Raw genomic sequence first — 288,358 nt, forward strand, 5'->3', positions numbered from 1 at the left:
AATAAGATTTTTCGAAATGCCTTGTCTTTCAAATAGGTTTTTAAATTGAGTGAAAAAATTTTCTTTCCAACCTTCTGACTGCTCGCACATGAGCACGTCAAACCTGGTGAGTTCCTTGGGCGCTGGTTTTTGTGTAGTCACTATTCCCTTGTCCTTGCAAATCTAGTCCCATGATACATCTAGTTTTTCGTTCTGATACCAGAAAGGTGGCGCCCTTTACCTCCCAGCCCGCTGACCTCAGATTGGTTTTTAGGGCTCCCAGTATACTGATCGGTTGTTTGTTGTAGTCCACGAATTTGGTTTGTAAATTCAGTTTATCGGACGGTATGAATCTTACTTTGTTTGATTTTTCCATAATTTCCTTTGTTGTCGCCCAGTTGAGAAATGAAACTGGACTTCCAGTGTCCACTCTTAAATGATTTATCTGGTTATCTATTCGTACCATGGCCTTTAGTGATTTTACACGATTCAATGTTGGATCGCGAATCGAATCTATTTTCTGAACTCGTACCATTTTTCCGTTTGGTTTGTTCCTCATTTCGTTGATTCGGTCTTTCACATACTTTGAAACTCTCTCGTCTGAACTTGGCAGTCAAAAGAGCAAAACCCAATTTGGCGGGCCCAAAATCAACTATAGAGGAAAACAACACCAACAAGTCGGAGAAGAACGGGAAGGAAAAGAAAAGCCGAAACAAGCAGCAACAGGGGACAAGCCAAACTGCGACGGCAGTCAACCCGGAACACGAGCAATAGACATAACTTCAAATTCGCTGCATGACCCAACACCTTCACTTATCTGATCGCATTCCTCTACCGATCCTTCCGAGTCTTCCGCAACTTCACTTACTTGTTGGGATCTGCACATTTTAGCGAAATGATTGGGTTTGCCACAGTGTTTACAGGTCTTCCCCATCGCTGGACAACTTTTCAGGTGTCCCTGTTCAAACGTCCTTCCACATCTATTACATGGTTTTGTTTTCATGTTTTGATTCTTGTTATTGTTTTGTCTTTTATTTGATTCCCTTCTATTTGGAGTTTTGGTTGTCCCCGCCAAATTCCTAACTGCCATTACAGGTTCTTGTTTTAATCTCACACCCGAGATGTAATTGCTACTTGATCCCCCTGTAGCCGCAGCATTAGTCTTTTGAAACGCCATTGTGGTTAACTTGCTATGTTCGAATTTTATAGCCCTTTTCAGAACCTCCTCCGGATCTAGAGTCTCAAATGTCAACGTGTCCTGCAAGGTCATGTTTTTCATTTTTGAAATGAACAGGTCTCGGACTATTTCATTTTCCAATGCTCCCAGTTCTGATCGGGCTGCTTGTGCAGTTAACGCTGCGTGAAATGATTCCAGAGATTCTCCAGATTCTTGCATTCTCGTAAATAACTTGTATCTTTCGTATGTTACACATTTTACCTTTTGAAACGAGACTTCTGCCAAATCTGTTATTTCCCTGAACGTCATTTTCGATATTTCAGCATGCGGGTTCTTTTGTAGAAATCTCTTCTTTCCCTCTGTACCCAAAGACAAAAATAATCTGGGCACCAATTTATTTTGTACTTCGTTGTAGAAGACATTGTGTCCGACTCGTGGTCCTCTTGTCTGTCTCTCTTCGTTCTCCAATACTACTCTATCCATTGCTAGCTTATCTCTAAGAATCCTAGCGTTCCTCGCATCTTCATTCTCCCCGTCTCTGGGTGTTTCAGGGCGTGGTGGTGGTTCCTCTAATATATCTTTTGGTTCTTCCAAAATAATCTCTGGGTTCACATTTTCTTTGACCGTAACCGCCATGAGAAATTGTTCGAACCAGATTTTGAATTGCCACTGAGGGTCTAGATTCGCTGACGCCCAAAATACCGGAATTCCCATATCCGTTCTGTTATCTTGATCTGCGAATCCTGCTGGCTGCGCCATGTGATATGCGTTGCGATATCAGTTGAAAACAAGTTGTAATTCAATATTGTATTTTGAATATTGAATTTAGGTTTTCTTATTCTTTTGTTTTGTTGTTGTACTGAGAGCTAGATCAATATTACGAACTCTGATCTCTCACTTATTCTCAATATCATCACTCACTATGACCTTGAGCATACCATAAAAGTAATGATTAAGCACCATAGGTTAACTGTACATACATAGACAAATACTGCTACTGCAGTAGCGGTATGACAACATGCTTCGACTGAGTTGTGATATCAACTTCATTGTCAGAATTATTTCTCAAAAACAGTACACGCAGTTTTGAACTGTTCATGGCAACTTTTATTTCGGTATCGCAAAAACTTGTTTGAGTTTCCATCTCGAAGTCAGTACACGCAGTTCTGAACTGTTAGTCGCAACTTTTATTTCGGTATCGCAATATTTTATTTGAGTTTCCACCTCGAATTTGTTCATCTCAGCTAGCAAAGCTGTTTACGCTTAAATTCTTAAAAAAACTAAAAAAGAACTATCACTACAAAACTAGAACAAAATGCGTAATGACACAGATTTTTACCACGTAATTTTTAAATAAAAACTACAACAGGCTTCTAAGTTTAATTTACAACATTTCAGTGTTTTCCCGTGCGAACTAATTTTCGTGTTTGAGATAATCGAAACAATTTTTTCCCGCTAAATTCTGCAATGCTCATTTTTCTAAACACTATCTGGTCTCATATCAAACACGGACTCCAAATTGAAACTTTTGTCGAAAATTGATGTTAAATAAAAGAGAATTGGTGGATCAAATTTGGTCCAATAAATACTAATTCATTTTTTTTTAGTTGGGCAGTCTTGTGCTTGTGTCTATCAAGAATAGTCTACCCAGCAACTGATATCTTTTATTGTCTTAGTCGTAGCCTACAAATGATTTCATATACATTATTCTCTTCATTATTTAAGATATTTCTAGGAAATAAGTTGAACGTCCAAAAATTCACCAAAGACAATCATAACCTTTCAAGTTAAGATGGCGTAAATACCAGGAAACCTGTTTTTCAAATCGTTTCATAAAAAGCTTTAAGTTCATTATCAAATTATTCATAAAAAACACAATTTGATAAAAACAGATTGTCATCGTTACAGCCCCCATATAGGCATTTCTTCGGTTTTCTTAAACGAAATTTTTCATGACTACTGTCAAATTAATAAGAATTTACCTACTTCCCTAGGTTTTCTGTATATTGCTCTCGTATCTGGTATTATGGCCAAATGCTATGCAAAAAACACATTGGATAAATTTTTTATTACTCATTAAAACCAAAGGTTAAAGCAAAAAGTTAACATATGCGTCGAATGGGAGAAAAAATAAAGCTACCATCTCTTTGGAGTTTGAATTGTTATATAATTTGAAATCTACTTGTACCTTGACACAAATTAGAAGCTTTCATTGCTATCCAAAAAAAGAGTGTTTTCCTACCGACCATCTTTTTTTGGCTAAAACTATGACTTCCTCGCTTTTCGTTTTCTCTCACCTTTGTCTCTGATTGTTGATCTAGTCGAGGAGAAGTGTGAGGGGTTACATTGTGTATTAATTGTGCCGGAATGTCTATTCTATTTGACTGCTTGAGTCTTTTAGTCTTCGTACCAATCACCTTTTTAGTGCCGTACCATGGCAACTTGAAGCATTGTCGAAAAACATAATTCCTGTTTGATTTATTAAACAGGTATTAAGAAAACGTTTTTTTTTTCCAGATGAGATCTGGTTTTTTTTCCAGATGAGATCTGAAAACTACCCGTCCAGATTTGGGATTAAGGGTTTAATCGATAGACCAGGTTGTAGGAAACTCCCATGCACAAGCGGCTGGTCCCTAATTTGCTTAGGGGAAGAGCTATAGACTTAGGAAAAGTCACTTTTTTGATTTTTTTGCCTATTTTTTCGGAAATTATCGATTTCCTCAAAAATTACCCGTCCAGATTTAGGATTAAGGGTTTAATCGATAGACCAGGTTGTAGGAACTCCCCATGCACAAGCGGCTGGTCCCTAATTTGCTTAGGGGAAGAGCTATAGACTTAGGAAAAGTCACTTTTTTGATTTTTTTGCCTATTTTTTCGGAAATTATCGATTTCCTCAAAAACTACCCATCCAGATTTGGAATTAAGGGTTTAATCGATAGACCAGGTTGTAGGAAACTCCCCCGCACAAGCGGCTGGTCCTTAACTTGCCTAGGGGAAGAGCTATAGACTTAGGAAAAGTCACTTTTTTGACTTTTTTTGGCCTTTTTTCAAATCTTTCCAATTTCCTCAAAAACTACCCGTCCAGATTTGGGATTAAGGGTTTAATCGATAGACCAGGTTGTAGGAACTCCCCCTACACAAACGGCTCGTCCCTAATTTGTCTAGGGGAAGAGCTATACACTTAGGAATAGTCAATTTTTCGGTTTTTAGGCCATTTTTTCAAACTTTTTCGATTTCTTCAAAAACTACCCATCCAGATTTGGGATTAAGGGTTTAATCGATAGACCAGGTTGTAGGAAACTCCCCTGCTCAAGCGTCTGGTCCTTAATTTGTCTGGGGGAAGAGCTGTACACTTAGGAAAAGTTTTTTGGCATTGGAACAAAGATTCAATATTCTTAATGTGTGTATTTTTTAGACAATGGAATCCGCTATGCTTACGTTTTCTCGCTTTTGCTTGGTGCTATTGGCTTTGTGTTGAGTTTTTTTGTATGGTTCGAGTTTTTTTGTGTAGGAAGGGCGCTATCGACTTGAGAAACCTGAAATTTTAAAACAATTTTAAAATAATCAATATTAAAATAATCAAACAGGTCTCTCCAGCTTTCAGCTGGGCCCCTAGTTACACTATATGAAACTTTACAAAAAACTACAGCTCAATTACCGGAACCCAATTAAACCCCTCGTCCTTAGAACAATCAACTTCATTTATTGGAATGAACCAAGATAATTATGAACAAATTATCCTTTAAAAAGGAATCCACGCTTTTCGCTGAATTAGGTGGAAAATTAGTTTTCAATTTTGTTTGTTGGTCGACCAAAAAAAACTTTCCACCCCTTAATAAAGTATTTTAGGATTAGTCAGCAAAAATAAACAAAAGAACAAAAATCAAGTCCTGAAAAGAGTCCTTTGACACTGCCAAAAGGGATTCCGTTGATCGCCTAGAATTCTTCATCTTAGCAGTTTTTTTTTAGAAAAATAATTGATCATCGTCCTAATCTTAATTGTAACCATGTTGAAGAAAAATAATGCAAAGTTAAAAAACAAGGAATAATTTGACATCAGAACAATAATTAGGAATTAAAGTTACTTGGAAAAATGGGTTAAAACTACAGTGCTGATTTAAATTAACCGGACAAAACGCGTTAAACTTGAAATTTAAAACGGATTTTTCTCAAAATGGGTTGAGTTTAGGTGAAAACTTATGAAGACAAAACTTGATTAAAATTTCAGCAAAATTAATATGGTGTAATTTGTTTTGCGAAATTCGGGCCCGAAATTTTACCCCGAAAATGGGTCATTTTGGCTTTTCTTAGTTAATCAAAAATTACGCCAAAAATACCCAGTCGATCACAGACTCAATTATGACAAAGTGAGCCCCTTACGTAGCCCAACAAACTTTATGAAGGGTATAATCTCCAAAAAATTGCAAGTTGTTTAAAAATTATTTTTAAATAAAAAGTTGGTATTTTATATAGTAAAAATGACCTTTTTTGTCTATCAAACAAAAATAAATCAACTTATACAATATTTTGGAGATTATACCCTTCATAAAGTTTGTTGGGCTACGTAAGGGGCTCACTTTGATATAGTTAAGTCTGTGATCGACTTGGTCTTTTGGGCGTAATTTTTGATTAACTAAGAAAAGCCAAAATGACCCATTTTTGGGGTAAAATTTCGGGCCCGAATTTCGCAAAACAAATTACTTTATAGTAATTCTGCTAAAATTTTAAGCTAGTTTTGTCTTCATAAGTTTTCTCCTAAACTCAACCCAATTTGAGAAGTACGCGTTTTAAATTTCAAGTTGAACGCGTTTTGTCCGGTTAATTTAAATCAGCACTGTATTTTTGCAATTGACTAAGTCACGCCATTTCTGAGAAAGAGCTTTTGAATTTAATCCTCTCTTCTCCTACAGCTGTCTGTTGCTGTCTCTCGTCTTAAATATATCACAGAGACATTTTATGTCTTCCTAAAAGAGATGAAGACCATATTCTAGCTGAACAACTCACAGCAAACGAATCGACAATAAAAACGATGGGCTTTATTGTCACTCAAATTAAGACAAAATACTCTCAAGTTGAATCAACGAAGCAAATACAGAAAACTACAGATTGTTCTCAACACTTTGTTGTTCTCAACCTATGACCACCTTTTAGCAATTGTAATTTTAGCACTAGCTTGAGTCTTTATTGAAAAACGTTTGCTTAGATCATTCGAAAAATTGAAGGAAAATTGGAAGGGACTTCTTGAAAAGTAAGGATACATCGAAACCGGGCCCCAGCCGAACAGTCACTTCTCTAACACAAAATAATCTGTTGATCTACAGGTTTTGCGAAAAGATCTAGATAGCAACATATATTTAGACGAAGATATAACTTATGATAATTAAAATATGGAAACAGAACATCTGTAAATGCAATCAGCTTGAGTAATTACAAGATTATCAATACAGGACAACAAGCACTTCAAAACTAAGCAGAGTAGTATAACCGAGTATAATGAACCAAAACCTAATTAAAATACATCTTAACGCGAATTATGGCTGACTCGTTTGGTCCCCTTATTTTTAATTGCTTCCATTTAAGGGTTGTTAGTTTCTCCCGGGATCCGAGAATCAGTTTTTCATTCTTCCAAACCCAAAACTCTCTCATTGTATTCAGGAGTACTTTCAATGTAAAAGTTTTACTATCAGGCCCGAAAAACCAGAAAAAAACTTGCAGCTTCTCAAGTTTTTTTTCTATTTCCAAGTCAATTATCCCATTTTTAATGATAATAGGACGACAAAATTTCATGGGCATTGTCTGATGAGGGTCGAATGGAAATTCAATCACAACAGGATTCATATCTATTTTGAATATGTTTAAGTAATGGCTATTGAACATTAAGGAACCGCTCTCCGAATCAATCATATTCTCCCCAGAAGCTGAACAACTCCTGAAAGTCTCTACACAGCTTGATTCTGAATGTTTCTTCGCGATTATCGATTCGCTAGCGGAAACATATGTCTGAGTTTGTACATCGACTTTGGAAAAGTTGATCTGAGTTTCTTGTTCAACTTTGAAAACGTGCGTCTGCGTTCCAACATCGCTGTAGGGAAAGTTCGTTTGAGTTTCTCCATTGGCGGTGGCATGTTCATCCAATGAATCAACAGTTTGCGTCAGAGCAGATTTTTGTAAGACTAACTCAGTAGAACAGCACGCATCAGTTGAAAAACTATGACATATCTTTTCAATATCTGTTTTCAAGTTTCCCCGGAAAAACCATGAAAGAATAAGGTTTTTTGGAATTGTTTCGTTTTGATTTATGAACGCTTCAATTTCAGCCCAGTATGATTCAAAAGAGTTTTTTAAAGTTTTGAGTTGTTCTAGCAGCTTTTGATTCTTTTGTAACTTGGGTTCCAACTCCCTTATTTTCTCATTGCATAATATGATACAGCTCAAACGCTCGTCTGCAAACTTCCCGGCTTGCTGAATGATTATTGAATGCAAGTTTTTTGCAAACGGTACAAACTGATGTTCTGAATGCTTATCAAACTCCACACAGTTTGCACACATTGTTTCTTGGCATACTTTACACCACAGGGTAACCGGGGTATTAGGATGGACGAAGCAAGAGAATCTATCCTGTGATGTAGTACTCACTATTGTCGGTAGTCCCTGCGTAGTTTCTTTTTGCTCTTTCAGAAACTCTCTCAGACCATACATAGGTTTCAGATCCGATATGTTTATTTTATGCTCTTCTTTACAGAGGGCACATATCAGCATATCTTCGGATTGCAACATATCTAAACATGTCTTCGGAGGTCCGCAGTAAGAGTGTCCGCATGGAAGGTGTCTAGGGTCCTCAATAACATCAGTACAGATGGAGCATTCGGGTAACTTAACAATCGATTGCATTTTCCAATGCCTGTTGGAGATATTGATGTTTTTGCCTAACCTTTTGATTGAATGGTAAACAGATGCAAAATAAACAAAGGATCACAATTGACTTCAAACCTAACAGAAATCCTACGAACAGCTTTCTTCATGGTAAATATTGTTCTGTTACTGAAATGTTATTCAGTTTACCATGAGAACTCGCTCAAAAATGGAGCGCTCGCATATGAGCTTTATTGAAATCGTAACTGAATATACTATATACGAATTGATGCAACTTCCTGTCATCAGTTGGCCCTTGTTTTAGACGATCTCTTCAAAGCACTTTGTGTTCAGATCAAATATATATTTGGTCTGGTGTTTGTTAAATATTGCGTTCAGAAATGTCGGCATTGGAGTGCGGTCTCTATTTAGACAACCGCGTATTCATACTCGTCAGTAATCAGACAAATATGATATTAACCAATCAGAATCAAGACAAGAAAGAAATTAAACATGTTAAAATTTTGTCGGGACGATCAAAAGAAAGTAAAGAACAAAAAAAGAAAAAAAGAGCGTCCTTGTTGCGGAATTCGCTTAGAATTCACAAAATACACAGTTTGGCCTCGTACTGATTTGAAAAAATGAAAAATCATTTTCAAACTTAATTCACGAAATCATCACAAAACTAAAACAACAATCACAAAAAAGCTGATTGTAAGTTGAACAAAGTTCAGCTTTTCAGTGTTTTCCGTGAGGATCATATTTGTGTTTGAGGTACTCAAGGCAAAATTTTTCGTAAAATTCGGCATCGCTCATTTTGTTGACATCATCTGGTTTCATATTAAAAACAGTCTCTAAATTGGAATTTGCGGCAAAGTTTGACGATTCTTTTGAAGACGAACAGCATTGATAGAAGTTTCCAGGAACTTTTCCCTTCGAAATTGTTCTAGATCTCGGTGTAGCTCTTGGCTTTGAAATGGTGATTGGGCTAGTGTTACTGCTATTGCTAGTTAAAGACTGCACTGTATTGTCACTTTTTGACCCTGTTGGTACTGCAATTTCGTTCTGTGATACTTGCGCCGACCTGTGCTTATGCCTTACAGGAACTGTCTGACAAGATATTGAAATCATTTCAACTCTTTCATCGTCATCATCATCGCTTCCAGATGACTCATTTTCATCATGACTTTCTCCAAAATTTGAAGTATTTCTTGGAACTGACTTCAGGTTTTCTGCAGTTAAACGTTCTTCGTGATTGCAACTGGAAGTTTTGCCTCTAGTATGGCTACATGATGATGGATTTTGTGTACTAGTGAAGGCTGGTTTGAAATTGTCGCTAATTGTGAAATTATTGTGATTGCTTTTCATACTAGAGCTAGCTTGTCTGTTTTCTGTACTGTCGGCGCCATTAGTAGTTTGATTCAACAAAATATGTGGAACTTGTGTTTCGTCTGAGAAGCAGGATTTGATACCACTCCTCAGAGATCGCAGACAGTCTTTGAAGTCTGAAACAAATCAGTCAAAAAATACTTAAACAACGTACAGTCAAAAAACGACATCAAAATCAGCAAACTTCATAGACTTAAGAATTATCTCGATTTTAACTCAAAAAATAATCGTAGAAGCTATTCAAATTAATTTTACAAAATTTTTCAACCCAGATATTGCCTTTAAACTTGGTTTCGAGTTTGATTTCAGGCTTCAAAAACATCAATTGCATAGACTAAGATAATCATCCTAACGTAGAAGCCACTTTGTTTCTTCATAAAAAAAATTGACGGCTCCAACTTTCTATTCAAAATAAAATAAATTTCTTTTCCCTCCTGTTATTTGACATCAAGACTACAGACTGAGAACCAAATACATTGCGTCTGTTTTTTGGCCTAAAGAAAAAATTGGCAAAGCCATTACCCTGAAGATTGGGTAAAATAGAATGACATGGAAATGAATTACCCTTTGAATTGTCAAATTACATCTTATCATAATTAGTCAAATCGCTCAAACAAATAGTACTCACCGCTATCTACAATGTGAAGTGACTTCCTCGTAGCCAACTTTTTCGGGCTAGAACTAAGACTTCGTCTCTTCTCCCCCTCTCTCTCGCCCCCATCCTCGTTGCCGATTATCCATCTGGTAGAGGTGGAATTTGAGTTTATACCTTGTGTACTGAATGAATCAGACGATCTGCTCCGTGTGATTGCTTGAGTCTCTTCGTCTGTGAATTTCACCTTCCTCAGCGCCATTTCGAAACCTGAAACATTGACGAAAAAACTATTTGTACTTTATAACTTCTAGAACAATTAAAAATTATTATCCGTTATTCAACTCAGCAATCACCAACAGAACAAAATACCATGAAATTGATATTGATGATATTTTTTTTCTATACATCAGCATTGGCGAATCCAGGGGGCTCGAAAAGGGTCAGTTTTTTTGATATCCAAAGAAATTTCTTTTGTTTTGCGGTCGAAAATTAACTTTGTCAGCCAAGAACGTTTAGGCCTGGTCAAGTATAACCTTGTATGAAGCGAGGGAATCGAGTTCCTGAAAGGAACTGCAGCCTTCTACTCAGCAGCTTAAATTTTTATGTGACATTCGACCAGAATGGCCAAAATGCAGTCTCTGAAAAATTCGGGATTTTAGCAGCAAGCCTTCCGAATTGGCGATTTAGAACGGATAAGGACGTTATTTGAACGATTGGCCAAACGGTGAAGGCTAGAAGATTCTGGAATTCTAAATTTTAAAAATTCGAATTATGACGTCATATTTCTGAGAAACGTCAGAAACGGCCATTTTAGCTAAAATAGCTAAAAGAAACAGAACAACTTTTATCTGCGATTGCGAACAGTACGAAAATCGAGACTAAAAAAACAACAACGAACTACCGAACAGCAGAGGACGTTCCGACTTGCAACTATTGTGCTGTTACAATAGTTGCAAGACCGTTGCGAACAACGGTGAAGGGTGAAGACCAGCCTTCCGAGTTAGCGTGAACTTGAGATTAAGGAGCTTGATTCGCCGGATTCAAGAATCCGGAAGGGTCTCGGGACGGGAACTTTTATGAACTTGTATTGAATTTTAGCATCCTGTCATGTCCTGACTTGAATTTAATTGAGATCTTAATTCGTTTTGGCAAGAATGAGGAGCTAGAAGTAAGGGGGGGAAGGGTTGATCCATCTTCGATGGAGATGATGATTTTTATCTACTGAACAAAAACAATAGTAATATAATAAGTAGTAGCCCTGTTTTTAGGAGTGACCTCGTGGTCTGGGGATACTGAGACCCAGCCATGAGCTCACTATTTGCATGTAATTAAGTTAATTTGAGCGTTCTGGTCGAAGCCGGAGAACAGTAACGTTTTTGTCGACCCGATGTTGGAAAAGACCACCGAAAAGTACTGGCTTGGTAGAGACGGTGAAAAACATGCAAAGTTCTGTTTAGACGCTAGCCAGTCGTCTTAAGACTTAGTTTTGTTATCCGTCGATATGTATCTTCCGGGCGAATGTTACATGTATGTTTTTATGGCGCTCCTGGGTGTTATTCTTTTTTAACATCATGACCGGCGGAACCGTTAACGAGCATTCCGCGCCGAGCGGATGCTCACATTAACGCCCTTATTAGGCCTAAACCGCCGGGGCGGAAGGGTAGTTCGGAACGCGGAGGCCTTCCGGATTGCCGTGAATAGTTTTTTAACCTAGTTAAGACCGAAAATTCACAAACCAGGAAGGGTGGGGGGATCGGCCGTCCCCTCGTCCCCTGAGCGGTTGGTGACCAAAAACACTTAAAGATATAAGTAAAACCAAACAAAAAGTAGTATAGTACCCAAGAAAAACAAAAAACATAAAAAATAACCGAAAAAACCAAAAACAGTAAAAAAGTAAAAAATCAGTAGAAATCATCCCCCCAGACAAGATGTGATTCAACCCCCCCGTTTGTTGTTGATAGATATATTGTTATTACAGGCATTTATATCAGTCAGGATCGTTACGATCATTTTTGTAGCCCGTTTGTGAGGCTTGTACTGTAGGGTTATTTGAGCATTTAAGCACGTTAATGATAAATTGCGCTCAATCCGGAGGGGTCAGCTGATTTGCGCTCAATTCGGAAGGGTCTTGGGTGAAGACCGATCCGGCAAGCAGTACAGGGAACAACAGGAAGAGGCTCAACGACAACTACAATCGACTGTTGGGTATCGTTAACAAGTTTTGTATCCCTTTTGGTACAAAAAGTAGGATAGTAATCTGTGGGGGGCTCGACAGTGCTGCACTGTAGTGACCCTTCACCGAACTGCGAATATCCGAGTTAAGCACCTTAATTCGGAGATTAAACAAACCCGGAGGGGTATAGTATTCCTAATATTATTACTTATATAGCCTATATTAATAGTCTTATATCGATTTTCAGCCAAAAACAACGAAAACTGACCGGTTTTTAGGGTCAAAATTGCGATATTTTGATCCCCCCACAAGTCGCGATTTTTGAGATATCGATATTTTTTGAAACGGAAAAAAGCACTAGGTTAGTGTGTTACATCGTAACTGCACTACTATAATAAGCAGAACCGGTTAACTTTAGTTCGGAAGTGGTTGGAACTAGTTTGGTACCAAAAACCAAATTTTCCCATTTTTTGATAGTAAGAAACGCTATAAAATCAGAAAATTTTTTGAAATTTTTGAGTTAGGACAGTAAAAATAGTTGTTTGGACAACGTCCACTAGTGAATCTACGAGTTTTAAAACCCGCTACCCGAAAGCCTTCCGGGTTGCAGAGAAATCGAACTTAACGTGTTTGATTTGGTAGATTCATCAATCCGGAGGGGTCCAGGTAGCATAGTTTTTCGCAAATTTTTTCTACAAAAGCGTTTTAGATCGGGTCTTTTGCATTGAACTAGAAGAGTATAGGCCTCCTGAGCTCGGATCAATAATTTTGAGGTCGAAAGGACCAGATTTGCGGAAAAAGTTAGGCGGAACCTATAAGAGAGAAAATTTTTGAGTTTGGAAAAAAGACGTTTTGGTTAATAACTTTAGAACTACTAAGTATATCGAGTTGATCTTGGTACCAATAGATCAGAAATTAGCTGAGCTTACTGATAGGATCAGAAATTTTTGGAAAAACGAGAAAAAAAAATTTTTTGAGATTGTTTTTAGCAAATCACACAAATCCGGAGGGGTACACCCTTCACGTTTTACAAATTTTTCTGAAAAACCCTTAGACCTCTACCAAAAGTTGATAGCGATTGAACTAAGTAACTTAGGACAGTTCTAGACGGAAAGGGAGAGCTGAAGGCACAAGACAACCATAATAGAGTCGAAATTAGGTAAGCGATAAGACCCTTCACCGTTAGTGTGAATTGTCAAATAAGTGCCTTAACTTCAATCCGGAGGGGTCTAGGAAAGGACCCTATACCCTTCCCAGTTAATTCAAACAGCATAATAGCAACACAGAACGTATTAGGAGGGGTATAGGTTGAAAAAGGGAAATCTCCTAAAAACTACTTTTACAAAATCGGAGGGCTCCCAATCCGGAGGGGTCAAAGTTTTTACAAGAGGGGTCCGAATCCGGAGGGGTCTGTCTTATAGTAGCTAATTCGGAGGGGTCCAAATCCGGAGGGGTCTTATATTAACAAACTCGGAGGGGTCCCAATCCGGAGGGGTCTAGATTCTGACAAATCCGGAAGGGTCCTATTTGTGCCAATCCGGAGGGGTATTATTTTATTAAGGACTTAGGTAGACGAAAGAAAGACTAAAAAGTGAGAGGTATTAAGTTATTTATACACAGGCCAGGTATCAGTGACTGCACTGGTAACTTGCCTTTCGATAAGAACAAGACTAATACAAAACAAGTCCAAACTCGGATATTCGCGACACTAAGTCTAAATCAAAAAGAACGTGGTTCATTGGTGTGGATTGGACATAATACGTTTTTGGGAAAAGTGACTGCCCTGAGGATTTTAGTAGGTCTAGCTCGGGCAGTCCGAAGGCAGATAGGTAACACAGTACTCGGTGGGTGCAATAGACGCCCACTTGAGAAATTACTGCCTTCAAAGTTTTGTCTGTTTGGTGCAGCACCAAGCAGGGAAAGCTTTTTCTTTAAACAACAGGTTCGACTATTGTACTGCGACCGACTAAGAGTACAAAACACATACGCTTTTTTTGTTTTTATCATATATACATTCATATTGTGTCAATATATATTTTTGCTTTTGATTTTAAATCAACGTAAATTGTGCTTGATTGGGTAGTGAATACACTATCTTTTAAATTGATTGATAACATCATATTGTGCTAGTTTCCAAATCTTTGGACCGATAATCGATTAGTGCGAATAAATTTTATACAAACTGTACTCTGATAACATACAGAGATTCGTGGTCACTATTTAATAGAATCTGGTGAAATTTATTGTGTTGTGTCATTTTATTGTTAATAAAACTATAAGGTCTCTAGCAATTGAGTCAAGAGTAGGCATAGGAAAGTCACGAACAGAGAATGAGTCTAGACAAGTCAAGGATACCAAAACGAGGTAATAGCTCTAGGAAATTCATACCTGAAAAGCAAAGAAAAACGATGACCGATCCTTTTGTGGATTGGATCAAGCGATCCCGGTCTAACAAAAGGGGAACGGTTTCAGGCAGAATGGTTGAAACGAGAAGTCAAAAGACCTCAGAAGAGCGAAGAGAACCATTAGAAGTGGAGGTCAATACGGACCATACCATGAATGACAACCAGGAAGTAAATGAACTGGAAGGGAGAGGCAGAAGACTGGCGAGTGAATCTACCCCGGTAGAACAAGGCCATGATCTTGCCACTTCCACCGGGACATTGGATCGAGAAGAGATGTCGGAACTGTCCGACATCTCAACTGAGGTAGCGACAACGAGAAGATCTCCGACAGACAACACTATGATGGCAGGTGGAACTGGGAAACAAACAACGTCATCATCATTTTCATAAAGAATGAAGAACACCTTCGGGAACATCTTTCCATTCAGCATGGGAGGAGGAGCAGGCAACGATGGTGAGTCCCAGGAGGAAGAAGATGAAGAGGAGCAAGGGGACTATGGATCTCAAGTCAGCCTCAATAGTTCAGTCCAAGAGAGTGAGGCACACGTCGGAAGAGAGACTGGAACCACGGACAAATTTGGTGTGGTGACAACAATAAGCAAAGAAGCAAACACACCAGGCCAGTCAAAAGACTTCACGATGAGGGCAAGTTCGGAGCCAGAACCTGGTGAGAATAGAACCAGAGGGCTCGGCAACGCGTCAAATGATCTTGAAACAAACAATGAAAAGACGTCGAGGCAGAGAGTCAAGGCCCGGATCTCGACAAGCACGAAGTTACCTGGGACCGACAGGGTTACACCACCACTAGTAACGCCACTGGTGGATAACGGGGCAGCACTAGAGGAAGCCTTAAACAACATAGTGGACAGTTTAGGAGAACAAAACGAGCAAATGTCAATAAGGATGAGTGAACTAGAAAGAGCAGTTCACATTGAGAGAGAAAGGCTGCGGGAAGAAATAAACCGCAACAGACAAGAAGTTGACAGGAGCGAAAAACGCTTGAAAGAGAGAACGGATGAACACATGACGAGGAACTTGTCGCGAATGACAAGAGAGGCGGAACAGAGGGAGTTACGCTTAAGAGCCGACATGGAGAAGTTGAGAATTCAGCAAGAGCAGTCTCTTGGGACTCTTGACACAAAGATAGATGCGATGATGGAGAGGCGAACCCAGGCTATCATGGATAGGTTGGACGGGCTACTAAGCAGCAAAAGTGGACCAAAAGACGGAGAACCGAATTCGGGAGGCCCCAGCAGGGAACCGAAGGTGAACTTCAATGAACATCAAAAGAGGAAGACGTATGGATCCACTAGAGGCAGGGGCAGTTCATCAGGCTATGCCACAAGGGATAATGGAGCATGGGGCCCGAACAATAGAGCAAGTTCAACGGGGAACAGACGAACCTCTAACGAACGACCAACGCAAGGCGCACAGGCGACAGGGAGAAGTGATTCTGGCAATAGGGGGCATACAAGCCCGAGGAGGGGTCACGTGGGCCAAGCGGGAAGTGCTCACGATGATTCGGATTGCAGGGATGCACCGCACACAGAGCCTTCGACGAGGTGTGAGGACACTCAAGCGGGACACTCAAGGGATGCTACGGCAATGGCCGCAGCATTTGAACCCCTGAACAGGTCTCTGGAGACATTCCTGACGAGGTTATCTAGAACCAATGAACGCAGTGAGAAGTCCAGAAGAGTCTTTAAAAAGCCGAGATGCTACAAAGATGAATCTGATGGCTGTATTGATACCTGGATAGAGGTAATGAAGCTGCATTTCGAGGAAGAGGACTTGTCTGAGAGACAGGAATGCAGCGCGCTCACCAGCAACTTAGAAGGGACAGCCCTAAACTGTGTCATGGCTAAGAAACAGTATCAACGTGACACTGCACAGAAAATCTTCGAAATTTTGTTAAACCGTTTCGGATCAGGGGTGCAGGGGCACCAGGCGATGATGCGATTCGAGAAACGGAGGCAACGGGAAGATGAAACTATAGACAAGTTTCTCGATGATTTGGAAATGCTGAGAAGACGCAGCCAACCGGATGAGTCAAACCGAAGCATGAACCTGGCCGTAGCCTCAAAATTCATCGATGGTGTGAAAAACGATGAACTTCGTACGATGCTAGCAACGCATTACACACCACTATCAACTAATGCGCCAACACCGGAGGAGTTGAGGCTCAAATCAAAAGAGTATCTATTGTTGAAACCTCCTTCGAGATCTGGATATTACAAGAACAATTATGGCAATTTTAACAACGGACCAGCGAACCAAGGGAACAATTGGTACAAACCGAGGGACGATATGGACAAGAGACGCTCTTGTGCCAATTGTAGTTCAACAGACCATCATATGTCAGCATGCCCAGCTTATAAACAAGGCATGAAAGCAATAGGCTTTAGCCTTGAGGACGAAGATGCGTCAGAGTTGGAACATGAGGATTTCATGAGAGGAGTAATTGCGAAATTCGGCCCGAGGTGTTTCTTTTGCAACTTGGAAGGTCATTTTAAATCAGATTGTCCACAATTCTGGGATGCAGTGGCAGACATCAAGCATCCAAGGCATGAAGAAGCTTTGTCAGGAGTGAAAGCAAGCAAGGCTCGACTTTTGAACGAGGCAGAGGCACGCAGGAAGGACAAACCTCAAGAGCTGGCGGCAAAGAAAATGCAAGCGGTAACAGAAGAAGCACGTGAACCGGAACCAGCAACTGCGGCCGATGACTTCAAGATCGATTACAAGGCAGCCGCAAAGGATGCTCTAAATAGAGTACAACAGGAACTGGTGACGAAAGAGATCGAACAAAAAGTGAAACTTGAACTGGAAAATGAAAAGCTTCAGGAGCAACTGAATACCTTCGAAGCAACGGAGTTCGAGGAGACGAAAACACCAAGCAGTTTAGATATGAAACTTTAGATGATCTCCGGTAAGAGGTTCGGCATGGCGCCGCAAGGAAAGAAGATACAGTCGATAATCTCAGTGGCTGGACACCAGGTAATAAGAAATCTGAGTGAACCATCAGAATTCACTTTAATGCATTTGGACACATATGCAGATTATCTGAGGCAGGTGGAGCCACGCACTGAGTCGAGAGCTGTGCGAGCACTACTAACGACGGGTGGCCCTCGTATGAAGAAACTTCATGGACGCTACTTGGAGGTCTATGGGCCCTATCAAATAATGCTGAACGTGGATGGAATCAGCATCTACACCAGGACTTACATAACAACAGATGATGACCAAATGGGGCAGATCTATTTGGGTGAAGAGGAACTCAAAGTCCGCAGGATAGGCCATGACGCCATGATGGAACAAGATGCGGTACATATTGGATATGAAGCAGATGTGACAGCACATCTGCTCGACACCAACGGAACAAAAATCGGAGTCACAGGGCTTCTGGACACAGGCGCGGTGGTGAGTGTGATGCCGATAAAGACCTGGGAAAGAATGGGCTTCACGCGGGAAGATCTGATTCCTACGAATCTCCGACTAGCCGCTGCAAATCGAGGAGCTATCTACGTAGCCGGAAGAACACCGGTGACGGTCCTTCACATGGGAGGACGGAACCTTTGGATGAGCTTCCTGGTGGTAGAGAATCTGGACGACGCCGACCAATTCATCTTGGGCAGAGATTTTGTCAGGAACTTTGACGTGATGATTGACTTGAACAACGGTCTAATACGGATTAGAAACCCGGACCGAAAGTATGTCAAGAAACCAATTAATAGGATAATAACAGACGAAAATAAGGTACCAGTTTTTTTGGATAGAAAAGTAAAATTACAACCAGGACAAGCTGTGGTAGCAATTTTTAGAATGAGAAATTTAAATTCGTTAAGTGACAGTAAACAGGTTTGCTTAGTACCGAATCCAAATAGTCAGAGTTCGGTGATTTTAGGCCGGAGCTTCTCGGTAACGCGAAACGGACTGTGTGTCAGTGTGTTGTTGAACACACTGGACACCACGGTTTCAATCCAGCGTGGAAAGAAGCTTGGTTACGCATTGCCGATGAGGACCGACTATGAAGAGACACAAAACTTGAAGAAATATAGTGTGAAAGACTGTCCTTATCATGCCAATAAAGATAAAATTTTAAAGAGGATTGATGAATTAAAATCTATTCATAAATTGTTTTCAATGAAATCCGAAACGGACGACGGCTTATCAAGCTGCTCGAATTTTCCGGAACGCCCCTCGTCATATGAATTAGAATCTGACAAACCGGTTTTGCCGGAGATAGAACATTTAAAAGGGAAAATAGGTGAGGGGGATTTCGAAAAATTGCGGGACCTCCTAAATCGGAACGCTGATGTATTTTCAAAACATAAGGCGGATATTGGTTGTTGTAATTTCGTCGAACACGAAATCGAACTAGAAGATGGCGCCGTACCCCATAGGGAAGGCGCAAGGCGAATGACGCCGCAGAAATCGGAAGCGTGCCGAGCAGAAATTGAAATGTTGCTTGAATACGACATGATAGAACCCTCGAAATCGCCGTGGGCTTTCGGGGTAGTAATGGCGAAAAAGAAAGGGGGGCAGCTTAGATTTTGTTGCGACTTTCGTTACTTGAACGCGGTAACGATCAAAGATGCGTACCCGATACCGCGAATAGACGAGAGCCTATCTAAACTTGGTGATGCCAAGTTCTTCACCACATTGGACTTAGGTTCTGCCTTCTGGCAGGTCCCTCTGCGAAAGAAGGACAGAGAGAAAACCGGATTCGCGTGCGAATTGGGGTTGTACCAGTGGAAGAGGATGCCCTTCGGCTTGTGCAATGCAACAGCAACTTTTCAAAGGCTGATGGCTCAGGCTTTGACAGGAGTGACCAAAAAGTACGGGAATCTCTTGATGTGCTACGTGGATGACGTAGTCATAGCGACACCGAGCCTAGAGGATCACATTGATCGGCTCGATGAGGTCTTCGGATGTATGAAAAGAGCAGGCTTGAAATGCAAACCATCGAAATGTGAAATCCTTAGGGATTCGATCAAGTACCTGGGAAGAATGGTGGACAGGCATGGTGTGAGGCCAGATCCGGACGCAGTAGAGGCCGTGCTGACATGGAAGGCTCCGAGAACGGACACACAGCTAATGAGCTTCCTGGGGTTTGCCAATTACTACCGAGAATTCATTAAGGGATACGCGGACAAAGTGTATCCGATGCAGAAGCTGATGCGCAACAAAGGGAAGAAGTTCGAATGGAACGATGAAGCACAAGTTGCTTTCGAGAACATAAAGCGGGAACTGTGCGAAGCGCCAGTGCTGGGCATGCCGACAGAGAAGGGCATGTATGTTCTCGACACAGATGCATCGGTGGTGGCCATCTCAGGAATCTTGCATCAAGAGCAAGAATGGAACGGAAGAACAGTTCTCCGTCCCATTGCATACGGCAGCAAGGTCCTGAGTGACACGGAGATGAAATATGGCGCACCAAAAGCAGAAATGTTTGCAGTGGTCACTTTTGTGGAAAAGTACCGTGCATACTTGGGGAGCGCTCCCTTCAAGTTACGCGTGGACAACAGAGCGTTATCCTGGTTGAAAACCTACTCGATGGATCAGAGTTATATTGGTAGATGGATAGTAAGATTGGATGGCTACCATATGAAAATCGAGCATAGGATGCGCGATAAACACCAAAATGCTGATAGCCTCAGCAAGAAAACTGAGTTCTATGAAAGGTTGGAGCAGAAGCAAGCCAATCAGGCGGAAATAAAAGAGGGATTCTCGTTTCTAGACAAAGAAACTTATGAAGCGCTTCCTTTAACGAGATGGTTGGATAAGTCTGGACATCCAATTCCAGGACATCCTGAATTACCTGTGGAGAAAGCAGCTGAGATAAAGATCCTGTCAAAGGGGGACCCGATCCCTTTGGATTTGCTGCTGCGCTCGAACCTGGTCCAGCAAGAACTCTCTCGCATGAATATAAACAGCCTCTCATTACTGGATAAAACGGTGCAAGTCACACCACAAGTGATGCGGATGCTGGGTGGATTGTTAGAGAGAGAAGTGACCAGAGATGACCCCGAGTGGACGGCAGCAGTGGCATCGCTAACAGTCAGGGAGAAAGTAAAGATCATGCCGTCCAGACGACAACACGAAGAGAACGAGAGGGATTGTAGGACAATAGTTCAGCAACTAGTATCCTCAATACCCCAAGAGATTTTAACCAGTACTTCTTACGGACAAAAAGAACAGGAGAGCGGCAAGCAAAAGAAAACTGTCACCTTTGTGGACCGGGATGAAGAGGGTGAGGTTGTAAAACAAAATCTGCTGCAAGACTATTTGTCCGGGGAGAAGGATAAAGAGAAAGATCAAAGATCACAAGATCAACACCCGGCACAAGAAAATTTGTCCGGGGAGTCCGAGATAGACGAGAAAATTCCTGACGAGAAACAGGACCTAGAGAACAAGGTTTTGTCCGGGGAGTTTAGATGGATGCGGAGAAGGTATGGACCTGATCTGAAGGAGGGAGTGGACTCCATCACAGACGCTTCAATGGAGGACAGCTCCAGGAATTTGAGTATGGACACATACTCAGACAGGGACTCGAGCTCGGGATCAGAACTGTCAGAACTTGCGATCCACACACTGCTGGTAGAAACCCACGCAAGGGATCTGGATAGAGAAGTGTACAAAGACCCTGACAGCGATCGCTATCTCGTACCAGAGGAAAGGATCTTCGACAACGCAGCAGACGATTTGGAAACAATAGCAGTGTCAAAGCGGTCGATGAGCTTATTGCCACAGAAAGAGGTAGTCAGGACTGATCTTCAACCGTTTAAACAAGAAACACAACCGTTGGCAAAGATTTGGTGCGTAAAGATGGAGGAGGACACGCACCAGCCCAATGAGATGAATGGTCAAATGAGGGTCATGAAGACATATTTGAAGGCGAGATACAGACTCTCGGACCTACTAAGGGCGCAAAGGAATGACCGCATGACAAGTAACCTAAAGAGGTGGATAGAAAACGGTAAACCAGACAAAGGTGACCTAGAAGAAGACAGTTATAGGATCCTGAGACAATACTTCATGCAGAAGGAGGGGAGATTATATCTGAACAAGGACAGGATTGTGGCTTGCAAGAGAAGAGAAGAAGACAAAGTCTTATACAAGTATAACGCGATAGTGTTGCCGCAACTCTATCAAACAGAATTATTATTCAGGTCGCATGATCAAATGGGCCATCAAGGGATCGACAAAGTGTATCAGAGGATACTGAAGCGCTTTGAGTGGCCTGGAATGAAAAAGGCATGTGAGAAATGGGTAACAGCGTGCCTGTCATGCCAACAGGTAAAGGACCCAAGGAAATTACGATTTCCGTTACAATCGATTGAGTCGTCTGAATTCAACGAGGTGGTGCAGATAGATCACCAGAAGATATGCATGACAGACAGCGGTTATAACCAAGTCTTGGTCATGATAGATCACTTCACGAAGTATGCAGAGGCCGTGCCCTGCATAACGGCCTCGGCGGAAGAGACATGCGACCACCTGATCAATACGTGGATAGCAAGACATGGGTGTCCAATGACATTTCAATCGGACAATGGAACAGCTTTCGTAGGCGAGCTTACGAAAGAGCTTATGAGACGGTCACAGGTCGCTCAGGCTCACTCCACGACATACCATCCTCAGACGAATGGCTTGGTGGAAAGACAGAATAGGACGCTAGTGTCGATGCTGAGGGTATATTGTTCCAGGTACATGACCGATTGGGACAGATACCTTCCACAGGTGATGGGAGCTTATAATAGCACGCAACACTCCACCACTGGAGTCAGTCCACACATGATGCTGACGGGACACGAGAAGTCTTTACCCTTGACATTCTTCTACCCAGAGTATGAGGGAAAGAAAACATCTCCACAGGTTTACGTAAGGGATGTGATCAGACGTCAACAGGAGTTGAACGATCTGTGCAGACGAAATACTCAGCAAGCACAAGCAAGGCAAAGGAAAAGATTCGACAAGAAAGCAGCTGGTGCAAAAGCTTACTCGGTGGGAGACTACGTATGGGTGTTTCAGAACGTTATACCACCGAAAGGGACGAAGAAGCTCCTAAAGAAGTGGAGGGGACCCTTCATGATTACAGAGGTGCACCAGGAGGGACGCTTTTACAGACTGAGTACAGGCCGAGCCGCCCACTACGAAAACATCAAGCCACACAATCCATCGACAGAGGACTGGTGTATACCTGCAGATATGGAAAAAGGGGATTACCTGATGATGGATCCTGCTTGCGAGGTCAACGAGAAAGGCACCAGGGAGAAGAATGATGGAAATGAGGTAATAGAGGAGGGGACGAATACACCACTGGACCTGGATCCAAATGAGGTGATAGAAGCGGATGATGAAACCTTACCTTACGCGGAGGAAGATTGGCAGGATCCCGAACAGACTGAGGTTCCCAAAAATATGGATCCAGATCTCCCGTTCACCATGCAGACTCGACAAGGCGACGGGAAAAGACCTAGAAAGAAATACAACCGTTACGGTGACGAATATGTAGTAGACAAGATAGATCTGAAAAAGATAGTGGAAGAAGTGGTAGGTCTAGAGAGCATAACAGTCTCACAAGACATTGACATAGTGGATGATCACGACCAGGAATGGATCGAGGACAGATCGGAACCCGAAGTAGATTTCGATGAGGAGCAATCGGAGTCCAACAGAGATGATCTCACGAATCTGCGAGTCTTGGAGTGGCTGAACGAAATGACATCAGATCCTAAAGAGACCAGCGTCACGATTCAAGATGTGGATCGTGAAAGCGCGAAATACATTAAGACGGAGCGAGATGATCCTTCTTGGGCTGCCCAGGAAGGACAACTCCTCATTCCAGCTTCTAACCTCGACTTAATATCCGGTATGCGATCGACGGGGACGCCGATGGATATTTTTGTCCGGGGAGTGGGGGTAGGACTTACCCACACTGAAAACCTGATAATAAAAAAATTGAGAATAGCAAGAGAAACAGGAGACTTAGAAGCAGAAACAGGCGAAGAACCTAAGAAACCTGACATAGGCAGGGTAGTTGAGTCATATTTTAACTTACCAAATGAATATTCGAGTAACATAGTACTAACAGATAGTGATTTCATACTCACAAACAGAACATGTGCGATAGCGATCACCGCAGACATGAGTTTTAGGACGGCGCTAGCGGCAGATTTTAAGAGAGAATACAAAAACGTGGAATTCCTTTGGAAGCAAAGACCAGGGATAGGGGGCGTAGCAGCCTTACCCCCGGCGGTTTCGCAGATACCGGGAAAGTACTTATGCTTCTTGGTAACGAGGGCAACGGAGAGACAACACGTGGACCCAGAAAATTTAGCCTTGTCTTTGACGAGGCTGAGGGACTTCCTTGTGGAAATGGACGTGAAGGAACTTTCGCTTCCGGTGTACGACCCAAACAGAGGAAGACTGCATCCTCGGGAATTGTACGCGCTTGTATACGTGATATTCTCTGATACGAACATACAAGTGTATCTACATAAGAAATATTACTTAAGTATAGGCTGAGTGATGAGCGAGAGGGTGTTAGGCCAAAGACCAAGTTACATGTAAGATGTGATATGTGTGTTATGTTATGTTATGTGTTAGGTTATTAAGATCATGGGTAAGTAGGGGTTAGTGACCATGAATAACTAAATGACTATTTTGGGAATAGATCCAAAGTTTGGACTGTCCAATCTTAGGTCGTATTCCAAAATTTTAGAAACCAATTGATTTTAATAAATTTTAGGATAAATATCTTTTTATCTGAACTGTCTTTAAGAAAATTTTAACGATGTATGCTAAGGTGAAATTGACAAGTGTGGGAAGCACTGAGGGAATCAATGATGGTGTGTTTGTTCACCACTCTCTGGCAGAAGTTCAGTTGCGCGGTACTGACCGTTTGCACGGTGCCAATGAACGCAAGAAACCTGACAGCATCAGGAAGAAGGCACAACGAGGGAGTCATGAGATGGAACAACATCTTAAGAAACCTAGCAAATCGAAATGCCGGAAGAATGATCCTTATGGACATTGAACACGAATTGAGAGCCATGGAGCAAGCCAGACTGACTTCGGATGGCATCCACTTTGACACAATCGAGGGACAAGCTTGGTTGAATCGAGTCTTCCAAGAACGGTTGGATGAGTTAGAAGCAGAACTCTCTGACACAGGAGTACTGAAGGAAGAGGGAACGGTGAATGATACGGTGATCACTACCTTTGTGCCTCCTAACCTGGAAACGCGTTTGGGTACAGTCCCAGCCGCAATAAATTACCGGCAACAAAGCTCCAGCGAACCAGGTCGAAGAACAGACGTGCAGGATCGGTTGGGAGAAGCACCGACGAGGAGGACAATTCATCCTAGGAGAAGGATAGGACCCGTCAACCAACCAAACGAAGGAGTAGCAGGCACGTCCAGATCAGACACTAGATCGGAGACAACGAGTAGCAGTCGAGAGGAGAGACCGAACAGAGGCTCATTGTTATGGTCGAGACCCATGCCGTCTCCCTGGCACATATACAAAGAAGAACTGATGAAGCTGGACCTGCAGAAAGTAAGCTTCATCGAAGATGCAAGGAGGATGCTAAATGGAGCGACGCTATCCGTCAGCAGATTATACTCAATAACCGGCGTAGACTGGTTGATAGCCGCTAGCATAAATTTCAGCTCCACGACAGCCTTAAGATTTGCTGACTTGGAGGGACTGCCCTCCAATAACACAATGGGACCTGTGAATGCAAGACCGTTGCAGGATGTCAGATTGAACCATGAGGAGAGGAATCGTGAGGAAAGGCCAGGAAGATTCCTGACGGCGCGAGCGCCAATTGGACAACACGTGAAGATATTCAGGCAACTGACGACACCACCTAGTCATGTGAAGGAGAGAGTATACCCAAAACAAGTGAACCAAGATGGTGATGCCCGGAGATATGGCGGATTGACAGCAATAAAGAAAGATGAGAGCATCTTCGCCGCCTACGACAAAGCAGAAATGAGAAAGGCCAAGATCATGGTAGTAGCGAATTCAGAGTTCGTGTACACCTCTAAGTCTTTGTTTTGGCCGGACGTCATAATGCTGGCCGCAGTTGACCTAGACCTATTGCAATCAGTGTCATTGGCTATAGGGGTACAAAGGCAGACAGAAATGAACCCGATAACGATTGTGTTTGCTGGTATCAATGACCATCTACATAGTAGAGGTTTTCTGAGCAGGCTCAGAGATCCTGCAACGGCAGAAAATGCAGTATGGCCAGCGATAAAAGACATCTTGGAGTCGATGGGTGAAGTGGTGGATGCGACGAAGGAGGGATCATTCAATAAAGTGACGTTGAAAGTAGTATTTGCGTTGTCTCCGGGATATGCACATCTCCCGGATGGACTGAAATTTGTGTATGCGATGGTAGCCTTACTTTCGGAAGGAAAATATGATGTGATCATATCAGCCCCGAATCGCATGATTGAAGTGGAGAACCTGAGGCCACTCAAGGCTGAACTGCCTGCAGTATGGTCAGATATCTCAAACGCGATGAGAGGATTTAAGGACCACGCGCTACACATGTTGGTGTTGGACGAGGTGCTGGGGTTGGAACTGTCCAACTTCAGTCGGCAACTCAAATTAAAACCAGGAATAGATGACGACCATCGAGTGATTACGGCAATGTCCAACGACTTGTGGTTCCGAGCAATGGAAGTGGCGAGTGAAGGCACGAGAAGAAAGAATTCACTGGAGACCAGAGCTCAACTGTAGGCGATGGTTCTGAGAACCAAGCCGGAAGCAAACCAGTGGCTGCACCTGAATCCTAGGGTAGCGGCATTGGGTGCTGATGCTTTTCAGCAAGGCCCAGTGATGATCACTAGGATACACGCCTACTTGCTGAAAGAAGTGAACCTGGCGGAAAATGCTGGAGAAAAGACCGCTGAGTTCGTGAACAGAATGTGTCAAGTTACTCTGGAAACCTTCTGGACCCAGGAAGTGAAAGGACAGGAGGGATTTGAAAGGACAGACAGCATGCTAGAAGGGTTGGGAGCCGGATGGACCGCGTCCTTCTTGGCAAAAGTATACCCGAAAGTCTCGCACTATTTGATAAAGGAATTCCTCCAAGCAGTAGTGAAAGTATCTATAGTGGAATTAATAGCCTTGTTCGTGACATTTGGAGCGGAGAATTTCGTGAAAGGACCGGCGATACTGCTTACGGATGGAATACAGAACCTGAGACTAGATGGACTTCTGACATTGATCGCAATAACCCACGGAAACTTGGCAGGACTAATGAAACTGACACGTTGTCCAGAGCAGATGAAAGAGAAAGTGAGGAATCTGGATATGCAGAAATCCACGGACTCGTGGAACAAAATAAGAGACCTGAGACACACTCTGATCCAGTATCTCTTGCAGCAAAATCGCTTTGGAACAGGAGAAGACGAGACAATTGAAAAGGAAGAAGATGTTAGACGACATGTTGGAGGCATGCCGCTATTAACAGATTTGAGCTTAGCTATGAGGACTGATCCCTTGGCGCTGATCAGAGGAGTCACGGAGTTCGTGACAGTGATCTACGGACCAGCAGTCACCTTTGCGTTCCCTGACGTTAAAGTGGAAGCATATAGGAGGTCGGTGCTGCACCTGAACCTCATATCGGCAGTGGACGGTAGTGCACTGAACTGGTGTGAGCAGCAGGCACTGCGGGAGCTCATGAGTGAAGATCTGTTGTTTGCGAAAATAGCGGAGCCGGAAATGACAGTCATCAATTTTGACGATCACTTCTGCGACCGCATGGGAGAAGTATAAAGAGGACACATCGAGGTGTTTCCAAAGCTTTGGAATCTGAGGCCCTATGACAAAACGAATGGTGAAATAACCAGAGTGCCTCGTCTCACAGCAGCATATCACAAGGTGAGAGAAGAGACGAAGGACTGGGGCGATTACAAGAAGCTACCGGAAGCAATCCCTGAATTCCCTCTGATAAGAAGGATGTTGCTCGGAGCAGTCTCCGTAGTACAAACTCCTAGGTTGAGAGCATTCGAAACCAATGAAAGGAGAGTAGGGAATTTCTCGGCGACGATGGATACATACTTCGTGGGGAGAAATGCCGCCGTGTTACAGTACACACGATTTGCGTACACGGATCAAGCAACGAGAAGGCGAATAAGCAACGCTGCTACTCCCAAGCCTGGAAGATTTGATGAGGAGTGGGAGGCACTAGGCTTAGCTCCAATGAGGATGAGAGGCAGGACTGAATTGCCTGAAGCCTCAGTGATCCTGACCAGTGTGAGAAAAGAGATGAAGGTTGCGGGAGTATTGCAGACGAGAATCTTCCTAGCACCCTTTGGCTGCGAAGAAATCAAAGTGGTCCATGGAGAAGAGGAAGATAAGTCGGCCGGTACATTGCTCATACCGAGATTCCAGGAAGAAGCCGACAAAGGTGAACAAGGACCATCGGGCTCGAATAGAGACAAGTCAGAAGGAGATGACGGACAGGGGAGAAGCCGTCAGACTGAAGAACCCATGCAACAAGATCAAGCTGGTGGGGAAGACGACAGAGCATCGATAGGAGGAACCTCCAGCCTGGATTTCAACATCTTCAGTGATCTTGAAAACAATGCGGATACGTTGGAAACGACTGAGCTGGACGAAGGCACCTCGACACTGGAGCCTCCGTCAGCCTTTATGGAAATGAAACGGAATTTGCCGGAGAGCTGCTCTCCTGGCAATTCAAGAAATAACGATCAGAGAATCCTCATGGAATCACCTCGGAGGAGAAGAATAGAGGCCTCAGCCAGAGTACCTTTCTTGGGAACGCTGCCCGAAGAAGAATGGGAAGTACATCACCGAGACCACGAGAGTAGGACGGGATGTAAGCTGGACAGAGTGGCGTTCATGGAAGAAGTCTGGACTGTGATTCAGAGCTATGGGACCCAGTCCATTCTCAAAACAGGTCTCAATCAACCCTTAATGAGGGAAGTACTTGACAAGCTTGATGAGTGTGAAGGGAGACTGAGTGAGTTATTGATCGACTCAGCCACTGATGAGAGTGAAGCGAATTCTCCCATCAAGATGACACCGCAGGACAATGAAGGAGAGGTGGTGTATCTGTCAAGAACCAGGAGAGGGACGATACGATCGAAAATGGTGATTGATAAAATCAACGCGATGAAAATGAAGTTAGGTAGCAGAGTGATACCGAGGAGGATTGGAAAGACGAAAGTAGATTCGGAAATATCGATGAAAGCTGGCAACTCAGCGAAAAGAAAACGAGTCGAGGAAGTCATGGATTTGGGGCAAGGTGATTATCAATTGTCTGGCACAGATAGAATATTAACTGATATAGCGATGGTGCCACCCATTCTCATGGCGGGAATAAAGTTAACCGGCTATAAATCCAAAAGGAGTGACCGCACTCTGACTGGAGCGACTTTAGAAATGGAAATACTCAGTCAATGTGGAGAGAGTAAAATGAGGGATTTCAAGCCATCTCCCATGAATCATGGAAAGGGAAGTGTTGCCGGACAACTAACACCAGTGGAGTACAACAGACTAACAGTGTCTGAAACAGTGTCGATAGATGAACCCACCGGTGGATACATGGAAATGTTGGAATACCGAAACTCGGCTAGAGGGCATGTAATGGCCCTGGAAGAAGAAAAAGCCATGGAGGGTTATCTAGAAGCAATGTTGCAAGGCACCACCCTCAAGCAGAAGGCGTACGGAACTTTGGCGTCGTCTGACGTACAGGCGGAAACAATCGAGCAGTTGGTGAGCCTTCCATGGAAAGCAGTAGTATTGAGGTACTTCGAAGAAGAAATGAGGACTACGCCGAGAATACATGCTCTCGTGGCAGTACCTTACGTAAGGACAGAGTTACAACTCAGGTTTGCCTGGTGCATGATGGGACTGACTCGCGAAGAATACGACTCAGAAGAAAGGAAGAGGTCAAAAGAAGAAAAGGTGTTCCTTATGACAAATCTGAGGGATCTGATAGTCCAGGAGGGAGCAGCAGTAGCGTGTGCGAAGCGGAGAGATGCTCTCTGTTTCATTCGATTCCTGATAGAGCAGATTTCAGTACCTGCATTAAGCAGTTGTGTTAGAATGTTGAGGGAAGGCGATGAACGAACGAAAGCCTTGTTCTTGCTGGCATTGCTGGACATGCAGCAAAGTAAACCGATGAGGGTGAACATGAAAGAACCTGAAGAACTGGAACCCATGAAAAAGATAGATGAGATCAGGAGATTCTCAAACAAGGAGCTGAGACTCACTAAAGAATCTATGGGAGCATTGCCGAAATCCAGTGAATACTGTGGACCGATCAAGAAGAAGTCATATAGCTACGTATCTGGGATCATAGGGATAGCGTACAATCCTTTCCTGAGTGAAGACATACGTGATTGCTTCTTTGATTATGAGCAGGCGGTGTTACTAAGATTCTGGACGTCCAGAATTGTAACGATCAAGAGCGTTAACAATCCACAGGCCAAGTTGGGACTGGTCTTGGAAGAGGAGGTGACTGCACCTTCAGTACCAAAATCCGACAAGAGAGTGGAGTTTGGGTTGGGGTTCTCAGATGAAGTACTGAGAACGAGCTTGATGGCAGTGTGGGAATTGATGAGGCCATCATGGTGTCCTAGTCCCAACGCTGACTCCATATTACGTGCGACACAAGACGTACAGAGGGAACTGAGTGCAGACTGTAACCTGCGTGACCTTAATATCATATATAATGTGATGATAACAGCCTCTAAGTGCAACGGAGAAGATAAAGTGGAGTTGCCTGGCTGGGGACCAGAAGACTGGGTAAAACCTGGTAGCTGTCTGGCGGAAGTCTGTGGACTGGAGGGTCATGTTTGTGGAAGTTTAGACTGTGTGAAAACCCTGGAGAAGCAACATAAGCAATTGACAGTATTGTTTGGAAATGTAGTGATGAAAGCAAGAACGGAAACGGAACTGATAGCAGATTGCCATGGAGGAACTGATGTGAATCTAGTGACTGCACTAGGATTCTACAGCATGTTTGGTTCTTTAGAGTCACTATTGAATCTAGAACAGAAACATGAGATGGTCACAGCCATCAGCGTAGAAGTATTCCCAGGAGTTCTGCAGACTGAGCAGAAATACATAGGAAAATGGAGGGAGGCAATTGAAACAGAAATGAACATCAGACACAGCGAAACTTATTGTAGACCAGCAGGAGCACGATATTTGGTGGGTTCAACGTTGGCTCCAATGTGCAAGAGCAGATATCCTGTACATTTCGTAGCTGTAGACGTGAAGAGTACAAGAACGATTGTGGATCAAGCCTTTTCAGTGCCGAAGTGCGTGAGGTTGGCAAGAATGTCTGAAAAGTCTTACGAGTTACTGTGTAAGATTTTCTCAGCAGTTCCAGAGAGAACCAAAGAAGAGTTGGAGTCAATATTGGGAAAGAAGTTCATGGGATATGTGAGCGGGAACTTCAGTGACTTTGAAAAACAGAAGCAGAGAGGATCAACTGTCACAGATTACAATGCAGTAGATGAGAATGATGAAATCCACCGAGTGATGATGGAAGTGGAACCATTGCTGGAAGCTTCGGGAAAACGTATTTGGAGGAGCATCATGTTGACGCATGATGAGTTTCCTTGCCACTGCTTGTTGCAGACCTGGTGGTATCCCAAGCGTAGTAATCTGATGTTGATCTGGGACTCTGGAGAGCTGCTCTCCATGGGTTTACCAGATTCATCACAGCCCGTAACAATAGTGATAGTGGGAGTTATGATGGCGATACGATGGCTGGAAGCTCATGTGAGAGAAAACAATAGACAGGAGGCACCGACGAGAGAACAATTGCAGAAATTGGATTGTCTAAAAGATTTAGATCTTTTTGAGACAATGTGTAAAGTTCTGAATATTCCGATGGAAGTGAAGAAGATATGGGCGAGAAAACGATTGATGCCATGGTTCAGAGCTAACATGACTGCGTGGTTGTACGAGTATGCGAAAAAGCATATGTCGAAGCATGGCAGAGTGTACAGTGAATATCAGCTGGACATTGGGGCAGGAGCTTTCAAGCGAGCTTTCGTGACTCATCGGAATGCAGTGACCACCGCTGTGAAAAGGATTTCCAGAACGAGTGAGCGTAGTGGAAATGAGAAGGCAGAGATGCTGAAAGAAGATCTGGAGAGAAACGTGACGTTGTGTCTCCACAACAGCTTCTGTAGAAACAGAGAATCCAATGTGGATCCCCTACCTTGTTGTAAACAGAGGGTAGAAGAGCAGAAGTGTTGGAGGACGGCTTCCAACAGCGTCAGGATAGTCAACGACGTGCTACAAGACACGGAAACCGAAAGTGCGGAGTCAGCATCGCAGGAGGAGGAAATGGAACATTGATGAATGGTCGAGAAAACAAGAGGCAACAAGAAAGAAAATTAGAAGAATTTAGAAGTTTTAGAACTTCTAAACGACGAAAAAAGAAGAGAACAAAGAAATGATGAAGAAAGAATAAAACTCAGAATTGTTTTATGTGTGTGAAAAACTCAAGTGAGAAACCAAGCAACCAAGTTGTAATTGAAAACTGAAACATTTAGTTGAGTTCTGAAGTTGTTGCATTTATAAATTTGCATTTTGATTTTAGCAGAAGTGGCTTTAGAGACACTTATTATTTATTTAGAAAGGCTTAAGAAAAGAGTATATTTAAATATTCCAGCCTGCATGACTGTTTTTTAACACTTAGGAAAACTGATCACTTTGTGGTGATATGAAGGACTTGAGTAACCTCTTGAAGAAGGAGGTTGGTGCATTGTTCTTTCTAACCACAAAGTTTCTTAGTTTTAATATTCAGGACAATAAACAAGCAAGATTTCCGAAGGGAAGGAGCATAGTAGGATAATTTTAGCTTGTTGGTTGGCAGGACTGTCCTGCAAGCCAACACCTTTTAAATCTAAGAGAAAAGAGTTTTAATCGGGACATAGACACTGGAAGTCAGAAAACATGTTTTATCTTAGGTTATATTCTCAATGTGCAGATTAATGAAAGAATTTGAAGGCTATAGTGATGTAGTATGATGCCATTTATATTCTGCAGTGAGTTGATATGACGTGGATAAAAGTAATTCCGTGCATTTTGTAAATTCTGTTCGATGGCACTGTAACCATTTTATGAACATTGCGCGATTCAATGAGGACATTGACCGGACTGTCCGGGGAGTATGTGACATTCGACCAGAATGGCCAAAATGCAGTCTCTGAAAAATTCGGGATTTTAGCAGCAAGCCTTCCGAATTGGCGATTTAGAACGGATAAGGACGTTATTTGAACGATTGGCCAAACGGTGAAGGCTAGAAGATTCTGGAATTCGAAATTTTAAAAATTCGAATTATGACGTCATATTTCTGAGAAACGTCAGAAACGGCCATTTTAGCTAAAATAGCTAAAAGAAACAGAACAACTTTTATCTGCGATTGCGAACAGTACGAAAATCGAGACTAAAAAAACAACAACGAACTACCGAACAGCAGAGGACGTTCCGACTTGCAACTATTGTGCTGTTACAATAGTTGCAAGACCGTTGCGAACAACGGTGAAGGGTGAAGACCAGCCTTCCGAGTTAGCGTGAACTTGAGATTAAGGAGCTTGATTCGCCGGATTCAAGAATCCGGAAGGGTCTCGGGACGGGAACTTTTATGAACTTGTATTGAATTTTAGCATCCTGTCATGTCCTGACTTGAATTTAATTGAGATCTTAATTCGTTTTGGCAAGAATGAGGAGCTAGAAGTAAGGGGGGGAAGGGTTGATCCATCTTCGATGGAGATGATGATTTTTATCTACTGAACAAAAACAATAGTAATATAATAAGTAGTAGCCCTGTTTTTAGGAGTGACCTCGTGGTCTGGGGATACTGAGACCCAGCCATGAGCTCACTATTTGCATGTAATTAAGTTAATTTGAGCGTTCTGGTCGAAGCCGGAGAACAGTAACGTTTTTGTCGACCCGATGTTGGAAAAGACCACCGAAAAGTACTGGCTTGGTAGAGACGGTGAAAAACATGCAAAGCTCTGTTTAGACGCTAGCCAGTCGTCTTAAGACTTAGTTTTGTTATCCGTCGATATGTATCTTCCGGGCGAATGTTACATTATTCTTCAAGTACAATTTTTTTTTCGTGAATCTACTCGCTAGTCTACACAAATCTAGTTTGAAGCCACAAGTTCTAACATAACCATGATATCACCAATTGAAGAACATCTTCGATTTTTTCCACTCACCCTCCCCCACTTTGAATTTCAATTTTGAAAAAAAAACATATATTTCACTGTTTTCATAATGAAATTAAAATTGCAAAGTGAACAAACTAACTATTGTGAACATTTTTTTTTTCATACATTACATCGCAACATCACATACTTAGCCATTAGAACACGTAAAAATAATGAACAAAACAGATAATTTTTGAAGTTTTTAAAGACAATTTACCAGGCTCGAACAAAGCCGAAAAAACCTGAGCACAAACGAAAGACTTGAAACGTAATAAAAAAGTACCCCTGCCCCTCAAAACACACACAAAAACTCTGCAAACGACGGCCACTAAGCCGATATTATACAGGCTAAAAAGAGGTCACTGAGCCAATACTAAATAGCCCAAAAAAAAGAAGAAAAAAGCTTTTATGAGGAAAGTTTTTTCTTAAAAATTGTCGAACTAATATTATGCTTCCTTTAGTTTTCTGGCGTCCACCTTCATAAAGGTTAGCCCAGGTCCTCTGGAGGACCCCTGATGTCTAGCTAGGTTAGTTTTAGAGACAACTTTTACCCAGCTTCGACAGAGATACTGGCCTAGGGACCTTTTTTTGTCTTCTGTTTGTTTAAGAAGGAGTGTGGCTAAGACCAGACCCCTCCCTTCCCAAAAAGGGTACACAGGTCCGTCCACTAGCGCGTCTTATGACCCTTTTTGCTTCTTGGGGTGATATTCCTGTTGCTCAAATGCTCTCCACCACTTGTAGTTAGAACGTCTTTGATAGCCCAAAAAATGATCTACCGATACTTTCATATCATCGTCTTAATTAAGTCTCAAACAAAAATTATCTCAGAAAACAAGCCAAGTAAAATCATTGATTGTTAATTATTCATCGAATAAAAGCTATCGAATTAAAATGGTAACAAAGCCGAAATTTTTGAGCAGCAAACTTTGAGCCGAAAAAAAAGTTTTGCTGAAATCTGAGCTGGTAAAATTTCATCCAACATAAGACCTGCTCGAAAAAGTCGTCAGTTAATGACGAAACTATAGTCATGGAGATGACTAAAAATTTTAGTCGTCCTGTAGACAATTTCATTTACGGGAAAAACGTCAAGTACCCGGTTGCAACACCCTTGTTTATCGGAAGGGTAAAGAAAGTGTAAGCTAGTACATGTTTTCACTCGATTTCTTCGGGGAAAAAAAAACAAAAAAAACTTGAAGCAAAAAAAACTAATTTTAAGTGAAGCTCAGCATACCTTCTGTTTCTTTTATTTGACGTTTCCGAGAACTCCTGCTCATATCACTTGTGCTGCTTAAACTATTGTCCTTCTCACATGTGCAAACCAGGTTTCTTCTAATCAATCGTATGGGAAGATTCCGCATCGGTGTTTGCGGCGTAGTTCTCGCAGCTTCGTTTCCCTGGGTTCGGATCTGTAAGGTACAGGTATCACGAGAAACTTGATCAACTGGATCGGTCTGAAACATGAACAGGAAAACTCAGCCAAATATATTGAGAACAACTTCAGAATAAAAAACTTCTAGACGACGATGACAATTTCAGAATAAAAAATTTCTAGACGTCGATGACAATTTCAGGGGAAAAAATCTGATTACATTCCTTTCAGACTAACATTTCGCTTTGATTATTGTAGTTCTAAAAAAATGGAATAATGGCTCCATTGCTGATTTAAATTATCCGGATAAAAATGGGAAAAAATCAGCGAACACTTGAGAAAATGTTTGTAGCATTAATAGTTTTTCGTTGTAACACTGAAAACTGTAGCTTTTCTAGTAGAAAACTTGTACCTGCACACTACGATTTTCCATTATACACAAAAGGCTCTCCTGTTCGTCCTCTTCATTTACATTTTCCGTCTGCGAATCTAGAGCGGAATTTCTCTTCGTATTTTTCACGCTATTTCTGGTATTATGTCTATGACTATTTCTGCTGCTGTTACAACTTCCAGTCTGTTCCTCTTGGGTACTGGTAAAGACTGGAACCAAATCTTCTGTACACATGGCAGACTCCAAGTCCATTAAATCACAAACCACCACTGAAACAATCATTAATTGCTAGCAAGCCTCGAAACAGCCACAAAAAAGAACAAGTCGATTTACATCAGTAAAAAACCAAAAAATTGGCAATGACCGAAGGCAGCCTCCTTTTTCACTAGTTTCAACCAGCTGGCTCTTTTCATAAACACATTTTTATTTTCCACACATTTCATTTGTTGAAAACTAATTTTACGTTGTTACATCCTAACATCACGCAGTTAGCCATAACAAGTAAAAAGAAAATTTAAAAACTTGAAATGTGAGGACGGTGGACGTGGAAAAGAGCCAACCCTCTTTGTCTTCGCAACAACCAAGAAGGATATTATTGATTTTAAGTTGTAATCGGTGGTTTCAGAAAGATGTGCAAGATAACTTTTTTTGGCTTTTATCACTTTTATTCCAATGTCAACTTGACCGAACACAAGAAAACCAGACACATGGATTTCCACTTCATTGAAAAAGTTTCGGCCATTTTTTACTGCGCCTCTTTCCTTTCCTTTTACCCCACATGCGAAATTTTAGAAGCGAATTTTTGGCTAACATTGTTCGATACTTACAAAAATTGGCATGCTAACAAATTTGGCCACGACAAACATATTTGGTCTTCATAATTAACCTTGAAAAAGCCCTCGTTACACCATAAATAAGATGGAGGGAGGGGCAGAAAATAGCCTTTGCCAATTTCGTTAACCTAATTCTACAATGAAAAAGAAGACATCAAGCACATGTCTCTTCATTATGCTTGATGATGATGTAATGTATGCTATACCACCCATTCTTATGATCAAAATATGATCAACTGATCATATATGAGCGTATGATCAAAATGCTTGGCAGAATTAGGCTTGTTTCAAATTAATCTTTATTAACCCGCTCCTTTGTCTGCCCATTTTCCATCACTTCTGTTCTCATTATTTGCTATAGGAGAACAAGTTGTAGATGTATGAGTGCGTGCAGTTTCAAATGACTGTTCTTTATCAGCATCTACTGGTGTCTCGCTCTGGCATCTAATTTCGTTTCCGTCTGTTGACTGCTGTGTCTCATCTGCAAACATATGGTCCAGGTGGGGACCAACACGGCGGCGCAACTCCTGGAAGCCTGCAATAAGAGTCTTTCTAGTTATGTTTATTATAAATTGTATTAAGCATTATAACTGTTCCGACCATTGAAAATGGGGATGAACTTTGTTTTTGCTTGTGGAACCTGATCTAAGTACTTGCATATAAAGTAAAATGGAGCAAAGGACATATAAAACTAGACAAAAAATACCCGTATAACGGCGCACACGGACGATTAACCTATGACCTACATGATAAACATTGGATACCACACATTGGTATAAATAACCCATCAAACTGCAAAGCAGACACGAAAAATAAAGGATACCAAGAAATAATGTTTTTCGATTGGAAAATACAACTCGAAAAAATACAACTCACACGAGATTTATCTGATAATACAATGATCTATAAAGGAATCCGACTACCTTGTAAAAATGATCAAGGATATTGCGACCCTACAACAAGAACACAAGCAACAATTGTTTGGTTCCCCGAAGATACATGTACAACATTTCAAGTAGCAAAAATACACGCTCGTATGATAAAATTTCACGAAAAATATTTCATACAATCAATTCCTTATGAACAAGTCCATCCATCACGCAAACTAAGTTCCGATTTTAGAAACATAGACAATATAGAAAATAAATTGACACGTTTTCAAATATATCAAGAAACAGAACTTGCATGTAAATACAGGAATCCACTTCACAGAACACAATACTCTGAAATATTAGTTGAATACGAAAAAGGATTCGACATGACCACTGGAAAAGTAAAAATCGACCCATATGCCACAGGTCATCCTCTAAACGAAGGAACATCCTATATACCAGTTAATTTTGAAAAAAGTAACGGACAACCTGGTGGACATCTAAAACCTTATGACACCAGAAGCACACGCTTACAAGAATTGTCACTAATGAATACTACATATTTCGGTAATATCCATTATGATATTCATTTAGATATGAAACTAGACTATACAATTAGCCGCATTTTTCAAGAAATGTCACTCTCCGAATTAGAAACACTACACCAACTATGCGAATTAGAACGGACACAAATATTACAATCACTTGCACTAGCAGTATTAAAAATACCCTATGCAGGATACTTATTATCAGGAAATAGATCAAATTTTTTAGACTACGAAGGAAACATCTTATGGTTTTATACTTGTACCAAAAAAGTATCACCACTCTACGTTTTTGAAGATAAACGATGTTATAAAAGAATCCCTATCTTTTATAAGAATAAAGTACATTTCGTGGATACACTTTCACGAAGAACCTATTTCTGGGATACCGCAGTCCCATGTGGATCAGAAAATAGCCACAATGTAGTACAACTAAACCCTGATGAAAATAAATATTACCTTCTCACTCCATATCCCACATTAATGCAATCACTCAAAAAATTTTCACCAGAAAGCATTCGCGCTATCGCTCGAAACCCAAATATAGACTTACAATCAATAGGAATCTATTCAAAATCAGATATTCAACATCACATTAGAACACAACAATTCCAAGAATTATTAACACAAATGGACACTATACAAAGACAATCAATAGACCAAAATTTACGCAAACTTGCAGAAACCGCAGGATTTGCCGATATCTACACCCAAGACTATAGCGGATATTTTAAAGACATTAAAGATTATATATATCTAAACGGCGAAAAATACCGTCCCCAAGATATATCACCAATCAACATTTTTAGCTTTGTTACACTCAAAAATGAGATCCTAGATTTTCTAGGATGGCCCTACTACATCTTAGAAAAATTGACTATTTTATACGCAATGTTTAACTTTATTGGATTTCTTTTCTCACTCTTAAAAGGAATCTACAATACATGTGCTATACACACACAAGTAAACAGACAAGCAAGCGTAGCACGCATACTCTTTGCAGGATTTTTTGGAATTTTTTCCACATCTATAAACAAAATTCTTTTAGACGCACAAATAAAAGAATATAACACAAAAATAACAACACGACAAAATACATACGACGAAGAACATAACAATGTCGACACACAGCCAACGGCACCACAATTACCACCCCTACCAAATAACCATCCACTATCCCTAGTCCCACGAAATTTTCGAAATTTAGCAATCACACATAATCCAAATTTTCGACTCAATACATCGCAAAGTCCCGTCCAACATATAATGACACATCAATCACAAGATGATAATACTTATGAACAAATTATTGAACAGCCCCATACCACCGCTTTTCAATCTCAAAATAATAATTTTTTTAGCCCACGATGAGCCGCCAACTTGGATCACTACACCGATCAAATTCCCATCCAACCAATCTTACCTCTTCAATCCCAATCATACCACTTTTTGCTTTTCCGCCACCCGATTTTCCATCTAGCAATGCAACATCAGGCATGAATTCCGACACTAACTCACATATTTCAGTTTTATACTCCATCTCACAGCTAAATAACCCGAATATTGAAACCCCCGATGAATTTGCCGACTCAGAACCATCCCCATCCAATAATTTTCATAACCCTTCTAATTTTTCTCAACCTCCTTTTCAACCCATATTGTCAAATAACCCTGACCCAATCACTCCGACACCCTCTTATGCTTCCCAAGTTACCCCAACCTACTCCTCATACCAATCTGACCAATCATCTCATTCTCCAGACACCCCCCGAATCTCCCCAGAGCTAGATAATTTTATTACCCTCCAACAGCAACCCTACCACCTTAACACCCCGACCATAAACCAAATCTCCTCCACTACAAATTCATCCAATCCCCCTACACCCTCTTCAAATTATACTGAATCATTAACACCATCATCCACATCCACTATATCTTCACTAAACACTAATAGAGCTTACCGCACTTTTAAAAGAAAATTCCCCAACCATCCTTTCCCAGCAAAACCAGGAACAGCCCGTGAATACATCAACCACCCCCAGCATACTAACACTAAAGAATTTTTAGCTATCACTTTACCCTCATTTCCACAATACACTTTAAACACCCCTCACGACGCTAACGAAACACGCAACTTTGTAGATGAATACGTTTTAATGCCCACTCTCTCTTGGACCTCATACTATCATTTCACTAACCCTCTTTGCTTACCTTTATCCAGCACTTCCATCGATATAGACCGAAACAAAGACATGCTATATCGACTAACTACACCACTAACCGCTAGACAATTTACTTACGTTGGATATAAAAAATCACTAAAAATACACACTGCACCTAGAGCTAATGAATATACGCTAGAATACTACGATCACAACATCATCAGAGCTAACCAAGATCAATTCTTAGATGACGATCGCTTCGCTAATCCACAAATCACCGAGAAATTTTTCATCAAGACACCATATGTATTTACACTAAACATCTTCGACCGAAAGTTTGATCACATTATTTCAGAAGCATTAACAAACACACAGGCATACGAAAGTTTTAAAGAACGCTTCCAAATCTTTTCACTAACCTTTCATTTCCTTGCACCACACGAAAGAGATTTACACTGCTCACACGATATTATGTTGCGCACTAAACAAACACATACATACAGTTACTATCGTTTCATCCAAAATCACTTTGACCTCCACACACCCTCTAGACAACCACACCATCGTTTCCAATTCATCAATTCAAAATACACTTCACCATATTTCCTAAATTTCACATATTGTATTAAAGACACTAACCTCCATGGTATTCTTCGTAATTATGACCCCATAACCCAAATGTACATTTTCTGCCCCATCACCAAGACCTTCAACGCCGAAGAATCCCGACCCTTCCTTATCCCGCACGAATTCCTACAACCTATAGAAATCCCAATTTTAGAATTCATCCACAACACTAAATTTAACCACAAATTATATAACTTAATCCAAAACACACCTTATGAGTTTGCAGTAGGCACTGAAGAACTAACCACTATTAAGGCACTTCAATTGCTTTGGCCACTGCTTCAAACTAAAAATATCATCCGCATCTTAGCTAAACTACTAACAACTTCAGAACTAATTCACGACATCTTCCCCCACGGTTTTTTCCCCGACGACTAACAGGTAAGTATGAATTAAGTAAATATTACTAATTAATTACAGTATTAAAAACTCACCATTCTTTATTCATGTTTTCTTTAGATTTTTAGCCTTCATCCTAGATCATCTGAAAAATTCACAAAAGAAAAATAAAAAATAGCAAACTTCTTCAAAACTGTTTAAGACCCTATTAAACTTTTGCACCAACAATTAAATAAATATAATACCAATGCAGTAAATTAATTTATAAAATTTCCCCCCACAAGCAGTAAATCTACATATGATGAAAATTTGTATCTTAAAATTCCCCCATAACTAGCAGTAAATTTCTAAATTCTATGCAGTAAATTAATAAAATGCAATTGCAGTACTAACCTTTTGATATTTTCATTCATTCGCACAGAAATTCTATCCACACTCGCACAGCTCGCCCACGAAGAATTGTTTAAAATAATGAATTTCAGTTTCAAGTTTTCACACTCAACAACTCTAACATATAATAACATGTTTCAAACTTTCCTTTAACCCGGTTGGAAAGGAATCATATACTAAACAAAACTAACCAACGCAGCTTACTAAATACCACAAATCATAGAATAACAGCATGACTTAGAAAAGGAAACCAACGGTACCCAAACCGGATTAACCCAGTTTAAAACTGGATAATTTATTCTTTTGAAGACTATTACAAAGTCTTAGAAAGAAATAATAAAACACAAAAAAGTCGAAAGACAAACCCATACCACAAACAATTTGCTTTTTGGAAAAAGTACATAACCAACAAGACATAAGTAAAACCACAACAAACCCAACATAAAACGTTGTCACATAACAGAACCCCTCACAAACACCGCATGAAATCATACTCCCACTCCTGGCCTAACCCACCAGGAAAGGACGTCCTGAGCATGCTCTATAGCCGGCCTAACCCACCGCGCTACATCCACGCTTTGTGACCACACCTTTATTTTTAATAAGAGCTACTCAAGGGTGAGTAACTCTTCAAAATAACCGAACTAAAACAAAAAGCTTTTGTGAAAACAACTAACTAAAATCATTATTAAAAAATATTAAACTAATAAAAGTTTTATAAAATGTAAAATCACATGATGCAATATATAGATCAGAATACAACACCAAGGACGAACATCAAAAGACAAGACGACCCCACTACACTCGAGAGAGAATGACCAACTACAACCGATATGCCGCTCACAATCACAACTCAAAGGATTTAGAGTACGACTTGACTTCGCAGAAAAGGACTTCATTGAACTAGACCAATGACCACCTCGATGTTCAAGTATACGTACAAATCCGAGTAACCAGGCATCCCCTCCACGCACAATCTCCACGCCATTCCCAAACTAGATCATACACAAAAGAAGTTCTCCACGCAGAACAGAAAAACCTGACATAGCCAACCATTCTGGAATCAGAATTGACTTTGTTGCAGAGACTCAGTCGTTGTCACAAGAAGAAGCGAAAGAAAATTATGATGTTCGCCAAATACCAACGTCCATCTCCACCCTTGAATTACAGAAGAACTGTTCTAAAAAACTCTGTAAAACCCGGATGGGTGGAACCTGATCTAAACTATATTTTATGATTGGATAAATTAAATGTTTTACCAATGTAAAGTATTTAATATTAACCAATCATGATCCATCTAACTAACAACCCACTTATTTGTAAGTGCTGAAGTTACTTGTAATTTCAGCACCAGAGAGATTTGAATTTAACTTAGAAATTAGTTGGACTCTCCCGAGCACTTCAGCAGCCGCAATAAACCAGTATACCCTAGATCTATTGAGCCTAGCAGAGACTAGTTAAACAACCTGAGACTAGATAGTATAAGAGTAAGATTAGGATCGGTATTAGACTAAGAAGTTGCACGAATCTATCCGGCCGAAAATAAGATAGCGTGACGAGCAGACGGTGTACCCTATCCGAAATTACTCTATGAGTTACACTTCGGTCCTAACTCACTTGTGAGTTTTAGTTTTTTTTGTTATTCACGCAAAATAGGTTTTTTGTTATCGACGCAACCACAGTTAATCATCGTTATGGTTCGAGTGATAGATCATATTAAAGCACTTTCAGTTGTAATTTGAACAAAACAAATTTCAAAAAAATGTCGCAGAAAAAACCGGTTTGAAATTTCTAGTTCAATTTCGAGTGAGTAAAGCGATCAATAAGTAACGTTCTTTATATGAAAACTGATTACTTAGGATAACAAAACTTGATTTTCTGAAAAAAATAGTATTGGAAGCTTCATTTAGCGCTAACTTGGCAATCAAAATTTTCGAAAAATCAAATTTAAAATTTTGTACAAAATTAGAACTAAATTCAGGAACTTTTTTGATAATTTTTTATTTTTGGTGAGTTAATAGTTTTTGTTTGTCAGAAGAGAAACAGCTGTTGTAGATTATACCTATTTACTATTTAAATAACTAAAAAAGCAAGCTCAATTTCTTAGATTTTTAAGAAAAAATGTTTACGAAAAAAGTCTAGTTCTCTCACAAGTGTAAAAACCAAAAAAAAACACTGATTTCTGATCCGATTTTTTTTTCGTTTGTGGCTGTTTAAATTTCTCTTGACAGTGGAAATGCTTCAGTATGATATATTCGCTCCATATTATTTGTAATACCTGCCTATATCAATTCCTGAATTCCAACAATAAAGCACAAACTATTTTCAAAATTCCTCTTTCACTCAAATGATAAATGATAGACAACTATGTCATTCTTTTACAATGACGTTAGAGCATACGGATTTATCGGTTGTTTGAAAATTTATTGACGGGTTATTGGTGAAAAAACCTGTGATACAATACATCGACTGTAAAACTGTTGTTTGATATCATCTCAAACTTGATTGAGGTAATGTTATGTTCAATTTGTGGCTGGTTCAGATAAAAAAACCATAAAGTTGAAAAGACAAAAAGAATGAGGGAAAGTTCTTCTGTCTGAACCAAACACAGACCTTGTGATGCTTCACTGGGGGGTTCAAGATAGAAGAACAACTCGCTCTCACTGTTCTGACCTTTGTTTCCACTGCTAGCACTTATGACTGAAAACAGAACACCATCTTTCAATTGAATTGTTCACAAACATCCATTTTAACACCACTTCTTTTTCAGAAATTGCACGTGCCAAATTACAAAGAAGGACTACAACTGACGGAAAAATTTGATCAAAAATAGCATGACAGCAGTAAATCTAATCATATTGATGTCTGTAGGTCACAAAATTTCAGATTAAGCATTCAGAAAAAGAGTGCATCCAAAGCACTACTCCAAAACTTGGCGAAAAAAAAGCAGGTTATCATATCATTTCACATTTGAGCTCAAACTCAGGACATAGATGTCAATTAAAGGGAATAAAATTTCCCTCGGTAAACTCTCTAACGCAATAAGTATCCGAAAACTATTACTTCGATCAACTTGACACATAAACCAAAAAGTAGACTGATCTTTTAACACAACGTAAGCGTAGCGTTGAAAACTCGCGAAAATGAGAGAAAAATCACTGTCTTCTGATTTTTTAAAAATAAGAATCAAATTTTGCCCTTCAAACGACATAAAATAAGTTGACAACGCCGATAAAATCCGTCGGCTCTTTTTCCTTTCCCCCCCACCTGCAAACTTCTATATTTGAAGTTACTGTTCACTTTGTCCGATTGACGTGAAATTCGACATGCAGAATAATTAGGCTATAACAAACATATTTGGTCTTCATAATTAACCTTGTAAAACCACTTGTTAGACCATAAAATTCATGTTTGAGTGAGGTGGGGGGGGGGGAAGGAAAAAGAGCCAATCCGTCACCCAGATTCAAAACTAAGCACATGAACGAATATACCGCAGATTCTTTGCTTATAATGCGTGCTTGAACAACAATTAAAGACAGACCGCAGTTTTCGGTACATTTTATAATTAGTCAACAAAAGGCAAAGGACTAACATTCGATCTGTTTGATCACCCACATTCCGCCTAAGAGGTGAATGGAGACCTTTACCAACACAGCACCACTCCTGCCTAGTTCGAATTTTTTCACACTTCGATTAAACGCGAAATTTATTTCCCTGTGCAATTTATTACCAGGCGATGCCGACACTCCAACATGCGCGCTGTTCTTTTCCTGCCTTACAGCAGTTGAGTAAGGATGACCTTTACCCTCCAGTCTGTTTGACTTCCTTTGTGAGGCTTCAGCCTCACTCCTGATATCTTCTTCATAATTACCACTCTGATTTCGTTTCACTTTTTGGTCTGGCGTCTTTCTTTGCATTGGTGTACGAAAAGCGGCTTCTGGCGTTTTTCTTTGCATTTTTCTTTGCTTTGAGTTGTGAAAAGAAACGTCAAACGATAAATCAATCGTCGAGTTTCGGGCACTGGTCGATCGATTTCTCGTGATGTAAGTGGACACAAAGTTGTTTAGATCTTGATCCACTGAGTCTTGTTCAACGAAGTCGTAAATCATTCTTTGTTACAACAAATTGTACTCTGACTATAGAGTAGAGTTTTGATTTTCGAGAAAATTCATTCAAAAACAAACATTGCACATCTGAAATATGAAGAAATTTATCAATAACTCACAGATATTTAAGTTCTTGTTTATAAAAAATGCTTGTTTATGAAATAGTTTCAGGAACGATACGTTGCAACTACAAAAACTACCTACTACATACCATTTTAGCTGTTTGCAGCATAATTATATACCAAATATTTCCTTTTAGCTGTAGAATACAATTATCAGTTCCACTCTCTAAAAAACAGTTAATTTTGAAATCTAGCGGAAAAGGAATGTCGATCTGATCAAGAAAGATCAGCACCCAACCAAATTGTGCTTATTATTTGGCGACAGAGATGCTGGCGTTTTTCTGCAAATTTTTAATTTCCCTCAATTTTTTTACTAAAACAGATTGAAACTCTTACAAAACATTGCGAATAGCTTTCAACCCGAGAAAACATTGCTATCGAATATTCTTTTGCGTTACTATAATCCCTTATCTTGTTGGAATGATATTCATTTTGTTTTGAATTAAATCAATTTGAAGATATAAACTTTAAATAGTCATTCCCTCAACCATTGTATATTTCAAATATCCCGCAACAATATCCAAATTGAAATTTCATGTGTCTCCGAATTTGATAACATTCCTTGGCTGGAAACATTTTGAAACCTCCTAACTGCTTCATGATCGTAAAAAGTATGCGCTACTAGATTGCTACCTTAATTTTTCTCTATCTCTCTTATTATTATTAACACTCTTCTGTGCAATATTTCTATATGGCAACAGAGTAAAGAATTGCATACTTGTCAGCTGTTAGCTTGAGTATATAATTAAAATTAATTAGTCGCCTAGTTTTGCGCTCTCACGCATCTACTACTATAAGCAACAATTTATATAACCACATCGTTTCAACGCAATAAGCGAATGAAAAATAATTGACGCGGAAAGCTTCGAGTTCCAAATTTAAACTGCTATATCTCGTGAACCAATGGAACACTTTTAGCAAAACACTCAGAAATGATCAAATTCTTATCGTTATGACAATATTCTCATTTTCACAGCACCGTTTAAATTCAAATAGTTTCAATCATTTTAGTCCGTTTCCATATGGCAACAAATCTCAAACTGCTAAACCAAACTTGATTTCAAGATGGCTCTGGTTACTGTTATATGGACCGATTGTAGCTTGAAAAGTGTTTCTCTGTGGTTGATTTGATATTCAAAAAGTCTTTGCGAGTTCAATGGAGTTATAAGCGTGTCAAATCGATGCGGACAGGCGTTACCACTAACCTTTACGACACAGAAAACTTTAAAATAACCTCGGACAAAACGGGTCTCGAAATAACTGCAACCCCTGTGATATATTTATTGTAACCATGGACTTGTTGTAAAGCGAAAATGTTTCTGGCGTTATGATACCACTTGGAAGGGCCGGATTGTTGACGCCACGGCCAACTTGTTTCGGTTCAACTATGTTGCTCATTCCCAAAATGCGATAAGAAAAAACAACAATTCTGCAGTCATGGAAATCGATGGTTTCGAAAGCATTTGCTCTGGGTCCGATTCATCAGCTGTATCAGGCGAAAGCAGCGATGACGATGATATATCCCTATCAAATTAAGCTCCTTAATGCCGATCGGAAATTACCAAAATTGACGAAAAACAACTGCTACTTCAACGTATTACGGCCTTGCAAGAACGCGACCCTATCTAATACTTTCATTTTTTTCTCATAACTTAGTATTTTTTTTCGCTTAACTAACTATTTTTTTTGCATCTTTTTGTAACAAAAATTGATACGCGACAATATCGGTCCATAAAAGCTCGAGTTGGCCTCGTTGCCGATAACTTATCTCAGAAACAACTTGAAACAATCAAAAGACAACTTGATTTTGTTGATAACAACGAAAATCAAAACGCATTTCCTTAAAACATTGACTGTTGTTGATCAGTTCAACAAAGTTGCAGTTGCTATACAGCGAGCTCAACATAGACGAAAGTCTAATGACTTATAAAAGCAAAAAAATTTCAAGGCTGCAGTACAACCCGGAAAATCCAATAAATGGAGATGCAAAGTGTATATGCTGTGTTCGGGTGAATTTGGAACACAGAGGCGAAAAAGCACTTCGCATACACAAGCAAAATATGACCAATAACGCTACTGGGAAAAACTGGATGAGTAAAACTTTGAGTCTACAAAAATTCTTAAATGACGCATTAGCAGTGCCAGCCAACAGAAAAAAAAGAAATCTACCAATGAACAAGCCTCAATTTGTAGAGCGGACGCATTTAAATTAGCATACGAAATAGTTCATTCAAAAAGATCCGAACCTGCCCAGGTTCGAAACCTCTCATTTCGATGCGGGTCCCCTTACCTACCTCTACGCTACAGATCCATGATACCTAGAAGATAAAGACTATTTGCAACATTAAAGTCTGTTACCTGTTACTATCCTTAGCATTGGCTTTACTAACTGGTTATTGATCAAAATGAACACTTTCAAAATGAACACATTTTGTCGCAACAATATATTGCGATTTACGTTGGAAAAAAAAGAGCTCATACTATAACACAGACATTGCATATATAAAACATGCAACTGAAATATACACTGGCGAAAATACAATCGTAGAAACCAGCAGCAGTTATGATGGATCTTTCCGAAACTTTTGATAATTGGTTCAATTCGGTAGATCACATGCGATATCAGCGCATAGAAATTTTTGGAGCATTTGTACAACTCAGTTAAAGCGTTTCTCTGGTCTTTCAAAATAAATGCAGTGAAATGGTTTGACAAAAAAGGAGTTTTCTTAACATACAAAAGTGAGTTCCGATCCACTTCCTCGTGTCAATCGAAGGAATTATAATAACAAGACTGAAATACAAGTTGCTTGTCCCTCTTTAATAGCAGAGTATAACAGTTTTATAGGAAAAATTGATATTATCGTACTCCTTCTTTCCTATTGCCGAAAAAAGTCGATTATCGTAAACGCTTTTACTTGGGTCAACTTTTTCATTATAGTGATCTCTCGGTAATTAACTCCCGGCTGCTACACAGAAGTGATTGCAAAGACGCATACCGAACAAAAAAAACGAAAAAGTTTTTTGGACTTCAAGGCCAGTATAGCGTCCTTTGTGCTTTAGCTAAAAAAAACAAGACAAAATATGGAAAGCCAAGTTATTCGGAGATATATCATCATCACTTGTTTTGAAAACAACGCGGTCCGCAGCTCCAATACAAAAAAAGTCATTTCGAACTGAAAACACGGACTGATTTCCTGAAATGACATTAAAAAATGAATGTATATATTGGTTCGATTATTATACGAACCAAATGCAGCCAATGAAACGTATATCTTTGCTTAACGTCAACAAAGAACTGCTACAAAACAATCCATGAGAACTGAACTATTTGCTTTATAAATATGTTAATTGACAATTTATAAGATCGAATTTAACATTTTGCATCTAATATTTTACCCATTTAAAAAAATTCGGTCAGTGTTGCCATATATGGCAACCAACGGAAAACCAAAAAGGGAGAAAAAAAGAAACTTTTTTTGACATCAAATAACTCATCCTAATTCATAAGTAAAGTATATATATAATTTTGTTGCAAAAAAACTTGAGCAGAAGTGGGGTTTAAAAATGTCGTGGCAGCACCAACTCCACCTGATATTTCAATCTCACCATTTACTGGAGCAACTGATAAAGACTGGTCGAACATGAAAAACTCTTACCAGAAGCCCAAAATCAAGAAGCATACCAGAAGCACAAAATCAGCGAACTCAAAATTTACATCTCCATCTAGATCAAAAAGCACACAACTTCTATTGAAATTTTGATTAAGATGTCCAAAAGGACATTTTGAAGCAATCGCAATGTCAAAACGCAGGGCCTGACCGAATCCGAGAAGATGACTTTGAATTGCGAAATAGTTTCCAAATCCAAAATTGAGGATGCACTGGATTTTCTATCTGATGTGAATCATCTAGCAAGCTCGGCTATTTTAGATAACAACGACGCAGGACAGACGAATAATTCATTGGCGTAATGCTCAACAAGTACACAAAGGTTCTGCTCCGAGAACAGGAAAATTTGACGGTCGAAGACCTCTGCCCTATTATTTGCAGAAAAATTCAAGTTGCCAGAACCGAAAAAGATGAGAAAATAAAATGGGCAATCTCAGCTGTTAAAAAAAAATTCAATGAAGACGACGAAATTTGTCATATCTCAGCAGGTTCATAATATACTGGCTACGTAGAGAACAGTCAAAACATCGGCCTATAATCAAAATATATAATCTCGTTTGTGGCATTGCAGAAAATGAAGAGAATTACACTTGCGAATTATTCTGATACTGAGTACTATCAAGATACACAGGAAGACATTTATGGAACTAAAAACCGGGAGTCCAATCAAACTTCTGATCAAGAACGACCTGAGACAGTCGAAGATAACTGGGCAGTTTGTCTAATACAAAACTGTGGTTTTGCAAATTGAGCAGCAGCGAAACTCATCTCACAAAAAATTGTACAAGATATCTCTCGTACCTCGAATGAGCATAACGAAAGCATGACTCCCAATCAAGACTACAAAGAAATTTGAGGAGCAATGACCACCATTCCGATCCCACAAACGGCGTAGGATACGAGTTAAATGTCGGCAACGGGTATTTACACCTTTATTTTGAACCAAGTATTTCATTGTAGCTGTAGAACACAAGTCTCAATTTCATTTTCTAAGAAACAGTTAGTTTTGAAATAAAGCGGAAAAGGAACACCGATCCGATCAAAAAGATCAGAACCCAACCAGTTAGGGGTTATCATAGATAGTCAAGAGCAGAGCCAGCAGACAGGAAAAAAACACGTAAATCTAAAATAGATAAATCTAAATATCATGGCAAACGAATTTGAAGTGAATTTAAAGAAAAAACTCAAACGCTAAAAAAAATCAAACTTCAGCAGAAATATGATGTTTTGATGCTTTATAATTTGATGTTGTAAAAAATAGCAAGCAATTATCATATGTTTTGATGCTTTATATTTTGATGTAAAAAATATCAAGCAATTATCAACACAAACACAATGACTAAGACGAGGATAGACTAAGGACAAAATTAATACCCACTGAGAGTCTACCCCTCAGTGTAAAAATATTATAAACATTATAAATATTATAAACATATTATAATCTTATTAGTAACTTTTTTATATACTTAAAAATCTATGCTTTAAACATTTCCTTAATTTTTCAAAATTTTCAGGCTAGCTTAAGGCGCATGCATCTCAGATGCACTGTCAAAACCTCTCATCACCTATATAAGCGTTTTTGAAAACATTAACAAATTGGAACATTTCGATTTCTAAGTCTTTCTAAAAATGTTATTTAATGAGAAATCTTAACTTACTATCTGAACTTACAGCCAGGCAGTCGAATCCGCTATTTGAAGACAGCGTCGTTTGAAACTCGCCAATTTCGCACTACTACGTCCCCAAAATACGAATTATGCAGTAATGCAGTAAAACCGCAAAACGCAAATCACAAAGACAAAGAGTAGCTGGCTAACTACCACTTTATTATCAAAATATCAAAAACTGGATTATATCATAATCATGAACATTTTCTTGCAATCTTTGTTTTTATGCACCGCTATATCCATTTACCATTTATGGCTAAGCGCAAAGCGTTTACTCTCAAAACTCGAAAGAAATACTTGACTTACTCCCGGTGAACCACGCGTAAGCCGTTGCCGACAATGAAGCGCAGAGCTTTATTTGTCCCACTGTTATTGCTCTTTGACTCGGAGAATTTTCCAGTGACAAGCTTTTTGTTATAGCAGTCCTATAAAAATATCAACTTATCAACCGAAAAAAAAAATAAATAAGTAAAACCAATCTTTTTTAACCATATACCGGTGATGACTTAACCAGATACACAATTTTAACTTCAGCATCAGACTAACAACAAACTCAGCGTTTTGAAAAGAAAACAAAGCTCACGGTCTCCAGTTTATTAAACATCTCCTGAATTTGATTTTCAACAAACTCATGTGTAGAAACCAAACTGAGAATGACATATAATCAATCAACGCAAGCGAGGAACTAATTGATTCCCTTTGTTAGGAAACAAACTATATCCCCTTAAAGCCCTAATTGCAGAAATAAAACTACGGGGATTGCAGAAATAATTAACCAAGAAGCTCATGATGTAATTATTCTTCCTTTATCTCCATTTGTAAAACGAAGAGCTTGCCTCAATGAAAGCCATTTCCCATTTACATTTTACGAAATCGCCCAGAGCACAGCCAGCAGACAGGTCAAAAAAGTCACGCAAATCTAAAATAGATAAATCTAAATATCATGGCAAACGAATTTGAAATGAATTTTAAAAAATCAAAAGCAAAAAAAATCAACTTACACGGAAAAAACCATACGACCTAATATGAATGAATGGATAATTTAATTTTCTTCTCCAAATTGATGTTTTATAAATTAGCAAGCAATTATAAACACAAACACAATGACTAAGGAGAGGATAGACGAAGGACAAAATTAATACCAAGAGTGTACCCTTGAGTGTAAAAATATTATAAACATAATCTTATTAGTAATCTATGCTTTAATCATTTTCCTAATTTTTCAAAATGTTCAGGCTAGCTTAAGGCGGATACATCTCAGACGCACTGTCAAAACCTCTCATCACCTATATGGGCGTTTTTGAAAACATTGACAAATTGAAACATTTCGATTTCTAAATCTTTCTAAAAATGTTATTTAATGAGAAATCTTAACTTACAACCTGAGATTCTTGACACCATTTGCAACCTGGCTAGCCAGGCAGTCGAAGCCACCATTTGAAGACTGCGTCGTTTGAATCTCGCCAATTTTGCACTACTACGTCTGCGAAATACGAATTATGCAGTAGCAGTATAACAATTATATAAAAAAAAACTTTTCATTATTTTTTCTACGTTTTGAGAATACCATTTAATTTCCCAGAAATAACGTCTTCTCGAAAACTGGAAAATATACAGCCATATTTTCAGGATAGATTCGCAAAGACAAATCAGCTTCTGATAGCATTAAACTAAACATGTGTATTCATTTAGACTATTGACACACTGAAAACAGCAGTAAATGAGGAAAAACTGAAACTAATATAAAACTAAAATCTTGGAACATTTTGTCTTTCTTTAGCAAATCTAAAGTTTATCCAAAAGAAATGGCACGAAGTATGAAATAACTATGTCGGCTCCAGCTCTGTGAAACGCAATAAGAGACTCCATCACTGCCTTTTCAAGGTCAAAGGTTCCTTTATTCACTGCATGCATCAACATCGCGTACTCTCCTGACACCTGATACACTGCAACTGGCATGTCCGGGAATCGATCCCGAGCACTCCTGACTATGTCCAAATAAGGCATACCTGGTTTGATCATGATGACGTCGGCACCTTCATCAACATCCCGTTTCAACGCTCTCATAGCCAACCCTGCGCTTGTGCATGGTAACTGGTAAGTAGATCTGTCGCCAAACGAAGGCGCACTTTTAGCTGCGTCTCGGAATGGACCGTAAAAACTGGACGCAAACTTGGCACTGTAAGCCATGACTGCAACCCTGGATCCGAGGCCATTAACAATCAACTTTTGTTTTATGGCCCCGACTCGGCCATCCATCATGTCCGAAGGGGCCACGACGTGTGCCCCGCTCTGAGCATACTTCAGAGCCACTTCTGTTATTCTATCTATGGACTTCTGGTTATCAATATAACTTTCGTTCGAATTTGGGTCCTCTGAAAATATTCCACAATGACCGTGGGAAGTGTAAGCACATAGGCATAAGTCGCAGCATATAAGTAAATCTGGAAACGATTTTCTGAGGATTGGGATCACTTTGACGACTGGATTTTCATCACTGTCTGCACTCAATGCATCTGCAGTCTTTGTCAAACTGAAGCAACGCCTTTTGTAAAAACCTTAAACTTAAAATTCCTTTAAATTCAAAATAGCCAGTTGCTATGCAAATTGCACTGAATTCTCCGGTCACAGCAGAAAAAAAAACAAAAAAAAAATTTCTTTTTTCAAATTGTGTCGTTTTTTCGAGGTGGGATGAGAGAATTTCTAAATCTTTGTACTACCAAGAAGACACTCAAAATTTCTTCGAAAACTAATTTCACTGGAGTAAAACTAAATTTTCACGTCTTAAATATAAGCTTATCACTTCTTTATCAGCCTGCGCTCCCGCTATTTATTCTCCTGATTTTTTTTTGAAATGTGCATAAAGATAATTTTATTTATTCTCTTGATTCTTTTTTGAAATGTCCATAAAGATAATATTTTTCCTAAGTGCGAATGATTTAGTTAAGACAATGCGAGTATGAGAAGTTATAATAGCCGAGAGTTGTCAAATTCTTAGTAGAACTAAATTGGGAGTTCAGACTCTCGTCAAACTTTCGAACATTTATTTCGACATTGAGAGAACATGGCCAACAGACAGTTGGAAATGAGCCAATGAACGCGGACATAAAAAAGTCTTGAATTTAGAAAAAAATCAACTTTCAAGTTTCAAACAAAACCAATAAAACTCTTAGAATTTCGAAAGCAATTTATAAGTGGCACTTTTTTGATAAAATTAACCCGATTTGAGAAAACTGGAACTTGAGTAAAAAACTAAATTGAATTCCACTTTCGAAACTAGAAATCGATCACGTTTTGTTGCGTCAGTTCAGCTTTTATACTTGGAGACTGCATTTTGACTACCCTCATAAAAATGAATTTGAATTGAACTCAAAAAGCCCATATATACCAAAGGGCATTCAAATGTGCATTAATAAGTATGAATTCACTTCCTTTGTTATTAGAGCATTTTAAAAACTTTTCCAAAAAAGAAAAATCATACGACCTATATAAGAGTCTGAACTACGTTCATCGACTCCTTAAAACTAAGAGAAACTTTTTAAGAATTTGAGTCACGGTTTAATAGGCTTTAATATGATATCACACGTGGACCCCTGCGAGCTGTCTTTGAGCTTGTCAAAACTGCTTGGAAAACCCAATCTTATGAAATAGTTCCACCCCACCCCTTTGGGGTTCGTCGGAACAGCGACAATTTGAATTGAACGCACAGCAAGAAGATATCATAAATATGATTACAGTTGAAAACACAACTCTTCCGATGCTTCTTTCATCTATTTAAATTTTGACATATAAAAGCCGAAGATTCAACAAGCGGAAAAAATATTACCATTCCAACAAGTCGAAAAATAATTTTGTTATGCAACATAACAACGAATTCCTACTGTTTTTATGCAATTTTTACGTAATTCTGATGTAATTTACATCCATTCTAAAGTAATTTCGGCTTGAGATATGGCGTTGTAGAATATCCACCGATATTTTGATAGAAGTCACTCTTCCATATTTCAATTGCGAAAAGAACTTTCGATAAATTCGTTGGCCTGTAAACCCCGCACTTAACAGTTATCATTATTGACTCGTTTAATTTCCAGGTATCACTGATTCAAAATGTGTCTTTGTGACGCAATGGTAAAGATGATACCCAGCATCCATATCACTGCGGGTTCAAATAGCTTGTGAGGTGCAATTTACAAAATGAGCTATCTTAAAAACAGTCATTGCTTGGAGGACCGAAATTTTTACCTCCGGAATACACCTCTCTCTGGCTGATTAACTTGAAGTCTTTTTTACTATTCTTACCGGTTGATGACTCCGAACAATATCACACTTTTCAATCCCTTCTCAACCAATGGTCTCAGGAGATCCACCAGCACATCCACTGAGTACCTCTTTTGGCCAGGGAGGGATTCGATCTGCTCCACTAAGGGTGTGTCAGAGTCAGTGACGAAGAGAGGATAGATGAGACTGTCTAGAGAGGGCGACGTTAGCCTACTCTGCCACTTTCTCAGAGTGGGGTGGAAAAATCCGCTGTGTAGACGCAGATTCTGATTAGTAGAAGCACTCATCACAATCTGAAAACAAATAGAACTGAAATTTCGTTTTCATGTTTCTCGTAGCAATGATCTATTTGAATTTGATTCATCTTTTCATCGCCTGGCCATAAAAACTTTCCGGACTCTCCAAACACAAAAAACACCTTTTTGGCAAAAATTCAGTAGTAGAATTGAAATTAGACTAAATCTACACTAGAACGATTAAGTTTTCAGTTAGTTTTTAGAAGAAAACCTGCAAAAGGAAAAAAAATCTATTCCGGCCAAAAAGCAGCATTTATTGGTGCTCAATTTGGCTTTGGGAAAAATTTAATGTAAAAGAGCAACTCGATCATCCTTCCAAGAGTTTAATTATTTCCTTTAATGTATGGCAACAATTTTTGTAAACTTTTTAAATACCAGTCAGTAAAAATTTTATAAGTTCAGATCAGTTTCTTTTTGAGATAACCTTTCAACTTTCACCATCAACATATCACATCCTGGCTCGAGGTTTGCTTTCAGCTAGTTTGATTGGCCAATTTTCCGATGATAATCAACAACAAACTGCTTTTCCATTATCCATTTCTTCGACAGCCGACTAATTCAATGAATCCAAAACGATATCAGAATACTAGACACATAAAGCAGTCCAAACTTCAAAGTCAACATTTTGATTCTCTCCGGAAGTCTGTCCAACTGTTGAGTTCTGAACTTCAACTCAATCGCAAACGCCTCATTAATGGTAACATAGGGCAGGAATATGAGCATGGATATTTTGCATGCGGGACATGACAGGATGATGTATGGGGTGAAGAGGAGGAAGCAGAAGAGGACGTATGACCACTCTCTGCCCAGTACTATGGCTATGGTCCGGATGCCTGCACGTCTGTCTGTTTCTATATCACGAGTGTTGTTGCAGTGCAAAATTGCCTAAATAGACATTAGAAAAATAAATATAAAAATATTATTCCTTCCAGAAGAACAATATCTATGCTTATGCTATTACTATATTTTCAAACATACTCAAGATTATAACTTTTTTCCTTATCAACAAATTGTTTTCATTGGATGGAGACGTGAGACGTAAAAAAAACACATTCAAATTTCATAATTCTCGGTGTAACAGTTTTCATTACACAAAAAAAATCGATTCACAAATACCATTAAAAATTTTTGGGCAATAGTTATCAGAGGAACCATATTTTTTTTAATTTTATTGAGCACAAATCTGACCTCGGTTCCGAAGGCAAGAGGGGCGGCGAAAAGAGCAGTTTTGATTGCAAATGTTCCAGTCTGCAACATATAAGAGAAAGTGACTGCCATTGGTCCGAACAGAGCCAGCACCAGGATATCACCCAAGGCATAGTACTTGAAGCCCATACCGCCAGTGTAGAGAAAGGAACCACTGAGGCCTACAAAGAAGAGGAAGGCCGAGTACTCCAGACGTAGAGATGATAGAAGCGCCACTGCCAGAAAGGAGACCAAACTAAAGTAAGGAGAGAAACGTTGAACATGGGTGAGGTTCTTCCTTCAAGTATAATTTTTATCGGTATCATCATCATTTTCTGCCCCGATTTCGCAACGATTCTAAACAATTTTGAGCTTAACTCTGAAATTCAATTTAACTTCAAGTTTTGAAATATAGCTAGTGAAAAAAATCCGGTCATAGGACTAACTAGTCAATGAATGATTCGTTTACACTTGACCACAGCCTAATTGTTGTGATAAACTTATTAAATAGTTTCAGAGACGATAGATGATGGAAATCCAAATGCAGGAGAGCGAAATGTAGACAAATATTGTGGTGGAGACGCAGACTGAGAGCAACGCGGAGGATCAAACAATAACGACCGAGGAGCAAACAATTCCAGTATTGAGATACAAGGATCAGACGTCATTCACACCAGTCAGAAAAGGAGAAAAGCGACAAAAAATCGATCTAAGTCCACTCGACTCTATTATTGAAGGAGGAGATTTTTCAAGGACCATCTCAGACACCATTGAAGAAAAGATGAAAGCAATAATTCCCGAAATTGTTCAAAAAATAAAAGAAAGTTTGAAAACGACATTCGAGGAGATGCTCAACAAAGCCATAGGAGAAGCAAAACTGGAAGTAAAAAACGAAGTGAAAAAACAGATGGCGTGGCAAAGTCGAGAAATGACCCTCAAAGCTTTGTCCGAATCAGAAGTGATTGAAACATATATTAGAAGAGAAAACGTCCGGATAATGGGAATTCCAGAAAACGCCACAAACGACAATCGCCAAAATTGGGAATCAAGTGAAGCCACTACAGTAAAGGTGATCGATATTGCAAGTAAAATGGACAGTAACCTGGAAAAAAGCAATATCTCAATCGCACATCGCCTTCCCACCCGATCACAAGGACCGAGACCTATTATTGCCGATTCGCTAATAGGAGCTCAAGAATAGATCTTTTAAGAAATAAGAAAAAACTCAAAGACATCGATGAACTGAAAAATGTACGAGTATTTGCGGATCTAACGCTGGCAAGAGTGAAGTTTTTTAATATGATGAAGACAGATACGAGAATTGAAAATGTATGGACAAGAGAGGGAACAAAAAACTACAAACTAGCTGGAGATTCAAGGGTGCAGACCATCAACTGATTGTTTGAGGGAGGGTTGAAGTTGAAGTATCAATTAGCTGATCTAGAGCAATGCTTTGTAACTAACTAACAACCAAAATTGAAAAAAGCATGTGCTAAAATTGATACAATGCCAATTAGTTTTCTACTTATAAATGCTAGATCGTTAAAAAAACACAGCGAAGAATTAGAAGCGCTAGTATATAGTCTGGAGTCACCGCCTAATATAGTAGCTGTCACTGAAACATGGCTAGATAAAGAGGATGATGAAAAACTATATAAGTTAAGTGGATACAATGTTGTATCCAAGCCCAGGCCAACAAGAGGAGGAAGAATCTTGTTTCAATCACTAAAAGAAGTTAAAATAATTAAAGTTTTGGATTGTTCCATTGATGAAAGCCTTATGCTAGAACTGAAAATAAGAGGAAACAAAGTAATTTTCTTGGTGATATACAACCCACCAGGGAATAACAAATTGGAGTTCATTGAAAAACTGGATGAAGTATTGGAGAGCTTGCAATACTTAAATTGTGAAGTCATTGTGTGTGGAGATATTAATATAGATATTAAGAAACATATTTCAGCAACAGCTAAATACATCGATGCAATAGAATCAAATGGATTCAGTCTTTTAAGTTTTTCACCCACAAGGGTTGAAGAAAATTCAGAAACATGTTTAGATCATTTTATTACAAATGTTAGTGATTCAATTGTGAGTGTGTTCAATTTTGCAGATCATTATCCGGTTACAATGAAATTCAATAAAGACAGTTCAGATAATGATAATGAAGCAATCCTGGTAGGAGATACGTCTTTTCTAAAGAGTGCGGAGAAGGTTCAAAATTTCAACTTCGTATTACTGCATGAAATGAACAATTTATCAATAAACGAAAATGAAAAGGTCAATAAAACTTTTTCAAGGTTTCACAAAACGCTTATTAAAGTTTTGGACCAATTTGCCCCAATGATCAAAAAAGTTAATAAAACCACCAAGTGTCCTCCGTGGATATCAAATAAAATTAAAAACCTCATCACTAAAAGAAATAAGCAGCATCATTTATTGGTGCAAAGTAAATATAATCACTTGATTAGGCTGCGGTATAAGGAATTAAATGACAGAGTTAGATCAGAAATCAGAAGCTCTAAGAAAAATTTTTATATGAAGAAATTTCAAACATGTATTGGTGACTCCAGACAAATATATAATTTTTCAAATATGTTAAAAGGATCGAATGGAAGTGTTAGAGCTGTCAGTGATTTATTAGTGAAAGTGGCGATAGGCATACAGATCCACAGACAATTGGAAACGACTTCAACAACTTTTTTGGACAAATTGCAGATAAATTGGTGAAACAGTTATCAACACCTGAAGTAGAAATAAGAATTAAGGAGCCAATTGTATCAATATACCTAAAACCAGTTAATAAAAACGAAATCGCCTCAATTCTATCCGATTTAAAATCAAAAGCCTCCGTAGGGCTAGATGATGTTAGTAATAATATTCTGAAAGCATGTGCGTATGCAATTATACCAAGCTTAACAATACTGATCAATGCTTTCATTAAGCAAGCAACCTTTCCCACCGAGTTATCCCAAGCAAAAATACTGCCATTTCACAAGGATGGATCCAAATTAGATTTAAACAATTATAGGCCAATCGCTTTGCTTTTGACGTTAGGTAAAATTTTCGAACGTGTGATGTTCAACCGAATATATAATTATTTAGAGCTATTTAACTTCATATACTGTAAACAGTTTGGATACAGAATCAAACACAGCACCATTGATGCCATCGCCGAGGTTACCGAAAAATTGCGCCTTTCAAATAAGAAATTCATTCCATCAATATTCCTTGATTTAAAGAAGGCCTTTGATACCCTAAATCATGATATCTTAATTAAAAAATTGCCATATTATGGTCTTGTAGGTAAATGTCTACAATGGATAGTGAACTATTTGTCAAATCGTAAACAAAGTGTAGAGATATCTGGTGTGCGATCAAATTTTCGAACAATGAACAGCGGTGTACCACAAGGATCCATTTTAGGTCCACTTCTATTTCTTTTATATGTCAATGATCTACCAAACGTTGTCAATAACTCGGTAGTATACTTGTTTGCCGATGATACCACTTTAGTAGCAATAGATCGATCACTCGAAAAACTGAGCATTTGCACTTTAATGCAGTTGCGGAATGGCTTGCCGCTAATAGGCTCTCACTTAACATGAAAAAAAAACAGTTCAAATAAATTTCACTAGGAAAAGCGCTTCTAATGAACTAATATTTCATGATGGCAAAAACTTATCGTCAGAAATATATTGGAAATACTTAGGAATTAACATTGATTTTAAACTAGGATTTTCTAATCATATTGATTTTTTCAGAAAAAAATTACGAAAACAATGTAGAATAATTGCTAAAACAAGGCATTACGTGCCAAGCTCTGTTATGTTTAGGTATTATGAATCAAACATTAGGTCTATCATTCAGTATGGAAATTTAGTGTACGTTTGCACAAGCTACAATGCATTACTTCCGCTTTTTGAATTACAGAAAAAAATTATCCGACTCATTTCTTTTCGAAACAATTGCGAAAGCGTGTCAGATATATTTGTAAAGCACAAATTACTTACAGTTCATGAATTGTATATTTATGAGTGTTTCAATTTTCTATTAAGGTCACTATCGAACCTGCATTCAGAAAATTATCTCAACTCGCTTTTCACTTTTGATAATTCTATTAAAAGAACCAGACGATCGGAAAAGAATTTACTGAAAATATGTAAGCCAAAATCCCAAATAGAAAACCACTCTTTAACTAAACGGGGAACCAAACTTTTTAATATTTTTCAGGAAAACGGAATTATACCAATTAATTCGCAGTCTCTAAATGCAAGCCATGTGCTTACGGTAGCTCACAAATTAAAGTATTTATACATTTTAGGAAATAATAAGTTAACAAATTTTATTTTCGATAAATAATCACAGAATGTCTAATCAATAGTACCATAATTTTATTTACCAAAAATTTAACCCTTTGGTTAACCTGTATCAGACTTCAATTATGGGCTGCAAATCCATGCTGAAAATATGAAGCTCCAAATCCTTGTAGTTTTCGAGATAATCGCATTTTTTGAAAAAAAAACTGAAATTTCCAAAAGTGAAAAAAAAATCAAATTTTTATTACGATCCTTAGTTTTAACTGATGCTTACTAAGCTAAGCTGCAATCATGATCCGGATCCTCTAAATAAATTCTCGAAAAAAAATGTTTTCGAAAGAAGTGGAAAAAAAACAAATTGAAAAATTTTCATTTTTATCATTCAAATACTTTTTATTTCTAGTTATTATACTTTTCGTGTCTTACTACTACCAGGGTAGACGTCAAACGGGCAATTATTATGCCCTTGGTCTATCCTCTTCACATATGTTATACAAAATGTCAGATAAATTCAATGATGACTATTAAAAATGTGTTTCTTCATTTTCTGTATTTTTGCATTTAATTGTCTGAAGAAATAAATTCTTCTTCTTCTTCTTCTTCTTCTTCTTCACAGTATATGATATTGAAATCAGTGAAAAAAATACCTTCATGAGAAAAATTTAACTCTTTTATGATTATTGTCAAATCGGTCAAAAACAGTGCTTTTTAGGTGAATTAAAACTTAATACCGTTTTCCAAGAGCTGAAAAAAGTGAAAAATGGATTTTTGTCGTCAAAATGAGCATTTTAGTTTTTTAGGTCAATTACACTACTTCAGCTAAAACTGATATTATCGTATTTGTCAAATACCACCCCCCCCCCCTAACCTGATTGAATAGAAGAGGAGACAGAGCGTGGACACTTCAGATGGTTGGAGAAAGTGGTCCACTAGAGTCCTGTCATCCGCCTGTTTGTGCTGATCCACTCCGTACTTGTAGTCGTAGTAGGTGTTGATCAGATTTCCGGCCATGTGCACAAAGGAGACACAGATTAGAGTGAGCACCAGAATCAACACACTTGGTCGACTGCTGTCATCTGTTCCCTAGAAAAGGACACATCATCATCATCATTATCATCCCTTCTTTGCACACTTTTTCTTGATACCCAATCTGGAAAAAAATCTTGAAGGAATCAAGATTTTTGCTCAGAAAACTTTAAAAAAAAAAATTAACTTATGATTTAAAAACGAACTGGTACAGTACAATTTTAAATAATTGTTTTTTTTTGCATTTTTGAAAAGTAGTAGCCCCTAATTAAATACTGTCAGATAATCATCGAGCCCCCTACCACTGGCGACAATTCGAAACAAAAGGCTGAGATAGTTTAATATTGCAATGGAGCTGATCCTAGATGCGAGCTTGCCGTCCCGATAAAAGAACTGTTTAAGGATACGCCTGGCGGTTATCGGCGGGAAGCTCCTCCATAGCCAGGCTAATAGGAGAAAGATTCAAGTGTCGCTTTCATCGTATTTATGCAGTTGTTAACTGCAAAAAATTTGCTTGTACAATCATTTCAAAACCAATAGTTCATAGTCATCATTTCGCCACTTGTTTCTCTTTGTTTTACAACCTACCGCCGGTTGAACTGACATGTCCCTGTACGCCAAGACATTTCCCAGCAGAACAGGCAGCCCAGAAGCAGTGAGAGACCACGCTCTTAAAGCCTTGAGATACATGTGCATCACAGCACAATTAAACAGCAGTTGTCGCCAAAAAAAATCAATTAATCAAGTCAAGCAAATCAATTTACGTATCTGAAAAAAAAATATCAGCATCTTATAAACAAGAATGAAGACAAGGAACCACTAGTGAAGATAGAAATAGCTGCTCATCGACTTCCACCGGTACCACGAAATAGTCTTCTGAAACGCTTTTGAAATGGTCTCCTTAATGATAAAATCATCATCTAAAAAAAAACAACATAAAACAGCTGCTGTTTTTTTTCAAGAAAATAATGATTATATTATATATATCACCATAAGCAAATGATGAAAGATGATCAGACCAAAGCTATAAATTCAACAAAAAAATCGAAAAAATGCGGAAAAGTAGATGGTCGCATGTGAGTATATAAGGCAACTAGGAAAGAGTAAGGGACCCAAGTAAGAGCGTTTTCTTAATATTTGAAAACTATGGTTTTACCGGCAACTAAAATATTCTCCTCAAATTTCTGTACGCTTTTTCAAACTTTGCAGAGCAGTAGATGAATGGGACTTTAATGTTATAACTTTGATGCCCATTTTTGGTCATTTTTCAGTTGTTAAGCAAGGGCCCAAAAACACGAGCGAGAGTTCGGCTTCGGTCATGAGAGCTAATCGAAACAAAGAGCTATTCATAGACTCTGTTTCTGGGTAAAATGAAAGACATGTTTTTTTTACTTTTTAAAATAGAAATGGTTTCTTTTGAAAAAAAAATTACTGGCTCATTTTTACATTCAATGAGAGAAAACTGAGCTTCCTGTGGTCCAAATGGTGACTACAGGGCCTAATTTAGGTCATGAGGCTATTCGCACTTTTTTGAGAAAGCGGCGACGATTCTAACGAGTCGATAATTCGTACCAGGCAAAAATTAGAAATAAACAAAAGTTTTCAAGATTCTGATCGTACAAATGGGGGACAGAATTAGCAATATTTTTGAATTTATATGCAAACTGCAATGATTTAATGTTGAGATAACGTTAATTAACAACCATTGGAATCAAAAATCCTTAGTTTGAAATCATTATCTTGTTTCGCCTTTCCAAATCACATCTTTGCTTCTGAATTCCAAGAGCAACCAATATATCAGCATTTCACCATTGGTCAGCGCGGGAATCAGCAACCTGTCCTTGATAGACAAACTTGCAATAGAAACCAACACAATAACATCAACAATAGAACCAATTGAAGGTGCATTAAGAGGCCTTGTAAAACATCCATAATTATATTCAACCATGAAATTGTACACAAAAATGGCAATCATAGTCAAAATTGCATTGCTTACGACCTTCAAGCCCAAAGGTAAGTTATACATCATTACGCGTGCGTGCACTGAGTTTGAACACTAATCAATTTCAAATTAAGAAGCGATAAAAAGCACGAAAGTTAGGCGTTCCTTTCTGCTTCCCTCTGCAGAAAGGCAAGCCTAACTCGTACTTTTTATCGCTTTTTCATTTGAAAGTGATTCGTTTTCAACTTCAGTGCACGCACGTGTAATAAAAATTAACTTGCCTTTGGAATTGAACCTTTGGGCAACCTCTGGAAAAATCAAAGATGATGGGTTTGAGTTAACTTATTTTTTCAAATCCGGAAGTTAAATTCTGGAGGGATAGGAAGATTTCCCGCCAACTTGTTCACCCACATCAGTTCTTTAACAATGGAGACGGTTGTAAATCTGCCAAGTTACAAGTCACTTGCACGAACAGCGCGACGGCAATCAACTATTGATCGGCCCCACACAAGAAAGGGTACAGCGACCCAGCAAGAATTTTCCTTCATAGTGAGGGGGAATAACTTGCTTTTACATTATTCGGACGATAACAACGGCTATCTTATTTTCGGAACAGACGAAAATCTAGATGTCTTTGATCTAGACGTGAAAAAAAGACAAGCGATAGTCAGACCTTTCAAAATTATACCCTCTCATTCTCAGCCAAACGTAATTTCTTCACAGGAACTTGAAGCCAAACTGGAAATCCAAATTGAAAAACTGCAAAACGTCGGGGCTGCAATAACATGTGTTGTTGCGTGCATATGAACTTGAAGGGAAAATACTGACATTGGAGCTGAATTGCCGAAACCTGAGTTTATACAGCTTTCATATCGGAAATACAGACTTATACAATCTTATTTTTCGTCAGCACAACAATTCAACGCCTTACTATGGGATAAAAGCTCATCATGCAATTCCATAGCATGGATAAACCTTTCGTAATTTTCACAAAACTTCTTTTATACTCTATAGAATTGTAAGACAAGCACTTAACCGTACTCAAAAATAGTGTGACACGCATTTCTTGTCAAATGGGAAAAAAACTCGTTTCTGATCGTTTTAAAAAAAGAGCAGCCCTGGTCATTTCATTGAAATTATTTGAACATTTCTGATTTATAAATCATTTACATAACTAACTTACAAAAACAGTGAGAGCGGATATCAAGTTTTCGATTGTCCAAAAGTCTCGACCTCGATTAAGTCGAATACGTTAGCAACCTGTTTATACATTGTCCCAAGTCCGAATATAGACAAAGTTACCGAACTTCAGGAGGATCACCTGAATGCCATTAACGTTCCTGAAATGAGTGAACACACTATGTGGGCATTTAAATATCGACCACTTGAGATCTAACTCTCGAAGGACAATCATTCAAGAACTGTTTTGTAGTTTAAATCTTCAGTTTGTCCAATCATCTGCTGCTTCACGGGATCAAAACACTTCTACATCAGTGATTGATGTTTTTGCAGCAGTTATAACAAAAACTGTGCAATTAAAAAACTGAAAACCACAACAAATGATCACTTTACTGTTAAATGTGAAATTAATTCCGCAGTTGATGCTGTGGAAGCAAATCCAATTCCACGTAGTGCTTGGAATATTTTAAGCAATTATTTTTTTATGTGAGAGGCTGGTTTTTTCGTTTACAACATAAATCATAGAAATCAAGCAAAAACTGGGACTTCAATAATTGCAAGGCGACTAGTGATAAATTCGAGTTATTGAATCGCGAAAATTCACAGTTCGTTTTAAAAAGATTGGACAAATCAAAAACCACAAAAAAACTGGGCAAAGAACCCAGTGAAAAATTCTGAGACAAAAGAAACAAACAAAAGAAACGACCGTGACTACTTGCGTCATAAAAACCAAGAATCTACGAATAAATTTTGTAAACAAAGAAATCAGACGAAATAGGTTATAAACGAAGTTAAGAGAGAAAATTATAACAAACTCAATTGCAAATCAAAAAACGAATGCCGACATTTCTTTAATGATGTTTCGGAAATTACTGGCAAATACAAAAATAATTCAATTTGCTTAAGGCTTCTGACTATGTATGTTACAAGTTTAAACATTACTTTGCAACAGTAGGGTCTCATGGAAATAAAAAATTCAATGGAAGACGGAAATTAGCTCTAATCCAAAATCTTTTTTCTTTCTTTATGGAAAAAAACTAGTGAAACTGAAGTATCAAACATTATAAACTGTTTTCCATCAAAATTTGAGCAGACGCTTATGATTTCAATATGTTTGCTCTGAAAAAACTAAAAATTTCTATTGTACCAGCACTAACAAATATCATCAACCATTGCATAGCGCACTCAATTTTTCCTGATGTTTTCAAGTTGACTAAAATAACGCTCATCCACAAAAACGGTTATCTCTCACAACCGGGAAATTTCAGACCCATATCAATACTTGCCACTCTAAGTAAAACTTTTGAGCGTTTGCGCTATAATGGCATAACTAGTTATCTTGAATAACTCAATCTCGTTACACCAAATCAATTTGGTTTCAGACAAAAATTGGGAAGTTTTGATGCACTAATATAGCTATCTTAAAGCATTCGGAACAGCTGGGAAAACAGATCTAAAAATGTAGATGTTGATTTGACATATCTAAAAAGCGTTCGATACAGTTGAGCATTCTATCTTATTCGAAAAACTTCACAGTTCCGGAACTAGAAGGAGAGTGAATGACCTAATTTGAATAAAAGAAAAGTTTAAATCTATAGAGCCGTTTACCTCGGAAATTGAAAACATTGAGTTTGGAGTTCCCCGAGGCTCTACCCTTGGTCGCCTAATCTTTATCATTTACATGAATAACATTGATACGTGTTGCTTCCATCTTCATACTATTCTTTCGCGGACGATACAGCTCTGATGAACAAATGGGAAAATGACACTCTAAACGCTGAACTGCAAGACGTAAAAAACTGGTTAACTGAAAACAAGCTATCATTTAGCTCTGATAAAACTGAACTGGTTAATTTCAAAAAATCCAGAAAAAGAAAAACATAAATGTCAAATTGAGCGAGACTACATTGAAAACGATTATATTCAAACTTTAAATACTAAGGAATGTATTTAGATCGCAAATTGAACTTTGTTCAGCACATAGAAATACTCAAGAAAAAATTAAGCCGTGTCTCCGGAATTTTGAACCAATCAAGGAAACAACTAGTGAGAGCATACAAAAGTTGCGTCCAACCAATTATTTATTACTGTGTTTTGCTTTATGGAACAGCTCGAAGACTGAATGAGTTAGAAAAAACACGTCGCAGGTTAGTTCGGGTAATGTTTCGTAAGAAAAAATTTCAGTAAAAAAAACTATTATTCAACATAATTTATATTCAATATAGAACTTACATCGATAAGAAGTTTTGTGGATTTCAAGCAAAATATTACGTGGGGATAAAATAGGAAATGCAATAACACCTTTTCTGAAAAAAGAAGATCTGGATAAGCTCGCTATTGGTCGGACTTGTTCACAAAAGTTAAGCTCGAGGCAAAACGCATTGACATTTGATCAATCTTTAAGTTTGTGGGTTGGGACTATTCTTAAACAATTATATTTCATTTTAAAAACTATCCGGATTTTATCAAAAATCTCTCTAAGGGCTAGTTTGGACCATTTTCATCATAACTTTCTTGACAATTATATTCTGGGTTGTTCGGATTTTTTTCTGACAAATTTTGTGGATTTAAACAAGGATTATTAGGCTAATTATAGTGTTGTTTTCTCGAGTCATGGGTCATTCTTTTTAGGATAAAACCTCCCAAATTACAAAAAAGAACTAATGTTTCAATTATAAAAATTGCGATTTACTTTAAACTGTTCTGCTTTCTGAGGCATCGCTCGGCAGCTTTCGTTTGAAATTTTAGGATGCCCTCTCAAACGTATATCAATCATAAATCAATGAACTTAATTTTGTGTATATAATTGATTTGAAAACAATTTATTATGATTAATATTAATATGAAACATGGTACACGATAGTAAAACATTAGCATCTGAGATAGATTATCTGATACATAAGTCAGAGTGATTATTCGACGTCTTGGTCTGCTGATCCGGAACCACCGGGGTCAGAATAATACACAATATCTGTAGTCTTCCTTCTGACATTCTGATTATAAGTGAAATTCATAAACACTCCTGTTTTTCTATATTGGAGATACTGTTTGAAAAACAATCTGTTCAGCTCTGATAGATTTAGTTGCTCAAAGTCAGAGATTGGCACCCATTTGCATTCGTGCACTTCGTACTCAGATATCTTGATAGTTTGGTTATCAGTGTCTTCAGCTGAGAGAAGGCAGCAAAAGTACATGTCTGAACACCCATATCTGAACTGGTGCATATGACGAAATGCTAATAATCCTATAATACATAAAAGACAAATAACATTATCTAACATTATTCACAAAATTTACTTATTGAAAACAATTACTCTGTCGGGAGCCAGAAACTTAAACGGGGATAAAAACTTGATTCCATTAGAAATTACTTTCTAGCTATTCATGTTAAATTAATTGTAATAACTGCTCAACTACCGGTTTTAATGTAAAAATACTCAAGCTCGTTAAATTTTTGAATGTTATTGTTCATTACGCCTCTTTTTTCAATGTTCGAAAAACAATAAAATTCGCTGCAATTTGATTGATTTCATGCAAACGGCGGCCTTTGATAATATTTCGAACTTCAAATTTGGCGAGACATTCATGATACACAAAGCCGAAGCTGCACTTCGCAAATACAAGCAAAAATGACATAAAGGGAGCTTTATTGTTCCGATTTAAATATCGAAAAAACAAAAGGAGCAAACAAGCTTTGAAAAAAAAATTAGCCAACTATGGGAATTGACGAAAACAGCTGTTGCGCAAAATTTTGTAAGCTAGATTGCAAAAAATGGCCAATTCGTATTACATAACTTGTGCTTGTGTAATAATACGAAGGCGTACCTTTGAACGTGGCTTTAATATTGGTCTCCTCTGACACTTCTCTCTCCACAGCTGTGCCTAGATCCTCCCCAGGGTCCACGTGACCCCCTGGAAGTTTCCACAGCTGACTATAGGCATGCTTCAGATCCCCCACGTACTTCTCTCTGATACAAAGAACTTCATCCTTTTCATTCACTACGATTCCACCTGAACACATCACACTTCTGAATGAATAACTAAGACCATTTCTTCATGAGAAAAGTATATTCTGTTATACGGCCAAAAACTTATGTTTTTGCTTATTTGTATATTTGATCATGTTGCTCGAATCTGATTGGTTAAAATTATTATCAGCGAAAAAAAACTCATTGGTTTTTAAATGAAAACAGAAGCTCACTTAACATTTTGGGCCGTGTAATAGAAAAAAAGCCAAAAATAAAGGAGCCCAACAAGAGCTGTTTAGCCTATTGCAAAACCGCTATTATGCCCCTGGTTATGAATTACATGCCACTTTTTTGGTTATTTTCTGGTCTGGTTAAGGTTCCTTCACTTTCAAGCATCGAGCACGAAACATGCTGTACCTCGGAACAACAACCTTTAGATTGAGTTGGAACGGAGGCACTTTACTGGTGGTCGCCGTAAATGAATCTGGAGAATGACAAGGAGACGGGTCTGATCTAGACAGTGAACTTAATAACGATCAAATTAAACAAAATGAACGCAATTTATTGGGTAATTCAACGAATATGGGGGGGCGTTCAACAGTGCCGAAAAAGGCTGAAAATGGGAGCGTTCAACAGTGCCGAAGTACAGGAGGTGGCGTGTCACGGAGCCGAATACCCGGATAGCCGAAAAATAAATTTGTTCCCGGATAGCCGAAAAATAAATTCGTTCCCGGATAGCCGAAAAATAAGTTCGTTCCCGGATAGCTGAAATTTTGGGTCTACTTAGCAATTACCTCCCTTCTGCCCCCTTCCCCATTTCTTAATTGGGGAGGGGGGGGGAGAGATTCGTTACTAGGTACCATAGGGGCGAAAGAGATTCTACAAACTTACTTAAAAACCTCGTTTTTATTGTTTTCATTACCCTTTCTCTACCCTTTGTTTCGGTACCCTTTCTCTACCCATCCCCCCCCCCCCCACACACACTTAGTCCGATCATTCTTCCTTCCCATTCCCTTCCCCATTACTTCCTCTGACTACCCACATTTACCCCCACCATGCCCCCCCCCCCCCGTTTTTGGGATTTTTTGAAAAAATGTTGACCAAAAAATTCCGTTTTTCAGCGCGTGCTCCCCTTTAAAATTAGCATATACTGAAAAATTTTAGGGTTTCTCGGCCGAAAATGGATATCATAAAACATACCAAAGAGGGACCCTTTGGTTGTTGAGGGGTCAAATCCCTGTAGTAGTCGGACTTTTGCTATTAATTAATTCAATGAGAGCAAAAGTATTAACCAATCAAATCTCTTAAAAATGTTCGGAATTTTGTTAGCTATAACAGGCTGCACATTTTGTCCAATCAGAATGCGTCTCAATTTAGTGAACAGTTTTCTGATTTAATTCAAATAAAACCGGAGGTATTTAGTTTTTTCGGCTATCCGGGAATGCGGCTCCGTGGGTACGCACCGTACAGGAGTGCGGTCTGTATTTAGAAAACCGCTTATTCAGACATTGTATTAAACAATCAGTATCGAGACAAGGGAGAAATGAAATTCATGTCTTCCTTGTCTCGATTCTGATTGGTTAATACATTGTCTGAAAAGGCGGGAAATTTTCTGAATATTTTAAACGCATTTTCTAAAGAGCGGGAAACTACTGACGCTAATTAACAAAGAAAATAACTACTATTTTGGCGCCAAAATGTCTGCAACTGCAAATTAAACAATTATTTTGGCGCCAGTTTCAAATTTTCTCGCTCAAAATCTTAAAGTGTCACTTAAGATTGTAAACGATTGCAGTTTAATTTTTGGGGTCTAGGACAAGCCGACGGGAATTCAAGCCGAAGGGACTTAGGGCCAAAATTTAAACTTTGCAAGCACCTCAAATCACTATTTTTTATCTGTAAAGTGTTGTTTTTCAAAAATTTCGGCAATTTTAGTCCATAACAAGCGTTATTCGTGACAATGAATCACTTAGGATTGGCATCCGTTAATAATATCAGCCGGTTTTTGAAGTTCATAAATTATGAAAGAAAATTGCCTTCAACCGTGTTTTATTTTTCAACTTTCTTGAACATAATTTGGAGGCTTAAATTTTATTAAAAACGCCAATAACTACGCCAAACTTAAATAGATTTTAGCATAGCTTAGCAAATAATCTGAAATTTTTTTTTTAATTTTGAATGACTTTATTTTTAATTCAAAATGAAAAGAAATTAGCAAAAAAACGGGCCTACACATTGTGTCTATATTCAAGGGCCTAATTGGTTGAGAGAAAAAAAAACATACTCAACAGAAAGTTAGAAATCAATGAACGCAAATATACGGAAAAAACTTCCGAATTAAAAAAAATGCCCTTAAAGCTTTAAAATGAAAAAAAATGGATCAATAGGTAATTTTTTTTAATCCGCTGCGAAATCTGAAACTTAAATTCCACTTTCAAAACCAGAAGTCGATCACGTTTTTCGTAAGTTTTTCACTTTTTCTGTTCGATAATGTTAACAAAGGAAATAAACTGAAATAAAAAAGAAATCAAAACTCAAACCGCTAAAAAAAAAATTTGAACAAAAAATCATCAGCACAAATAAGAGTCTGAACTGCGTTCATCGACTATTAATTATCTCAAGTAGTTGTATAATCAAACCGAGTTTTTGCATGGGTGAAATTAATTCAAGATCTTTTTATTCGTCTCTAAGCAGAATGCATACCGATTCGAAACAGAGCGATACGTCACAAACAGCATGGTAATCTAGCAGACGAAAGAGGATGAAAAAATCCACCAAAGTAAACAAAATCTAAACAAAACTGCCTTTGTACGTGTTTCAAAAAATGAATTATTTTCAATAAGGGATATTTTGAAACACACTTGCCAGCATTTCAATAGAATTTAGGAAAAATATATCTAGCGGTAATTCAGCTGAAAAAACTTAGGCTAACGCCTGTCGAGCAGAAAATTCTTTGCAGCGCCCTGCCCTGAAGAACACATCCATACAGAGGCGAAGCTGTGCATCGCACCACTTGTAATACAAAAAAGAATGACCGCGATTAAAATCAAGGAAACGAAAAAACATAGCCAATCGAAGATTGGAAAAGAGTAATGAACGCAATTACACATTTAAAAAAACACTGACTTTGTTGAAAAAATCTCAACTTTCAAATTTCAGAGAAAAAAATAGATGCCCTTGAAGCTCTTTGAATTTCTAGAACGATTTATGATTGGCGCTTTTTTGATAACACTTACCCACATTAAGAAAAATAGATTAACAGATTATTCAAAACTTGAAATCGTTCAAGTTTTTTTGCGCCATTTCTAAATTCGTATTTGGAGAATCCTATTTACGAAACTTTCAGTAGATGAATTTCAATTGAATTCAAAAAGTGCATATATACCTAAGTGCATCAATATTTTAAGACTTTTTCCTGAAAAAAGCAGCAAGACCTACATAAGAGTCTTCATTAGGTTCATTACTCTTAATCAAAACCTGAAAAAAAAACGTTCAAAAACCGTTTTTGTCATAAACGATTAATAAATCGCAAAAAATCCCAAAATTTCAAAAACAAAATTACCTGCACCCTTAAAAGCTTTAAAAGAAGCTTTCAGAATGCTAGAGAGAAGCCTGTTAGAGAAGCCTGTTGGAGAAGATAAACTTTCGAAAAAATCCTTTCAGCGGGAACTAAGCCGGCAAAAATAAGCTGACGTACAAAAACCTAAAATAGCCAAAAATTTTAAAATAGCAAAAACGACAAGTCCCGAAAGCAATCAAACTCCCGAGTTTTACCATCAAGCAAGGGACTTACAGCAAATTAGACACGGAGGCGAAGCTTCGCTTCGCAAGCACTAGCGAGACCACGACAAAAAGCAGCTCTATAAATTGCACTAAGAAAAATTAGAAATAAGCCTCGAATTAAGAGAAACTCAGCTAAGTCTGAGATTCGAAACTGCGACCTAGAGATTAGCAAACTCACAAAATAACCACTCAGCCACCGACGCTTTATAGGAACTTAACACTAGCCACAAATAAAGCACAAAAAATAGTTTCTAAAAAGGCGCCTGCAGGATTCAAACCACAAGCCTTTGGCGTGTCAACCAGATGCGCCGCATGGTTGATTGAGTTTGAATGTAAATTACAGGAAGCATATGAGGGAGTCGAGGCTCCAGGAGATGAGTCCTGCGAATAAAGTGAATTACGGGAAAAAAGTCTGGCACCCGATTTCAATACCCTTGCTTATAGCAATTGTAATTTAAATGAGTTATCACCCTCTGATGACGCAAATCGAGTACAGTAAAAAAAAACCAAGCAAATAATTAATTTAAGCTTTTAACAACCTGTTGTGTCGAATAAACCTATGATATCAGATTTGGCAGGATAGTTATCAAGAAAAGTCCAAAAAAAACGGTCATCAAATCAGAAAAATGACATCCGAGAATCATGGCTTTTTCAAAAAAAAATTGAGCGTAGCCGCGTATGCAGAAGAAAATCGCCCAACTTTTATTTTCGATTGAATCCAGACCCAGTTTTGGTAGGGTATTTCTCGAAACATGTCAAAAAGTTTCAAATCACGGTCAAAAAATTTGACTTTTCTGAGGGCCATAATTTTTTGTGTCAACAAATTTGAGCGTAGCCGAGTATGCAAAGGAGCTTCCCACAACCCGTTCTTTGGATTGAATGCAAAATCTAATATATGAGAAACTATTTTTTGGTGAAATTTATTATATTTAGAAAAACAACGCTCAAATTGACTTTTCCGAGGACGATAACTTTTCGTTTAAAAAATTGTGAGTGGGCGCTCATATAGGGGAGTTTCTCACTACCCTTTATTTCCATTGAACCCACAATTTCAGGTTTGGGAGGTTAGCTTTCAATAAAAGCTAAACAACGATTCAAATAACGGTTAAAAGATCAACAAATTGACAATTCCGAGGCCCAACATTTTACGCGTAGCCACTTATGGAGAAATTCCCAGCACAGACTTTTATGAAGGCTGTAGACAAAAGAGTAAAGCAAAAAGACATCAGGGGAGCATGCAGGCACACAAAACTGTAGGCGGTCTTTATATGGAAAGCCATTTTTCTTGGTAGAAGGGTTTTCAGAAAATTTGTAGAAGGGTTTTCAGAAAAAAAAATGAACTTTTTGTAAAAGTGATTAAATTCTCAAAAAAATAGCATTAAAAACCCAATACCACACACTTTCATAACACCTGTCTTTATCAAACAGGAATTCCAGGCAAACAAGCCAAGCAAAACAATTGATATTCAAATTAGCAACTGAACAAAATTTACGCAGCGGAAACAAGGCCAATTGAGCCGTAAAAAAACCGATTTGGTGAAAAACTTCAAAAAGTTTCAAGTCCTCCCTCAAACTACCCTGCAGTAACTAATACTCACCCAGTAATTAAATTTGAATTTTCAAGAAATTGAGCATGTCAGCTGTGATTCAACAAATTATTTTGTTAAACTAGTTAACCCGAAAAAAACAAGTCTACATTCCAATATAATATCGCTTGCTAGACGCAAGCTTTAAGAATATGATCGGAACCTTATAAGCTACTTGCAGCAAGCAGTTATCCTTGTAGTATTTTGTCGTATGCATTAGGGACTCAGCTGCTACAGAATTCATTTATCTCTGTTTGACAATTCTCACAGGTCTTCCAGTCATAATATCAAGATTTTCCAGTTATGATAGGAGTCCAGTAAGATATTTCAAACAATTCGTTTAATAATCGGTAAAACACTTTTTCGCTACTCTGGTCGATTTACAGCTAAGGCGAGTGCACAGTGCGCCAGAAAGAACTTGGAACTCATATCTGGTTCATAATTTAATATTTCATAAAGGCTAAAGAAACAGATATAGCTGAAGATACCTGTTAGAAATTTGTTATGAATATAATGCAAGATGAAATACGATAAAAACTATTCAACACTTTGGAAAGTGCCTACCTCATAACGCTATAGTTACGGAAAAGATAGCACAAAGATAGCAGAAATTCGAAATGTAAAATGGAAGCTCGAGCGACCTGTCAGAATAGCAGTAGGGTTTTAACCAAAGCGCAGTTAATTTTTAAGGTGCCAGTATTTTTCATAGAATGCAAAATTCAAAAAATAGCCAATTAATAGTTGGAAAGAGTAACGAACGCAAGTAAACAGAAAAAAAAAACAATATCTTGTTGAAAAAACTTCAACTTTCGAATTTCAACGAAAAAAAATAGATTACCTTTAAGCTCTTTGGACTTCTAGAACAATTCATGATTGGCGCTGTTTTGATAACATAAACTCAACTTGAGAATTCCGGATCAATAGGTAAATTTTTTATTCCGCTGTAAATCTAAAAATTAAATTCCCTTTTCGAAACTAGAAAATCTTCACGTTTTTTGCGCACGTTTTTTTTTCGTATTTGGAGAGTGCTATTTAGTTAACTGTCTTTTTAAAAACAAAACATGAGTTTAATGGAGTGTAACTGCTGAATCCATAAGTTAGAAAACCATACTTTATAAAAAAGAACAACATTGCTGCAGTAGTAGTCAAATAGTTGGCGCCTGAGAACAGTGTCGATACAAAACCACATTGTTTTTTAAGTCTCGTTTTTGCAAAATTTAAGTGAATGCCAGAAGAAACATTAAAATCAACAAAAACCCAAATACTTGCATACAGATTCAACACTTATATTATAGTAGTTTAATTCAAAATTACGATAGCCAGCACTGGATTTAACGTTCATTTGAACTAATTTGTTCGCTAATGACCAATTATCAAAATTTTCTAGATCTGATTTTAAATTTTCGAGTGTACAACCTATGGTTGTTAAGATTATTTCATCAGCAAAGAGGAGTACCTCTGCCGAGCTGCATGACAAAAGAATATCGACATAACGGTCCAACGATTGACCTTTGTGGAACACCACTGGCAATTTCCTTCCAATCAGCACTAATTCCATTAAATTCTACCCGCCGTAGGCGGTTACCAAGGTAAGTTTTTCAACCAATTCAAGTAATTAATGTGAAACCCATACTTCTTGAACTTCTTTATCAAAATATCCTGGTCGATAGTAACGAAAGATTCCTTTAAATCCAAGAAGAAGCTGTAACTTTCATCAGATGATGATGTTAATCTTAATCGTTCCGTTGGCTCTGCCAAAGCATCAATTGCACTGTGTTAATTGTGGAAGCGATATTTTTTTGAGTGAAAAAGCGAGAATTTTTTAATATAGGAACACAAGCGTTGTTCATTGTTTGTTAATATATTTCATTCCAAACTATAAATGATATAGGTCAAATATTCATTTCATATGCTTTTGAATCCTCTTTATGAAGAGAAGAGACTTTCGCTTTACAAATTTTTTTTTTCGAAAAGACGTCCTTGAAAAAAGAAAGGTTGATGATGAAACCCAGATACGGGGCAATAATTGTTGAAGTCTTAACAATTAACTTACTTATGTTGACGTTATCTACCGAATATTTATTATCCAAACTGTTAATTATATTCAACACTTCTGTAGAATTTGTTTTATTGAGATTTATTATTTTAATGAGATGTAGTAAAGTTCTCAATATTTGGTCCGGCAACATTGCGAAAACCTATGGTTAACGTTTTTCAAACAATTGTGAAAAAAATTCAACTTTTTCGCGATATCTATATCAGATTCGAGATATGACTGAAAAGCTGGTATTTCAGTTGTTTTAATGATTCTGCCGCTGTTGTCATTTAAATTTTGTAAATTTGTCTTCATTCTCCGATGATGTTTTTTCCAGTAATACTGTCTTCTAGATTGCTTTTCTTCAAACTTTTCTCTTAAACTCCAGAATTTGGTCAAAAAAATAACACTTAGCATGAGTGCATCCAATTGTCCGCAGTGAGGTTTGATTGATCCAATATTCTAATGAAAATAGTTATTTTAGCTGTTTTCAAAGAAACTGAGCACAAATCGAGCGCCGTTAATTTCGCACTGCTTCCAGTTAATTGATTATGAGGATCAACTTCCTCGACTGGCGATAAATTGAGCTTTCGTTTTTCGCACAATGTAATTTAATCGTGTAGGGTTTGCAATTCAATAATTGGATTTCCAAAAGGGGTCTCCTGCGTACTACGCTCAGAGAAGACAAATGCAGGCTGTATTTTTAAAGGCGACTTTTTTCTAACCAAGTCTTCAAGTTCACCCACTGAAGTTACTGACTAGCCTCCTGTTCCGGTAGTAACGTCTCTTTCGAGTAAAATTTAAGAGACCTTATTGACTGGCACGATTAACCATACCTGTGAGCCAACTGCGTCGCCGCCAGAAGATTTCACGATCTGCATGATAAACAAATTTAACTATTATCGTGGCATGGTGTCGTGGTCCTAGTGGGTGGCAAGCTGCAACATTGCCCGGATTGATGTTTATTCATAGACACTGGGATAGAAGGATTAGAATACTCGTCAGTGGTTCTCCATTCAATACTACGCTGTTGAAGATCCGTCCGACATAACTTTCAATCGTTTCCAATAGTATCTTCCAGATCAACGTCAGAGTCAAAGCTCGACACTTGCATTCCGATTCTCTGAAACTATTTAATAAGCTTATCACAACAGTGGCTAAATCTGATTCTCGTTACTAATTAAATTTGACTTTCTTGACTCACCAACTCCGATGAAGTGGTGTGCGTATATGGGGTGGGAGTCCACTCTGTCTTTGTTGAGCCACTTGCTCATCATCACGTGCTCCTTCTGTGCATGGTGCATCTCAAAGCCAGCATCCACCGCACTCTGCAATGTCCATGCAAACGCCACTGGGATCTAAACAGTTTAAATCAAGGAGACCTTAACTGACAGATCAATTGCATGACTACAAAAAATTATGTTGCAAAATGACCTCCAACATAAATGAAACATTCCACAATCGAAGCTAGTCGTATGACAAAAACCATGTTTCGTGGCCGAGCGAAAGACATGCATAAACTATTTTATCTTCAGATCTGATGTCACTTTTTAATACTCGTTTAAAAAGTTTTCAACTGACTTTTAACCAGGCACCTTGTAGGCTGTGCTTCTCAGACTCTTCAAGACACTTTTTCAGTCCCTCCTTCACGCTCTCAGTGTCTCTGTCACGTGACATGTCCTCGAACTCCTTCGACTCCTGCTTGGACAGGTCAATCTCCAGACTCTTGTGGTAGTTCACACTTCCCCTGATAGGCAAGTGGTCGAAGCTAAGGTCCATTTTGGGGGAAGCGGGAGGGAATGTTGTACGTGTTGTGCTGCACAAACGTATTAGTTGCGGGAATATTTCTAAAACGTCAGCCATTAACAAACCCCAAAATTAAAAAAAATTGAGCATTGCTTAAATTAGAGTCTCTGAAAAATTAAAGAAAATGTTTTACATAGACCTATTTATATTTTGAAAATCCGATCTATATTTTTCAATACTTATCAATATATAGTTTTAAAAAAACATCAATTTAATGCTTTTCATGGCCAGTTTTACAGTTAGTAAAAAATTACGCAAATGCCAGAGCAGACTTACTCTGTTCTCTTTGAGAATGGAGTAAAACTGTTCTTGTAACACGGACTTTCAAGTTTAAAAAGATTCGCATGTTTCACATCAAAAGCATCTTGTCTTGTAATCCTGCGTCTGTTTTCAAATAGAAATCCATTTTGTCTGAAACAGATGATTCTATTATCGATTGCCAATCGCCTTTTTAATCACCAGCTCAACGGATTCGTTCAACAAAAACTATCATCATTCGATTCTTGCGGAGAGCTGAAATGTCAAAGCATAGCTTTAAACTAATTAATTGAAATAAAAACACGTTTGCTCAACTTAGATTTTAAAAAGACTTTTTTAAAATCTCTGTAGAAGCTATTTCAATTTGGCTGAGCTGTCTTAGGTCGATGAGTCTATGCACCACAAAAATAATGTCTTAAACGGTGCAATATTGTTCTCGAGTTTTGTCACCTTCCTAAAGTTCTTAACATTTATCGTTATTTCGATAATTCCTCTCAAATTGAAAATTTTCTGTTTGGACAACTTAACAAACATCAGATACCAACAAAACTTTCTATAGAAAATCTATTTCAGGTTAGAAATGTTTTACCTTGAAAATTTACAAAGATAACCTTTATTAAATGAGTAATGACTAGACTTCAGTATAGGTTGTGTGTGTGTGTCAGGAACATGGGGATTTTCCCTGCTAGCCTTCGTAAATATTTACTCATTAGTTCAAAATCAGAACTGTAATTGCTAGCAAAAATAGAAGACTATGATAGGCCTTAAATAACGGGTTAAAAGATTTTATATTCCAAACAACAAGACTAAAACTAACATCAGAAAAATTACAAAATTATTAAAGGTTAGAACTCGAGTAAATGATAACCCGCACTGACAAAAATGGATTTCGATCAATTTTAGTATGAAAAAAATGCAGATTAGATTCAAATCGATTTAAGTTGTAAAAAAGTAAGTTGATCAAAAAAACCAGATCTATTTGGATCGATTATAAATCGATTTATTTTCAACGCTAAAAAAATCGATTCCAATCGATTTTAAATCCGTTTGAATGGATCTTAAATCTGACCTAAAATGAAATCGATCGAAATTGATTTTAAATCGATTTAAATCGATTTTTTTCACTTTTTTTTCTTCAAATTTTCGAAAGGCAGAAAAAAAATGAAAAGTTTTGTAACGCGTCGTTACATATGCCAAAATTGACTAAAATGCTTGTAAAACAAAATCAACCGTCCCCCATGCCCCCCATCAATTCTTAAAATAAAAAAGCTAACGTTACTCGGGTAAAACCAAGTTTTTATGCTGTAATTTAATCTATTTTCAGCTTTTAAGCCACCAAATAAGCTATAATTTTTTAAGGTAAAGTTAAGGTAATGTTAGGGTAAATTTTTACTTAAATTTTTTTTACCTTAACTCATTTAGGTTCAATTTACCTTTACATTTTTTTGAGTGTGCGAGAAAGGACCTCATAGTCTTGTAGACTTGTTTTTCATCTGTTTTGCTGTATTTTGTTTTGAGTAAGGAATATTTGATGCAAAAATAACAAAAACTTCAACTAATTTCATTTATTGTTTGCATCAAACACTTGATTTGACCAAATAAAAGTAATAATAACTAAACAAAGGTGTTAAATAACCTTTTAAATCCTTGAATTGAAATGTTAAGCTTAATTGAGGTTGATTTGCTAGAATTAGCCAAATTAATTCCAATGCCAGGTCGAAATAATTCATTCACAATTTGATGCAGACTTTTAAATAAGCCGAAAAACCAAAATAAAAGATTCGGCTTATTGTTCGATTCGGCCAAAATAAAAGATCCGGAAAAAGTTTTGTGAAGTTAAAGTTTTATCGCATATGATGCAACGTTTTATCGGGGGCAATTTTATGGTGTAATTAGGGTTTTACAAGGTTGTTTAAGAAGACCAAATATGTTTGTCATGGCCTAATCAATAGGCATGTCAATAGGGCATGTCAATAGGCCTTATCAATAGGCATCGGGGGGACGAGGAAAAAGAGCCGGGTGATGACACAACGATGTTATACTTTTCTTAGTACGTTTTCTTTTCCCCTGCCAGTTTTTCGCCTAATGTTTATCTCTGTAGCTGAATTACTTCAATTATCCAAAAGCTTATAAATTATAGCCTTTTGGATGATCGAAGCAAATTAGTAAAATAAATAAAACTAACTTATACGATATTAACAAACTTATAATTATTAATGTTTTTAATAATTTGTTTCAGTTTTTAATCTTTTTTTAGTTTTATTCTGCGTCACTTTTCAAAATATTGATTTAACGGAGTTGGAAAGAATAAAATTGAAGGACTGCAGTCATCATCTTCGAACAAGCTTCTAATCAAATGTGAAAGACTTTCCTATTGAAAAAAAAAGATGTAATGATTCCCTAAAAGTAATATATGCTTGCGAGTTGAAAGACTTCGATCGACGTCGTGTTTTGTCTTCATTTCAGCCCGTGATAGATATCACGCTGGCTTAATTTGACTTAATTATGCAATGGTATGCGAGATTTGCTGATCAGTGTTAACGCTAAATAGCATGCGTTGTCTAAGCATAATAAATCTTTTTATATTGTGGTCAGTTGTGCAAAGAACTAAAAGCAGAACCAGTTATTCACACAAAAAATTTGAAATGACGTGTTTTTCTGTTTCGGCGGTATCTAATGCTTAAAAATATGTAAATAAAGCACTCAGTGTGTTGAATTACGTAACCACGTAGCGACAGTTATAGTTCCCCGCTGGCCATGCAATTCACGCTGGCCTACTGTGATATAAAATCAAGGTTAATGCATCGAGATACGATACTTTCTTACTGTATAAGTTAACAAGCAAGATGTCGGAGCCTAACAGATTTTGTTAACTGTGAGCACTAGTTGAAATAGCGGAGAATTAGCATCAGGTTATGGGCATCTTATTTTTGTTCGGCTTATGTGTGTTATTCTATTTTGCTGCAAGAAATTGGACAGTTCTGACATCCATCGTTCAATGGTAGCAATATCTAAAAACTGAAAAAACTTTGCGTTGAATAAAAAAACTTAACGATGGGTGAAGCCCGTGATGCATTTCACGCTGGCTTACTGAGATATAAAATCAGCAAAGTTAATGAATTGAGATACGAGACATTTTGATTAATGTATAATTCAACCAGCAAGATGTTGGAGCGTAACAGATTGTTTCAATTGTGAGCACTAGAACAAATAGCGGAGAGTTAGCACCAGGTTATGGGCATCTTTTAATTGTTTTGCGTATGTAGGTTATTCTATTTTTTTGCAAAAAAAAATGACAGATCTGACATCCTTCGTTCAATGGTAGCAATATCAAAAAAAAATAAGTTAATTCAAGTGGAATTCAGTTAAAACTTAGCAATAGAAAAAAGCCCTTGATGCATTTCACGTCGGCTCAATTCGAGTTTAAACTAGCAAGGTTTCTGAACATGGTACCAGAATTTTTGACCAGTCTATATAATAACTAGCAAGAGTGGTCTTGGCGTAACATAGAAATCTAATTGTGAGCATTAGTTCAGGGAAGTGAGAAATTACATCAAGTTGTTGAAAGAAAAAATGGCTTAGCTCGTGTTTTTGAGTTTGCATGGAAAAATGAACAGATCCGACATCACTAGTTGAATGGAAGCAAAAGCAAAGAAAACGTAACCCATCTCTCATCGCTTAAAGTTATATTAACAATTACCTATAGTTAAAGGCCTATGATACATTTCACGCTGGCATATTCTGTTTACTTTTGTTCCCATGTTTTTTTCACTGAAACTTTTCGAATCTCTGAGTGTCCGGCTTTTATTCAGGGTAGAATTTAGGGTTGGTAATCTACCCCTCAAGACATTTTGTTTTTTAGGTTATTTTCTATTGTTTTCAAAAAAATGTGTTTAAAAAACTTGCCAAATTCTCAATCCTATAAGCGTGCTGTCAGGGTACACTCTTGGTTAAAAAACTGGATTCCAAGTTTTATTGACCAATTGTTTTTGGTTTCCGAGATAACGCGTCTTTGATTGATTTTTCACAGCTTATAGTAAATCTCTCGAATTTTGGAAGACACATTTTAGTCTACGTCGTAAAAATTAAACTTTTTAAGTCGTGATGCGTATCACGCTGGTTACATTGAATTTGAAGTTTGCAGTTTGATTTAATTTAGAATGTCTCAAACGCGATCAGGCCGAGAGGTGCGAGACTCTCGCAGCCAGCAAAAAATTGCCTTGTTCTATGAAAATTGTTGTTAGTTGAACGTTTCAAGGTTTTGCATTTTTGTTGGTTTCTGCTTTTAATTGGTCCTTTTAAGGATGGAACAGTACTGACTGTCAAACAAGGCCAGCAGTATTATCAGGCTAAAGTGGAGGCGCAATTGGCGCAAAAGACTATATCCACCGCTGTTTGTTAGATCTGTCGAGTGCTTGCCATGATCATCAACAAAATGAAGAACTGGGCATCAAATATCCTCCATGTAATGCGAAAAGTGTTTCCACTAATCCCCCCACTCAATGCAGTTCGCCTGCAATGACAACTCTTATGCAGCCAAATGTCATCAGCGTAGATTCACATAGTGATGAGCCCCAGATGGTATGTTCAAACAGTATCTAATTAACTGTCAAATAAAATATTTTAGCTTGTATTTCTTTTTTGGTGTTGTTTTTCGTAGTATGAGCAACAAGCCCTGAATGAAATTATTCATTCAATTGTACGTGAAGCAGAAATAGCAAACAGATATGGAGGATTTGCCTCTGGGTAATTTAGAGAGGTTGCCTCAAGTTCAAAAGCGCGGACTTTTTCACCGCAACGACGTGAAATCCACGCCGCCTAGCAAAATAATGAGATGCACTACCACACCCAATGTGTACGATTCACCCGCAGCCTCTTCTAGTGAAGGAACTATGATTGCTGTAAGTTGCAAGGCTAAGACCGAATAATTTTGAGAGTTCTTCATTCTATGGAGCAGCCGGTTAAACACAGGGTTTTTTCAGGATCGTCAATTCATGGTTTTCATGATGAGCATGGTGGAAAAACAAACCATCTAGCCTGATAAGCAAAACAATGTAGTAGAAAAACTTGCTAGTGTGGCTGACAGTACCAATGAGACCCTAACTGGGTTAACAGGAATGGTCGAAAACACTAACAAGTCGATCATAGAATTCGAAAATGTCACCGGAGCGATTTTCAAAAGGCACGTGCATGAGACTTTGACGATTGATAAGTCCATGAAATCTGATGATTAAATGATTAAATTTGATTCATAGAAGGGATTTAACTTAAACTTAGTTTTTGTCGGAAAAGTTATTCCTGAAACTCGGCTCAAAACTAAGTGTTTCTTTTAGGCTAAAAACCTCGAGCTTCACGCCATTAAACCGGTCGCAGTTGAAGAAGAGGGAGATTCTGTCATGTGGAAGGATGTGAGCCTTCTATCAATTAGTCAATTGACGGTTGGCAAATATGGCCGAAAAGTAGGATCATTATTGTGGTCGGAAGATGAGATTATTGGACACATGATTTCTCCGCAAAGAAAAAACAGAGGCGAACATTGCCGTCCTCCTTTCGACAATGAAAGGAAGCTAGTCTGGGAGAGTTAGTGATCATTTAGACTTTTGCAGACATATTTGATTTTCTTTCTCCGTGGATTAGATTTTTTTGGATGGGCTGAGCAAAAAAGTTTTAAGACGATTATTCCTAGTGAAGCTTCGTTTAAGGGGCTGTTAAAATGAACTACAAAAACAATCAATTGGGAGCGTATGCTGAAGCGAAAATCAGCTTCAATAAGCTGGACCCTCAATTGACAAAAGACAGGAAGAAAGCAGAATCACAAACAGAAGCAAACAATCATCTGTCGTTTCAGTCGTCAAGAGACGTTTTGGATAAGGAGAATTGAGTTCTTGAAAGTTAGGCGGCTGACACATGTCAGTGTGGTCCAAAACATAGCTAGAACTTTTAAAAAATCGTAGTCATCTTTCATATTCTGGCAAATTCAATATATCGGCCGCTGACACATGCCAGCTTCGTGGAAGACCTCACACGAACTTGTCCATGTTGTTTCCATGTGCCTTCACATACTCTTCAATCGCAAGTTCAAGACTTAATTTATTTTTTTTATCGTATATTTTTCGAATAAAAACAGGATTATTGGAGTAAAAGCTGATATGTTCACAGATGTTCATCAACTTTGAGTTGGTAGTTTTAAATATATGCTTGTCTCTACATTTTTTCGCCTAATGTTTATCTCTGTAGCTGAATTGCTTCAATTATCCAAAAGATAATAAATTATAGCCTTTTGGATGATTGAAGCAAGTTAGTAAAATAGATGAAACTAACTTATACAATATTAACTAACTTATAATTATTAATTTTTAAATAATTTGTTTCAGTTTTCAATCTTTTTTCAGTTTTATTCTGCGTCACTTTTCAAAACAATGATTTAACGGAGTTGAAAAGAATAAAACTGAAGGACTGCAATCATCATCTCCAAACAAGCTACTAAACAAAGGTGAAAGACTATCCTATTGAAAAAAAAAGATGTAACGATTCCCTAAAAGTATTATATGCTTGCGAGTTGAAAGACTTTGATCGGCGTCATGTTTTGCCTTCACTTCAGCCCGTGATAGATATCACGCTGGCACACTTTGAGTTATATATGCAATGGTATGCGAGATTTGTTGATCAGTGTTAACGCTAAATAGTATGCGTTGTCTAAGCATAAAAAATCTTTTTATATTGTGGTCAGTTGTGCAAAGAACTAAAAGCAGAACCAGTTAGTTCACACAAAAAATATGAAAAGACGTGTTTTTCTGTTCAGCTGAAAAAGTTAGGAAAGATATATCTAATGCTTAAAAACTTATAAATTCACCACTTAGTGTGTTGATTTACGTAACCACTTAGCGACAGGCACAGACCCGTGATGCAATTCACGCTGGCCTACTTTGATGTAAAATCAGCAAGGTTAATGCATCGAGATACGAGGCTTTTTGATCAATATATAATTCAATTAGTAAGATGTTGGAGCTTAACAGATCGTTTCAATTGTGAGCACTAGAACAACTAGCGGAGAGTTAGTACCAGGTTATGGGCATATTTCATTTGTTTCACATGTGTGTGTTATTCTGTTTTTTTGCAAAAAGAAATGGGCAGATCTGACATCCTTCGTTCAATGATAGCAATATCAAAAAAAATGTAAATTCATGTGGAATTTGGTTAAAACTTAGCGATAGGTAAAGGCCCGTAATGCATTTCAGGCCGGCTCATTTTGAAATCAAACTAGCAAGGTTTTTTAATATGGTACCAGAAGTTTTGACCAGACTAATTAACAACTAGCAAGAGTGGTCTTGGCGTAACATTTGTGAGCATTAACTCTAATTGTGAGCATTAGTTCAGGAAAGTGAGAAATTAAATCAAGTTGTTGAAAGAAAAAATGGTTCATTCAGCTCGTGTATTTCGGTTTACCTGGAAAAATGAACAGATCTGAAATCACTAGTTGAATGGAAGCAAAAGCAAACAAAACGTAACCATCTCTCATCGCTTTAAGTTATTTTATCAATTACCTATAGTTAAAGGCCTATGATACATCTCACACTGGCATATTCTGTTTACTTTCTGTTTCCAAGTTTTTTTCACTGAAACTTTTCGAGTCACTTAGTGTCCGGGTTCTTATTCGGGGTAGAATTTGGGGTTGGTAATTAACCCTTCCAGAGATTTTGTGTTTTTTAAGTTGTTTTCAATTGTTTACAAAATAATTTGTTTAAAAAACTTGCCAAATTCTCAATCCTATAAGCGTGCTGTCAGGGTACACTCTTGGTTAAAAATCTGGATTCCAAGTTTTATTGACCAATTGTTTTTGGTTTCCGAGATAACGCGTCTTTGATTGATTTTTCACAGCTTATATTAAATCTCTCGAATTTTGGAAGACACATTTTAGTCTACGTCGTAAAAATTAAACTTTTTAAGTCGTGATGCGTATCACGCTGGTTACATTGAGTTTGAAGTTTGCAGTTTGATTTAATTTAGAACGTGTCAAACGCGATCAGGCCGAGAGTTGCGAGACCCTCGGAGCCAGCAAGAAATTGCCTTGTTCCATGAAAATATTAAAAAAGCTCTGCAAACGAAATGGGTCTTGCTGTTCTTTTACGAGGACAGAAGACCTGGGACGATGCAAATTTTTTCAGATCAAATTTTGATATCGCTGGATCAACATCCGGAAATTGTTGTTAGTTGAACGTTTCAAGGTTTTGCATTTTTGTTGGTTTTTGCTTTTAATTGGTCCTTTTAAGGATGGAACGCTGCTGACTGTCAAACAAGGCCAGCAGTATTATCAGGCTAAAGTGGAGACAATTGGCGCAAAAGACTATATCCACCGCTGTTTGTTAGATCTGTCGATTGCTTGCCATGATCATCAACAAAATGAAGAACCGGGCATCAAATATCCTCCATGTAATGCGAAAAGTGTTTCCATTAATCCCCCCTCAATGCAGTTCGCCTGCAATGACAACTCTTATGCAGCCAAATGTCATCAGCGTAGATTCACATAGTGATGAGCCCCAGATGGTATGTTCAAACAGTATCTAATTAACTGTCAAATAAAATATTTTAGCTTGTATTTCTTTTTTGGCGTTGTTTTTCGTAGTATGAGCAACAAGCCCTGAATGAAATTATTCATTCGATTTTGCGTGAAGCAGAAACTGCAAACAGATATGGAGGATTTGCCTCTGGGTGATTTAGAGAGGTTGCCTCAAGTTCAAAAGCGCGGACTTTTTCACCGCAACGACGTGAAATCCAAGCCGCCTAGCAAAATAATGAGATGCACTACCAGCCCAAATGTGTACGATTCACCCGCAGCCTCTTCTAGTGAAGGAACTATGATTGTTGTACGTTGCAAGGCTAAGACCGAATAATTTTGAGTGTTCTTCATTCTATGGAGCAGCCGGTTTCAAAACCTGATTTACAATGATGATTTTATGATTTCATTGCATATTTTTGAGCTCAAAATCTGGTTTATTTTGACAATTTTCTTGATTTGTTACATATGTTAATGCACAAAATCTGATATACAATGATGATTTTCCAGATTTTCGTTGCATAATTTTGAGGTCAAACGTTGATTTTTAGCGAACTTTTTCTCTATTTAATACATTGGTTTTTGCCCAATAACTGATTTACATTGATAGTTTTTTAATAATTTTATTGCATATTTTTGAGCTCACAATCTGATTTTTATGTACCAATTTATTCATTCATTGCACAGGTTTAAGCCCAAGATCGGATTTTCAATGATGATTTTCTATGACTTTGTCGTCTTGGAGAATTTTGACTGTTTAGACCCAATATATCCCTTCTATATTGTCCGCTAAGTCCCTTCCCTTAATACTAGAACCAGCAAAGGGGTGAGCTATGATCCGGTATTTGGCGACAATCCCTTCGGTTGAAAGGTTGAATTTGGTGGTCGATAATGTACTACACTGGGTTGCGTCCCCTTTACTCAATTGCTCTCGACTGTTCTCTTCCTCGGAAAGAATCGCAAGAAACTGGATAGTAATTGAATTCAGAAATAAATATGTATAAATTGCTGAGTATAAGGGCCGCTAAGGGGCCTGAATACAATTTATTAAGTATCAATGAATTTTATCTGCGATAAGTTCCAGATAACTGCCTCTTGCAGTTCACTTTACAAACAATTCTAAACAACTCTTCAACTTGCTTCACAAAGCTTCACTAAAAATCTCGCGTCGAGAACTCACTTTAAAATTTCCACGAGTCACTCTCAGGACCCGTCTGAATTCTATAAGTCTCAATCTTGTTCTCTAACTCTGACCGAGAACCAACTACTCTCAATCGTAGTTATCACTCTTCTCTAAGTAACTGAGAACCCACTACTCTCTCTAGTAGTTATCACTGTTCTCTTTAGTTCGGTGGTTGTACCTTAATCGCGTATCGTTATCTTTACTTACTTTTGGTTCGGTCAGAGGCGTACCGTTCCCTACCCCTACTAACATTCATTTAACTAGCTGCCACTCAGGACTTATCAGCTGAATCAACCATTAGGTCAGCTTTAATTAAATATCGGGGTGGCACTTAGTTAATCAGGACATACTGAGCAAACATTGGGTTCCACTACAAAATCAGCTCCCAATCGTATTTGACAAATGACCCCTTGCAGGATTTTATTTTAGTTCTTCTTAACTTTTTCCCTTTCCTATGAATTGGGTAGTTCTCACACAACCGGGAATTTAACTTCCGTGATACTTGAAAAGTTTCCATTTTTGGTCATTTTTAATTTTCTTCCCCTAAGTCCAAGGGCTGGGTAATTCCCTTCCCCGTGTCCGTTTTGATCCGAAAAAACACCCCAAGAATTCATTTAATATGCTAGGGCTGTTCATAAAATCTTCATCCCGAAATTCCCATTTCCCCCCATAGATGTTCCCAATTTTTGTCCAGGGCTGTATTTTTACTTGTTTGTCGTTCTTATCGAAAGTCCAAGTAGAGTGGGTAAAGCTGACCCCAATGTTTGCTAATTACAGAAAATCACTTTCGCTCGCCTACAAAGGTCAAAACTAAAAATTCTCGATTTAGGGGCCTCCCCTTACCTCCCCAGGTGGGTAGGTACCCCTTACGGGTCCTTACAATGCTAACTTATCTTTTTTCAGGGGGTTCCGGGGGTCAAAAATGCCAAATGACCTCTTAGAGGTCATCCGAGGTCAAATGAGGTCAAACGCGTCCAAACGTCTTATTTTCGATGGGAGATCATTCCCACTAAGTTTCATTCATATCGGACCATCCCTTCCCATATTTTCGAAAAATTCGAGTCAATTAACACTTCTCCCTAAAATTGCCATTTTCACCCCATAGGAAGTTCCGGAGAGGATTGGGTCACTGGGGGTCCCCCTAATGGGTTGGCCCCCCCCCCCCCCCCTTCACATTGGTGCAGTAAAATCACAAGTCAATTATCGCTATCAGGTGTTATTAGCCTAATTCATTTTTCAAGTGCTAATAGCTTCCGACGTAGCCGCCGGATTGGGTCCAAACATTAATACATTATAGGTCTTCTCCCAACTTACCATCCCCCCAAGTTTCAGCCTCCTAGCATTATCAGGGGTCGAGAAATAACAAAAAGTGGGTTTTGTTTACATAGGGCGTAAAACCGGAAGTAATAACCGGATGCGTTCAAAATCCCGGTGGTGAACTTCCCTCGCCTAGGGCTACAACATATTGCAATATGAAGTCATTCTGACCATTATTTACGGGTTTACAAAAGGTGCTAATTGCATTTTCGGAAATCATTATCACTCGCCCCCCAGGGGTCTGGAACTTTGCATGCCCGCCTAAAATCGTCTCTATTAGTCACCCACCAATTTTCATAAGGATCGGACCAGTGGTTCCCAATCCGGGGGGGTTTCCAGATTTTGTACGCTTTTCCAATTCTTCGCCCTAGAGGTCAAATTCAAGGTGCAAAGTCCGATTACGATTGTTTGCTCTCAAACTAAGCTTATCTAGCACTGAATTTCATTGCTACAAGGTCATACAGTCGGTTTACGTTTAAATCAAATTTTGCAATTTTCAACTATTTTCATCATGAATTACCATTCCTACGCTCAGGTTACTATAGCATGTACTACAGTAGAATCACCAATTCTACAGTCTTCCCTTCTAGTCTAATATTCTCCCGAATAATGCTAATAACAAAGTGTTTTTTTACCGTCTCTCTACTAAGACAAATAACCAATCTAACACCTCAACTCGACTCTTTGTGTAATATCTAATCTCTCTTTTAACACCATTTTTTTTCTAAACTAGACTTTCGTTTTTTTTTCTGCTATACTACACTGCCTTGTACTACACTCCGGTTTTCGACACAACTTATATGCACCATCGTTTACGTGTTACGACGCAGTGAACCGCGGGCTTCAGTTTCCATAGACTCTTACATAATCAATTTATCTATGTGAGCACCAAGGGTTGCTTCCTTGAAAGAAGCAACTAAGAGTCTAAGAAAAATTTTAAACGCGTTGTAAAATACCTCCACCATTCTATCGAAACAATAAATTATACTACCAAGATTTTAACTGAGTTTCTATCCGTGTTACTGGTGGAGATGTTTCTAAAGCACTTATAAATATCGCAAATGAGATTAGAATGTGAGAGAGGGAGAAAAAGTTTTCAGTTTTACTCACTGAACTGAACTGAACACCGTACTAGTTCACCGACCTCTTGTTTCAAGTCTCTTTCATCGGTCCTCCTGTCGTTTCCATCTGTCTACGAGGTGCCGGTAGTCCTGCTGAGGCACAGTCCAGTTATCCGACTCCCCCATAGCATCTGGAGGACGCCAACACTGCTTCGGGACCTCGCCCTCCGATGCCGCCGAGCCCTGGTCAACTTCATCTTCACCGAACAAAGACAGCTTTTTCCATCGATCGATCAAATTGTGGAAGTAGGCGGACTTTACATCTCAAGGCCCCACTTCCCTTCTACCGCCAAGCCACTCTCGGTCATCGTTTGTTCGGAATCGCTTGGATGACCTGAAGGAACCTTCTGATCTGCTACTCGCATGCAGATTTTGACGTTCGTCCCATCGAATCGCGTCGCTGTCGACTACTTCGTCCACCTCTGTCTCTGGAACCACTGCAACTCTCTCTGTTCGGCCTCCTCCAGGAGGTCGTCTCAAAGCTTCATCTAATGAAACAGGCTTTGGGCACCCGTACATTTCGTATTCCTCCACTTTCGTTTCTTGAACCACATTTATGCTGTGATCGTCATAACTCGTCGGCCACCCTTCCAAGATTTTGTCGGGAGACTCCACTGCCGCTGTTATCTTCGCAATCAACTTCTTCCGCATGTCTGATCTTGGAACATGATTTCCTGTCCGCCCGGTTCATGTGGCAGAGAGGGCATCCGATCCGGAGAAGGCCTATGAGTCAGGTGCCGTATGGGTACCATTGAACCTTCTTTCGCCCCCGTCCACAAGAAATCTTCTCCGTGACTGAAAACCAAAGAGCACTGATACTCTTTCATCGATCTTAGTCCTAGGACCATCTCAGCTTTCAGTTTCGGGACCAGAAGCGCTTCGATTTCTTCGGCAATGTTGCCCAACTTGAAGCGAGTTCTGACAACTCCGTCGACCGCCATTATTTGTCCGTCTGCTGTCTCCAGTCGACCTACATAGCGTTCCATTGTCGGTGCGTCAACCATTCTTCGCGCAACATCTGTCCTTATGAGGTCGGTGGTGGCTCCGGTATCAAGCAGCACCTCAACATGGGTTCCGCCTACGCAAGCATTAACGACTGCTCCGCGTGGATCGCTGGCACCATGACTGATCCCAACACGCTCAATGCGCGTCCGCGAATTCTGTTTCGTTTCCAACTTTGGGTCGCTCTCTCTGATCCTTGGTAGTCGCTCCAATATCGATAGAACTTGTTCCTGCTCCAATATCTTCTCACTCTGCCCTTCTCCGTCATTATTTGCATTCTTATCGTAACGCTGGCAAGACTGAACTCTTGCAGCTTGCGTCCGCCTTTCCGCCTGCTGTTTCTTAAATTCGGCCGGGACAAATCCTCCTTCGAACTCGCCTACTGTCCCGGCCCTTGGTAGTTTAAATGGTTCACGCTTCTTTGGGGACATCCTTTTGCAATGTGGCCCACCTGTCCACAATTAAAACAATCACCTTGGGTCCATGGGTTGTTTCCACTCTGTCGCCCAATTGGGTTCGCAGAGTCGCGTTGCTGATTCTCTCCCCATCGGGTGTGCCTCTCTGGCTTGGGGTTACAAGGATCAACGAACCTACCTATCATTGTCATTAAGTTCTGCATCTGGGCCATCATTTGAGCCGCCAGATCGTTCTGGCGTGATTCCTGCATCTGCAATCTCACCTCATCATACCTCGAACTCTGGATATCAATCTGCTTCGCCAGGTTGTTCTGAGCCTTCATCATTTGGTCCAGCCTCTGCTCAGTGTGTGTCTGCAATCTCGTCAGCTCCATCCGTATCTGTTGAGTCTCGGCAGTCAGCGTACTGTCTCCGCCAGCCTCAGTCGTCAGGTCTTGAACATCGTGCACCGATCGAACGTGATTTGGCCGTCTCCGACTCTTCATCCTGACTGTTCTGCGTGCCATATCTAGAGCCTGTGCTCGAGTCACCGCCTGGTTGAAATTCTCGAGGTCGTCTCGCAGAAGCAATTCCTGAAGCTCGAAATCACACAATCCATCAGTGAACTGTTCGCGGTTCATGTCGTCTCGGGCTTGAGCTCCCAGGTTTGTATTTGCAACTTCACCCAAGGATCGCACTCGTCTTGCAAAATCTCTCAAGCCCTCGCCTTCCTCCTGCATAAGGTTCTTGAATTCAGCCCTCGCAGCTGATTGTGTCTGAAATGGCATCATCCTCTGATCGAGTTCCGCGAGCATTCTGCCTAGCGTCGGTTCCTCGAACCCGTCAACTTCCTCTCTAAAGTGAGCTGGCATACTCGTGAACTCATCCAATGCCCAGCCTGTCAGACAAGTCGGCAGCACCATCCTGGCCTGCTCATCGTCCCACCGGTTCGCATCGGCTATGCAGGCAAAGTGTTTCCTCCAGTCTCGCCAGTTCTGATAACTGCTCGAGGGAAACCGATCTGGTCGTATGGTACCAAATCCGAACACTCCCTGTTGTCAATCGAGAGCATTGGCCGCTGCCACTGCAGCCTCTGAAATCAGCTGTCTGTCTTGATCGTTCATCGCCATCGCAATTGTTTCGTCGATCAAACGTATCGTTTCACGCAACTGTAGTCCAAAGAGAGCCCACCCAGGAGCGCCAATGTCGTCTTGGGGAATTTTGACTGTTTAGACCCAATATATCCCTTCTATATTGTCCGCTAAGTCTCTTCCCTAAATACCAGAACCAGCAAAGGGGTGAGCTATGATCCGGTATTTGGCGACAATCCCTTCGGTTGAAAGGTTGAATTTGGTCGTCGATCGATGTACTACACAGGGTTGCGTCCCCTTTACTCAATTGCTCTCGACTGTTCTCTTGCTCGGAAAGAATAGCAAGAAACTGGATAGTAATTGAATTCAGAAATAAATATTTTTAAATTGCTGAGTATAAGGGCCGCTAAGGGGCCTGAATACAATTTATTAAGTATCAATGAAATTAATCTGCGATAAGTTCCAGATAACTGCCTCTTGCAGTTCACTTTACAAACAATTCTAAACAACTCTTCAACTTGCTTCACAAAGCTTCACTAAAAATCTCGCGTCGAGAACTCACTTTAAAATTTCCACGAGTCACTCTCAGGACCCGTCTGAATTCTATAAGTCTCAATCTTGTTCTCTAACTCTGCCCGAGAACCAACTACTCTCAATCGTAGTTATCACTCTTCTCTAAGTAACTGAGAACCCACTACTCTCTCTAGTAGTTATCACTGTTCTCTTTAGTTCGGTGGTTGTACCTTAATCGCGTATCGTTATCTTTACTTACTTTTGGTTCGGTCAGAGGCGTACCGTTCCCTACCCCTACTAACATTCATTTAACTAGCTGCCACTCAGGACTTATCAGCTGAATCAACCATTAGGTCAGCTTTAATTAAATATCGGGGTGGCACTTAGTTAATCAGGACATACTGAGCAAACATTGGGTTCAACTACAAAATCAGCTACCAATCGTATTTGACAAATGACCCCTTGCATGATTTTATTTTAGTTCCTAACTTTTTCTTTTTCCTATGAATTGGGTAATTCTCACACAACCGGGAATTTAACTTCCGTGATACTTGAAAAGTTTCCATTATACCCTTAAGTCCAAGGGCTGGGTAATTCCCTTCCCCGTGTCCGTTTTGATCCGAAAAAACAACCCAAGAATTCATTAATATGCAAGGGCTGTTCATAAAATCTTCATCCCGAAATTCCCATTTCCCCCCATAGATGTTCCCAATTTTTGTCCAGGGCTGTATTTTTAATTTTGTCGTTCTTATCGAAAGTCCAAGTGGAGTGGGTTAAGCTGACCCCAATGTTTGCTAATTACAGAAAATCACTTTCGCTCGCGTACAAAGGTCAAAACTAAAAATTCTCGATTTAGGGGCCTCCCCTTACCTCCCCAGGTACCCCTTACGGGTCCTTACAATGCTAACTTATCGCTTTTCAGGGGGTTCCGGGGGTCTTGGGGTCAAAAATGCCAAATGACCTCTTAGAGGTCATCCGAGGTCAAATGAGGTCAAACGCGTCCAAACGTCTTATTTTCGATTGGAGATCATTCCCAGTAAGTTTCATTCATATCGGACCATCCCTTCCCATATTTTCGAAAAATTCGAGTCAATTAACACTTCTCTCTAAAATTGCCATTTTCACCCCATAGGAAGTTCCGGAGAGGATTGGGTCACAAGGGGTCCTCCTAATGGGTTGGGCCCCCCTTCACATTGGTGCATTAAAATCACAAGTCAATTATCGCTATCAGGTGTTAATAGCCTAATTCATTTTTCAAGTGCTAATAGCTTCCGACGTAGCCGCCGGATTGGGTCCAAACATTAATACATTATAGGTCTTCTCCCAACCTACCATCCCCCCGCCTTACCATCCCCCCGCCTACCATCCCCCCGCCCAAGTTTCAGCATCCTAGCATTATCAGGGGTCGAGAAATAACAAAAAGTGGGTTTTGTTTACATAGGGCGTAAAACCGGAAGTAATAACCGGATGCGTTCAAAATCCCGGAGGTGAACTTCCCTCGCCTAGGGCTACAACATATTGCAATATGAAGTCATTCTGACCATTATTTACCGGTTTACAAAAGGTGCTAATTGCATTTTCGGAAATCATTATCACTCGCCCCCCAGGGGTCTGGAACTTTGCATGCCCGCCTAAAATCGTCTCTATTAGTCACCCACCAATTTTCATAAGGATCGGACCAGTGGTTCCCAATCCGGGGGGGTTTCCAGATTTTGTACGCTTTTCCAATTCTTCGCCCTAGAGGTCAAATTCAAGGTGCAAAGTCCGATTACGATTGTTTGCTCTCAAACTAAGCTTATCTAGCACTGAATTTCATTGCTACAAGGTCATACAGTCGGTTTACGTTAAAATCAAATTTTGCAAGCTTAAACCATTTTCATCATGAATTACCAATCCTACGCTCAGGTTACTATAGCATGTACTACAGTAGAATCACCAATTCTACAGATTTCATTGAATATTTTTGACTCAAAATATGGTTTATTTTGACAATTTTCTTGATTTGTTACATATGTTAATGCACAAAATCTGATTTACAATGATGATTTGAATAGTTGAATTCATTGAATAGTTTTGAGCTCAAAACCTGATTTATATTAACTTTTTTTATTTATTTCTTGAATTCTGAAACATCTTGCACGTGTGTTTTTATTTTAAAAATCAAGAATAAAGTATTTCAATTAGTTTACTGAATTGCATGTTTTTTTGTCTTGTTAGCCAAAAAAAATCGATTTTAGTGTGTCGTAAAATCCATCGAAATCGATTTAAATTGATTTTTTAGACACTTAAGTCGATTTCAAATTTTCAAAAATATCGATTTAAAATGGATTTAAGTGAGATTCTGATTGATTTAAGTGAGATTCGGATGGATTTTAGCGAGTCGGAAAATCCATCGAAATCGATTTAAATCGATTTTTTAGACACATAAATCGATTTAAAATTTTCAAAAAGATCGATTTAAATTGATTTAAAATCCATTTAAGTTCGTAAAATGTACATGGTTAATCGATTTGGATCGATTTAAAATCGATTTAAATCGAACCATTTCTGTCGGTGCGGGAAACTTGGTTTCATTTGTTTCTATTTTTGAGGAGAGCAGCATAGAATAGTCTTGGCGATTACGAGGATTTATTTATAAATTGTTACTCTAACAGATAAAATTAAGCAGCATTACAAAATAATCTAATTTCGCAAAAAAAAAACAATTCTACACGGTGAAAAAAAGGAGAAGAATAATTGCAATTTAACGACTTCAATCATGAAATATTTCTAAGTGACTATTTAACTTAATCTGGGGCGCCCCATAATCAGTTGTATGCACATGCTTTTTCAAAAAAGCTTTTTCGTAGTAAAAAATTAATTTTGAAAGCAAAATTTAAAGCCTCCCTCTTCTCACAAACAGCTAATAACCAATTTGCAACAATTTCGATTACAGTCTAAGCATAATCTATGCATATCTTATCATAAGATAATCTTTAGATATCGCTTTGCAGTGTTAAGCAGTAGGCTGCAAATACATGCGAATCATAGTCACTGGGGTTTGAACAGACGTAGAAACAGTTCTTCATCGAACATATGTAATGCTCAGTGCAGAATCCGTGTATCTCTTGTATATGCAAAGCTGCCTCTTCTATATCATAACCACGGTCATTATGTTAGAAAAAAAAACAACGATTGTTTCTCGAACCTACTTCTTTGCCATACTTCTACAGCATGTGATAAAATCGCTCATGGTCTTTTCGTTTTACACAAATTTCAGTTCTGGAAAAACGTGGATTCCCCAGTTTTTTTGTCCAGCACAAGAAGAACCTTCAGCTCGCAATTGCACAAAGAGCATCGCACTTATACTTCAGTCCACTTATTATGATGTGCAGATTTTACAGTTGTTCCGTTATCTGTCACGTAACACCAGTCGAAACGCGCATCTATATACATTGAACAAGTTTTTAATTTGTTTATAGTATACTCTCTGTTGTCGTGTTTTGCTACACTTTTTGAGGCGTGAAACATCACAAAGAACTCTTCGTTGCGACATAAATAATGCATAACGTAATTGTGTTCTTTTTTCCTTGTGCAACACCATTTCATCTGGTTCGAAACATTCAAATTTGGAACCATCATGGCATAAGTCACAGATGATACATGACTGAACGGAGAATCCGCTGACGGCATGCAGCTCCTCGTTATTCTTGCCAAGCTCGTAAGGATAAACAAACCAAGTGTCCGGACATTTGTCACATCTGGCGTTCGAAGTTCACTTTACTTTTAGATCGAAATTGCACCTGTAACAGAACAAGATTTGATCATAGTTTTGCCTCAATTCGTACGCTTTCTTACGCGCTCTAGAACTTCGGTTTACAGTGCTCCCAAAACTCCTGCGGTCATCGCTCCTGTCTTGTTTTCTTTCAGAATTTTCCCGAGAGTCCGTGGAACCATTTAACGTTGCTAGACTCTCTTTGACCGTTGCTCGAGGCATCAACTGTTCATTAACACTCGTTGAAAGCTTAGTGGCACCAAAGGGATACTTTGTACTGGGTACTTCTGGAACCGTAGGCAGCAACCTTACAGATGGTAAATTACCAGTCGTTTTTGCCAAAAACGAGATCAAAGATGACTCGCCGACTTGGGGCGGCAAATTTGCTCTAGGAAACCGTTCCATTTCTTGAATCCGACTAGTACCACGTGTCCTACGGTATTTTCAATTTAAAATTCCTTGACATTTCCCGGTTTTCCCTGACATTCACCGAACAAATTCCCCTGACTTTTGCACAAAGATGTGCCTCTAAATTCAAAAGAAAAACATTTCCATGGAAAATAATCAATTCCCTTCACAAATTTATTATTTTCTGCTTTTTATGCTCAATTTCCAAATCCAGTATTTCTTTGTCCTGTTTCACTTGTTGGTCGATTGTTTGACTGTTTGTTTCTTCTGCAATGCCAAAACTTCGCTCATGATCTTCCGCTTCTCAGCACGAGCTGCTTCCTTCTGTGTATGATTCTTTTGGTCAGTTTTCAAGGCTTTTTCATAGCGTTGCCGACAACGATCCATCATACGTTTGTCCACCAAATCACGGGACAACCGCTTCCCAGAATGAAGGATCCAATCGTGTACAGTTCTCTGTACTATGACTGTGCGCTCCTTCATGTCGTTGAGAATGATGCTCTCAGTTATCGAAAAACCTGCTTCGACGCGCCCATTACCATGGCACAATATCAAGATTAATTTTAGAGGTTTATGAATGTCAGTCATTTTTGACATGTTGCTTAAAGAACCCATCAACCCTGTCTGATATCGAGAAATCTTTAGCAGCTTTTCAGAACTCTAGCAACACGGATTCCCATATCTGTACGGAATTGCACGTTATCACCGTGTCTAGGATCCTTCTCCCGAAGAACCAAATCATTTTGTGATGGTAAAACTAGGTCCTCTTGAGTTCTAGCTTGTGCATGCTGATCATTATAAATATGTGTTTTTCCTTTTATTGACATTAATGCAGTTGTATTGTTTTTACACACTAATTGGCATGCACCTTCAGAATGCACCTGTTTTCTTTTTGAGATCTGATGTTTATCGATCGGTTAATTGCGACTACTTGTTGAAATCTGAGGTCCTCCTTTCATGACTTCTTGATTGCTATTCATTGGTCTGAGAGTAGCAACTGACGGAACTTGGTTCCCATGGAGAACTTATGTTTTTACCTATGTATTTATGTTGTCATGGCATATGTTACATTCATGTTTATCTGCAATATGCTCTGCTGCTGAATTCGCGTTTTGTTCGACAATCAACTCTCCGCAATTTAATATGGTTATACATACACAGATGCTTCTCTCGTAGATGTATGGCAAGAGATCTCGGGTCTGTTCCAAACTTCAAATTACAATCTTTACAATTCATTTCATCATTTGAAGCCAATTTTGATTTATGTTGAGTCACTTTATGCGTCAAATAGAACACTCGATTTGTGAACTTATCGTCACTTTCACTAGAATGACACTTTCCCGGCAGATACGAAGCCTGGCAGGACTTACACTCTTGCCAAACATCATCCTCCGGTACCTCGTAGTTCCCATAAGCACTCAGAGCTAAAGCCTTTTCTACGGTCAATCCACGCCATCTCTTATCAACTACCATCTTCTCCAAGAGTCTCTCGATTAAGAGCTTGAAGTTGTCAAACCTTAATTTTAAAGATTCCGCTCGCTCTTTTAAAATTGCCACTAAGTTCCCTATTCTTGCCCCACCACATATGTCCTTCTGGGAAAGACACTCCATATAAGCTTCGTCAATTACAGCATCGAAAATCTCCCTTTCGGGAGTTACACTGCGTGCGTTTTTTGCTGATGGCTCTGAGAGCACTTCAACTATCTCTTCCGATTCATCGCTCGGTTCCTGTTTTAATTCAACTTCATTTTAAATTTTTTTCTCATTATTATTGTCAATAAAGGAATCAGTCCCTTTGTTAGTGCAGTTCAAGGCGGGTTTTTTGACAATTGCGTCCATTATTTTCAACCTGAAACAAAGAAAAGAGGCGCACTCAAAAAATGTGTTCGCGTGGCAAGCGTGCAGACAGGGGGCCTAGTAACTTAGACGACAAGAAATTAGACGACCGTAAAGAAACGGAATTTACGGACAACCAGTATTTACTCAGCCAAAAGATAATTTAAGTCTGTAAACAAATTTCGTTATTTTCTGATCGTCTAATTTGCTTGTCGTCTAATTTCCTAAACCCCTGCAGACAGGGTTTTAAATAGTTTTGTACTGTTGTACTTTCCCTTTTACTGTTCAACTCAAACTTTTGTGCATGTTTCGACTGACGTTATCAATTTAAGTTCAACTAACTTAATTCGAATGAAAAACAAAGCAAAACGAAACAACTTAAACCCAAAACTAAAAAAACCTGACAAAAAACTCTCTCCGTATTCTAAAACCTAAAGCTGTCAAATAAGCTACAAGAGGTTTTACTTCAAAAACATCTTATTCTCTGGCTCAGCAAGTTGTGCGTAGCTGCCAGTCATCCCAGTATTCCTTCATAGCAGCTATCAAGGAATGCTGATAGCACGGCACACGTACACTCTTTCTCAAACGAAAAAAATTTGCATAAATAAATTGATTGTAAAAAACCAATTGACTAATTTCATAGCACAAAAACGTGTTATACGTTCTTTTTAAGAGGTTAAGATGGAAATTTAACTTGAAAAACTTACAATCAGCAATTCAACCCAAATAATCTTCAGCCAAACTTGGATTTTAAACGCAACTTATAAACGTCTCATTGTAGAACTAAAACAAGAAGCAAAAGAAACTGAATGAACTTTTAAAGCATTGTTCGTCAGTCGCAGGTTCATCTTAAAGTTAATAGATTAACACAAAGGTGAAACGGAGCTTCGCATCACTTGCATACAACACAAACATGAAAAAACATGAGAAACCGAAAAAAATGAACTTAGCCAACATACATAGCTTTTTTTTATCTCAACTTTCAAATTTTGAAGCCAGTCGAAAAATAGATGCCCTTAACGCTCTTTGGATTTCTAGAAAAAGTTAGGCTGGGCAATTTTTTGATAAAAGTACCTCAATTAGAGAAAATCTGATCAATAGGTACATTTTATATTTCGCTGGGAAATCTGAAAATTAAATTCCACTTTCGAAACTAAAGTCAATCTTGTTTTTCGTGAGCTTTACACTTTTTCTCTCCACTAGTGGCGTTTTAACAAAGGATATGAACTGAACTTTAAAAGAAATTAAAACTCAAACCACGAAAACGTAAATTTGAACAAAAAATCATCAGCACAAACAAGAGTCTGAACTTGAGGCACAAAAACAATCCGTGATAGGGGAACGAACCCGACAATCTTTCAGCAGACACCAGTTGAGCCGACAAAAACTAATTGCAAAAAAAAAGAAAAATTAAAAAGAATCAAGTCCCCCTGAAGCTACCTCAAAAAACACTTGCACTTGCAACTACGTTTAAGGTTGCCTACAGCACAAGCAAAATCCGTGGTGTAGCAAATAGGCCGACAAAATTTGAGCAGACAAATTAAAGTCCGGCAGTTTAATTTTTATCGGAAATTTTTACCACAAAAAATAAGGTCAGGCCGGGAATCGAACCCATAACCTTAGGGTGCAAAAGCAACGGCGTTACCTTTATGCCAAGTGTGAACGCACCTGGAAGTTGTTAAGCTTCAATAATGAAGCAAATGACAAACAAGTAAGGTTGGCAAGAAAATTGTTTACGGGGGAAAAGTCTAGATCCCGATTACAAGACACTTGCTTTGCAAGTGTTATGTTAACTCTAAAATGTCCAAAAATGATCAGATTCTCGATGAAATTTTGCAATTATTTGTTTGCCTACAGCAGAACTATTGAACTGAAACTTTTAGCGGAGAAACTTTTGAAGCATTTTTTTAGTTTTCAGTTTTTTAGATAACCGCAAAAAGGGGCGATTTCGTTAAGCCTGCCGATTGCATGACGGAAGGCGTTGGTTAAAAACTGTCAATGTTGAAAAAAATGAATGTAGTAAAAACTGCAGCCAAGGTTTTATTATACAGGCAAATATTATTCGGTGAAATTCAGTCTTATAAAATTTTTCTAATCCAGGCTGCAGTTTTGTAAAAGGCATATCGCTTCATTTTGGTTGGGTTAGTTGAAAATGTAAACATTTCATGGGCATTAGCACCTGGTTTTTCAAAAAAAAATTAGATTTTTTCCAAATTTGCCATTTATCGGTTTATGCATGCAGATTTTGGATTCCTCAAGGCTGTAGAAGTTTCAACTCTAAAAATAGCATCTTTTCATTGATGATCAACCCAATTTAAGGCACTTAAGACAATAAGATAAACTATTAAGAACTTTGTGCTGCGTTGATTTTCAATTTTGAAAATGCGTAGTTTCCTAGTCATATGGAACAAAGCCAAGAGACGGCTAGAAGAAAACCAATTAAGCGAACCTTTGATATAACCCTTTGGAGAAAAATAGTATAAATTAATAATATGTTTTCAGGCTAACATATTAGTGATTGTTACAAAACCGCTTTTCCAACCATAAAAATTATCCTGAGAGATATCATCTTCTGGTCCATTTTAAGACTTCTCTGAGAGAAAAAACTTAATTTTTTTTAAATTTCTTAACTCCAATTTTCATCGGTATCGGCAGAAACATTTTTAAAAACTTGCAAAAAGAACAAGCTTTAAGAAATGAAAAAAAGCGGAATTATGAAAATAAACCTGTTATATTAAAACGCTAGATTAAAATTCCTAGCTGTATGACATGTTCATTGAGTCGTCATAGTTCAAAATAAAGTTATCTAACGAAAGGTAGTTCTTTCTGTTTGAGGCCATTTTGGACATTTTCTGGGTAACCTTATCTCAGTTTATTCCATAAAAAAGACGCAACTGAGCCAGTTTATTAGCTTTATATTCAGTGAACTTTGTTTTGTAATTTGAACCGGTCGTTCAACTTTTCGAGTTTCTCCTTTATTTCGATTTTTTACTCAGGTCTTCTTCCTTGATCACTTTGCTTTAAGTATTTACTGAACAATTTTTTGAAATATATGAAGCTCAGTAGATGTATATAATTTGTGTTTCCCGTAATAGTCTTATTTAGTCGAATTTACGCTCAAAGGAAACTTCTCCGTATAGTCTTTACAGATCAATATCCATTTGTTTCATGACACTTTTGTTTGAAGTACCATACAATAGCCAACTGACCGTTGGAAAAGAGTAATGAACGCAAGAAAACAGAAAAAAAAACACAATTTGTTAGAAAAATCTCAACTTTATAATCTTAAAAAAAGATGCACTTTAAGCTCTTTGAAAATCTAGAACAGATTATGACCGGCGCTTTTTCGATAACGTTAACCCAACTTGAGAAAACTGGATCAATAGGTAAAATTTTTATTCCGCTGGCAATCTAAAAATTAAATTCCACTTTCGAAACGAGAAATTGATCGTTACTTTTGCGCCATTTCAACGTTCATATTTGCAGAGTGTTATTTACGTAACTTTCAGCAGATCAATTTAACTCAAAAAGTGCAAATATACCCAAGTGCATTCATAAATGCAGTATATATTTTTAGAGCAAAAAAAACACACCAAGAATAATATGACAGTCTTCACTACGTTAACTACTCTTAATAATACTCAGAGGCGAAATAGAGCTTTGCACCAGTTGCGAAACAAAACAAGCATAAAAACATAAGAAGAAATAAATGAAAAAAGTTGAAAAAAAAAACAGTCTCCAAAATATTAAATTTTCATAAGTCTCGATAGAATTCCCTTCTACGCAAAAAAGACAGACATTTGAGTATTAACTAAAAAATAAAACTTACGAGAAGGAAACAAAGCCGACAAAAAAATGAACCGAAAAACATGATATTATAAAAAATCTTTAAAAGTTGAAGTGAAATGTGCAATAAATTGTTTAAATTTGATGGTAGTTGATAGAACAAGCGGCAAAATGTGTTCAATTTTTCTTGAGAATTGAAATGTTAGACACGGTCTTCAATCCTAGATTACATTGTGGCTTTATCAAGTCCAAATTAACTTTACGCTTAAAATAAATTCACGCTTTAAGTTCTTGTTACAATCAACTGAAAATTCAAAAAGGGTGTTGGGACAACAAATTCAATCATAGTTACAGCGAAATGTTTGGGAATTTACCGCCAAGAAAAACAAAGTATGTTGACAGAAAAGTCTTTGCGAGCGAGCAGTTAATAAAAAATCAAGGTAATGCGAGTATGCGAGTATCTTCCGTGCTTCTGGTAATTAATTTAAAAAAAAATCATTAATTGCTATAACAAGAATCACACGCTGAAAAGAAACATTTGGTCCGATTCGCTGACCCTGCAAATTGAAAACGACTAAATTTTTCTACGTATATTACACTAGCCAGCTACTCTCGGTCTACACGTTGAAAACAATCAATGGTATATAATATCATTTTGGAATCCTAATCACGACAGCATGGGTTTTCGTGATACAATCAACGACCCTCTTCAAAAAAATTTTGCGGTACCAGAAAATGCGAGGAAAACCCACCACAGTTCATTGCTTCCCACGTCCTGAGAAGTGTGGACAGAAAGAAACAGACAAAAAATAATGCAAATGGCTTCAAAGCAAAAAATCTTCGAAACTAGGAAATAACGAATTTTACTACTCAGTTAGCTTCAGAAAAATTATTGTGAATTATCAAGAATTGGCAAAAAGAGCAATGATATTAATTTTTTCTAGAAAACCTTAAGATAGCCAACATACCGCAACACTTGCAATGCAAAAAAAAAACATTGCGTTACAAAATAATGAATGAAAAAAAAAGACAACAACAAAAAATTCTGAAAAATTATGTTGGAAAAATTACTCGGAAAAATAACTTCACAAAAGTTGAAAAAAAAACAACTAAAAAACTTCATATTTATATCAGATGAAGTTCATAAGCATCCCTTAAACAATGAAATCAATTACCGAGCGGCAACTAAGGCGACCAACATTGGATCGAAACATGTTGAGCAGAAAACAAAACTGTTTTAATAAAAAATTTAATTAAATTTAAAAAATTTCACGACCTATCCAAACTGAAACAGAATACCAAACGAATATAAAATTGCCCTCACCATTACGCGAAATAAGTTGACAAAGTCGACATAACATTAACTGAGACTGTTTGAATATTTAAAAGAAAAACGAAAAAAAAAAAACTCAAAATCAGACATAGTACACTTACAAATTTGTTTAAATAAATAAAAACCCGTGCTTTAAAAACTAAACCAATAAAATCCTACCAGATAAAATATGGCGTTGAAAAAACGAAAAATAAACCGGAAATAAAAAAACGCCCGCAAAATCAGCAGACATACAAACACCTAAATTAGCCGAAGTTTTTGAAATTGCAGAAAAAACAATTTCCCACTGGAATCGAACTCCCGGGCTTTGCCGTCATGTATGGCAGTTACAGCAACTTAAAAGAAAGCTGAACTTTAAGAAAAACCAAGTTACAGGAACTAAGCCGATAAAATACAAACAGAGGGACGATAGTCCGAAAAAGCACCAAAAAATAGTTCGCAATAAAATGGGTTCCGACCGGATTCGAAACACAAGCCTTTGCCTTGCCAACCAGATCTCCGGGACGGTTGATTGAATTCGAATATATATTGAAGGAAGCATATGAGGGAGTCCAGGCTCCAGGAGATGAGTCTTGCGAACAAAGTTATTTACGGGAATTCTAGTACCCGATTTCAATAACCTTGCAAAAAACACAAAAAACACCACAAATGCAAGAAATACCACAAATTATAAATTGCACGGTTGAAATCATTTTATACGATGAGATGAAAACAAAAATCAAACCAGAGCGAACGTTTCCGGTGCGAGTAGCACAAGAAAAAAACCACATAAAAAAAATTTTCTTTTGTTAACAATGTGTCCTTTTTTGTGTGTGGTTTGATAATAGGAACAAGGCAAAACTTACACAGAGGTGTAGGTGAGCTTAGCATTACTTGCGATACAGAAAACCACCAATACGTTTAAAATCGAAAAAACGCCACAAAAAATAACCAACATTTTCATTTTCGCGTCTTACATTAAACTCATTTTGATTTAAAAAAACCTGTCGCGAAACACAAATGCCAGTTTTAAATTAGCATCAACAAAAATAAAGATGAATAACTATGCAGAAGAAACTTGGGTAGACACACATTGAGCCGGAAAAATGTCATAAAAAGTCCAATAGTGGGATTTTTTTAAGGCAAAAAATATAAAATTTTCAATAAATCTTTTTCAAAAAATCGATGTGCCATTAATTTCAATCAATTAACAAAACTCTCGGACACAATGACGATTAAGGATACAATGAGGCGATTTACACAGAGGCGAAGTTGCACTTTGCATACATAAGCAAAAATGTGACCGATAAGGCTACTGCGGAAAACTGAATGAGTAAAACTTTGATTCTAAAAAATTTCTACAAAGTGACGCACGCCAATTATGACGCATCAGCAGTACCAGTCAATTTGAAAAAAAAAAACACTTAACAACTAAAATGCTTCAATTTATAGAGCAGTCTATGGAGCAGTAAAAATATGAAAAAATTAAATGTTCTAAAAATGAAATGAATTTTTTTAATTTGACATTTTTTGTGAAAATCACATCCCCACACGCCATATCAATAATGGCAAATAAGCTTCCTTCAACCACTTTTGAACGATTTCTATGACGGATTAAATCTCCGCTTAAGCGTTAATAGCGCGAAATATATCGCGCGTTAATTGTCCTAAATTGGCCAAAATGGCATTTTTTAAGCCCCATAACTTAAAAAAAAATGATCACAAGTGAAATATCTTTCCAAATTTTTTAAGCCCAGGACAACAAAACTTTTTAAATGATATTTTAAAAATCGCGTCAAAAATGGCTAGTTAAGAAGTCGAAATTTGTCTGAAGAAAAAAACCACCCCGAGCACAAATATTCCGTTACTTTCGTTACGAAAGTCAGAACAATTATAGTATGTGTTAAAATCCTTAGCATTGGCTGTACTTAATAGCTGGCTAATGATTAAAATGAACACTTTCAAAATGAACGCATTTTATCGCAACAATATTTGCGACTTAGGTTGGAAAAAAAAAGACAGTCATACTATAACACAAGCATTGCTAGTTAAAAAATGATGGTATGCTCAAAAAATACAGTTGAGCCAGACATTCCGGTAGAACGTTATGCCAACTACTGCCCGGATTGATTCAAGTGACTTTATTAAAATAGTTGTAAGCCTGAAGAAAGGCTGCATTCCGATTTGATAACGGTTGCTAATCGCAAACGTAATAATTCCACAGTTCAATTTATGCATTTAGAAAATCATTTGAATTGAAGCGTGGGAAATTCATTTGTGTTATGAAGCCATTTTATAGGACTGCATTGCCCTCATATTGTGGTTCTGGGGGTCGTTTTTTGTGCCCAAAAACCCCTCTTGGGTTTAATTCTCCATTGAGTTAATTAAGGGAAACCACGGATTTTAATTTGGCTTATCTGAGTTCTATGACTTTGACTTGTAGCTAATAAGAAAATAATTAAATCTGAGATATAGCTTAATTTACTAAAAAATCGGACAAGGAAAAATGCATGGGACAAATTTATGCAAGTGAAACATTTCAATTTGGTATCATTGGTTCCAGGTGGCTCATATGCCTGAGTATAGTTCTTTGCCGGTGAGAAGTACATTGTTCGAGTGGAGTATGTATTGCTGCTTCTACTTCGATACCGGTTTTCTAGCCTTAGTCTTCGCTGATGAAGCTGAACCACTTGATGCTCCTCCCACTTGCTTCTTGCCGGGCTGGTTGGATCCTGCCCCGAACAAATTGGTGAACATTTCCGCCATATCCGGCAGCTGGTTCTGAAAAGAAAACATTTGATTAGAAGCAAACATTGGCAACAGGCAGTTAAAAAAATCAACCAAAAACAAACGGAAAAATAATTGAATTTAAGAAAACACAAATTGCCTTAAACTTTTTTTGGACCAAGTGAACAATTTCCCCCCTAAATCAATTTAGAAGGGAGATTGTTCACTTGGTTGAAAGTAATATTTTTCAGGCAATCAAATTTGAGCATAGTCCATGCAGGCCTTCCGGCTTCAATTTGTCATTTTATGTTAGGGGGGAGATTGTTCACTTGGTTTATTAAGAGGGGAGATTGTTCACATAGGCCTGTTTTCAGGAAAAGGTCTTTTGAAGGTTGTTCAGGCTCACTTTGGATTTTTGTGGTTTTTGACTTCGGATAAGTTCACCTCAAGTTTATCACCAACAAAAAGCAATTGGTGCCAAAAATGTGAACGAGACTTTCAGATGACTTTTTAGCTTTCCCAGTGAGATAAAAACCCATTGATCCAGCTTTCTAATTTGGGTTTAAGTAAACAAAAAAGTTTCAATCGTAAAATTTGGAAATTAGGCCTGCAATCGCCATCTCAAATTTCATCGGCTGAAAAAAATTGCTTTTAACCAACTGAAAATCTCCCTCCTAAACTGCTGTAGCGGGAGATTGTTCACTTGGTCACAAAACTGATTGAAAATGATTAACTTAGAAAACTGTTTTTACTCTTAAGTCAATTGAACCACAAGAAAAGTATATTAAAAGGAAAGTAAAAGTCGAACCTGATTTGTATTGAACATGCTCATTGTCTCTTGCATTTCCTGTTTCCTTTCGGGATCATCGGTGTTGATCAACTTAGGAATTACCATCATTAGAATGAACGGCAGCACCACCATCAATACCATCGGATTCATAAGCGCATCTTGAACTCGGAATTGCTCCCGTTTCTTCAAATAAACTGCAGGCCCAAGTGCTTTTATCTTCAGGGGATAAAAGTCTTCATCAACCACATTGGGTGATATCAAATCCAACTTCCTCGCCCTCTTCTTGCCTTTGCTTGTGATGTCAACTCTTACAGGCGGGAACAAAAACTTTGTAGAAACTATTTCCACGATATATGATCCTGCAATAAAACCAGTCATTGAACGTTGAAAAAGTCAACCAAACTAAAAAGCAATGACAACAATTTCAGAAGAAAACAGTAGAACAACTTTTGCTAATTAATTGGTTCCAACGCCAGAAACACATTAACTGCTTAAATTTCTTCAATTTTTGCTGCTGAACAACAAAAGTTTTTTCGCCTAACCTGAGGGGACATTCGATACGGTAAACGTGCCGTCTGATCTGAAGAAGCCCTGATATGCATCACCGTTCACATTGACTTTTGCGGTGCTCACCCAATCGGATGCAGGAATGCCCGGCATCAATGCTCTGCCATCAATTGTGTATCCCGAATTTACTGGTGTAGAGCTTTGAACGCCTGTAGATGCATAGGCTGTGACAATCGTTGCAAGAGCTGAGATGAAAAGCCAAATTGTATACTCGGGAAGGCTCATCTTCATCGAAGTCAATTTTTTTCTGAAATCAGAAAATATTCTGCTACTGTTTAATTCAACGCAGAAACTTAACTCATCAACAGGGTCGGTTTAATGCTCACGGAAATCGGACTGTATTTAGACAACCGCGTACTCATACTCGCCTGTGGGCAGACAAATACTTTATTTTCGTAAATTTTTTTTAAGGGGTGTGACATTCGACCAGAATGGACGAAAATGCAGATTCGGCAATTTAGAATTACTAGCCGCTAACCTTCCGAAATAGCAGTTTTGAAAGATTAACAGTGTTATTGGAACGATTAGTCAAACTGTGAAGACTAAAATATTCTGTTATTTCAAACTTTTAAAATTTCGAAGGATGACGTCATATTTCTGACGTCCATTTTGGAAGAAATACAGAATTAAGACACAACAACAATAGTTGCAACGGCGACAACAACGGTATTAGAGAGAAAAAACGAAGATACGACAGAGTTTTTTCTCATCAAAAGAAATTAACATCGAAATGTGGGATAAATGAGCGGAGAGCTACCACACTGACTCATCTTTTCCTTTTTGCGTTGTTACTAACCCAAAGTGGGGATGTTGAAAAAAACCCTGGTCCTATTGAAACCATTGAAACAGTCTACGGCATCTGCTCAAAAAAGGGTGCAAATCTTAAATTTGTTCATTTGAATTTTCAAAGTATTATTAGAAAACGGATGCAATTGAAAAAATTTCTTGATGATATGGACGAAAATCAGGGAATTCAAACATTGGATTTTAAAGTTTGAGTTTGAGTAAATTCTGTTTGAGTTTGATGTTTGAGTTTGACTCAAACAGTGAAATGATGTTTGAGTTTGAGTTTGAATTTTTTATGTTGACACTCAATTTTCATGTCTTTAACCTTGGCATGACATACACCGTTTCGGGCAACATGCGATTTTGCAAAAAGTTTCGAGAAATTCTTGTCAAAGAGAAAAGCCTCTCTGGGTCGGCACTTGTAGGTCTGAACGATTTCATGGCCACGTCTATATCGAATGATTGTTTATCATCATCCACATTAAAAGCGTCAAAGTCCAGCGTTGGCTGTACAGAATATCCATGATCATGATCATCGGCAATAGGTGTGATTTCAGACAATGATTTCATTTTATCGTAAAATTCTCCTTGCCCGTTAACAATAGCGTTCACTACACTGTTCTGGTTTAACCACTTCCCCAACACTGATTCAATCGCAAAACCGACGGCCTCATCTTTGCCTGCCATATGATGAAGGAACACAATAGTTTTTCTAGCGTCTTTTACATCAGCATCGGCATGTTGTAGGCGTAGAGTGCACTGCTAAAACATTAATTTGGTTGACACACATTTTATGTTACATATTCATGTTTTATTCTATGGTAAGAATATACCAACAAATTTTGTCATTACCTGAAATGGTTTCAACATGCTTATGATGTTCGATAATCGTGTCCAATCGTATTCATCCAATTCATTAGGAAATACGGCAAGAAGTTCCGTCTTTACAGATAGAAACCTTTCCAACTTTTTTTAGTCCACCAACATATTCAACCAAATAAAAATCATGAACTGAATTGCTTGTAGAAGTCGGCTTCTTCCATTCTTGGCGCAGGATTGCATCATTAGCATTCTCTCCCGACATTCACAGCACTGAAATTATTCGAACCGATTATTCGACTCCGATTCGAAATGCCTGATAGTAATAGAATGTCAAAGATCCACGGAATTAAAAAATAATGCGCGATTTTCTTACGGAAAAAATCCTACACAAAAACAGGCAGGGTTTGAGTTTGAGTTTGATGTTTGAGAATATAGACGTCTACAGTTTGAGTTTGAGTTTGAAAGGAATAGTTTGAGTTTGATGTTTGACTGTTTGAGTTTGAGTTTGAACTCCCTGACGAAAATACAATTGTAGGAATTTCCGAAACGTGGCTTAAGAAAGAAGATAGTGACAATTTATGGAATCTCCACCCTAGAACGCATGCGATGTTCAGATATTATAGGCAATCAGCGGTAAAAAAGAAAGGCGGTGGCGTTTTGTTATATATACCAGTCAAATTGGCTCCGAAATTGAGGCCTGATTTAATTTTATTTGATAAAGAAAAATATGAGTCAGTGTGGGTTTGTGCCATTCTGCCAGATGGGCACAGCGCAACCTTCCGGCGACACGAAAGAAAACGAATAAAGGCCTTATTAACGGAAAAGTATTGCGAAGGAGGGTAGGAATATTCTAGAATTTTTATTTTAAAAATTTCGATCGAAGAGTGAATATTTCTGAGAAATACAAAAAGACGGCCATTTTGACTGAAAGGGACGAAAAAACAGAACAACGACAAATATTGAGACGAGAGACGAAAAACACAAGAGACGAAAAGCACAAGAGACGAAAAACACGAAGCCTCTTATCGTGGCAACAACACACGATAAGACTCTTAGCAGTGGATATTAGTGGAGAAGGAAGCTTCAGTGGGGAAGGAATATTCCACGGAACCCTCCCGTGCCACAAATTGGGAGAGATAACAGCGTTATCTCGGGAAGATTACGGGAGCGGAGGCTTGGTCCCCCATAGACTGTTGTATGTGAAGGGACTATATAAAACTGACTTTGTAGCTACTTGGATGTCGTAAAACTCTGAATTAACACCGGTATAATTTGATATTTTAGAATATGAGTAGCTAGAAAGAGGAAAGGGTCTATCCATCTCCAATGGATTTAATATAGAACTGTCACACAAAAACATATTAAAATAGTTTGTTCGAGCCGAGTTTTTAATAGCAATCACGTAGTCTGAGGATCCGAGACTCAGCTATGTGGTTGTGTTCGCATGTAACGAAAGCTGATCAAAAGTCGTTTGACTGATGGCCTAAAAATGGTAACTTTTTACTTAGCCCTAAACAGACCAGAAAATCAACTGGCAAGGTCGAGACGGTGAAAAACGAGTAGGGTTAAGGTAACTGACGCCTGCCAGTCGTTAATAGGTACTTTTTCTACGCTTCGTCGCTGTGTAGTATTTGGGCGAATGTTATATAGAAGTTTTTATGGCGCTCCTGGGTGGTCCTGTCAAAGGCATAAGACCATCATGATCAGCAAGCGTTTCAGCGAAGAACCCTCCGCTCCGTGCGTATGCCCGAGTTGGAGGCCTTAATGACCGTTATTGTACTACGGGAAAGTTGCGTACCCTCCGTCTAGTACTATTTAGCTTTTTAACTTAGTTAACACTGAAAATTCCGGGGGCCGGAGGGTTAGGTGGGAAGTCATGAGCCCGTTTGTCCCAAGGTCCCGGGACCAAAAACAATTAAAGAGAAAGCGTAAAACCAAACAAAAATAGTGTATAACCAAGAAAAAGCCAAAAAATAAATTTATTTGAAAACAAAAAAGTACAAAAAACAGTAAAAAATCCAAAAAAAGACCAAAAACAGTAAAAAACTTAAAGTGACGGTTTTTATGTTATTTCCGGACGAGATGTGATCTGACCTTTCTATTTGTTGTTGTTTCAGATTGATTTATATCATTTCTGATAGAAAGATTGTGTGTTTTGGTGAAGGGTTGGATACCCTCCCTTGAGTGTAATTTGAGTATTTAAGCACGTTAATGGTGATTTTGCCGGTGGCCGGAGGGTAGAGTGGCAAGCTGACCGGCGTGTTCCACACTCAACAAGGACATCGGGGAAAACATCCACGACGACTGTTGGGTATCGTTGAAACAATTTTGGTATCATTCGGTACTATTTCATCAAAACTTAAGTGGTGGGGGGCACGATTGGCGCGGTCCGATTGTACCCTCCATCGATTACAAATTTCCGAGTTAAGGGTCTTAATTCGGGTATTTTGGTGCAAAGGAGGGTATAGTACTATTCTTTAATGACTACTAATAGGTTATTATCCTTATTACATATTACTTATCTCCTAATTAGACCCAGGAAACACCCAAATTTTGTCGAAAATTATCGATTTTCGACCAAAGTGTAGACCCCCAAATTTTTGGATATCCGAGCTTTTCCTAACAGCAAAAAATTTTTATATAGGGAGCAGCTACGTAGTTCGATCCCCCTAACTAAAGAAACATCGTGACAAAAGACCCAGTAAAAGTTGGAAAAAACCAAAGTTGGAAAAAACCAAAACTCGAGTTTTTGAGTTTTTAGAGTTAGAGCAATAAAATTTTTGTATTAGGAGCGTGCTAGCATAACGTGCTCGGCTGCCAGAAAAATTCTTGAGTAACCCTCCGATTAGCTCCGTGGATAGAGTTAACGACTTAAGGTTTGGAAAAGGAAGGAATCGGAGGGTCCAAATTTGATAGTTTTTGGCCAAATTTTTGTTTCTAAACCAATTTTGGTCCGGTTTTTTGCATTATTCCAGTGCCGTACAAGGCTACTACGCTCGTTTCAATTATTTTTAGGCACTTTCAATAGGAATTGCGGAAAAATGTTCTCAGAACCTACTAAGGTGGTGAAAAAAGCCCATTTGGACAAACACGTTTTTGGCAATTTCTCAAAGACTAGCCAACCGATCGGGATAATTTTGGTACCATAAGTCGACGTTTTTGGACCACTTTTCCGGACCGCAATCGTTTTCGGTTGATAATCTCGGGAAAGAAAATTTTTTTTAGAATTTGTTGGTTCAGGGGGTCCAAATCACAGGTAACCCTCCGAGCGGCAGAAAATTTTATCAAAACACCTTTTTATCCAATTGGGAAGGTTTACCGTGTCAGCCAACCCCCTTTTAAGTCAGGTGGACCGCTTTTGGAGACTTTATTGCGGTAACATAACCTTTTTTCTTGATTTTTGGGGAGCCCTCCGAAGTAACCCTCCGGAGTCAGCTAAACCCCTTAGCAACCCTCCTTAGTGGAAAATTTCCACGAGATCATCCAAAGAAGTTAAAGCAGCCCCCCATAGAGAATTTAGCTTGTTTTGACGCTTCCTGAAGTTAATTGAAGGCCCTTCTAAGTGAGGTTCAGAAATTTGAAAATTTTGGAGGTACCCTCCGAAGTAACCCTCCGGAGCATATTAAGCATCTTATTGACCCTCCTTAGTAAATTTAGGGGGACCCTCCGAAGTAACTTGGGTGATTAAGGTACCCTCCGAAGTAACCCTCCGAGGTAGGCTAAGTGTCTTAACAACCCTCCGAAGTAACCAACCGGAGTGACTTAAACATCTTAGCGACCCTCATTGTTAGAAACTTGAGGAAACCTTCTGTGGCAATTTGTGAGACGGGAAATATCCATTTAATAAAGATCAATTTAGGATATTAGGCGTGCTTATTAGGATCATAGGAGCCCATTTTGACCCGGAAATTCGTGATCAACTTTGGATTCTAGATCGGGTCTATCAAAAGTACCCGAACAAATTTTTTTTTGATTGTGATTTTGGTTGTGTGGTTGCCTTGAGCTACTTAATAGGAAAGTTCGGGCAATCCGGGAAGAAATAAAGGAAGACAGCGGTGAGTGTATTAAGCAAATACACACTCACTTGAGAAGAAAAGTTGTTCCCTAATCTGGTGCACTTGAAGCAGTCCGGGTGTGGGGGAGCTTTTTCTTTAGGGCACCTAAAAGAAGACCTCGGTGGGTGTATTAGGCAAATACACACCCACTTGAGAAGACTGTGTCCTGGGCTTTGTTCTTTCGGATCGCTCCGATTGAGGGAAGTCTTTTTCTTTAAGACTAAGTTTTATTGATCTGCTTCTGAATCATCACTGCTTTTTACCAAAGATTGTTTGATTTTAACAAAAGCAGTGACTTGATAAATTGTGTGGCGATAAATTGATACTGACGAGAGGTCGCTGTTACCTGTAGGATATTCTTATCTGACTATCGATTGTGTTTTGTATGTCGATTATATCTTGTGAAAAATTTGTGATACTGTTATACTATACAACAGGGTTGAGTTAGCATTATATCAATACTGAGCAGGCCCTGTGTGTGTAACTCTAGCTGAGTCACTAAGATTGTCATTGAGAAATCTAAGAGACATTCTTGATACTTACGAGATCAAAGAGGCAGCGTTAAGTAATTTAACTTGAACTTGTTTGCGGTACGTGTGCATCGCCATTAAATTATACGAATATTGTTTTTTGTCACAAAACATGCAGCGCAGGGACTCGTAAGGATCGACTACTAAGATTCCCAGGCTGAGCAAGGGAAGCACGCGAAAATTTAAAACTAGGCGTAGCCAGTCCTTGTTTAGCAGCGCTTCCGACGTGTTTGCTGAAAATGAATCGACTAAGGGTCAACCTGATCTTTCAGTGAGCGAAATGAAACTAAGGAGCGAGAAAAACCTCGATGGCGATCAAGGGCGGAACGCCAAGGCCGGAACCGCGAGCGAAACGCTTGTGGACCCCTTTGACGAAGGAGAACGGACGCTTATTCGACCCGACTTTTAGCCGAGTGAGGACCTCGAGAGGGAGGAAGTTGAGAGGACGGAAGAGACCTCGGAGCGTTCCGAGGTCGAGCCGCGAGAGGAAGTGTTATTCAGGATAATGTCCAAATCGGAGACCAAGAGTCATAGGTGGAGCAGAGAAAATTCACATCCAGCTAATACCCACTCATCTCTGGCCAAGCAGAGCAACAACGCGATGATGTCGAGTATAAGCCCGAGTGAAGAACAACCGGGTTTGAAGGCCAAGTAGAGCTGGAAGTCTTTGTACGATGAGCGCATGGCGTCACTACGGACTGAAGGTTTATCTTCCAGTTATGACTACCCGGAGATAACCCATCCGGATGTGAACTTCACACCGTACCCAAGGAACGACATGAGCAGGAAGGCGTCGTCCGCCTCGCCGACCAGGCCCATGCCAGATGGGATAACGATGGGAGCGTCATCAACGTTCGACAGATTGATGACGTCGGTGAGCAAGCAAAAAGGCGGTGCGTCAACAAGCACCAGGCTGCAGCCGCAGTTGACCTCATCTTCTTTGGGACTAACCCCGTCATTTGGGGCCACTGGCGAAATAAATGAGATGTTCGCTGGCGTAATGAATGGTCTGGATGAACTGAGACGGGACATGAAAAAGAGAATAGATCAGGTTGACGAGAGAGCTCACCAGGGTCGAGAGAATCTGAGAGATGAACTAACGCACGGGAAGTCGCAGGCGAGGGTTGATCAAGCTCAATTGATTCGCAACACCGATCAATGCCTGGCGGAGAGCCTAGCACAGGCAAACAAGGAGTCACAGGAAAGAGAGGCTAGGATGACGAGAGAGATCGAGCAATTGTTGAACGATCATGATAGTACCTACGCCCACACGATGACTAACCTGGAGAAAAGGTTAGATGCCAAGTCTGACTTAATGATGCGGAAGCTTGACGCAATCCTGAATGGGAGCAATTGGCAGGAGCGTTCCAACCCAAGGGAGCGCTCACGCCCTGCGAATGATGGAGATGGTACGGGCAGCAATTCCAGAGCCCAGCAAAGCTCGAGAACGAACTACGAACCTACGAACAAGGAGCGGCCAAGGGCAGCCCCGTCGAGGCCTGGCTGGACAAATCCAGTCCCGCCGGAGGCAGATGCTACCCCGGAGACAAGGTTGCCAACTGTGCCACAAGTCAGTTCAGTTCCAGATCTGACTACAGTCTCACAGGACACAACGATGTATGCCTCGATGTTTGAGCCTCTGAAAAGATCTCTCGAAACATTCATCACCAAACTCTCTAAGTCAACCGAGAGAGGAGAGAGGTCAAGAAGGACACTGAAAAAGCCGAAGTCATACAAAGACGAGTCAGACGGCTGCATTGATACTTGGATAGAGGTGATGAAGTTACACTTTGAGGAAGAGAGTCTCTCGAAGAAACAAGAATGCAGCGCGCTAACGAGCAACCTGGAGGTTACTGCACTAAATTGTGTAATGGCGAAAAGAGCCAATGAGAGAGACAGCGCTCGCAAGATATTCGACATCCTGCTGAATCGTTTCGGCTCTGGAGTACAAGGGCACCAGGCTATGGTGAAGTTCGAAAAGAGGCGTCAAAGAGATGACGAATCCATAGACAAATTTTTGGACGACCTTGAATTGCTTAGGAGGAGAAGCAATCCCGACGAGAGAATATCCGAGCGAAACTTGGCGATCGCTTCGAAGTTCATGGACGGAGTAAAGAGTGAGGAGTTGAAGACGATGTTGGCCACACACTTCACCCTGTCACTTGACCAGGTACCCACGCCCGATGATTTGCGTATGAAGTCACGCGAATATTTACTCATAAAACCGAGGGCGCAGAACCGTTACAGCAATTATGGTAACTATAGCGGGACAAACACTGGTGCGAATTCCAGTTGGTACAAACCTCGCGATGACATGGATAAGAGGAGGTCGTGTGCGAATTGTCGTTCGATGGACCATCACGTTTCCGCGTGTTCTGCATACAAACAGAACATGAAGGCAATAGGCTACTTTCTCGAGGACGTCGACGCGACCGACGAGGATCACGAAGAGTACGTCAGAGGGCTCATCATGAAATATGGTCCGAGGTGTTTCTTCTGTAATTTGGAGGGACACTTCAAGTCGGATTGTACTCAATTTTGGGATGCAGTGGCGGACGCGAAACATCCCCGCCACAAAGAGGCGCTTTCGGGTGTCAAGGCAAGTCGAGCACGTCTGATGAACGAGGCCGAGTCTCGGAGAAAGGAGACGACACCGAGCACCTTTACGACTAAGAAGGTAAAGACACTGCCTGACGAGGTGGTAGCCTCGAACCTGGAGGCAGAGTCGTCTTGCCCACTCAAGGTGGATTACGGTCTGGCGGCAAGGACAGCGCTGCAGAATGTCAAACAGGACCTAGCCACGAAAGAAGTGGAGCAATGGGTAAGGTCGGAGCTGGAGAGCACAGATCTTCGGAAAGTTTTAATATTCTGGGTAAAACGACGAAAGTAGAAGACAAAGAGGAACCCAGGAAACAGGGACTAAAACTGAACGTTATATCTGGGAGAACTTTCGGCATGACGAAGGAGTGGGACGAAAATAATGTCCATTATCTCAGTCGCAGGGCACCAGGTGGTCAAGAACTTGAGTGAACCATCCGAGATTACACTAGTCCACCTGGACATCTATGCCGACTACCTGAAGGAGAAAGATTCCAAACTGGACTCCAGGGCAGTGCGAGCTCTGCTCACAACAGGAGGTCAGAGGCTGATGAAAGTGGATGGACATTATATCGATGTCCATGGCCCTTACCCGATACTAATGAATGTGGATGGCATCAATATCTACACAAAAGCTCACATAACTGATGCGAACGATCAGATTGGCCGGATATACATTGGTCAATTGGAGCTGAAGGTTAGACGAATCGGACACAACGCGATGCTCAAACAAGATGCGGTGCACATAGGTTGCGAGGCCGATCTGGCCGCACATGTGCTGGACGTGCAAGGCAGACAACTTTCAGTAAAGGGACTGCTAGACACGGGAGCAGTGGTTAGTGTCATGCCAGTCAAAACTTGGACCGATTTGGGTTTCGAGAGGTCGGATCTCATACCGACAAACATCAGGTTGGCAGCTGCCAATCAGGGAGCGATCTCTGTGACTGGACGAACCCCGATCATTTCACTGCAGCTCGGAGGAAGACATCTTTGGATGAGCTTCCTAGTAGTGGAGAATTTGGACGAATCCGATCAGTTCATCTTAGGAAGGGATTTCGTGCGCAACTTTGATGTCACGATCGATCTCAATGACGGGTTGATTAGGATCAAGGATCCTGAGAGAAAGTATGAAAAGAGACCCCTTAATAAGATCTTAATTAACCAGGCCAAGGTGCCAATTTTTCTGGATCGAAAAGTTAGACTAAGACCAAACCAAGCCGTAGTAGCGACGTTTAGGATGAGGAACTTGAATGATTTCAGCAATGACAAACAGTAAAAGCTCGGCTATTTTAGGAAGAAGCTTCTCACTCACTCAGAGCGGACTGTGTGTGAGTGTGTTATTGAACACAGAAGCAACAACAGTGACAATACAGAGGGGAAAGAAACTTGGCTACGCTTTGCCTCTGAACACAGACTTTCTGAGTGTGGAGATTTTGAAGAAGTTTGATGTAACTAAATGTCCATTGCATGCGAACCGACAGAAACAGAGTTAGCAGTGAATAAACCAGTCCTACCTGAGATAGAACATTTGAAGGGTAAAATATCAGACAAGGAACTAGATTCGCTCAGAGCGGTGCTAAGTCGGAACGCAGACGTTTTTTCGAAACATAAGGCCGACATAGGTTGCTGTAATTTTGTAGAACACGAGGTTGAGATAGAAGAGGGCTCGGTACCTCATAGGGAAGGGGCGAGAAGAATGACCCCTCACAAGTCAGAAGCGTGTAGGAAGGAAATGGAGATGTTAATGGAGTACGACATGATCGAGCCGTCGAAGTCCCCGTGGGCTTGTGGCGTGGTCATGGCGAAAAAGAAAGGGGGACAACTCAGATTTTGTTGTGATTTCCGTTATCTGAACGCAGTGACTATAAAGGTCGCATATCCGATTCCCCGCATCGATGAGAGCATATCCAAGCTGGGAGACGCGAAGTTCTTCACGACGTTGGATTTGGGCTCTGCGTTCTGGCAAGTGCCACTCAGAAAGCAAGATCGAGAGAAAACAGGCTTCGCGTGCGAGCTGGGATTGTTCCAGTGGAAGAGGATGCCGTTCGGATTGTGCAACGCGACGGCCACATTCCAGCGACTGATGGCCCAGGCACTCACGAGCGTCACTAAGAAATACGGGAATCTCATCATGTGTTATGCCGATGATGTCGTGATTGCAACACCAACCTTAGAAGACCACATAGAGAGGTTGGAGGAGGTGTTTTCTTGCATGAAGCAGACAGGTCTGAAATGTAAACCCTCTAAGTGTGAAATCCTCAGAGATTCCATAAAGTATCTGGGCCGCCTGGTGGACAAACATGGAGTGAGACCAGATCCTGAAGCGGTTGAAGCGGTGCTGACCTGGAAGGCACCTAAAACAGATACACAGCTGATGAGTTTTTTGGGATTCGCTAATTATTATCGAGATTTCATCAAGGGGTATGCTGACAAAATATACCCCATGCAGCGGTTGATGAGAAACAAGGGCAAGAAGTTCACTTGGACTGATGAGGCACAAGTTTCATTTGAGAACATCAAACGTGAACTTTGCGAGGCACAGGTCCTCGGCATGCCAAGAGAGAAGGGGATGTTCGTGCTGGACACGGATGCATCAGTGGTTGCGATATCGGGCATACTTCACCAGGAGCAGGAGTGGAACGGGAGAACGGTTCTTCGTCCTATAGCTTACGGGAGTAAAGTCCTGAGTGATACTGAGATGAAGTACGGCGCACCAAAAGCGGAGATGTTTGCGGTGATCACTTTCGTTGAAAAATACAGGGCCTACTTGGGGAGTGCTCCCTTCAAGCTACGTGTGGATAATCGTACCCTTGCCTGGCTGAAAACCTATTCGATGGACCAAGTTATATTGGTCGTTGGATCGTGCGCCTGGATGGATACCACATGATCATAGAGCACCGTACCCGTGACAAGCACCAGAACGCAGATAGTCTCAGTAAAAAGACAGAATTTTATGAGCGCCTCGAGGAGAAGCAGGCTAACCAATCAGAAATCAAAGACGGGTTTTCATTTCTGGACAAGGAAACCTACGACAAACTGCCACTTACTAGGTGGTTAGACAAGTCAGGGCATCCTATACCCGGACACCCTGACCTTCCAGTGGAAACGGCCGCGGAGATAAAGCTTTTAGCCAGAGGCGAGCCCGTTCCGTTGGATCTGCTAGTCCGATCCAATTTGGCACAGCAAGAACTTACCAGGCTGGGTATAAACAGCATGGCTCTATTGAACAGGACGGTGAAGGTGGCGCCGGACGTCATGGGAAAGCTCCGTGACTTGTTGGACAGGGAAGTGGATAGGCATGATCGTGAGTGGATGGAGACCATGCAGCGGTTGACTGTCACCGAGAGAACAGAGAAGAGGCCAGTGTCCATTCGCAGCCGAGGCGTTGAACGGGATTGCAGGTCGATAGTCAACCAGCTGGTGAGCTCGATGCCGAAGGAGGTCTTGTTGAGAACTTCGTTCACTGAATATGGGACACTGAATCAGACCCAAGCCACTGAGGAAGTCAGGATCAAGTCGAAATCTAGCTTCGCTAGGAGAGTGCATTTCACGGATGCAAAAGAAGAATACGAGCCGAGCCCAGATTGTTCGTCCGGGGACGAGACAATAACCGGGCAGTCTGATACCTTCGAGCCAGTCAAGGACGACTTGTCTGAGGAGTCAGACACCTTTGAGCCCGTGCAGGACGACTTGTCCGGGGAGAGGTTGACGAGACCACCTAGGGGCAGAATTTTGTCCGGGGAGTCGGATTCAAAGCGACCAATGGACAGAGTTTTGTCCGGAGAGTCGAAAAACATCTCAGACAACTTGGAATATGATGTTGGGGAATCAGTCGTCTCAAGTGTTGACTCGAGGCCCCAGTCCTGGGACAACACATCTGAAACAACTTTCAATTCCGATATGTCAGAGATTGCAATCCACTCCTTGTTGGTAGACTGGAAGCAGCGCGGGCTGGACCGAGAAACGCATCAGGATCCAGACAGGGACAGATACACCTCAGATGAAGAGGGCACTGTGGTAGATAATGCCGCAGACGAGCTCGAGCTGATAGCAGTTTCGAAACGCCCAACCAGATTGCTGCCACATGGTACGGTCGTCCGTACCAATCTGGAACCATCTGTGCAGGAAGCGACGCCTTTAAAAAAGATATGGTGTGTCAAGTTGATGGACGATGCTCATGCTCCGGAGATAATGAGTGGGCAAATGAACGTGGTGAAGACGTATTTGAAAGCCAGGTACAGGCTGTCGGATCTCCTAAGGGCTCAACGAAATGATAGAATGACGAGCAGTCTCAAAAGATGGATCGAGAATGGAGCACCTGACAAGGGAGACTTGGAAGAAGACAGCTACAAAATCCTGAAGCAATTCTACCTGAAGCGAAACGACTTGTTGTACCTGAATAAGGACGGAATCGTAGCCTGTAAGCGCAAGGAGGAGGACAAGGTCCTTTATAAATATAATTCAATAGTGTTACCACAGTTGTACCAGACCGAATTGCTCTTTCGTTCACATGATCAGATGGGTCATCAAGGCGTGGACAAAGTGTACAACAGGATACAGAAACGATTCGAATGGCCGGGGTTGAAGAAGGCTTGTGAGAAGTGGATCGCCGCATGCCTGTCATGTCAGCAGGCGAAGGATCCCAGGAAACTAAGGTTCCCCCTACAGTCAATAGAGTCGTCGGGTTTCAACGAAGTGGTGCAAATTGATCATCAGAAAATCTGCATGACAGCAACGGGCTATAATCAGGTGCTGGTACTGATCGACCACTTTACGAAGTATGCGGAGGCAGCACCCTGCATGACAGCATCGGCGGAAGAAATATGCGATCATTTGATAAATGTGTGGATAGCGAGGCATGGCTGCCCCATCGCATTCCAATCGGACAATGGCAAAGCATTCGTGGGTGATCTCACGAAGGAGTTAATGAAAAGGTCGCAGGTAGCGCAGGCCCACTCGACCACTTATTACCCGCAAACGAATGGCCTAGTCGAGAGACAAAATCGCACACTGGTATCCATGCTGAGAGTCTATTGCTCGCGTTACATGGATGACTGGGACAAGCACTTGCCGCAAGTGATGGGTGCTTACAACAGCACGGAGCATTCCACCACGGGAATAAGTCCGCACATGATGCTAACGGGTCACGAAAAAGTGCTCCCGTTGACGTTTTTCTACCCTGAATATGAGGGGAAGAGGACAGCACCGCAAACGTACGTGCGGGATGTTATTAGAAGACAGCAGGACCTCAATGACTTATGCAGGAGGAACACGCAACAGGCGCAAATTAGACAAAAAAAGAGGTTTGATAAAAGGACAGCCGATGCGAAAGCCTACTCAGTTGGCGACTACGTCTGGGTGTTCCAGGAAGTGGTTCCACCAAAAGGAACCAAGAAATTATTAAAGAAATGGCGTGGTCCATTTCAGATAACAGAGGTGCACCAAGGAGGTCGTTTTTATCGATTGAGCACTGGAAGAGCAGCTCATTACGAAAATATCAAACCACACAATGCCTCGTCAGAGGACTGGTGCATCCCAGCGGACATGCAAGAGGGAGACTATTTGATAGTGGATCCTGCTTGTGAGGTGAATGAAAGGGGTACTCGAGATAAAAACGACGGGAATGAGGTGGTGGACGATTGCGACCTACCACTGGATCTGGAGTTGACCGAGCGAGTAGAGGTGGACGATGAAACTCTACCTTATGCCGAGGAAGACTGGGACTGCCCGGAACAAATCGAAATTGACAAAGGAATACAGCCTGACTTTCCTCTCACCATGGAAACACGCCAGAGCAAGAGAGGAAAAAACAAGAAGAAATACAATCCGTACGGCGAGGACTTCGTTGTAGACAGGATAGTTGTAAGTGATGTCATGGACTCGCTAGTGGGACTGGACGAAGTGGCGGTGCTAGAAGAAATCGACTTGGTGAATGACATGGATCAGGATTGGATCGACAATCGATCAGAACCAGAAAGGGAGTTCGAACCAGAAGCGGAACAGACTCATGAGCAAGAACTAACGAACTTGCGCGTGCTCGAATGGCTCCATGATCTGCCGACAGATCCAAAAGAGACGATCCTGACGATTCAGGACGTCGCTAAAGATGGCATCAAATACATCAGTCATGACAATACCGAGTCCAACTGGGTCGCCCCAGATGGTCCTCTACGTGTTCCACAATCCAACCTCGATCTCCTAGACTTTAGGCGATCGACGGGGACGTCGATGGATATTTTTTTCCGGGGAGTGGGGGTAGGATTCACCCACACCGAAAATCTGATAATAAAAAAAATTGAAATCGGCAAGCGAAACCGGAGAACTAGAGACAGAGGGCGAGAATGCTGAAAAACCACCTTTTGGACGAATTTTTGAATCGTATTTTGACCTACCGAACCATTATTCAAACAATATCGTCATAACGGACAGCGATTTCATACTCACGGAACGCACGTGCGCTATAGCGATAACCGCGGACGTAAGCTTCAAAACAGCACTAGCGGCTGATTTCAAAAGAGAGTATAAGAACATCGAATTTTTATGGAAACAGAGGCCTGGTGTGGGAGGGATGATAGCGCTGACCCCTGTTGCATCACAGATACCAGGGAAATATTTGTGTTTCCTGGTTACCAAGGCCACTGATAGGCAACACGTAGATCCAAAGAGCTTGGTATTGGCCTTGACTCGACTTAGGGATTTTTTGGTTGAGAGAGGAGTGACCTCTCTCTCGTTACCAGTATATGATCCTAATAGGGGAAAGCTACATCCGAGAGAGTTGTACGCACTTGTGCATGTAATATGTTCAGAAACTGACATAGAGGTTTACTTACATAAAAAATACTATCTGAGCATATGCTAGGAATTGCGTTTGGCGATAAGTGGTTTTTATTAGGTTACTTGATAAGAATTAGTGTCAAGTTTTAGATTAGGATTAGGTTTTAGGTACAATAATAGGGATTAGGTTTTTATGTGATAATATAGATGTGTGATGTTTATGTGTTTATGTGTTATGTTATTGTTATGATATGTTTTATGTTTTGTGTCATAAAAGACCTAGAGTACTCCAGGTCATCAAGGTGACAGCGCTCATTGTGCTACCCTGACGCAGATACAGGTGGACGATCCACCTTTGTGCTAAATTTTTAAATCAGAATTGAGAAGAGAATTTCAATGAAGAGTTTTAAAGAGTTGAATGATGTTTTATCCAAAAATGATGGTTTTAAGTCGCGACTTGTTTTGTAGATCTTGATTGATCGGAAATTGTTTATTGAATTAATTGAATCGAACGAACCAGGAAGAAACTACACGACAGCAAGAATCAACACAATAAGAAATGGGTGACACGAACGAGCCAATGGAATTCCTCTCAGTGAGTCTAGGAGCGACTCTAGACGAGATCTATCAGCTGTCAACGAGATCGATTGTGATTTTACACGAGAAGACCCGGGGCTGGCGATGTTTGTGGTCGCGCTCCTCAATGCATTAGGACGAGAGGGTCGAGGGAATCGCCCTACAGAAGTCGTGTTGATGTTGGCCTTCGGTGAGTCCGGGACCGCCGAGAGAGGTCGAAACCGACTGATGAGATGGCGGCGTGGAGAAATGTCTGGCCATGACCTGGCTCGTGAGTCAGGACTAGGTGAACAGAGGGACCACCGGCTAGGTGAGATGCCCTTACCCATCCAACCTGCGCAGCCACTCATCGGAGCAAAGAGACAACGTGATGAGCCAGGCCCGTCACATTCCGTCGACTCTCCAACAGCTGCTCCTCCTCCGAAGAGAGTGAGGGTGAGTGAAAAAGAGATCCAGACGTCGGAGACGATTGAAACGCTGGAGAAGAAGGAGAGAGATCAGAGCGAGCTTTGTGCCAAACTCCAGTAGTATAGGGCGATAGCTCGAGAAAGAGACGAATGGAAGAAGAAATATGAAGATCTGCAGGTGGATTACAAGGAGGATGAAATAAAGCACCTGAAGGAGCTGTATATGGCAAAGGTGAGCCAAGTGTCACAGGAAGTTCTGGCGACAATGAAATCCTCGGAGGGATCCAGCGACACACGCCCCAAGACAAGAGTACAGGAGCTGTGTGCATCGAGAGGGCCCGAGGCTCCTCAGCAGACACAACAGTCTGCTTCTAGCCAGAGGAGCACGATACCAGACCCTTCTGACACCTACCTCGCTCCTCAGTTCCAAGAATCATTCAACCAAGTGGCCAGAGCAAGAATGGATGAGATCAACAGAACCACTGGGCGGACATTGGGTAGGATCGTTCCTTCCCAACGTCGTGATCATTCATCCAATAGCTCGGAGCGAGCACCTCGCACGGTAGCGTCCTCGGGGACTGCGCATGGCGGAACATTCCAAAAGTCCCGCGTGGTAGACATTAGGAAGAATCTGACGGCACGTCACCAGTTCACGCAAGTGGCCGCGGAGCATCCTCGAGCCTGCCTGAATGACATGAGCTGGAACCCCGCTACGAGCGACCAGGTAATTCCCCCAGGGAGTCGCCACTTGTTCATAGGAGACAGTTTGGTGAGGGATCTGAATGAGATCTTCGTCTATGGTCAGACTACCACTCTGTCCTTTGGAGGAGCCTCAGTGGCTCAGGTCATCAAGATGATGGAATTCCAGAGCGAAGATCATCTGGATACACTGGTAATAATGCTGGGAACCAACGACGTCTCGAGAGCCCCAGTGACTCCGGAGAGCAAGTGGGAGCCTCTATTAGTATGCCTCTTGAACGAACTAAAGGAGAAGTACAGGCCCAGGCTTGTGGTGCTGTGCACGATACCACAAAACCCGCTGGTGGGCACCACATTGGCAGATTTCATGAATGGCAACGTGACACGGTGGAACGAAATGATCCGCAGCCTGGTGAGAAACAACCCTGGCGAGCTGCGACTTCTGGATCTCGAAAACATGCTGCGCATGATTGATCACACCGCGCTTACCAGAGATGGAATACATTTCAACACCCAACGAGGGAGACACTGGGTCAATGATGTATTTCAGACGCAGTTGAGGGAAGTGGAACAGGAGTCGAGGGCGACCAGTTCTCTGGCTCGGATCAGCTCGACCGGAGGAAGTAGAATAAGGGCAAGCGTGCCCGAATCCCTTGTCAACCGCCTAGGGCCCTTGGCAATGGAGACGGCTGCAGCCGCACCCGTCGCTCCGAGTTCAAACGTAAGAGAGAGGCTAGGGACTGCTCCTCCTCCCAGAACACAACCGCTTGAAAGCCGACTCGTGAGATCAGTGGATCAGAACAGGAATAACTCCCAGACCGTGTCTAGGAGGAACGATCCGCCCGCCACGGCAAACCCTGCTTCAGTAGCAGGACCGTCTACGAGCGCCGTGCCAGCGGAGGGAATTGAACCAGGCAGCGGGCTGCTTTGGAACCAATCAGACCCTAGTCATTGGGGACAGTACAAGACGGACATGTCAACGAAGTTGAACATGAATACCTTGACGTGTCGGGAGGACGCAATGAGAATGATTGGCGGAGAAAGTCCCACAGTGTCGCGACTATATCGGATACCGGGCGTGGATTGGCTGCTAGCAGAGCAGGAGCAGTTCAGCTCCACGACTACGCTCCGGCACGCAGACTTGAATGGATTGCCTCAGGACAATACCTTTGGACCTTTGAATACCCGGTCTCTTACGGACGTCCGACAGAGAGCCCGGGAACTGACGCCACCTGCTCGCAAGGGCAAGTTTCAGGCAGATAACAAGCCCAATAACAAGCATCACAAGATGTACAGGCAGTTTGCTAAACCACCCGGTCAGACGCCTGGCGAGTATTCGAGGGATTACCCCCGAACGACCACGGTGGATGGAGATGACAAGAGATATGGGAAACTGAAGGCCCCAGTAGGCGACGGCCTGTTTGCCGCTTATGATCCCTTAGATATGAAAGCTGCCAAGTATCTGATTGTTGCCGGTTCCGATTATCTCTACACGCCCCGTTCTCTCTTTTGGCCCGACGTGATTTTCTTGACGGCGCCTAAATTGGACTGGGGACAGGCAATAGGCATGATGATAAGTGTACGAAGGGTGGTCAGCATGGAGCCGCAGGTGATAGTGGTTGCAGGCTCAAATGATCATCTGCAAAGCAGGGGCTTGTTGACACGTCTGACGGATGGGTCGATCCCGAGCAACGAGGTCATAGGGGAGGCGATAATGACATTGCTCTCGGCGATGGCTGAGGTAGAAACAGCAGCAAAACAAGGTTTCACCCAAAATGTAGTGAAGGTGGTCTTTGTGTTGTCACCAGGGTACGCTGCATTGCCAGAACCCCTTCAGTTTGTGTACACGATGGTCACAACGATAGCAGAGGGACGGTTCAACGTGATAATTCCTGCCCCGAACAGAGTGGTAGACCCAGACAATTATCACCCATCCCGATCTGAGCTTCCGGCCGTTTGGGCTGACATTTCCAATGCCATACAGGGACTCAAAGATTGTAGCACAACTCGGTTGGTGCTAGATGAGGTTCTGGGGTTGGAGCTGTCCAACTTTGCCAGATTGCTGAAGTTAAGACCAGGGGTAGATGAAGAGCATCTGTTAGTACAACTGGTGGCTGATGATCTCTGGTTCAGACAGATGGATCATGCAGAGAATGAGCAGGGAAGGACAGTCAGGAAGAACATGACGTCAGCGGAAGAAGATCTCATGGCAATGGCTTTGCGCACGAAGCCGCACAACAACGTATGGTTGTACTTGTCACCAAGGCTGTGCACCTTGGGTGAGGACGTGTTCGAGCATGCGCCGGCAGTGATCAAAAAGATACACTTGTATCTGAAGAACTTGTTTGATGCCCGGGAGTTAGCTGGGGGCTTGATGTTGAAATTGATGCAGGACGTAAACACGATGTCGCTGGACAAGTTCCAAGCTGACGTGCTAGCCACGAGGGCACAGTATGAACGATCGGATGCCATCTTGGGTGGAATGGGAGTGGGATGGACGCCATCCTTCCTGTCAACGTGCTATCCTAGGGCATCCCGGAACCTGATCGCGAGTTTCGTCAAGGACATCAGGAAGTTGTCGATTGGCCTGATATTAGCCCTATACGTGACAATTGGTCATGGAAATTTCGTGAAAGGACCGGCGAACCTCTTCACCCAAGCGTTGGCAGATTTGACATTGGATGGACTCCTGACTCTGATTGCCATGACCTAAGGTCGACTGGGTGATTTGCTTGTGCTGTTGCGTTACCCTGAACAACTCCAGGGAACAAGTCGTGAGTTCAACGCGCAGTTGGAAACCGCCTCGCTCAGGAAGAAGAAAGACTGGAGGACTCTCCTGCTCCAATATCTCTTGCAACAGAACAGAAGCGTCACGGGAGAAGATAAGGTGGCGACGGATGCGGGTGAGTGTAAGCAGTATTGTGGCATGCCCTTGCTGACAGATTTGGCTGTCATGATGCGGATCGATCCGTTGGCTCTGATTCACGGACTGCGGGAATTCGTCACGGTGGTGTATGGACCGGTGATGTCTTTCGCGTTCCCGGACGTGCAAGTCGAGGCATACAGGAATTCTGTGGTATATGTCAACCTGGTCTCAGTCGTGGACTGTTCCGTGCTGAATTGGGTAGAACAGAGGGAGTTGAGAGGGCTGGCCAGCGACGATAGGCTGCTCGGAAGAATAGCGGAGCCAGGTTGGGTGTTGATGGATTTCAACAACACCTTCAAGTGCCGAATGGGCCGTAAGGACCTTTCCCACATCCAGTTTAACCCAAAGCTTTGGAATCTGAGACCAGTAGTGAAAGATACAGGAGCGGCAATGAGAGTCCCACTCTTGCCAGAAGCCTACGCACACGCGAAAGAGAACCAGCAAGCGTGGCTTTCCGGGTCCAGGCCGCTGCCGCACCAATGCCATCGATATCCACCGATAAGGAGGATGTTGTTAGGAGTCACATCTCCCGTCATTGCCCCACGCATCGGAGCAGCTCGTGATGCAGAGAAGAGAATGCTGAAGTGGAGTGTTGCAGCCGCGCACACGTTTGACTTCTCATTTCCTGATGCTTGGAGTAGGAAAAAGATCAAGGCACTACCTTCCAGGAGACCAGAGGTCTCGGCTGAAATGTGGAACGAAGTGTATACTCCCACAGATGACTTATCAAGACTGAAGTGGTCAGGAGAAGTGACAGTAGTGATGCTGGAAGTGGCAAAGGAGAGCAGAGGAGGCTCATACATAACGATAGAGGACCTGGCACCACATGGCGAGGAGTCCGTAGAATTCCTGGTGAACGATGAATTGTTTTATCACGCAGGAGACATGACCGTACCGGCTCGGCCGGACTCGGGCATAGACACACGACAAGGCCCTTCAGGAACCAAGCCGAAACCTGATGCAGATGACGATGAGTTGATGGATCAGGACGATAACGATAACGACATCGAGGGAAAGACGGGAAAACCGGGTGAGACGGATCTAGGAGCGTTGGAGACAGACTTGCTGGAATACCGGTTCAGTGAAGACGACGATGGGGAAGTCGATGGGAGTCTATTGCTGATGACGCCATCGTCTTTCATGTCCCCTACAAAGGAGGCGTCGGCCGACTTATCTCCGATGGACCCAATAAGTCAGGCGAGAGAGTGCCAAAGCAGGGATCCTCAAAGATTCTTCCATGAGTCACCGAGGAGGAGAAAAATCGAAGAATCAATGAGGGTATCCTTCCTGAGTACGCTACCGGAAGAGGAATGGGAGAGATATCAAAGTGAGTTAGAAGGCAAGACAGGGGCAACCTGGAGCCGAGTGAACTTCATGGAAAGGTCATGGGACGTGATACGACGATATGGGACGCAGTCCATAATGAAGGTGGGATTGAACCAACCCATCATGCGTGAGGTCCTGGAGAAAATAGTGAACTCCATGGAGTCGGATGTTCTGACCGAGTCAGTTACAGAAGACAGTGCCGATGATCAGCAGGTCACAAAGAAATTACCTGTTAGACGAGCCAGAAAGGGGCTGAAGCGACTAAAAGGGAAGACAGGAAGTCGAGCCGTGAACCCGAGAGTGGTGAAGTCGAAAGCCAGCGCAGTGGTGGCCTCTCTGACGAGCGCAGGTCGTTCAGGCGAGAGCGGGCAAGGAGATGGTGCGACACTGACAGGGGGAGAAAAAGAAAATCTGATACCCCCTATGCTCTTGGCAGGTCTGACCACGACAGCCATGAAATCAAAGAAGACAGCACGAACCCTGGCAGACACTAAGTTAGAGATGGAGATCATCAGTCAATGTGGATCTGGAGGAATTGAAGATTACAGGCCCTCGCGAACCAACATGGCCAAGTTGAAATTGGAAGGACAACTCGACGTGGTCGAGTTCAGTCGAGTCACTGTGCCGGAATCGGTCCACCGGTCCATGTGAAGATGTTAAAAGCGAGGAACTCCGCGAGAGGGCACCTGATGGCTAGGAGCGAGAAGCGAGCCATGCAGGAATATCTGAAAGATCTTACGGAGAATTCTAACTTAAATCGGAAAGAATACGGCACGGTGATGTCCTCTGAAGCGAACGAAATCGGATTGGAAAAACTACTAGAAATTTCTTGGAGGGCGGCCCATCAGAGATACTTCGACGAGACGATGCATGCACCTGCAACGGTGGCAGCGTACCTGGCTCATCCGTGCACGAGAACTGACCTGCAAGTACGGTTGGCTTGGTGCTTGATGGGCATCAAGAAGGCGGAATATGAAGCCAGTAATGATTCGAAATCACGGGAACAGGAGCTGGAGTTGATGGAAGCTCTGCTAGCGTTGATTTCAAAAGATGATTCTGCGTTAGCATGGGCTAAGCATAAGGATGCCCTTTGCTTTGTCAGGTTTGTGGTGGATCGTATCCCCACTCCTGTTTTGGGAGAATGCATAAAGATCATTCGGCAAAAGGGAGTTGATTGCGAAAGAAACTTCCTTAGGGCACTCCTGGAAACTATATCAGGATATGCCGTTGACTGTACCAAATAGGGAGTCGAATGACATGGAGAGCTATCGCAAGTTGGAGGAAGTGAGAAGATATTCCAACAAAGAATTGAAAGTGAACCGGGAGTTGATTGAAGCAGTCAGGGGACAAAAAGACTTTGCAACACTAGGGAAACTGAAGTCGTTCCAATATGTGTCTGGCATACCGGGGATGGCGTATAATCCCTTCGTGAATGAAGAAGCCAGGGAAGCGTACTTCGACTATGAGCAAGTCATAGTACTCAATTTCTGGGTTGAACGGATTAAAGAAACTGGAATGCTGATGGTGGAACAACCCAAGCTGGGAATTATCTTAGAAGAACGAGTGGTCGAACCCTCGGTTGCCGAGCTAAAGGGGCAAGTGAGTTTTGATTGTGGTTCTTGGGACGGTCCCTTGAAAACCAGTCTAGTAACGATGTGGGAACTCATGAAGCCTTCTTGGTGTCCTCATCCTAACGACGGTTTAATCTGGGACATGACGGCGGATATCACGTTAGACCTGGATGATGACGCGATTTTACATGATCTGGCCATGATACACCATCTGCTGGCCATGAGGTTGACGAAGCGGAAGAGCAACCCATCCACGGAGCTATCCGAGGAAAGTCCATCGAGCAATTGGTTGAAGCAAGGCACATGCTTGGCTCAACATAGTGGGATGGAAGGACATGTTTGCAACTTGGGACACTGCTTGATTCCGCTGAGCGAGCAGCATCGACAACTGGCACGATTGTACGGAAGATTGAGCATGTCGGATAAGAGTGGCATGGAGTTGGTCGCGGACTGTCATGGGGTGACGGATGTAAACTTGACCACATTCTTGGGATTTTGTAGCATGACGAGTTCGATAGAATCGCTTGAGCGCCTGGAGCGTGCCCATGAGCTAGTGACGTCCCTCAGCGTGGAAGTATTCCCTGGAGCATTGCAGACAGAGCAGAAGATCGGAGGCTGGCGAGAAGCTCTGGAAAACGAAATGAATCTGAAGGATAGTGAAGCCTATCATAAACCTACTGGTTCAAAATATCTGGTGGGTTCAAGCTCCGCTCCATATTGCAGTAGTAGGTATCCTACACACATAGTGGTGATGGATGCGAGGACGCAGCAGGTGTTGATTGACCAACTTTTCTCTGTGCCAAAGTGCGTGAGGTTGGCCAGAATGTCGGAGAGGTCATATGATTTGTTGGCGAAGATCTTTCGGGCAGTCCCGAAGAGATCTGAAGGCGAGTTGCAAGACGTAGTGGGTGAAGAGTTCCTGAGATTGAACGAAGGTAATGTGAGTGAGTTCCAGAAGCAGAAAGCGAGTGGAGCGTTACCCACTGAATTCCTGAATTCCCCACCATAGAAGAGAAGGACGATATACACAGAACTCTGATGGAGGTGGAACCGTTTCTGGGAGCCTCAGGGTATCGTACCCGAAGGAACATAGTGAGAACCCATGGGGAGTATCCTTGCCACTGCTTGGCGCAGACGTTGTGGTACCCCAAACACGGAAATCTGATGCTAGTATGGGACGTGGAGGAGTTGTACTCTACGGGGTTGCCCGATCAGAATCAACAGGTGTCAATCGTGGTGGTTAGTGCCATGCTGGCAGTGAGATGGTTGGAGGCTAACGCGGACACAAGTGAACAGGAGACGGCCGTGCCGACTCCTGAGCAGCTGAGCAACGTGAAGATGAGCCGTGAATTGGATCTTTTCAGAACCACCTGCATGGTTCTGAGAATACCCAAAGCCATTGAAAGAATATGGTCAAGGCAAAGATTGATGCCTTGGTTCCGTGCAGTGATGACATCATGGATGTATGAACGCGCGAAGCGTCACATGTCGAGGAACACGGAAGCCTATCAATCTTTCCAGCTAGAAATAGGACCGGGAGCCTATAAGAGAGCATTCCTGACGCACAGAAACGCGGTCAACACGGCGGTAAAGCGAGTAGCTGGAGCGCCTTGTGTAACTGAAGATGAGAAGAAAGAGGTCTTAAGAGCTGACCTAGAAAGAAATGTGAGCCTATGTCTTCACAACAGCTTTTGCAGGAACCGGGAGCAAAAGGTGAATGTGGACTTGCTACCTTGTTGCAAACCGAGGCTGTTGGATCAGGAGAGTTGGGGCACGGCCCGCAACTCCATAGACAAGCTGGAGAAAGTCCTAGAAGACAGCGAAGCTGAAGATCAGGATGGAGGAGCAATGGAATGAAGATGATTGAACGAAGAGGACAAGTGAAGATGTGAGCAAGAAAAGAAGAGAAGAAGAAAAAACTTGATTGTCTTTGTGTGTTAAAACTTGAACCAATCAACCAAGTTTTGATTATTGAACTTGTTAAACTTTTTGTTTTGATTTAGTTTGGTCAAACCAGACTTTGAAAATTGTTACAATTGTTAAAATTATTGAAAGAGAATTTTAGTTATACTACTTATGTATATATATAGAACATAGGTGAGTATATTTACCTATTTAAACATGACTGAAGTTTTTAACCTGTCTAAGACACAATTTCACTGTGTGGCGACATGGTAAGTTTGGGTAAACTCGCTCGAGAAGGGTGAATAACTCAATAACTTTCCTAGCCACTGAGTTTCTTAGTTTTAATATTGAAAGGACCGCATAAATAACTGATTATATTTGGTGAGTGATGTTAAGTTAATTTTAACGGGTGCGTGGCCGTGCCACGTCCCACTTTTTAATCACAAAGAGCGAAAAGAAGTTTTATGGCAAGACGACGGAAGTAGTCAGAAAAGAAATTTTATCTAGGACACTCCTCATGGTGCAAATTTTGTGAAAATGTTGAAAGGCAGTGAGATGTAGTACGATGCCATTTGTGAACACGTAGTGAGTTGAGGTGCAGTAGATAAATTTCATTTTCTTATGCGATTTGTAAGATTGATTATAGAGAACTGGAACACTACTTGACGATAACCCGGTGTTATGCGATCAATAGGGACATTGTTAGTGTAACTTGTCGGGGGAGTATGTGCCATTCTGCCAGATGGGCACAGCGCAACCTTCCGGCAACACGAAAGAAAACGAATAAAGGCCTTATTAAGGGAAAAGTATTGCGAAGGAGGGTAGGAATATTCTAGAATTTTTACTTTTAAAATTTTGATCGAAGAGTGAATATTTCTGAGAAATACAAAAAGACGGCCATTTTGACTGAAAGGGACGAAAAAACAGAACAACGACAAATATTGTGAAAAACGGTCGCACAAGAGACGAAAAACACGAAGCCTCTTATCGTGGCAACAACACACGATAAGACTCTTAGCAGTGGATATTAGTGGAGAAGGAAGCTTTAGTGGGGAAGGAATATTCCACGGAACCCTCCCGTGCCACAAATTGGGAGAGATAACAGCTTTATCTCGGGAAGATTACGGGAGCGGAGGCTTGGTCCCCAGAGACTGTTGTATGTAAAGGGACTATATAAAACTGACTTTGTAGCTACTTGGATGTCGTAAAACTCTGAATTAACACCGGTATAATTTGATATTTTAGAATATGAGTAGCTAGAAAGAGGAAAGGGTCTATCCATCTCCAATGGATTTAATATAGAACTGTCACACAAAAACATATTAAAATAGTTTGTTCGAGCCGTGTTTTTAATAGCAATCACGTAGTCTGAGGATCCGAGACTCAGCTATGTGGTTGTGTTCGCATGTAACGAAAGCTGATCAAAAGTCGTTTGACTGATGGCCTAAAAATAGTAACTTTTTACTTAGCCCTAAACAGACCAGAAAATCAACTGGCAAGGTCGAGACGGTGAAAAACGAATAGGATTAAAGTAACTGACGCCTGCCAGTCGTTAATAGGTACTTTTTCTACGCTCCGTCGCTGTGTAGTATTTGGGCGAATGTTACAGTTGAGTGCAAATCTACATTTAACATTTCCAGTAAAGAAAAAATGTTAGTTAATTTGTGTTATAATCCAAGCAGATCAAAGTTTATTGATTTTTTGGAACAATTAACGCTTAACATAGATAATGCATTTTCAGTTTTTAATAAAATTACGCTTTTGGGTGATTATAACATAAATTATCTGGATAGCAAAGAAAAAGAAAATTTAGATTCTATAATTATTCCATATGGATTGAAGGTTTTTTGTCCAAACGATGAGACCAGAAATAGTTCCTCAACTAAAACTCATATCGACTACATTATCAGTGACTATGAAACAAACGGCATTGAATTTTGTTTTGATACACCTTATAAAACCGACCATTTAGCTTCATTTATTTTGACGGATATAAAATGCGGCAAAAGTTTACCGAGGATAATTTCGACTTTCAATAAGAAAAATTATCAGAAAAATGAATTTTGCAATTCACTCTCCGCTCTTCCTTGGTATCTCTTATATCAATATACAGACGCACAAAACATGTTCTCGACGATCATTTATTTAATTTCTAGTGCTCTTCAGCAACATGCTCCTATCGAAAAAAAATTTGTTCGTAATTTTAAACCAAAAAATGTGTTAAAAACGGCATGGTTCGATTCAGAATGTCAGCAATTGTTGATTAAGAAACAGAATTCACTCAGAGCATATCGCAGTCAAAGCACAAGCGATAATTGGTCAAAGTACCAGTTTTTACCTAATCAAATGAGCCAATTGATTAGAAGTAAACAACTCGATCATTCAAAAAATTGTTTTTCACTTCTCAGCACTATCCAACAAAAATGGAAATATATTAACCAAGTTAGAGGTACATGTTCTGGCAACAATCGAATTACAGTTCTCCGAAATTCCTTCAGTGAAATGATAACCCAAGACAAAAAAATTGCCAATCATTTAAATTATATTTTTTCAAACTTAGGCCAATTTTTCGGCGCTAAAAAGCCTCTGAATTACAACAAATCTGCCTCTGAATCTGCGCCTTTCCATTTTCAACACATTACAGTGAAGCAATACTTTGATATAGTTCGAAAAATCAATGTCAGAAAACCACTCGGACCTTGTACCGTACCTGCTTGGGCAATCATTGACGGCCAATCAGTTATAGTTCCACATTTAACTTTTGTCATAAATACTTGCTTAGATGAGAACATTTTCCCGATCGAACTGAAAAAAGCAAACGTAACCCCTTTGCTTAAAAAAGATGACCCAATGGATGCGAAAAATTATCGGCCAATATCAATAACTTGTGCTTTTTCAAAAATTTTTGAAAAAATTTTGCATGCCCAAATAACAGAACATCTTGACAAATTTCAAATAATGACACCATTTCAATTAGGATTTTGCAAAAACATTTCAACACAAGATGCTCTTGTTTATGTGACAGAAAGTATTCGAAAACAAATAGATTTAAAAAAAATCGTACACGCAGCTTTATTAGATCTGTCCACGGCTTTTGATTCTATTTCGCATGAAGTTTTAATTGAAAAAATGCTTTCTCTCGGATTTTCAAATGGAGCAAATGCTTTAATTGCTAGCTTCCTAAACAAACGTATTCAAAGAGTAAACGTCAATGGAATCTTTTCAGACTGGATTGAAATCAAACGAGGTGTCCCACAAGGAACGGTACTTGGTCCGTTGTTGTTCAATTTATAGGTTAATGACATACAAGAGCGATTATATGAAGGTTGAACTTTAGTTCAATATGCTGACGACTGTATGGTTTTTTCCTCTTCTATAATTTCTGAGGATGCTTTGAATCGATTGCAAAAATCATTCAATAATCTAACGGAATTTTTTGCAGAGAACCAATTGAATCTGAATGCATCTAAATCGGAATTTATAACATTTTGTCTAAAAAATGATAGCAAAAATGTAGATACTGATACAATAGTAATTAAAGGCATTATGCAGCCAAAAAATCAGAATGCAAATATTTAGGCTTTATTCTTGATTCAAGTTTATCTTTTCATGCTCAAATCAAAACAATTCTCCAAAAAATGGCACAAGGAATTAAAACTATAGATACAATTGGACAACAACTGCCGACATTATCATTAGTTGCCTTGCTTCATTGTCTTGTTTCATCACATTTAGATTATTCAGCAATATTTTTAATACAAATTAATGCTACTTTGATGCTATCTCTAGAGAAACAGTTGAACTGGGCGTTAAAAAGAACATATTTCAGATCGAAATCTTTAAATCTTCTTCCCATCTTCGCATTAGCAAATCGTTCATTGGAATCGAGAAAAGAATTGAGTTAAAGTGTATAACATACTTATACCAATATCTTACAAACAAAAAGAAGGCTTTTCAAAATACATTGAGACTACCGACTACCAATTATAGGCTCAACAAAAGAACGAAACAAATTATTTTTGACAAACATTGTTCAACCGCTTCTCTACAAAAATCATTTTTTTATTTGACTTCTAAAAAATGGAATTCACTGCCCAAAATTTTGCGCAATTTAGAAAAATCGAGAACAGGATTCAAGAAAAAATTGAAAGAATTTTACGTGAGTGAATTGAGAAACAATCCAAAATGTACAAATACAAATACGTGGCGTAATTTCCGTTTTTGCTAGTTCTATATGTTTTAATTTAGTTTAATTTTTCACACATTGTTTGAAAGAGAATCTTTATATACTCTGTATATACGCTGTATGTTTGGACTATCTGTAAAATTGTTTGTAAAGTTTTAATACCAGCTCGTTCTTAATTCTTAAAACTGATGTTTTTTTTAGTATCCGTAACTTCATTTGTTTTAATCAACCAATTTCTGAACTGTAACCGAACTTGTTTGCTGATGTTGTGTTTTGTTTGATGTAACCAAAGAATTTTAACCAACTTTATTATTTACATTTTGCTATACTGATGCCTCGGCTTTTATTGTATAGTAGTTCAGGTGTTCTTTCTTCTTCTTCTTCTTTTCTTCGAGTGTTAGCAGAGACCGCTCCGAGTTGCAACGATTGTTCACAACAACGGTTCACCGTTCACAACAACGTTGAAGGGTAGAAACCAGCCTTCCGGAGAGGAAATAAGGTTGTTATTTCCCCGGATTCAGGGAATCCGGAGGGGTCTCGGAACTCGAACTGAAATCATTTTATATAAACTTTTAGCTTCCCTATTATGTCCTGAATTGAATTGATTTAACATCTGAATTCATTTTCCGAAAATAAGAAGCTAGGAGTTAGGGGATAGGGTTGATCCATCTTCGATGGAGATGACAATTTTTATCTATTGAACAAGAAAAATAATAATATAACAAGTAGTAGTAGCCCTGTTTTTAGGAGTGACCCCGTGGTCTGGGGATACTGAGACCCAGACATGAGGTCACTAATTTTGCGTGAAAACAAGTTAATCTGAGTGTTTTGAACGAAGCCGAAAGCAGTAACGTTTTTGTCGACCCGATGTTAGAAAGACCACCAAAAGAACTGGCTTTGGTAGAGACGGTGAAAAACATGTAGAGCTCTGTTTAGACGCTGGCCAGTCGTTTTATAGCTTAGCTCTGTTTTCCGTCGATATGCACTTCCGGGCGAATGTTACATAGAAGTTTTTATGGCGTTCCTGAGTGTTATTTTTTTTAACATCATGACTGGCCGAACCGTTAACGAGCACTCCGAAAAACGAAACGCTATAAAATAAGAAAATTTTTTGAAATTTTTCAGTTAGGACAGTAAATATTGTTGTTAGGACAACGTCCACCAGTGAATCGACAGGTTTTAAAACTAGTTTGCCGATAACCTTCCGGTTTACAGAGAAATCGAACCTAACGTGTTTGATTCAGTTGATTCATCGATCCGGAGGGGTCCATACAGCATAGTTTTTTGCAAATTTTTTCAGCTAGAGCGTTTTAAATCTGATTTTTTTGCAATTGAACTAGAAGAGTATAGGCCTTCTGAGCTCGGATCAATAGTTTTTAGGCCGAAAAGAACAGAATTGCGAAAAAAGTTAGGCGGAACCTATAAGAGAAAAATTTTTTGACTTTAGAAAAAAGACGTTTTGGTTAATAACTTTGGAACTACTTGACAGATCCAGTTGATCTTGGTACCATTAGATTAGCAATTAGCTGAGCTTACTAATAAATTTATCAATTATACAAAAAAAGAAAGCGTGAAAATTTTTTAGGATTGTTTTTAGCAAATTCACCAATTCGGGAAAGTAGACCCTTCACCTTTTGTAGAAAAATTTTTTTGGAAAGCCCTTACACCTTACCAAAGGGTAGAAACGGTTGAATAAGGCAATTTTACGCTGTTATAGACAAAAAAGGGAAGGCTAAGGGCACCAGAAAACCTTAGTCGAGCCGAAATTAGGCTAGCGCTAAGACCCTTCACCGTTAGGGTGAATCCTCGAATAAGAGGCTTAACTACAATCCGGAAGGGTCTTGGAAAGGACGACACACCCTTCCTAGTTGATTCAAACAGCATAATAGCATCGGAGAACGTATCCGGAAGGATATAGGTTGGAAATTAAGAAAGCCTCTGAGGAGCCATCTTTACAAACCCGGAGGGGTCCAAATCCGGAGGGGTCAAAATTTTTACAAATCCGGAGGGGTCCCAATCCGGAGGGGTCTAAATTTTGACAAAACATGAGGGGTCCCAATCCGGAGAGGTCGAAATTGTACCAATCCGGTGGGCCCGCTTTTTGTCATTCCGGAGGTGTCCCAATTTTGCCAAGCCGGAGGGATCCTATTTTTGTCAATCCGGAGGGTTATTATTTTGTCAAAACTTAAAAAGACAACAGGAAAGAACGTAGTTAGAAGCATTAGGTTATTAAGAGACAGGCTGGGAACCAGTGACTGCACTGGTGACTTGCCATTTGTAAAAAGTAGTAGAATCAAAACAAAGCAGGTCTAAACTCGGACATTCGCGACACTAAGTCTAAAATGAACAAGAGTGTATAACTCATTTGTGTGGATTGAAATTCAAAACGTTTTTGAGAAAAGTGATTGCCCTTAGGATTTTAGTAGGTCTAGCTCGGGCAGTCCGAAGGCAGATAGGTAACACAGGACTCGGTGGGTGCAATAGACTTACTGCCTTCATGTTTTTGTCAAGATTTTGTCAGTTTTTGTCTGTTTTTGTCAAGATTTGGTGCAGCAACCAAGCAGGGAAAGCTCTTTGTTTATATACAAGTTCGACTATTGTACTACTACTGACTAAAAGTACAAAACACATACGTTTTTCATAGAAAATATCCAAATTTATTTTGTCAATTTTGGTTTTGAGTCAATAGTACTTGTGCTTGATTGGGCAGTGAGAACACTATCTTTTAAATAGACTGATATCATCATACTGTGCTAGCTTCACATCTTACAACTAATAATCGATTATTGAATAAATTGTATATACGCTGTACCGTGATAACATACAAGGATTTGTGGTCACTATTTAATAGAAACTTTTGGAATGTATTGTGTTGTGTTATTATTATCAATAGTCAAATCAAGAGGACACTAGCAATCAAATTGAGAGTATAGGTAGTAAGAAGTGATAAACTGAGTATGAGTCTAGACCAGTCAAGGATACCTAAACTAGGCGATAGCTCCAGAAAATTCATACCTGAGAAACAGAGAAGAGCATTGACCGACCCGTTTGTGGAAAGGTTCACACGAACCCGGACCGACAAAGGGGAGACGGTTTCAGGCAGAATGGTTGAAACCAGGAGTCAAAAGTCCTCAGAAGAGAGAAAAGCTATGCTAGAAGTGGAGGTCCATCCGGACCAGGCCATGAATGAGAACCGGCAAATACATGGACCGGAGGGGAGAGGAAACAGAAGGCTAGCGAATGAATCTACTCAGGTAGAACAAGGCCAAGATTTTGCCACTTCGACCGGGGCACTGGACCGAGAGGAGATGTCGGAACTGAACGACATCTCTACTGAAATTGTGGCAACTGGAAGATCCCCCACGGACAACACCATGATGGCAAGCGTGACGGAGAAACAGGCAACGTCCTCGTCGTTTTCAGAAAGAGTGAAGAACACTTTCGGAAACATATTTCCATTCACCATGGGAGTGGGTACAGGAGTTGGAGGTGAATCCCAGGAAGAAGAAGAGAACGATGAAGAGCAAGCTGACTTTGAATCTCAAGTCAGCCTCAATAGTTCGACTCAGGAGAATGAAGCATACACCGACAGAGGGACTGGTACCATGGACCAATTTGGTGTAGTGAGGACAAAAAGCCAAACCACAAACACATCAGGCCAGTCAAGAGACTTTGTGAATATGACGAATTAGGAAACGCGAACTGGGGAGAATAGAAACATAGGGCTAAGCAACGCATCGGCGGATCCAGAGGTGGATAATGGAAAAACGTCGAGGCAGAGAATCAAAGCCCGAATGTCGACCAGCACCAAGCTACCTGGGATCGACAGGGTGACACCGCCACTTGTGACGCCACTAGTAGAAAACGGAGCATCAATTGAAGAAGCCTTGAACAATATAGTGGGCAGTATAGGATGGCAAAAGGCACAGAAATCCATAAGAATGAGTGAACTAGAGAGAGCAGTCCACGTTGAAAGAGAAAGTCTGCGGGAAGAAATAAACCGCAATAGACAAGAAGTTGGTAGATGCGAAAAACGCTTGAAGGAAAGAACGGATGATCACATAGCGAAGAACTTGTCGCGAATGACAGGAGAAGCGGAACAGAGAGAGTTACGCTTAAGAGACGACATGGAGAAGTTAAGAACTCAACAATAGCAGACTCTTGGGACTCTTGACACAAAGATAGATGCGATGATGGAGAGGCGAACTCAGGCTATCATGGTTAGGTTGGACGGGCTACTAGGCAGTAAGGGTGGACCAAGAGAAAAGTACCAAACTCGGGAGGTCACAGTAGGGAACAGAGGGTGAACTTCAATGACCAACAGAATAGGAGAAGGACATATGGATCCACTAGAGGTAGAGGCAGTTCAGCAGGCTATGCTACAGGGGATAGTAGAACATGGGGCCCAAATTTCAGAGGAAGTTCAACTGGCAATAGACAGACTTCAAACGAGCAACCTCCGCAAGGCACACATGCGACGGGGAGAGGTGATTCCAGGAACAGGAGTCATGTAAGCCCAGGGATGAGTCATGCGAGCCAAGAATGAAACAATCCCTGCGATTCGGATAGAAGGGATGAACCAAAAACAGAACCCTTATCAGGGGGCGATGATTCTCAGTCGGGGCATTCAAGAGATGCCCCAGCAATGGCCACAGCCTTTGAACCCCTAAACAGGTCTTTTGAGACATTCCTGACGAGGTTATCCAGAACCAATGAATGCAGTGAAAAGTCCAGAAGAGTCTTTAAGAAACAAAAATGCTACAAGGACGAATCTGATGGCAGCATTGATACATGGAAAGAGGTGATGAAACTGCATTTTGAGGAAGAAGACCTGTCAGAAAGGCAAGAGTGCAGTGCGCTCACCAGTAACTTGGAAGGGACAGCCCTAAACTGTTTGATGGCCAAAAAGCAATACCAGCGGGACACAGCTGAGAAAATTTTTGAAATCTTGTTGAATTGCTTTGGATCAGGGGTGCAGTGGCACCAGGCAATGTTGCGCTTCGAGAAACGGAGACAACAAGAAGATGAGACGATAGACAAGTTTCTAGACAATTTGGAGATGCTTAGAAGGCGTAGCCAACCGGACGAATCGACGAGGAGGATGAACCTGGCGGTAGCCTCAAAGTTCATCGATGATGTGAAGAATGATGAACTTCGAACAATGTTCGCAACACATTACACACCACTATCAACCAATGCGCCAACACCAGAGGAGTTGAGGCTCAAGTCAAAAGAATATCTTTTGTTGAAGCCTCCATCGAGATCTGGATATCACAAGAACAATTATGGCAATTTTAACAACGGACCAGCAAACCAAAGGAAACAACTGCTATAAACCGAGGGACGATATGGACAAGAGGCGCTCTTGTGCAAATTGCAGTTCGACGGACCATCATGTGTCAGCATGCCCAACTTACAAACAGGGCATGAAAGCAATAGGCTTTAGCCTCGAAGACGAAGATGCGTCAGAAGTCGACCATGAAGATTTCATGAGAGGATTAATTGCAAAATTTGGCCCGAGATGATGCTTTTGCAATTTGGAAGGTCATTTTAAATCGTATTGTCCGTAATTTTGGGATGCTGTAGCAGACATCACGCATCCAAGGCATGAGGAAGCTTTATCGGGTGTGAAAGCCAGCAAGGCTCGCCGATTGAAGCAAATTACAGTCAATAATCTAATGCAAAACACAGTCAATAATCTCGGTAGCGGGCCAGCAAACCAAATGCAAATCTGTCCAAATGCACCAGAGTTCACTTTGATGCATTTGGACACATATGCAGACTATCTGAGGCAGGTGGAGCCACGCACTGAGTCAAGATCTGTGCGAGCACTACTAACAACGGGTGGCCCTCGCATAAAGAAGCTTCATGGGCGCTACGTGGAAGTCTATGGACCGTATCAAATGATGCTGAACGTAGATGGAATCAGTATCTACACTAGGACATACGTAATAACACACAGTGACCAGATAGGGCAGATCTATTTGGGTGAAGAGGAACTCAAATCCGCATGATAGGCCATGACTTGGATACGAAGCCAGTAAACATTGGATACGAAGCAGATGTGACTGCACATCTGCTCGACACCAACGGAAAGGAAATCGGAGTCACAGGGCTTCTTGGGAAAGATTTGGGAAAGAATGGGCTTCACGAGGGAAGATCTAATTCCGACGAATCTCCGACTGGCTGCAGCCAATCGAGGAGCGATTTACGTCGCCGGAAGAACACCAATAACGGTCCACCACGTGGGAGGACGAGATCTTTGGAGGAGCTTCCTGGTGGCAGAGATTTTGTCAGGAATTTTGACGTGATGGTTGACTTGAACAACGGTCTAATAAGGATTAGGAACCCGGATCGGAAGTATGTTAAGAAACCAATTAAAAGAATCATAACAGACGAAAACAAAGAACCAATTTTTTACAGAAAAGTAGGTACAAAACAAGGTACAGAAAAGAAAAACTACAGCCGGGACAAGCAGTAGTAGCAATTTTTAGAATGAGAAATTTAAATTCGTTAAGTGATAGTAAACACCGTTAACTAGCGAATCCAAATAGTCAGAGTTCAGTGATTTTAGGCCGGAGCTTCTCGGTAACTCGAAACGGACTGTGTGTCAGTGTGTTATTGAACACACTGGACACCACGGTTTCAATCCAGCGTGGAAAGAAACTTGGTTACGCTTTGCCGATGAGGACCGACTATGAGGAGACACAAAACTCGAAGAAAAAAGTGTGAAAGACTGTCCTTATCATGCCAATAAGATAAAAATTTAAACAGGATTAATGAATTAAAATCTATTCATAAATTGTTTTTAATGAATCCGAAACGGACGACGGCTTATCGAGCTGCTCGAATTTTCCGGAACGCCCCTCGTCATATGAACTAGAATCTGACAAACCGGTTTTACCAGAGATAGAACACTTATAAGGTAAAATAGGCGAGGGAGATTTTGAATCACTTCGGGAGGTTTTAAATCGGAACGCGGATGTACTTTCAAAACAAAAGGCGGATATCGGTTGCTGTAACTTCGTCGAACACGAAATCGAACTTGAGGAAGGCGCCGTTCCCCATAGGGAAGGCGCAAGAAGAATGACGCCACATAAATCGGAAGCGTGTCGAGCGGAAATAGAAATGTTGCTCGAATACGACATGATAGAACCCTCGAAATCGCCATGGGCTTGCGGGGTAGTAATGGCAAAAACGAAGGGGGCAGCTTAGGTTTTGTTGCGACTTTCGCTACTTGAACGAGGTAGCAATAAAATATTTGTACCCGATACCGCGAATAGACGAGAGCCTCTCTAAACTTGGTGATGCCAAGTTCTTCACCACATTGGACTTGGGTTCTGCCTTCTAGCAGGTCCCTCTGCGGAAAAAAGATAGGGAAAAGACCGGATTCACGAGTGAATTGGGGTTGTACCAGTGGAAGAGGATGCCCTTCGGCTTGTGCAACGCAATGGCCACTTTTCAAAGACTGATGGCTCAGGCTTTGACCGGAGTGACAAAATAGTACGGGAATCTTGTGATGTGTTACGTGGATGACGTAGTCATAGCAACACCGACCCTTGAAGACCACATTGATTGGCTCGATGAGGTCTTTGGATGCATGAAAAGAGCAGGCTTGAAATGCAAACCATCAAAGTATGAAATTCTTAGGGATTCAATCAAGTACCTAGGAAGAATGGTGGACAGGCATGGTGTGAGGCCAGACCCGGAAGCAGTAGAGGCTGTGCTGACATCGAAGGCTCCTAGAACGGACACACAGCTCATGAGCTTCCTAGGGTTTGCCAACTGTTACCGTGAGTTCATAAAAGGATATGCAGACAAGGTGTATCCGATGCAGAAGCTGATGCGCAACAAAGGGAAAATGTTCGAATGGAGCGATGAAGCTGAAACGGCCGTTGAGAACATAAAGCGGGAACTGTGCGAGGCGCCAGTGCCAGTTATGCCTACTGAAAAGGGCATGTATGTTCTTGACACAGACGCATCAGTAGTAGCCATCTCGGGAATACTGCATCAGGAGCAGGAATGGAATGGGAGAATCGTTCTCCGTCCCATTGCATATGACAGTAAGGTGTTAAGTGACACTGAGATGAAATATGGTGCACCAAAAGCAGAAATGTTTGCAGTGGTCACATTGGTGGAAAAGTATCGCGCATACTTGGGGAGCGCTCCCTTTAGGTTACGCGTGGACAACAGGGCGTTATCCTGGTTGAAGACATACTCGATGGATCAGAGTTATATAGGAAGATGGATAGTGAGATTAGATGACTACCACGTGATAATCGAGCACAGGATGCTGGGCAAACACCAGAATAGTGACAGCCTCAGCAAGAAAACCGAGTTCTATGAAAGATTGGAACAGAAGCAAGCCCATCAGGCGGAAATAAAGGAAGGATTCTTGTTTCTGGACGGAGAAACTTATGAAGCGCTTCCCTTAACGAGATGGTTGGACAAGTCTGGACATCCAATTCCAGGACATCCTGAGTTACCAGTAGAGAAAGCAGCCGAGATAAAGATCCTATCCAAGAAGGAGCCCGTGCCCTTGGATCTGTTGCTGCGCTCGAACTTGGTCCAACAGGAACTCTCTCGCATGAACATTAACAGCTTTTCATTATTGGATAAAACGGTGCAGGTCACACCGCATGTGATGCGGATGGTGGGTGGATTGTTAGAGAGAGAAGTGACCAAAGATGACCCCGAGTAGGCAGCAGCAGTGGCATCACTGACAGTCAGTGAGAAGGTAAAGATCATGCCGTCCAGACGACAACACAAAGAAAACGGGAGGGATTGTAGGACAATAGTTCAGCAACTAGTATCCTCAATACCACACGAGGTTTTAACCAGTACTTCTTACAGACGGAAAGAACAGGGGAACTATATATAAAATATATATATAAAGAAGAAAACCGTTACTTTTGTAGACCAGGATAAGGAAGGTGAAAAGGTTGAATGAAACCTGGTGCAAGATTGTTTGTCCGGGGAGACGAACGGTGAGAAGAGCCGGCAAATTCAAGATCAACACCCGGGACAAGGAAGTTTTTCCGGGGAGTCTGATGTAGATGAAAAAGTTCCTGATGAGAAGCAGGACCTGGAGAATAAAGTTTTGTCCGGAGAGTTCAGATGGATGCGAAGGAAGCACAGAACTGACCCAGGAGATGGTGCAGACTCCGTCACAGACTCTTCAACAGATGACAAATTCCGAAACTCAGGAATTGACACCTACTCAGACAGGAACTCGAGCTCGGGATCGGAACTGTCAGAACTAGCAATCCACACACTACTAGTGGAAACTCGAGCAAGGTATCTGGATAGATAGGATACCAGGACCCTGACAGTGATCGCTACCTCATACCAGGTGAAAGAGTCTTTGATAACGCAGCGGATGATCTGGAAACAATAGCGGTATCGAAACGTTCGATGAGTCTGTTGCCACAAAAAGAGGTAGTCAGGACTGATCTTCAGCCATTCGAACAGGAAACACAGCCATTGGCAAAGATTTGGTGCGTTAAGATGGAAGACGATTCGCATCAGCCCAATGAGCTGAAAAGTCAAATGAGGGTCATGAGGACGTACTTGAAGGCGCGATACAGACTCTCGAATCTACTAAGAGCGCAAAGAAATGACCGCATGACAAGCAACCTGAAAAGGTGGATCAAAAATGGTTCCCCGGACAAAGGAGACCTCGAGGAAGACAGTTACCGCATTCTGAGACAGTATTTTATGCATTTTATGTATTTTATGCTCATACACGTAATCTTCTCTGATACTAATATACAAGTATACTTACTTAAGAAATATTACTTAAGTATAGGCTGAGTTAAGGTGACATGCAAGAGGGTGTCAGACTAAAGTATGTGTAGTGTGTGATATGTGTGTTATGTCATGTTATGTTATGTGTTATGTTATTAAGATCCTGGGTAAGAAGGAGTTAGTAACCACGAACAGCTGAATGACGATCTTCGGAGTAGATCCCAAGTTTGGACTGTCCAATCTTAGGTCGAATTCCAAAATTTTAGACACCGATTGATTTTAATAGATTTTAGGATCAAAATCTTTTTAACTGACTATTTTAAATAAATTTTAACGAGAAGTTAAGGTGAAACGGACAAATGGGATATTCGTGACCTCTTTTCTAAATCCTGATTGATCGTTTAATTACTCACTTGAGTCAAATCAATAAATCAAATCGAATCGAACCCGAAAAGAGAATGGATAACTTCAACTTGGATGAATTGATGAACCTGGCAGAAGCATATGTAGGACCGATAGTAGATGCGATATATCGTCGGCTAATGGATCGAGACTCCGCTCTGGAGGACCCAGAGGTAGTCATGTTGCTGACCGCACTGATAAACATCTTGGGGCATGACAACCGTGGGGACCGCCTCACGGAAGTCCTATTGATGGCAGCATACGGAGAGAGGGGAGTACAAGACCGCCCGAATATGAGAGTGATTAGGTGGAGAAACGGGGCTCTCTCAGGGAGTGACTGGGCGAACGAGCCTGGATTGGGAAGTTCTAGGACTTACCAACCAGGTGAGATGCCTTTGCCCTCCAAGCCCAAGCCTGGGCTGAGGAGAATGCATCAAGAGAGAACAACGAGGCTGCCTCGTCTAGTTCACTACTGAGAATAGCTGTGCCACCAAAGAGGGCGAGAGTAGAACAAGCGGTTCAAACGAACCAGATCATGCAAGATTTAGATGGGATGAAAGATGAGTTGGAAAGGACCTGAAAGGAGCTGGATGAAATGACAAAGACCATGCTCACTACGGAGGAAGACAGAGACATTTGGAAGAGATTGTTTGAAGACTGCCACAAAAAGCAGGGTGAAGAAATTGAACGCCTGAGGCGGGACTACAAGGAGCGATCGGAGCGGTTGGCATTGACAACAGCCGTGGAAAAAGTGATACCTGCAAGGAGTATTCCTCGTTGGCAGTCCCCAATGGAGCTCTTGACGCCTCGAGAAATGAGTCAAACGACAGAAACGCGACTCCCAGCTACAACAGGTCGAGTGACAATCCCGGACCCGAGTGATAACTTGGGTGACCCATTCGTGGAGCAAACGGTGAGGAATCTGATAGAGACAGCTGGACGACTAGTCGCCAATAGGAATGCGCCAGGTTCCGGGGTGACTGCACCCTATGGAACAATCGACGATACGGGCAGAGTACGGCTCTCCCAAGACGTAATGACCAAAAGGGGAATTAGCGATACAACGCTACCAAATGGGAGCTCAAAAGTCCCAGACAGGAAGATACGAAAGATGCCGGTGAAGAAAGTGTCCCGGGTAATAGATGTACAAAAGAATAATCAGTTGAAGTATAACTTCACAGGAAATCCGGAGGCGGATTCCAGAGCTTGCTTCAATCGAGCGACCTGGAACCCGGCAGTAAACCTGCAGCAACCACCACTGGGGACATCACATCTGATACTGGGAGACAGCTTGGTCAGAGTGCTCTCAAACTTGAGGACCTCATGGATCACCACGGTGATGGCTTTCGGAGGCGCGACGATAGCCCAGTTATTTCGGATGGTGGAGTTGATGAACCCAGGGAGAATCCCTAATGTGATGATCCTGGTTGGGACAAATAACTTCTAAGGAAGAAGCACTGTGGGAATCAATGATGCTGTGCTTGTTTACTACCCTCTGGCAGAAGTTCAACTGCGCGGTACTGAATGTTTGCAATGTGCCAATCAACACGAGGATATTGACTGCAGCAGGGAGAAGGCACAAAACGAAGGAGTAATCAGGTGGAACAACATCCTAAGGAATCTTGCAAGTCGGAATGCCGGAAGGATGAACCTTATGGATATCGAACATGATCTGGATGGATCTAGCCAGGCTGACTACTGACGGCATCCACTTTGATAGCATAGAAGGACAGGCTTGGTTGAACAGAGTCTTCCAAGAGCGATTGGATGAATTGGAAGTAGAACTCTTTTACACGGGAGTGCTGAAGGAAGAGGAAGCTTCAAACGAACCGACAATTACCACCTTTGTGCCTCCTAACCTGGAAACACGCTTGGGAGAGGTCCCAGCCGTGACCATCTATAAGCCGCAAAGCTTCAGCGAACCCGGGCACAGATCGGATGTACGAGATTGATTGGGGTAAGGGCCTTTGAGAAGAAAGATCAATCCTAGACGACGACTAGGGCCTGTCAACTCGACAGCGGAAACGACCAGCACCTCTAGATCGGATACGAGATCTGAGACGACGAGCACCAGTCGAGAGGAGTGACGTCCGAACAGGAGCTCTCTAATGTGGTCGAGGCCAATACCTTCTCCCTGGCACGTGTACAAGGATGACCTGATGAAACTGAACCTTCAGACGGTGAGCTTCGCAGCGGATGCCATGAGGATGCTGAACGGAGCAAGGTTATCGGTCAGCGGACTGTACTCGATAACAGGCGTGGATTGGTTGATAGCTGTTGGCATAAACTTCAGCTCCACGACGGCCTTGAGGCTTGCTGATCTAAAAGGACTGCCCGCTAATAACACAATGGGCCCAGTGAATGCAAGACCGTTACAAGACGTGAAACTGAATCACGATGAAGGAAATCGAGAAGAGAGACCTGGGAGATTCCTGATAACGAGGGCGCCGATTGGACAACATGTGAAGATTTCCAGGCAGGTGAAAGCACCCCCAGGTCATGTGAAAGAAAGAGCATACCCGAAACAAGTGAATCAGGAAGGTGAGGTTCAAAGATACGGCGGGTTGAAAGCGATAAGGAAAGATGAGACCATCTTTGCCGCGTACGACAAGGCAGAAATGAGGAAGGCCATGATTATGATAGTAGCGAATTCAGACTTCGTACACACTTCCAAGTCTCTGTTTTGGCCGAATGTTATAATGTTGGCAGCGGTCGATCTGGACCTAATGCAATCCGTGTCAATGGCGATTGGGGTACAAAGACAGACAGAGATGAACCCAGTCACAATTGGGTTTGCTGGCATCAATGACCATCTACACAGTAGGGGTTTTCTGAGCAGACTCAGAGAGAGTACGACGGCAGAAAGCGCTGTATGGCCAGCGATAAAAGATATCCTCGAGTCAATGGGTGACGTAGTGGATACCCTGAAAGAGGGCTCCTTCACCAAGATGACACCGAGAGCCTTTTTCGCGCTGTCTCCGGGGTATGCACGTCTCCCGGATGGACTAAAGTTCGTGTATGCGATTTAGGCTTTGCTCTCGGAAGGGAAATTTGATGTAATCATATCGGCCCCAAATCGCGAGATAGAGATGGAGAATTTGAGACCACTCAGGGCTGAACTACCGGTAGTGTGGTCGGATATCTCGAACGCAATGAGAGGATTCAAGGACCACTCACTACACATGCTAGTGTTGGACAAGGTGCTGGGGTTGGAACTGTCCAACTTCAGTCGGCAGCTCAAGTTTAAGCCAGGAATAGAAGACGACCATCGAGTAATTGTGGCGATGTCGGATGACTTATGGTTTCGAGGAATGGACATAAAGGAGGAAGGAGAGAGAAGAAAGAACTCCAAGGATACCAGAGCTCACTTGGAAGCGATGATTTTGAGAACCAAGCCAGAAGCTAACCAGTGGCTACACCTAACTCCTCGAGTAGCGGCATTGGGTGCGGATGCTTTTGAGCAAGGCCCAGTGATGATCACGAAGATCCAGGCCTACCTTGTAAAAGAGGTGAACCTGGCCGAAAAAGCCGAGTAGAAGGCAGCCGAGTTTGTAAACGGAGTGTGCCAAGTTACCCTGGAAACTTTCTGGACTCAGAAGGTGAAGGGAGAAGAAGGCTTTGAACGGACCGATAGCATGCTGGAAGGGCTGGGAGCCGGATGGCAAAAGTCTAGCCAAAACTCTCTCGATACTTGATAAAAGAATTCCTCCAAGCAGTAGTGAAAGTATCAATCGTTGAACTACTAGCCTTGTTCGTGACGTTTGGAGCAGAAAATTTTGTGAAGAGACCGGTAGTGCTGCTTACCGAAGGAGTTCAGAACTTGCGGTTAGATGGACTTCTAACATTGATTGCTACAACACATTGAAACTTGGGAGGACTGATGAACCTGACACGTTACCCAGAGCAGATGAGAGAGAATGTGAGGAGATTCGTTGTGAAGAAAGCCACGGATTCGTGGAATGAGATAAGAGACCTGAGATATACTCTTATCCAGTATCTCCTACGGCAGAATCGCTTTGGAGCAGGAGAGGATGAGACGATTGAAAGGAAGGAGGATGTGAGACGACATGTCGGGGGCATGCCCCTGCTAACTGATCTAAGCTTGGCTATGAGGACCGATCCCTTAGCGTTGATAAGAGGAGCCACGGAGTTTGTGACGGTAATCTATGGACCAGCAGTCACGTTTGCGTTCCCTGATTTTAAGGTGGAAGCATACAGGATGTCGGTGCTGCACCTGAACCTCATATCAGCAGTGGACGGGAGTGTGCTGAACCTGTGTGATCAGCATGTATTGCGAGAACTCATGAGCGAAGATCTGTTGTTTGGAAAGATAGCAGAGCCAGAAATGATGGTCGTCAATTTTGACGATCACTTCCGTGATTGTATGGGAGAAGTAGAGAGGGGGCACATTGAAGTATTTCCGAAGCTCTGGAATCTAAGGCCCTATGACAAGACAAATGGTGAGATAACAAGAATTCCTCGTCTCACTGCAGCATACCACAAGGTGAGAGAAGAGACGAAAGACTTGGGTGATTACGAGAAGCTGCCAGAGGAAATCTCTGAATTCCCTCTGATAAGAAGGATGTTGCTCGAAGCAGTCTCCGTAGTGCAAACGCCTAGGCTGAGAGCGTTTGAGACCAATGAAAGGAGGGTAGCGAAATTCTCGGAAACGATGGATCCGCGTTTTGTGGGTAGAAATGCCGCAGTGTTACAGCATACACGATTTGCTTATACGGATCAAGCCACGAGAAGGCGCATAAGCAATGCCGCGACTCCAAAGCCTGGAGCGTTTGACACGGAATGGACAGAACTGAATTTGCCGCCTATGAGGATGAGAGGCAGAGCCGAATTACCTGAGGCCTCCCTGATTTTGACGAGTGTGAAACCAGATTTAACGGTGGGAGGAACGCTACGGACGAGAACCTTCCTAGTACCCTTCGGCTATGAGGAGATCAAAGTAGTCTATGGAGAGGAGGAAGATCGATCAGCCGGCAGGCTAATCAAACCGAATTTTCCGGAAGGGGTCAGAACAGAAGAGTAAGGGCCCTCAAATTCGAAATATACATCAGAAGGAGATGATGAGCAGGGAGGATGCCGTCGATCGGAAGAGCCTATGCAACAGGATCCCGATCAAGCTGCGAAGGAAGACGATAAAGCATCGACAGGAGGAATATCCAGCCTGGATTTAATTTTCCTCAGTGTTTTGAAAACAACGCAGACGCGTTGGGAGCGACTGAACCAGCAAACCAAGGTACTTCGACACTGGAATCTCCGTCGGCTTTTGAGGAAATGAACCGGAATTTGCCGGAGAGCAGCTCTCCGGGCAATTCCAAAGACAGAGAACAAAGACTCCTTATGGAATCACCAAGGAGAAGAAGGATAGAAGGCGCTGCCAGAGTACCCTTCTTGGGAACGTTACCCGAAGAAGAGTGGGAGGTACATCACCGAGACCATGAAAAAAGGGCGGGATGTAGATTGGACAGAGTGGCCTTCATGGAAGAAGTCTCGACAGTAGTTCAGAGCTACGGAACCCAGTCCATTTTGAAAGTAGGTCTCAACCGACCACTGATGCGGGAAGTCCTTGACAAACTCGACGAGTGTGATGGGAGATTGAGTGAGTTGTTGATCGACTCAGCCACTGAGGAGAGTGAAGCAAACTCTCCTATCAAGATGACACCGCAAGAGGATAAAGGAGAAGTGGTATATCTGTCGAGAACCAGGAAAGGAACGATGCGATCGAAAATGATAATCGATAAGATCAAGGAGATGAAGATGAAACTAGGCAGCAAAGTGATACTGAGGAGAGCGGGAAAGACGAAGGTGAATTCGGAAATATCAATAAAAGTTGTCAACTCAGCGAAAAGAAAACGAGGCGACGAAGCTATGGATTTGGGAGAAGGTGATGATCGATTGCCCGGCACAGACAGGATGTTAACGGATGTAGAAATGGTGCCGCCCATTCTCACGGCAGGTATAAAGTCAACAGGTTATAAATCCAAAAGGAGTAACCGCGTTCTGACTGAAACAACGTTAGAAATGGAAATACTCAGCCAATGTGGAGAGAGTACCATGAACGACTTCAAACCGTCTCCCATGAACCACGGAAAGGAAAGTTTTGTAAGGCAGCTAGTCCCAGTGGAATAAAACCGACTGACACTGTCGGAGACTGTATCAGTAGATGAACCCGCCGGTGGATACATGGAAATGTTGGAGTACAGAAACTCGGCCAGAGGACTCTGGAAGACAAGAGTGCCATGGAAGGCATTAGCTCCAATGTGAAAGAGCAGATACCCAGTGCATTTCGTGGCTGTGGATGTAAAAAAATCGAGAACGATTGTGGATCAGGCCTTCTCAGTGCCAAAGTGTGTAAAACAAGCAAAAATTTCGGAAAAGTCTTAGGAATTACTGTGCAGAATATTCTCAGCAGTTCCAGAGAGAACTAAGGACGAGTTAGAATCGATACTGGGAAAGAAGTTCATGGGATACGTCAGTGGGAACTTCAGTGAATTTGAAAAACAAAAACAGAGAGGATCAACCGTTACGGATTACAACACAGTAGACAAGAATGATGAAGTCCACCGAGTAATGATGGAAGTGGAGTCACTACTAGAAGCGTTTGGGAAGCAAAGTTGGAGGAACAACATGTTGACACGTTGAGCAGTAATCTGGTGTTGATCTGGGACTCTGAAGAGCTGCTCTACATGGGTTTACCAGACTCATCACAGCCCATAACGATAGTGATAGTGGGAGTTATGATGGCGATAACGATGGCTGGAAGCTCATGTGAAGGTGAACAATAGACAGGAGGCGCCAACGAGAGAACAATTGCCGAAGATTCTGAACACTCCGATGGAAGTGAAAAAAATATGGGCAAGGAGACGTGTTGCAAGATACAGAAACTGAAATCAATGTCGCAGGAGGAGGAGATGGAACATTGACAAATGGCCCGAAAACAAGATGCGAAAAAAAAAGAAAATTAGAAGAATTTAGAAGTTTTAGAACTTCTAAACGACGAAAAAAAGAGGAAACAGAGAAGTGACGAAAGAGAAAAAGTTAAAATTCAGAATTGTTTTATATGTGTGACAAAACTCAAGTGAGAAACTAAGCAACCAAGTTGTAATTGAAAACTAAAAGAAAACATTTAGTTGAGTTTTGAACATTAAAGAAATTGCTGCATTTATAAATTTGTATTTTGATTTTAGTTAGTGGCTTTAGAGACCCGTACTATTTTTGTAGAAAAGCTTGAAAAAAGAGTATATTTAAATATTCTGGCCTGCATGATTGTTTGTATTCGACTAGGGCAACTGATCACTTTGTGGTGACATGAAAGACTTGGGTAATCTCTTGAAGACGGAGATTGTTTCAGTGTTCTTTCTAACCACAGAGTTCCTTAGTTTTAATATTCAGGACCAATAACAACTAAAATTTCCGAAGGGAAGAAGCATAGTAGGATAATTTTAGCTTGTTGGTTGGCAGGACTGTCCTGTAAAATAACAGCTTTTAAACCCACTGAGGACATCACATCTGATACTGGGAGACAGCTTGGTCAGAGTGCTCTCAAACTTGAGGACCTCCTGGATCACCACGGTGATGGCTTTCGGAGGCGCGACGATAGCCCAGTTATTTTGGATGGTGGAGTTGATGAACCCAGGGAGAATCCCTAATGTGATGATCCTGGTTGGGACAAATAACTTCTAAGGAAGAAGCACTGTGGGAATCAATGATGGTGTGCTTGTTTACTACCCTCTGGCAGAAGTTCAACTGCGCGGTACTGACTGTTTGCACTGTGCCAATCAACACGAGGATATTGACTGCAGCAGGGAGAAGGCACAACGAAGGAGTAATCAGGTGGAACAACATCCTAAGGAATCTTGCAAGTCGGAATGCCGGAAGGATGAACCTTATGGATATCGAACATGATCTGGATGGATCTAGCCAGGCTGACTACTGACGGCATCCACTTTGATAGCATAGAAGGACAGGCTTGGTTGAACAGAGTCTTCCAAGAGCGATTGGATGAATTGGAAGTAGAACTCTTTGACACGGGAGTGCTGAAGGAAGAGGAAGCTTCAAACGAACCGACAATTACCACCTTTGTGCCTCCTAACCTGGAAACACGCTTGGGAGAGGTCCCAGCCGTGACCATCTATAAGCCGCAAAGCTTCAGCGAACCCGGGCACAGATCGGATGTACGAGATTGATTGGGGTAAGGGCCTTTGAGAAGAAAGATCAATCCTAGACGACGACTAGGGCCTGTCAACTCGACAGCGGAAACGACCAGCACCTCTAGATCGGATACGAGATCTGAGACGACGAGCACCAGTCGAGAGGAGTGACGTCCGAACAGGAGCTCTCTAATGTGGTCGAGGCCAATACCTTCTCCCTGGCACGTGTACAAGGATGACCTGATGAAACTGAATCTTCAGACGGTGAGCTTCGCAGCGGATGCCATGAGGATGCTGAACGGAGCAAGGTTATCGGTCAGCGGACTGTACTCGATAACAGGCGTGGATTGGTTGTTAGCTGCTGGCATAAACTTCAGCTCCACGACGGCCTTGAGGCTTGCTGATCTAAAAGGACTGCCCGCTAATAACACAATGGGCCCAGTGAATGCAAGACCGTTACAAGACGTGAAACTGAATCACGATGAAGGAAATCGAGAAGAGAGACCTGGGAGATTCCTGATAACGAGGGCGCCGATTGTACAACATGTGAAGATGTCCAGGCAGGTGAAAGCACCCCCAGGTCATGTGAAAGAAAGAGCATACCCGAAACAAGTGAATCAGGAAGTTGAGGTTCAAAAATACGGCGGGTTGAAAGCGATAAAGAAAGATGAGACAATCCTTGCCGCGTACGACAAGGCAGAAATGAGGAAGGCCATGATTATGATAGTAGCGAATTCAGACTTCGTACACACTTCCAAGTCTCTGTTTTGGCCGGATGTTATAATGTTGGCAGCGGTCGATCCGGACCTAATGCAATCCGTGTCAATGGCAATTTGGGTACAAAGACAGACAGAGATGAACCCAATCACAATTGTGTTTGCTGGCATCAATGACCATATACACAGTAGGGGTTTTCTGAGCAGACTCAGAGAGCGTACGACGGCAGAAAGCGCTGTATGGCCAGCGATAAAAGATATCCTCGAGTCAGTGGGTGACGTAGTAGATACCCTGAAAGAGGGCTCCTTCTCCAAGATGACACCGAGAGCCTTGTTCGCGCTGTCTCCGGGGTATGCACGTCTCCCGGATGGACTAAAGTTCGTGTATGCGATTTGTGCTTTGCTCTCGGAAGGGAAATTTGATGTAATCATATCGGCCCCAAATCGCGAGATAGAGATGGAGAATTTGAGACCACTCAGGGCTGAACTACCGGCAGTGTGGTCGGATATCTCGAACGCAATGAGAGGATTCAAGGACCACTCACTACACATGCTAGTGTTGGACAAGGTGCTGGGGTTGGAACTGTCCAATTTCAGTCGGCAGCTCAAGTTTAAGCCAGGAACAGAAGACGACCATCGAGTAATTGTGGCGATGTCGGATGACTTATGGTTCCGAGGAATGGACATAAAGGAGGAAGAAAGAACTCCAAGGATACCAGAGCTCACTTGGAAGCGATGATTTTGAGAACCAAGCCAGAAGCTAATCAGTGGCTACACCTAACTCCTCGGGTAGCGGCATTGGGTGCGGATGCTTTTGAGCAAGGCCCAGAGATGATCACGAAGATCCAGGCCTACCTTGTGAAAGAGGTGAACCTGGCCGAAAAAGCCGAGCAGAAGGCAGCCGAGTTTGTAAACAGAGTGTGCCAAGTTACCCTGGAAACTTTCTGGACTCAGAAGGTGAAGGGAGAAGAAGGCTTTGAACGGACCGATAGCATGCTGGAAGGGCTGGGAGCCGGATGGCAAAAGTCTAGCCAAAAGGCAAAAGTCTAGCCAAAACTCTCTCGATACTTGATAAAAGAATTCCTCCAAGCAGTAGTGAAAGTATCAATCGTTGAACTACTAGCCTTGTTCGTGACGTTTGGAGCAGAAAATTTTGTGAAGAGACCGGTAGTGCTGCTTACCGAAGGAGTTCAGAACTTGCGGTTAGATGGACTTCTAACATTGATTGCTACAACACACTGAAACTTGGGAGGACTGATGAACCTGACACGTTACCCAGAGCAGATGAGAGAGAATGTGAGGAGATTCGTTGTGAAGAAAGCCACGGATTCGAGGAATGAGATAAGAGACCTGAGATATACTCTTATCCAGTATCTCCTACGGCAGAATCGCTTTGGAGCAGGAGAGGATGAGACGATTGAAAGGAAGGAGGATGTGAGACGACATGTCGGGGGCATGCCCCTGCTAACTGATCTAAGCTTGGCTATGAGGACCGATCCCTTAGCGTTGATAAGAGGAGCCACGGAGTTTGTGAAGGTAATCTATGGACCAGCAGTCACGTTTGCATTCCCTGATTTTAAGGTGGAAGCATACAGGATGTCGGTGCTGCACCTGAACCTCATATCAGCAGTGGACGGGAGTGTGCTGAACCTGTGTGATCAGCATGTATTGCGAGAACTCATGAGCGAAGATCTGTTGTTTGGAAAGATAGCAGAGCCAGAAATGATGGTCGTCAATTTTGACGATCACTTCCGTGATTGTATGGGAGAAGTAGAGAGGGGCACATTGAAGTATTTCCGAAGCTCTGGAATCTAAGGCCCTATGACAAGACAAATGGTAAGATAACAAGAATTCCTCGTCTCACTGCAGCATACCACAAGGTGAGAGAAGAGACGAAAGACTTGGGTGATTAGGAGAAGCTGCCAGAGGAAATCTCTGAATTCTCTCTGATAAGAAGGATGTTGCTCGAAGCAGTCTCCGTAGTGCAAACGCCTAGGCTGAGAGCGTTTGAGACCAATGAAAGGAGGGTAGCGAAATTCTCGGAAACGATGGATCCGCGTTTTGTGGGTAGAAATGCCGCAGTGTTACAGCATACACGATTTGCTTATACGGATCAAGCCACGAGAAGGCGCATAAGCAATGCCGCGACTCCAAAGCCTGGAGCGTTTGACACGGAATGGACAGAACTGAATTTGCCGCCTATGAGGATGAGAGGCAGAGCCGAATTACCTGAGGCCTCCCTGATTTTGACGAGTGTGAAACCAGATTTAACGGTGGGAGGAACGCTACGGACGAGAACCTTCCTAGTACCCTTCGGCTATGAGGAGATCAAAGTAGTCTATGGAGAGGAGGAAGATCGATCAGCCGGCAGGCTAATCAAACCGAATTTTCCGGAAGGGGTCAGAACAGAAGAGTAAGGGCCCTCAAATTCGAAATATACATCAGAAGGAGATGATGAGCAGGGAGGATGCCGTCGATCGGAAGAGCCTATGCAACAGGATCCCGATCAAGCTGCGAAGGAAGACGATAAAGCATCGACAGGAGGAATATCCAGCCTGGATTTAATTTTCCTCAGTGTTTTGAAAACAACGCAGACGCGTTGGGAGCGACTGAACCAGCAAACCAAGGTACTTCGACACTGGAATCTCCGTCGGCTTTTGAGGAAATGAACCGGAATTTGCCGGAGAGCAGCTCTCCGGGCAATTCCAAAGACAGAGAACAAAGACTCCTTATGGAATCACCAAGGAGAAGAAGGATAGAAGGCGCTGCCAGAGTACCCTTCTTGGGAACGTTACCCGAAGAAGAGTGGGAGGTACATCACCGAGACCATGAAAAAAGGGCGGGATGTAGATTGGACAGAGTGGCCTTCATGGAAGAAGTCTCGACAGTAGTTCAGAGCTACGGAACCCAGTCCATTTTGAAAGTAGGTCTCTGATGCGGGAACCGACCACTGATGCGGGAAGTCCTTGACAAACTCGACGAGTGTGATGGGAGATTGAGTGAGTTGTTGATCGACTCAGCCACTGAGGAGAGTGAAGCAAACTCTCCTATCAAGATGACACCGCAAGAGGATAAAGGAGAAGTAGTATATCTGTCGAGAACCAGGAAAGGAACGATGCGATCGAAAATGATAATCGATAAGATCAAGGAGATGAAGATGAAACTAGGCAGCAAAGTGATACTGAGGAGAGCGGGAAAGACGAAGGTGAATTCGGAAATATCAATAAAAGTTGTCAACTCAGCGAAAAGAAAACGAGGCGACGAAGCTATGGATTTGGGAGAAGGTGATGATCGATTGCCCGGCACAGACAGGATGTTAACGGATGTAGAAATGGTGCCGCCCATTCTCACGGCAGGTATAAAGTCAACAGGTTATAAATCCAAAAGGAGTAACCGCGTTCTGACTGAAACAACGTTAGAAATGGAAATACTCAGCCAATGTGGAGAGAGTACCATGAACGACTTCAAACCGTCTCCCATGAACCACGGAAAGGAAAGTTTTGTAAGGCAGCTAGTCCCAGTGGAATAAAATCGACTGACACTGTCGGAGACTGTATCAATAGATGAACCCGCCGGTGGATACATGGAAATGTTGGAGTACAGAAACTCGGCCAGAGGACTCTTAATGGCTCTGGAAGACAAGAGTGCCATGGAAGGCATTAGCTCCAATGTGCAAGAGCAGATACCCAGTGCATTTCGTGGCTGTGAATGTAAAAAGTACGAGAACGATCGTGGATTAGGCCTTCTCAGTGCCAAAGTGTGTACAACTAGCAAAAATTTCGGAAAAGTTTTAAGAATTACTGTGCAGAATATTCTCAGCAGTTCCAGAGAGAACGAAGGAGGAGTTAGAATCGATACTGGGAAAGAAGTTCATGGGATACGTCAGTGGGAACTTCAGTGAATTTGAAAGACAAAAACAGAGAGGATCAACCGTTGCGGATTACAACACAGTAGACAAGGATGATGAAGTCCACCGAGTAATGATGGAAGTGGAGTCACTACTAGAAGCGTTTGGGAAGCAAAGTTGGAGGAACAACATGTTGACACGTTGAGCAGAAACCTGGTGTTGATCTGGGACTCTGAAGAGCTGCTCTACATGGGTTTACTAGACTCATCACAGCCCATAACGATAGTGATAGTGGGAGTTATGATGGCGATACGATGGCTGGAAGCTCATGTGAAGGAGAACAATAGACAGGAGGCGCCAACGAGAGAACAATTGCCGAAGATTCTGAACACTCCGATGGAAGTGAAAAAAATATGGGCAAGGAGACGACTGATGCCATGGTTTAGAGCCAACATGAGTGCATGGTTGTACGAGTATGCCAAGAAGCATATGTCGAAGCACGGCAGAGTGTACAGTGTGTATCAGCTGGACATTGGGACAGGAGCTTTCAAGCGAGCTTTCGTGACTCATCGGAATGCAGTGACCACCGGCGTAAAGAGAATTTCCAGGACAAGTGAAGGTAATGGAAGGGAGAAAAAAGAGATGTTGAAGGAAGATTTGGAGAGAAACGTGACGTTGTGCCTTCACAATAGCTTCTGCAGGAACAGAGAATCTAACGTGGATCCCCTACCTTGTTGTAAGCAAAGGGTAGAAGAGCAGAAGTGTTGGAGGACTGCTTCCAACAGCGTCAGAATAGCTAACGATGTGTTGCAAGATACAGAAACTGAAATCAATGTCGCAGGAGGAGGAGATGGAACATTGACAAATGGCCCGAAAACAAGATGCGAAAAAAAAGAAAATTAGAAGAATTTAGAAGTTTTAGAACTTCTAAACGACGAAAAAAAGAGGAAACAGAGAAGTGACGAAAGAGAAAAAGTTAAAACTCAGAATTGTTTTATATGTGTGACAAAACTCAAGTGAGAAACTAAGCAACCAAGTTGTAATTGAAAACTAAAAGAAAACATTTAGTTGAGTTTTGAACATTAAAGAAATTGCTGCATTTATAAATTTGTATTTTGATTTTAGTTAGTGGCTTTAGAGACCCGTACTATTTTTGTAGAAAAGCTTGAGTAAAGAGTATATTTAAATATTCTGGCCTGCATGATTGTTTGTATTCGACTAGGGCAACTGATCACTTTGTGGTGACATGAAAGGCTTGGGTAATCTCTTGAAGACGGAGATTGTTTCAGTGTTCTTTCTAACCACAGAGTTCCTTAGTTTTAATATTCAGGACCAATAACAACTAAAATTTCCGAAGAAAAGAAGCATAGTAGGATAATTTTAGCTTGTTAGTTGGCAGGACTGTCCTGTAAAATAACAGCTTTTAAACCCACTGGGGACATCACATCTGATACTGGGAGACAGCTTGGTCAGAGTGCTCTCAAACTTGAGGACCTCCTGGATCACCACGGTGATGGCTTTCGGAGGCGCGACGATAGCCCAGTTATTTCGGATGGTGGCGTTGATGAACCCAGGGAGAATCCCTAATGTGATGATCCTGGTTGGGACAAATAACTTCTAAGGAAGAAGCACTGTGGGAATCAATGATGGTGTGCTTGTTTACTACCCTCTGGCAGAAGTTCAACTGCGCGGTACTGACTGTTTGCACTGTGCCAATCAACACGAGGATATTGACTGCAGCAGGGAGAAGGCACAACGAAGGAGTAATCAGGTGGAACAACATCCTAAGGAATCTTGCAAGTCGGAATGCCGGAAGGATGAACCTTATGGATATCGAACATGATCTGGATGGATCTAGCCAGGCTGACTACTGACGGCATCCACTTTGATAGCATAGAAGGACAGGCTTGGTTGAACAGAGTCTTCCAAGAGCGATTGGATGAATTGGAAGTAGAACTCTTTGACACGGGAGTGCTGAAGGAAGAGGAAGCTTCAAACGAACCGACAATTACCACCTTTGTGCCTCCTAACCTGGAAACACGCTTGGGAGAGGTCCCAGCCGTGACCATCTATAAGCCGCAAAGCTTCAGCGAACCCGGGCACAGATCGGATGTACGAGATTGATTGGGGTAAGGGCCTTTGAGAAGAAAGATCAATCCTAGACGACGACTAGGGCCTGTCAACTCGACAGCGGAAACGACCAGCACCTCTAGATCGGATACGAGATCTGAGACGACGAGCACCAGTCGAGAGGAGTGACGTCCGAACAGGAGCTCTCTAATGTGGTCGAGGCCAATACCTTCTCCCTGGCACGTGTACAAGGATGACCTGATGAAACTGAACCTTCAGACGGTGAGCTTCGCAGCGGATGCCATGAGGATGCTGAACGGAGCAAGGTTATCGGTCAGCGGACTGTACTCGATAACAGGCGTGGATTGGTTGATAGCTGCTGGCATAAACTTCAGCTCCACGACGGCCTTGAGGCTTGCTGATCTAAAAGGACTGCCCGCTAATAACACAATGGGCCCAGTGAATGCAAGACCGTTACAAGACGTGAAACTGAATCACGATGAAGGAAATCGAGAAGAGAGACCTGGGAGATTCCTGATAACGAGGGCGCCGATTGTACAACATGTGAAGATGTCCAGGCAGGTGAAAGCACCCCCAGGTCATGTGAAAGAAAGAGCATACCCGAAACAAGTGAATCAGGAAGTTGAGGTTCAAAAATACGGCGGGTTGAAAGCGATAAAGAAAGATGAGACCATCCTTGCCGCGTACGACAAGGCAGAAATGAGGAAGGCCATGATTATGATAGTAGCGAATTCAGACTTCGTACACACTCTTCCAAGTTGACATTGGAAGTCAGAAAAAATGTTTTATCTTAAGTCATATCCTTGAAAGTGCAGATTAGTGAAAGAATTTGGAAGGCTACAGTAGTGTAGTATGATGCCATTTATTTTCTGCAGTGAGTCAATATGACGTTGATAAGGGTAATTTCGTCCGTTTTGTAAATTCTGTTCGATGACACTGTACCAATTTTACGAACCTTGCGAGATTCAATGGGGACAAATGATTCAATATGTGACAAATGCAGATTCGGCAATTTCGAATTACTAGCCGCTAACTTTCCGATTTAGCAGTTTTGAAGGATTAACAGTGTTATTGAAACGATTAGTCAAACTGTGAAGGCTAGAATATTCTGTTATTTCAAATTTTTAAAATTTCGAGGGATGACGTCATATTTCTGACGGCCATTTTGGAAGAAATCCAGAATTAAGACACAACAACAATAGTTGCAACGGCGACAACAACGGCAATTGAGAGAAAAAACGAAGATACGACAGAGTGTTAGCAGAGACCGCTCCGAGTTGCAACGATTGTGTCGCTACAATCGTTGCAAGTCCATTCACAACAACGGTGATTGGTAGAAACCAGCCTTCCGGAGAGGAAATAAGGGTGTTATTTCCGCGGATTTAGGAATCCGGAGGGGTCTCGGAACTCGAACTGAAATCAGTTTATATAAATTTTTAGCTTCCCTATTAAGTCCTGAACTGAATTGATTTAACATCTGAATTCATTTTCCAACGATGAGAAGCTAGGAGTTAGGGGAAAGGGTTGATCCATCTTCGATGGAGATGATGATTTTTATCTACTGAACAAAAACCATCATACTAAACAAGTAGTAGTAGCCCTGTTTTTAGGAGTGACCTCGTGGTCTGGGGATACTGAGACCCAGCCATGAGCTCACTAATTTTGCATTCAATTAAGTTAATTTGAGTGTTTTGACCGAAGCCAAAGGCAGTAACGTTTTTGTCGAACCGATGTTAGAAAGACCACCAAAAGAACTGGATTTGGTAGATACGGTGAAAAACATGTAGAGCTCTGTTTAGACGCTGGCCAGTCGTTTTATAGCTTAGCTTTATTTTCCGATATGTACTTCCGGGCGAATGTTACAGTTTTGTAAATTCGATGGCTCTGCACCATTTTGATGAAAACTGTGAGACTCAATATGGACATTGACCGGGCTGTCCGGAGAGTTAGTGAAATTCAATCAGAATGCCGTCAAAATGCATGGCGACTGAAGTGGGAAAATTGGCGGTTTTGGCGGATTAGTAGTATTCATCTGACGATTCGATGAATCGGGAATGGTCAGTTTGACGTGACGTGATAACTTTTGAAAATTCGTTCCAAAATAAAGACACGTCACGACCTTGATTTTTCGCGACAACTGAAAATGAGAAAAACACAACAACAATATTCGTTGGAATAGACTAGGTGAACGACAAGCCTACGATACAAATTGAGATTGGAATTGAGATTATTGTTGCAACAACATTCCGAGTTGTAGCGATTCGTTGTAACGGTTGCAGCTACAATCGTTGCAAAGCAATTCCTGAGAAACAGGAAAGGTGTTGTGACGACTTGATCAGCCTTCCGGAAAGAAGATAAGACTGTTCTTTGTCCGGATTCCAGAATCCAGAAGGGTCTCGGGAAGAGAACTCAAACTTGATTTTAACAATTTTTTTAGCTTACCGGAATGTCCTGAACTGAAAGAATTACATCTAAATTTGTTGTCAGATTATGAGAAGCTAGGAGTTGAGGGAAAGGGTTGATCCATCTGCGATGGGAATGATGATTTTTGTCTACTGAACAAAAAAAATAGTAATATAATGAATAAGTAGCAGCCCTGATTTAGGAGTGACCTCGTGGTCTGGGGATACTGAGACCCATCCCTGAGCTCACTATTTTGCATGTAACTAAGTTAATCCGAGCGTTCTGGCCGATAGCCCACAAAAAAAAACGATTTTAACGACCCGCTGTTTTAAAATAACTACACAAAGAACTGGCTTTGGTAGAGACGGTTAAAAGCATGTGGAGCTGTATTCTGATCCTAGCCAGTCGTTTTACAACCTAGCTTTATTTTCCGTCGATATGTACTTCTGGGCGAATGTTACAGGTAGAGGAAACCGTCGTTTTAAAATTTTCAACCTCCATGCTAAATCCTGCCCTAAAACTATACCTGACGCCTACAAATATGATGAGAGTGTCAAAACATGATAATTCTAACAAAAATTTCTAGATGTGGAACACAGCTGCTTTGTTCCACTAGTTTTTGCGTGCACCGGAGAAGCAGCACAGGCCCTAAAAAAATCGTTCATAAACTAGCTGAAAAACTAAACGAAAAATGGAAGGAATCATACTCGGACGCAATAAACCTTTTAAGAACAAAAATAAGTCTTGCACTTCTGAGGAGTTCAATCCTCTTCCTCAGGGTGTGCAAAAAAACTCAAAATCTTATGCAACATAGACAATTCTATCTGTGCTGAAGTCGAGGAGGGTAGATTTTAATTGACAATTCTCTGGATGCATCAAAATCGACTTGATTTATTCACTAAATTTTGCCGATGTATTTATATAGCGTTGGTAAGGCCCGATCCAACCTGTGCGCGTATCGTTGAATTACGGAAGGGCCCATATTAATTAACCATTTTTTTCAACAAGCTGATTGATTTGGAGACAAAAAATGGGTGGGAGAAGATCATTGGTTAAAAAAATGCTGTTCCTCTTTTTTATTTCATGCCTCACTTTTTATGACTGCTTTTCCAAACAGCTCATCTATTTGTCTTCTCTTTCAAACCAATCAGTCAATTCATAGAAAGCAATTGCAGTATGCTCCGATATAAGGCAACTTAAAACTTTTTTAAATAACCAAGAAAGCAAGAACAACCAAGAAATCAAAATATAAGCAACAAATATTCAAGAAGAAAATTTCGACCAATAACGAAAACATTTAATTTTACCACGAGAAGGAGAATATTCTGGCCTATTACTGGGAGACTCAATTGTTAACAGAATCAATGGGGAACAAATATCGGAAAATGTGTTGGCGAGAGGATTTGGTGGGCACAAAATTTCTGCATTGCTGGAACGCGAGAGAAACAGTAAATCGCGACATTTTAAACATGCAACTACGCTAATTGGAATAAATGACTGCCTCTCAAATGATTTCGACGCGAAGGAAGTCGTTAGTAGCTTAGAAAAACTAATTTATCTCGTAAATCATAAATTCTCCCCAGAAACAATTTCACTATGTACTGTAACTCCCTTAGGCGCTTTTAGAAAAGATTTTAATCCAAATGTACAGAAGCTAAACAAGCAAATTCTTAATTTAGTACGGAATTTTAAGGACTTGGGCGAAGTAGAATTGGATATTTTAGACATAAACAAAAATTTTAGTCAAAATACCGATGCGCTTAGCTCGGATGGTTTGCATCCTTCTGATGGGTTGTTGAAATTTTGGTGCAAAGTTTTAGAGATTCTTTTAGAGGTTCTGATATTAATGCAAACACATGTGAGATTACAACCCGCCCCAGAATGAAGCAAACCCAACAATCATCAAATTTAGATCCAAAAACGACAGAAATGATACAATTTTTCCAAAACGGTGCAAAATTCTTTAGGATATACTAGTTTCGCATTTTTTCTTGGTGCAAACTTTGGCGATTATTTAATTTATTTAATTTATTATGCTGAATATTAAATTCTGGTTGTTTTGTGCAATTTTTTTAATTTCCAAGGCTCAGATGGAAAATATAGAAAAAACCATTGTTCACTGGGGCTATCTAAGCTGCCATCAAAAGATATTATTATCGAAATGTGGCATAAATGAGCGGAGAGCTACCACACTGACTCATCTTTTCCTTTTTGCGTTGTTACTGACCCAAAGTGGGGATGTTGAAAAAAACCCTGGTCCTATTGAAACCATTGAAACAGTCTACGGCATCTGCTCAAAAATTGTGCAAATCTTAAATTTGTTCATTTGAATTTTCAAAGTATTATTAGAAAACGGATGCAATTGAAAATTTTTTTTGATGATATGGGCGAAAATACAATTATAGGATTTTCCGAAACGTGGCTTAAAAAAGAAGTTAGTGACAATTTATGGAATCTCCACCCTAGAACGCATGCGATGTTCAGATATGATAGGCAATCAGCGGTAAAAAAGAAAGGCGGTGGCGTTTTGTTAAATATACCAGTCAAATTGGCTCCGAAATTGAGGCCTGATTTAAATTTATTTGATAAAAAAAATGAGTCAGTGTGGGTTGAGTGCAAATCTACATTTAACATTTCCAGTAAAGAAAAAATGTTAGTTAATTTGTGTTATAATCCAAGCAGATCAAACTTTATTGATTTTTCGGAACAATTAACGCTTAACATAGACAATGCATTTTCAGTTTCTAATAAAATTACCCTACTGGGTGATTATAACATAAATTATCTGGATAGCAAAGAAAAATAAAATTTAGATTCAATAATTATTCCATATGGATTGAAGGTTTTTTGTCCAAACGATGAGACCAGAATTAAATCCTCAACTAAAACTCATATCGAGTACATTATCAGTGAGTATGAAACAAACGGCATTGAATTTTTTGGTTTTGATACACCTTATAAAACCGAACATTTTGCTTCATTTATTTTGACGGACATAAAATGCGGCAAAAGTTTACCGAGGATAATTTCGACTTTCAATGAGAAAAATTATCAGAAAAATGAAAAATCAATGTCAGAAAACCTCTCGGACCTTGTACCGTACCTGCTTGGGCAATCATTGACGGTCAATCAGTTATAGTTCCACATTTAACCTTTGTTATAAATACTTGCTTAGATGAGAACATTTTCCCGATCGAACTGAAAAAGCCCACGTAACCCCTTTGTTTAAAAAAGATGACCCAATGGATGCCAAAAATTATCGGCCAATATCAATAACTTGTGCTTTTTCTAAAATTTTTGAAAAAATTTTGCATGCCCAAATAACAGAACATCTTGACAAATTTCAAATAATTACACCATTTCAATTCGGATTTCGCAAAAACATTTCAACACAAGATGCTCTTGTTTATGTGACAGGAAAGTATTCGAAATCAAATAGATTCAAAAAAAATTGTACACGCAGCTTTATTAGATCTTTCCAAGGCTTTTGATTCTATTTCGCATGAAGTTTTAATTGAAAAAATGCTTTCTCTCTGTTTTTCAAATGGAGCAAATGCTTTAATTGCTAGCTTCCTAAGCAAACGTATTCAAAGATTAAACATCAATGGAATCTTTTCAGACTGGATTGAAATCAAACGAGGTGTCCCACAGGGAACGGTACTTGGTCCGTTGTTGTTCAATTGATATGTTAATGACATACAAGAGCGATTATATGAAGGTTGTACTTTAGTTCAATATGCTGACGACTGTATGGTTTTTCCCTCTTCTATAATTTCTGAGGATGTTTTGAATCGATTGCAAAATTCACTCAATAATCTAACGGAATTTTTTGCAGAGAACCAATTGAATCTGAATGCATCTAAATCGGAATTTATAACATTTTGTCAAAAAAATGAAAGCGAAAATGTAGATACTGATACAATAGAAATTAATGGGCATTATGCAGCCAAAAAATCAGAATGCAAATATTTAGGCCTTATTCTTGATTCAAGTTTATCTTTTCATGCTCAAATCAAAACAATTCTCCAAAAAATGGCACAAGGAATTAAAACTATAGATACAATTGGACAGCAACTGCCGACAATATCATTAGTTGCCTTGCTTCATTGTCTTGTCTTATCACATTTAGATTATTCAGCAATATTTTTACAACAAATTAATGCTACTTTGTGGCTACCTCTAGAGAAACAGTTGAACTGGGCGTTAAAAAGAACATAATTCAGATCGAAATCTTTAAATCTTCTTCCCATCTTCGCATTAGCAAATCGTTCATTGGAATCGAGAAAAGAATTGAGTTAAAGTGTATAACATACGTATACCAATATCTTACAAACAAAAAGAAGGCTTTTCAAAATACATTGAGACTACCGACTACCAATTATAGGCTCAACAAAAGAACGAAACAAATTATTTTTGACAAACATTGTTCAACCGCTTCTCTACAAAAATCATTTTTTTATTTGACTTCTAAAAAATGGAATTCACTGCCCAAAATTTTGCGCAATTTAGAAAAATCGAGAACAGGATTCAAGAAAAAATTGAAAGAATTTTACGTGAGTGAATTGAGAAACAATCCAATATGTACAAATACAAATACGTGGCGTAATTTCCGTTTTTGCTAGTTCTATATGTTTTAATTTAGTTTAATTTTTCACACATTGTTTGAAAGAGAATCTTTATATACTCTGTATATACGCTGTATGTTTGGACTATCTGTAAAATTGTTTGTAAAGTTTTAATACCAGCTCGTTCTTAATTCTTAAGAAGTAGTCTCATGTCACAAGCGAACCGAACTGGCTCCGACCGTTCTTGAGGTGGAAAAACACAAGAGATGGTGTCCCTGACCCTTGAGCCAGTGGTTATAGGGCCTATTTTTCTTAAGCCTCATGTGTGACTGCAGTAGACGAATGTTACAATTTCATTTTCTTATGCAATTTGTAAGATTGATTACAGAAAACTGCATAACTACTTGACGATAACCCGGTGTTATGCGATCAATAGGGACATTGATGGAGACTTGTCCGGGGAGTATGTGCCATTCTGCCAGATGACACAGCACAACCTTCCGGCGACATAAAAAAGAGTGACTAAAGGCCTTATGAACGAAAAAGTGTTGCGAAGGAGGGTCAGAATGTTCTAGAATTTTTATTTTCAAAATTTCGATTGAAGAGTGAACATTTCTGAGAAATAGAAAAAAGTCGGCCATTTTGACTAAAAAAGAAGAGGAAAGACAACGACGCCATATATTGTGAAGAACAGTCGTATCTGAGACAAAAAAATACGAAGCCTCTTATCGTGGCAATAACACACGATAAGAACCTTAGCGACGGAAATTTGTGGAGAAGGAGGCTTCAGTGGGGGAAGAAATACACCACGGAACCCTCCCGGGACACGAAATATAAGAGATAAGAGTGTTATCTCAAGAATATTACGGGAGCGGAGGCTTGGTCCCCCAGAGACTGTCTATGTGAAGGGACTGTATAGACTGACTGTATAGCTGCTATAATGTTATAGATCTTAATTAACACCGTTATTATTTAATATTTCAGAGCATGAGTAGCTAGAAAAGGGAAAGGGTCAATCCATCTCTAATGGATTTAATATAGAACTGTCACACAAAAACATAATAAAATAGGTTGTTCGAGCCGTGTTTTTAATGACAATCACGTAGTCTGAGGATCCGAGACTCAGCTATGTGGTTGTGTTCGCATGTAAACGAAAGCTGATCAAAAGTCGTTTGACTGATGGCCTAAAAATGGTAACTTTTTACTTTGCCCTAGACAGACCAAAAAATCAACTGGCAAGGTCGAGACGGTGAAAAACGAGTAGAATTAAGGTAACTGACGCCTGCCAGTCGTTAATAGGTACTTTTTCTACGCTCCGTCGCTGTGTGATATTTGGGCGAATGTTACATAGACGTTTTTATGGCGCTCCTGGGTGGGCCTGTTAAAGGCATGAAACCATCATGATCAGCAAGCGTTTCAGCGACGAACCCTCCGCTCCGGGCGTATGCCCGAGTCAGAGGTCTTAATGACCGTTGTTGTACTAGGGGGAAGGTGCGTACCCTCCGTCTAGTACAATTTAGCTTTTTAACTCAGTTAAAACCGAAAATTCCGGGGGCCGGAGGGTTAGGTGGGAAGTCATGAACCCGCTTGTCCCGAGGTCCCGGGACCAAAAACAACTAAAGAGAAAGCGTAAAACCAAACAAAAATAGTGTATAACCAACAAAAAGCCAAAAACAAATTTATTTAAAAACAAAAAGTACAAAAAACAGTTTAAAAAAATCCAAAAAAGACCAAAAACAGTAAAAAACATAAAGTGACAGTTTATATGTTATTTCCGGACGAGATGTGATCTGACCTTCCTATTTGTTGTTGTTTCAGATTAATTTATATCGTTTCTGATAGAAAGATTGTGTGTTTTGGTGAAGGGTTGGATACCATCCCTCGAGTGTAATTTGAGTGTTTAAGCACGTTTATGGTAATTTTGCCGGTGGCCAGAGGGTAGAGTGGCAAGCTGATCAACGTTTTCCACACTCAACAGGGACATCAAGGACAACATCCGCAACGACTGTTGGGTATCGTTGAAGCAATTGTAGTATCGTTCGGGTACTATTTCTTTAAAACTTAAGTGGTGGGGGGCACGATTGGCGCGGTCCGATTGTACCCTCCATCGATTACAAATTTCCGAGTTAAGGGTCTTAATTCGGATATTTTGGTGCTAAGGAGGGTATAGTACTATTCATTAACGACTATTAATAGATTATTATCCTTTTTATATATTACTTATCTCCTATTTAGACCCAAGAAACACCCATTTTTTGTCGAAAATTACCAATTTTCGACCAAACCGTAGACCCCCAAATTTTCGGATATCCGAGCTTTTCCGATAGGCAAAAAGCTTTCATATAGAGAGTAGCTACGTAGTTCAATCCCCTTCACTAAAGAAACCGCGTGAGCAAAGACTCAGTGGAAGTTAGGAAAACGAAAATTTTTCGATCAAAATTTTGATAATTTTCTGTATTTTGTCAATCTGTTTTGGGGATCGAGTTTTTGAGTTTTTGGAGTTAGAGCAATAAAATTTTTTGCATTAGGAGCGTGCTAGCATAACGTGCTCGGTTACTAGAGAAATTTTTGGGTAACCCTCCGAGTAGCTCCGTGGATAGAGCTAACGACTTAAGGTTTGGAAAAGGAAGGAATCGGAGGGTCCAAATTTGATAGTTTTTGGCCAAATTTTTGTTTCTAAACCAATTTTGGTCCGGTTTTTTGCATTATTCCAGTGCCGTACAGGGCTGCTACGCTCATTTCAAGTATTTTTAGGCACTTTCGACCGGAATTGCGGAAAAAGTCTTTCAGAACCTATATAGGTGGTGAAAAAAGGCCATTTTGACGATTGCGTTTTTGGCGATTTCTCAAAGACTAGTTATCCGATTGGGATAATTTTTGTACCATAAGTCGACGATTTTGACCATTTTTCCGAATCGCAACCGTTTTTGGGTTGATTATTTCGGAAAAGAAAAATTGTTTTAGGATTTGTTGGTTCGGAGGGTCCAAATCACGGGCAACCCTCCGAGCGGCAGAAAATTTTATCAAAACATCTTTTTATTCAAGTGGGAAGGTTGACCGTGTCAGCCAACCTAGTTTTAAGTCAGGTAGATTGCTTTCAGAGGTTTTACTGCGGTGAGATAACCTTTTTTCTTGATTTTGGGGGAACCCTCCGAAGTGACCCTCCGGAGTCAGCTAAACCCCTTAGCAACCCTCCTTAGTGGAAAATTTCCACGAGATCATCCAAAGAAGTTAAAACAGCCCCCCATAGAGAATTTAGCTTGTTTTGACGCTTCCTGAAGTTAATTGAAGGCCCTTCTAAGTGAGGTTCAGAAATTTGAAAATTTTGGAGGTACCCTCCGAAGTAACCCTCCGGAGCATATTAAGCATCTTATTGACCCTCCTTAGTAAATTTAGGGGGACCCTCCGAAGTAACTTGGGTGATTAAGGTACCCTCCGAAGTAACCCTCCGAGGTAGGCTAAGTGTCTTAACAACCCTCCGAAGTAACCAACCGGAGTGACTTAAACATCTTAGCGACCCTCATTGTTAGAAACTTGAGGAAACCTTCTGTGGCAATTTGTGAGACGGGAAATATCCATTTAATAAAGATCAATTTAGGATATTAGGCGTGCTTATTAGGATCATAGGAGCCCATTTTGACCCGGAAATTCGTGATCAACTTTGGATTCTAGATCGGGTCTATCAGAAGTACCCGAACAAAACTTTTTTTGATTGTGATTTTGGTTGTGTGGTTGCCTTGAGCTACTTAATAGGAAAGTTCGGGCAATCCGGGAAGAAATAAAGGAAGACAGCGGTGAGTGTATTAAGCAAATACACACTCACTTGAGAAGAAAAGTTGTTCCCTAATCTCGTGCACTTGAAGCAGTCCGGGTGTGGGGGAGCTTTTTCTTTAGGGCACCTAAAAGAAGACCTCGGTGGGTGTATTAGGCAGATACACACCCACTTGAGAAGACTGTGTCCTGGGCTTCGTTCTTTCGGATCGTTCCAATTGGGGGAAGTCTTTTTCTTTAAGACTAAGTTTTATTTATCTATTTCTGAATCATCACTGCTTTTTATCAAAGATTGTTTAATTTTAACAAAGCAGTGACTTGATAAATTGTGTGGCGATAAATTGATACTGACAAAAGGTCGCTGTCACCTGTAGGATATTCTTATCTGATTATCGATTGTGTTTTGTGTGTCGATTATATCTTGTGGAAACTTAGTGTTACTGTTATACTATACAACCGGGTTGAGTTAGCATTATATCAAAACTGGGTAGACCCTGTGAGTATCTTTAGCTGAGTCACTAGTTTAGTCGTGAGAGATCTAAGAGACATTTTGATACTGACGGAATCGAGTAGGCAGCGTTAAGTGATTTAACTAAATCTTGTTTGTGGTACGTTTGCATTGCCATCAAATTACGAATACTTTCATTTTGTTAAAAACTATGCAGCGCAGGGACTCGCTAGGATCGACTACTAAAATTCCCAGGCTAAGCAAGGGAAGCACGCGGAAGTTTAGAACTAGGCGTAGCCAAACCTCGTTTAGCAGCGCTTCCGACGCGTTTGCTGAAGACGAATCGACTAAAGGTCAACCTGATCTTTCAGTGAGCGAAATGAAACTAAGGAGCGAGAAAAACCTCGATGGCAATCAAAGGCGGAGCGCCGAGGCCGAGCCTGCGAGTGAAACGCTCGTGGATCCCTTTGACGAAGGGGAGCGAACGCTCATTCGACCCGACTTTGAGCCAGATGAGGTCCTCGAACGGGAGGAAGCCGAGAGGACAGAGGAGACCTCGGAGCGTCCCGAGGTCGAACCTCGGGAGGAAGTGTTGTACAGGGGAATGTCCAAATCAGAGACTAAGAGCTATAAATGGAGAAAGGAACCTTCACATCTGACAAGTGCACACTCATCTTTGGCCAAACAGAGCAACAACGCGATGATGTCGAGTATGAGTCCGGGTGAAGAGCAGACGTTCTCGAAGGCAAAGAAAAGTTGGAAGTCTTTGTACGATGAGCGCGTGACGTCGCTACAAGCCGGAGGTCTATCCTCTAGTTACGACCAACCGGAAATAACCCATCCGGATGTGAACTTCACACCGTGCCCAAGGAACGACATGAGCAGGGAGGCGTCTTCTGCCTCGCCGACCAGGCCTATGTCAGATGGGATAACGATGGGAGCATCATCAACGTTTGACAGACTGATGACGTCAATGCACAAGCAAAAGGGCGGTGCGTCATCGAGTACTAGGCTACAGCCACAGTTGACCTCGTCTTCTCTGGGGCTAACCCCGCCATTGGGGGCAGCTGGTGACATAAGTGATATGTTCGCTGGTGTGATGAATAGCCTGGATGAATTGAGGCGGGACATGACTAAGAGGATAGATCAAGTTGACGAGAGAGCTCACCATGGTCGAGAGAGTTTGAAAGATGAGCTAACGCACGTGAAGTCGCAGGCGAGGTTTGATCAGGCTCAATTGATTCGTAACACCGATCAATGCCTGGCCGAGAGCCTGGCACAGGCAAACAAAGAGTCAGAGGAAAGAGAGGTTAGGCTGACAAGAGAGATCGAGCGATTGTTGAATGATCATGATAATACCTACGCCCAAACGATGACTGGCCTGGAAAGGAGGTTGGACGCCAAATCTGACTTGATGATGCGGAAGCTTGACGCGATCCTGAATGGGAGTAGTTGGCAGGAGCATTCCAACTCAAGGGAGCGCTCACGCCATGCGAATGTTGGAAATGGTACGGGCAACAGTGCCAGAGCCCAGCAAGGCTCGAGAACGAACTACGAACATAGAAACAAGGAGCGGCCAAGGGCAGCCCCGCAGAGGCCTGGCTGGACGAATCCAGTCCCACCGGAGGCAGATGCCACCCCGGAGACAAGATTGCCAACCGTGACACAAGTCAGTTCAGTACCAGATCTGACTATAGTCTCACAGGACACAACGATGTATGCCTCGATGTTTGAGTCTCTGAACAGATCTCTCGAAACATTCATCACCAAGCTCTCGAAGTCAACCGAGAGAGGAGAGAGGTCAAGAAGGACACTGAAAAAGCCGAAGTCATATAAAGACGAGTCAGACGGCTGCATTGATACTTGGATAGAGGTGATGAAGTTACACTTTGAGGAAGAGAATCTCTCCAAGAAACAAGAATGCAGCGCGCTGACGAGCAACCTGGAGGGTACTGCATTAAATTGTGTAATGGCGAAAAGAGCCAATGAGAGAGACAGCGCTCGTAAGATATTCGACATCCTGCTGAATCGTTTCGGCTCTGGAGTACAAGGGCACCAGGCTATGGTGAAGTTCGAGAAGAGGCGTCAGAGAGATGAAGAATCAATAGATAAATTCTTGGACGACCTTGAATTGCTCAGGAGGAGAAGCAACCCGGATGAGAGAATATCCGAGGGAAACTTGGCGATTGCTTCGAAGTTCATGGATGGAGTAAGGAGTGAGGAGTTGAAGACGATGTTGGCCACTCACTTCACCCTGTCGCTTGACCAGGTACCCACGCCTGACGACTTGCGTATGAAGTCACGCGAGTATTTACTCATAAAACCGAGGGCGCAAAACCGTTACAGCAATTATGGCAACTATAGCGGGACAAACACTGGTGCGAATTCCAGTTGGTACAAATCTCGCGATAACATGGACAAGAGGAGGTCGTGCGCAAATTGTGGTTCGATGGACCATCACGTCTCTGCGTGTTCTGCATACAAACAGAACATGAAGGCCATAGGCTACTTTCTCGAGGACGCCGACGCGACCGACGAGGATCATGAGGAGTACGTCAGAGGGCTCATCATGAAATATGGTCCCAGGTGTTTCTTCTGTAATCTGGAGGGACACTTCAAGTCGGATTGTACTCAATTTTGGGACGCAGTAGCGGACGCGAAGCATCCCCGCCACGAAGAGGCGCTGTCGGGTGTCAAGGCCAGTCGAGCACGTCTGATGAACGAGGCTGAATCTCGGAGAAAGGAGACGACACCGAGCACCTTTACGACCAAAAAGGTTAAGACATGGCCTGACGAGGTGGTAGCCTCGAACCTCGAAGCAGAGTCGTCTAGCCCACTCAAGGTGGATTACGGCCTGGCGGCAAGGACAGCGCTGCAGAATGTCAAACAGGACCTAGCCACGAAAGAAGTGGAGCAATGGGTAAGGTCGGAGCTGGAGAGCACAGATCTTCGGGAAAGTCTTAATGTCCTGGGTAAAACGACAGAAGCAGAAGACAAAGAGGAACCCAAGAAACAGGGACTAAAACTGAACGTTATATCTGGTAAGACTTTCGGCATGACGAAGGCGGGGACCAAAATAATGTCCATCATCTCAGTCGCAGGGCACCAGGTGGTCAAGAACTTGAGTGAGCCATCCGAGATTACACTAGTCCACCTGGACATCTATGCCGACTACCTGAAGGAAAAGGATCCCAAACTGGACTCCAGGGCAGTGCGAGCGCTGCTCACAACGGGAGGTCCGAGGCTGATGAAAGTGGACGGACATTATATCGATGTCCATGGCCCTTACCCGATCCTGATGAATGTGGATGGCATCAATATCTACACGAAAGCTCACATAACTGATGCGAACGATCAGGTTGGCCGGATATACATTGGTAAAGAGGAGCTGAAGGTCAGACGAATCGGGCACAACGCGATGCTCGAACAAGATGCGGTGCATATTGGTTGCGAGGCCGATCTGGCCGCACACGTTCTGGACGTGCAAGACAGACAACTTTCAGTAAGGGGACTGCTAGACACGGGAGCAGTGGTTAGTGTCATGCCAGTCAAAACTTGGACCGACATGGGTTTCGAAAGGTCGGATCTCATACCGACAAACATCAGGTTGGCAGCTGCCAATCAGGGAGCGATCTATGTCGCCGGAAGAACCCCGATCATCTCACTGCAGCTCGGAGGAAGACATCTCTGGATGAGCTTCCTAGTAGTAGAGAACTTGGACGAATCCGACCAGTTCATCCTAGGAAGGGATTTCGTTCGCAACTTTGACGTCACGATCGATCTCAACGACGGATTGATTAGGATCAAGGATCCTGAGAGAAAGTATGAGAAAAGACCCCTTAATAAGATCTTAATTAATCAGGCCAAGGTGCCGATTTTTCTGGATCGAAAAGTTAGATTAAAACCGAACCAAGCCGTAGTAGCGACGTTTAGGATGAGGAACTTGAATGAACTCAGCAATGACAGACAGGTGTGTCTGGTACCAAATCCAAACAGTAAAAGCTCGGCTATTTTAGGAAGAAGCTTCCCACTCACTCAGAGCGGACTGTGTGTGAGTGTGTTATTGAACACAGAAGCAACAACAGTGACAATACAGAGGGGAAAGAAACTTGGCTACGCTTTGCCTCTGAACACAGACTTTCTGAGTGTGGAGAACTTGAAGAAGTTTGATGTAACTAAATGTCCATTGCATGCGAACCAAGAATGTATAATGAAAAGAGTAAATGAACTGAAATCTTCTAGGAAATTGTTTTCAATGAAGTCGGAAACAGATGATGGGCTGTCTAGTTGTTCCAACTTTCCTGAGAGGCCGACGGAAGCAGAGTTAGCAGCGAATAAGCCTGTCCTACCTGAGATAGAACACCTGAAGGGTAAAATATCAGATAAGGAATTAGATTCGCTCAGAGCATTGCTAAATTGGAACGCAGACGTTTTTTCAAAGCATAAGGCCGACATAGGTTGTTGCAATTTTGTAGAGCACGAGATTGAGATAGAAGAGGGCTCGGTACCTCATAGGGAAGGGGCGAGAAGAATGACCCCAAACAAGTCAGAAGCGTGTAGGAAGGAAATCGAGATGTTAATGGAATACGACATGATCGAGCCGTCGAAGTCCCCATGGGCTTGTGGCGTGGTCATGGCGAAAAAGAAAGGGGGACAACTCAGATTTTGTTGTGATTTCCGTTATCTGAACGCAGTGACTATAAACGACGCATACCCGATTCCCCGCATCGATGAGAGCCTATCCAAGCTGGGAGACGCTAAGTTCTTCACGACGTTGGATTTGGGCTCCGCATTCTGGCAAGTGCCACTCAGAAAGCAAGATCGAGAGAAAACAGGTTTCGCGTGTGAGCTGGGACTGTTCCAATGGAAGAGGATGCCATTCGGATTGTGCAACGCGACGGACACATTCCAGCGACTGATGGCCCAGGCACTCACGAGCGTCACTAAGAAATACGGGAATCTCATCATGTGTTATGTCGAGGATGTCGTGATTGCAACACCAACCTTAGAAGACCACATAGAGAGGTTGGAGGAGGTGTTTTCTTGCATGAAGCAGGCGGGTCTGAAATGCAAACCCTCTAAGTGTGAAATCCTCAAGGATTCCATAAAATATCTGGGCCGCCTGGTTGACAATCATGGAGTGAGACCAGATCCCGAAGCGGTTGAAGCGGTGCTGACCTGGAAGGCACCTAAAACAGACACACAGCTGATGAGTTTTCTGGGATTCGCAAATTATTATCGAGAGTTCATCAAGGGGTATGCTGACAAAATATACCCCATGCAGAGGTTGATGAGAAATAAGGGCAAAAAGTTCAACTGGACTGATGAGGCACAAGTCTCATTTGAAAACATCAAACGTGAACTTTGCGAGGCACCGGTCCTCGGCATGCCAACGGAGAAGGGGATGTTCGTGCTGGACACGGATGCATCAGTGGTTGCGATATCGTGCATACTTCACCAGGAGCAGGAGTGGAACGGGAGAACGGTTCTTCGTCCGATAGCCTACGGGAGTAAAGTCCTGAGTGATACTGAAATGAAGAACGGCGCACCAAAAGCGGAGATGTTTGCGGTGATCACTTTTGTGGAAAAATACAGGGCCTACTTGGGAAGTGCTCCCTTCAAGTTACGTGTGGATAATCGTACCCTGGCCTGGCTGAAAACCTATTCGATGGACCAAAGCTATATTGGTCGTTGGATTGTGCGCCTGGATGGATACCACATGATCATAGAGCACCGTACCCGTGACAAGCACCATAACGCAGATAGCCTCAGTAAAAAGACAGAATTTTATGAGCGCCTCGAGGAGAAGCAGGCTAACCAATCAGAGATCAAAGACGGGTTTTCCTTTCTGGACAAAGAAACCTACGACAAGCTGCCACTTACTAGGTGGTTAGACAAATCAGGACATCCTATACCTGGACACCCTGACCTTCCAGTGGAAACGGCCGCGGAGATAAAGCTTTTAGCTAGAGGCGAGCCCGTTCCGCTGGATCTGCTAGTCCGATCCAATTTGGTACAGCAAGAACTAACCAGGCTGGGTATAAACAGCATGGCTCTATTGAACAGGACGGTGAATGTGGCGCCGGACGTCATGGGAAAACTCCGTGACTTGTTGGACAAGGAAGTGGATAGGCATGATCGTGAATGGATGGAGACAATGCAGCGGTTGACTGTCACCGAGAGAACAGAGAAGAGGCCAGTGTCCATTCGCAGCCGAGACGTTGAACGGGATTGCAGGTCGATCGTCAACCAGCTGGTGAGCTCGATGCCGAAAGAAGTCTTGTTGAGAACTTCGTTCACTAAATATGGAACATTGAATCAGAACCAAACTACTGAGGAAGTCAGGATCAGGTCGAAATCTAGCTTCACGAGGAGAGTGCACTTCACGGATGCAAAAGAGGAATACGAGCCAAGCCCAGATTGTTCGTCCGTGGACGAGACAATGTCCGGGGAGTCTGACACCTTCGAGCCAGTCAAGGACGACTCGTCTGAGGAGTCAGACACCTTTGAGCCCGTGCAGGACGACTTGTCCGGGGAGAGGTTGACGAGACCACCTAGGGGCAGAATTTTGTCCGGGGAGTCGGATTCAAAGCGACCAATGGACAGAGTTTTGTCCGGGGAGTCGAAAAACATCTCAGACAACTTGGAATATGATGTTGGGGAATCAGTCGTCTCAAGTGTTGACTCGAGGCCCCAGTCCTGGGACAACACATCTGAAACAACTTTCAATTCCGATATGTCAGAGATTGCAATCCACTCCTTGTTGGTAGACTGGAAGCAGCGCGGGCTGGACCGAGAAACGCATCAGGATCCAGACAGGGACAGATACACCTCAGATGAAGAGGGCACTGTGGTAGATAATGCCGCAGACGAGCTCGAGCTGATAGCAGTTTCGAAACGCCCAACCAGATTGCTGCCACATGGTACGGTCGTCCGTACCAATCTGGAACCATCTGTGCAGGAAGCGACGCCTTTAAAAAAGATATGGTGTGTCAAGTTGATGGACGATGCTCATGCTCCGGAGATAATGAGTGGGCAAATGAACGTGGTGAAGACGTATTTGAAAGCCAGGTACAGGCTGTCGGATCTCCTAAGGGCTCAACGAAATGATAGAATGACGAGCAGTCTCAAAAGATGGATCGAGAATGGAGCACCTGACAAGGGAGACTTGGAAGAAGACAGCTACAAAATCCTGAAGCAATTCTACCTGAAGCGAAACGACTTGTTGTACCTGAATAAGGACGGAATCGTAGCCTGTAAGCGCAAGGAGGAGGACAAGGTCCTTTATAAATATAATTCAATAGTGTTACCACAGTTGTACCAGACCGAATTGCTCTTTCGTTCACATGATCAGATGGGTCATCAAGGCGTGGACAAAGTGTACAACAGGATACAGAAACGATTTGAATGGCCGGGATTGAAGAAGGCTTGTGAGAAGTGGATCGCAGCATGCCTGTCATGTCAGCAAGCGAAGGATCCCAGGAAGCTAAGGTTTCCCCTACAGTCAATAGAGTCGTCAGGTTTCAACGAAGTGGCGCAAATTGATCATCAGAAAATCTGTATGACAGCAACGGCTATAATCAGGTGCTGGTAATGATCGATCATTTTACGAAGTATGCGGAGGCAGCACCCTGCATGACTGCATCGGCAGAAGAAACATGCGATCATTTGATAAATGTGTGGATAGCAAGGCATGGCTGCCCCATCACGTTCCAATCGGACAATGGCAAAGCATTCGTAGGTGATCTCACGAAAGAGTTAATGAAAAGGTCGCAGGTAGCGCAGGCCCACTCGACCACTTATCACCCGCAAACGAATGGCCTAGTCGAGAGGCAGAATCGCACACTGGTATCCATGTTGAGAGTCTACTGCTCACGCTACATGGATGACTGGGACAAGCACTTGCCACAAGTGATGGGTGCTTACAACAGCACGGAGCATTCCACCACGGGAATAAGTCCGCACATGATGTTAACGGGTCAAGAAAAAGCGCTCCCGTTGACGTTTTTCTACCCTGAATATGAGGAGAAGAGGACAGCACCGCAAACGTACGTGCGGGATGTTATTAGAAGACAGCAAGATCTCAATGACTTATGCAGGAGGAATACGCAACAGGCGCAAATTAGACAAAAACGGAGGTTTGACAAAAGGACAGCTGATGCGAAAGCCTACTCAGTTGGCGACTACGTCTGGGTGTTCCAGGAAGTGGTTCCACCAAAACGAACCAAGAAATTATTAAAGAAATGGCGTGGTCCATTTCAGATAACAGAGGTGCACCAAGGAGGTCGTTTTTATCGATTGAGCACTGGAAGAGCAGCTCATTACGAGAACATCAAACCACACAATGCCTCGTCAGAGGATTGGTGCATCCCAGCGGACATGCAAGAGGGAGACTATTTAATAGTGGATCCTGCTTGTGAAGTGAATGAAAATGGTACTCGCGACAAGAATGACGGGAATGAGGTGGTGCACGATTGCGATCTACCACTGGATCTCGAGTTGACTGAGCGAGTAGAGGTGGACGATGAAACTCTACCCTATGCCGAAGAAGACTGGGATTGCCCGGAACAAACCGAATTTGACAAAGGAATACAGCCTGACTTTCCTCTCACTATGGAAACACGCCAAAGCAAGAGAGGAAAAAACCAGAAGAAATACAATCCGTATAGCGAGGACTTCGTTGTAGACAGGATAGTAGTGAGTGATGTCATAGACTCGCTGGTGGGACTGGACGAAGTGGCGATGCTAGAAGAAATCGACCTTGTGAACGATATGGATCAAGATTGGATCGACGATCGATCAGAACCGGAAGTGGAGTTCGAACCAGAAGCGGAACAGGCTCATGAGCAAGAACTAACAAACTTGCGCGTGCTCGAATGGCTCCATGATCTGCCGACAGATCCAAAAGAGACGATCCTGACGATTCAGGACGTCGATAGAGACGGCGTCAAATACATCAGTCATGACAATACCGAGTCCAACTGGGTCGCCCCAGATGGTCCTCTACGTGTTCCACAATCCAACTTCGGTATCCTAGACTTTGGGCGATCGACGGGGACGTCGATGGATATTTTTGTCCGGGGAGTGGGGGTAGGACTCACCCACACCGAAAATCTCATTATAAAAAAATTGAAATCGGCAAGAGAAACCGGAGAACTAGAGACAGAGGGCGAGAATGCTAAGAAACCACCTTTTGGACGAATCTTTGAATCGTATTTTGATCTACCGAACCATTATTCGAACAATATCGTCATAACGGACAGCGATTTCATACTCACGGAACGCACGTGCGCCATAGCGATAACGGCGGATGTAAGCTTCAAAACAGCACTAGCAGCTGACTTTAAAAGAGAGTACAAGAATATCGAGTTTTTGTGGAGACAGAGGCCTGGTGTAGGAGGAATGATAGCGTTGCCCCCTGTCGCATCACAGATACCAGGGAAATATTTGTGTTTTTTGGTTACGAAAGCTACTGATAGGCAACACGTGAATCCGGAGAGCTTGGTATTGGCCTTGACTCGACTTAGGGATTTCCTGGTTGAGAGAAGTGTGACCTCTCTCTCGTTACCAGTTTATGATCCCAATAGAGGAAAGCTACACCCGAGAGAGTTGTACGCTCTTGTACATGTGATATTTTCAGAGACTGACATAGAAGTTTACTTACATAAAAAATACTATCTGAGCATATGCTAAGAAATGCGCTCGGCGATAAGTGGTTTTTATTAAGTTATTCGATAGGAATTGGAGTCAAGTTTAAGGTTAGGTTAGGTTTTAGGTACAGTATTAGGGACTATGTTTCTTTGTGATAGTGTAGGTGTGTGATGTTTATGTGTTTATGTTATGTTATTGTTATGATTATGTTTTATGTTTTATGTCATAAAGGACCCGGAGTACTCCAGGTCATCAGGGTGACAGCGCACATTGGTGCTACTCTGACAAAGGTAAAGGTGGACGATCCACCCTGGTGCTAAATTTTAAATCGGAATTGAAAAAAGAATTTCAATGGAGAGTTTTAAAGAATTGATTGATGTTGTATCCAAAAATGATGGTTCTAAGTCGCGACTTGTTTTTTAGATCTTGATTGATCGAAAATTGTTTACTGAACACTGAATCAGACGAGACAGAAAGGAATTACACGACACGACAACAAGAATCAAGACGATAAGAAATGGGTGACACGAACGAACTCATGGAATTTCTCTCAGCGAGTCTAGGAGCGACTCTAGACGAGATCTATCAGCGGCTGATCGATTGTGATTTCACACGAGAAGACCCGGGGTTGGCGATGTTTGTGGTCGCACTCCTCAATGCACTAGGACGAGAGGGTCGAGGGAATCGCCCTACAGAAGTCGTGTTGATGTTGGCCTTCGGTGAGTCCGGGACCGCCGAGAGAAGCCGAAACCGATTGATGAGATGGAGGCGTGGAGAAATGTCTGGCCACGACCTGGCTCGTGAGCCAGGACTAGGTGAGCAAAGGGACCACCGGCTAGGTGAGATGGCCTTACCCGTCCAACCTGCGCAGCCACTCATCGGAGCGAAGAGACAACGTGATGGGCCAGGCCCGTCACACTCGGTCGACTCTCCAACAGCTGCTCCTCCCCCGAAGAGAGTGAGAGTGAGCGAGATAGAGATCCAGACGTCGGAGACGATTGAGACACTGGAGAAGAGGGAGAGAGATCAGAGCGAGCTGTGTGCCAAACTTCAGGAGTACAGGGCGATAGCTCGAGAGAGAGACGAATGGAAAAAGAAATTTGAAGATCTGCAGGTGGCCTACAAGGAGGATGAGATAAAGCACCTGAAGGAGCTGTATATGGCGAAGGTGAGCCAGGTGTCACCGGAAGTCCTGGAGAGCATGAGATCCTCGGAGGGATCCAACGACACACGCCCCAGGACAACAGCGCAGGAGCTGTGCGCATCGAGAGGACCTGAGGTTCTGGATTTGCGTGCATCAAGGGGGCCCGAGGCTCCTCAGCAGACACGACCGTCTGCTTCGAGTCAGAGGTTCACGATACCAGACCCTTCTGACACCTATCTAGCTCCTCAATTCCAGGAATCATTTAACCAAGTGGCCAGAGCCGCGATGGATGAGATCAACAGAGGCACTGAGCGGACACTGGTTAGGATCGTTCCTTCCCAACGTCGTGATCATTCATCAAATAGCTCGGAGCGAACAACCCGCACGATAGCGTGTTCTGCGCCTGGTGGAGTCTTTGAGAAGTCTCGCGTGGTAGACATCAGGAAGAATCTGATGGCACGTCATCAGTTCACGCAAGTGCCAGCCGAGCATCCTCGAGCCTGTCTGAATGACATGAGCTGGAACCCCGCCACGAACGACCAGTTAATTCCCCCAGGGAGTCGCCATTTGATCATTGGAGACAATTTGGTGAGAGATCTGAATGAGATCATCGTCTATGGTCAGACTACCATTCTGTCCTTTGGAGGAGCCTCAGTGGCTCAGGTCATCAAAATGATGGAATTCCAGAGCGAGGATCATCTGGATACATTAATAATAATGCTGGGGACCAATGACGTCTCGAGAGCCCCCGTGACTCCGGAGAACAAGTGGGAACCTCTATTGGTGTGTCTCTTGAACGAATTGAAAGAAAAGTACAGACCCAAGCTCGTGATCTTGTGCACGATACCACCAAATCCTTTGGTGGGCACCATAGCTGCAGATTTCATGAATGGCAACGTGACGCGGTGGAATGAAATGACCCGCAGTTTGGTGAGGAACAACCCTGGCGAGTTGCGACTCCTGGAACTCGAAAGTATGCTGCGCATGACTGACCACATCGCGCTCACTAAAGATGGAGTGCACTTCAATACCCAACGAGGGAGGCATTGGATTAATGACGTGTTTCAGACGCAATTGAGGGAAGCGGAGCAAGAGTCGAGGGCGACCAGTTCTTTGGCTCGGACCAATTCGACCGGAGGGAGTAGAATAAGGGCAACCGTGCCCGAATCCCTCGCATACCGTCTAGGGCCCTTGGCAACGGAGACGGTTGGAGCCGCAACCGTTGCTCCAAGTTCAAACGTGAGAGACAGGCTAGGTACTGCTCCTCCTCCCAGGCCGCAATCGATTGGAAGCCGACTCGGGAGATCAGTGGAACAGAACAACAGGAATAACTCCCAGACCGCGTCTAGGAGGAACGATCCGCCTGCCACGACAAATCCTGCTTCGACAGCAGGACCGTCTACAAGTACCGTGCCAGCGGAGGGAATCGAATCAGGCAGCAGGCTGCTTTGGAATAGATCAGATCCTAGTCATTGGGGTCAGTATAAGACGGACATGTCAGGCGAAGTTGAACATGAATACCTTGAAGTGTCGGGAGGACGTGATGAGAATGACTGGCGGAGAAAGTCCTACAGTATCGCGACTTTATCGGATACCGGGCGTGGATTGGCTGCTAGCAGAGCAGGAGAAATTCAGCTCCTCGACCTCACTCCGACATGTGGATTTGAATGGATTACCTCATGACAATACCTTTGGACCTTTGAACACCCGGTCGCTCACCGATGTTCGAGATAGGACCCGGGAAAGGACACCACCTGCTCGCAAGGGCAAATTCCAGACAGAGAACAAGCCCAATAACAAGCATCACAAGATGTACAGGCATTTTGCTAAACCACCCGGTCAGACGCCTGGCGAGTATTCAAGGGACTACCCCCGAACGACAACGGTGGTTGGAGACGATAAGAGATATGGAAAACTGAAGGCCCCAATAAGCGATGGCCTTTTTGCAGCTTATGATCCCTTGGATATGAAGGCTGCCAAGTATCTGATTGTGGCCGGCTCCGATTATCTCTACACGCCCCGTTCTCTCTTTTGGCCCGATGTGATTTTCTTGACGGCGCCTAAATTGGACTGGGGACAAGCAATCGGCATGATGATAAGTTTGCGAAGGGTGGTCAGTATGGAGCCACAGGTAATAGTGGTTGCAGGCTCAAATGATCATCTGCAAAGCAGGGGCTTCTTGTCACGTCTGACGGATGGGTCGATCCCGAGTAACGAGGTTATAGGGGAGGCGATAATGACACTGCTCTCGGCGATGGCCGAGGTAGAGGCAGCAGCAAGACAACGCTTCACCATGAATGTGGTGAAGGTGATCTTTGTATTGTCACCTGGCTACGCTGCGTTGCCAGAACCCCTTCAATTTGTGTACACAATGGTCACAACGATAGCAGAGGGGATATTCAACATGATAATTCCTGCCCCGAACAGAGTAGTAGACCCAGATAATTACTACCCATCCCGATCTGAGCTTCCCGCTGTTTGGGCTGACATTTCCAATGCCATACAAGGGCTCAGAGATTGTAGCACAACTCGGTTGGTGCTAGATGAAATTCTGGGGTTGGAGCTGTCCAACTTCGCCAGATTACTGAAGTTAAGACCAGCGGTAGATGACGATCATCTGTTAGTACAACAGGTGGCTGATGATCTCTGGTTCAGACAGATGGATCAGGCAGAGAATGAGCAGGGAAGGATGATCAGAAAGAACATGACGTCAGCGGAGGAGGACCTCATGGCAATGGCTTTGCGTACGAAGCCGCACAACAACGTATGGTTGTATTTGTCACCGAGGCTGTGCACCTTGGGTGAGGACGCGTTCGAGCATGCGCCGGCAATAATTAAAGAGATACACGTGTATCTAAAGAACCTATTTGATGCCCGGGAGTTAGCTGGAGGCAAGATGTTGAAACTGATGCAAGACGTAAACACGATGTCGCTGGACAAGTTCCAAGCTGACGTGCTGGCCACGAAGGCACAGTATGAACGATCAGATGCTATCTTGGGTGGAATGGGAGTGGGATGGACGCCATCTTTCCTATCGACGTGCTATCCGAAGGCATCTAGGAACCTGATCGCGAATTTCGTCAAAGACATCAGGAAGTTGTCGATTGGCCTGGTGCTAGCCTTATACGTGACATTTGGTCATGAAAACTTTGTGAAAGGACCGGCAAACCTCTTTACCCAAGCGTTGGCAGATTTGAGATTGGATGGACTCCTGACTCAGATTGCCATGACCTACGGTCGACTGGGTGACTTGCTTGTGCTGTTGCGTTACCCTGAACAACTACAGGGACCCAGTCGTGAGTTCAATGCACAGTTGGAAACCGCCTCGCTCAAGAAGATGAAAGACTGGAGGACTCTCCTGCTTCAATACCTCTTGCAACAGAAGAGAAGCGTCACGGGAGAAGACAAGGTGGCGACGAACGCAGGCGAATGTAAGCAGTATTGTGGCATGCCCTTACTGACGGACTTGGCTGTCATGATGCGGATTGATCCGTTGGCTCTGGTCCACGGGCTGAGGGAATTCGTCACAGTGGTGTATGGACCGGTGATGTCTTTTGCGTTCCCGGATGTGCAAGTTAAAGCGTACAGGAATTCGGTGTTGTACGTCAACCTGGTCTCAGTTGTGGATTGTTCCGTGCTGAATTGGGTAGAGCAGAGTGAACTGAGAAGGCTGGCTAGCGACGATAGGCTGTTCGGAATAATAGCAGAGCCAGGCTGGGTGTTGATGGACTTCAACAACCACTTCAAGTGCCGAATGGGCCGTCAGGATCTGTCCCACATCCAGTTCAACCCAAAACTTTGGAATTTGAGACCAGTGGTGAAAGATACAGGAGAGGCTGTGGGAGTACCTCAATTGCCAGGAGCCTACACCCACGCGAAAGAGAATCAGCAAACATGGCTTCCTGGGTCCAGGCCGCTGCCGGACCAATGCCCTCGATATCCACCAATAAGGAGGATGTTGTTGGGAGTCACGTCTCCCATCATTGCCCCTCGCATCGGAGCAGCTCGTGACGCAGAGAAGAGAATGCTGAAGTGGAGTGGAGGGATGAAGCCGCGCTTCATCAGCTGGAACGCTGCCGCCGCGCACACGTTTGACTTCTCATTCCCTGATGCTTGGAGCAGGAAAAAGATCAAGGCACTACCCTCCAGGAAACCAGAGGTCTCGGCTGAAACGTGGAACGAAGTGTATTCTCCCACGGATGACTTATCGAGACTGAAGTGGTCAGGAGAAGCGAAGGTAGTGATGCTGGAGGTGGCAAGGGAGAGCAGAGGAGGCTCATATATAACGATAGAAGACCTAGCTCCACATGGCGAGGAGTTAGTAGAATTCCTGGTGGATGGTGAATTGTTTTATCACGCAGGAGACATGACCGTCCCGGCTCGGCCGGACTCGGACATAGACTCACGACAAGGACCTTCAGGACCCAGGCCGAAACCTGATGCAGGTGATGATGAATTGATGGATTAGGACAATGATGATGACGAGACCGGAAGTAAGACTGAAAAACCGGGAGAGACCGATCTAGGAGCGTTGGAGAGGGACTTGCTAGAATACCGGTTCAGTGAAGACGACGATGGGGAAGTCGATGGGAGTTTATTGCTGATGGCACCATCGTCCTTCATGTCTCCTACAAAGGAGGCGTCGGCCGATCTATCTCCGATGGACCCAATAAGCCAGGCTAGAGAGTGCCGAAGCAGGGATCCGCAGAGACTGCTTCATGAATCGTCGAGGAGGAGGAAAATATAAGAGTCAATGAAGATATCATTCCTCAGTACGTTACCAGAAGAGGAATGGGAAAGATATCAAATGGAACTGGAAGGCAAGACAGGAGCAACCTGGAGCCGAATGAACTTCATGGAAAAATCATGGGACGTGATACGACGATATGGGACACAATCCATAATGAAGGTGGGATTGAATCAACCCATCATGCGTGAGGTCCTGGAGAAAATAGTGAACTCCATGGAGTCGGATGTTCTGACCGAGTCAGTTACAGAAGACAGTGCCGATGATCAGCAGGGCACAAAGAAGTTACTTGTTAGACGAGCCAAAAAGGGGCTGAAGAGACTGAAAGGAAAGTCAGGAAGTCGAATCGTGAACCAGAGGGTGGTGAAGTCAAAAGCTAAAGCAGTGGTGACCTCTCTGATTAGTGCGGGTCGTTCAGGCGAGAGCGGGCAAGGAGATGGTGCGACACCAGCCGGGGGAGAAAAAGAAAACCTGATACCCCCTATGCTCTTGGCAGGTCTGACCATAACCGCCACGAGATCGAAGAAGACGGCGCGAACCCTGGCAGACACTAAGTTAGAAATGGAAATCCTCAGTCAATGCGGATCTGGAGGACTTGAAGATTATAGACCCTCGCGAATCAACATGGCCAAGTTGAAACTGGAAGGACAACTCGACGTGGTCGAGTACAGTCGAATAACTGTGCCGGAATCGGTCCACATGGGAGATCCGGCAGGGGGTTATGTGGAGATGTTGAAAGCGAGGAACTCCGCGAGAGGGCACCTGATGGCTTGGAGCGAGAAGCGAGTCATGCAGGAATATCTGAAAGAGCTCACGGAGAATTCGAACTTGAATCGAAAAGAATACGGAAAGGTAATGTCCTCTGAAGCGAACGAAGTCGGATTGGAGAAATTGCTAGAAATCTCCTGGAGGGCGGCCCTCCAGAGATACTTCGACGAGGCGATGCATGCACCTGCTACGGTGGCGGCATACCTGGCTCATTCTTGCGTGAGAACTGATCTGCAAGTACAGTTGGCTTGGTGCTTGATGGGCATCAAGAGAGCGGAATATGAAGCCAGTAATGATTCGAAATCACGGGAACAGGAACTGGAGTTGATGGAAGCTCTGCGAGCGTTGATTTCGAAAGACGATTCTGCGATAGCATGGGCTAAGCGTAAGGATGCCCTTTGCTTTGTCAGGTTCGTGGTGGATCGTATCCCCACTCCTGTTTTGGGAGAATGCATAAAGATCATTCGGCAGGAGGGAGTTGATTGTGAAAGGAACTTCCTTAGGGCACTCCTGGAACTATATCAGGACATGCCATTGACTGTGCCAAGCAAGGAGTCGAGTGATATGGAAAGCTATCGCAAGTTGGAAGAGGTGAGAAGATATTCCAACAAAGAATTGAAAGTGAGCCGAGAGTTGATTGAAGCGGTCAGAGGACAAAAAGAGTTTACAAGACTAGGGAAACTGAAGTCGTTCCAATATGTGTCTGGCATACCGGGGATGGCGTATAATCCCTTCGTGAATGAAGAAGCCAGGGAAGCGTACTTCGACTATGAGCAAGTCATAGTACTCAGTTTCTGGGTTGAACGTATTAAAGAAACTGGGATGCTGATGGTGGAACAACCCAAGCTGGGAATTATCTTGGAAGAACGAGTGGTCGAACCCTCGGTTCCCGAGCTAAAGGGGCAAGTGAGTTTTGATTGTGGTTCTTGGGACGGTCCCTTGAAAACCAGTCTAGTGACGATGTGGGAACTCATGAAGCCTTCTTGGTGCCCTCATCCTAATGCCGGTTTAATCTGGGACATGACGGCGGATATTACGTTAGACCTAGATGATGATGCGAGTTTACATGATCTGGCCATGATACACCATCTGCTGGCCATGAAGTCGACGAAGCGGAAGAGCAATCCATCCACGGAGCTGCCTGAGGAAAGTCCATCGAGCGATTGGTTGAAGCAAGGCACATGCTTGGCTCAACAAAGTAGGATGGAAGGGCATGTTTGCAACTTGGGACACTGCCTGATTACGCTGAGCGAGCAGCATCGACAACTGGCACGATTGTACGGAAGATTGAGCATGTCAGATAAGAGTGCCATGGAGTTGGTTGCAGACTGCCATGGGGTGACGGACGTGAATCTGATCACAGCCTTGGGATTTTGTAGCATGACGAGTTCGATAGAATCACTCGAGCGCCTGGAGCGTGCCCATGAGCTAGTGACGTCCCACAGCGTGGAAATATTCCCTGGAGCATTACAAACAGAGCAGAAGATTGGAGGCTGGCGAGAAGCTCTAGAAAACGAAATGAATCTGAAGAATAGTGAAGCCTATCACAGACCTACTGGTTCAAAATATATGGTGGGTTCAAGCTCCGCGCCATACTGTAATAGCAAGTATCCTACGCACGGGGTTGCCCGATCAGAATCAACAAGTGTCAATCGTGGTGGTTAGCGCCATGCTAGCAGTGAGATGGTTGGAGGCTAACGCGGACACAAGTCAGCAGGAGACGGCCGTGCCGACTCCTGAGCAGCTGAGCAACGTGAAGATGAGTCGTGAATTGGATCTTTTCAGAACCACCTGCAAGGTTCTGAGGATACCTAAAACCATTGAAAGAATATGGTCAAGGCAAAGATTGATGCCTTGGTTCCGTGCAGTGATGACATCATGGATGTATGAACGCGCGAAGCGTCACATGTCAAGGAACACGGAAGCCTATCAATCTTTCCAGCTAGATATAGGACCAGGAGCCTATAAGAGAGCATTCTTGACGCACAGAAACGCGGTCACCACAGCGGTGAAGCGGGTAGCTGGAACGCCTTGTGTTACTGAAGAGGAGAAGAAAGAGTTCTTAAGAGCTGACCTAGAACGAAACGTGAGCCTATGTCTTCACAACGGCTTTTGCAGGAACCGGGAGCAGAAGGTGAATGTGGACTTGCTACCTTGCTGCAAACCGAGGCTGTTGGAACAGGAGGGTTGGGGCACGGCCCGCAACTCTCTGGACATGTTAGAGAAAGTCCTGGAAGACAGTGACGCTGAACATCAGGATGGAGAAATGATGGAATGAAGATGACCAAAGAAGAGAAGAGAAGGAGAAAAAACTTGATTGTCTTTGTGTGTAAAAACTTGAACAAATCAACCAAGTTTTGATTATTGAACTTGTTAAACTTTTAGTTTTGGTCTAGTTTGGTCAGACCAAACTTTGAAAATTGTTGCAATTGTTAAAATTGTTGAAATTATTGATTTTAGTTACTACTATCTATGTATGTATATAAGGAGCATAGGTGAGTATATTTACCTATTTATTCACGACTGGAGTTTTTAACCTGTGTAAGACACAAATTCACTGTGTGGCGACATGGTAAGTTTGAGTAAACTCGCTCTGGAAGGGTGGGTAACTCAATAACTTTCCTAGCCACAGAGTTTCTTAGTTTTAATATTGAAAGGACCGCATAAATGACTGATTATACTTGGTGAGTGAAGTTAAGTTAATTTTAACGGGTGCGTGGCCGTGCCACGTCCCACTTTTTAATCACAAATAACAAAAAGAAGTTTTATGGCAAGACGACGTAAGTAGTCAGAAAAGAAATTTTATCTAGGACACTCCTCATGGTGCAAATTTTGTGAAAATGTTGAAAGGCAGTGAGATGTAGTACAATGCCATTTGTGAACACGTAGTGAGTTGAAGTGGAGTAGATAAATTTGTGCCAGTCGGTCATATTTGGAAGTTTGACCTTGAGAGAAGAAAAAAACACTTGATTTTGGAGTGAAATTTAATTTTTCAAAATTTCGAATGGAACCTGTCATGCACGATTTTCTCGCGAGAACTGAAAATCAGAAAAAGAGATCAGAACAATTTCAGAACAATTGAGTCGAAAACGCGGGAAAGTCGCAAGAAAAAGCAGTAGGAAATTGCTATTCGCAATTTCCATCACTATAATAATCGAGAGTAGAGCTGTCCCATCTGTGACAGAGACGAGAGCATTCCCTCGAATTGGATTATAACGACTGGAGTATTATTCGGAACTGGACTAGAGTGAACCTTCGGTGGAAAGGTGGACAGCTTGAGTGTCCTAATGGTTCACAAGAAAACTATTGTCTAGAGTATAAACTCGTTCTCATTGTTAAAACTATAAAACATTAGACTCATTTAGTTACGTTATTTAATTCTTGAGTTAGTTACCGACTGGATTATTTCCCACTTCTTGAGCGTGCTACTATGTGAGTACAAATTTAAATTCCTAGAGTGTGTTTTATAATTGTTATGTTGAGGTAAGGCGAGTTTTAGGTTGATCCATCTGAAATGGATCAAAGTTCCACTGTCTAATAAAAAGTAACTTAACGGATTGTTCCAACCCGGTTTTTAACGGCGTTCATGTATTTTGGGTATCTAGAGACCTAAGTATGGGGACGTTTCTAATTCTAGAGTGGGGGGGTATTTTAGTAGTAGCCTTTAAGCTGTAACGGGTCGTAGTCTCATGTCACAAGCGAACCGAACTGGCTCCGACCGTTCTTGAGGTGGAAAAACACAAGAGATGGTGTCCCTGACCCTTGAGCCAGTGGTTATAGGGCCTATTTTTCTTAAGCCTCATGTGTGACTGCAGTAGACGAATGTTACATAGTGTTTTTATGGCGCTCCTGGGTGTTTACGACATCAAGACTACGGAGTCGAACCCACTTGAGACAGCTTCGGGCTGAATGCCCATTCTAGAGTACCGGCGGTACGGTTCGACAGGAACGTGCAAACCTTCCGGTTGTACCGTGATAGCTTTTTAAGAAAACTCGAGAAAATTTCCTGGTACGCTCTCCGAACGAGGCTTAGCTAACCGAGTAAAGGGGGGCAACTAGGGAGACAAAAACACGAGCAAAAAGACAAAAAGCAAAACAAAAACCAAAAAAGAATAGAAAAAGGAATAAAAACCATAAAACGAAAAAAGACAGTGACTTTGACACCAGATTAGTTGGATCAAACCTTTATATTAATTAAATAGTATACCCATACTGTTTTACAAGTTCGATCGTTTCGATCAAACTAGCAATTTAAACCAGTAAACTGAATAAAGTGCCCGAAGTGGGGCGTCGTCAAGGGTTTTCAGATAGCTTGGAACTTAGCTGGACCAATAGGAGACTTGACTGGAAGAGGTGACCAGCCAAGTGGGAAATTGGTTCAGGGACACTTGAGCTGAACCAATAGGAGACTTGACTGGAAGAGGTGACCAGCCGAGTGGGAAAGTGGTTCAGGGACACTTGAGCTGAACCAATAGGAGACTGGACTGGAACAGGTGACCAGTCGAGTGGGAAAGCAGCCAAGAAGGATTTGGCAATTCTCGAGTTCTCAAGTTGGGCAGAACGGGTATCGTTAGAATCCACATTACATTATAGGAGATAAGTGTAAAATTGGATAAGCGAAATCCCCCAGTTTTGAGAACGTTTTTACTTGAGCAGGCCTGGAAACAGGTCTACGGTTTTCTCTTGAGAGGTTTAGCACCCGGCGCTTAAAGTAATTTTTAGGCTTAAGAAGGGGGGCTAGAAAGGGGGGAGGTTAGAAGGGGGACTGGTTAAGTTAGAGGTTGGCGGTTGTAAATTGTAAAAAGGGGGAAATTAGAGTAACTAATTAGTCGACATCGTTGACTTAGTTACATTAGAAATTAACACGCGTTGGTAATATTAGGTGGAGATCCAAAATTCAACTCGAGTTAAGACTGGTACGCTGGTTGGTTTGGTAGGGGGGACCGGATATAAACAGCTTTTGTGAAACCCCATAAGATCACTAGTGGGGGGAGGAAAACGCGTGGCAATTAGGTACCAGACATTTTTTTAGACGAAAGGTAGACATTGGTCACCTTTGAATTTCAGGTGGGCTCATTTTTCTGTTTTTATTATTTTTCTTACTTAGATTTTTGTTGCATTTTAGTGAGGATTTGTGTTTGGTTTTATACGAACAGGTGATCACAAGATACCTGCGCACCTACATTGAAATAGAAACAACCAAAAGAAGAGGGGGGTCAGCATTTGGCTTTTAAGAGAGGGTTTTTGGGAAAATTTTACTAGAGCTTGAGTGGTGGTACAAGGTACGGTGATTCAAGAAGACCCTACAACGAGGAAGACACTCCGTGACGAGTATTGGGACAGTGGTCTTCGGACAGGGTCTTGGGACAGTGGTCTTGGGACAGGGTCTTGGGACAGTGGTCTTGGGACAGTGGTCTTGGGACAGGGTCTTGGGACAGGGTCTTGGGACAGTGGTCTTGGGACAGGGTCTTGGGACAGTGGTCTTGGGACAGTGGTCTTGGGACGGGGTCTTGGGACAGGGTCTTGGGACAGGGTCTTGGGACAGTGGTCTTGGGACAGGGTCTTGGGACAGGGGTCTTGGGACAGTGGTCTTGGGACAGGGGTCTTGGGACAGGGTCTTGGGACAGTGGTCTTGGGACAGTGGTCTTGGGACACTAGTCTTGGGACACCAGTCTTGGGACACCAGCCTTGGGACACTGGTCTTGGGACACTACCCTTGGGACACTAGTCTTGGGACAGTAGTCTTGGGACACTAGCCTTGGGACACTAGTCTTGGGACAGTAGTCTTGGGACACTAGCCTTAGGACACTGGTCTTGGGACACTACCCTTGGGACAGTAGTCTTGGGACACTAGCCTTGGGACACTGGTCTTGGGACACTGCCCTTGGGACACTAGTCTTGGGACAGTAGTCTTGGGACACTAGTCTTGGGACATTAGTCTTGGAACAGTGGCCTTGGTACAAGGGTCTTAGGACACTAGCGGAGAGTACTGTGATAGTGACGAATAGTCTTGGGACGGTATAGAAACTGAAGTCAAATTACAACAAGTGCGTTTTAAGACAGAATAAGACAAATCGAAATAGGTAGGGTTGAGACCAAATTAAGGAAAATTTTTCGGAGGTTTTAGAAAGAGAATTGGATAAGGTTTTTAACACGTTGTACAGAGTTTGTTACCACAAAAAATATTTTTTTTACCCTTAGAATAGAATCGTGTATATAATAAAATTGTAAATAGAAGCAGTTGTAAATAGAAATAATGAGGCGGAGTAGGGTACCGGTGCTCGAAAAAAGGTCAAGTGGATCAAACACGAAATATAATTCATCGCTGCGCGGAACGACATCAACGGGCCCAAAGATAACGAAGACGAACTTTTCAGTTAACATGGTCAGCACAAGGAGTACAGCGGAGAACAGGGCGAAAGAGGGCACGGAAGGGGAGCGAGTAGAACCCACCATCGAGATTGATCTAGAGACACCCGATCAAAGTGTGGATGAAACAAGGAAGATGGCGACAGAGTCAACTCCAATGCCCAATGCAGAGGAACCGAACCAGAAACCCATAGAGTTCTCACCGATAGATGACGCGGAAGATGCAATAGGCAACACCGAAGAAACGGTGAAAGAAGACTCTCAAGTAAAGAGGACATCTTTTACGGAAAAATTGGGAATAATGTTCGGAATAAAATCAAAAGAAAACGTGACTGAAGAACCAAAAGCAGAAAGAGCACGAACATTTGGGACAGTGAGCACGAAGACCTCAGAAGCCAATCCAAGAGAGGAACAAGCTAAAGCAGAGGCTACGGCCGAAGAGAGACCGACAGCTGACCATGAAGAGACTACCATTGAGCTGGGTGACTTGTTGACGAAATTAAATCAGATTGACAAAAGACTTAAGCACAGTGAAGAAGACAGAGAGGTGATAAAAAAGGAGATAAGATACAACAAGCACGAGTATCTAGACAGTTATTTTAACCTAGCTAAGGCAACAGATGAGAGACTCAAGGAAATGTCAGATAAGGTAGAAGCCACCAATGAAGAACGAGAAAAGAACATCAAAACAGACATGCAACAGTTGAAGAACCGATATGATGATGTCAACAGCCAATTAGGGAGCCTGGAAAGGAGAATGGACACAATGAGCAAGAGTCAAGCCGAGAGTTCGTGTGCAATACAGGCGAAGTTGGATGCAATCTTGAGAGGTTCTACTCCACAAGAAAGACCGGCAGCGGATCGTACGCAAAGCACCAGAGTTGACTTTGTAGAACCACAAAGGAACAAACGGCAATCGACACCGTTGCCCTTAACCAGGGATGCGATAAGCATAGCACCAACAGCTGCGAAAACAATAATGAAGAATGGAACGTCGAATACAACGACTGCTCCGGGAGATTCAACAGCTAACAGCAACACAGGACCGGATGCTATGACATGGGCCAGCACTTGGGAGATGATGAACAGGACTCTAGAGGCCTTCGCCACGAGGAACACTGACTCGAGCGACAGGAGAGAGGGAAAATCAAGAAAGACATTCAAGAAGCCAAAAGAATTCAAGGACGACTCCGATGGATGCATTGACACTTGGGTGGAAGTGATGAGATTACATCTAGAACAAGACAACTTGAGTGACGAAAGACAAGCATGTACAGCCATACTGAGCAACTTGGAAGGAACGGCATTAAAATGCGTGGTCGCAAAGAAGGAGGAAGAACGCGACACCGCGGACAAGATCTTCGAGATATTGCTGAATCGATTCGGGTCAGGCATGAAGGGTCACCAAGCGATGATGCGATTTGAAAAGAGAAGGCAGAGGGACGACGAGTCAATAGATCGGTTCCTAGATGACCTCGAGAGCTTGAGAAGGAGGAGTGACCCAGAGGAGTCGACAAATAGACGGAACTTTAGCATTGCCTCGAAGTTCATCGATGGGGTGAAAAGTGATGACTTAAGGACAATGTTAGCAACATACTACACATTGTCGAAGGACAGCGCACCCACCCCAGAAGAAATGAGACAGAAATCAAGAGAATACATGCTGATGAAACCTAAGAAGTACTCATATTCCGAAAACAGGAACACGCAAGGGGGAAGCCAACACCAGAGGTCATCATGGTACAAACCTAGAGATGATATGGACAAGCGCAGATCATGCGCGAACTGCGGGTCAGCGGATCATCATGTGGCTGACTGCACAACGTACAAACAAGGCATGAAGAGCCTAGGTTATGCACCGGATGAAGAGGATATGAGCCAGATGGAGGAACACGAGTACTATAATGGCTTAATCATCAAGATAGGCGCCAGATGCTTCTTCTGTAACCAGGAGGGGCACTTCAGAATGGATTGTCCCTTGTTCTGGGAAGCGGTCAAGGACCAGAATCACCCCAAACATAAGTTGGCATTAGCGGCGGTGCAGAATCAGCGGAACAGGCAAAACGAGTTTGAATCTAGGAACTTGGGGACACCAAACACCGAATTGCCGACGAAGACAGTGAAAGCTGTTACACATGTTAGCGGTGCGTTAGAGTCTGCGGCCGGAAGCTCTCTAGAGATAAATTATGAGAAAGCGGCGACGGAAGCAATTGCCAAAGTGAAACAAGATCTGGCTGCGAAAGAAATAGAGCAACGACTAAAGTTGGAGATCGAAAGACAGAATTTTAACGAAGCATTAACCGGATCGAACTCAATACCAGAGGCTAGAACGGGCTCAATGAAGACCGGGAATTGTAACACCGTGAAAATGGTGACAGGTAAACCTTTTGGAATATCGAAAATCGGAGCAAGAATAATGTCGATAATCACAGTGGGCGGACACGAGGTAACCAGAAACTTGAGCGAGCCGAGCGACCAGACGATAATGCACATTGACGTGTATGCAGACTACTTGAGTGGAATAAGTCCACAAACGACTTCTAGAGCGCTCAGGGCACTACTCACGAGAGGGGGCAGCAAATCGGTACGTGTTGATAATAGGTACACTGAAGCTTATGGTCCACACGAGGTCATGCTAAATATAGATGGAATCAACATCTATACCAAGACGATGATAACATGCGACGAAGACCTAATTGGACAAATCTATGTAGGGAAAGAAGAATTGAAAGTAAGATCGATTGGACACTGTGCTATGCTCGAAGAAGATGCAATGCACATCGGGACGGAAGCAGACGTGACAGGGCACGTGCTAGACATAAATGGCAAAAAGACTCAGTTACGTGGATTACTCGACACGGGAGCAGTCTTGAGCGTCATACCAATCGAAACATGGGAAAAGATGGGCTTTGACAAAGGTGACTTGATAGATTCGAGAATACGGCTGTCAGCTGCAAACAAAGGGGCCCTTCGGGTGTTGGGCAGGACGCCGATAATAGCCCTCAATTTGGGGGAACGTAACCTGTGGATGAGCTTCATCGTGGTAGAAAACCTAGATGAATCTGACCAATTCATTTTGGGCAGAGACTTCATCAGGAATTTCGACGTAACGATTGATCTAAATAATGCAATGTTCAGGATACGGAACCCGGATAGGAGGTACGCAATCAAACCGGTAAATTTAATAATGGCGAATGAAAACAAAGCACCGGTATTCTTGAGTAGGAGAGTGAGGTTAAAAGCCAATGAAGCGGCAATCGTAAGTTTGAGGATGAAAAATTATAATGAACTAAGTGACAACAAGCAAGTGTGTATAGTTCCGAATCCCAATAGTCAAAGCGCTGCTGTTTTAGGAAGATCATTTTCGATAACGAAGAGCGGCCTCTGCGTCAGTGTCTTGTTGAATACCCTTGATATACCGATCACGATACAGAGAGGGAGGAAGCTGGGATATGCTTTACCAGTTAAAACTCGATACGAAACAATTGAAAACTCAAAACAAAATGAAGTTGTTGATTGTCCTAATCACAGGGACAAAATTTGTATCTTGAGACGATTGCAGAGAATAAAAGATTCTTCAGGTCTTATCAAATCACTTAAGTCAGAAACGGACGATGGGCTTTCGAGCTGTTCGAACTTTCCAGAGCGACCCACACCAGATGAAATGCAAACTGATAAACCGGTTCTGCCGGAGATTGAACATTTAAGGGGCAAACTGAAAGATGAACAGCTCGAAGCTATCAAGGACGTACTAGAGCGGAACGAGGAGGTTTTTTCAAGGCATAAGGCGGATATCGGGTGTTGCAATTTTGTTGAACATGAAATAGAACTTGAGGAAAACGCGGTACCACACAGGGAGGGGGCGAGGCGCATGACCCCACACAAATCGGACGCGTGTAGAAAAGAAATCGAAACGTTGCTAGAGTATGACATGATAGAACCATCCAAGTCACCGTGGGCGTGTGGAGTAGTGATGGCCAAAAAGAAAGGCGACCAGTTAAGGTTTTGTTGTGACTTTCGATACCTGAACTCCGTCACGGTGAAGGATGCCTATCCCATACCTAGAATTGATGAGAGCCTCTCGAAGTTAGGTGATGCGAAATTTTTTACGACTCTTGATTTAGGCTCGGCCTTTTGGCAGGTACCATTAAGGAAGCAAGACAGGGACAAGACAGGGTTCGCCTGCGAGTTGGGTCTGTTTCAATGGAAACGGATGCCGTTTGGACTCTGCAATGCAACAGCCACGTTTCAGCGGCTGATGGCACACGCGTTGATAGGCGTGACGAAGAAGTACGGCAACCTGGTAATGTGCTACGTGGACGACGTGGTAATAGCAACGCCAACACTAGAAGACCACATCGAGAGGCTTGACGAGGTGTTCGCGTGCATGAAAAGATCGGGGCTGAAGTGTAAACCATCAAAGTGCGAGATACTCAAGGACTCGATTAAATACTTGGGCAGGATGGTAGATAAACACGGTATCAGATGACCCAGACGCCGTGGAAGCAGTCCTAACCTGGAAATCACCGAAGACGGAACACCAGCTGATGAGCTTCCTGGGTTTCGCCAACTATTATAGAGAATTCATCAAGGGCTATGCGGACAAGGTATACCCGATGCAACAATTAATGAGACATAAGGGCAAGAAGTTCACGTGGAACAACGCGGCAGAAGAGTCATTCCAGAGAATAAAGAAAGAGCTGTGTGAGGCACCAGTACTGGGTATGCCGACTGAGAAGGGGATGTACGTGCTAGACACGGATGCGTCAGTAGTCGCTATTTCTGGGATTCTCCATCAAGAACAAGAATGGAATGGGAAGACAGTCTTGAGACCAATAGCATACGGGAGCAAGGTCCTAAGTGACACAGAAATGAAGTACGGAGCACCGAAAGCAGAGATGTTCGCGGTGGTCACCTTTGTCGAAAAATACAGAGCATACTTAGGCAGTGAGCCCTTCAAGCTGCGAGTCGACAACCGAGCACTAAGCTGGCTGAAAACGTACTCAATGGACCAGAGCTATATTGGGAGGTGGATAGTTCGCTTGGATGGATACAACATGATAATTGAGCACAGAACATGAGATAAACATCAAAATGCTGACAGCTTGAGTAAGAAGACGGAGTTCTACGAGAGGCAAGAACAAAGAGAGGCGGACAGACCTGAGATCAAAGACGGCTTCTCCTTTATGGACAAAGAAACGTACGACAGTCTTCCACTCACGAGATGGCTGGACAAATCAGGCAAACCGATTGAAGATCATCCCGAATTGCCAAAAGAGCCTCTTGAAAAGACCATCTTGAAGAAAAGCAGAGGGATTCCGATAGGAATAATGCTCAAGTCCAAGATCGTGAGGGAAACACTCAAGGCAAAAGGTTATGATCTCATCCAGGTAGAGGAGGGAACGGTCCGAATAGATGAAGACTTAATGAGGTTGCTTGAGAAACTATCAGATGACAAGCCCGTGATCCAAGGGAAAGGTCAGGAGGCACCGGAACTAACCATACTTCGGAGAGAAGAAACAGTGAACAATACTGACGTCTCAAAAGGAAGCATCACTGATAGCAAGGAAGTTGTGCGATCACTAGTTGAAAAAATCCCCGAAAAAATTCTGGAGCAGACAAAAGTCAGGGATAAGAAAGTAACATTCAGAGAAGAAGTTGAACACCTGGGACTAGATCAAGAGTCCGGGGAGTGGTCCAGATTCATGGAAGAAGACGAAACCGGAGAAGGGAAATTGTCCGGGGAGCGTGAAGAATGGAATGAAGACTCGGATGAGAGCAGCGAAGACCAAGACAGTCTATGCATGATACTGGCGGAAGAGAAGATAAGACAGCACGACAGGGAATTACAGACGGATCCATCTTCAGGGACGTACAATCTGGAAATACAAGAGGTACGAGGTGGTGAAGAGCTCGAGAAAATAGCAGTTTCAAGAAAACCACTAAGGGAACTATCGTGCAACTCAAACGTCAGAACGAATCTGGTACCAGAAGACGACATGAAAATCGTGAAAAGGATGATATGTGTGAAACTGAGCGATGACATCCACAACCCTGGTGAGATGAATGGACAGATCATGGCGCTAAAGGAGCACGTTAAGGCGAGATACAGGCTGTCTGACCTAATAAGGGCCCAGAAGAATGACAAAATGACAAGTAACCTCTCCAAATGGATCCATTTGGGAGTCAAGGAGAAGGGGGAACTTGAGGAAGACAGCTACAAGATCTTGAGCCAGTTCTACAAAGAAAAGAGAGACTTACTTTATCACACAGCTGAAGGGGTGGTAGCGTGCAAGAGAAGAGATGAGGAAAAAATATTACACAAACACAACCTCATCATACTACCACAATTGTACCAAACGGAGGTGCTTTTCAGATCACACGACCAGATGGGCCACCAGGGGATAGATAAAGTACAACAAAGGATACTTCACAGGTTTGACTGGCCGGGAATGAGAAAAGCTTGCGAGAGATGGGTGAATGCCTGCCTAGCATGCCTTCAAGTAAAAGACCCAAGGAAGATGAAGTTTCCCCTCAAGTCTGTCGAGAGTTCGGAATTCAATGAGGTGGTGCAGATAGACCATCAGAAAATCTGCATGACGGAGTCGGGTTATAACCAAATACTAGTTATAATAGATCACTTCACCAAGTTGGCGGAAGCGGTTCCGTGCCAGACAGCCTCAGCAGAGGAGACATGTGATCACCTGATAACGCATTGGATATCGCGGTATGGTTGTCCAATGACTTTCCAGTCGGACAACGGCAAGGCTTTTGTGGGGGACTTGACAAAAGAATTGATGAAGAGATCACACATTGCTCAAGCACACTCGACGACCTATCATCCACAGACCAATGGGTTGGTAGAAAGACAGAACAGGACACTGGTCAACATGCTCAGGGTGTACTGCTCGAGATACATGACGGACTGGGACAAATACCTGCCACAGGTAGTAGGAGCCTATAATAGTACTCAGCACTCAACGACGGGTATCAGTCCTTTCATGATGTTGACAGGCAGGGAAAGGGCAATGCCTATAACATTCTTCTACCCGGAGTACGAGGGGAAGAGGACGTCACCTCAAGCATACGTGAAGGAAGCGATCAAAAGACAACAAGAGCTAAACGAGCTATGTCGGAGAAACACGGCGCAAGCGCAAATGAGGCAACGCAAGAAATATGACGAAAAGATACTAAGAGCAAAGCCATACGAAGTGGGCCAATACGTGTGGGTCTTCCAAAATGTCATACCGCCCAAGGGAACAAAGAAACTACTCAAGAAATGGAGAGGACCGTTCATGATTACGGAAGTACATCAACAAGGACGGTTCTATCGCTTGAGTACAGGGCGAGCAGCACACTACGAAAATCTGAAGCCTCACGTCCCGTCCCCGGAGGACTGGTGCCTACCAAAAGACATGGAAGGTCTTGAGTACCTGGTGGTGGAACCAGCGTGCGAAGTGAATGAGAAAGGCACTAGAGAGAAAAATGATGGTAATGAGAACTTGAGTTTGGACGACAACGAAAAGATAGAAGTGGAGTCGGATGCAGGTTCATTTGTAGAAGAAGACTGGAACGACCCAGAGCAAAACGAGGTACCGAAGTGGATGGAGCCGGATCGACCAACACCACCGGAAACCAGGACTGGCAATCGTAAACGAACAGGTATGAGGTACAATAGGTACGGGGATGACTTCTTGATTGATAAGATACAGCCAGACAAGTTGGGCGATGAACTACTAAGTGCAGGCGAACTGGAAGCCGAAGAGGAATGGCAGGTCATTGACGATGGTGGACATTATCCGCAGGATGATTACTCGACGCCAGAATTGGAGACGGATCTCGAGCAGAGTGAAATAGAAAGGAGGGAGAACACGAACTTGAGGATTCTAGTGTGGATGCGTGATGTCAAAGACGAGAGCCGCGAAGGACAAAGCATTCAGCAAATCGATGTATCAGCAGCAAATTACATGAAGACAGAGGACCCTCTTTTCGGATGGACAGCAACAGACAGGCCACTGGACATCCCCAAGGACAATTCAGACCCGACTACATCGACGGGGACGTCGATAAATATTTTTGTCCGGGGAGTGGGGGTAGGACTTACCCACACCGAAAATTTGATGATAAAGAAGCTCAAGGAAGTGAGGGAAACAAGCGGATTGGAACTGGAGGAAGAAGAACCAGAGCCTACCATAGGAAGGAATTTCAAAACGAAATTCGAAATACCCAATGAATACTCAGAGAACATCATGATAACGGATAGCGACTTCATCCTGTCAAACAGGACCAGCGCGATCTGCATCACGGCGGACATGAGTTTCAAATCAAGATTGGAGGCTGACTTCAAAAGAGAGTACCAGAACGTAGAGTTTCTGTTCAGACAGAGGCCAGGACTGGGAGGCATAGCAGCGCTTCCACCGTCAGTGGCACAAGTCCCGGGCAAATACCTCTGCTTCCTAGTAACGAGAGTCAACGACAGAAACACAATTGATCCCGAACACGTGATATTGGCACTGACAAGACTACGTGACTTCATGATTGAAAGAGGAATAGTGGAGGTCTCGATGCCGGTGTACGACCCAAACAGGGGCAAACTGAGCTCGAGGGAATTGTACGCTATCCTACATGTGGTCTTTGCAGAAACAGAGATAATGGTGCATCTTCACAAGAAGTACTACTTGAGCATTGCCTGAGTCGGGTACATGGAGGTATCAGGTCGGGTGTGAGGGAGGAGTCTTGAGTTAGGTACTGGGGTGCGGCGCAGGTAAAGGGATCTTAAGATGTGATTGGCATGACAATTGAATTTTAAAAGAAAGAATTGATGGTGCTAAAACATAAAATGAATCTGCATGTTCTTAAGGGAAAATCCAATCGAATTGCTTTAAGTGATATGAGAATGATAAGATTTTAACCATATGGGTAGAAGGGGGGTCTCTAGGTTAGGAACGTGACATGCTAAGTTTTAATGAGCTTTCTGTTTTCAGATCGAGTTTGAAAAACAAAGTTGAAAATCCAACTACACTCAAGCGAGAAACAGAAAGAGAGAATCTTGATTGAACACGCGATAATCCGAATCTACAGCAAGTACTTGCAAGAGAGCATTTCTAGAGAATTCTTGAATTGGGTAATACTTGAGTTGGTAAGGTAATACTTGAGTTGGTAAGGTAATTCTTGAGTTGGTAAGGTAATTCTTGAGCTGGTTAGCATCTACCTATATACATCCCGAAGTTGCAAAAATGGCAGACCGATTCTGGAACTCCGTGCCCGCGGCTCTGAAGAAGCCCACTCTTGACGAGCTGTACAGACGCTTGAGGGACCTGGAGATATCGAACTTTGCTAGACAACTCAACTTCAGCCCAGTCATCGGGGACGACCACCCGGCGATAAACCAGTTGACGGCCAGCCTGTGGTTCCGGAGTATGGATGTGAAAGTCGCAAATTCCACCAGCAGGACTAGAGGTCCCAGCAACGAGAGAAGAAATGTGGTCGAGACGGAGAAACAGTTAGAATCGATGAAATATCGCTTGACTCAAGAGAATGGCTGGTGGCCATTCCTGACACCAAGGCTGGAGAACGTCACGAATAAGACGAGGGAGGAAGCACCACTCCTCGTGAAACAAATCTGGAGTTTTCTAGAGAAGCAACTGGAGCTAGCTGAAACGAGAGACATGACGGTGGCTAGATTTGTCTCGGCCGCCAATGAAGTGACAATTGGAGGATTTTGGAGAGAGCACGCCAACGGCGAATTGAAGACTAGGAGAGATTACGAGATTCTCAAGTTCTTGAGTCCTTGCTGGGAGAGAGAATTCTTGGCAGGAGTGTTCGGCACCACGGCGACTATCTTCGGAGCCTTCGTACAGGAGATACTGGGCATGTCCATCATCCTGCTCTTGGCCCTGTATTTGGTTTACCCCAGATACTTGTTCAACATGGGCCCAGCATACATGTTTAGTCGAGGAGTGGAGACACTTCGAGTTGATGGGTATCTGGCACTAGTACTCTTGACCCATGGGGAATTGGTATCGTTTCATCGGTTAATGGAATATGGAGAACCTCTGTCTATGGGGAGAGTCCACACGAGCATTGAAACCAGCTCCTACAAGTGTGCCGCAGGGTTGAAGACGCTGCTGGTGCAATACCTCATGATGCAGAATCGATACATGACGGGTGAAGATGAGAACCCAACCTCGAGAGAAGAATGGGAGAAGGCGAACAGAGGGATGCCTCTGTTGACGGACCTGTGCCTGGCAATGAGGTCGGATCCAATGGGGATAATCCGAGGTCTAGAGGAGGTGGTGACCTGCATCTATGGTCCAGCAGTGACGTACGCGTTTCCAGATCCCCTGGTGATAACGTATCGCCACTCGGTGACGCACTTGAGTCTCATCAGCGTACTGGATGGTACAGCGCTGAATTGGTGTCAGCAGGAGGTGCTCAGGGCGCGTATGAGCAACACGGTACTCTTCGGAAAAGTGAAAGATGCCGAGATGATGGTGTGCAACCTCAGGGGACAAATGCAATGTAGAATGGGAGGCAAGCGAGAGGGCCCCATTGAAATGTATCCAAAGTTTTGGAACCTAAACCCATTGACGGCCAACGGACGAGAAGTCTTGAGAATCCCCGCCTGGAAGGAGTGCTTTGCGCTAGTCAAGAGGGAGCTGGAGGCCATAATGGAGAAAGAAATCCTACCAGCCACCATGCCTGAGTTCCCGACAGTCAGGAGGATGACCTTGGGAATGAATAGTCCCTTGGTGGTTCCCTCCATAATGGCGAAGATGATGACGGAGGAAACGCAGAGGCATTTCACGGATGGCTGGGATCCCCTGTTCATCGGCTACACGGCGGCAGTCTACTTCCACACCAGCGAGATGAAGGTAAATTCGTGGACGACGCAAGCGAAAAAGAGTAGAGGTTCGCAGCCCCCTGGATATGAGGTGCGGAAAGTCTTGAGGACTCTTGAGAAGGAAGGACTTGAGAATATGCTACCCATATGGGATGATGGCAGGATGATCGTGATGGAGGGACACGTCGCATTGGTGGACGAAATGAAATTTGCCACGAGAAAATACAAGGCACCCTATGGCTTGGAACAAGTAGAAGTGACACAGGAGGGAACAGAACTAGATGCAGCAGGTCAACTGCATGTAGCCCTGACGGAATATAAAAAGCTGGATCCTACGACACCGTCACCACTGTCTGTAGACACGCCTGGAGACAAGAGGAGTGGACCCGTTGAGGATCGATTCAAAAGAATTCTCGAGAGAAGAAGAAATGAATCAGAGGAAGAGAGTATGGATGAAACTCTCAGTGAAGCTGGAGAAGACATGGAGGTGGGGAATACACCTGAACCAGGGCCATCAGGGGAGGAACTCACCACTCAAGAGCTGTTGAAAGACTTGAGCGAAGAGAATTGGGCAGATACTGCCACACCACCTCTGAACCCGTCCCCGCGGAAGAACCTAGAGTTGCCATTGGCAGGTGAGACCTTCAATATGGGGATGTTACTCTTGAGCTCGGAGGAAAGGGAGAAGAACACGTTCGAAGGGAACAGGGACATATTCTTGGGATCTCTCGAGGATGACGCTTGGCAGGAATTCCTGGGGGAATTCAATCGAGAAGTGGGCAGCGAGACGACGCTGGACAAGTTCAAGAAGGAACTGTGGGACGCAGTAGTGAGATTCGGGGAACCGCTCCTGATAGGAACGGGCCTGGATGAGAAAGCAAGAAAAGAGCTGCTGAACAAGCTAGTGGAGCTGAGGAACGCACGATCGAAGACTAGAAAAGAGAAATGTGAGGACAGCTCTACTCTGAAACAAAAAACTGTGGATAAAATGGTTGATGATATAAAAAGGGATAAGGTTGGGACTAGTAATATGATTAAAAGTACTAATATCCTTAAGGCTCGAGCAGGGGGGAGGCAAGAGTTGGAAGGAGTGGATGGAGAGGTCGAATCAATGATGATAGCCACAACACCCTCGAGCAGAGATGTGAAGACTCGCAAGAGGAAGAGAGAAGTGGAAGGATGGGGTAGTCCTTCAGTGGATGCTGTTTCGGAAGGAAACTTGAGAGAGACGGCGCCCATCGTTTTGGCCCGATGCAAGACGGCGGCATACAAGAACAGCTCGGAGCTCAGGAAACCACTTGAAGTAGAAAAGGAAATAGAGGTTTCCACCAGTTCGACGTCAGAAGAAGACTTCAAGCCTCAGAAGGTAAACGTGAAGAGAGGTTCAACGAACGGACAGGTAGGGGAAGTGGAGATCGGCAAAGAATGGATCTCGAAGGCACATCAGGACATGGGCAAACAAGTGACGAGTGATCCATTGGAGAGGAACAAGACGAGGAACACTTCCCGGACGTGGTGGGTGGCCCTCGAAACATTGAAGGAAATGGAGGACTGCTTGAAGAAGTTGGACAGTGGAATAGCTCGCAGGCGACGCAATTGGGCCACCCAGCAAAAAGCCGAGGTTAATAAGACAGAGATGGCAAGTCATCTGAAGAGGTCCTGGCAGAGTTTGTTGAAGGATCATTTTGAAGAGGCGATGAGAACATCCTCATCAGCACCGCCACTAATGGCGAATCCCTTCGTTAGAACTGCGGGACAATTAATGTTCACCTGGAGTCTGGTGGGAATAGAGTTGGAGACATTGACCTCGTATGACAGGCTGAAGTTGGGAAGCAAGAAGCTAGAGGTGTATCAGGCACTGATGCAACACGTGGCCAGGGACAATTCAGGCTTGAGCCTGGCTAGAAGAAAAGATGCCACATGTTTCTTGAGATGGATAATGTCAATGATGTCTGATAGCACCATCCTGGCATGCCACCAGAGAGCAAGTGGAAGTAAAACCATGGAGAAAAGAGTCTCAACGATCATCTTGAACGTATATCAGAGTACAGGAATAGAGAAAGAAGATGGTTCCAGACTATCCTTAGAGAACCATCGAAAGCTGGACGAGGTACGGAGGTTCTCTAATAAGAAGTTCGAGGAAGAACATGATGTTCACCGTAACCTGGCCTCGTCAGAACAGTACTCGAGACTCAGTGAGAAGGGGGAATACCAATATGTGTCTGGAGTGATGGGAGTAGCCTACAATCCCTTCTTAGCCTCGGAAACTGGAGGAGCCCACAGAAACCATGAGGTAGCGGAGCTACTGAAGTTTTGGACAGAAAGAATAATGGAAATAGACGCGGTGGAAAAAGAGGGGCCGAGCCTGGGCCTGATTCTTGAGAAAACACCAGAGGTGATAAGTATACCGCGCTCAAACAAGAGAGTTGAAGTGAACATGGGCGGTGGAAATGGCTTGTTAACCACGAACTTGGGAGTGATATGGAAGCTACTAAGACCCTCCTGGTGTCCACATCCCCATGCGAGTCTAATCGAGGAAACCACCGAGCGAGTGAGGTTAGCACCAACGGAAGATGAAGATCTGGCGAAGTTGAGTGTGCTACATAAGCTAATCACGCCCCAGATGCAAGAGCCAAGCGAAAGGACGAGCGACCCCGGGTCAGCAAAGAAATTGGAGCCGGGTAGCTGTCTGGATTCGACGTGTGGGAACGGAGAGCACATCTGCGATGGACGGTCATGCGTCAGAATACTGTCGTTTCAAAAAGAAGACCTGGTCACTTGGTTCGAAGACATCACAGAAAGGGAGAAAAGTGAAGTGCAAATAACAGCGGAATGTTACGCGAGAACCACGGTGAATATAGCGACAGCTCTCGGATTCTTCTCGAGAATGTGTGGTCTGCAGGCACTGGAGAGACTGGAATCTGAACATCATTTAGTGACGGCGTTGAGCGTAGAATCATGGCCCGGGGTGTTGCAGGTGACTCAAAAACACATCCGGAGCTGGAAGGTTGGTCTTGAGGCGGAAATGGGATTTCCCATGAGCGAAGCTTATGGCTTGCCATTGAACGCGAAATCGCTGATAGGGTCAATGATGGCCAACTTGTGCGGAAGTCACTACCCGCTACACATGGCGATGGTGGAAGTGTCCAGCCAGAGAATACTGGTGGACAAGGCCTTCTCAGTGCCCAAGTGCGTGAGGTTGGCTCGGATGTCGCATCACTCGCACAAGTTGTTGAGAAAAATCAAAGGGACAGTACCAAAAGAATTGAGAGATGACTTAAGCGAAATCTGGGGAGAAGATCTTCTGAAGTTGGAAAGAGAAAACACGAGCGATCACGAGAGACAAAACGTGATCGGGAAACCTGTGGGAAGTACTCCGAACCTGGAAGACAACGACACGATGCACGAGAAAATGATGGAGCTTGAGCCTCTCTTGGAAGCCTCAGGGGAGCGTAATCTCAGGAGCATTGAGATCTCTCATGGGGAATGCCCATGCCACTGTTTGGCACAAACGGTGTGGTATCCAGATCACAAGAACCTTTGCCTGGTGTGGGATGTGGAAGAGATTCGGTCGATCGGACTACCGGATCACCGGCAGAAGGTGACGCTCTTAGTAGTGAGTACGATGTTAGCTCTGAGATGGATAGAAGAGAATATAACGAAGTATCGGGAGGCGACGACGCCAACGGCTGAGTCAATATACGCGATAGACTACAGCAGGAGACTCGAGTTGTTTGAGACTGCGTGCAAAGTATTCGCCATACCGACGGAAGTCAGGCACGTATGGAGTCGCTTGAGGTACTTTCCATGGTTTCGGGCGACACTGACGTCTTGGTTGTACATGACAACGAAAGATCACATGAGAAAACATCAAAAAGAGTATCGACAGTTCCAGGCCGAGATTGGGCCGGAAGCTTTCAAGAGACCCCTGCTAACCCATCGTAATGCGATCACGACAGGATGGAAAAGAGTGGGTAAGATGTCTAGAGACAATACCAAAGCGAGGGAGTCGATACTAGAGGAAGACCTGGCGAAGAACGTGAGCTTGAGCCTGCACAACTCCTTTTGCTTGAACCGAGAAGCTAGGGTGAAGGCACTACCCAACCAAGCAAAGAGGTTGCAGGAGCAGAGAGAATGGATGCGATCCTATGAACAGCTGAAGGCTTGGGAGGAGATTGTGATTAGTTCCGAGGATGAAGAGGAACTGTTGAGACAGTTTGCCGCATCTAGCACTTCAGGATGCAGTACCTCCAAGGCGAAGAGTACGAGATGAATGGGCAAATCGGATGGATCTTGAGTCTTGAGAGGGAAGGGGGGCTTGAGCGTGGATCCGAGTGAAACTTGGATTCACGAAAAAGAAATTTTAACAAAGCAAATATTGTTACTAATATACTATATTTATTATATAAATCGAAATGCTGCATGACAATTTCCTGATTGAATAGGACAAAAGAGATTTTAAAATGATTGGCTTGAAAAGCGAAAATTCAAGGGTGCAGGTGTATGCAGATTTTGGTTGCTGTTTAGCAATAGCGTGAAAATTTTAAATGGCTGTGAATTTTGGGGTGTAGATAAGCTTAAATCTGCTGCAAACTTCTGTAAATGACCACTGGCACTGTATCTTGAGCAACACTCGGTTTTTCTGGGACTCACTGGCAGAAGACAGCGCGCGATGAGGACATCGATCTCGAGTCCGGGGAGTATGTGCCAGTCGGTCATATTTGGAAGTTTGACCTTGAGAGAAGAAAAAAACACTTGATTTTGGAGTGAAATTTAATTTTTCAAAATTTCGAATGGAACCTGTCATGCACGATTTTCTCGCGAGAACTGAAAATCAGAAAAAGAGATCAGAACAATTTCAGAACAATTGAGTCGAAAACGCGGGAAAGTCGCAAGAAAAAGCAGTAGGAAATTGCTATTCGCAATTTCCATCACTATAATAATCGAGAGTAGAGCTGTCCCATCTGTGACAGAGACGAGAGCATTCCCTCGAATTGGATTATAACGACTGGAGTATTATTCGGAACTGGACTAGAGTGAACCTTCGGTGGAAAGGTGGACAGCTTGAGTGTCCTAATGGTTCACAAGAAAACTATTGTCTAGAGTATAAACTCGTTCTCATTGTTAAAACTATAAAACATTAGACTCATTTAGTTACGTTATTTAATTCTTGAGTTAGTTACCGACTGGATTATTTCCCACTTCTTGAGCGTGCTACTATGTGAGTACAAATTTAAATTCCTAGAGTGTGTTTTATAATTGTTATGTTGAGGTAAGGCGAGTTTTAGGTTGATCCATCTGAAATGGATCAAAGTTCCACTGTCTAATAAAAAGTAACTTAACGGATTGTTCCAACCCGGTTTTTAACGGCGTTCATGTATTTTGGGTATCTAGAGACCTAAGTATGGGGACGTTTCTAATTCTAGAGTGGGGGGTATTTTAGTAGTAGCCTTTAAGCTGTAACGGGTCGTAGTCTCATGTCACAAGCGAACCGAACTGGCTCCGACCGTTCTTGAGGTGGAAAAACACAAGAGATGGTGTCCCTGACCCTTGAGCCAGTGGTTATAGGGCCTATTTTTCTTAAGCCTCATGTGTGACTGCAGTAGACGAATGTTACAATTTCATTTTCTTATGCAATTTGTAAGATTGATTACAGAAAACTGCATAACTACTTGACGATAACCCGGTGTTATGCGATCAATAGGGACATTGATGGAGACTTGTCCGGGGAGTATGTGCCATTCTGCCAGATGACACAGCACAACCTTCCGGCGACATAAAAAAGAGTGACTAAAGGCCTTATGAACGAAAAAGTGTTGCGAAGGAGGGTCAGAATGTTCTAGAATTTTTATTTTCAAAATTTCGATTGAAGAGTGAACATTTCTGAGAAATAGAAAAAAGTCGGCCATTTTGACTAAAAAAGAAGAGGAAAGACAACGACGCCATATATTGTGAAGAACAGTCGTATCTGAGACAAAAAAATACGAAGCCTCTTATCGTGGCAATAACACACGATAAGAACCTTAGCGACGGAAATTTGTGGAGAAGGAGGCTTCAGTGGGGGAAGAAATACACCACAGAACCCTCCCGGGACACGAAATATAAGAGATAAGAGTGTTATCTCAAGAATATTACGGGAGCGGAGGCTTGGTCCCCCAGAGACTGTCTATGTGAAGGGACTGCATAGACTGACTGTATAGCTGCTATAATGTCATAGATCTTAATTAACACCGTTATTATTTAATATTTCAGAGCATGAGTAGCTAGAAAAGGGAAAGGGTCAATCCATCTCTAATGGATTTAATATAGAACTGTCACACAAAAACATAATAAAATAGGTTGTTCGAGCCGTGTTTTTAATGACAATCACGTAGTCTGAGGATCCGAGACTCAGCTATGTGGTTGTGTTCGCATGTAAACGAAAGCTGATCAAAAGTCGTTTGACTGATGGCCTAAAAATGGTCACTTTTTACTTTGCCCTAGACAGACCAGAAAATCAACTGGCAAGGTCGAGACGGTGAAAAACGAGTAGAATTAAGGTAACTGACGCCTGCCAGTCGTTAATATGTACTTTTTCTACGCTCCGTCGCTGTGTGATATTTGGGCGAATGTTACATTTTTTAGTATCCGTAACTTCATATATTTTAATCAACCAATTTCTGAACTGTAATCGAACTTGTTTTGTTTTGTTTATTGCTTGTTTTCTGATGTTGTGTTTTTGTTTGATGTAACCAATGAATTTTAACCAACTTTATTATTTACACTTTGCTCTACTGATGCCTCGGCTTTTTACTGTATAGTAATTCAGGTGTTCTTTCTTCTTCTCTTCTTTTCAGCAATTTGACTTTGATCGACTTGATTTTATCAGATGCAGTGCCATAAAAAGTGCCTTGTATGTCTATCAGCTGAATGTGTTGCGGTTACTAATTCGGCCTGTTTTGCGTCCCCGTAGGGGCTTGAGCTAAACAGCCCAACACAACTTCAAAAAAAACCTGTCCTCAGTTCATAATATTTAAAATTAATTTTGCGTTGTTTCATTCACTTAGTTTCAGATAAATTGTTGATATACTGGGACAGCCGTGGTGGTCCCCTGCATTTACTTCAAATTATTTACCTCTGCTACCGCTCGTGGACACTAGTGGGTGGACACAGGTTGGTGGATCACATGATTGTAGTTGGAGCAAGCTCACTCAGAAGGACCCTTGACTACCTACCCTACGATCTAAGGGTAAAGTATCGAAGATTCACTTTTGCAAAATCGGGACTAAGCCTCAACCCAAACAACGTGAGTAAACTCAAGAAATTGCAGTGGTTACTTAGAAACGGTTCCCTAAAATCCAGAGAAATCATTCTCTGGCACGACGTGATAAACAATAGTATCACAAAACATCCCAAAAACTTTAATACGAAGTGTTCCCCGGAGCAGTTAACTGAAATCATCACGAATTTTCAGCATCAAATAGCTGCGATCATATACATTCGTCGAGACGGTACCGCTCACATTTTTGAAAAGTTACGGAAGACGAAACCTCTTATCATCGACGCGATAAAACGACTTCTTCCTAAACAAAAACAAAACGACATTGATACAGTTGTTGCCCTCTCTAAACTACACCCCCCTCCGTCTCTTGAGCTGAAGTTGCTCAACAAAGTACTTTCGAAACGTCACAACCTTCGTTCACTAGTACTTCAGCAAAGATCAAAATCCAGAGTACGGCCCACCAAATCAAAGAGAGCAGCAGCAAAGAAAAAACAAGCAGCCCAATCCTCATCGCACTAGTTCTGGTGAGTCTGATTTTCTTGAGACTATTCTCTCCTGAGGTTTTTATACCTTGGAGTATCAGTCCAAGGGAATCAAAAAAACTCAATAAGTCTTCTCTAGTCTGGTTTTCTCCTGAGGTTTTATACCTTGGAGTGTCAGTTCTGAGAAGATTTTTTTGAGCAATATGGGCTCAGAAGAAAGACGCAGAAATGCTAGCGTCTCGCAAGCATCTGAGAAATCTTGTAAAACATGCAAAAAGCCGATCACAAACAAAAGTCAAATCTTTAATTGCATTGCCTGTGGCGATGTTATGCACATGACAAAAACATGCACTGGAATATCTGAAACTGCCATCCTTGGAATTTCGGAGATCAGCCAGAACGTCCTCCTGCTCTGTAACTGTTGTGTTGGAAACAATAGGAAAGAGTCGATGATCAACGATTTGATGCAAACCCGTCCATCCATTGCTGAAACAAAACTAAATGAAATCGCCGAACAATTCTCTACTTTTAAACAAGAGATAGATTCACTTAAGCAAAAGATAGATGAAACAAGCAAAAAACCACAAAACAGAAATGAGCCAAAGCAACCTGCCTTAAACAAACCAGAATCAAGCTATAACGGAATCCGGATAAGAGGACTGCTTGAACTGGGCTCAAAAAGTTCAAGAGATAGACACGAACACGACTTGGAAGAGGTGAACAAACTGTTTGCGTTCTTAACAGTTGAAGCAAAAATCACAGATTTAAAACGTTTAGGAAAATACGAAGAAGGAAAAAGGCCACGCACAATAGTTGTAAATGTTTCAAATGAATGGCAAAAACGACTGATACTAATGTCCTTGGCAAAATTGAAAAACTACGACAAAACTGTCTTTGTGTCAAAAGAGCTCAGCCCAAGTGAATTTCTGATTGAGAACAAACTTCTTATGAAAAGACGAACAATGATAGAAACTGGAGTATCAGCTAAAAACCTAAGGCTAAGGGACCTTGTCCTTTACCAATATGACGAAGAAAGTGGAAATTGGAAAAAAGTCGAAGAAAGCAATTGACTACCTACTGCCAAGTATTTAAAAATGTTATGCCTAAATGTCAGAAGTACTTTAGACATCAACAGAAGAATAGCTCTTTCAAATGCCATTTTACAAACAGACTACGATATACTATGTCTCACAGAGACATGGCTGGTAAAGGAAATACCAGATAAAGCTCTGCATTTGGCTGGTTTTAATATAATTCGCAAAGATAGAAAAAACTCCACTTTAAAAACCAATCACGGAGGCGTACTCATGGCGATAAAAGAAAATGTGCATTACGAAGAAATTGATGCTCAAATAGAAAATGAAGAATGCATAGTGGCCAAACTAACAGGTGAAACTGGGCATCATCAAATACTCTGCTGTGTTTATAATCCCCCGAAAAACAGTAAATACCAATGGAAACAACAAAACTTCATCAGTTTGTTCGAAAACCTAACAAAATTACAAATACAATACAACTGTAACGCAGTGTCGATTACGGGAGATATAAATTTTGAATACACTCATTGGAAAATGATGCACTCAAAGGACAAATATGAAAATGCAGTGTTAAAAAAGCTCATTGAACTTGACTATGAACAATTATTCGACTCCAAAAAAAAGCAGCTTGATGTTTTATTAACAAACAACCCTGGAGTAATACTCAACTGGCACACGGACCATTCAGCAACAAACGCATACAGCATCGACAAAGTTTCTTGCTCAGATCATTATGCTTACTCTGCAACAATTAACATGGAAGCCAGTATCAAAGAAATAAACAAAGATGAAAGTCTGGCGTTTAACAGAGCCGATTGGAAGATAATAAATCAAGAAATAAAAGACAAACCTTTCATACCGTATTGTTACAGTAATGTAAATGAGCTCCTTCGTCAGTGGTATGCATGGTTATGGGACAAAATAAAGAACAATGTACCCAAGGTTACATCACACAGATCAACTCTCCCCCCATGGGTGAAGCCAAGTACGTCTCACATGCTAAAAAGAGTACAAACCTTAAAACGGCGTATCGATCGGCAAAACAAACCTAATTTAAGCATTATCCTAAAACACAAAAAACTGGAAAAAAATCTTCAAATAGCATTGACTGCAGATCAAGCAATTTACGAAGAAACAGTAACAAGCAGTAGACGATTCAGTGACCTGCAAAAATACTTGAACAAAATAAGTAGTTCCAGGAAATATCCCCAAAAAATGTTCTACAAGGAAAAATCCACAAGAGATGACACCCAAAAAGCTACATTTTTTAACGAATTTTTCATCAGTGTATATCAAAAGGAATCATTTCCTAACCCTCTCGCACGAAATACAAACTGTTCTCCTACAGAAGAAATCTGTACACAAATACACATTGAAGAAACCAAAATCCAATACATTCTCAAAAATCTTTTAACAAATAAAGCGTCAGGTTTTGATGGTATAGGTAATATAATCCTAAAAAATCTTTCTGAAACTCTGTCAAAATCGCTCTATCTTCTCTTCCGCACATTCATTAACAAGCGGCTCTTCCCGACCTACTGGAAAACAAGTCAAGTGGCCCCAATTTTTAAAGAAAAGAACAAGGCGTCAGTCGAGTGCTACCGCCCAATTAGCCTCTTATGCTCCGCCTCGAAGGTCTTCGAAAAAATTATCTTTGATAATATATACCCCAAAGTTCAACCTTTCCTGGAAAACGCACAATACGGCTTCCGGCAAAAAAGGTCAGCAGTACTACAAATGGTACAATTTTTGAGCAAAGTATATGAACTCTACGATGACAAAAATGTTCAAACACTCTCAGTCCTTTATCTAGATTTTTCTAAAGCCTTTGATAAAGTTCCTCATAGTATCCTAGTCGCCAAACTACGGAACATAGGTCTAAGCATTCAAATACAAGACATAATACAAGACTATCTAACAGATAGAATGTAGTTTGTGAAAATCAATAAAAGTTCATCAACTCTGAAAGAAGTAACTAGCGGTGTACCACAGGGCTCAATTCTTGGCCCTCTACTTTTTATCATATTCATTAACGACCTTCCCAAATGCATCGAGAATTCAGATTGTTTTGGCTATTGTGACGATATGAAGATCTTGTCTACTGAAGAAATTCATCTGCAAAAAGACACGGCAAATGTTGAAAAATGGTGCAAAGAAAATAAAATGCCGCTGAATGAAGATAAATGTAATTTGTTAAACCTCAAAGGGAAAATGGAAGTTACACTATTTAATACAAATGTTGATACCGCAAAGACCCAAAAAGACTTAGGTATTTTAATGTGTCACAACCTTTCGTGGTCAGTAAATGCTGAAAATCGCATATCAAAAGCAATGGGAGCTTTTTACAAAATCAAACGAAATATCTCGAAAAAAACATCTTTAAAGTCAAAATTAAACTTATACTGCGGATACATCGTACCAATCATAAGCTATGCATCGCAAACATGGTATCCGAACAAAGCAGAATTAAGACAACTAGAAAGAGTACAAAAACGAGCGACATCTTGGATTACAAATAACTTCAAAATGAGTTATACTGAAAGACTGAAATTTTTAAAGCTCCTTCCACTCTCAATGTACTTTGAATTACACGACATATTGTACTTAGTTTCACTACTAAAAAATAAACATGACATTGATTTGAATACAATTATTCATAAAAACGAATCACGAACGAGACAAGCAACACGTGGTGAGATTGCTGTTCATGCAACAAGACTGAAAAAGTCAAATGAAAATTATTATATACGTTCTATTACGCTATACAACTACTTTAGCCAAATTGTGGACTTCGAAAATCAAGATTATGACAGCCTGAAAATATCTATAACAAACACGTTTTGGAAATTCTTCAACAGAAATTTTGCAGAAAACAACTTGTGTATGTGGAGAATTCTTTGCTGGTGTGGAAACTGCAACCCACCGGGAAAAATTATGAACTTATAAACGAGGGTTCAAAACCCATGGAGAAATCCTAAAGCCTACACTACTACTACTACTACTACTACTACTTGTTGTGTTGAACTCAGATTGTAATATGGTTGACTGTTTAACTGAAGACTAGCGTTGACTTTCAGGTCAGTCTCACATAGATCAGGCTGCAACAAACGGAAACATGGATGTTCACTTTAATTGATAATAAACTTGAGTCATATTTTGCGTAACTTAGTTACTCCTCAGAAGAAACGTAACCCGTATCGATTTTAATTGGAAAGGACTTAAACACTTGTCATCTTCTTTTATCATTATCACTTCCACATCTAGAAAATTCCAAGGATTTTGACTGGAATACGTGATGAAGGGACTCCTGACTGTAACCTCGGTTACTATGATACTTTTGACCTTCTGATTACCTTCAATAAACTTGAACTGCATTTTGGTCTATTGTGGTCTAGTGGTTCTGTCCACAGTTTGTTCTCCAATTGTGGTAGATTCGTTTCCAGGGAGTATCCTTCCATGTTCTGACGGTAGTGTAATTTTCAATGTCTGTTGTTAGTAAAAAGTGTATAATATTTGAACAGTTGATAAAATCAAATTCCATGCTTTCAGTGTGTTCCTGTCAATGGACTGGAGTGAAAAATAAAGATTTGAAAATTTCAAACAATTTTTCGATTTCAACCTCTTGCTTTTCCTAACTTATTCTGCGTTTCATCAATGCGCAACTTCAAATCCCCATTTTCTTCAATGTCCAAGTGGCACTTTTCTATTCCGAGCATCAGTGGCGCAGTTCAGTATCGTTATAAGTTGTAGGGAGACAGCTCAAGGGTTCGTAATCCTAACATGGCAGATGTGGTTTGAAGAAATGTGAGCGAATTGAATTAGTGGTTTAGCAGACACTGACGTGGTGCAAATAGCCAAAAAGCCGCATTTATTGATACCCCTCGCACCCTGACTAGGTTGTCACCAAAGATAGTGATAGTATTATTATAGCTAACACTGTCAAATACATGTTTGAGGAACAAATTTTCCTAAATCAAGACCGATTGAGCAATATACTCAGATTCACTCGTTTTCGACTGTTGTCTTTTCTTTTATGTTTTCTGTCCCAAAATGGCAATTTCGTATTTCATTTTTGGTAAATGTTAGGTGTCAAATCGAAAATTTTAATTTTGAAGTTCCAGAACATTTCGAACTCTCATTTGTTTCAATTTCCTGTTGTTAACTTTCTTGGTGACGTTTTTCATCGCATTCAGAATTTTCGGTGGTGCCTTTTGGCAGAATGGCACATCCATTTCGACCCACACACCGAGGAGTTTTTCCAGCTGCGATTGTTTTTTTTGCTTATCTTATCTGCATGTCCCATGCAGTCCAGGTTTTCATGGAGAATTAAGTCGAGCGTTTTCGTTGACTGTTGACCGCAGGATTGGTTTAGTTTTTGCTTCACCTTATAGCTGTTTAATCCTTGTGCAAGAATTATGCTGTCATCTGCAAGTTTGAAATAACAGTTTTCTCAGGAAGTTGTTGAGGAAATTACAAATACGGAATAAGAGCACGTTGCCTGGGTGTATTACGATATCGATTTTAAGGACGGGCGATCTATAAGCTTGCTTTTCTATGAAAGGTTTTCCGTTCTTGCGAGGATACAAAACATAACGCCATGTATGTTAAATTGTCGAAGTTTTAAAAGAAATCCATCCACCCATACGCTGTCGAAAGGTTTCTCCAGTTCTAATTTTCATTAGATCCTTAAGTTTTTTTGGTCAGTTTCTACTCTTCCGTATGAACATGCAAACTATGAAGCTACCTTAAAGTGTTGCGCTGTCTTCGAACGTTTTCTTGTTCATTTGCGAGTAATTAATTGATTTCCTGGTGCTGGTTGATATGATTTGCGAGCATTCGTTCCAATCATTTCCCGAAAAGACGGGCAATCACCTTTTGCGAGATACGAGTACTTCCCGTCTTTAATATTTGCAGGATCAAAAGTACTCGTATTCTGCAAGCAGGAGCTTAAATAATACTTAGGTATCCGCCTCTGGTGCATTTGCGAAACAAAGGTCTTTCTCTCTCTCCTCTGTTGTCTTAGCCACAAATTTAAAGTTTTTAACTTTGTTATGACATTTTCGATTTGTTGCTAATTTCATGCTATAATGTAAGTTATTTCAATTTATTTGTTGTAACAAATTAATGTAAGTAACGTAATGTCGCTGGCGACCTGGTCGATTGTCTTTCAGTTAAACTCCGATATACAACTCACTACCACACTGCCTTATTTGCTGTCCAACAGGAGTATCCTCTTTCCTGTGTTCCTCAATCCTTCTGGTGAGATGTTGGACCGTCTGGCCACTATAGATGGCTTTGCACCCACAACATTCTAGTCTGGGCACCACTTTAGATTTCAGTTCACTGAAAAAGGAGGATTTTAAATAAAGGCATACAAGTTTTCAAGTTCAGCATCGTGAAAATTATCTGCGCATTGTTGATATCGCGTACGTTTTCGCTAATGTCTGACTGTGATTCCCACGATATTGGACCACCAAGATGGGTGGTAAATTGCTACTATAACCACAGGACTTCCCTTTCTCAGCCATCTTCTTTTTGTTTTTGCTCTCCCCGATTATCTTCTCAAAGGCTCACGATGCAACTCGCGATGACTAATTTTCTGAATATTGGTTATCGAACCACTGTTTACCGTTGATTTCCATCGCTTTATCAAAGTGTTCTCATGTGGACGTATTGCGGAAATACGATGATTAGTTCCTTCAATCCCGCTTTACTTGTACTGAAGGAGGGAGGGGGCAACTTTAGTATGATACCTGCATCTGTTGGGTTTTGATAACATCCACAGTTAGCTTTCCTACTTGTGTCAATTAAGTTTATAAATCCAAAAATGCCAGCTCCCCAGATAGGTTCGGTGTCGTCTCCATTGTGAACTGTAAAGTGGAATAGAGTAAGTTTGCTGCCCGCAACAGCCTTTCAGGATCACCCTTCACTGTCCTCACTATATCATGTACGTAACGGAGAAAAAGTTAAGCTTGCTGAACTGACTGATTTTCTCCCTTATCGCAATGCAATTTCGATAGTACCAGACGATTTAACCTATGTTTCGGTACTCTCCGTTTAATATATCACCGCGTTTTACGTGATACCAGTTGAAACAGCTTTCACATGCTACACCTTTTGACCTGTACGTGACCTTCTTATTGCATTCGGGACATATTCCATTAAGATCCTTTTTGAACATAAACAGCTCAGGAATATCCCTCTTTAGATGCATTTTGGCACTGCTTCAGCGATAGTTTTGCCAAAATTACGGCAAGAGACGTCCCATCGCTAAGCCATCTGTCTGAGCGTACGATGTTTCGTTGCACTTGAAATGGACTTGACTAACTGCCGTGTTCAACGGTCTCTTCATGGTTTTCCTAGCAACTGATGGTAGTTCATCTTGCTCCTACAGCTTTCTAAGAGCTACTTCATTTGCTTCTTAGAGTGGTACATTTGTGTACAAAGTTTCTTTAGTTTCTTTTGATTCAGTCTTTGTTTTCAGATTGTTAGAACTATGCCGCCGCGCGGAGGAGGATATTCCAGAGGTCGGGCTTTTAATAATCTATCCAAAATGCCCATGCTAGAACTCACTTTTTAACGGAATGAATGATGTTTTAGGAAATTATTATCGTGGAAAATCTAGAGGAAGCCATCACTATTCTGCAGAAAATGATGACTATGGTGGATACCGGCCCAACTTTAGCCGTGGATCACATGGAATTTCTAAGAGAGGGTCATTCAAGTAGGAAGGAATTCTGAATTTGATCAACTATTTTGTATCAAATTAAATTACTATTCTGATATTGATTTTAGCCAAAATAACAGATCTAGAGGGAGTCGACATGGTGGCTCTTTCAGCACCAACCGACAAATGAAGCCTTTGGGCTACGCTATAAAGGTATGGTTAGGTTAACAATAATGTTAGTCCGTTTTTTGTTTTTTAAATAGATGACACTAACGAAAACTTTCATTCAGGCTCATTATGATAATCGTGCAGATGTGCAATTCAATTCATATATATAATCGAGAATAGCTTTTGCACTTTGGAAAATATTTTCAAATAGTTTCTGTTTAGATAATGTTTGCTCACAAAGAAGACCAAATGGAACTTATGCAGTCTCTTGAACAAAAAACCGGAATGAGCCTCAATGCCGAAAATGTATTTATTGATCTCACCAGAATCGGGTTGGAATGTTTTTCTTTTGTTATAAACGTTTGTGTATTTTCAGATCACTGTCAACGATAATAATATTGAGTTTGTGGTGACATCTGAGCAAGTTGCTTTTAAACTTGAAAAACTTTCGGGGAGTTTGAAGAACTCAGATGGAAGAAAGGTAAAGATTGATCCAGTTGTAAAATTTGTCTTTTCATGAGTTTTTCTGTGTGATTCTTATCCTAACTATTTTAGATGGCCATACTGAAAAGGGCATGGTACGGAGACAGAAGTTTATCGGCTGCTGATGAAGACAAATTAAAGGTCGATTTCATTTTTTTAGTTAAAGCATTCAAAAATAGATCTCTAAGCATTAAATGTTGTTATGCTCTACAGGATCTTCTGAATAAGTTTTACATTCCGGATCAAAAGTACCTGGACCTGTCCAACTTCTTGGAGAAGCAAGAATCTTCGGGAGCAGGGCTGAAGAAGTTTTTTATCGGACAGAAATTCATAGCTACTTCAGTGTGCAAACTCATAGCAGCTTATATTCCTCAAGTAAATCAGTACTTCTAACCAATCATGTTCATTTTATATAATTTTGAGTTGTAAAGTGCTAATATTGTAAACGCTTGCGTTTCAGCTTGAAATTTTGGACCTCAGTAACAATGCTTTGTTCAACATGTTTCCATACAGTGAACTACCAAACAAATCACCCCGTCTTTCAAAGTTAAATCTGTCTCATAACCGGGTCAGTTGTTTTACTTTTCACATTTGTATTTGAATGATATCTAGATTTGCAACAGAAGCTGAAACTGTTCGGCTATTTCTTAGGAACCGAAATGAAAAAATTGTGAATGTTTTTTTTCCTGAATTTTGAGACTAGGATAGCTATTTTCGCTTATTGTTTGTTTTGATCAGATGACCGATATTAGTAACCTGGACCCAGTGAAGAAACTGAAGCTGACAGAGTTGATTCTGGACGGGAACCCGCTTTGCCTTCACTACAAAGACCAGTCTACATACGTCAAGTAAACAAACCATTCTGATTTATGAGTGCGATTGATTACATCCCGGTTTCAGCGACAAGTCTGATTGCTCTGGTTCCCGGGAACAAAGACCAACCAGGCAGTGCTCCAAAGCAACTCTGGAAGGTCTTGGAGTTCTGGGAGCCGGATAGTTCTACCTCTTCAGCTTTGAAAGGGTTTGTATAGGAGGTTTTAGAAGTAAGGGTTTATTTTGATTTCGTTTCAGAGACGTACATAAAAGGTTTCCGAATGTGCAAATGCTGGTGAGCGATATTTTAAATAATTTGATTACTCCTGAAGCCTGTAAAAATCTATGCAAAAATGACCTTATTAGGATGGACATGCAGTGAAAGCGGCCATTGCTTTTGACTTAGACGCTCCTGTTGAAAAATCTTTACCTCCTTTTGCGGTAAGTTCAAGATATGCCGGAGAACATTTTCCATCAGAAAGTATTGGATGAATCATTGACAACGCTTTTTAAAATAATTTAACGAATGAGCTGCCCGTGCTTCAGTTCAACGTATGAACTTATTTTCATTGCATTATGGCAACGTTTAAAATAAGTTGCAAATGTGGTGAAGCCTTTTTAGCAGCATTGAGAAGTAACATGGCTTAAATGGCGGTAAAGTTTCAGTACTAAATTGAAGTTAAGTTGTAGTGGGAGTTCAGCCTCTCATCAATTTATTCCGGAATTTTTCAGACCAATTTTTCTCGACACAGAATTTATTTTTGAGAATCTGAATCATGACCAACAGGACTTTAATGTGATAAGAAAAAACACTCGACATGGTACGAGCTTTCCTCGGGGTGGTCAAAGTTATTTGAAATAAATTCTTCGAGATTGGTCCGAACAGTAACAAAGATGGTCTTCAGATAATCCTAAAATAAAAGATATTCTGAGAATTTTGTGGATCGATTTTAAGTTTTGATTTTCCTGTAGGGCAATGTGGTCCATGCGGAGAATGTGAAGAGTGTGATCTATTGCTTCGCGCAACAGTACTTCGAAGTATACGACAAAGAAAACAGAGGAAATTTTTTAATAGAAGCTTACGATACAGATGTGAGTACATGCAAATTTTGATAACCAGGCTGAATTATTCTAAAGATATCCGGCTTTTCTGCCGTTTCCCACTACCAGATATAAACATGAGTTTAAACGTTGTGCATGAAGACAAGTGAATTTGTTATTAATAAATAAACTCTCTTGCCGATGTTAATGACAATCGGACAACGTGAGCTAAGTTTAGAAGTCTAAAAACTAGTGTGTAGGAGGAAACGGTGGAAGAGCTTTTTTTTCAACCACCTAAAAATGTTTGTCATTGTCTGATTAGTCCGACGGAAAATGGACTGTGAAAAAAAAGACAATAATTCTATTAACTAGCCAAAATATCACGCAATTTCCAAGTGGACAGCCTTGCATGAGCAAAAGCTAACAGTTTATTTTCACTGAAAATATCAATGTAATAGTTTTTACTTAATCTATGATGTGTAAAGTATTGAATATTGTTTGTTGCAGGCTACTCTCTCGTTGACGATGTTTTTTCCGGATACAGGGAGCAGATCCAAGTTCAAGATCAACTCCATGTTCAAGCACACCCGCAACCTCACTAAGAGTATGGACAGCAGTGAGTCATTTCAAAGAACTATTAAATCCTCAGAGAGTCATTTTTTCAAAATGGATCTAAATTAAAAAAAAAATTAAATGGCTATACTAGGTGAGAGCTCTAAAATGGAAGATTTTTTACACAACTGGAGCGTAGTGTTTTATAACGGTAATCATTTTTTAAAATCTAATTCGCGAAGTGTATATCAATGGTTTTGCATTTTTTTTTCGTGAACTACTTTGTCAATTTTTACACAAGCCGAACGTAGTGTGATGGTACGATACAGCTTTTTGCAAACTAAGTCAACATTAAAGCAATTTGAGGCAGGAGACAGCATTGGTACTTTTTAATTCATCGATTAAACCGAAAAAAGTTAGTTGTTTCATCTATCAGTATAAAAAACAAAACTCGATTTCACAAATTTTCTACCTCAATATATGTCGTGAGATTTTTGAAATACATATACTTGGCTTTATAATTTGTAATTTTTACGTGCAAAGTTCGAGTGGTTGCCCTAAGCTTATAGGCAGACAGATAACTGGAAAACATGAATGTCCGAGGACTGAGAATTAATTTCCCTAATGAAGTCATTTATTTTTCAAAACTTATTAATTGTTCCGAAAGTAACGGAATATTTGTGCTCGGGGTGGGTTTTTTTTTTCTTCAGACAAATTTCGACTTTTTAACTAGCCGTTTTTGACGGAATTTTTTTTATATCATTCGAAAGCTATTGTTTTCCTGAGCTTGAATTTGAAAAGATATTTTACCTGTGATCATTTTTCGTAAAGTTATGGGGGTTTAAAGATTGCCATTTTGGCCAATTTGGGACAATTAACGCTCGATAAATTTCGCGCTATTAATGCGCGAGCGATATTTAATCCGTCTTAGAAATCGTTCCAAATTGGTTCAAGGAAGCTTATATGCCATAATTGATTTGTTAATAGGCGCAAAATCTATCACTTTGTACTTAATCTGACGTGTGGGGGGATGTTTTTACATAAAATCTCAAATTTTTTCAAAAAAAATTTTTTATTTTTTTTATTACATTGGAATTTTTCATCTTATTAATGCTCCATAGACCTTAAAAGGTAGTCGGAACTTTCAGGGCTTCGCCCTGATACGAGCAGTCTTATTTTTTTTTCTTATTAAGAGTAATGAACGTAGTTGAAGACTCTTATATATGTCTTGGTGATATTCGTTTGTTTTTTTTTTCAAGAAAAAGTCTTAACATGCTCTAATAACTACAGATGTGCATTCGTATATATGCACTTTTTGAGTTCAATTGAATTTCATCTGCTGAAAGTTACGTAAATAGCACTCCAAATACAAGCGTGAAAATGGTGCAAAAATCGTGAACTATTTCTAGTTTTGAAAGTGGAATTTAATTTTATTTCCAGGGGAATAAAAACTTTACCTATAGTTCCAGTTTTCTCAAGTTGGGTTAATGTTTACACAAGCAAAGCTCGTATTATAGTATGAACTATCTTTTTTCAATTTAAAGCAAAAAATGTACGTTTTTCTTTAATTGCGTCACTTAAGACTGCAGAACTGGCGTGCGTCACTTTGGCGTGCGTGACTTAAGACTGAAAAATTAGCGTGCGTCACTTTAAACTGCAGAGTTGGCGTGCGTCACTTAAGACTGCAGAATGCGTCTTAAAGGGCCAGCGTCACTTTGCAGTTATGTCGACTCAAAATAGGCGTGCGTCACTTAAGAAATTTTGTAGACTCAAAGTTTTACTCATTCAAATTTTTCCAGTAGCGTTATCGGCCTCTGTGTTTTATTAAGAGTAGTGAATGTAGTGAAGAATCTCATATAGATCTTCGTGTTTTTTTTTTGCTCTAATAACTACAGATGTGCATTTATACATAATATTGCATTTATGAATGCACTTGGGTATATATGCACTCTTTGAGTTAATTTGATCTGCTGAAAGTTACGTAAATAACTCTATGCAAATACGAACGTGGAAATGGCGCAAAAAACGTGAACAGTTTCTAGTTTTGAAAATGGAATTTAATTTTTAGATTTCCAGCGGAATAAAAACTTTTTCTATTGAGCCAGTTTTCTCAAGTTGGGTTAATATTATCAAAAAAGCACCGGTCATAAATTGTTCTAGAATTTCAAACATCTTAAAGTGCATCTATTTTCTTTCTTTGAAAATCGAGAGGTGAGATTTTTTCAGAGTCAGTGTTTTTTTCTGTTTACTTGCGTTCATTACTCTTTTCCAACTGTCAGCTGGCTATGTTTAGTTTTTTTTTACCTTTTAAAACCTACTATTTTGCGTTTCTTGGATCGTTTTTGCAAAGCGCAGCTTTGGCTCTGTCAAAAAAGTAGAATCAGTCGAAAGTACGGCGAGTCGACTGTCTTCCTGCATACCCCACTAGTTTCTTTTTATTCTGCTCGACGTTCTGCAGTCATTACACTTGCGATTCTAGTGTATTAGAACGAACCTTCTTTTTTCCAACCTAAGTCGCGAATATTGGTGCGGCAATTTTATGGTGCGGTCCCCCAATAATGGTGGGACTCTTTTACAGCTTTTTGATTGCATGTGCTTTGACATTCGAATAGTAATAAATTAACACAGTTGATGCTTTTGTAATTCAAGTTGGTATTTTTCCTGTTTCCCTGCCTTTGTGACTTTTTTCCAACTTTTTTTATCTATGTTAGATCTACAAAGATTGTTCTGAAACATATGTAAGGGTTTGAGACGATGGAAACTTGAACTCTTTGTAATTTTTTGGTCAAATATTATCATTGGAAGCTCGAATAGTTTATTTTTCAAGATGTTCAATTAACTGAAAACTTTCATCATTCCTTTTCATCTTGATCTCAGTTGTGTACGTTGCTGCTTCTTGAGTTTTTGTTCAAAACTACCTTATGCACCGACGAGACATGAATTGAGTACCAATGGGAGAGATAAGAGTTAACTTCTGTTAAGAGTTAATTATAACCGTGGCTTCGTTTAGATCAACTGGAAAAGTGTCTGTACAAGGGCAGGTTCAAGATTCTAAGCTTGCTGAGTGAGATTCCTGACTCTGAACACGACCTCACCTCTTTCACCATTGACATGATGCTCGAAACGGTACAATGCTTACATCCCACGCTTTCTCTAAGAATGTACATAAATAGTACTGGTAAGCGCGGCTAGGGTTTTTGTTGAGGTATTTTTCAGATTAGATTACTTTTATTTTGATTTTCCCTGGTTCCTTATCAATCCCGGGAAAAATATTTGTGACTGAAATGTATGCGTTTTATAGGGATTTTCATAGCGCAAATTGCGTCGCTAATTTGAAATCCTCTTGCATGGTTACTTTCTACTCATCTTTATACAATCATTCAAATGTAGTCCAATGCATTGTTTGAATTGGTGCAATTGTTTTAGGAGTTACTGGTGGTGTTTGTGGTGAGTGGCATTCTGAGAGACAAGGGCAGCACAGACGTCTACCATTTCAGCCGCACATTCAGCTGCAAACCACACAGTGGCGGGTAAGAATTAAGAAACATAACACAATCTTGTTCTGATCAAGAGATAACTAAAAAACCATTTTTGAGCAGATTCGATGAGAAATGGGATAATCCGCCGTTTTTTATGAGAAGTGAATAATTTAGTTTCTTGTTCTTCTTCCCTATCAATAGATATGGGATATTTGAGCGACTTTTTCAACTTGAAGCAACATCATCATCGTTGTTTTTCAACAACATCATCGTTGTTAATACGCCCTTCTGGTACTCAAGGGTGTGGTCTTCTTAACTCTTCTTCCATATTTGGGTTTGATATTTCGAAACATTTCTCAAACTCCTCGTTTTCAATTACTCGTTGGTTGTTCTGACTGCTCGTAACGTTCCCCATTGCTCAAGTTGAGCTAGATTTAAAATTCTCTGGCTTTAAAATTTGCTCAAATACGCCCTGAAGTGAGCGCGAAATTCTTTACGCGAGGTCATGACTGTTCTCTGCTCTAAGATTAGCTAGAATTCTTAATTGCTCGTCTCAAAAGCTGGTCTCGAATTACACTAGCTGCCAAAAGTTAATTTAAAAGGAGTTGAACCAGTTAAAAATGTACAGTACATATAATCAGAACTTCTGGTTATAGAGCTGCATTTTTTTCGTGTTCTCGCTAGTGTTTGCGAAGCGCAGCTTTGTATCTGTGTCAATCTCCGTTTCTTATGTCCTTCCTGAAGACAAACGATTTTGATCTCTTTTATCAAACAGGTTGTTTGTTCATGACTAAATCACAGTTTTTTGGCTCCATTTTTGTAATATCTGTCATGACTTCTGTTGAAAACAGCGATGAGATCTAACCTCCGATATTTCAGTTATACTCTGCTATATGTCGATGAGTTATAGTTTACACTAACAAACTACATTTTGAACGGACCTTTCGAGCGAAAAAATGAGATAAATGAAACTTAAACCCCGATAGCAAATACAAAACATACAGGGTCATCAGATAAACACTGCCCAATGTTTTTTTCTTTTTGTGAGTAGACTGCAGATAGTGAATGAGATCATCCACTTTCGGCCGGCAATGGAGATGGAGCGGAGGAAGGCGTTCGCCAATCCAGGCCCCACCCCCTCCAACAGTCCCGCTGTCATGGCCCAGACTCATCTGCAAGCCCAGGTGGCTGCTGCTGTTACTGCTGCTGCCAACCCCACACCTGTAAGTAAAAGACAAAATGCTGGCATCTGGAACTCAGAAGATTTCTATGCCTTGAGTGATGTGTCAATATACTCGGATACAGATTGAATATAAAACAAACTATTTTTTTCCCAATCAATTTGAAAACAGCTAGCTCTTTTTGACTACTTTGTATGTTATTGTCAGGTTATTGGTACAAAATGGTTAATAAGTCTGTTTATTACGCGGTGTCATAAGATATTCACAATTTACTGGTCCGAAACCATTTGAAAAACGCAGTATTCTTTCAGAATTAATAATGATGTTGTTTGTGCAGGCTGTAATATTGACCGATGCGCAGAAAGAGGAGCTAGTGAAGAAGTTCAGTGCCGAATCTGGTCTGAATTTGAAGTGGTCTCTCGACTGTCTCCAGGCCAATCACTTCCATTACGAAACAGCTGCCATCGACTACCAGAGAGCAAAGGTGAGTCAAGTGTCATTGAAATAAGGCAGCACAGTGTGAAATGAGGCCCCGAGCATCTTTGTATAAAAAATGAAGCTTAGTGATGCGATAAAATTAACAGAAAACATTTTTTGGCGCTGTCAAATAAACTCATTGATATCATTCATCACAAGGATTGTGTAGATCAAGACTTGAAGATCCCGCACCCCGCCTATTTCCCTTTAAGCTTGATGGACTAAAATTTTTGCGGATGTACTAAAATTATTGATTTTTTCATTAGTCGAATCATTACACAAGCAAAGTTTGTGTTATAGTATGAACTCTTTTTCCAACCTAAATCGCAAATATTGCGACAAAATGTGTTCAAGAGTAATGAATGTTGTGAAGACTCTTATATAGGTCTTGCTGATTTTTTTTTCAGGAAAAGTCTTGGAAGTCTCTATTAACTACAGATGTGCATTCATACATATTAATGCATTTATGAATCCACTTAGGTATATATGCATTTTTTGAGTTCAATTGAAATTTATCTGCTAAAAGTGGCGGAAGTAGCACTCTCCAAAACCGAACGTGGAAATAGCGCGAAAAAACGTGAACGATTTCTAGTTTCGAAAGTGGAATTTAATTTTTAGATTTCCAGCGGAATGAAAACTGTACCTTTTCATCCAGTTTTCTCTAGTTGGGTTCATGTTATTAAAAAAGCGCCAAGAAAAGAAATTGTTCTAGAAATTCAAAGAGCTTAAAGGGCATCTAATTTTTTCTTTGAAATTCGTAAGTTAGAGATTTTTTCAAGAAAGTCAGTGTTTTTTGTATGTTTACTTGCGTTCATTACTATTTTCCAATCTTCAATTGGCTATGTTCATTTTGATCAATAACCAGCTATTAAATACAGACAATGCCAAGGATATTTACACATACTATTTTATAACAAATAGCACTTCAGCTTCAAGGTATCATGGATCTGTAGCATAGAGGTAGGGAAGGAGACCAGCAACAAAATACGGGAGTTCGAACCTGGGCAGGGTCGGATGTTTTAATGAACTTTTATGTATACTGGTTAAAATGCGTCCTCTCTTTAAATTGAGGCTTGTTAGTTGGTAAATTTCTTTTTTTTTTCAAATTGACTGGTACTGCTAATGCGCCAGAATTGGCTTGCGTCACTTAAGAAATTTTGTAGACTCAAAGTTTTTTTCATTCAGTTTTTCCCAGTAGCGTTATCGGTCATATTTTTGCTTGTGTGTGCAAAGTGCAGCTTCGCCTCTGAGGAAAGTTGTTTAGTTGTGAACAGTCGCAGAAAATTGTTAAGTTAAGTTGTGAACAAAAACAGTCAGTTAAAATATTTCTTGGTTGGGTTGTTTTAGAATGCTGGCGACATTCCTGCAGATGCTTACCTAGTAGTGCAGTAAGAGCTGAAAACAGAAGAAGACAGAAGTACTTTTTATACAGTTGTCGTGGGTTCTCTCCAAGATTCAGTTGTGTGGACACATATCTAACACCATTCGACAATTCTTATCTCATTGATACCAAAAACTACCCGATAAACTGTCTGTGTTTTCAACTTCTTGTGCATAATGTGAAAAGAGACTTAGATTTTTTGAACTAAAATGGCGCTCAACCATATTTTTGATCAATTTGTTTATTTTGATTTACTTTGTTATTCTTGTGAAGTTGTACGGGGCTTTTTTTTAGCGCGGCAACCAAATTGAAACCTATTTTTTAAATTGCTATATGGTCTAAGAAAGATCAACTGTTTATAGTGTCAGTGATCCAATGCTTCTGAAACAAGCAAAGAAATCATGCTATCACAGAATTCAAATTTCCCGCTCGATTTAATTCAGTTATTTAGCATGGGAAATTTCACCATGAATCCGATAACAACCTAATTTCGATCCTAATACAGAAGTTTAACAGCGAAAAAATATATGTGAGATGAATATGCGAGATAAATACTTTTTATTTGTCATGCTATATTTTATATTAATCGGTTATGATAAATATTTTGCGTTTTGTGGCCTGATTTCAACGTTTTGGTAGTTGTGAGTCGCAACTCAGACCCTGTAATGGGGTCTCTCCTTCCCCTGTGTCCCTTTCCCACCGGGAACTTGCTCTTGTTGCTCTCTCCGAGCAGAAACAGAGAGAAGCGCTCTTGTGCGTGGACTTTCTAGTCTCGTATCAGAAGCGTCTTTTGTTCCTTGGACATGTCGCTAAGACATGTCGTGTCTAGCCAGAGCCTTTTCTGTCTCTCGATTCCAGTCAGGTTTTCTGAGACTCCCTTGACGTCGACAACGAGTTTGTGCGGCAAAATCCCTTCCCATACTATGAGTTGCGACTGGGGTAATATTTGGGGTTATTATGATGGGGGTTTGAATAAGGTCAATTTGGATTGATTTTTATGATTCTGAAATGTGAAATATTAAACCGAAAATACTGGAGATAAAATTTGCTTTCTAAAATTATTCAAGACAGCTATTTTGAATAAAAAATTTGAAATAATATTGTAGAAGATTTATTAATACCTGTTCTCGGATTATGGTGAAAAACGGTTGATTACACTTATTTTGAAAAAAAAACTTGAGATTGTACTCATATCAAAACTGTATTTCTCATATCAAAAATGTCATAATACTTCCAATAGTATGGCAATGATTTCTCTGCTTATTTCAATGTATCGTAAAAGATTTTCATTCCTAAATTTATTTGCCGCTCTAAAACGCGCAGTCTGTAAAAACCTTAAATTGATACTCTTCGATGTTCAGATATTAATTTGTCACAATATTCTGCTCTATTTTTGAAGAATAATGTGTTGGATAAATTATAAAGCAATAACTTTTGAAAGTTTCTCTCTAAGGAAAACTTGAATTATTTGTCCTAGAGAACTTCATAGTTAGAAAGTAACTTCATACGCAAAGGTATTGCATCCGGATACTAGACTTTTGCCCCGATGAATAATTTTTCTCAGATTTCAGCAGTGATATGTTTTATACCTGCTGACATGATTATTTTTTTGAAGTTTTAATCAACAGATGATGTTTATGTTGACATGCTTAATGCCATTACGCTTGCGATTCGCAAGCGTAATCAAATCGGAATGTAGACTTTTTGTTCGGGTTAACAACTAGTTTAACAAAATCAGTTGAATCAATTGCTGCTATGCTGCTGACATTCTGCTCAGTTTCATGAAAACTCAAACTTAACTCCTGGGTACAAGATTGTTACTGGGATTTTTTTTGAGAATTAAATTGATTTTTTTGTCGGCTTCATGGATTTCGTAGGCTTCTGGGGTTTTCATCCGGGCCAGGACGTCTTTTTTTAAAACAAGAAATTTTCTTTCGTATCACGAACTCTTTTTTTTTCTAGATTCAGGGAACTTGTTTCTTTTTCCCGTAAACATTTTTTCTTTCAATAAATTAACCTTTGTTATTGAATCAAAACAACGTCCAGGTGCCCTCCAACTTGGCCTGGAGGTAACTTGGTTGCTTTTGCAGCCCAAGATTTGGGGTTTGAGTCCCGTTAGGACAGTGCTTTTTTCAGTTTTTATGAAAATGAAAGTTTCTGGTAAAAATGGATTTGTCGTACTTTCGTTTTTCTGCTCAAGTTTTGTCGGCTCATTAGTCACATCGGATTTTATTGTACTGCATACAAGTATCAGGGTAGTTCCAAGTGTTGATCATTGTTGTTTCTGGGGGGCTTAAAATTGAGCGTAATGAACGTAGTGATTACTCTTATGTAGATCTTAATTTTTTTTCAGGCCCAAAATTAGTTCACGCTTAATTTTGATTTTTCGCGTCTTGTGATTTTTTTCAAAATTGTTAAAAGAAAGGCAAACTCCACTATTAAACAGCAAAAGGGTAAAGGTCACTAAAAACATGATTGACTTATAATTTCGAAAATGAAATTAATTATCAGATTTCCCAGCGAAATAAAAGTTTTGCCTATTGATCCAGTTTTCTCAAATTGGGTTAATTTCAACTAAAGGTGTTCATATAATTTTTCTACAAATTAAAACAGCTTTAAAGCCATCTATTTTTTTCTTCCAATTTCAAAAGTTGAAGATTTTTTTTTTAAATGTCTTTTTCAGTTTCCTTGCGTTCATTACTCTTTTTCAACTATCATTTATCTATGTTTTTATAAAAAAAAAATTTTCGGCACAAATGGTGTCTGATCAAAGACTGTCGGCTTTGTTTCTGCTTCGTAGATTTTGTTCCATTGCTATTTACGCTTGCGATTTATAGAATGTATGGAATTGGGTTTTTGACTTCATTTTTTTGAGACGCTTTCGATAGTTTTTTGCAAACACATTATTTTTTTTTCGCAAAATATACAACTAATCTACGGATTTAAATACAGATTATGAAAAAACCGCCCAATTCACTGCGCCCGTGCATAATCCCCTAGTATTTTTTTACTGTTACACTTTACCCCACTGTCTACTACAGCCATCGAAAAAGTATGTGGATAAGATCTTTGAAACAAAATTTTTTTTTTCGGTTTCTCAAATCTGAGATTTTGTGTTGCAACTAAAAAATTGTTTTTAAGAAGCTTCCTTGCATTTGCGACTATGCCTAGGTATTTTAATGAAAGTTATGGCCCTCGGAAAAGTCAACTTTTTGATTTTTAGATCGTTTTTTATTCTCTTTGACTTTTCTCGATAACTACACTGTCATTTTTGAGATCAACTGTTTAATCGAGAAGCCTGGTTTTCAGAATCTTCGTTTCTGAAACGGCCACGATTTTTTGTATAAAAAAACGTTTATTTTTGAGTTGATTTTAAGTTTGACGTTTGACGTTTTTCAGAAACTATACTTTCAAATCTGAGATGAAGGGGTCAATAGTAAGAACCGGCTGCGAGAAGTGTTCCTACAGAATTGGCGACTCCTTACTTATTTCTATTTAAAAAAATGATGCCTTTTGGAAGAATGCAGTTTCTGAAAAGTTTTCTTTCTCACTTATTTTAGTTTAGAAGCAACTAAGGTTTTGGGCAAAGTCCAATTTTTGATATAACAAATTTCAACTCGCATCACTATAAAAAATTTGGAAAATCTCAAGCATTTATCTCCTGTTTTAGCTAGAACCCTAGTTATTTTTTATCGAGACATACGAAAGTGTTCGTTCATTTCTTAAAATTTTTCATTTTTCTATTTTTTCTCAAGTTTTTTTCAAATGTTTGCGTTGTATCGCAAGTAGTGTCAAACTCCACTTTGCCTGTACGCTTTTTTGTACAGTGAAACTGTTTGTTAAAGTTCTCCAGCAGCCGGTACAATTTTCAAATATCCGTAAAAAAAATTTGCAATGCTTTTGAAATAAGCACGTAGGTTAATCTAAAATGACACGACTATAGTAATTGTTTTTGATTTTTTTCTTATTTTTTGAAGACGTCTGGCTAGCAATATACTTAAAATATACTTGTATGGGTGTTTTTTCCTTATCTGACGACATTTCAAACGTGTTTCTGAACATTCGGCATATACGCATTGATGAGTTTTCAGTAGCTGTGCAAGTACGTAGTACTTAAGATCCACACATAGTATAAAAAAATCAAATCCTTTGAAATTTTTTTGTTCACTTCGCGAGCGTATTTTACAGTAGGTCCTTTTTTCCAACTTAATTGCATCTTAATGCAAACATGTTTTGAAGTTTATTAAACAAAGTTTTTTTTCGGGAAACATTGTTTATCTCCCTTAAAAGATACGGACGCTTAAATGGAAAAAGATATTAATAGTTGATGAACGTAGTTCGGACTTTAACATAGGCCGTGATGACGTTATTGTTTTTTTTCAGGAAAAGTCTTATAATTTGCTTAGGCTCGAATATACTTAATCGCAGTTTGACTTTTGGCTTCTTTACTTTCAGTTCATTTCCTTGGAAAAAGATGGCACATTCCACTATTAAACAGCAAAAGTCTACAAATTCTGAAAAACATAATCAACATCTAATTTTGAAAACGGAGTTAAAGTATTAGATTTCTCAGCGAAATTTAAAAATCTCTGAATCATTTGCTATGCCTACTTAAACAGCATTTTAAAAACGAGGTACCAATTTGGCTCGTTTACATGGAGGTAAGTTTCATACATGAGACGACAAGAGCAATGGTTTCAATTCTGGCGAGGAACTAATTTTAGTTTTTAGACTTTTGCTTATTTTGTCGGATTGTCTTCAAATTTCGCAATTATTCGTCTGGTTAAGGCAAATTTTGTAATATATGAATGGCGTTTTGATTCATCCCTGTTATTTGTAAACTTGAGGTCTCTTTTTTCTTTCCTATATATGTAGTTTTTTTATTGCTCGAGCGGTTTAATTGCCTTAAACAGTTTCGACAAATGTCATACTGGAGTTCTCACTTATATTGCGTTACCTTAAGCTTTCAGAGTGGAGAGAATTTTCAAGTTGCTAAAATTTATTTCGAATTTTTAGTTCAATTGAGCATCATTATAGAAAAACTTATGAAAGTTTTGTGGGTATAGTTTTTTTCTGATTTAGTGGCGTCTGCCTAATTTTCTAAGTCTGAGTTGTATCTTGAGCGGTGCGAAGCTCTGCTTCGCCTCTCTGACTAGAATTTTTTTAGCGAAAGGTTTTGGGCAATTTCCGATTTTTGAAATAACAATTTCATCTCGCACCAATATAAAATTTTCGAAAATCTCAAGCATTTTTCTCCAGTTTTAGCTAGTTATCGTTTATCGAGACATACGAATGTTTTCATTCACTTTTTAACATTCTTCTTTAATTTCTACTTTTTCTTATGTTTTTTTTAAATGTTTGCGTTGTATCGCAAGTAGTGTCAAACTCCACTTCGCCTTTGTGTATAACATTCTTCGCCTTTGTGCCTTGGAGCTGATTTTAGTTACCAAACATTTGCTTATTTTTGTCTGTTTGTCTTCAAATTTCGCAATTATTCGTCTGGTTGAGGCAAAACATGAATGGCGTTTTGATTCGTTCCTATTATCTGTAAATTTGAGGTCTCTTTTTTTTCGTTCCTATTTATGTCGTTTTTTTATCGATCGAACGGTTTAATTGGCTTAAATAGTTTCGACAAATGTGATACTGTCTTTGTCGCTTATATTGCGATGCTTTAAGCTTTCAGAATGGAGAGAATTTTCAAGTTGCTAAAATTTATTTCGAATTTTTAGTTCAAATGAGCATTATAGAAAAACTTATGAAAGTTTTGTGGATATATTTTTTTCTGATTTAGTGGCGTCTGACTAATTTTCTAAGTCTGGGTTGTATTTTGAGTGGTGCGAAGCTTTGCTTCGCCTCTCTGACTGAAATCATTTTAGCGAAATTTCATTTCAATCTTTGAAAAGCTTTAGAAAATGGGCAATAAGAAAATGGGGGCAGCGTTGCAACAAAATATGATCTCATCCTCAGCATCAGTAGCGTGGCTAGAGGACTATGTGATTTGTCCCGATACCCCTGTCGTCTACTTCTCAATTCTGCTTGCCCATTTTGTTTGAATGATCACCCATTTGGCTCTATTTTATCACAGATATTTCTGGCTAAACAACCCTAAAGTTTGTTTAGGGCACCTTCGGCGCCAATAGATGCCAATTTGACTGTGAAGTGCCAGCAGAGAAAACAAATTTTTTGTCAATTTGTTCCGAAAAATGCTCTAAAGATGCATTTGTTCCAAAAAATTGCCTGCGGCTCATTTTGTTGCTTCAGCAGAAACTTTGGAATGATAATTTTAAAAATATATACAACTCCAGGGGGCCACGGTATCAGTGCGATCGGTGCAAATCAGTGGGAAGCGTTATCTGTCAGTGCCATCAGTGCCAGGAAATGAAAATCAGTGCCAGTTTTGTTTGCATCGCACTTCTTTACTGAATCGTTCAAAATCAAAAATTTAAGCACGCTTACACAGTATTAGTTTTTTTTCAGATAGTATGAGCAGCTCTGATAAGAAGAAATTAGGGGGATAAAAAAAGTGGGGTCAGGTGGGCCAATGAAAAAAAGTTGGGTCAAAAAGCCAAACATGGCTATTTTTATTCAAAGCGAATATCAGCCTTTTTTAATCAGTGCCGCCAATGCCTGCGATTTTTCAGATACTGGCCACCCTCAACTCACAAAGTCAAAATAAATAAATGTCGATTATATACAAAAATATGCGCCGATTAATATATGAATACATCGATTTATGTACAACCATTTGCGAGCGATAATCGATTTTACAGAGATAGATAGCATGGGTTCTTTTCATCAAAAATGAATAAGGTCTTAGAGCCTAAAGAAAGTGAATTTTTTGTTCTATTAAACCTGTAAATAATCTCCACATAATCTGTATACAATACTACGATAATATTTGTATACTTTTTCTATACAGGATCAATTTTTTCGAAGAAGTTATAGGAGTCTTAGAAAGGTCAGTGTTTTCTTAAAGGATTTACAATTGATCTGAAGTGTTCATATTTTTTGTATGCAATCGATTTTTGTTGTTACTGCGGGAACAATTTAAATGGAAAGAAACAATTAGTTTGAAACAAAACAATTTTAACGAAACAATTTAGTTCATACGGATAAGACTGAAATTTTTTATGAAACGCAGCTTGAAAATAGGACAGCGAGAAGAGTTTTTGACAAAATGTTTAGCGATTTGTCAAATTAAAATGCATTTTTATGTTAAACGACGTTAAATTTTAACGAAACTTTTATTTTAATAATTTTTTTTTCTAATTTACATTTTTTATTTGAAATTTTTATTTCTATCTTATTAATAATGGACATCACTAGAGTGAACTTGAAATTTTAAAACAGGTTGACAAAAAATCGCAGCTTTTGTCAAAAAAGCTTGCGCGCGCCACTGGCCAACTTAGTAACGAAATAGAATCCCTCCCCCAGTCTATTGTTAGGCTATCACTTACTAGGCGGGGAGGGCTATGACATGAAAATAAGAAGCAGCAACTTTAACATGCAACCTGCTTGCTTTTTTTAGGCCAACCAAATTGATTTTCCGAGCACTCCCAGAACACTAAAAAAATCTGATTTTGAACAAAAATTTTGCGGGCAGCTAATTTTTGAAAAAACAGATCAAAAACGCTCCGCTTTAAAATTAGTATATATTGGCGCCGAAGGTTCCTTAAGAAAATTTTATCGGTTGGTCGGCCTAAAATGAATGTTATACAATGATACAAAAGGGGGACCCTTTGGTTGGTGAGGGGGTCGAATCCCCGAGGGACTGCTAGAGTAGAATCGAGTGCAAATGCAAAAATGACTGTTTTTGGGTTAGTTTATTTGCTACCGATTTATCTGCGCTAATGCGGTGCATATTTTCATCGAATAATTGAAATATATATATATAATTTTATCCAGCAGAAGAATTTAAATAACGTTTATTGTATTCACTAAAGCTAGATCCAAGAAAACACTAGCTGTAATAAGAATTGATGTGTTTCGTGCGCTCTCATAAAACGAGGCCTTAGTTCGACAATAACCGCAATCACTGCATCTTATCGAAGCCCGAAAAAATTGAGTATACATCTGCAAGTTGAATGTCACCTGCATTTTTCTACCAATTTATAATAACCAGTTGTACTAAAGAGCGAATACCGTCCATTTTTTTGTACACACTGCTTACACGTGGCTGCTGAAATGCTAGATAATAACTGTCCTCCCTTGCATTCTATTAGTCCTATCTATTTCTGGTCAAAACTGATTCATTTCAACACTTAAGCAAAACACAGCTAATTTTAGACTAGCAAGAATGTTAGATTCGGCTCTCAAAGGAGTTGCGACGAAAGTGAGCATGACTATATAGAGAATAGAGGGGAGTGTTTCAGATCCAAAATTGGCTCCGCTGCAGTTACTTAAATTTGTTTTTTTTACCATTGCGATAAGCAAGGTTAATGCAATCGGGTACTAGACTTTTTCCCCGTAAGTAACTTTGCTCACAAGACTCATCTCATCTGGGCTTCTGGAATCATCTCTAGTGGTACTTTTTTCAAAATTAATTTATATTTTCAGCGCTCCCGGCTCTTTTACCCTGGAGATAACGAGTACGCCTGGGACAAAAGGTCTTTGGTTCGAACCTGACCAGGGCCTGTTTTTTTTTCCAAACTGGAAGCATGAGTTCAAAACGAAATTTTCTGTCTATTTATTGTCCTCTTAATTTGCCGGCTTAGCTGCCACGTCTTAGATTAGCTTTTTTGCTGCACACAATTTTAATTAGTTTTGCTTGTATTCTTTTCTTTTATCCCTGGAATTTTAAGTTTTGCTGTACTTTTTTCGTATTTCCTTTTTTGTTTTACTTTTGTATCGCTTAAAAATTTTATTCGGCCCAAACTATTCCAGCCTATTTTTATTTGGTTTAGTGACCTATTTTTGGCTTCAAGGGAAGCACAATTTTTACGTTCCCCTCCGCGCTTTTTAAGTTGGCTGCATTTTTACTACTTGGTGAATAATTTGGGCTGAATAAAATTTCAGACGGTTTTTCGAAATTTCATTTTTCCCCTTTTTTTTGGCTTAATAGTTTTAAGCTTGTTTTATATCGGCTTAGTAGCGTCTGTTTGCGTCGTTTGATGCTAAAAACAGTTTTGTGAGCCTGTTTGTGTGTGTGATGCGTGAAAGGGGTACGTAAAAATGGCTTATTAGTTTCGAAATCATTTGAATACTAATAAGGTCTAGGGCTCGAGTCCCGATAGGACCTTGTTTTTTCAGAGTATGAAATTAAAAGTGTTTCAGGTAGAAAAATTCAGTATCATGGTAGTTGCAAGTGTTTTTTTTGTAGTTTTAGAGGTGACTAAAATTTTGAAGTTTTTAAAGTTTTTTCCGGCTCAACTGGTGTCTGCTCAATGATTGTCGGCTTTGTTTCCGCTTCGTAAATTTTGTTCCGTTTCTAGTTTCAAATTCAAGTGTCTTGCTTAGCATGTTTGTCTTAAATACCTGCTGGATAAGAGCAGACCTGATGAACAAATATGAACAAATTTTTGTTTCATTTGATTTTTAGATGAATTGGAATTTTTTTTCAGTTTTTGTAAAAACTTTTTTCGTGTAAATTTTCTAGTGATTTACACATAATCTTTTTACACATAAAGTTTTTATACATAATGTTTTCGGTTCCGGAAAAATCACTTTTTTGAATTTTGATCGTTTTTTGAAACTTTGAATTTTCTCGAGATCTACCCTCCCAAATCTGAGATTTTGTGTTTAATCGAATTAATGGGCTGTGATATGTTTTCTGGCATAATTGAAATACGACTAGTTTTTTTCTACACAGAATGTTTTAACCCTCAGAAAAGTCACTTTCTGTTTTTTTTTACCGTTTTTCGAAACTGTTTTGACTTTTCTCGAAAGCTACCTTCCTAAATCTGAGTTTTTGGATTCAATCGAAATAACATGTTATGTAAATCTTTTCTGCATAAACGGCTACGTGCAATCGTTTTACACAAAAAGGCATGAGTCTGGGAAAAAGCAAGTTTTTGAACCTTTGAATGTTCTTAAGAATTACCTCATCAAATCTGAGTTGAAGAGTTGAATCGAAAAACCGGGCGCTACTATTTTTCCGGCAGAAGTGGAGCCTCCTTTTGTGTAAGAAATATTAGTGCCTTTTCTCAATATATTTCACTTCTGATGTATTTTAGTAGAGAAACAATGAGGCGTATCGGATAAAATCTAATTTTGAAATTTTGAACTTAACCATTTCATCCCGCATCGGCATTACGTAATCAATTTTATAAAGCAAGTAGCTCCAGCTTTATCTGGAGCTTTAGCCGGCTCGATAAATTTGACTAAATGTTGTCTCAATAAAAACCGAAGCTAACTTTTGCGGAGACAATCTAAAATTTTGGATCTCTTTGTTTTTCCAACATTTTTCGCTTTTTCGACTTCTCATTTTTTAAATTGATTTGTGTCGCCTCTGTATTAAAATTGCGTTTGTTTTAACTCCTTATTCTTTTTTGTTAAAACGGTTTCGGTTTATATTATATCGGCTTAGTGGCCTTGTTTTGCGTCGTCTAAAGGGAATGTTTGTTTCAACTCCTTTGTGTGCCAGGAGGTGGTGTAAAATCGAAACTTTAGTTATGAAATTTCATAGCTCTACTTTTTATATGATAATTTTGTTTTCGGCTCAACAGTCGCATTGGCGGCATAGTTGCCTTTGGCATATTGCCGGCTCGATAAATTTGACTAAATGTTGTCTCAATAAAAACCGAATCGATGTTTTGAGTCGCTTTTTTTCTATTAGCTGTTAGCTGCCATGCTAGTTTTGCCTTGTATCGTCAGTGATGGCAAAAGTTGACCCTTAGTAGATTGGATCTGATTTTCAATCCTTTGATGCAGTCTTTTTGAAGATATTGACTTTTTGTTTTCAACCAAGTAAATGAAGGAATACTTAGTTCAATTAAAATTTTTGCGTTTTCTTTACAAATACATGAGATACAGGGGCCAAATTTTGCTAAACTGTCGACGAAAATGTTTTAAAAGATCTGGAATCATTAAAAGAAGAATAAACTTGTTTCGGAAGCGCCGCTATTTGTGCAGTCATCCATAACTCGTTTAAAAAATGTTTATTGCTGGAATCTCTTGGTATGACAATTCTGAGAAGATGTTTCAACCGAGAATGCCAGCAGGTTGAAGCACCTCTAAAATCGACCCAAGCGCTCCTCGTAGTCTTATTCAAGATTTAGATTAGTAAACTTTTAAATAATAGTTCAGTTGCAGCTTTTTATGAATAGCAGAATCGAACGGGCTTTGTATACACCATCTCAAGGATATAGATATTACAATTCAGTGTGCTTTGAGATCCACAATCCAATCCTCTTAATATTTTTTTGCCGATCGAATGTTAAGTTATAAGCTTCAAAACATGCTATTTTGTGACAAATACCGAGTGATTTCCATCTACTATATCTCTAAATGTAGATTGGATCGAAAAGTTACGGTCCTTAAAACTCCTAATTTCCATCTTCGATATCTCTAAAATGAAACTGTGTCAATGTTCCGGAATTCAACATCCGACCTGGAGATAAGGAGTATTACGTTCTTGCAGATCGGAGGTTTGTTCCGGAACATTGAAGCAGTTTCATTTTATTTTGGTGGTACTTTGCTGAGTAGCAATGGCAGTTTGATAGCAATTGTAGCCGCATTATTGTAAGTTACTGTTAGTTAAACTTGCAAGAGCAAGTGTCTTGCAATCGGGAACTTGAGTTTTCCCCCATAAAGATTTTTTCTTATAAATTCTCAACCTGCTTTATTATTGAACCCTAACAACTTCTAGCTTCCTTCCCACTTGGCCTGGAGACAATGCTGTCGTTTTTGCAACCGAAGATCCGGAATTCTACTCCAGGCCGAATTTTTTTGTTAGTATGTATGCTAATGAAAATCTTTCTCCGGTGAAATTGAATTGTCGGATTTCTATTTGTCTGCTCAAGTTTTTTTTCGACTTAGTTGCCACATCAAGGATCTTGCTCGTGCAATTTGGTAGACCTTGTTTTTTATAGCTTTTTCTTGTTTTGTACTTGTTTTTAATATTAGTTTCTAATATCGCAAGTGGTTCAAGCTCAGCTTCACCTATCTATATTTTTTCAAGCAACCATGGCGCATTATATGCGAGACTCGTAGCTTTTTTGTCAGTGGTTAGATTCCGGAAATTGTTTTATTTTCAAGGCTCAAGGCCTTTTTTTATTTTACTAGCTTTTGGCTTCTTCTCGATTGTGCATGCGGAGTTCAGCTTCGCTTTTGAGTATAAACATGACATGTGATTCCCACGTTTTTTTTAAAAGATTTTTTAAAGTCCTGATCTACAATTGTTCCAATCTGTAACATTATCTGTTTAAACAAGGTCTTTTGGACGAAAATGCATACACTTTTTATTTTAGGAGGATGTGTTTTTCCAGATAATGAGGACATTATGGTGTAATGAAGGGTGACGTTACACCACCATGTCCTCATTATCTGAAAAGAAACATGCTCTTAAAATAAAAAGTGTATGTATTTTCGTCCAAAAAACTTTGTCAAAAAGAGTGGTTTAATTTTATGTGGCAAACTTTGTAGCAAAATTGTTTGTTAAAGAAAACCGTTAAATCGATGATTGAAAAAATGCAGCAGATAATACGATGTAATTTATCATTCATACATTCTTACATATACAGATACATACATACATACATACACATTTAGGTTCAGCTGATTCCAGATTTGATCCCATACGAAAAGCATACCAGATGAACATTTGAGCGGATTGAAATATCGCTTATTCCACAGATTCCATATAAACACTAGCAGTGTGCAGATTCTGTGGCAATGAACTTTGTAACCAGTGCACCCCAAAAACAGCAAGTTTTTTTGCACAAACAATTTACATTTTTGAGACAGCGCGTACCTTACAAAAACTTGGAAATCAGATCTAAGACCCATGTATGTTCCAGGTCTGAATTTGGCCTTGAGCAGGTCTGCATTTGTGACAAAATCCATACCTGCCTAAATTCTGTTTCAGACATGTCCTTGCCGAAATGAAACTCAGCTCAGATCTGATTTTCAATTTTGCAAGGTACGAGAACTGTTTCAATTGGAGGTTGGGCGAGGAAGTAGTTTAGGTTTCGACCAAAAACCCAAGGCAGGCGTCTTATGTGTCCCAAGGCCAGCAATCTTTGCAATCTTTGACAAATCTTGAAGATTTTTTGAAAAATCTTGAAGAAAAATCTTTGAAAACTTGGTAAGATTGTGTCAAGACTCCTGAAAATTTGTAAAGATCTTTAGAAAAACAAGCAGTGCGAAGAATCTTGAAGACTTTTCAAAGATTTTTTTGAAATCCAGGGTTGCGAGCGTTTCAGAAACAAGTTCTTAAAGATGTAAAAATTTATGAATCCTGAATTTTGAGCTTGTATGAATCAAGAATTATGAGCTTGAATTACGAGATTGTTCATCCGATACGCAATCTGGTCACTTAAGCTTATAGATGCACGGGTATAACTTTCCGACACACGGGTGTAATTCGCTCATTAGACCAAAGGAGCCTAACCATTCGATTAGATGGACCTAAAATCAAACTTAATTCAGTTGACCTCTGCAATATTTTCATTTAATGAAATGAGTACTTTTTCAGTTTCAACCCAACGGCGCAGCACGCCTTCTATATTTATTATTAAAACATCATCCAAATGCACCTGAACCATCCATCACGTCGATCCTCAATTCGTTCCTCATTGCGCCCAATAAATCCAGACATTAATCGTTATCGACCGCCCTGTAAAACCTAATCTAAACAGGTTTCGTTTGTTTGCTCGACGCCTACCAACTAGAGACCCGGGTTGACCAAAAATGCTTGTCATACAGTTTCCATATATGGAAAAATGCTAGTCATACACTTTCCGTACAATTCCATACGTACAGAAAGTTGCATGAAAGGTCTATGACTAGTATTTTTTCATATATGGAAGTTGTATGACTAGAATTTTTCTTGAGGAAGCAAAAATAAAAAAAAATCGAAATTTTCAGTTGTAGCAGCCCAAAAAACGCTTAAATATTTTTCCAGCAGTTGAACGGATTGTTCAAAGCTTTTTTTACACCAAAAAAAAACTTGAAAAAAAATGCTAATCATACAATTTCTATATATGGAAATTGTATAATTAGCATTTTTTTCATACCATTTTTTTCCTTTTTATATGGAGAGATACCAATTTCGATACCAAAACAACAAAGAAATACTTTTAGAATTCAATTAAATTCATTTTGCAAATATGTATGAAATTTGTATGACTAGAGACTAAGTGTATGAAATTGTATGACTAGCATTTTTGGTCTATGGAGGTCAACCCGGGGAGATACACCGTAGGTTGATTAGGTTGATGCTTATCATATCAATCTTAGCAGCAAACAATCTGAAATAAAATAATATTATTTTAAAACGTTGGGATATAAAGTCAGGTGGCACAAATCATGCACTTGCTGAACAATAAACACTTTTTAAAACCAGATTTTTCAAATTCTGCAATGCGCGGAGAATCTATTTTTCAATATTAGAAAACATTAAAAGTTACTTTTTGTTTGCTAGGTTTTCATTTTGAGCCACCTAAATAGAGTTATTACAATGACAAAATCATATCAAAAACGGAGTTTTTAACGAGTTTCAATGTGTTTCGTCTGTTTTTAGTTAATATGGCCAAAAAAAGACAGGTAACAAAACTTAAAATCAATTCGAAAATTTCAAAAAAATCATCAAAATCTGAACATGTATGATGCAGTTCATGACAGATATGCAATCTCACAACGAATAAGTTAGCAATGGGCATATATGTAATTTTCTTTCATTTCTGTACGGGAGGTTATGGGGACGGCCATATTTTGCCATAGCTTTAAAGAAAAAAGATTTTCTTCTTTTTTATATTGTCACTATGTTTTTCTAAACGGTCAAATCAGCCTATTACACCATCAGATTGTCCCAAAAGGTCATGTACAGCTGTGAACATTTTTTTAGACTCATTTTTTTTCTATGAGGAATAGTTAAATGCGGAACTTTGATCTAGAAGGCGGAAAAAACGAAACTCAGAAGATTTGAATAAGTTTGTTGACAGAATGTTTTTCCTGGCTAAAAAGTTTTGAATTTACCTTAAAAAGTACGCAACGGGGGCACACTGCAAATGCGAAAGATCTTTGACTATGATAAGTTTCAATTAACAGATATTTCATCAAAGCACTCCAGAGTCTTCGCTATTTTCAAATGCTTAACTTCGATCTTATTTGCGGAAGAAGCTAATAATTGTGATACTTTTATCAGCCGCTATGTCATTATTTCTGAAACCAAAAGGTTTTTTTTCTCAAAATCAGGAGAAGTTAACATAGTGAGAATACAACCTAAAATTTCATAAGCATTCAAAATTGATGCGCGTTGAACTTCTTTCTATAAACTTTAGAGAGTTTGTTTTTTATTCAGTCAATTTCCTAGGCTGAAAAATCTCCCCCCTCCAAAAAAAGTTATACAGAATTTTTGTAATCGAAACAGTTCTTATCTTATCCTACATTTTCCTACAAGCTCATACTTACAGTTGGTGGCGTCCCTCATGCTTGAGGGACCGAATGCTTGAAATTTATTTTAGCTTACTTTCATTCAATCAGAATTGAGTATTCAAAATCTCAAAGTAAATCGCAAAAATCTCAAAGTAAGAAAAAAAATCCATGCCATTAGTGTTAATAATGACCGATTAGATAATAAACAGATGAATTTTCAAGACTGAAAAACTACGAACTTAAACTCTTGATGTTTATCTGAAAAGTATTGCGGTTGTAACCCGCAATTTTTAATATTTTTGATGATTTTCCACTGATTTAAAACATTTTCTGTTAATATTGACTTCGATTTTGTGAGAAAGGCATTTAGCCAATAGGAACGCTTAGCGATTTTGATTGGTTGAAACTTTTCAAGCGTTCGGTCCCTCAAGCATGAGAACCCTCCCCCATACAGACACTTGTATGAGCCATCTAAAAAATGCATTTATGACGAACAGTTTTGGGGGCGTTCAACAATGCCGAAGTACAACAGTGCCGAAAAAGGCGGGAAATTTTTAAAATAATTTAAACGCAATTTCTAAGATTTTCTAAAGAGCGGGAAATTACTGTGCTAATTAACAAACAAAATCACTCCGATTTTGGCGCCAAAATATCTGCAACTTCAAATTAAACAATTATTTTGGCGCCAAAATGTCTAAATTGCAAATTTTATTGCTCAAAATCTTAAAGTGGCTCTTAAGATTGTAAACGTTCGCCGTTTAGTTTTTGATTGCCGCACTTAATATGTTAAAATTTGCTCAAATTTTTGGCACTGTTGAACAAAGTTTTCATTTTTGCGCTGTTGAACTAATTTTTTTCCAGCATTGTTGTAATGGGGGGGGAGTAAACGGGGGAACACCGTTCAAACCACAATATATAAAAAATATATAAATTTTAACGTGAAATGTAACATTTTATGAAACGTATTACGTAGCAACTGCACTAAACAGGAAATGAGATAAATTTGATTTTAATTGTAAGTTTCACAAATAACCTCTCAAAAAAACTTGTTATAATTGATTATAATCGATTATAATGGATTATATTGGCATAAAAATATTAGGATTATAATCCATTTTTAACGGATTATAATCATCTGTAATGGATTTTATTGACCTAAAAAATATTAGGATTATAATAGATTATTTTGTAATTTTATAGATACCGACCATGTTATGACAATATAATCGATTATGATCCATGGGCGCTCGGTGCGGGATGAGGGCAATTTTATGAAATTCTTTTTGGCACAGTTTTTTTCACAAAATGGTGTGTAGTTCGAGAAAATAGCTTGTTAAACAGGTGCACCAAAATGTATTATACGTTATGAAATGTGATATATTACTGATAGAAGTTAATCAAAGGTAGACGTGGGTAGAAGTTAATCATAGGAAGTTAACCAAAAAAATTTGTGCCTAAATGATATAAAGAACTCTCTGAAAATATCCAAAACATCCATTTTTTTTAATTTTGATTTTTAAATCTCAAGTGGCTTCGAGAAATGAAAATTTCTTGAGTTTATTAATGAAAATGTGGCTCCAAAGATTCAGGTATGCCTAAAACTTGTTTATTTAGCGATCCGGCGTTTTTCTAACATGTCTCATTGTGACTGTGTCTGTGTGCTATTTTGGCTCAAGGGAAAAAAAACCAAGAAGATGCTTCAAGGCCAACTTATAATCTCGGCGGACACAAAGAATGCGAAAAAAAAGACGAACATTGCCTACGTCAAAGTGCACAAGGTACAACTTTTCCCATTTTTTTTAAAATTTTTTTCAACCGACCAACCCAGAAATTGTTCTTAAGTTCACGCAGACGCCAATACTTACTAGTTTTTTCAAGCGCCTGTTTTTTGGGATTTCCGGAAAGCCAATTTGGTTCATCGAAAGTAGAAATAAAAATAATACTTTTTAGCAGGCTTTGATTAGCTCCAGTTGGCAAGCCCTACATAGTTCAACAAAAATTATGCAAAAGAAGTTTATTTTTTTTAAATCTTGAGCTATGTGAACGGATATACAATAACCTCTCTTATGTAATAAAGAAGGCAACTTTTAAAATAAACATTCCCTGAGCTCCACGGGCGAATCTTTTCTGCGCCACATGCAATTTTTTGAAAAAAAAAACAGGCCAAACACAGACCCGGAGTGAGGTTCCAAAGATAATAATCGATTATAAGAAATTTTGATTATCATCCATTTAAACTTCATTATAATGGATTATAATGGATTATAATCTCTACTAATTTTGGCCATTTTTTCAGCTAAATTTGCAGTTTTTTCTGCATCACTGATAGCCTACTCTAATCTTACTCACATTTAGAGAAATTTCGCAGAAAAATTTTTGTGCATCCCCTGACACCCCACCCTACCTAAAACACCCCACCTAAAACACCCCACCTAAAACACCCCACCTAAAACACCCCACCTAAAACACCCCTCGCTCTCTCTCAAATTTAGTATATATGGCGCCAAAGGCGCTTTTAGAAAAATTTTAGTGTCATTTGGCCAAAAGTGGATATCGCAAATTAGTACCAAGCGGTATTTTGGGTCGGCAGGGGGTCGAATCTCTGAGGAAACCCCCTCGAAAATCCGCTACTGTATATACATCACTTTTCATTAAAAAAAATCACACGAATGCATGAAATCTATTAATTCCTAAGGTATACATTAGTTTTAGAAAATGTTTGATCAAAGATAGTTTAGAAATGTATTTTGTAAAAAAAGATTGTGCAAATGTTTCTTACCGCTAAAATTTTTTAATAAGACTGAATACAGAAGAAAAAAGCAAGTTCAGCTGTTTACTCGAAATTCACATAAAATAAACAATTGATAAAATTTCTACGAGGTTAAATGAATGCAAATTTTGCAAGGTTCTTGCACGATTTGCGTTCTGAAATAAAACCAACACAAGAATTTAAGACTGTTGATTCATTCAGATCAACCTTAAATCAACGTTTAACATCTACATAAATTTTAACCCTACATAAAAACTGTTTTCTTTGAAGATGGTTACTGATGAATTATTTTGCAAATATATTGCAGAAAAACCAATTTCACTAAGAGCTTTAAAAAACCTGTCTAAGGAAAGTCCATCTGTATTAATTCCCAACACTTCACATTCTGTAAAAGTTCGTTTTTGCGACTCAAAAACTTTTTTTTTGCGTCTAGAGTTTTCACGTGGTACCACTATTACAGCCTAAATTTGTCACGCTGAGGCAGATTTGAACTTAGGGTCACGTGAAAGCTCCTTCTCACAATATTATTGACAATGCATGTGGTCGACACTTGATCTGACGTTCACAAAGTGAACGCCTTATCATTAAGCAGAGTGCTTCTTTACAATTCTTGCAAGATTATTGCAAGACTTGCATTCCTATAAATTAAGAAGGAAAAGATTTTAAAAAACTGCTCTCCAAACTAATGCAGAATAAAAATTAGACGGACATGAGTTCATGACATCACTTCACAGTATTTCAAGCACCGTAAGAGTTTTTAAAAAATTATTGCAGCATCTAAACTATTACTATTTTAGTCTTAAAGTGAAACTAACACACCTATGCACCCAAAGCTTTTGCCACAAATCCGAAGACAAAATTAGTCAATTTTTTAAATTAAAATTAAAAAAATGTTTGTAATTGGAAAATTCCGTGGTACTTGCACAGCAATTGGCAATTTTTCTTGGGTTATGCTCTCTGGTTTGGAAAAGTGATTTACTATTTGGATAATATTTGTTACGAATTATTTGAGAAACTAAACTTATTTCCTTTGAGTTAGATCATCAAGGAGATCGTGCTCCTTCATTGAAGTAGCACGATCTGATGTTGAGATGGATGAAAAGGCTAATTGTATTTAAAACTAAAAAAAATCTTTGAAGCTTCTATCTCAAACAATTCAACCCCTAAATTAGCTACTGCTGAGCTCATAGTTACGCTTGCGATTAGCAAGCGCTATCAAACTGGAATATAGACTTTTTTCTATTTAACAACTTAGAATCACTCGCCGACTAAGCAGCTGACTTCTTTAACTTCTCTTCTTATCTTCTTTTAACATTTTTTAAGTTTTTTCCCCTTGGCCTGCAGTTGCATTCGTACCCTAAGATCTGGGCTGCGAGTCGTGACCGGACCTTGTTTTGTCAGTATCAAAGAAATTGAAAAAAAATTCCGAGAAAAAAGAATTGTTGGTTTTTCGTTTGTTCATTCAGGTTTTGTCGGCTAAATTGCCACAACGGATTTTGCTTATGCTGTAGACAATTTTCATTGTAGTTGCGAATGCAGGTGTTGCTCATTCTAATTTCAGGGGAAACGTCAAAATTTTTTTTTTAAATTTCCTATTTTTTTTCCGGTTCAGTTAGTGTCTGCTCAAAGATGGTCGGCTTAGCTGCCTCTTCACTAACTTTTTTGCTGCAAGCAACTTTCATTGTAGCTGCAAGTGCAAGTTCTGTTCATTCTAGTTTCAAGGTGGACTTGAAAGATTTTGAAAAAATCTAAAATTCACTTTTTTAGGTTCAAGTGGTTTCAGCTCAAAGATCGTTGGCTTATTTGCCACATCACTAAATTTTTCTTGCGCTTTAAACAACTTTCATTGTAGCTGCAAGTGCAATAGTTGTCCCTTGTTGTTTAAAGTGGGACTTTAAATTTTTTTTTAAATATATTTTTATATGGGTATTTCTTATATGGGTCTTGGTGCTTTGTTTTTCAGGAAAAAGTCTTCAACTGCTCTTATAACTACAGATGCTCATTGATACATATTTTTGCATTTATGAATGCACTTAGGTATATATGCACTTTTTGAGTTCAATTGACATTTTTCTGCTGTAAGATACTTAAATAGCACTTTCCAAATACGAACGTGGTGATGACGCGAAATAACTTGAACAATTTCTAGTTTCGAAAGTGGAAATTATTTTTTATATTTCGAGCGGAATGAAAACTTTACTTATTGATCCAGTTTTCCCAAATTGGGTTAATATTATCAATAAAGCTTCAAGAAAAGAAATTCAAAGAGCTTAAAGAGTATCTATTTTTTTCTTTAAAATTCAAAACTGGAGATTTTGTCAACAATGTCAGTGTTTTTTAAGTTTACTTGCGTTCATAACTCTTTTCCAAGCTTCGATTGGCTATGCTTTGAAATTCAAGCGTCTGGCATGCTTGCCTGAAATGAACTTCAATCGAGACATATGAAAAATTATGACCTAATTTTTTTTCAATAGTTTTAATTTTTTCGGCTTTTTATGTTTTTTATGTTAGTGTTGTATCACAAAGGGTGCGAAGCTCTGCTTCGCCCCTGTTTTAAAAGATTTTTTCTCTGGTAATTTTTTTTGTAATTTTTTGGTACTGATTTTTGAACTGCTTTAATGGCACTTATTTTTGACAGACCGAACATTCCTGAGTTTATCTGAAATATTTTTGGCTTTGAAAATCCTGATGTTTGGTTTATTTTAGGCCCTATTTATTCAAAATTATTAATGTAGAGCTGAACATTTTGGTAAATTTTAGTCAATTCTGTGTTCAAGTAGATCCCGAGACATCAATTTGCAGCACCAAAAACTGATCGTTCAAAATACTGGAAAACTTTCAAAAAACCGCCTTTTTCTAGAGGGGAAAAATTACATTCAGGCGTGATATGATCTATGTCAGAATTTTTATGAACGGAAAAATTAAGATAATAAAGTAATTCATTATTTCAGTGCGGCTCAACTACAATGACGAGTACTTTTCTACGATTTGCCGAAATTAATCGAATGGAATTGCCATTTTGTAAGAGTGGCTGGCCGTATATAAGGTAAGGGTGAAACTTTTTAACATAAAACCTTATTTATAGGAAGGTTTAAACTGAGCTATTAAAAATGATTTATAGTTACTAAGGTATTTTGAGATGAAATAAAAAAGTATCATAACAAATAAATCTTTTTTGAAAAAACTTATCATAAGAAGATGCTACAAAAATAAATAAATCAGTGAAACTATTTTTAATTTATATGATAACAAATCTCTCGTGTTTTTCTGGAGATGAAATGCTTGTTATTTTAATCTTAATCGGCTGAACTATAAAATTATGATTTTTGTCAGTGACAAATACCCATTGTCTGCTAGCAATGGTTCAAAGTTTTTCAAATTTAGTCTATCAGTTGTAGGAAAGAAAGAACAAAAAGGGGGTAAAATGGAAGCCAGTGACTTCTATGTTACTTTGGAGCTCATTTTCCTTAGATCTGTTATTTTCCGCCCAATTTTTTTACTTTCATTTTTAACCCCCCCTGATATTAAAATTTTCTGAAATTTTCTGTAGCATTGAAAATGAGATACTCGTTTTGTTAACTTCAATTTAGTGATGCAATTTTTTTTCTTAAACGGGGAATCATTTTTTGACATTGCGTGCGCATTTATTGAGAAAACGCTAACGCGGAAACGCAATTTATAATGTCTTTTCCTCAGTTTTAATAAAGATATATTTTTGAAAACTGCCAAGAAAAAAAAGCAAAAAAACTTCCTCCTTTTTTGCTCTCTTCTCTGCTAGCAGAAACACAATGAAACTTTTTTCAAGATTCCCACATTTGAATTTCAATTTTGTCAATATAGATTAATCTTCGCCGAAATTACTAAAACCCTGCGCTGTACACAAGTCTGCTCGTTTCAGGGCAAAGGCCTGAAAGTTGCGACTGCTCTTTAACTAATCCCAAGTAGTTTTTGATAAATGAAATAGCTTGCTTCATTTCAATTTCGAAAGATTCTGTTGTGCGGTATAGTTCGTCAGGCATAAGTAATTCGTATTACACTTTCAGCATCAAAGTCCAACTACTTTAATGGTATGCGCGACCGGTTCATCCAATGAAGTACCAGGAATTGCTCACCCAAGTGAGCAAATGTTCTTTAGAAAATTGGCTCAAATATAAAAATCATTCCAAGCACATACATTTCTCACTTTCTTCGGAAGTTGGAACAAAAAAAAACTAGTACGAAAACATTTGTTTATCCGGCTTTACAGCGAAATATCAGGGCATCAAAACACAAACAAAACCCTGAAACAAAAGTTTCATATTGATAAAAACAACTGGGTTGAGCTGATCATCAACATTATCAATGGGTATCGACTTATTTCTACATTTTCTTATTGCATTTTATGGAGTTACTTTTTGTCGTGTTCTCGCTAGTTTTTGCAAGCAACGAATGCAAGCAATCAAAATTGATTCTTACCAAGCAAGAAATAAGGAATCAGATTTTATTTAGGTCAAACTTGATAAATCAAGTAAGTTTGCCTATATATTCCCACTAGGATTCAATTAGGGGTTTTAACTTCGGTGAAATGCTTCGTTATCACAAGGAAGTTTCAGCAAAAAAAAACAGTTGGTTCAATTTAAAGTTTGGATGAAAATCTTGATTGCATTTAGTTTTAGTTGGTATTCGAAATTAGTCCTCATTTGTGAATAACTCTATAGCTAATATTGTTCTCATTTTTTCCTAAAAATGAGTTAATAAGCGCAATTCTCAAAATATTGATTGATTCAGCTAATTTTCTGAAAACTTCTGGTGTGGTGCTTGATTTTTGCCATAGAGGGGAGACAAGAATTTAAGGAATGAGTTTAAATTGGTCAAAAGAGCCCATTTTTTTTAAATTTGGGTTAAAATTAGGCATCATTGTTTTCACTTTTGATATGTTAATTACTGCAACAATCGCACAAAAACTGATAACCTCCTTTCATGCCGTTCCAAGTTGGAGTAAAGTTGCCACGATATTTAACCGGGCATTGATATCCTAAATGTCCTTGCTAGCTTTTTTTATCCGTCATCTTTTTCAGCTATCCGACAACGAGACAAGAGATATACACGCCTGAGTTCAGATCAAATGACCGGTCAAAGTATAATGTAAGTTTATTTTTTTTATTACTGAAACCTGCCGAGAAAGTTTGTTTATTATCAAATTGAAAACTCTTCGATCAAAAAAAAACCAATTTGTTTCTTTAGTTAGCTTAAATCTTTGTAGTAGTTAGAACATAATTGAAAGATGCCCGAGGGAAAAAGAGCCCGGCCTGAGGGCACGAAGTACCCGAGTGCAGATCTTTTGCCCGAGGCCATCTTCAACTATGTTCTAACTGTTGAAGAGTATGTTTCTGCTCTTTCTGAGGGAGAGATGCCAGAAAATTGTGAAAGAGCCCGGAAATTTGTGAAAGAGCCCGGAAAAGTGCGCGAAACTATGCAAATGATTTCTTTTTTCATTCATGTGTTGTCGGGAAAGCACATGTGTGAAAGAGCAAAAACATACTCTTCTTCTGAAATAAACGTGCTTGTTGCAGATTCTGGCTGTGCATACCATGTACAATTACACTCTATGGAATCGAGTAATGAAACATCCGTTCACATTGGTTGGCGCCGCAAGAGAACCCTTCAATCAGTTTGAGTCCTTCTTCACTTTCTATAAATTCCACGACTTCATTTCGAGGAAATACAAGATGCCACAATCAGAAACGCTCGACTTCTTTTTGAATGAGTTCAATGGAAGGCTGAAAGACGAAAAATGGGAATTCCACGTAAGTTCAAGAAAAGTTCAATCGGAAATTTTGAAGACTCGCCGGTTTCATCGAATTCGACAAACATTTTTCAGGGTTTCACTTTTCAACTTACTCACTTATAATTTTTTGGAGAAATCACTTCAATTTTTTGGGGTTCAAAAAGGGTTCAAAATGCGGGTTCCCTAAAAAATTTGTCTATGGCAGAAAAAGTTTTACAAATTTGGTTCACACCTCGGTTTTCTCGCTGTGGTGGATTTTTTTTGGTTCATCCCAATTTCGAAGAAAGTGGTGCACTCTTTTTGCAAGCACTTTTTGCAAGCACGATCTCAAAGTTTATTACTATCATCTGCTTGAATGCCTTGAGATCAAAATTAGACAAGACTGCTCGTATCAGGGCGAAGCCTTGAATGTTCCGACTGCCTTTTAAGGTTTATGGGACTGTAAGAACAATAATAAAATGAGTTATGTATGAAGTAATATACTCATAGAGTATTTTCAGATAAAGTACACCGTCTACTCGTCACGCTATCTTATTTTCGGCCGAATAGATTTGTGCAACTTCTTAGTCTAATACCGATCTTAATCTTACTCTTATATATCCTAGTCTCAATAGATTTAGTGTACACCGGTTTATGCGAGTTAGTTCCAGAATGAGAACAACTGTATTCTAAGTGTAATTCAAATTGTCCTGGGGTTGAAACTACAAGTAGTTTCAACACACTTACAAATAAGTGGGTTGTTAGTTTGATGGAGTATGATTGGTTAGTATTCAATATTTTATAGAGATAAAATATCATAATAATAACCAATGATAAATACTAGTTTAGATCTGGTTCCACCCATCCGGGGTTTAGAGAGTTTTAGTTCTTCAGTGTTCTATTGTAGTGGAGGATGGATGATGGTGTTTTCTTTAGAGATTGCGAGCATATTCTTTTATCTGGTTTTGAAGAAGAGTTGTCATCACGATCGCTTCGGGAGATCGTATGATGATTTCTGAGCAGTTGTGATGAGTGTTGTTCTGGTTGATCGGAACATTGCTATTCTCAATCTCGTTCGGGAATGGCATGTAGTTCGACTTTGGAAGCAGTGCCTGGTGACTGGGATCTGTACGTATACTTGAACATCGAGATAGCCATTGTTCTGTTGCAATGGGTTTCCTTTGCTGCGATGCCAAGTCGTACTTTAATTCAGTTGAGTGTAATGACTGTAGGCAGCATGTCAGATATGTTTTGCCATTCCGTAGTTGGAGTGTGATTGGGTTGTCAGGTTCTTTGCTGCTCGTCTTTGGGCTGTTTTTTATCTATATACTGCATTGTATTATTAACATATACAAATCTTCGTTAATTTTGTTTTTAGTCATCATCTTGTATTAGTTTTTATTGCAAACGCGTTATTATTTAATTCAGTTATTTTTAAGAGCTACTCAGACTTGAGTAACTCCCGTCAAAAATAGAGGGTGTTGTCACAAAGTTCGAGTGTAGCACGGTGGGTGAGGCCGGCTATAGAGCATGCTCAGGACGTCCTCTTCTGGTGGGTTAGGCCAGGAGTGAGGGTATAAATTCATGCTCTCTTTTTTGGAGGGTCCCGTTTGTGTTCAACCTTTCATGCCTTTTTTATTACTGGTTTCTTCCTTTTTTGTCTTGATTGTGTCTTTTTCTCAAAAATCAAACTAATTGATTTGAGTTTGTCTTTCGACTTTTTGGTGTTTTGTTCTTTTGTGTTCAGACTTGAAAATAGTCTTCAAAAGAATAGTTTATCCAGTTCTAAGCTAATCTAAGCTCATCTAAGTTAATGAGGTTATAAAGTTTTTGATTATATCTAGTGTTATGAATGAGTTCTAGGATCGGGATTTCAACGGGCTGTAGGAATTCGTGTGAGACTATTAGTGGGCGGGATTCGTCTACGGTGAAGATTTTAGTTAAGGGACAGAATATATACATCTGGGTGATGGGATCATAATTGCGGAGGATGCCTTGTAGGTTAGTGTCTTTAATACAATAATTGAAGTTAGGAAAGAATGGTGAGGTATATTTGGAGTTAATGTATTGATATCTGTGGTAAATTTGTCGTGCTGGTGTATTTTGAGTGTAATGATGTTGAATGAACTTATAGTAGGTGTAAGTGTGTGTTTGTTTAGTTCATAACATGACGTCGTGTGAACAGTGCAAATCACGTTCTTTGGGTATGAGGATATGAAAGGTTAGTGAAAAGTGATTAAATGTTTTAAAATATGAATCATAAGCTTGATTATCACGAAGTGCTGTTGAAATGACGTGGTCGTATTTGTTATCTAAGGTGTTGAGGGTGAAAACATGGCGTTGTAATGAAAAAATTTTCTGTTAGTTGCTGGTTAGCATATTTTTTGTCATTCAGGAAGATGCCTTCGTTAGGTCTTATGATGTTATGATTGTAGTGCTCGATAGAATATTCATTAGTTTTTGGTGCGGTGAATTTGATGAGTGATTGCTTGTATGCCATATGTGTGAATTGTTTTGGAGTTAGTGCTGTTGTTAAAAGGTAGAGTTGAGTGCTGCCTTGTTCGTTGTCATGAGGGGTGTTATATAATGGTAGTGATAGTGGGTTAGTAAAAAAATAGTATGATGTCCATGAGAGTGTAGGGTATAATACGTTTTCATTTACATAATTTGGGGCTTCGTCATTGGGATCTGAATGAAAGTATGTGTACTGGTGGAAAAAGGGTGAACATAGTTGGAGAAATTCTTTTGTGTTAGTGTGAAGTGGATGATTAACTAATGTTGTGGCTGTTCCTGGGTTTGAGGGAAATGGAGTTGTGGGAAATATTCGTTTAAAGGTTCGATTGGCTCGGTTAGTACTGGAGGATTAAATGGATTTTCTCTAATTTGTTCAGATGTAGGGGTTGAACCTAAAAATCATATAGAGGTTTGTAAAAATCATCCCACCACACATTAAGAAATCGATTATAACGGATTATTATGATGATTTTTTGACAATTATCGTTGATTATAATTATCAAAATTAGGTCTTTAGAGGATTTATAATTGATTATAATCGTGATATTTTCCAAGAGATTATAATCTCTTATAACCTATTATAATTGATTATAGTTCTTACAAAAAACCCTTAAATCAATGATTAACGATTTTAATCGATTATTATCTCTTATTGTGCCAAAATTTTGTCAATTCAAAACTATATTCGAATTATATTTTAAGGGTTATTATTTTTGTGTCAATAAGAATATCTCTAAAAGAGAGATCTCTTGAACACTTTGGTTCAATTGAACACAAAGTCTTACCATGAAACAAAAGTTTCATAGAGATACTTTCATATGAGTGGAAAGGTTTCACGCGGTAGATGAAAAATAAATCTTCCAAAAAAATATTTTAGTGTTAAAAAAAGTTGAAAGTTGAAATATGCATCACAAAAACAACTCCAATGCGGAAGAAATGAAAAAAAGTTTTTAAAATTGAAGGAATTGGAAAATTTTAATAAAATTTTCTCATTTTTCATAGAAACCAACGTCTACAAAAAGCGGGAAATATAAGCAATATAGATGCAACTTCGAAGACAAAATGGACAAACAAAGGGGATTATAATCAATTATAATCGATAATAATGGATTTTTGTGCAAAACTAATGAACTAAAAAACTGAATTAAAAAAATGGATTATAATTGTATCGAAAAATACACGAATAAATTATTGATTATAATCGATTATAATGGATTATAATTATTTATAATTTGATTTTTAAAAAGAGGGATTATAATCAATTTTTAATGGTACTAAAATCGTAATATAATCGATTATTAACGCTTGCTACTGGATGCGGGAAGGAAAAAATTATTTTGTTTCAAGTTTCAAGTTTCAATTAACCCCATATCTATGGGGTATCGCATTAATTATGTCCTTTCCGCACGCCTTAATTACTTTTTTTGAAAATGCCAAAATCATCAAAGTTACTTGAGAATCATTTGCATACTTTCCTGTGGATATACTACCATTTTACCTACTGTAGCTTCATGGACAATCAGCAGTTATGTTTTTTTTTACCGGTCTATATATTTCAAAAATAATCAATTACAAGCGACTGAGATAAGATTAAAATCGTATGTTGCCAAATCAATAAAGTAGTTAAATATAATTTGCCAAATTTATTTTAGTAGCTATGCGATGAGCTGTTTGTGTTGGCCAGGTTGACTTTAGATTGATTGTCATCGCTGATTTTTTGTTATTCCAAAATTAAATTTTGAGCAATAAATCAGCGATGATTCATCAATAATCCAATGCTGAAAAGTAAAATTAAAATTGCTATCAGCGCTGAATCAGCGATGTTCAACGTTGTTTTGGATTAGCTATGGCGTTGATTGTTTGAAATTTAAATGCATTTGTTGAAAACTATGTATATGAAGTCAGAAATTGTTAAAACTCGATACCCGGCTTCATTTTGCTTATTTTACGTTACCTACAGTTTTCGTTTCAGGGTATGTCGACTCAAAGGATTCGTAACACAATGCTGCTCGATTACGGCATGCCCTTGCTGGATCATTCAAGGAACGAGTCAGGGGATGTTTTAAAGTACATAAACGAGCTGACTGCTAACGTCACTGTTTTTATAATCCAAGATTACTTTGATGAAAGCCTGGTGGTTTTGAAAAATATACTCTGCTGGAACTGGTCCGATATTGTATATGATGCCTTTATCCATCAGAGAACTCCAAGTCCATCGGGGAGTTTGAAAAGTACAAACATGAGCCTAATTGAAGAACGACGGCGACTTCACAAAATTTTCTCACCCTATGACTACATATTTTATGGGAAGTCTTTTTCCAAGTTACAATCACAAATTGAGTCCATAACAGACTTCGCTGAGCAGCTCCAAGAGTTTCGAGATATCAAATCGATAATTGCAGGTTGGTGCGAAAGCAGTGAGAGATCTCCAAGCGATACGTTAAAGCTTCCTGTGAAATACCATGCTTCTCAGATTACGACGATTGATGATTTTGGTTGCAGCAGGTTAAAAATAAAAACGTGGCAAGCCTACTCCGATCAATTGCTAAAATCAACTACTGCCAAGGTAGATTGGATATGAAATAGGAATCGAACAAACTTTTATCTTTTTTATTGATGTAAAGTTCTTTAAAAGCTGTTTTTTTTGTTAGATCTGGTTTTATTTGTAAATAAGACTCTTCCTACCAGGCCCTGAATGTCCGAAGCCCTGAAAGTTCAGACTGATTCTTAAGACCCGCAGTGTACTTTTAACTTTGTTTTAAAAAATGATTAAATTTAAAAAAATTGAGCAACGTTTTTTCTGAGTATTTTTTGAAAATCATCCCCCACACGCTATGTTTAGTACACAGTGTTATAATTCTGATAAAGCAAAGTTTTAAATTGACCAAATAGCGTGCCTCAATTTACTTTAGACCAATTTCTAAAGCGGATTAAACCTGCGGTCACGCGTTAATAGCAAGAAATCTATCGCGAGTTAATTGTCCAAAAACACAAGATAGCATTCAAAAACCTTCAAAAAACACTTTTACTGGAGTTAAACTAAAAATTCATGGCTTATTTTTCATGGCTTATTTTATGATACGCCTGCTCGCTAGCTGTACTTGATCGAAAATAGACTAAAACTCAAAAAAGCAAATCAGTTTATCTCAATACAGGGACAATTTTTGAAATCATTTCTAAATCGTACAAAAAAGGGCCCAAAAAGGCTTTAGTATGATATATCACTCTATCCATTACAAGGATTATTTGCCGTAGAAGTTTTTGGATGAACAACAAAATGAGCCTGCTCACTCACCTCACTCGCTGGAAATTACTTTTGGTTAGACAAAAACCAAAAACTTCAAATTAATTTTTCTCAAAGTTTGAATCACGACTGAAAAACATCACTCAGCCCTTTCCAATGATTTTGTGGTACCTGATTTTGCATGAATAAAAATAAAAAGCACAACCGAGTGCAAAATTTCTTCTATTTTTAATGGTCAGAACCAGGGGCGGATCTAGGATTTTCTCGAGGGGGGGGGGGGGCGGATTTTCAAAAAATTTTGACGACCTTTTTTTTTTTTTTAGGTCGACCAAATTGATTTTTATTTTTCGCGCTCTCCTAAAGCACTGTTTTGCCCTTATTTTGGCAAAATTTTCTGCGCCGCAGGCAAATTTTTGAAAAAACAGTCAAAAAAAGCAGTTTTTGGGCACTTTTTGAAAAATTTTGACAAAAAAAATGCGTTTTTTTGGCGCGCGCTCCCCCTCAAAAATAGCATTTATTGGCGCCGAAGGCGCCTTTAGAAAAATTTTAGGGTCGGTCAGCCAAAAATGGATTTCTGAAAAAGTATGGGTCGGCAAGGGGTCAAATCCCTGAGGGGAGGGCGTCCGCCCCCCCCCCCCCCCCCCGCCCCCCCCTTAATCCGCCCCTGGTCAGAACATAAATTCTTTCTGCTGTCGAATAAACTTTGCTCAAAACAACGAAAAATTGCTCCTATCATGAAAAAACTGCAGATCCCGTTTCTTGCAATATCTAATTGAAGCAGATGGGCTGACAGCATGGAAAAATTTGTGCTTCTGGGCCGGTTAGAGGATTACAAAATCAGTGAACATAGTAAATGCAATTTTGAAAAAAACTAAACACATTTTTGTGATTAATTTGAAGCCGAACGATTGTTCAACAACAAGAAAATAAATTGAGAGCTGTTAACGCTCTGCCTGCTAGCTTTTAAGTAACATGACTAAGAATCAATCATAAACGTCAAAATTGAAAAAAAAATCGATTATGGTCAATTAAAAATGGATTCTAATGTCCATTCGAAAAATCCACTTTTTTCATTTCTGTTAACTTTTGAAAGACGATAAAACTCACGCAATTCAATGCAAATAAATTTTTTCTACCATGTAAACTAGTTTACTACTATTTTTGTTCAATTTAATTTTTTCTGCTCAACTGATAATTTTGTTAGATTATTATGTTACTCAATTACTCAGTTTTTTTTCAACATCTGACTTATATTATTTAAAACTTTGGGGGTGTAAATTAGAGGTGGACAAATCCCCCTTCCGTTGCTTCCCCTTAGCGTTTGGCCCTTTGCCACCTTACATCCCCCACGCCTTAATGTTTGCCCGTTTGCCCCCTTTGTTTCTTACCCCCGCCATCCGCCCACCTGATCCAACCCCATACACTTGAACCAACCCATCCCCCCATCACCTGAACCAACCCAACACCCCTCCCCCACCTGACTTAACCCTACCCCCCCCCCCCCCCCCCCAACTGAAGCAACCCCCCGTTTGCTATCTTTCTTTCATACCCCGCCATCCCCCACCTGAGCCAACCCCTGCTCTTTTTCCTTTTCCCCCACCTGCAAAATTTCTAAGTCAAACTTAGTTCTTATTTTTCAGTTGTTTTGAAAATTGACATACGTACTAACTAGGTTATGAAAAATTTTTGGTCTTCATAATTAACCTTGTAAAAGCACTCGTTACACCATATAATTCACGTTCGTGTGAAGTGAAGAAGCAAAAGAGCCCCAACCCCCACCCCTGAACCAACCCAACACCCCTCCCCCACCTGTCTTAACCCTACCCTACCCCCCCCCCCCCCAACTGAACCAACCCCCGTTTGCTCCCTTTCTTTCTTACCCCCTCCATCCCCCATTTGATTCAACCCCGGCTCTTTTTCCTTTTCCCCCACTTGCAAAAATTCTAAGTAAAACTTTTGTTCACATTTTTCAGTTGTTTTGAAAATTGACATGCGGACTAACTAGGTTATGACAAACTTTTGGTCTTCATGATTAACCTTGTAAAAGCATTTGTTACACCATACAATTCACGTTCGTTTGAAGTGGGGAAGCAAAAGAGCCCCAACTCCCACGCCTGAACCAACCCAACACCCCTCCCCCACCTGTCTTAACCCTACCCCCCCCCCCCAATTGAACCAACCCCCGTTTGCTCCCTTTCTTTCTTTTTTTCTGAAATTTGAATTTTTTTTTATGAAAATCATCCCCCCACACGCCATATAAAGTACAAAACAATAGATTTCGCTCCTTTTAACAAATCAATTATGGCAAATAAGCTACTTTTAACCAATTTGGAACGATTTCTAAGACGGATTAAATCTCCGCTGACGCGTTAATAGCGCGAATTATATCGCGCGTTATTTGTCCCAAATTGGTCAAAATGGCAATCTTTAAACCCTCATAATCTTACAAAAAATGATCACAGGTAAAATATCTTTTCAAATTGAGGCTCAGGACACAATAGTTTTCGAATGATATAAAAAAAATCCGTCAAAAGTGGCTAGTTTAAAAGTCGAAATTTGTCTAAAAAAACCCACCCCGAGCACAAATATTCCGTTATTTTCGTATCGAGGTCGGAACAAAAACAAATATTGATTATGGTCAATTAAAAATGGATTTATTGTTACAATTTTTCGAATCTACAAAATAATCCATTTTTTTTCACTTCTGTTAACTTTCGAAAATCAGTCAATAAAAAAGTTTTCCTTTAGAAAACTGAAAAGTCAGGCACATAATAATTGATAGCAAATAATTTGTTGGAGAAAACCAATCGACAAATGTTTTTGAAGTTCCATGAATAAATTTAAATTAAGAAAAAGTGTGTTTTCATCGAACTGTTCAACGAATGAAACCTAGATATATTTCAAAAAGTTTCTGATACTAGAACTGATTCTTGAAAAAAATGGCAAGCAAGTCTGAGTCATTTCAGAGGATGAAACACTGAAAATTATCAAAACTTGACAAAAGCATTCAAAGGATTGAAAAATGTATTAAGTAATTTGTTTTTAATAGCAACAATTATTCGCAACAATTTAGTTGTCTACTGAAATATTCCAAAAAAATGAAATATCCAGCTGGTTGGCTGGAACGAAATAAAAATCTTATAAGAAATGTTCTTGGCCATTTCTGAAGCAAGAGTTGATGATTGGAAATAAGAGCTAAATATCGAATATTTCAAATAAATCACGCCTAACATTCAAAGTCTTAGAGATCGAACTGCATCGAACAAAATATATTGGGTGAAATTGCTGTCAAATTTGATTTATTTTTCTGCAAGTTTGTACAATTAATGAACAATAACAGTCCACTTAGCGCCTTTCGCTTGAAACTAATGTTTTTCTGGCAAATTATTGAAGCAATGAAACTTTGAATTTTTGCTCTAGTCTTTCCTTAGATGAAATGGCTCGAGAGACCGATCTTATGAAATTTCGAAGTTGTTTTCATAGCGTAATCCAAATGCTGTACTTTAAACTTCTTCAAACAAGCTATTTTTGAACAGGATATCAAACCAGCAAAAATGAGCAAAGATTTCAGTGAGTAGTATATGTTGGGGCAGTTCAGCCGGGGGGGGGGGGGGGGGGGTGCTGATAGAGTAGCCATTAACATAGGCTATAGAGTATCCGGTCAGCAGCCTATGTACTAAAATAGGCTATAGATTTTCCCACGTATTAGGATAGGGAATAGGTTTCCCAATGTATTAAGATACGAAGTTTCAGATGGTAAGATGGTAAGTTTCAGAAAATTTTTTAGCCTATCTTACAGTGAAATTAGTCTGAAGACCCACATGTATTAAGATAGGTAATAGAGCATCCGGTCTTCAAGCTATGTATTAAGATTGGGTATAGAGTCTACAATGTATTAAGATAGGGAATACCGATGGTAAGGTTTCAGTTTGATGGTAAGAGAAAGAAAAACGAAAGTTTTTAGGTTTTTGTTTATTTTTTTCGCATAATTTTTGGCGCGCGTTATCTAATTGGGAACAATTAATTGTTAATTAACGTGTAGAATTAAGGTTTTGTATATAGTTTTTTTTGGTGCATGCTATTTTTGAACAGCATGCACCAAAAAAGGTGTGATGGTAAGAGAAAGAAAAACGAAAGTTTTTAGGTTTTTGTTTATTTTTTTCGCATAAGTTTTGGCGCGCGTTATCTAATTGGGAACAATTAATTGTTAATTACGTGTAGAATTAAGGTTTTGTATATAGTTTTTTTGGTGCATGGTAAGTCAATGGTAAGAGTTTTTGTGCAAAAACTTGGAATTTTTATCAAATTAAATTTTTTTCGAAAAAATTCAAAACACGATAAAATTAGCTATTATTTGACCAAATTTATTAGAAAATCCTACTTTCTATCTACATGAAACAATAATCTTACTTTCTATCTAATTGAAACAATGCTGAAATCTGCAGAAATTTTGAAAAAATTCAAATTTTTTGAGAAAAAATTGCAAAAATTTCAAGTGTTTGGAACAAACTGCAAACTTTTGGAAAAAATAGCAGAAATCTCATAATTTTGGTTAATGTATTGTTGTTTTTGATCAAATTTTAAACATACTTTAACGTATTGATTTTGAAAATAAGCTAAGACTCTCTTTTAATTGGCATTATGTTGAGACAAGGATACAAATTTTTGAATAAAAAAAAAGACTTTTTCCACAATTTTTGAAATACAATGAAGTTTACCTTAATTTGAGCTAAAAACTTGGTTATACAATGCTCTAAACACTGAAAAGAAGGTTCATAGTAGCAGAATCAATATTGAAACTTCCGGAAAACAGTGAAATTAGTCGTAATTTTTGAGAAGGTAAAATGAAAACCAATCAAATTTACATGAAATTTTCCATTTCGAACCTTTTATTTTGGTTTTTAACTGTTTGTTTTTTTTCCAGTTCAGGGATTATTTTCAGGAATCTCAATTCAAATGAACATTAAGGGCCATATTCTATGAAATTTCTAAATCAAACTCGATGATTCAACTCCTCCTCATTTTTTTCTCATTGAATTACCCAAATTTGTACAAAAATTACAACTTGTGAGAAATTTTTTATGTTAAAAATTAGAAATTTCAGATTATTGATAAAAAATGAACAGTTTATTGCTAAAATTGTTTATAATAGGATAAATTTTTCTCAAACATTTATTCGATATTGGCTCAAATTCAACAAAAACTTCTTCATAACTGATGATTATCTCTCTGTTGCTTCTGCAACATAACTTTCAAGATTTTCCGTAGAGTTTTTCCATGTTTTAAAGTTATTCTTGCTTTCTGTTTATTACATGTTTTCGCTATTGAACACACTTTACTAGAAAATTTAGTCAAAACAGGAGAATTTAGGAGGAAAATAGTATCAATTGAACGAACAATTTGCTGGCAGAGATGAAATTAGAACTGATACCGTATGATTATTACAATAAAAAATGTTAATATCTTCCTCACGGTTCCCCTGTTCAATTGCTATCACAAACTATTTAAGCAAAAATACACATTTTGGGATCAATAACTATCACTTTTCCTGCAAAATAGTTATTGACTCGCTTTTTTTCTTAATTCATGACGGAAATTTTCTCAAAAATATCCAAATGAGAAAGAATTGGTGCTAGTTATAGCATTCAAAAATATATGTAGAAAATGAGAATATAAAGATGTATTTTTATGATCTAAGAACAAATTAGGAGCAGCTCTATTAGTTATAATATGAAAATCTCCGGAAATACGCAAGAGAACCTAGTTCCCAACATCTACAATATAAAAACTTCTGAAAGAGCGAGTCTCAAAAAGTTGATTTAGCAAAGCAAATCAAGGTGCAAACTGGAATAATTGTGTAACTTTCCGAAATTTTTTAAGAAAAAAACTTTATGTAGTAAAAATGTAGTAATGTATTGTATATAGTGTTGTACATTCTATGTAGTATTGTGTATGCATGTAGCAAGGAAAAGTAGATCTTGAAAGCAAGTTTTCGATTTATGCTTTATGTATCTTCTTCCAAAAGATGTCGAGTTGGGTTTGCTTCTCAAAAATTATCCTCAAAACATTTGATCTTTCATATAAAGTACCTAATATATCAAATGATAACAATTTTTTCTAATGAATTACGCATAATTTAAGACTTTGAGAATTTTTGTGTCGGATTTTTTCTCAAGATATACTTTATAAGCTAAATTTTAGTAAAATTATCTCAAATCTCCTAAGGAATAAATTGATTTTCTATCTCATCTTAGCAATTTATCAGTTTCTGCTTCATCTACTATCTACCAAATGAATCCAATTTGAGCAAATTTTTACTTGAAAATTGAATTTCAGATGGAAAAATGTATCGTTTCAACGAATGTTCAATAATCCGAAGCTGAATTAATACCATAAATACTTTACTGAAAAGCTTTAAAGGATTTTCTCAACCTCATAACTGTATAATGCTGTTTTAGATCTGAATTTCTATCTTAGACTAAATTTTTAGTTGGAATGATGAATATCATTATCTTGAAACTTTCAAAGTTTAGCAAATATACATTTTTTCCAGGTCATTTATCAATTTCTAAACATTGCACAATTTCGAAACATACCTCGAGCACAGTCGAGCTTGGTCAAAACATACCGCGATCATGGTCGAAATATATCTTGCTTCGGTCGGGCACAATCGAAACAGACCGAGTTTTGTCGAGCATGGTCGAAAGATACTAAAACAGTCGAGCATGGTCAGAAAACATAGAAGGGGCACCTCGACGTGGATTTGTTTCATAAAAAGGCAAGACATTTTTACGAGGTGCCAGATGATCCGAACAAAGAAATTTGTAATTTTTAACTAGCCATGTTTGACTGAATTTTTAGCTATAGTCAAAAGTTATTGTTGTCCTGGGCTTAGACTTGAAGAAAATACTTCGCCTGTCATTATTTTAATAAAGGTATGGGGGTTTAAAGATTGCCATTTAGGCCAATTTGGGACAATTTACGCGAAATAAGTTTTGTGTTATTAACGCTTAAGTGGAGATTTAATTCGTGTTAGAAATAGTTCCAAGTGTCTGACAAAAGCTTACCTGCCATAAAAGATTTGTTACTAGGAGCAAAATCTATCACTTCGTACTTTATATGGCGTGTGGAGTAATAATTTTTATAAAATTTCGTTTTTTTATTTCATTTCATTACATTTACTTTCCTAATGATATTACTGCTCCATAGGCCTTAAAAGGCAGTCGTAACATTGAGGGCTTCGACCTGATACCAGCAGTCTTGTTTCATGATTTCATTTATTCCACAGTATAAGTTGATGGTCTGCTTGCCTCCAGACTGAGGGATGAATGTTCTGTCAATTATTGCAGTCGGTGTTCTAATGGGTTCGCAAACAAATGAAAAAAGTAGCCGGTCCGTCGCAAATTTTCTTTGTTCATTAGGTACGACGAGTTCTCCGTAAAAAACTGATGTGTACTCATTAAAAAAAGTCCTTTAACAACAAAAAATGACCAAAAAATTGACTTAAAAAACACTTTAACAGTAAATCCGATATTAACATCATCAATTATGTTGTAAATCGCGCTTAATCTCAAAGTTTTATTATCCTATTTTTAATCTACAATGAGATATCACATCTTTTATCGAGCCCTTCAACTGGTTTTAACGTTTCTCTAATAAATTTGCATATTTTTTTCCTAAATACGTACCAAAACAAATAAACTCGGGTACTAGGAGAATGCCCTGCTCATGACCAAAAAAATGATACTATTCGCACTTAAATACGTCATCTTTATCAAAAGTTTTCCTAAAAACTTGATATATACTCATTAAAAAAAAGACCTGTAACAACAAAAATTGACTTAAAAACCTGACTAAACTTATTTTAACCGTACTCATGGTGCTAACATCATGAACACTGGTGTATTCTACGCTTAACCTCGAAGTTTTATCATCCTAGCTGCATAATACATAGCGTTCAAGGCATGGTCCCATATAAGGATAGTCAACTAGCATGGAGGTCATCATGAAAAAAATTCAAAGACCGGTCAAAACAAGCAAAAACTGGTACTGGAAGACAGTATAGCCCACGACTAACTGACTGATAGCTTTTAATATCAAACCGGTCAAAATAGCAAAATTTTTAAAATATGCAGTACTTATAATTCCGTTTTTATGAAAAAACACTTTTGAGTCGAGTATGCACAAAAAGCACCTACCCTAAATGCTTAGTTGAAGAACCTGTACAAAGAAAAAACTATATATTTGTTGCTTGCAAGAACCATTTTTGATTGTAACAAATAAAATAGTTATACAGCTATTTGAGTTATACAGATTGCAAAAAGACCAAATACTGGTGGAATCAAGTTACATACTCTTAATATTTTCGGCTCTCGAAGTTATCATTAGTTTATTGTATTATTGTTCCAATACTTTTTGTTCCGACCTTCGTAACGAAAGTAACAAAATATTTGTGCTTGGGGGTGGTACATTCTTCTTCAGACAAACTTTGAGTTGTCAACTAGCCTTTTTTGACGGAATGTTTTTTATCTTTCGAAAGCTAAAGTTGTCCTGAGATTGAACTTGAAAAGATATTTCACGTATGATCATTTTTTGTAAAATTATGATGGTGTAAACATTGTTTTTTGGCAATTTTGGGACAGTAAACGCGCAATTTATGTCCAGTTTTTAAAAAAAGATAGCCGGTTGCTGTAGAAATAGCACAGAAGTAGAACAGAAAAAAATGTTAAAAATGGTGTTTTTAGGCACTTTTTGGAAAATTTAGACTAAAAATTGCATTATTTCGGCGCGCGCTCCCCTTTCAAAATTAGTATAGATTGGCGCCAAAAGCGCATTTGGAAAAATTTTACAGTCAGTCAGCCAAAATAGTACAAAAGGGGGTCCTTTGGGTCGGTAGGTGGTCGCATCCTGACTCCCCTAAATCCGCTATTGATCTTTAATTTCTTTCATTTTTCTATTTTTCTTTGTAAACTGTTTTTTCTTTTTTGAGAGGTTACGGTATGAATTGAACATCAAAACTTGAAGCTAGTCTTAAGATGAAAATTTTGTTGTAAAGAAACAATATAGCTTTTTGGGGGGCAGTCAACTAGCGGGTTGTATGTATATACAAGAAGCTAAAATTGCTTCTTTCTTCCTCGAACGATAAACCCTGTAGCGCGTAAAGCTGTTTTTTTTCTCACTAAAAGTTATGTCTTTTAAGATCTTACTTGAATCTGCAAATTTGATTTTCTTGCAAGATCCGTTAATGTGTTGTTAGAATTTTGCGAAATATATCTAAGAGATGCATCGTCTTTCAAAGAATTTTGCAAGATAACTCTCTTATGGTGCTGAAAACCATGTTTCCTTTTTTTCAGTTTTCGTCTTTGTTTGCTCCAAATTCGTTTGTGTAGTAAACGCATTCTGTTTTTTGGTAGTATAAATTTGTTGCTTGCGAGAACTTTTTTTTATTTATAACAAAAAAAGTTAGTTCGGGAAAATGGAGTCTCTTATAACATACGTACGCGGAACGTACCGAAGACAAAATGCGGATTTCAAATTATAACTATATTTATTACTAAACTAAATTTTGTTTCCAGAAAATCTGAAAAGCAAATTTGTTGTTTTTACAAACTATCGAAATCTATCTAGATATACTGCTAATTTTCTAAATTATCCATTTGTTAAAAAGTTTAGTTTATTCGAGATCAGAATAACTGAAATAAACAAATTATTTGCAAATGAAACAGCTCAATTCAGATTATTCAGCGAATTTACACAAAAACATAAAAAAGCCCATATTGCCCATAACGTGAGACTTTTTCTGAGTTTGATTGACACTTCAACAAAATCAAATTGCAATTAAACCATACATAAATATTCAAAAGATAACTTTTTAATATTGACAGGGTTGAAATGTCAAAAGCGTTAAATTGAAAGGGTATTTCTAAATGAATTGTAACACCGGTATGAACAAAGAGACAACCAATTAAAAATAGACAACTTCAGATCAAAGCGATGCTCGTAACTAAAACGATATGAGTCAAAGATTAGATTTAAATGAAAACGAAGTGATGATACAGAGTAAATTAAGAAATGACAAGTAGCAGTCATACGAAAACTGTTTTAGACATGCTCACGTGTGTTACAAAGTCACGGAATTTCATTGAACTGTAAAAAAAAAACAGAACAAAAAATTTCTTGATTCAGTTTTTAAATGCTTTGCCTTTTCAGTGTCAATAAACAAATCAAATGACCTTCTGGCCTCCCCCAAATGATTTCAAAACTTTCGTTTAATCAAAATCTGAGTTTATTTACCGCTGTTTATTTCAAACATGTTTTTTTTAAATATATTTTAACACCAAATTACATTAATCTAATTTAGTCATGGAGTTTAACTGACCTATTTCGAATGTTAAAATAAAACTTTTTATATTTCACAAATTTTAGCTATTTTGCTTCAATTAGCAGGCTGAATTCTAACAGCATATAAACATGTTAAGAAACCTTTGATCAAAATAACTAACGTTAATCAGTCTAACTACCAACGAAATACTTTATAAGCAGTATTTTACAGCGACTGTTAAAAATCTGTTTTCTCTGCTTTATGAAACTTTGTAGGGTTTTATCATCGATCTGAAGCCGAGCTGGATTGGCAGTTCTCATATTCTGCTTCTGATTCAATTAGAAAAAAATTTGAACTTCTTTCCACCTCTCTCGATTTCTTCTTCTGAATCACTTCCATCATTGCTCCTTTTCAATTCGTTGTGTTTTTCGCACCATTCGTATTTCTGAACTATCAGATTTTCCATCGGCATACCAAGTTTCTTTGACAACAGGTCGCTAAACGTTGGATGGGCAATAATGTAAAGTTGAGATCGTGCGCGTGTACATGCCAGATATAAGATGTTTATCTAATTGAGTTGTACAGCTCGCAAGAAGACCAAATAGTGGTGGAATCAAGTGACTACGCTTTTAATAGACTACGCTCGCGAAGTTTTCATTAGTTTATTGTATTATTGTTCCACTACTTTTTGTTCCGAATTTCGTTACAAAAGTGACGGAATATTTGTGCTTGGGGTGGTACATTCTTCTTCAGACAAATTTCGACCTTTAACCTAGTCATTTTTGACGGAATTTTTTTGAAAACTTTGTCGATCTTTTTTTTAGGTCGACCAAATTGCGCCGCAGGCAAATTTTTAAAAAAAAGGCCAAAAAGTGGCGTTTTTAGGCACTTTTAAAAAATTTTTGACCAAAAAATTTTTTTTCGGCGCGCGCTCCCGCCTAAAAATTAGTATTTATTGGCGCCGAAGGTGCCTTTAGAAAAACTTGGAGTCCGTCAGCCAAAAATGGATATCTCAAAATAGTTCAAAGGGGGAACACTTTGGGTCGGCAGGTAGTCGAATCCCTGAGTAAAGCGTCCGCACCCCCCGCCCCCCCCCCCCTAAATCCACTAGTGCCTGTGATCATTTTTCGTTAAAATATGGGGGTGTACACATTGCTTTTTGATCATTTTGGGACAATATACGCGCAATTTATTTCGAGTCATGAAAGCGCAAGCGGAGATTTAATCCGTTTCAGAAATCGCTCCAAACTGGTCGAAGGAAGCTAATTTGCCATAATTGATTTTTTTTCTAGGAGCAAAATTTATCATTTTATACTTTAATTGGCGTGTGGGGAGATGATTTTCACAAGAATTTCTTGTTATTACTGCTCCACAGACCTGAAAAGGCTGTCGGAACATTCAGGGCTTCACCCTGATACGCCCAGTCTTGTTCTGTTTTTAGGGATCATGTCATTGCCGCTCATATTGCAAGTACAGATGTTGCTAATGATTTTTTTCAGAAGAAACGGGAAACGGTTTCCAGTTTTTAGAAAAAATAGCCAGTTGCTGTAGAAGTAGCCTAGAATGTTTCGACCACTTTCACAAAAACTACAAAAAATATCTTCAAATTATTAGTTTCGCCAAGTTATGATCGATTCTTGTACAAGGTGAGATTAATGAACTTTATAGAAGCGCTGCAAGTTAGCAAATAAGGCCGTATCGACAACAGTTGACAACATTTTAAAAACCTAAACTTCAAGTTTTTCCAATTTTTTGCACAATTTTTCAAGTTTTTAAAACAAAATTTCTCTCAAAAGAAACACCAAATAAGCTTTTACATCTAATTTTATTAAAAAATAGGTTTTTCTCAGCTAAAGCCACATACATATTAACGAACATTATCTTCGCTTAACTCCCTTTGATCGATCGAAATTAGGTAGAGCTCAAAAATCTGAAAAATTTTTAATGACACTCGAATCACGACTGGGAGGGCTTCAATTTGATATCTCACTCAACCCAATCCGATGGTTGTTTGTGGTTCCTTATTTTGCATAAAAAAACAAAACAAACCCAAATAAAAAGTTCCTACCCATTTTTAATATCTCTCACCGGGATATATCACTGAATTTGAAGTCATCCAAAAGATATGTCTTCTTAAGAATCAGTCTCTTCTTCTCCCAAATCGCGTAAGCATGATTTTTTTAGTGTACCGAGTACTGCAAATACGAAAACGTTAAATGTCAAAAATAGTCGGAAAGCCAATTTTTCATAACAATCGGACTATGATAACAAGACATTTTATTGTACAAAATTGCAGGTGGGTTCTTTGGTAAGCAAATTGCCCAATTTCTAAATAATTCAGTAATTTTTTTTAAATGTAACTCAAATCTTACATGAAAACTCCAGTAAAACATTTCTGAAATCTGATTTTTTTAAATTCAGTTCTTTTGATTCAGTTCAGCTTCAATCGGTTGCTTATAATTTTTGGTCTTCTAAACTCAAATTTCGATACCATATCAGATTCATCGAATTTACTATAATTAATCGAATTAAGATGATTTTCTTCATCGAATCGACCGTCAATAACAACCCTTTCCCATTCGGATGACTTTGTTATATAAATCTGCGAACAGAAACTGGACCAGTCAACTTCTGTTTCATCGTTAACTCCCAGTTGCGACAAAAGCTCGGGATACTCCAGGCGAATGGTTTTCCCCAACCATTTAAAAAAATTTGCACCGTCACCAGATGTCAAAAAATGAATGTCACCAGCTTGCATTCCTTCTTTCATCATTTGACATAGAAGGAACGCTATAAGTTTAGTTGGGTAAGTTTGTCGAGATGCAATGTTTTTTTTAAGCTCAAAAATAGTTATCGGAGGTCCCTGGAAATTAGATCCTTGCTTTACATCTATTAAAGTACCAGGGTAAACGTGCCCGTCGTCTTCTAGACTGCGATTCATGTATTCAACGAGTCGGCGGGTCATTTGGTTAATTTGAACCGTGTTTCGTAGAACTTCTTCGAGAATAAAAACTTCAACACTTTTTGACGACCTCAATTTTTTGATGTGCGTTATGTTCGACATCAGTGTTTTATTTGATTGGTGAATGTCAGTAACTAACCAGGTAAGAAATTGATCGCTGGTTAAAAGACTTAAGGGGTTCAATTGGCTCTCACAAATTACGGGTAAATCACAATCATCAATGACCAAATGTGTTTTCATAACCCAGCGTGATGTCTCTGATCGATAGTCTTCTGAAACATTAGTTTTTTTAGTTTTTTTCAAAACAAACTGTTTAGCCTTTTCATTTAGGGAGTTTAGAAAAGCTGTCGTTTCCCCAATGATGACTTGCTTTTGACCAAATGCTTTTGTGTTGATGCTCTGTTTCGTTTGAAGATCTGAAGATAGCGGTTCGTACACAAATTCGAAGACTTTGCTTTTGTAAGGTCGGTAATCCTTGCGTGTCAAATATTCGCGTTTCCAAATTTTCTGCTCCTTATTACACCGACCATCCATCATTAGCCTTTCACATGAAATTTCGTTGTCCTCTAGCATTTTACAGTATGACTCGATAAATTTTCCGCTGCAGAGCAGAAGTATTTTGTCTTCCGGTTGTGTTTTACACAAATTAATGATTTTATGAAGCGTCAAAATAGTTTTTCCTGTCCCTGCCGGTCCTATTATCAGCTTCATTCCGTTATTGGAAGAACTTAAGACATCTTGTTGCCGTGGGGTCAAGAAAAGAAGCTTCGAAGACTTTGAGGTTTTTGCGAATGATAGCTCAGATGCCGGAATCAGGTCGCTGAACGGCTTTTTGTCTCGCGATAACTTTTGTTCAGAAATTTCTGAATCCAGTTTATGCACTGCTTTAGCATGAGAAAGATTTTCAAAATAAGTTTTTGTTGGTCGAACTTCAGCTGTGTTCTCGCATTTTACTGAAACCGAAACGCTTATGCCTACCATTATGGGAACAAGTGTTTTGTATGTTTGTTCCGAATTACTGGGAATTTCAGATTCGATATCGGAGCGAAACCAATTCGAAAAACTCTCCCACGTTCGCAGTATCGAAGCATCTAGAACTTTGTAAGATTGGCGAAATTTTTCAAACTCAAGGTTTTTATCTTCTGAGATTTCGTCTTCAGGTAAGACAACATTTTTTTTTGTTATAACAGCATGACTCGAAGAGCAGAAATGCTGTGAAATCCAAGAAACAAATAATTCGTCTCTGTTCAGCTGTTCGAGGGCCTGATTGATTTTTTTCAAACCTTTCGTCGCTTGACCTTGATAACTGCGACTTTTGATCTCCCACAAGACAACTCCATTTTTTGGGTCAATAGTCATGCAATCAATCTCTAAGTTTTCGGGGAAACCTTTATGGTTGAGTTTAATTTTAGAACTATTTCGCAAATCGTCCAGGCATTCGGAAGGCATTTCATGTTCCGCAACTGTTAAAATCATGTCCCATTGCGATTTGTCAACAGCAAGTCCGTGAAAAATGAACATTGGCAATTCATTTTCTACGGCGTATTTTTGGATTTTTTGCACGAAATTAAATTCTTCGGTTTTCGATTTTTGTCCTGTTCTGAAATTAATGTACTGTTTGTATCCGACATTGTCGGATTTTTGACCCCCTGAAGATCCCTCAGGTGGGTTAGGAGGCATTGATAGAGGTAGAGGAGGTACCAGGTAAACTCCTTTGGGCGTATTTTTTTCCAACCAATCGGGAAAAAATATGTTCATGTACCAGTCACACATAGACCTGAAATCATTAATATCGGAACACCCACCTGGAACGACATACTGGAGTGTCTGGAAGCAGTCAGAAGCAGCCATTCATTCGTCAGTTTATTGCTGTCGATGTTAACTGAACATGGTTCCACAAAACACTGAAACAACAAAATTCTCCATTTCAATGTGTGTTGCATAATCAGATAAAATGTTTCAATTTAGAATAAACCATCATTTAAACTTTTAAAGCATTTATTCGAGCAAATGAAGTCAAACATACAATATCATTGAATGTATATGAAACAGAAAAACAACAAATATTCGAAATTGAAACTCGTCGTGACAACCAAAGAATCGCTATTTAGAATAAACCATCATTTAAACTTTTGAAGCATTTGTTCGAGCAAATGAAGTCAAACATACAATATCATTGAATGTATATGAAACAAAAAAAACAACAAATATTCGAAATTGAAACTCGTCGTGACAACCAAAGAATCGCTATTTAGAATAAACCATCATTTAAACTTTTGAAGCATTTGTTCGAGCATATGAAGTCAAACATACAATATCATTGAATGTATATGAAACAAAAAAAACAACAAATATTCGAAATTGAAACTCGTCGTGACAACCAAAGAATCGCTATTTTACGACATCTTTTTTAATCACATAGCTTTAATCTTCCTCCAAAGCCCTCTTTGTTATGAGTAGAGCGTGTGAGCAAAAGAAAACTATCCGTTCAACACCTTTCTAAGAAAATTCAATTGTCCCGCACCGGAAACAACAGGGAAAGAACTAAGCGCTAATCACATTTTTTTCTCAATTTTGACTACACCAAAAAGAACTCATGCGTTCATATAAAAGCCCCATTGGCCGTGATTCCAATACCAATAAACATTGAAACATTTCTCAGTGATTACAAAAGCGAGTGACTAACCTCCCACATAATTATTTGTAACATAACTTGATTTCTAGAATTTCAATAATACTTTAGCAGTATTAACTATAATTCAATTGAGAGTTTCCATTTTAGTTCAGTTGCCTTTTTTAAAAAAAAAATATTTTATTGTTCCGACTTTCGATACGAAAGTAACGGAATATTTGTGCTCGGGGTGGGTTTTTTTCTTCAGACAAATTTCGACTTTTTAACTAGCCATTTTTGACGGAACTTTTTTATATCATTCGAAAAGTATTGTTGTCCTAAGCTTGAATCTGAAAAAATATTTCACATGTGATCAATTTTTGTTAAGTTATGAGGTTTTAAAGATAGCCATTTTGGCCAATTTGACCAATTTGGGACAATTAACGCGCGATATAATTCGCGCTATTAACGCGTAAGCGGAGATTTAATCCGTCTTATAAACCGTTCCAAATTGGTTGAACGAAGCTTATTTGCCATAATTGATTTGTTACAAGGAACAAAATCTATCTTTTGTAAGTTTTAACAAAGTTTGTTGAACTACGTAAGGGTCTCACTTTGATATAATTATGTCTGTGATCGACTGGGTATTTTTGGCGTAATTTTTAATTCACTAAGAAAAGCCAAAATGACCCATTTTTGGAGTAAAATTTCGGGCCCGAAATTCGCAAAACAGTTTACACCATATTATTTCTGCTAAAACTTTAAGCAAATTTCGTCTTCATAAGTTTTCACCTAAACTGAACCCAATTTGAGAAAAACGGGTTTTAAATTTCAAGTTTAATGCGTTTTGTCCGGTTAATTTAAATCAGCACTGTACTAAAAAGAATTTAAATGAGTAAGCTAATTATTAGGACAACCTATCAGGTTATTGAATTGAAGTAAAACTTTTCTTCAACATTTGGTGCCCAAAGACAATAAAAATTTCACTGTTATGTTTGAACATATATACTAGAGGTTTCCAATTTTAGCGATGTATGTTGGATGTCAATTCAAGTGATCTTGGATCAAAAATTTGTAGATGGACTTTTTAAAGTCCGCAAAGGGCCTTTTCGTTTTTACTTTTAGATTCAGTGTTGACACATAGTTGTCTCACTTTAATTCAAAAACCTTAAAAAGAAGTAGCAAGATTCAGTCGAATCAGTCTATGTCATGTCATTCTATTTTAGACAATGCTCTACTATATTTCATTCTACTTTTACCAGTCCACTCTATGCCAAGTCGTTCCTTAGCTTTATTGTCTTCTGTTTTTCATTAGACATTTTAATTAAACCCAAAAAAAGTTGAGGGAATATGCCAGAAGGAACTTTGAAAAATGTTGGACTTTTAAAATGCTTATTACGCTATTATAAGCCTTTGCACTAAAAAGCTAAAAATCACAAATTTCTAACCGATTTCGAGAAAATTTGGGTTTTTTTATTTATTCCGACCAAATTTGCTATTAAGAATTTTTAATGTAAAAATGCAGAGAAAAAAAACACTGATAGCACTGGTTGGTTTGCTTAAAACAAATCCGATCACTGTATTATTAAGCCGAATCCTAACTAGGCCAAATTTGAAGTGGTCTTTTTTCTTGGAGCTACTTTCTGTGTGTTTTTTTGTTAAAATTTTTTAGCGTATTTAAAATATATTACCAAACATTCTATATCCATTCCTAGGACCTGAAGATCTGAACAGAACATTTTGAGACAATGCTGAATTTGATTGGCTATTTCCAGCCAATCAAATTGAAGCAAAATAGTTTAATTTCAAGACGTTGAATTATTGATTTTTGGGCGGAATAAGTAAAAAGACCCGAAATTTTTTATGTTGCTGGAGTCATGACTGAAAGAATTTTAATTTGACTTATCACCCAATCCATTTCGAGGTTTTTCTTATGTCTGATTCTGGTTTGATTCGGTAAAATTCTAAATGTTAGAAACGTTTTTCAAAATCTGTGGAGCAGTATTAACATGAAAAAATTAAATGTTAAAAAATCAAATTTTTTTTTTCAATTTGAGTTTTTTTTGTGAAAATTATCCCCCACACGCTTGTGAACCATTTTGTGAAATTAATCTCCCAATAAAGTACAAAATGATAAATTTTGCTCCTAGCAAAAAATCAAAAGTGGCAAATCAGCTTCTCTTAACCAATTTGGAACGATTTCTATGAGGGGTTGAATCTCCACTTTCGTTTTAACATCGCGAAATATATCGCGCGTTCATTGCCACAATTTGGTCAAAGTAGCCATCTTTAAATCCCAATAATTTTGCAAGAAGTGATCACATGAGAAATATCTTTTCAAAATTGAGCTCAAAACAACAATACTTTTTGAATGATGCTAAGAATTTCTGTCAAAAATGGCTAGTTAAAAAGTCGAATGTCTGAAGAAAAACCCAACTGCGAGCACAATTATTCGCAAGTCGGAACAAAAATAAGTCTGCCCGCTTGCTTCATTTATTGGTCATAAAAAATGAACTAGAAAATTGAACATTTTTCGTATAAATGGATAAACAAAATTTGGCACTTCAAAATTTTGAGCAGCTGCTAGTTGCACGCGAGTGGTATTTAATTGTTTGTTTCACTCGCTTTCGCGCTTTCAATTTCAACTCGAAATTTGAATTGCCAAATATACCCATTTAGGGGGAGTATAACCAAGTAGACCCGAAATCAGTTATTTGATATGTTTCACAGATGAAAAAGGACGCAATTATCAATTTTCAAGAGGGCTGATAGATAAATGAGGTTGACCAAATGCACTTTCTGAGCTATCTTCAAATATTCAATAAATGGTTCTCGGCAAAAAATTTGCGCAATGCGAACAAAATGTTGTAATTTGGGCATTTTTTGGAAAATTAAAAAATTGCGTAAATTTCAAAACTTGGTTGATTGGTAGGTACTATTTAGTGTCGTTATAATAAACAAAAATCGGTATCTGTTAAGCATCCATGAACTGATGTGTCTCAGAGAAACAAATAGCCTGCTTATTTTGAATGAATACTTGAACGTAATGAGTTTTGAATTATATCGACACACTCAAAAATCTCGGTTTCATGATCTGCGCAGATACATTTGAAACTTCTAATAAAAAAGAGTATGAAACACCATTGAAACGCCATTAATTTTATTGCCAATTTTTGTCGTTTTTTCTGTATATGTTGACATTTCTGTATATCAAATAAAAATTATCTGGTCAGTAATTTTTTCTTAAATTCCTTCTGTAAATGATTTAGTTGTTGTTTTATCGCGATGGCAACAAGCTTACCTGGTACTTTGACGAATTCAATAAGAGAACCAAGGTATGAGTTGCATTAATCAATCTTTCTAATTTTTAAAACCAACTAAGTTTGAATGCAAGCTATTGATTAGTTGTGTAAGCTCAGCGTTTCAACGGCATTATTTTATCTTGTTTTTCGCACATGCCTTATGGACGGGTAATGCAATTTAATAATTTTTATTCGCATTATTGTAATTCAGCTGTTTGTTTGACCACGATGAAATTATGCTGGCTCGGTATTCTGGCGTTTTAAACACCAAGATAACCATGACAGTAATCAAGTTGTTCTGACTTTTGAACAAAACTTGGTTTTTAAAGCTAGCTATTTTTTATGTACAAACGTTAACTGAACAAACTTGATTGTTAAAGCTAGCTAGCTAGCTATTTTTATGTACACTTTAAGCATATAGACACCATAAAAATGAATTATTTTGACCTGCTTTTTGCATTTGCTCTCACAGATCTGCTCTATTTAACAACAATGACAACAATGTGCAAACACGGAAAAAAAACTTTTGCTACACAATAAATAACAAAAATCTTTTTTCCAGCAACGCAGCAATTTCAAGAAAACATTACCAGGCCAAAATGTGCGCTGGATAGCCGCACAGTTTTGTGTCTGTATGTTCCTGGATTCCAGAGACAAGTCTTTAAAATTGTTCCAAAATGTAAATAGATTCCACTAACAAAATTTGAGCGGATTCGCGTACAAATACCTGTAACGTGAATTTTGTGGGCACATTTATTTTGTTGCGGAATCCTCAATAAGCAAATATAGCTAGTTGTTCTGGATTCCGAAACTGTAAGTGGATTCCGCGAAATGTAAGTGGAATCCACAAAGTGTAAGTAGAATCCGCAATTGTAAGTGGAATCGCAAAATTTGCATGCGGAATCCACAAATGTACGTGGATTCCGCAAAACGTTAGTGGATTCCGCATTTTTGTTTATTACTGAACTTGCATATGTTTAATTAAAAGCTAAAGGCAGAATATTTGATTTATTATCAATAGCAACGCGCAATTTGAAAGCAGGGACTTATCCATTTGTCACCTGAATGCATAAATGTGGATGTTAAACTTTTCTTTATCTTTATCTGATGATTTTTTGGGATCGGAAAAAAACAATCATCGAAAGCCATTTGTGATGATTTGAAATGGGTTTGAAAAAGCGGTCCAAGGTTTGAAATGGCAGTTCATGCTTGAAATGGGGAGAGTTAAGTCGCTCATCAGTAAATGAGATGAGATGGTTCAATTATATGGTTAAGAAATCATCATCAGTATTTGAGATGAGATGGTTCAGTTTGAAATGGCAGCTAAGTCACTCATCAGTAATTGAGAAGAGATGGTTCAGTTGGTTAAGTAATCATCATCAGTATTTGAGATGAGATGTTTCAGTTGGTTCAGAAATCATCATCGCACTCCTAAGTATTTGAGATAAGATGGTTCATTGTTTTAGACGAAAAAAGGACGGCTCCATTGTATTTTTTGAAAGCTGACTTGAAACAACCTCTGAAAATTGGATCCAAATATATTCTTTTTATGAAAACTGAAAGGAAAAATTTATACAAGCGGTAAAAAAACAGTACGAAAAGTAAAATATTGTTTTTAAACACTGTTGAGCAATTGGATAAAAATTTCTTCTTTATTTTTGACTGTTTCGACTGTTTCTGAATCTTTTCCCTCGAAACCTCTACGTTCGGCAAAGCGTCTCTATTGTCTCAATGGCTCCCTATGGTATTCGTACTCTGGTGTGTTTGTTGAAATTTTCTTCAGATAAAATTTGCGTTTACCTCTCTCATTGAAATTAATTCTCTTTTTCCACAACTTTGTTGTCGCATCGTTTGACGGGTTTGGGTTCCGATGTTTGAGCTTCTTTATAATAAAAGCGTTCACAGAGTCAAGTGGAGTATCTTGATCCGGACAAACGAAGGGTGTAATACTTTCGAATTGCAGACTCGATGGGAAATCAATTATTTCGGAAGCTGAAGAGTGCAAAGAATAACAGCAACAAAAATTTCTGTCAGACCTTGCTTTCAACAAATTTCCGGGCATTTTATCGTATTTAGTGAAGAACATTGCGTTGGAATGATTGTAGGCACTTCTGGACTTGAAATGCCCGGCTTGCAAGGCTGTTTTAAGTTCGCAGACAGACGACGGCTTGGAGAAATGGGTTTTTGGTACTTTCGCCATCTAAAGTGAGCCAATTTGAATTGACGGAACAAACTGGTAAAGTTGATACTGACATAATGAAACGTGAACTTTAGTGTTGAATCTAAGTGCAAGCTCTTTCATCAAAAACTCATAACCGTGCAATGTGTAACAAAATGAGTCACATTATTTTGAAATGAACAGAGCCATGAGGACCCGGCTTGAAACATGGCTGAAAAACAGATTTCTCTACAAGGTAATAAATTGTAATCTGTTTTGCAAAACGTTGTGTCGATGTAAGGTTATCAAAGTTGTGAACAGCAGCCTCTAGTAAATTGTCGATCAGATGATTTATTTGCTTCGTATGACCAACTTGCCATCTGAAATCGACGGTAATAAGGACAGATTCTTCTTTGGAAACTAGTAAAAATTTTATTGAATCTGGACAGTGACCGTAAGAGTGAAAGTTAGGGTATGGAGTTAGTTAGGAATCTGGACATAAGAGTGAAAGTTAGGGTATGAGTCTGGTCCCCGTCCGATGGAACATTGAAGGTTAACCCATGATCTGAATCCAGCGTATTTTATATGGATTTAAATGAATATAAAGCGGCAATGCAATCAATTAAGTAGCCAAAACTTTATGACAAAAAGTTTTAATGTTATAGTGTTTGATCCTTTCGAAGAGCTCCGGCTTGTTAAGGCCCACCATGTGATCTGTATGACCTTGCGAAAGAAAATAAACCGTTAGATTCAAGGTTCTCACCACTGAAGCGATCACTTGAAACTCTGATATTAGACCGCCAAATTCTGTTATGGTTATTGAAGAAAAAAAGAAGTATGAACAGTGAGTTAATAAAATGAGGATTGAAGATACATTTCTATAATTTTTAAGAAACGAGAAGACCACCACATTTTGATCCTGTTGAGCCCGTTATCCGTGTGAAAATCTATCCTCGGTTTAGTTAAAGCCAAAAAATTAATCATTTGGGAACATAAAAAAAGACGCGAGTGGACCCGAAAAACAAAAACAACTAGCATCAGTTAAAGCCAATATTCCATTACCAAAAAGAAATACTTGGGAATTTTGATTCCATAACTATCATTAAAAAATTTAATTAGTTTAAATGACCATGTATAGCACCAATAAAAGTTTAAAAAGGGAAAAAGGGTACTGATAGCATACGGTCGGGCATTTGCTTACTGTTTTAGTCGGGCGATTGTTTTCACTACGGCGATTGTTTTCACTACGGCGGCATTTGCACTAAGAAACCGTTTACTAATAAACCAATTAAATTTTTTATTAATACACTTTGAACCTTTACGGGGAGAATCCGGTAAAAATTTTTTAAATATATTTTGAACCTTTACGGGGAGAATCCGGCCGCAGGCTGGGATGACCAGCGGTTCTGGTTCCTCGACCGCGGCCTCGACCCAGATTAGCATTCCCAGCGACCGACAGCGCTGCTCGTCCGTGACTGCGGCCCCGCCCGCTTGCCCAATTATAGGGCAGAGTGTCATCAGAGGCGTCAACGCTGGATGAGTTGATATAGTATAGCGTGCCCGCGACCACCACCCAGCACGCGCACGTGTGCGAATGCAAGAGCGACCAAGGAGGTGCTCTCCTCCTCGCCACTGCTCGAGAACAGATCAAAGTCAGAGACACTCATCAGCTGCTCCCGTTCCGGCTCCGTTCCGGGTCCCGGAAGGGCAGCACGGTTTCCACCTCTACCTCGTCATCCTCGCCTCCATGTGCCTCGTCGTCCTCGTCTGTCGTGTCATCGTCAGAGAAGATAAACCAAGTTAAAACTTGATTGATACGGAGGAAGGGATGGGTGTTCTTTTGTGGTTTAGATTGGAAAAATTTGAGTAAGTGGTCAAATGTGAAAAGGAGGGGTTGTTCACATGGCACCAGTTTTAGTTAATGTAACAATTTACACGATCCAAAGCAATAGTTGTGTGAAAAACCGTGGAAAACTTTGGAAAACCGACTGAGCGGCTCCAAGTCCTGTCGAAAGAGCGGGCACTTTGGATGCAACTCATCCGTCACCTTTCGCCATTAAGCCAAGCGCAGCTTATTTGCCACCTCCCCCTCAAGGATCTGATGTAAGGGTCTCCCCTCTTCACAACAGATCGGTCATATTTCTTGGGTTTCGTTAACAGAAGCGCTGACGATTTCTGAAACTTTGTTCACTGATAATGAGGATACCATATTTTCTGAAAATGAAAAATTCAGATAGTTACTCAGACTGCTTGATAAAAATGAGGATGACAAAATCGATCAAAAAAACACTGTTTCAAAATGTCAATTAATAACTCTAGACTTCGTTTAAATAAAACTGTACACCTTAAATAATATTCGAATTCAGTATCACAAAGTCTTCAGGCCCTTTTGACTGCAATTAGGGCGGGCAATGCTCCCACTGGCAATGCTCCGCATGACCCACGATGGTGTTGGACGAGACAGTCCATCTCTTCTTTATCTGCCAGCCTTTCCTCATTTGTTGGCTTAAAACACATAGTTATCTTATTTTAGCATGAGCGATTAAACTGAGCAATCGTCATTTTTTGGGATGAATTGAGCATTTCAGTATACGGAATGACAAAACTCAATTATTGGGTTCAATTGAGAATTTCAGTATATGCAATTAAACTGGATGCCGTATTCGGGATACGGAAGTAATCATTTCAGTATCTGGGATGAAATTCGAACAGAAATACTAGCGCAAATTATCCTGGCGAGGTGGTCACCTAAGGCTTTGTCGTGCGCCTTCTGAATTCTCCAGACTTCCTCCAGATCTTCTTATTCTTGTGGCGGTATCGTGTCTCTGGTTTATAAAAGTATCATTATCTATTTTTGTTTATTTCGACAAAAATGAACCAGTATACTCTTTGATGCCACAGATGCACCATAAACTCATTCAGAGCCAACATCTGAAAATCAGGATAGCAGCTGCTGAAGAAAACTCTGGCAGCCGTAAGAAGGTGTTCACGATGGACAAAATTGACACCCAAATCTACTGACTTTGAGAGCGTTTCAACCATGTGTATCAAGCCAGCTGGCATAACGAGGACCTGGCGCTCCGTCAGAACCTTTTTCTGATTCCCTTCAGCATCACAGCGAGGGTCATCCCCGGGAGACATCGGTTTCCTACCCAAAGGTTGCCGCGTCATATATTCCTGAATATCTGCTTGTTGTTGACCGACAAGGGCTATCAAATAAAATTTTTTGCAGCCTAAAAGGAAAAAAAAACTATATAGAACAGTTTTCTAAAACTCGTTGAAAAAATTGTGGACCAGACTTTGTTTCTCCTTTCACTAAAATGTCCATCAAAGATGTACCGGTGATATCCTGGCGATTTGGTGTTCCTGCACCAGCCTGCGATAACAGCAGATAGCTTGACTCCTTTGTCGATACTTCTGTCTTCTCCAATTTCCTTTTATGTATGTGTCCCAACTACACATCCTTGACCGCTTTTGAGACAGTGAATTTTGTGGCGGCCGACAGGGAAGCATCAGCATCAATGATGTTTCAGAACATTGGCGGCATTGATCAGAACAAAATTTGAACATCAGCGGGCTTAATTGAATGTTTAAACTCCTAGGATTAAGCACAAACGTGAGGTTAAACATATTTGAAAACTGGACCACTCGGAATATAATTATTTAGAGTTGGATAACTTTTTCCTTTAGACTGTACCATCTAGTTCTGAGTTCCTCGGGGTCTTCCTTTAAATTTTCGTCAATGGAATTGTCACCATACATTCGGCTGTCAAACTGGCAACTATCCGCAGGACCTGTTAGTTGGCTTTTGAAACCCTTGAGGGATTTAGCCGATGGAACTAACATGGCTCCTCGTTGGCCAATAAACCACTCTGACTGGATTCAGTTGAAAAGATTAACCGCAGCCACACACTGTACTAGACTTGAGGCAGGCATGATCTAACAAAACACTCAAAAAAGATGATCGAAAATTATTTTTAACGACTTTGAGCTAATTTTAGGTTGAGATGCGTACTTGCGAACGTCTCTTTTTTAGTTCGCCAAAATCAATTCGAGGTGACATGTCTATCTGACTGGCACTCGGGCTACAATAACTGCTTGAAACCACGGCAAAAGTCTGCGGTTTTTCCCAAGCTCTTCCGGTTTCTGTATCCGAACCATAGGAAGACGTTAATCTGTCCTCAGATCTACGTCAACCGGATGAAGCGGCGAAATGGAGCCTGATAGAGGAAAGAGTGAAATTCAGTATTTCGGGTCCATTCAGTATTTCGGGAAGTGGTACCATCCTAGTTGGCGCAGCTGGCGCTCCGATTGGCAAATGGCCGGTGACCTTCCAGGTATGTTCATTGATAGTACTTCTCACTGAAGCAAAAACTGTAGTGCCAACAGTACCTGGAGCAGTGCCCTTGGAGATTTCGCTGTCATTCGGTGAAGTA

At 40.2% G+C, this 288,358-nt stretch overlaps 8 protein-coding genes and 1 long non-coding RNA gene across 11 annotated transcripts; 2 read left to right on the forward strand and 7 right to left on the reverse strand.

The window, feature by feature from the left end:
• Positions 1-6,013: 6,013 nt before the first annotated feature.
• On the reverse strand, positions 6,014-8,458 carry LOC134839989 (tripartite motif-containing protein 2-like). The gene is made up of 2 exons (XM_063855618.1): positions 6,931-8,458; positions 6,014-6,087 (listed from the first exon to the last, which is right to left on the reverse strand). Exons 1-2 carry the CDS (start codon positions 8,045-8,047, stop codon positions 6,014-6,016), a joined length of 1,191 nt encoding a protein of 396 aa, XP_063711688.1. The 5' UTR covers positions 8,048-8,458.
• A 199-nt stretch (positions 8,459-8,657) lies between these two features.
• Positions 8,658-45,512, reverse strand: LOC134840568 (uncharacterized). 3 transcript variants are annotated; one of them, XM_063856477.1, is made up of 7 exons: positions 45,054-45,512; positions 43,937-44,023; positions 36,696-36,923; positions 35,577-35,824; positions 35,027-35,246; positions 10,026-10,259; positions 8,658-9,513 (listed from the first exon to the last, which is right to left on the reverse strand). In XM_063856477.1, the coding sequence occupies exons 1-7, from the start codon at positions 45,430-45,432 to the stop codon at positions 8,747-8,749; spliced, it is 2,163 nt and encodes a 720-aa protein (XP_063712547.1). In that variant the 5' UTR covers positions 45,433-45,512; the 3' UTR covers positions 8,658-8,746. The 3 variants fall into 3 exon arrangements, with proteins under 3 accessions (XP_063712547.1, XP_063712549.1, XP_063712548.1); XM_063856479.1 differs by lacking the exon at positions 45,054-45,512 and adding an exon at positions 44,916-45,037; XM_063856478.1 differs by lacking the exon at positions 43,937-44,023.
• A 7,091-nt stretch (positions 45,513-52,603) lies between these two features.
• LOC134839290 (delta-aminolevulinic acid dehydratase-like) lies at positions 52,604-55,453 on the reverse strand. Its single transcript, XM_063854790.1, has 2 exons — positions 55,186-55,453; positions 52,604-53,419 (listed from the first exon to the last, which is right to left on the reverse strand). Exons 1-2 carry the CDS (start codon positions 55,449-55,451, stop codon positions 52,672-52,674), a joined length of 1,014 nt encoding a protein of 337 aa, XP_063710860.1. The 5' UTR covers positions 55,452-55,453; the 3' UTR covers positions 52,604-52,671.
• Positions 55,454-55,774: 321 nt separating this feature from the next.
• Positions 55,775-62,904, reverse strand: LOC134840578 (ubiA prenyltransferase domain-containing protein 1-like). Its single transcript, XM_063856489.1, has 4 exons — positions 62,576-62,904; positions 61,830-62,044; positions 56,649-56,901; positions 55,775-56,345 (listed from the first exon to the last, which is right to left on the reverse strand). The coding sequence occupies exons 1-4, from the start codon at positions 62,681-62,683 to the stop codon at positions 56,019-56,021; spliced, it is 903 nt and encodes a 300-aa protein (XP_063712559.1). The 5' UTR covers positions 62,684-62,904; the 3' UTR covers positions 55,775-56,018.
• On the forward strand, positions 57,112-233,068 carry LOC134840576 (nuclear RNA export factor 1-like). Its single transcript, XM_063856487.1, has 19 exons — positions 57,112-57,154; positions 223,001-223,045; positions 223,119-223,242; positions 223,314-223,398; positions 223,576-223,659; positions 223,730-223,834; positions 223,909-223,977; positions 224,050-224,211; positions 224,297-224,404; positions 224,575-224,684; positions 224,908-224,944; positions 225,016-225,090; positions 225,622-225,741; positions 226,198-226,306; positions 229,253-229,368; positions 229,669-229,772; positions 230,773-230,944; positions 231,240-231,386; positions 232,727-233,068. Exons 2-19 carry the CDS (start codon positions 223,015-223,017, stop codon positions 232,769-232,771), a joined length of 1,803 nt encoding a protein of 600 aa, XP_063712557.1. The 5' UTR covers positions 57,112-57,154; positions 223,001-223,014; the 3' UTR covers positions 232,772-233,068.
• Positions 67,915-78,698, reverse strand: LOC134840577 (uncharacterized). Its single transcript, XM_063856488.1, has 5 exons — positions 78,563-78,698; positions 78,062-78,327; positions 77,685-77,838; positions 68,934-69,119; positions 67,915-68,352 (listed from the first exon to the last, which is right to left on the reverse strand). The coding sequence occupies exons 1-5, from the start codon at positions 78,630-78,632 to the stop codon at positions 68,021-68,023; spliced, it is 1,008 nt and encodes a 335-aa protein (XP_063712558.1). The 5' UTR covers positions 78,633-78,698; the 3' UTR covers positions 67,915-68,020.
• Positions 107,311-109,154, reverse strand: LOC134839662 (ER membrane protein complex subunit 7-like). The gene is made up of 3 exons (XM_063855284.1): positions 108,876-109,154; positions 108,352-108,692; positions 107,311-107,597 (listed from the first exon to the last, which is right to left on the reverse strand). The coding sequence occupies exons 1-3, from the start codon at positions 109,129-109,131 to the stop codon at positions 107,454-107,456; spliced, it is 741 nt and encodes a 246-aa protein (XP_063711354.1). The 5' UTR covers positions 109,132-109,154; the 3' UTR covers positions 107,311-107,453.
• Positions 233,069-249,939: 16,871 nt separating the features above from the next.
• LOC134840256 (galactosylceramide sulfotransferase-like) lies at positions 249,940-261,951 on the forward strand. Its single transcript, XM_063856002.1, has 5 exons — positions 249,940-250,072; positions 254,016-254,110; positions 256,122-256,188; positions 256,617-256,850; positions 261,297-261,951. The coding sequence occupies exons 1-5, from the start codon at positions 249,989-249,991 to the stop codon at positions 261,903-261,905; spliced, it is 1,089 nt and encodes a 362-aa protein (XP_063712072.1). The 5' UTR covers positions 249,940-249,988; the 3' UTR covers positions 261,906-261,951.
• Positions 261,952-272,455: 10,504 nt separating this feature from the next.
• LOC134840569 (uncharacterized) lies at positions 272,456-281,995 on the reverse strand. The gene is made up of 3 exons (XR_010162428.1): positions 281,764-281,995; positions 275,381-277,755; positions 272,456-273,457 (listed from the first exon to the last, which is right to left on the reverse strand). It is a non-coding gene; the product is annotated as an uncharacterized LOC134840569 (long non-coding RNA).
• Between the last annotated feature and the right edge of the window lie 6,363 nt (positions 281,996-288,358).

The sequence above is a fragment of the Symsagittifera roscoffensis genome, chromosome 2 (genome assembly GCF_963678635.1).
Source record: "Symsagittifera roscoffensis chromosome 2, txSymRosc1.1, whole genome shotgun sequence".
NCBI lineage: Eukaryota > Metazoa > Xenacoelomorpha > Acoela > Convolutidae > Symsagittifera > Symsagittifera roscoffensis.

Coding starts and splice junctions, on each gene's coding strand:
- LOC134839662 (XM_063855284.1), bottom strand. CDS start 109,131: ATGAAGATGAGCCTTCCCGAGTATACAATTTGGCTTTTCATCTCAGCT. Junction 108,693..108,875: donor CGTATCGAATGTCCCCTCAG/GTTAGGCGAAAA, acceptor GTTTTATTGCAG/GATCATATATCGTGGAAATA. Junction 107,598..108,351: donor GCATGTTCAATACAAATCAG/GTTCGACTTTTA, acceptor TTTTCTTTTCAG/AACCAGCTGCCGGATATGGC.
- LOC134839989 (XM_063855618.1), bottom strand. CDS start 8,047: ATGCAATCGATTGTTAAGTTACCCGAATGCTCCATCTGTACTGATGTT. Junction 6,088..6,930: donor AATGCCCATGAAATTTTGTC/GTCCTATTATCA, acceptor GATATATTTAAG/ACGAGAGACAGCAACAGACA.
- LOC134840576 (XM_063856487.1), top strand. CDS start 223,015: ATGCCGCCGCGCGGAGGAGGATATTCCAGAG. Junction 225,091..225,621: donor AATCTTTACCTCCTTTTGCG/GTAAGTTCAAGA, acceptor ATTTTCCTGTAG/GGCAATGTGGTCCATGCGGA. Junction 230,945..231,239: donor CTGCTGCCAACCCCACACCT/GTAAGTAAAAGA, acceptor TTGTTTGTGCAG/GCTGTAATATTGACCGATGC.
- LOC134840578 (XM_063856489.1), bottom strand. CDS start 62,683: ATGCACATGTATCTCAAGGCTTTAAGAGCGTGGTCTCTCACTGCTTCT. Junction 62,045..62,575: donor ACATGTCAGTTCAACCGGCG/GTAGGTTGTAAA, acceptor GTCCTTTTCTAG/GGAACAGATGACAGCAGTCG. Junction 56,902..61,829: donor CTCCTCTTCTATTCAATCAG/GTTAGGGGGGGG, acceptor TCCTTACTTTAG/TTTGGTCTCCTTTCTGGCAG.
- LOC134839290 (XM_063854790.1), bottom strand. CDS start 55,451: ATGAGTGCTTCTACTAATCAGAATCTGCGTCTACACAGCGGATTTTTC. Junction 53,420..55,185: donor TTGTTCGGAGTCATCAACCG/GTAAGAATAGTA, acceptor GCGTTGCTTCAG/TTTGACAAAGACTGCAGATG.
- LOC134840256 (XM_063856002.1), top strand. CDS start 249,989: ATGCTTCAAGGCCAACTTATAATCTCGGCGGACACAAAGAATGCGAAA. Junction 254,111..256,121: donor AGTGGCTGGCCGTATATAAG/GTAAGGGTGAAA, acceptor CATCTTTTTCAG/CTATCCGACAACGAGACAAG. Junction 256,851..261,296: donor ACGAAAAATGGGAATTCCAC/GTAAGTTCAAGA, acceptor TTTTCGTTTCAG/GGTATGTCGACTCAAAGGAT.
- LOC134840568 (XM_063856477.1), bottom strand. CDS start 45,432: ATGATTTACGACTTCGTTGAACAAGACTCAGTGGATCAAGATCTAAAC. Junction 44,024..45,053: donor TGGAGTGTCGGCATCGCCTG/GTAATAAATTGC, acceptor TTCTGTTTTCAG/TCATAAGTGCTAGCAGTGGA. Junction 35,825..36,695: donor ATGGGCAGACAAAGGAGCGG/GTTAATAAAGAT, acceptor TGATTGTTTCAG/TGGTGGTTTGTGATTTAATG.
- LOC134840577 (XM_063856488.1), bottom strand. CDS start 78,632: ATGCGAATCTTTTTAAACTTGAAAGTCCGTGTTACAAGAACAGTTTTA. Junction 78,328..78,562: donor CCATTCTCAAAGAGAACAGA/GTAAGTCTGCTC, acceptor CTGACGTTTTAG/AAATATTCCCGCAACTAATA. Junction 68,353..68,933: donor TATTAAAGCCACGTTCAAAG/GTACGCCTTCGT, acceptor TATGTATTATAG/GATTATTAGCATTTCGTCAT.